The sequence below is a fragment of the Hyaena hyaena genome, unplaced genomic scaffold (genome assembly GCF_003009895.1).
Source record: "Hyaena hyaena isolate Hyena2069 unplaced genomic scaffold, ASM300989v1 scaffold_617, whole genome shotgun sequence".
Lineage (NCBI taxonomy): Eukaryota > Metazoa > Chordata > Mammalia > Carnivora > Hyaenidae > Hyaena > Hyaena hyaena.
The window spans coordinates 1-205,968 of record NW_024081251.1 but is presented as its reverse complement, the minus strand read 5'-3'; the positions used below and the strand labels follow the sequence as shown (position 1 = coordinate 205,968).

General features: G+C 39.1%; 1 protein-coding gene, 1 long non-coding RNA gene and 1 pseudogene across 8 annotated transcripts; 2 read left to right on the top strand and 1 right to left on the bottom strand.

The window, feature by feature from the left end:
- The first annotated feature begins 6,254 nt into the window (after positions 1-6,254).
- QKI (QKI, KH domain containing RNA binding) lies at positions 6,255-161,009 on the top strand. Of its 7 annotated transcripts, none has more exons than XM_039257449.1 (8): positions 6,255-6,415; positions 49,346-49,488; positions 72,208-72,324; positions 121,193-121,336; positions 151,100-151,187; positions 152,537-152,836; positions 155,564-155,638; positions 159,993-161,009. In XM_039257449.1, the coding sequence occupies exons 2-8, from the start codon at positions 49,369-49,371 to the stop codon at positions 160,007-160,009; spliced, it is 861 nt and encodes a 286-aa protein (XP_039113380.1). In that variant the 5' UTR covers positions 6,255-6,415; positions 49,346-49,368; the 3' UTR covers positions 160,010-161,009. The 7 variants fall into 7 exon arrangements, with proteins under 7 accessions (XP_039113380.1, XP_039113376.1, XP_039113375.1 ...); XM_039257444.1 differs by lacking the exon at positions 6,255-6,415 and adding an exon at positions 7,709-8,343; XM_039257442.1 differs by lacking the exon at positions 6,255-6,415 and adding an exon at positions 8,102-8,343 and having other exon boundaries at positions 152,561-152,836.
- LOC120248978 lies at positions 30,375-30,525 on the top strand (annotated as a pseudogene).
- Positions 161,010-194,687: 33,678 nt separating the features above from the next.
- Positions 194,688-202,766, bottom strand: LOC120248972. The gene is made up of 3 exons (XR_005532729.1): positions 202,667-202,766; positions 195,245-195,390; positions 194,688-194,748 (listed from the first exon to the last, which is right to left on the bottom strand). It is a non-coding gene; the product is annotated as an uncharacterized LOC120248972 (long non-coding RNA).
- Positions 202,767-205,968: the final 3,202 nt, after the last annotated feature.

Genomic DNA, 205,968 nt, shown 5'->3' with positions numbered 1-205,968 from the left:
GGGGGGGGGGGGGGAGAGGGGCAGGGTGCCGGGCGCAGGCCCTTCAGCTGGCGAAGGGCTGGGCAGCGTGGCTACAAGAAGTAACTATATCCTGAGTGGTGTGGAAACAGTTCAAAACTTAAAAACTGATGAAGTTTACTGGTATGTACTGGTTGAGTATCAGTGCTGGATTTGCTTTTAATCTTTTATATAAATAAAGGGATTCTGATAAAACTGCATCCCCGTACAAACCCTCTTTTCTATTAAAACAAGTGGTACTGGTCTTCTGACTTATTAAGGATTCAGGGGACTGTGGATGTTCTGGCCCCTGTTGCCGCAAATGGTATGTTTCTTGCGGGGTGAGGCGTATCTCACACCTCAAAAGGCTTTTCAGGAATCATCGAATCACACTGCAAACACTGTGGGCACGGAAACAGACACTGAGGCCCCTCCTTCTCCTTCTGTTTTCCCTGTTGTCACTGAAGACGGACATGGATTTTTCAGACGTTACTATTTACTCAGGTAGTATTCTGGGCTGTGAGCGCAGCTGCTTGCCCTCCCGCCGGCCCAAGTAGTTCTGTTTTCCTTTCTTTTTTCCTTTCATTCATTCAAATAAGTAACTATTGAAAACAGACTACTTATAAAGCATCTGAAGAGCAGAAAGAGGAACCAGCCTGGAATCCACTCTCCAGGAATTGTTACGCGCCCTTGGTGGTAAGTTTCTCCACCCGGAGCTCTGGTTTTGTGGTGCTCTACTTTTTCAGTGGTAATAAGTTAAAAAAAAAAAAAAGAAAAAAAGAAGAGAAAGAAAGACTATTTGGTTTTGATCTTTTGTAAATTAGAAAAATATAAGATTTCCAGTCAAATGTATTACATTCTAAGGAGCCCAATATCCAAAAATATGACTTTTATTTTGATAAGGAGTACAAAAATGACACCTAAAACTTTGGATAGATTTCTTATTGCCATTATATGACCACCCATCTGCGCACAGGGTTCTCCAAGGCACAGAGATTAAATTACAACAAAATCAAGGTTCTGACATGGAAGAGAACATCGTATTCAGAATCACAAAATTTTAGAACTTCAAAGGCTTCCAAGATCACTTAGTTTAAACGTTAGAGAGATGGAATTACTTACTCGGTGTTGCACAGCTCATTAGGATACAACTAATAAGGCCTTTTTTATACCCAGCACAGCAATCTTTTCTCTATAGGACTTCAGTGGTATTTCAATGAGATGGAAGAGCTTAATGTTTGAAAAAAACCCAACATCACTACTGGTTAGAATACTGAGAAGAGAGTCACTCAAAGATGACAGTGTTTTGCCCATTAAAAGACAAAGCTCTTGGGGCACCCACTTTTAACTGACAGAGGGCCAGAAGGGTGCTGGAAACCACTCAGGACTTTGAAGGTTTGGTTTGAATATTGTCCCCAGCATTTGCTGTGTCACCAGAGTCACGTCACCTGGTTAACTCTCTGAGCCTCAGCTTCTTCCCGAATAAAATGGGGGTAATAATTAACTCAGAGCTGCCATGTACTCAATGAGATAGTAACTAAAGTGCCTAACAGTTTATAGGGACTCTATAAAAATCAGACCTCTTTTTGTCTTGCTGGTCCAATAAAAACCCTGTTTAGAAAGCATGAATATACAGAAATTACAGGAAAAATGCAACATGTAGGCTATACGTTAAGTTTTAATAAAGGATAATGGCATTTGATTAAATGTCTGGGACATGAGTAGGCACTTCTCTGGCTCGTAAAATACTGACTCACATTATTTAAAACTAACGCGTAGAGGGGCGGTTGGCTGGCTCAGTTGGGAGAACATGGGACTCTTGACCTTCAGGTCACAAGTTTGAGCCCCATGATGGGGGCGGGGGGAGTTTACTAAAAAAAAAAAAAAAAAAAAAAAAGAAAGAAAAAAGAAAAAGAAAAAATTAAATAAAGGGAGCATTTAAAAAACAAAAACAAAACCAAAAAAATCCTAACGCATAGATTATGAACCAAACAGTATCTGTTTACTGTTAAAAAAATCTCATACAGAAGCATCCTGAATGAACCAGATCTTGAAGGAAAAAAAACAACAAGTCAACAATCCAGGGGAACACTATGGAAATTGTTTCACAGTCATAAACCCATGAATCAGTTTGAAGGTTGATCAAAACAAAATGCATTTTTAATTCACTCTCATAGTCCTGTAATTAACAGATGGTTATCCTTTCAGTTAAAGTTTCTGTTTAAATGTGGAATGAAGATGGGATTACATGGCACGGGCCTGCATCCTGGCTGAGAACTTTTTTCCCTCTAAAGTTTCATTTAGGGTCAAATGAGTAGAAACTCTACACCATCAGTTAACATTTAACCGCTGTGCAGTGGTTTAAGCTGAATGTTAGTATTACATCTGCAGCTATCACATTAGAGGTTTTAAAAGGCAGCACAATTAACAGAACAGCTGTGAGGAGCAATGCCTTTAATTTTACAAATGGTGCACTTGCACTAGGAGATATATGAATATGCCTTCCTGAAAGGAATCCATGTTACTGGTTTATTGATTCATTTCCTTGTTTTAAAAACAATTCCCAAGGCTCTTCTCCCTGAACACTGTAGCTTGACAATTTGAGGCCAACCCAAATCTGCCATCTACTATTCTTTTTGGAAACTCCTACCCTACAGCCTCACACGTTCCAAATTTTCGTCAGTCTCCCCAACCCTCTGATTTGAGATAAAACCCACCACCCAGGACAGTGTAGCTCTGGCTTCCGGTAAGAGCCCATTCCATTCCTATGGCATTTGGTCCTGAACACTTGCTTTTATTAGTAAACTTTTCATAGGTCTGTGATATTACCTCCCAGCTTAGCGTCAGGGTTAATGACAGGTGTTTAAATATAATAGGTACTCCCATCTTTGTTGATTAAGATACTCACACTTATTGGGGTGTCTGGGTGGCTCAGTCGGTTGAGCGTCCCACTCTTGGTTTCTGTTCAGGTAATGGTATCAAGGCTCCTGGGACCTAGCCCTGCATTGGGCTTTGCACCGAGAGCGTGGAGCCTGCTTGAGATCCTCTGTCTCCCTCACTCTCTGCCCGCCCCCCCCATTCATGCACGTGTGTGGGCAGACTCTCTCTCTCTCTCTCTCTCTCGTGCGCGCACTCTATCAGAATAAATAAAAACTTAAAAAAAAATATTCACACTTAAAATGTGTCATTTTCAACCTTTTAAATGGTACCAGATAAGCCATGTCACAATTGAAAAGGATACTAGAGAAATCTACTAGGACAATGAACAAACATAATTAAGACAATAAACAAACGAAAGATTATAGGAAAGCCTCATGTAGGAAACCTTCCCTTGTAGGAAGGTTTAAGGATTAAGATTAAAAAAAATAATAATAAAGCATTTGGGACAAAAGACCATTAAAGACTGGATTCTTAGGTCCTAAAATCATTTTAAGGAACTCCAAGATGATGTAAGAAATAAAAATATTTGGAATACTCAAATTTTCTATTGCAAATGTCAAGAATAGCTATAAGCAAATAGAGCCAATCAAATTTTAGAATACAGAAAATTTATTTCCACTCATGATTCACTACTGATGTTAGATGTGGAAACATTGTAGTGTCAACATAGTAGATGACATAGTTTTCCGCAGTGAAGAAGCTATTACAAAGAAACTCAAGAGGAAGCTCATGCATGTGTAGATGGTATGGTAACTTGTGAATGCTGGGAAGATGGTGTTTTTGTAATAATGTGATTAAAGAGTCTTTCCACGGTAACTTTTAGATTTTTAAGCTTCTTGAAGGCAAATGATGTTTGCCTTCACTTCCTGTATAACACTTGTTATTATGTTAGGTAATTAAAGGGGAAATATAGACGTAAAAGGTCTGAGGCGGGAGCGTGAGGGAGAAAAGGAAGGGGTACAGTGGAGGCCTGGACATAGCTCGCTTGTCTCCGCACACATCACCCTGCACAGACCCAGTTCTGCCTGTGTGGGGCCAACTCCTTACTACTCCTAAGCACGGGCCATCTCTCTCCTCTGAACTGTGGCGACCACACCTACCTAAAATATTTGCTGTCATGATTAAAAGGACAATATACAAGGCGCCTGGGTGGCTCAGTCAGTTGAGTGTGCGACTTCAGCTCAGGTCATGATCTCATGGTTCGTGGGTTCGAGCCCCGCGTCGGGCTCTGTGCTGACTGCTCAGAGCCTGGAGCCTGCTTCCGATTGTGTCTTCCTCTCTCTCTCTGCCCCTTGCCCACTCACACTCTCTGTCTCTCTCCCTGTCTCAAAAATAAATAAACATTAAAAAACATTAAAAAAAATAAAAGGACAACATAGGTAAAGGGTTTACATAGTTTCTGGTGTGTGACAGCTACTTAATACTTTTTTGGATATATATATACATATATATATGTATTTTTTAATGTATTTTTAATGACTGCCTATGTGTCCCGTGTGCTGTTTCAGGTGTTGGGAATTCCATATACGACAAAATAAAGCCCTTGCTCTCATGGTGTTTACAGCGTAGGGGGAGGCGAGAACTAAATTTACCCAAAGCTAGAACGTGTCAGGTAGAAATAAATGCTAGGAGGGGCAGCTGGGTGCCTCAGTTGGCTAAGCATCCAACTTCGGCTCAGGTCATGATCTCATGATTTCTGAGTTCAAGCCCCACGTCGGTCTCTGTGCTGACAGCTCGGAGCCTGGAGCTGCTTCAGATTCTGTCTCCCTCTCTCTCTACCCCATTCCTGCTCACACTCTCTCTCTCTCTCTCTCAAAAATAAACATTAAAAAAAATAGAAATAAATGCTGTGAAAAGAATGAAAAGGCGGGAGGGGGCAAACAGAATACTGTGTGTGTGCGTGTGTGTGTGTACACGTATGTGCTATCCTATGGAGGGTGGTAAGGTAAGCCTTCTCTGATAAGACTTGAGAAAGCTTGGGAGGTGGGGGCTTATTGATATGTAGGAAATGAAAGAGGGGAAACACCAAGTGCCAACTCCTGGAGCAGAAAGCATGCTTGGCTTGTTTAAGAAGTGTAAGGGATTCCAGGGGAAGAACACAGTGTGCTTGGGAAAGAGAAGGCACAAAGCCAGTGAGGCAGCAAGGGCCAGAGCATGTGGGGTCTTGAAGGCCCTGATAAGGTCTTTGGGTCTCTCATCTGAGATGGGAAACATGCAAGAGCTGGAGCAGAGAAGTGATCTATGTAGACTTGAAAAGGCAATATATAGTAGGTAGTATCAAATGCTAAAACCATAGTGGATGAAATAAATGGGAAATGAATACGGATTATTGTTCTTTAACTCCGATCTGCTTCACCTAGATTCCAAGAACCAGGTGAGTCATAGGAGATTGCCATGTCTATCCGTCAAAAATGGTGGAATGGCGTCAGAAGTTTCAACCTAACTTACTGCGTAGGGTCAGTAAAAAGGTAAGGAGCCTGGGCTTTAGGATAAAATACGAATGGAATGGAATCCCAGTTCCAGGGTGAGGTCTTGGAAAAGTTACTCAACCTCCTTCTCCTTGGGTTTCCCTTTACATATAAAGTAGGGATAGTACCTAAACTAGTTTAGTTTAGTACCTAAACTACAAGGTTGCCTTCAAGATTAAATGAGATATACGTGTAAAGCATTTAGCACAGGGCTTGGGAGCTTAATAAGCAAACTGATTAAGAAGGGGGATAAAATCTTTTACACTAGCAAATTAAATGAACAACTTAGTATCTTTTAAAATACCTATCATTTTGCTACATACGGAAAAAGCATACATTAGTTTCTAAAGAGGCAACCGTTTTTGATTAAATTAGTTTCCTGCATTTATAAAATCCATCCTTTAAATGATAATTGAGTAAGTGAATATTTTATGGCTCTATTAACAGCAATGGAAGTTGGAGAATTTGAAATATTCTAGACTTAAACCTTTATAACTTTGTCTGCAGGGCAATTCCATTTCCTCTACCAAAGTAGCTTAATTTTAGAAACAACATTCTTTAAATGAGGACAGAAGCTACTCGCTACTCAAAGAGAATGTGTTTGAAATTCAGCTAGTTTGCATACAAGTCAAACCAAAAGCGTTCTTCGGAATTTGTATGAAGCAAAATTTTGCCACAAAACCCCACCTAAGTTCTTTCCAGTTAAAACAGCAGAAGGGTTCGCAGACTTCAGCCACCTGTCGCTCTCAACACCGTCAGTCTGATGTCAAATTTTGTCTACGCTAATTGAACTCGTCATAATAAGCTCGCAGGAAAACGCAGAAGCGGATTTTCTGAGTGACAACGTTCCACAAACCAAAGAGAACCACGTTGTTGCAGCTGAGAACATTTTTCCCCAAACAGACCTCAAGGCTGGAAATCCCATCATTCTGCATGGAAAACCCTCTCGCCCGCAGGACCCTTATTGTTTACAAGGTGGCAGACACGGTGACATCCCCCTTCCGAACTAGGTGCGTGATCTCTGTTGCAAGCACCGCGGCAGCATGTCGCTCCTGGACGCCGACGCCGCCACGAAGCGCAACGCCGCCCGCGGCGCGCGGCCCGCTCCCCCGAACTGAAGCGGGCCCCGGAGGCACGCAGCCGCACCCAGGCGGACCCCGTCCCCGGAGGCGGCCCCGCCCCTGGGACGGCACCGCGCGGGACCCACCGCTCCCCGGGCTCCTCGCCGCCGCGTGGCTCTCGAGGCCGGGGGAGACCGCGGGGGGCGGGGGGCGTCGCGCGGGGCCACCGGCACAGCGGCAGTGGCCCACCCGGAGTCCGTTCTGCGGGGAAGGACCCGCCTCCGGGGGGGGAGGGGGCCAAGATTCCGCAGCCCCCCGCCCCCACCCAGCAGCCCCCCGGGGTCCGACGGCCCGGACAGCCCTCCCCCTCCCCCCGCGCACCTCCGCCCAGGCGCCGGCCCGCCCCACGCAGGCGCGCGGCAGGCCCGCCCCTCCCCCTCCGCTCGCGGGGCCCCGGCAGGGGCGGAGCGACCCTCGGAAGGGGCGTGGACACCGGACTCGACGCGCGCACGCGCTCTCGGGCCTTATGGCTACGTGTCGGGCCACGTGACGCCCACCCCGAAAGTCCCCCGTGAAGCAACAGGACGTTAAAAAAAATTTTTTTGGGAGGGGAGGGGGAAGAGATGAAAACGGACTGGAGGTGTTTTTTTTTTTTTTTTTTAAACTATAGTAACGGGAGGAGAGAATGGGGCCGTGCGGCGGCGAGCGCAGCAGCCCCGGGCGTCCCGCCGGCGGCCCCGCTCACCCGAACGCCTCAGCCCGACCGCGCCCGCCAGACGGGCCCGGCGCGGCGGCCGAGCGCGCGAAGCGGCGCGGCCCCTGCCCCCGCCCCAGTCGAAAGCACCGCCACCCGGCGCCCCCGCCGCCCTGCCCTCCCCCTCCCTCCGCTCTCCCCCTCTGCCTTGGCGGCGCCCCCCGCCCCGGCGCCCAGGCCGGACTCGCCGGGCGGCACCGCCATCACGCCGCCCGCCCCGCGGGAGGGAGACGGCGCGGCGGCGGCGGCGGCACCCGGGCCGGGGGCTGCGGGGGGCGGCGGCGGGAGGAGGAGCGCGCCGGCCGGGGCCCCGCTAACGGCCGCCCTGCGCGGCCCCGCCCGCCGCCCGCCCCCGGCCCTCCCCGCGCCGCCGCCCCTCCCCCCGCGCCGCCGCCGCCGCCGCCGCTGGCAGCGCCGCCTGAACTGAGGCGAACTCCGCCGCCAAGTGAGTGAGGAGGAGGAGGAGGAGGCGGCGAGGAGGAGGAGGAGGAAGAGGAGGAGCGGAGTCAGAGCACGGCGGCAGCGGCAGAGGCGGCCGCGGCGGGGACCAGCCCAGAGAGAGACCCCGAGCCCGCGGCAGAAGCGGCGGCGGCGGCGGCTGAGCGGGCGCGACCAGCCGAGCGAGCGGCGGCGGCGGCGGCGGCGGCGGCCCGGCTCCTCCTCGTCCGGCGCCGAGCGGCCCGCGCCCGCACTCGGCCCGCGGAGACCCGCCTCCCGCCCGCCGGCGGCCTCGTGAGGGACGCGCCGAGCCGGCGGCCGAGGAGCGGCGGCGGGCCGGGAGCGCGGCGGGCCGCGGGCGGAAAGTGCCTGCGGGGGCGGGGAGAGCGCGGCGAGCGCGCGGTCCGGCCGCCCCGGCGCCCGGCGCGGGAGCGGAGCGGAGCGGGACGCCGAGTCCCGAGCGGCCGGCGGCCGGGGCTCCCCGCCCCTCCCTCCTCTCCGGCGGCGGCGGCGGCGGGCGGAGTGAGCTGCGGAGCCTGGAATATGGTCGGGGAAATGGAAACGAAGGAGAAGCCGAAGCCCACCCCAGATTACCTGATGCAGCTGATGAACGACAAGAAGCTCATGAGCAGCCTGCCCAACTTCTGCGGGATCTTCAACCACCTCGAGCGGCTGCTGGACGAAGGTGAGTCGCGGCGGCGGCCCCTCTTCCCGGGACCCGACGCCCCGCCGGCGCGTGGGGAGGGCGGGAAGGTCGCGGCCGGCGGGGACCGTGCGCCGGGGGCCGGAGAGGCCCGGGCGGGGCGCACGGAGGCGGCGCCGAGGCCGGGCTCGCGGGGCGCGGCGGGCCGGGGCCGGGGCCGCGGGCGCGGGCGGGACCCGCCGGCGGGACCCCACCTTCCCCCCGCCCCCTCCGCAGCCCCCAGCCCCCGCCCCCCGGACCCCGGGGCCGAGACCCCGGGCCTCGCGCCGCCGGCGCCCAAGTTGGTGGCGCCGGGGCAGGGCCGCCGGGCCAGCCCGCTCGTGCCCCCCCCCCCCCGCCCGGCCTCCAGCCGCGCCGGCGAGCAGCGCGACGGCCCCGGGGCTTCGCGGGCCTGCCCGGTGGCGGCCCGGCCTCGCCCGGCCCGCGGGCGCCTGAAGGACGCCGGCCCCGGGGCGCTCCCGGTGGGGGCCCTCCCGGAGCAGGCCGGCGGCCCCCCAGCCGAGGGCTCCGCGGCGCCTTTGCGTTGGTGGAGTTTGGGGCGCTTGCCGACCCTCGAGGGGAGGCGCGCGCGGCCGGATCGAGTCCAGGAATTCCACGCGAGACCCAAAGTCCCGCCGGGGTGGCCGAAGGCGGGGACACGGTGACAGCGGAAAGCACTTTGTGGCCTTTTGTTTGGGGAAGCGAGAAGTGTTCGTGAGTTTAACTTCACTTCGGGCGCGGGGGGGGGGGGGGTGAATCCGAAATAACGCGAGGACGAATCCGCACGGAGTCCCGAGTTGGAGAGAACTTCGGCGGAGAGTCTTTCCCGAGGACGCCGCTGCCTTACTTTGTAGGACAGGAAATCCTGGCGTTGGGAAGGGCGAAAAGAAAAAGAGTGAGAGTTTGGGGGTGGGGGGGCGGGGGGAGAACCGCTCCGTTGGTGGAGACCTGGGGGCCGCGAAGAATGACCGGAAGATTAAATTTTGGTCCCCTCTGGAATCTCTCGCACAAGTTTCTGTTAACAACGCCCCGGACTGTGAAAAATTGTAGCGTCCGTGCATTTCTGGGAACGCCTGGAGAGAGAGGAAAACAGGACCCACGAGAAAGTCCGTTTTGAAAATCTAGTAGCCAGGAGTTGTTGTTTGTTTTTTCCCCTCTCTCTCAGAAGTATCAGTGGAGGACTGTTGAAAGAAAGCTGGAAACTGTGTTTTATAGAACTGAACAATGGATTTGGGATTTTTCGCAAGAATTGTGAGATCTTTGCTATAGAAGGAGGCCAGAGGCACCTGAAGCCTAGAGAGCCGGAGTGTCCGTCAAGAACAAAAGGCCGGAAATGTCTCCGTGATGAAAGATGGTTAGAGGAGGAACCCAGGAGCTCCTGTGGTCCGGAAAGTCCAGAAACAACTTTCAGAGTGCGAACAGTTCGGTGTTGCTGCGTCCTCCGTTTTGCTTCCCTGCGTGAAACGCAGCGGCCGTACCCTTTATCAAGGAAGAGGCTTTTGCCGCCGTCGGAGCCGCAAATCTGTTCATTTCACCTTGCTCCGGGAAAAACCTGAGCTGTCCCTTTAAGGGGTTCTGTTTTTTTCTATTTGTGTTGGCATTTGAAAGATTGTGGAGGCAGAAAACTTTCTGGAATGTCAAGGAAAAAAAAAATTGCTGGAACTCTTAAATTGAGTATTTCCAAATGTGAGCGCTAAGGGGCGCCAGTTATTTTTTTTAAACGAGAACTGTTTGGAGCAAAATGTGTAACGTACTCAATTATCTGATCTAGATTAAATTTGGCTGAAATTTAAATCACAGTCGATCATTTTATGGGTCCTTTGTGGCCACACTTCTTGTATATGTAATACATAATACATTTGCAAACATTGAAAGCACTTCCTTTAAAATTACGGGGACAACTTTGGTCCCATTTCAAAAATAATACGCGGTTTTGCCTTGGTAAGATTAGAGTTTGAGTAGTAATTGCAAAAGTTTCTGTCAAGGTTAGTTTTCTTAAGTGTATTTGTTTCGAAAGAATCCTTCATAGACGTTGAAATGAAAATAGGTCTTCACGATATTTAGGGTTAATTAAAGTTGGCTTTCTTTGAATTGAAACGTTCAGTTCAATCAAATGGCACTAGAGTGTAAGAAAAACTCAGAAATCTTTTCACTTTACATACCTACCATTTAAAGGCAGGTAATTTGGGTTCCTCTGGTTAGTTACGAAAGGTTTTTCTTTGTGTTACAATGTTCGTCTAAAGTCTCTAGATGATAATTTAGACTTCTCTGTTAAAAAGTTTCTAACTCTTGCCTTCAGTAATTTTTACTCTTCCAAATCTAGAATTCCAATTATGTCATCTAGATCTAACAAAGGTTTGTTTGTTCATTTCTCTGTGGTTGGCAAGAGTAACCATTGCATTTTAAGTCTTGGAGACCACTAGCTGAGGATGATAAATTCTAATTTTTTTTTTTTCCCATTTCGTATGGTTTACTCCATCTCTTATCTTGGTCCATCTTGAGTTTTAGTTTTTTCAACTCCCCAGCATAAGGATTGCCTCTGTGTGGTAGCTGGGATGTTTAAAATGGACAGCATAATGACTAGGAAGTTTGATTGTTTTTTTATCAGACCAGTACAAACATGCAGGAAAAGGGGCTATTCCTTAGTGTGGAATAAGCGGCTTCCTGTAATTGTTAGCCTCATTATAAACTTAATTTGACTTGAAAAAAAATACTGGTTTTTGAAATGCATCATGTTTTTTGGGCCAGATGATTGAATTCTGAAAATTTGGCAACTTGCTTTTACCCCATTGTGGTCTGTCATTGTCCAAAACAAATTAATCATGATTTCAGTTTATGGTTAGGAATTACATTTTCCTATTCCATGTGGTTGATGGAAAAACAAATTAGATAAAACTGTAAGTTTCATGTTCGTAATTAAGCAAGATCCTGTATAGTAGATGTATTTTCCGATAATTAGAAATTTCAAATGATTATTTAGGAATTCTATTTCAGAATGTATTTTAAAAGGAGGCTTTAAAAATTTTGCTTGTCAGAGAATTTTTATTTGGCTAGTTACAAATTTGGAATTTATATGTGCTAGATTTTCTTAGTTGATTAAAACTGGAATGCTTTAGATTGAGCATTTTAATTCTATGCCAGGTTAACCTTTACCCTATATTTTGACTCTGGACAATCTTTTTGGGTTTTGGATTTATTTTATGCGGGGTGGGTGTGGGGTGGATTGTCAGGCTTCAAGTATCTTCACATGATTGCTTTCTTGAAGTTGTGAATATGTTCTAGGTTAGACCACTCACTTTAAGGACGTAATTTCACTTGGATGTTTCCAATACTTAACAATCTTTCGTTGAAGATAGAGATGATTGCACATAAAACCGAGGTCTTCAAGTCTTAAACTGCTCTCTTTCTCTCTCGAGAAAAGTTTCCAAACTGAATGAATCCTGCGACCATCCATGGGAAAGAGTAGTTACTACAGCAAATTTTTTTCATTAAAAACAAACAGACAAACTTTCTTTGTCATGAAAATGAGAGTTGGAACAAAGGTGCTTGAATGCACATTATGTTTTTATAAAGTATTGCAGTTTGGAAATAAGGCGACAAATGAGATCAGTTAGATTTAAAAATCCCAGATGGGGAAAAGAGAGAACTAGGGATTTTAAAATCAGATTTTGAGTTTTTATTTTTTAGGCAGAGGGAGGTTGAAGCCTCTGACAGGAAAATTAAAAATGTATGGTATGGGTTATAAGTAAAACTAGCCTAAATCTTTTGTGAATATCTGAAAAATTAGTGTGTGGCTCAGAAGAAGTGAGCAAACATGTAAGGTTACATTCTGCGTTACTCATTTGAAAAACACATTATCATTTTCTTATGTTCTTCTGGGTGGATGATAATAGATTTTCTGACCTCAATTTTCTCTTCCTCTCCCTTAAAAATGTGGGGAAAAACATTTTAAATTAAAACTTGCTTTACTAGTTAACATTTTTCCATGTAATATTTGTCTCCATTTATCATGCATTTAGTATAGAAAGTATCATATCATACCCTCCGTTTTCTTACGCTTCAAAATTGTTTTCCAAGGGAGAAATCTTGCTGTCTACAAAAGCTTTGTTTCAAAAACTGTGGCTGTTTGTTGGTATTGAGAGGACTCTTGCTGTATAAGTTTATTAAAATTTTAGGTGTTTTTTTTTTTTCTTGAGCATTGTTGACAGTCATCAGTATCGGAAACAAACAGATTTTACTTAAGTTGACATAATCTGTTCTTCAGGAACAAAGATTTTGCAGTTGTATACTACTAGCCCTTTGAATTAATGGTGATAAGAAGGAAACTGATACTTAAAATCGGTTGTTCTTTCCATTATTCTCTTTCCCCCTTCCCCAGGAGGTGTCCTCAGCTCTATAAGGTAGTAATGGAAATGATCATTTGTATTGTAGGTCATTTTTTAAACATTCTTTCTCCACTTTGGAAGCTTAACTCCCCTTTAGGCAGAATATGTATTCAAGATGCATGTACATACTATGAGGCAGAAGGTGATTCCTTTTTCTTAACTTTATCCAGTTTACATGTTTTGCCGGAAAAGCTGTACTCCCAAGGATATAATGTAATTGAATTAATAGAAATAGGTTTCTTTGCTAATCACATTTGTTGGTGTGTTTGGTATGAGACCTTTTCTTAAATGGCTTTGAGAATATCAAGTGAAAACAAGTTAATTTTTTTTTAATGGTTTGTACACATTATCTTTCTGTCATTGTCCCCTCACTTGTCACTGTCCTGAAGCTGATTGCAAAGTGCATCAGTTTTCCTAAGGGGAAAAAAAAGGTTTTTGGTTTACTTTTTAAAGGGAAATAGAGTCCTGTGACAAAGGACATAAAATGTAACTCCCCCCCCCACCTGCCTTTACATTATTCACATGCTCTTTTTCTGAAGCCAGTATTTAGATAAGTAAGATTTTATTTTATTTTTTTACTTCTTTTGGCTTTAAGAGAATTATACCAGTGTGATCATAGGGACAACTTTTTATAATCTGACTGGAATATCTTTAATTTCCTTGAGAAATTATTACAGTTTTTACAATTTGTTCGGTTTATGATGGTGCACTTATAAATAAAATTTGGCTTCCTCTGTTGGAGATGGAAAAAATGCTATGCCATTTTTAAGTTTAATTCATTTGGTAACTTGAGTGACAGTCTCCTGAGCAACTTTCTGCTGCTATTGGTGTGTCAACTGTTATGAAGATATCCAAGGATCTATTTTAGGCCAAGGGATCAGAATAGAGCTGGAACCTAGGCCAAGAAGTCATAATTATATTTACCAACTTTTAATTTATTTTTATATTTTCCAATTTTTTATGATTGACAGGACTTCCGTATTTTTTTATTTTTTTATTTTTATTTTTTTACATCAAGATAATGTACTTTTCCCTTCATGGGAACTTTTAGGGGGTACATATACCTCTTTTAAAAGTTGACATTTAGGTTTTGGGGCCCCAAATGGTAGGTTGTTTGATGTCCAAGTAGGATTTTTATAGCTTTTTCTTCATTTAACAGAAAGCAAACATAACATTAAGGTTTTCATAGTGAATGCATTTTGTGTGACTGTGTTATGAAATTTGATTGTAAATATAACCCAGTGTGTGTGAGGTACTACTGTCTATAGAGTTTTTATCAGTCGTAGGTAACATTGTAAGAGTATCTCTGTTTGTCCCTGTCTCTGCTGTTAGAATTGGTTCCCTGAAGGTGCCCCCCCCACCCCCCAGCCTGGCACATGTGCACTATCAGAGGTTCATTTAATTAATAAATAGGTTGACACTGTTTTCCTCTGATTTCTATTTTCTCTAAAGTATGGGATTAAGCAAATTATATAATAATTGGTGATAGTTTTGGGCACTTAGAAAAAAAGGTATTTATATTCTTTTATTTTTTAAATTTTTTATTTTCTTAAATTTATTTTTGAGAGAGAGAGCACGTGTGAGTGTAAGCGGGGGAGGATCAGAGAAAGAGGGAGACACAGAATCGGAAGAGAGGCTCCAGGCTCTGAGCTGTCAGCACAGAGCCTGATGCGGGGCTCGAACCCACGAACCATGAGATCATGACCTGAGCCGAAGTCAGATGCTTAACCGACTGAGCCACTCAGGCGCCCCTTTTAAATGTTTTGTTTTTAGAAGTCTTAAAATATTGTTTGTAATGCCTGTCTTAAACTTTTATCTTAATTTTACTTTGCTGCCATTGGTGTGGATGTGAATTAGAAAGATAAAATTGCTTTACTTGGGCAGTAGTTTTCAGCCAGTCCTCATGCAGAGTATTTTCAGTCCACAAGCAGAGAGAAGTTGTCACTGCTCATCTCAGCTCCTAAAAGTTTTGGCGTTTATGGAATTTTATAGGTAAACTTTTTCCTAGTCACCTATAAAAATCAGCATCCAGCGGATATGTAGGCCTTGTACTCTGTAAAACACAGTGTATGGGAAAGAGTCCAGGTCCCTAGTGCTGCTTTGATGCGTTCATGATAAACAAGGACTATTTGGATGGTTTTAGTTCACAAGAAAGTTGAGTATAAATGTATATGGCAGTTATAGTAGTTTAACACAAATAGCAACTTTTTTTTAAATACAGGTGTTTCTTTTTCTTTTTAAAATTTTTCTTTTTTTGGTTTTATTTTTGAGACAGAGACAGCACAAGTTGGGGATGGGCAGAGCGAGAGGGAGACACAGAATTTGAAGCAGGCTCCAGGCTCCGAGTTGTCAGCACAAAATCCGATGCAGGGCTTGAACCCATGAACTGTGAGATCATGACCTGAGCCGAAGTCAGACGCTTAACCGTCTGAGCCACTCAGGTGCCCCAGAACACAGGTGTTTCTTGAAGCTAATTTGAACTTGCCATTACTAAGAAGACTGATAAATGGAAGTTTTCAGCTAACTGAAACTTAACCCTCTTAAAAGTAGTTTACTTTCCTGCTTTAGCCTGAACAATGTTTTAAAAGTAATTACATGAATTTTTAAGAGAGATCACTTGTAGAAGATAAGTGATTTATCCAGAAATCTTACAGTTAACAAGCAAATGACTTAACGTTTTTGTCATTTCTTTAGTTTCCTGAAGCAGCAACTCTAGTTTGAAATTCCAACAGTCCTGTTAAGTCTAGCAAAATGAAACTTTATGTTCATAATGTTGCTTTTTATATTCTAATCTATAGGTTTTATTAAACTAAATTTTGTGACTAGTGAAATGAATCCATTTACTATAACACCTCTATCCCATTATTAATGATACGGCAGAATATGTCAGTTTGGATGATTTTCAAGGGTACTGAAATCAGAAAAACCTCAAAATGGAGTTAAATCCAGAAACTAGTCTCATGACCATGTTGTATGGTCATGGCGATAAGAAAAGGGCTTGTGTTTGTACACGTGCAGATGTGCATGTGTATAAAGGGAGACTTTCAGCGAATGTGAGAGTGGGTGCTGGGATGATGAAGTTCTAGAACAAGGATGGTTTTTGAATTAAGAAAATAAGTTGCTTGGCCCCAGGATTGAAATGATTATGTATCAAAAGTGGAAAAGGGTCATATTAGTGGTAAACACTTTGCCCTTGGCTTTAGTGCAGGACAAGTCATTGTAAAGATTGGGCACCATCACTTGGCTAGTTGTAAATTATTGGGGAACTTTTAGGTTTTAAGCTGAATTAAGTTCAAAATATATAGAAAACATGAAAAATATAAAATACATTCTTATTATGTTTAAGAGAACTAGGAAAGTGCTGGTAAAAAGCAAACTTTCATGCAGTTTTACTTGAAACCTGTTTTCATTAACTCTTAGTGTCATAATTATGGAGTAACAGGATGGTTTTACAGAGATGGTTTTACAGAGGAGAGGTACATGTGAAAAAAAAAGCAACATATTTCTTGGATGCAGTTTAGTGTAAGGACAGTTAAAATAATATCAGAAGATCATGGAAATCAGTGCTGCAAAGGACCGCCGAGTCCAGGGAAATCTTCATATTGTAGGTGCAGAAACTGAGGTGTAGAGCGGTTGTGATTTGTCCACATCACCAGGCAAGGTAGTGGTGGAGCTGGAGACCCTCAGCTCTACTTTCTGATCTCTTTGGTGAATGTGCCGCTCAGTAGTGGAACTGAAGAAGAAAAACCCAGAAGAGTTCCAGGTGCTCAAACACTGCTGTATTGCCTCAGGTTGTGAACATGAAGAAGAAGTAAATGGGAGTTTTGCTAAATCTGTGATAAGTTGGACTTGAGCAAATAACTGGTCAGTTTCTTGGAGCTAGAATTTTTGTTTTTAATGGTAAATTTTTGTGGTTGTTAAGAGGCTAAAAACGAGAAAGTAAAGGTGTTCAGAGGATTTTATTTAGCTCAGTTACTTTAACTTCTTAGTAACCAAAGGATAGAGCCTTAACTCTTTAATAGGTACAAATCTAGTGTGTACTTAGTATTTTCACTGGTATTATTTTTGTTATTCCTATTATTGCAGTTACTATTTTTTATAACCACTCAAGAAGAAACCTAACATTTCTGACTGCAAGACTTAATGTATTAAGGTTTACTAAGTCAGGAATGTACACTTGGATCACTTAGATTAGCATCCGGTGGTTAATAGCACAGGTGGTCAGCTCTGAATAGGGACTTGTCAGGAGGTGGGTGACACTGCTGAATGGAAATGTGAGCAGTGCTGAGTAGCCCACTGCATTCCATTTGTGGTACCCACATCTGGAGCATCACCTGATGCCTTCGGGTGTACTCTAAAAGAAGTATAAGTCACAATCCCTTCCTTGCTTGCTGTGTTATAGAAATTGGCTCACTCTGAGAGAAATGCTACGTGGCAGGTGAATACATATTTTAAGAAATAAAATTTTAGACCAAGATGTTTCAAATATAAGATGTTTGGAAATTAACTGCACCTAATTGTTATTATTGTTGGATGATGCTCCCCAATTGTTATGACAGGTATGCAAGTGTTGACTGTGTATGGGTGTGTGTGTATACATGTGTACATGTGTGAACCAGCAGAAAGATAAAAATGAATTTGTGTTTCTGGCCATATTCTAATGAGCACATGTTGCAAGTAGTAAGAATTCTCTGGCTAGTAGACCGGAGATATAATCACAAGGTTGCAGCTAACTAGTTTGGTGATCTGGGACAAGGTACTTAACCTCAGAGTCTTTATCTGTAAATGGAATTATTAATTGCCCTACCAACCTCAAATCAAAATTCTCAGAGACTGGAGGGTATTATATGCAAAAGAACTTTTCAGACTGTAAAGTAGCATCATCTAATTTCTGTCAGTATTTTTAGGTTGTTTTTGATAGGATGCAGCATGACAATGAGATAAGCAAGGCAGCTTATAGAGAATGAAAGAAGAAGAAAAAGGTAACTTCTCCATCTGAGTATCAGCTAGTTTTTATGTTCATGAGAATCACTGCTAGTTGAGAAGTCCCTTAGAGCAAAATAACTAATATTTTCTGAGAAGTAGAACCTGACTTGGTATTAATAGGCAGTAGGATTTAATGAGGTGAATTGGGAGGGCGGAGGATGTTCCAGGAGAAGAGGAAGAGCTGTAATGTCAAAACAGTGGTGAGGGGAGATTGAAAGATTTTCAGAAAGTGTGTTTAGACTCCTTTGGAATGGCAAATGCAAGCAAAGGAGTGAGTTAAGAGCAGAGCCAGCAGCCTAGGTTCCGGCTCTATTGTAATGGGCCTTGAATGCCAGGATGAAAAGCATGACTTTTCTTCTGAGTTTTGTAGGGAACCAGTGGAAGACTTGTATTACTTTGGGGTGTCATAATGAACCCTTTGTGGGGAACTAACAAGAGTGTGTAGAATATATGAATTTAAGGAAGTAGAAATTGGATGTATTTTGAAGGGTTAATTAAGATTTATGGTTAGGTAAGTGGGTGTATTTTCTCAAAAAATTTAATAAAAATATACTTGAGCTTTCTATATTTTAGATCTAAACTCTTTAGAGTTTTTTTTTTTAAAGAATGTGTTTTAACTAAAAATCAGTATATATGAAAGTTATTTTTCCCTTGCCCATAAGTTATCACTTTAATCCTGAGGCACTGAGAACGTGTGGGTCTCATTGGTACAGCTGCCAGCCAAAATGTTGGTTACTTAGAATTAGGCCTTATATGTGAATTAAAGAGGACTGAATAAACTCTTTGGTTTAGGGAATCATAGAAATTTTTATTTTATTTTTAAGAGAGAGAGAGTGAGTGCGTCAGTTGGGGAAGAGCAGAGGGAGGGAGAGAGGCGGAGAATCCCAAGTAGGCTCCATGCTCAACCCAGAGCCCGATGAGGGGCTTGATCCCACCACACCGTGAGATCATGACCTGAGCCAAAATCAAGAGTTGAGTCGGACACTTCACTGACTGAGTCACCTAGGAGCCCCAGAAATTCTTGGATTGAGTTGGAGGAAATTTTATCCAAACCTTACTCATCTAATACTGTTAAATCTAGATGTGCTATCAAGTATGAAGATTTTTGGGAACTTGACTATTTTCATCATTCATGTTACTTATTTTTGTTTAATTGTACTTAATGTTGATTATTTTAAACAAATTAGAGATCTCTTGACATGCCATCTCTGTATATTTATCTTTTAAAAACTAGAATTGTTTTGTATAGCAACATCATGTTGAACAAAATGGATCAGTCCTACATTTAATGTGATTACCAGTCCATAGTCAGGTTTCTGTAGTTATGTCCAGAATATTTTTTACCTGGCGGTCTAAACCAGAGTCTGATTCAGGACCCTGCTAGTTGAATCTGGTTGTTATGACTTCATGTCTTATTTAAATTCAGAACCATCTTTATTTTTTTTTTTATAGTTTATTTATTCTTGAGACAGAGTATGAGTGGGGGAGGGACAGAGCAGGAGGGAGACACAGAATCTGAAACAGGCTCCAGGCTCTGAGCTGTCAGCACAGAGCCCAACGTGGGGCTCGAACCCACAAACCGCGAGATCATGACCTGAGCCGAAGTTGGATCCTTAACCCACTGAGCCACCCAGGTGCCCGTTGAACCGTCTTTTTTTGTGTCACTGCAGTGACTTCCTTATCATTGGAATTATTCCTTTATGCCCTCTATATCTAACACTTGGGAGGTTAGGTTTAAAAGATTGAGTAGATTCAAGTATAACATCATAGGTGATGATTAGGTACTTGATTTTGCTCTATGCAGGGGGTACAGTATCTGGGTCCATTATTAGTGAAACTGAAACGAATATCTGGGTTACCATGGTGATAAACCTCCCACTGTAGTTAGGTCAAACTTTCTTTCACCAGAGAACGTATTCCTATTTTGAAAATAGTTCCTAATGAAAAGCCAGAGAGATGCTTATTCTTTCTTACTCATTGGCAGGGTCTGGAAGTAAAGTGTTGGCTTGCTCGCTGCCTCAAATGGTGACTGATGAAAAGATTTTATTTCTAAGTAGTTGCAAAATCTCTACTGCAAAGTTTTTCTCTTTAAGAACTTTTAATAGTAAGGAAGTTATAGTCCAGCAGATGGAGATATTAGTACACAAAAGACAGTGTTTAGTGATTAAAATTTGTTGAGAAATAACTTTTACCAGATTAGGAATTTTTCTTTAAATTCTAAGAGAGGAGTTGCTCAGGAATATGAAAAATAACAACTATGAAATTTACTATTGAGAAATCACATGTAAATCAGTTGTGGTATTTCTTTAAATAAATTTTTTTTTTTTTTTTTAAGAGACCATGTGTTAGTATGTTGTCTAGAAAAGGTGACTGGTTTGGACATTCCATTGAGTATTGCAGTTTCTGCCTTTACATACCTTAGTTGTTTGAAGGGTTTTTTCTTTTAATTTGTTTCAGTGTAGGACTGAGTCAAGTCTGTGGAAAAGTACTTGTATCTTTTCTTCGTGATTCTAAAGTCTTTAACTAGGCTGTTGATTTGTTTACTAATGTAAATCAGAAAAAAAAATCTGTGCCATCGTCTATTATTACATGTTATACGAAAAGAAAGTTCTTTTGGGGATTATGGTTTTATTGTAGTAATAAAAAATTATCAGCAGTAAAAAGATAATCTTATCTCACTTTATTATTGTAGTTTAACAGCATGCCTTGTCAGTTTTCTTAGGTAAATATTATATATTTAAAAAATAGGCCCTCCCATTAAAAAAATATTGCCTGTTTATAGTCCTTCTTAGATATGATTTGCAAGCATCTGTTTTTGTTAATTACACATTTAAATTGTACTTTCCAAGTGGTTATATTGAGCTTTTTTTTACATTGTCAGCTCAGTTGTACTGTACCCTTTGTCCTTACTCACTTGAAATCGCACTCAGCCCCGAGAGAAGTTTCTATGTAGAAGACTAGGGAGGACGGTACTGACTGTGGCACCTCTGTAGAACTGATAATAACTTCCATTTCACCTCCTCCCTCCCCATGTCCTTCCTTTTCTTTTGTTATTCATAAAATGTAGAGAATTGAAGATGCATACATTTTCAGTTCACTTTTGGCAGGTAGTGTGTTTTGTGGTCTCTGAATCCTGGAAAAGGTGGTGGTGAGGGCAGAGAGATGTCAATAGCTTATGGTCTTTGACCCTTCATGCGGAGTATTATTTTTCAGGGAAAGTGTTCACCTATGGCCAATTTTGTGTGTATTTTTTTAAAGTTTGTTTTACCTATTTTGAGAAAGAGAATGCACAGGAAGGGCAGAGAGAGAGAATCCCAACCGGCTCCACACTATCAGCACAGAGCCTAATGTGGGGCCCAAACTTAGAACCTTGACATCATGACCTGGGCCGAAATGAAGAGAATTGGATACTTAACTGACCAAGCCACCCAGGGACCCCTAGCGTGTACATTTTAACTTTAATTTTTTTTTAATGTTTAATTTTGAGAGGGGGAGGAGCAGAGAGAGAGAGACGGAGACACAGAATCGGAAGCAGCTCCAGACTCTGAGCTGTCAGCACAGAGCCCAATGGCAGAGCTCCCAAGCATAAACAGCAAGATCATGACCTGAGCCGAAGTCAGATGCTTTTCCAACTGAGCCATCCAGGCACCCCTAAAAATTGTTTTTTATAGTCACTTGAGAGTATATGAGAAACATAAATTTCTTCATTCAAGAAATTGTACAGTGTGTTGTTAAAGAATTAGACACATTCATTTCATTCTTACCATAAGAAGTATTTATGTCGTGGAAAAGAACTAAAATATATCAATTAGAAAATGAAAATGAGAGCCTAGGTGGCTCTATAGATTGGATCTCAGACTCTTGATTTCCGCTCAGGTCATGATCCCGGGGTCATGGGATTGAGCCCTAAGTCGGGCTCTAAGATATTCTTTCTCTCTTTCTCTCTCTCCCTTCCTTTCCCTCTCTCTCTCTATCCCTCCCTCCCTCCCCACTGCCTCCCTCCCCGACTTGTGCTCTCTTTCTAAAATTAAAAAAATGAAAATGACCCATAATTCAGTGATAATCATACTTAACATTTTGGTGAATTTTCTTTTTGTGTTTTTTCCCTTCTCTATTTATGGATGTAGCAAACTTATGATCCTGTTGTAGTACTCTGTGTGTGTGTGTGTGTGTGTGTGTGTGTGTGTCTGTAAAAATAAGATTACATCAAGAGCATGTTCCCTGCCGTTTTATATATATTTTGGTAATATAACGTTTTTTAACATAGTTCATCTTTCAGAGGCCTGTTATAATTCAGCTGTTCTGTTGAATATGTCATTTTGCTTTCAGTAAGCTTGTGTAATAGTATCAAATGGTTTCAGAGCCTTATTACTCGCTCTTTAAAAAGCCTTAAGTCACTACATATTGTAATGGCCCTGGGAAAAACCAAGCTCTTTTATTTCTGCAAAGTAGTTAATAGGAGATCAACATTTTATTTTTTTATTTAAAAAATTTTTTATTTTAATGTTTATTTTTGAGAAAGAAAGTGTGAATGGGGGAGGGGTAGAGAGAGAGGGAGACACAGAATCCAAAGCAGGCTTTAGGTTCTGAGCTGTCAGCACAGAGTCAGACGTGGGGCTTGAACTCAAGAACTGCCGGAATGTGACTTGAGCTGAAGTCCGTATACTTCACCGAATGAGCCACCCAGATGCCCCAGGAGATCAGCATTTTATACTGCATTCCAGTAGAAAGTGATTACTATTATGTGACATTTAATTTTTGAGTAACATCAGAGTATATTTCACTTATTTTTTAATGAATTGACATTTATTTGAAATTTTTTATTCTATTCACAGATAAATTTGGATGCATATTATATGTAACATATAAGGTATGCAACAGAGCTTCACATTCATTCCTTCCCTTCAAGTTATTTGAATAATAGGGTAGATACTATGAAAAGAAAGTTATATAAGGTAATATAACCAGGATGTTGAAAGACTGGTGTTAAGATCACGTTAGACTGGGGGGGATTATGGAATGTTTCAGGAAAAGAGGTAAAATTTCACCTGGCTTTGGCAGGATAGATCGTATTGAAGTGGAGAAAAGGTAAGGAAGTAGGGTTGTAGACCCAGAGAACACTATCCTTGAATGTGAGGATAGCCCAGGTAGGAATATCCTACCTGGAATATTGAAATATGTGATTCTTCCCTAGAAAGCTTTAAGTGCATGGAAAAAGATTTCATCTTGTTGATAATGGGAGACCCATTTAAGGCTTTTCCTTCCTTTTACATCTTAGTTTTGTTCCCCTTTTATCTGCCTGCATATTTCTGTTTAGTATGGATTAATGTGATAGATTGCTCTACTTACTGCATATTTTTAGATTTTCTGGAGTTACTCCTCATCCCCCACCCCAGTATTTTGCCTCTTAACTAATATTTTAGCTTTATTTTTTTTAACCTGTGCATGCTTAGTTTGGTTTTCTATTTTGTTTTACCAGTAAGTTTGGATATACTTACACCCTCTTTTTATGATGCAGTTTATTTTAGTACTTTTTGTATGTGTCTGTTGGTTGTTTTGGGTTTAGATGCCTGGGGGAAGGAGGTGTATCAGAATTAGTGAGTGCAAGATTTACAGAACTGGTGAGTCTAAACCCTGGGCTATAGACGAGTTGCTAACCTGTCTTGCTCTGTGTGTGTGGCATGGTCTTGGCCGTATGCGTGCCTTTCGTTATCCTCTCTGTTTGCTTCTGCTCTGATGGCTTGAAAGACCTAGCAATCTTAGATTGGAGGCAAGAGATTGAAGATCTGCTAATTGAATTGAGGGAGGCTCTAGGGGAAGTGTTTGCAGAGTATGTTCCCTATAATCCTGTCCTCCTGAGGTAGTGTGAGAATAAAAGTAGTCCTGGAAGTGCTGCATATTCCTTTTGTGAATTCAGCATGTGTTGACATGTTAAATATCCCGGATCTGCAGAAAAGAAAGCTAACTTGTTTTAATTAACTCTTTTTTGAAACTGCCTGGAAAAGGAATGCCTTTTTTCTTTTTTTTCTTGGAACTAGTGGTCTGAGGATACGTTATGGTAAATATTAGAAAGAAGATTATAATGACTTGGTTGCGGATCCTGGGGAGAAGATGGTTTAAATAATAATTGTTTGGAAATTTTAATTAATTTTTGGATGAGAATGCTGGCTCAAGTCAGATGAAAATACTCTTTGAAAAAGGTAAATTTCATTTAGTTTGGGATTATATCACATTCCATCTAAAAGGAAGCAAGAAAAAGTATCCTTTCTGACTTTATATTAAAGTATTGTAATAGGATGTGAGGGCGATCTGGCTGCGACATCTGTCACCCCGTTGATTGCCAGGGTTGATTCGGCTGATCTGGCTGGCTAGGCAGGTGTCCCCTTCCTCCCTCACTGCTCCACGTGCGTCCCTCCCAAAGCTGCGCGCTCGCTCGAAGAGGATGACCTTCCCTGACAGAGGAGGACCGTTGTTAGGTCAAGGGCATAGGAGTAGCTGCGCCCCCTGCTGGAACCTCCAAACGAGCTCTCAGGGTCCATTTGTAGGAGAACGTAGGGGAGTCAAGCTTCCAAGACTCCAGACACATCCACATGAGGCGCTGCGTGTGGCAGTCTGCCTGTAGGGAAAAAATAATAAAATACCGCAACAAATGGCTTCAATAGTGAATTTTATTTAATTCAGAGTATTTGTTAAAAGAATTTAGACTTGATATTTTTAAAAAATAATTTTCTAATTAAAGGAAAATTAACCGAATTCTGACAACATAAACATAAAACTGAAAAATAACTTTAAAATAGATTTGCACAGAGAAATAAGTGTATTCATTTTGAGAGAGACAGAGTGCATGTGTAGCAGGGGAGGGGCAGAGAGAAGTAGAGAGAATCCCAAGCAGGCTCCGTGCTGTGAGCAGGAGCCTGACGCTGGGCTCAGTCTCAGGAACCTCTGAAATCATGACCTGAGCTGAAATCAAGAGTTGGATGCTTAACTGCCTGAGCCACCCAGACGCCCCAGGACTGTTCTATTATATACCTTGTTTAAGTGTAAAAATTTTTGAGTTAAGAACTACTGAATTGTTACATGAAGAGAAATAGTTAAATTTTGAACAGAAAAATATTTATCTTTGTTAATTTTGTGAGCTCTGTAAGTCAGTAACTAGTTGAGTTTTCCCTGTGATTTTAGATTTTAATCCATAAGATATTAGCTCTGTTTTTCTTTGTTACAGCAGTATTGAGTCATATTATAAAATGAAGTTTTGATATTTATAATTTACAGCAGTCTTTATAAAAGGGTATGTGTAAAGGTGGATGGTAGAATAGCATTTCTTCTAGAAGGCCCAACAGATTTTCATTAAAAAAATTTTTTTCCTGTTTGAAGAAAAACCCTATAATTGAGAGATTTAAAGTTGGAATAATTTCAGCGATCACAGTTTGATCTTTTAGTTATATATGTACGTGCAGTTCATTTACAAAGGATATGAAGTTTTACAAGAGTAGAAACTGCTAGTTTCAGGAATGGTGGTTGATTTGGCTTTTTGACAGAAATATGTCGGTAAGTGGTATTATTATCCAGTCAGAGAGTACCTTCGGGCCTGATCCCCTCTATGGACAATTGTCATGACTGATAATTTGTGTATTGTGACTACCTTCTAAAGTAGGTAGTCTTAATTATTTTAAATTTAATTTATTACTTGAAATATCTACCTACGCCATTTTTAACTTTTCATCTAAATAAGAATAAACTTAATGCACGCAAGTGGTATTATCATTAAACTGATATTAAAGACAAAAGGCTCTCAGCTTCAGCATTTTTCAGCAGGCTGAATCTAGGTCTACCTTCAAGTTAGTGAATATTTGCATAAGAACTTCCACTGTCTTTTACACAATATTTTAAAGTCATAAGTTAAAGAAAGCTCTTCATTTCCCCCTGCTTCCTTCTAGATCTAGGTCATTTGCTCTTGAATAATGGGATAAAAGTCTAAGATAAAAGGAAAACAAGAAAGCCTCTTCCTGTTTTCTAAATACTCAGTTCAGTTTCTCTATCATTGCTAGATTTAATATTCAAATGTGTGGTGATGTTCTGAACAGGTGACGTTTATAGGCTAGTGTAGGCTTATCTAAATTTTGAAAGGTGATAAGTTTAGAAGTATCTTTAAAAAACACTTTATGTTATTTCAAGAGTCTTGAATAAAAGAAAATGAAAAGGAGAAGAGAGTAGAGAATAGAGAATAGTAGAATAGAGAATACGGAGTAGATCCCCTAAGAGAATGACAGTAAGTAAGATCTGAGTTGGAAAACCCGAAGTTTGTTTTTAGATTATAGGAAAATGTATTTATTTTACAGGGTGGTAAAGGACATGAGAGTCTTATTTTCACATTTCATTTTTATTCAGGGATTAAAACCTTTGATTTTCTTATGGAAATACGTTAACTGAACATCACAGTACATGCCACATGGTTCTGCAGATGTGTCTTGAGTTGTGCAAATTTGAATATACGAAATTTTTATCAATTTTTGTGGATGTTTAAAGGCAGATGGCTTGGAGCCTTACAAGGGGGAGAGAGTGAAAGCTTTGGAGCAAGTAGTAGTAATTAAGAGGATCCTGAAAGTGAATCTTTGATTTTGTGAATCAAGAGTCTCTTTGTTATTACTGTTATTTATTGAGTAGCAAGTATACACATCCTGATAGTATAAATCAGAAAAATGGTATAAATGTGAGCCAAAAAAGGTATATATCAATTTTTTAGAATGTTTACCTATAAAGAGAATTATTGTTATGTATGTACATATTTATATAAGTATATAGTTGAAGTGAAAGCTTCATTAAATATTTGTATTACCTATGATGTAATCTAGTATTTTCCCATTCTTTTCCATTTAAAAAGTGCTGGTTGTGACTAATACTGTAAAGCTAATGGGTTATGACTTGTGTAGTTTTAGCAAAACTGATGTTGATTCCTGCTGTAATTTAGTTTTCAGCAAACTTTTTTGTTTTTTTAATTTAATCTAGCACTCTGCTGGGTACTGTGGATATGAAATGAACAAGGGATAGTCCAGCCTTAAGGAGCCATGTAATAGTATGGCGAGAGAAATGAAATAAGAAACTGCAGTCCAGTGCTTTAACTGCCGTGGCAGAGGCATGCACAGGTTAGGACAGATAAACATTTCTCCAGGTTCACATATTAAATAACCTAATAATTCATCCAGTGGTAGGCTTCATTTAATGTGACATTCAGTTCTGTTTTTTCCCCTATAACTTCTGAAATTGATACTGTCAAGTTTACTGGAATAAGAGATTTCTGAATTTTTTTGCGTAATGGCCAAGTTTGTAAAAGCAAATGTTAATTTTATAGATAATCTTTTAAAAAACCTAAATTTTACAAATGAGTAATATTATTTTCCTAAATATGTTATAGATTAAATGCCTTTATTTGAGAAACGTTATTTTCTGACTTTTTTTTCCCTTCCAAACTTTATATTGTGACTTATTAAGAAGGTAAGATTAGGTAGAAGTGTAATAGAAGTCTACATATTACGTATTTATATATCTAATAATTATTTTTGACTTGACCGTTGGCTGTTAGCCCAGATAGTGAAAATTAAGCTATAAAACAAACTGGGAACTTAAAAAAAAAAAAAAAAAAAAAAAAAAAGGTGGAGGGGTACCTGGGTGGCCCAATTAAGTGTCTGACCTGACTTTGGGTCAGGTCAGGATCTCATAGCTTGTGAGTTCGAGCCTCACATTGGGCTCTGCCGACCGCTCAGAGCCTGGAGCCTCCTTCTGATTCTGTATCTCTCTCCTCTCTGCCCCTTCTCCATTTGTGCTGTCTCTCCATCTCTCAAAAATAAACAAACATCAAAAAAATTATAAATACGGATAATCATCCAACACGGAAAAATTATTTTGTAATTTTACTGAAATTTTGGAAATATTCCCTATGTTGACTTACCTTGTGGTTAATTCATTCAGGAAAACGCTGAATATAAAAATCAGGAGTTGGGTGCATTTTATCCAAAAAAATATAGAGCAGGGCATTTCCATAGAATGTAGGTTCTGTGACTTACAAAATTGCTGCAGTTTTTCCCCATGAGTGATGCGGGCTGCTACATCAGGTTGAGGAAGCTAATGTCTGAGTGGATGTGGTGGTTGCCTTAGAATGATTTTGCCGTTAGCAGTGAAAAATGTTTTTCTTACAGTTCTTGTGCAGCAGGCCATGGAGTAAAGCACATTTTTATAATAAAGGTGATGAATTTAATCGCAAACTGGCAGCCAAATGGAAATTGCAGACCTTGATACTGGGAGAAAATTGCCTATAAAGCAACTCTTGAGGGAACAGGCTTTAAATTTATCCACCCATTTCGACATTGAGGAGAACATAGGAATCACGGGATATTTTGCTTGGCCTGCTTAGTTCAGATGAATGACACTTGAACGTTCTATTTAAGAGCTGAAGATGGTTGGTGTGAAGTTGCTTATACTTTGTACGTTAAAGCCTTAACCACATACATTTTTATATTTCATTATGTATGTATAATGTTGCTGACTTTTTATATTTAAGCACATGATATGCCTAATGAATTGAAATCCATTTACTACATTTATGGTGATATGCTATGTAATTCATGTTTCTGCCATTTGTATGATAGACTACAGTCTTAAAGGATGTAGAATACTCTGCATTTATAAGTAATATTCAATTCATAGAATGTCATATAAACTATCAATGTTTACTGTTTTATATTGTATTTAAATAGTTTACATTATAAAATTTAGGCATATAATTCCCATAATGGTAGAATTTCTGTTATGGGAAATCTGGGCTTTGTCACTGTTTTTACTCTAGCTGACTGATGCTTGCCATTTCTTAGAATAACCTAACCCTGATTCAGCATCTAGTATTTTGAGCATTTAATTCTGAATCTTCGTATTTGTACCATGTATTCTGAGGTATACTTTCCCCCCATGTACACATATTTATTAACAGGTATCTGTGTCTAAATTCAGAGAATTATATGTGACTGTTGGAAAGTAAGACCTATTAGAAGGTTTGTAAATATTTAAAATGAAAACTGCTAATGTAAAATGTAAAAATATTTCTTTCTATCTCCTGAAACATTTGGGCTCTAAAGGAATTGAGGATTACTTCTAGGAGTTTATTAGATTTTACTTGGATGCATAGGAGATTATTTCTTGTTAAAATAAGTTCCAGTAATTGGTGTCTTTATCATTGAAAGTACTTTTCATTTAAGTTAAGTGCTAGATTGATTGTAATACATCCATATGAGAAGTAAGCCTCCATGTAATGTTGAAGATAAATTACAGTGTTTAGCCATCTCTGAATTTACAAAGTTTAATGTTCATTTATTTTTGAGAGAGACAGAGCGCGCATGCACGTACAAGCTGGAGAGGAACAGAGAGTGGGAGGTAGACACAGAATCCAAAGCAGGCTCCAGGCTCTGAGCTGTCAGCATAGAGCCCAGTGGGGGGATCAAACCCACAAACTACGAGATCATGACCTGAATAAGCTACCGAAGTCAGACACTCAACTGAATAAGCTACCCAGGGGCCCCTGAAATTTATCCAGTTTAAATCAACACCTATTTCCTTATTACTAATACAAATGCTTGGTCATTTGGTTTATTTGGCTTAAGTAAGCTGTGGCAAGTGTAGAATTCAGAGATAGAGCCTAAAGATAAATATTCTTTAGGCCTTTGTGAGAGGAATAAAGTATAATGATTTCAACTGTAATGTTCCTGATCCAGTAAATCAATATGTAGAAACCTATATTTTCAATTTCAGAAAAAAAACACTAAAATTTTGTGCATTTCGACATAAAAGGCAAAAGGCAACATAAAAGGCCTAGAGTAAGCCATACGGAATGCATGTAAATTGTATACAAATGTAAGTGTGTTAATATATTTAATATGTTTTACATAATTAATGTGTTATACCTGATAGCAGTAAATAACATATATATAATTCATACATAACTTTAATGATACAAATATGTGTATATGTGTGTACACTTGTATACATATAGTATTTATTTCATTAAAATTATCGCTTTTCTATAGCAAGATGCCTATACTTAATTCTCTATAAGCTGATACTAAATTCAATTTCCATAGTCACCGGTGGTAGTTTACTTACTTTTGCTCTTCTGTTCCTTTTCTTTTCGTTTTGAGAGAGAAAGAGCACGTGAATGCAAGCCTGGGAGGGAGAGAATCTTAAGCAGGCTCCATGCTCAGCAGCTGCGTGGGGCTTGATCTCATGAGATCATGACCTGAGCTGAAATCAAGAGTCAGCACTTAACTGGCCCCATGAGCCATCCAGGCGCCCCAGTGGTTTACCCTTCAAAAAGGTTTTGTAGTGATCTGTTTAAATTCACATCCAAATCTACTATTGTGATACAAGTACACACAGTGTAGTTAAAGATTGTTTATGCCAGAGTCTAAAACACCTGAAGCATCTAAGATTCTAAGTTCTGAAACAGTTTTAGAGCCATGTATTAGAACAGTCCTATCACTGAAATTAGCTCAAGAAATAGATTGTCAGAGGGGAGTGAAATATGGGGAGTGTTTCAGTAATATGGTTTCACGGTGACAGTATTAAGATGTGATCTTTTCATATTTTATTTTTGATTAGACAAGTATTTTAAAGTATTGTATATCTTCTCGGCCTTTTGGCTAAGATCAAGTGTAAAGTATTAAATTGTAATTATGCAGATATACATTACAAGCCAAAATGTTTCCCCAACTTTCCTTCCCCCAAATTATTTATTTGAGGTTAGAGTAATCTCCAGAAAAGTGATTAAACCCAAGCAAGTCAAATCCTGGAGCAAAGAGCTCTTACCTTTTTTAAAGTGTGTTCTGGGAAAAGTGCTGTAGAGAATATTTGCTCCAAGTATTTAAGAGTCTATTTTTAATAAGCTGAATGTACTGTGGTATTTGTATTGGAGTCCTTTGTAGTTTGTAACGTTTTCTGGATAATATGCTTGAATATTTGACTAGGTGCTTAGTAAAAGTGAGCTGGAAAAATTAAACTGTATCTTTGTTACTTTCTGCTTCCTCTTTGCCACGTAGGATGAATTTACATGTGAGACGTCATTTGCAAACAGTATTTGTTGGCAGGTGCCTTTCTATTTATTTCTCTTTTATGCCTATAGAGTCTAGGAAACCACCAGTCACAGATTTTAGGTAACAGATATTCATCAAATCGGATAATTTTTCCAAACTACCTGTCAAGATAATGGCATTTCCAGAATATATAATTTAACATCACAATTATCAATAACGATATGGACATACTTATGTTTATGTATCAGGCAGTTTTTATAAATATATTCATTGTCTCATTTAATCTTCACAACAGTCCTGTGAACTGGAAATAATTCCATTTTATAGATGAAACAGAGGCAGATAGACATCACTTAGTAGTTTTTTTCAAAGATTGCATTCTCAGCAGTTTGTTTCCCTCGTCACAGGTTTTTTGTTTTTTGTTTTTTTTTTTTTACAATTTTGTAGTCAGCTGTTTGGTAAGTTTTTTAAAAACTAAACTTTTATCTAACTTTGAATTATTATTAGGTTAGTTCTGCACAAAGACCTGGAGAGTCATATTTGTCTGGAATTTTCCTCCTTCATATATGCGTTACACTAAATGATCTGTAGTCTCTGTGACTCCAGCTGTATGGAAGGTGGTCTTCTGTTGGTTTTGTCAGTAGTTTGCTTTGTTTGATGTTGGTATTCTTCAGAGAAACGACTACAGCATATTCAGAATGCAGGAAGTGTATTAAATTTCTTTCAAAGCTTGTTCCATTTAATACATTCTGAAAGTGGGTTCTCTTTGTGTTAAGTCTTGATATTCCGATGTGGCTCTTCCTGCAGGTTACTACTACTGCCCCCAGGCGCCTGTGACTTGACCTGGTTTTGAAAATTTTTATGGCCTTTTCCACTACCTGGCTTTAAAAAAAGGATGCTGGGGAGTTCTGATGTACATCTTATTCTTTTGTTGCCCAAGAAATTCTCCAACTAAAAGATGGTGTATCTGTCTTGCTGTACCTACTATCTTCTAGGAGTGTTTGATTTTAAATCACAATTAGGGAGAAATTAATCTTTAATGAATGCATTTCACTCATTTTCCAGTGTGATGGAGTTTGTGGAGTGTGGTTTGAAATAGGTTGCCTTTAGATTTTGGTTTATATCAGTAATTTTCCACTTGCCCCTCTAAGGAAGGCCTTGGTGAAGACAGAACTTTTATTCTTAGAAATTCTGTTCATTCTGAACTTTCTACTGGGAAAAATTTGTATTGGTTTTAAGAAACAAATCCCTAATTTTAATAGTTACTTGCGTTTCCTTAACCCTTAGCACGGCTACTCTACAACACACAGATCCCCATTGATTTTTGCCTTTGGGAACTTTTTGAGTAAATGAAAAAGTACCATGAATGAGAAAAACCGAACCACTCGCCTGGATTTTTATAGGTGTTACTAAAAATAGCAGCCAAGTACAGAGAAGGGATTAGGAGTCAGAAAACTAAGGTTTGGCAAAAATCCTTGAAGGGGACAGAAGCATGTGTTTGAAGCATTTTTCATGTATCAGATCCATCAAAATAAGTATCTATCATTAGATTGGTAAATATATATCCATGTTTTTTCCACTTTTATTCTTTTTTCATAATATTTAAAGTGAGGGTTTGCATGCCTAGAATCCAGTTTTTCCTAGTATGATCTTTTCTACTGTAGAACCAAGAGAAACCATAGAGCTCCAGCTTACTCCTTAAACATTACTTCATCTAGTGTTCAGGTCCAGGTATTCCTATCCTAGGACACACAGCCTCATGTGTCAGTCACCTCCAGCCCTGTAATCTGTTTACATAGACACGGGTTTTTACTACCAGCATTGTGATGACGGGAACTATGTTGCTTATGAGGGTGACCCTAGCACCAAACACAGTGCCTCATACCATAGAAAAATAGGACATATTCGGTCAGTAATTCACCTTGAGTGCCTCTTATGTGCCCGACACTCTGCAAATGCTATTCCAGTGAAAGACTTTTTTCTGTGAAACTCAGGTGTTTAAGTCTAGCGTTAGTTACCTTAGATGAGAGTAAATGTAGCCATGAAAAAGCTGAGATGGTGTCTTGACTGATGTGCAGCTAGTCCTTGCCAGAGCCTAAATGAGACTGTCCTTCTGGTTTTAATTTGGAGTATACTATTCTTTCCTTCCTTCATTATTGCTGTGTATATCTTTCTACTTCTTTTTCTCTATATCTCCACAATTTCTACATGCTTCTCCTCTTTTTCTGTCCTTTTTCAATGGCTTTTATTATATTCTGTCAATACAATAGAGGTAGTGTGATGTTAGGAGGCCTAAATTTGGATCCTGACTTTTTTACATACAAGTTATGTGATCTTTGGTTAAAGTACTTAATCTCCAAATCTTAGTTTCCTAACTATAAAATGGAGACGAGAGAAGTATGTCTCTGTAAGGAAATTTGTACCCAGACAGAGCACTGACCTCCAAGGCCGACTTTGAGGGGCAACCCATTGCTTAGAAAGAAGTTAGATCTCATTACTCCTAATTCTGTTTAAGAGATGCCACTCCTCACTAATTGTATGCTGCCATTACTACCACCAGTCAGCTCTGTTTCATTCCTGGTAATACCGTGTTGTGGCCTTTAAATCAGCCCTAGGGAAGACGTAGGTAACAAGGCATGTAGAGACAGAGTAACAACTGTGTAATTTGTTTAATTTTTTTTAAGTTTATTTATTTTGAGAGAGAACTAGTGGGGAAGGGACAGAGAGAATGCCAGGCAGGCTCCTCGATGACAGTGCAGCCCCCAGTGCAGGGCTCCATCTTCAGGGCTCTTGACCTGAGCCGAAACCAAGAGTCCGATGCTTAACTGACTGAGCCATCCAGGTGCCCCAAGGAGAATTCATTTTAAACTGTCTTCTGTAGACATGTCTCCTTGTGTGGTGTCTTGAGTGTCTGGTTGGTTTGCTTTCCAGAGAGGCGCGCTCAAAAATGTCTACTCTGGAAGCCCAGGCTCCAACTGGAATTTGAAGTCCTAAGAGCAAGAGCTCTTTTTGAATTGGAACTTCGAATTTCCTGTTTGAAGACTCCATTTTCCCTGAATAATTACTTCTAAAATGTCTGTCTCCTAACGGTATGGACCACTTGACCACTGAATACAACATAATACTTCTAATATTTGTCTGACTTACTTAGATTGTTGTAGAATGGTAGCGAGGAATAAAAATTGAGTAAAAGCCAACATTCTTTTTTTTTTTTTCAATATTTTTATTTATTTCTAGGAGAGAGAGAGAGAGACAGCGTGAGCAGGGGAGGGTCAGAGAGAGGGAGACACAGACTCTGAAATAGGCTCCAGGCTCTGAGCAGGCAGTCAGCACAGAGCCCGACGTGGGGCTCGAACCCACGAACCGCGAGATCATGACCCAAGCGAAAGTCGGACGCTCAACCGACTAAGCCACCCAGGCGCCCCTATATGGAATATGTTGAGGTGCTTCTTTGAGGTCATACCTGGGTGAGGATACCCAGCTATTACTTCTGCTCACTTAGTTTGTGATAGAGCAGGGTCCTTGTCTGGTTTTGCACATGACTATATCCCTTGGGCCTTGGCTAGTGCCTAGCTCATGGTAGGTATACAGTACATGCTTCCTGAATGCATATAGGAACAACCATTATCTGTACCATAGATTATTGAAATAATTAAGAAAAAACTACAATTACACGTTATTCACACCAATCCATTTTATAAGCAGTTTTTACTTTTAGGAAATGAAATGAAAAAGCTTTTATTTTATTATATACTCATAATTTTTACTAAATTAGCTTTGAATAGAGAGTGGATCAAAACTGAGACTGTATGGACACCTGGGTGGCTCAGAAGGTTAAGCGTCCGACTTCATCTCAGGTCATCTCTCTGTTCTTGAGCATGAGCCCTGCCTTAGGCTCTGTGCTGACAGCTCAGAGCTTGGGGCCTGCTTCTGTGGCTCCCTCTCTCTCTGCCCCTCCCCCACTCATGCTCACTCGCTTTTTCTCTCTCAAAAATAAAATAAACACTAAAAAAGACAATTGTGAGATTGTAGATATAGAAGTTATTAAAAAAAAACCTCAAGAGAAATGAATTATTTACAACCCCATTGGTTCAGTCCTGGGAGGGGAAGTCTTTTCCTTATGGATTAGGGTATTTTAAAGCTAAGACCAATCATTTAGATGGTTGTGTATTGTATCTTGTCATTTGATCTAAAACACAGTAGAGAAATTTAACACTGATGATGTAACGAACATATGTTATTACCCAAGTATTTTAGAATCTCATAAATCCTGAATAAATACAGCAAGCCCTTTTGAGAGGACTGTATTTCTGTTACTTTAAAGGGAGGAAGAATAAGTTATGAAGCTAATAACTTACTGATGCTTGAATGAAGTTTCAAGCATATTTTTGTAGCTTTGGATGTTTTTGTACTAAATCAGCCTGCTGAGGTTGTTCAGAAGGTGTTTTTTTCCCCAAGGATCTGTATCTGTATATATAGCAAAAGAGAGAAATCTCTCTCTCCTCCCAAAGTTTACATTCTTAGGTAGGAGACCAGCAATAAGCGATAATACATACATTAGTCAATAATACATTAGGCGATGTGAGTTTAGAGAGTGTATTGACCAGGATAAAGGAGATAGGCGTGTTCGGGATGGATTGGGGCAGATTGTGGTTTTAAGTAGGGAGATCTGGGTGGACCTTATTGAGAAATTGACATTAGAACAGAGATTTGAAGGAGGTAATGAAGTGAGCCATACTGCTCTCTAGGGAATAGCTTTCCTAGAGGAGGGAGGAGTGCTGGCAAAATGTGAGCCAGGACCTGAAGTTCTTGTGTGGCTGTAGCTGTGAATGAGGGATGGGGGTGGTGGGAGCGTGGTAAACTGGTTAGGGGAGTACGAGGTCAGAAGGGTTAGGGGGAGAGTAAAGGGGAACTTCTGTGAGGACGTGGGTTTTTACACTAACTGAAATGGGAAATGATTAGAGTAGTGGTTCTTAAATGTGCTCTGGGCACTCTTTTAGCGAGTTTGTGCGGTCAGAGTATTTTCATGATAATAAGTCATTTGACTTTTTACTCTCATTCTCACTTGAGTTTATAGTGGAGTATTTTAGATGCTGGATGCTGTGTGATACTGCAATAGATTTTTTTTAATTAAAAAATTTTTTTAATGTTTTATTTATTTCTGAGAGAGAGAGAGAAAGACAGCGTGAGCAGGGGAAGGTCAGAGAGAGAGAGAGGGAGACACAGAACCTGAAGACAGGCTCCAGGCTCTGAGCTAGTTGCCAGCACAGAGCCCGACGTGGGGCTTGAACCCACGAACCGTAAGATCATGACCTGAGCCGCAGTCAGATGCTTAACTGACTGAGCCGCCCAGACGCCCCAAGACTGCAATAGATTGAATTCAGAAGAAGATAAGAGAATTCTGTTTTCTCTATTAATAAGGACAATTTAAACGATTTGCAAAAATAGAAAACTACCTCTCACTATTTTGTTGGATAAAATGTGCTTTGTTAAAATATAATGGGGTTTACTATTATTTTAAAGCGAATCACAAGCAATTTAGATACTTTTCAGTTTTGATTTGTGGTATTGGAAGTATTAACAGATGTAACTCACAAACACAAGCTCTTTAGGCTTCTGGCAGTATTTTTTTTTTTTTTAAGAGAGCATGAACTGGGGGTGAGGTGGGGGGAGAGAGGGAGAGAAAGAGAGAAAGAGAATCTTAAGCAGGCTCCAGGCTCAGCATGGAGCCCAAACTCTGTGCTTGATCCCATGATACTGGGGTCATGACCTGAGCCAAAATCAAGTCAGATGCTCAACTTCAACCGACTGAGCCACCCAGGCGCCATCCCTCCTTGTAGTAATTTTTTCAGCATTGAGTCCTGAGACCAAAAACTTTGAGAATTGCATTAGAGACTTTTGAGCAGAGGAGTGACCTGTCACTTGGATAAGTGTTAACAGGATAACTCTAGGAAAATCAAGACTAGGCTGGCAGGAGCAATGGTGGAGACAGGGAGACCAGTTAGGTTATTTCAGTGGTTTAGGTGAGAAATGACTAGCTGAAACTAGAGCAGTAGAGAGTCAGGGGTCATTGGGATTCTGGTTGTATTTTGAAAGGTGAATACGCAGTATTTGCTGGTGGATTAGATATAATGTGTGAGAGAATGGACTTGCCATTTTTGAGGTCAGGAGGAACGAGTTTGGAGGACAGATAGGAGTTTGGCTTTTTAAGTGCGTCATAGTGACATGTTTAGAATACAGTTGGATACAGGCATTTGGAGTTCTGGAATGTCCTTGACCAGGACTTTTGTTATTATTTTGGTGATATTTTTATATGCTAACATTTAGTTTCCATTCTAATAAATTAAACTTTTATGATATTAAAAGAGTGTTTTCTGCATTTTATAAACTCATATTAGAATTGCTTTCTAAGGGGTTCCTGGGTGGCTTAGTTGGTTGAGTGTCTGGCTCAGGTCATGATCTCACAGTTTATGCGTTAGAGCCCCAAGTCAGACTTTGTGCTAACAGTGCTGAGTTTGCTTCGGAACCCTGTCTCCTCTCTCTGCCCCTCCTCCTCTCACACGCAGTCTGTCTCTCTCTCTCTCTCTCTCAAAAAAAAAAAAAAATTGAAGAAAATTGCTTTCTAGGAATATTGTTCCATGAAAGTAGAAAGTATTCTTTAAGAGGCAGTAAAAATGTGGTAAATGTAACCAATAGCATATATAATGTTACTTAGACTTTCTGAATCTAGTTCTTTGTAAAGTAAACCAACTTTGGTTTAATTAAAAGAGGATCATATTCAAAGTGCCATATTAAAGGAATTTTTCAGTGTCAATTATCTTGATACCTGAGAGTACTGTGTATGTTGCTCTTATTATGAAAATAGAAGTTTTCTGTCTTGAAGCTTGCTATAATGGACCTTTAGAGTACTGTATACTGTAGATTGTTTATTATAGCTTTTAAAAAAGTCCATAGTTGTGTTAGTATGAGGGATTTTTCTCTTGTACATGGGTGGCTGTAACACTTGTGAATGTCATTTGATAGTAATTTGCTTTAGTTTTTGGAATTAAGGTGATGTTCAGATACACAGGTGGTGCATGATTACAGTTCTTCTATTCTTCCTCTGTTGAGTTTAGGAGGAATTTGGAATACACCTGAAAAGGATAATGTCAAAGAAATTGTTAACCCAGGGAAAGCAACCTGCCCTCTCCCCTCCTCTCAACATAGACATAATCCTTTCAAAATTTTGGGGAGTTCCGTTTCATTTTCACTTCTTTACCAAATTTCCTTCAAAGCCCTAAGTAATTTGGAGCTTGAGGAGGATAAAATACATAGGGCAGACCCTCTCCTTACTTCCCCCAAATATAAAGGTGTAGAGCCTGGTTATATGAGGATGTGGTGCTTTCAAGCATACCATTTAAAGTAAATCCTGGTGCCCAGTGGTTTAAGACATTTTGAAATGTGAATTTTCTAAGGAGTAGGATTGACTTTGTGGTTCTTGATTGGTTGTTGAGTTTATGCAGCCCTTTCTTTCCTTGGGGTATTGATATAGAGAGGACACAAAATTAGGTTCTCAGAAGAAACTAGAAGGTTCCCAGACTTCTAATTGATAGAACTTCAGAACAGTAGGAAATCATAAATTTCATCTGGTCTAACTTGATTTTACAGAGGAGGAAACTGAGACCCAGACGGTTAAGTTCAAAGCCACACAACTAGATCTTGCAGGGGATCAGAAGTAAAATCTATATTGCCTAAATTCAAGGCCAGTGTTTTTTTTCCTTATTAATTATGGTTGTTAAGAAAGGTTCTATTACTGTAGACTGGGATTGTGGATTATAGTCTTTCTCCTTGCTCTTAAGGCAGGTTAAAAACTACATGTGTTTAGGACACCTGGGTGGCTTAGTCGGTTGAGCGTCCAACTTTCGCTTAGGTCATGATCTTGCGGTTCGTCGGTTCGAGCCCCGCGTCGGGCTCTGTGCTGACTGCCAGCTCAGAGCCTGGAGCCTATTTCAGAGTCTGTGACTCCCTCTCTCTCTGACCCTCCGCTGCTCACACTGTCTCTCTCTCTCTCTCTCTCTCTCTCCTAGAAATAAGTAAAACATTAAAAAAAAAATAAAAACTACATGTGTTTTTTAAGCAGTAGCTGTTAAAGAAAATTTAAAAGATTATTTGAATTAAACAGCTTATTCTTAATGATTTTGAGATCCTCAGTGTTGTTGGTAAGCAGGTATTTTATGTTTTCAAGACTAGATATTTGCATGGCTTTCATTCTTTCCCACAACTGTCCTCCCTCCATGAGAATAAATAGCTGAGGCCAAAGCAGAACCTTTATTTTGCAACAAATTTAGACTTCTAGAAAAAATAAAAATACTCTGTAGTACCGAGGTTAACGTTAACATCATATGACCACAGTACAATTATGGGAACTGGGGAATTAACATGGATACAATATTTTAAGTAATTTGAAGATTTTATTCAAACTTGACCAATTTCCCTATTTACATCCTTTTTTCTGGTACAGGATCAAACCCCAAATCCCATATAGCATTGAGTCATTTGTCCCATTCTTTCATGACACTTAAAAAAATTTTTTTAACGTTTATTTTTGAGTGACAGAGAATGAGCGGGGGAGGGGCAGAGAGAGAGAGGGAGACACAATCTGAAGCAGCTCCAGGCTCTGAGCTGGCTGGCAGCACAGAGCCCGACGTGGGGCTTGAACCCACGAACCAGGAGATGATGTCCTGAGCTGAAGTCAAATGCTTAACCGACTGAGCCACCCAGGTGCCACTCATGACACTTTTCTTTTTTTTTTTTTTTTTGAAGATAACTCGTCAGTTATTTTGTAGAATACTCTTCAGCTTTAGTTTGTCCGATGTTTTCTCATGATTAAATTGAGGTTATGCATATTTGACAAGAAAACAACAGAATTACTGTTTGGCCTTTCTCATACTAAAGGGTCTGTATATCTTACTGGTGATAGTATTTGACCACCTGTTTCTCCACTGCACAGTTTCTTTTTTCCTTTGTAATTAGCAACTGTCTTATGGGGAAACACTGTATAGATACCCTGTTTCTCATGTTACTGTTCACTGATTTTAGCGTCCATTGAGTAGTTCTCGCCTGCAAGAATTATTACTGTGGTGTTTTTTTCTATATAATTTTCTATATCCATCTTTGCTTTGGTATTTATTAAATTGGAATTTGGTAAGGAAGATCTATCACTTTATTTTTTTATTCATTCAATTTTTTATATTATTACAACCTCATAGATTATGATGTTACTATTATTATAAGTAAAATCTTCTAAGGCAAGCATTTATTTTTAAAAAGTTAATATATTTAGATGCTTACACATTTCAAAATCATGACATATAGGAATATATGGTAAAAAAAAAAAAAAAACAAAGCCAAAAAACTTTCTTCCAACCCTGTATGTGGGTACCTGCTTCCCATTGCTATGGGTTTATTTCTGTTCTTCTAGAATACTAAAAAGATTGGGAAAAGTTATTAGTAAACATGGCTAGATCCTCAAGTATTGCTTTTGGACTGGATTCTAATGGCATCTACTGAGTTATTGTTGACTCTTCTTCAGATATCCATTAACTGCTTTTTTCTTAACTGGGTTTCTTAACCTTCCGATTTCAAGTTTGGTACTGTGGGTATTATACAGAGATTATAAGGGTTGGTTTCCACGAGTGTTTTAAAACACTAAATGACCAGAAGGCAACATTTTTCTTAAAAAATACTTGATATAACATATAAAACTAAGCAGGTTTAAAAGTTAACTTCCAAACAAAACCCAATTTAAATGAGAAAAGATGCCTATTCCAGTTAAAATATTGGTTCTTAATAACTTTAAAAAATACTTTCCCTGGTCCATTCTGTTCTTTGGAATGGCCTATTTTGCCTTCTTTGTATGCCAACTCCATCTATTGATTTATTCATTCAGGACTGCCACTTTTCTAGGCACTTAGGCCTGGATTTTGCCCTCTGAGGCTGTGTTCTGTTAGCATAAAAAGAGGAAGGCTGCAAAGATTTGTTTGCACGTGTTGCTAAAACAGTGGATTGGTCTTGTTAGAGCTGCTGGCGGTGAACTAAGAGTTGTTCATTCCATTTTCCTGTTTCCCAATCACTGTTTTCCCAGTGTGTTTTAAGGGCTGCTTATTCCAGAAAGCCCTTTATGAAATTCTTTTTTTTTTTTAATAACGTTTATTTGTTATTGAGAGAGACAGAAAGATCTAGCATGAAGGGGGAGGGGCAGACAGAGAGGGAGACAGAATCTGAAGCAGGCTCTAGGCTCTGAGCTGTCTGTCAGCACAGAGCCTGACGCAGGGCCTGAACTCTCAAACCACAAGATCGTGACCTAAGCCGAAGTCAGATGCTCAACCGACTGAGCAACCCAGGCGCCCCAGGCCCTTTATGAAATTCTAAATGAAAGCTGGTTGGACTAGCTGTGACATTGGACCATTTATTACATTTCTGAGCCTGCCTGCCTGCCTGCCTGCCTTCCTCCCTCCCTCCCTTCCTTCCTTCCTTCTTTCCTTTCTTCCTTCCTTCTGTCCTATTGTATCTACTTCAGAGTCCGGTGAGAATCAGGTAACAATTCATGTTAACTATTTTAGCATGGTAGAAATGCTCATGTTAAAATAATTAGATCTTTGTGGTTTATTTTTATACTTAGGAGTCAGTGACTTAATTTTATTATAATTTTATATAGGGAATCCAATATTATTTGCAACATTTTGACTTAGAGTACTTTCTGATATCCTAATGAGAATATCTTTACAATTTTACAGTAGTAAAAAAAAAAATTCATACAGTAATGTGAAATTAAAGGTAAAAGTTCCTGTAAATCGATCTCCCAGAGATGATTAATAGCTATATCCTTTTTTTTTTACTTCTATGTGTCAAAAAATACACATACTTAATATAAATTAGGTTATATAATGAACCTTTTTCTGTAACCTTTGAAAGAGCTTTTCCAGGGAGTTGCAGCTACTATTAAATGCCTTCCATGATAACAGAACTGCTCCTGAGAGCAATTATGGAACAAGGATGGACATTTTTATTAAGACCTTTGCTGTTTTCATGTTTTTTATTTGAAATTTATCCGCAATTTTATGCAATTGTTAGTTAAGTTGCCAGAGCAGTTTAAAAGAAGGCTATGTGTTTAATTTTGTAGTTTTTCTTTTCTTTTTTTTTTTTTTAAATGTTTGTTTTAGGAAAGATTTGGCAGGTTTGGGAGGGGGCATATGGAGAGAATGGTGAGAGAAAGAATCCAAGCTGACTTCTGCTCAGCCCGCAGAGCCCAACATGGAGGACCTTGAGATCACTACCTGAGTGAAAATCAAGAGTCGCATGCTTAGCTGACTGAGCCACCCACACGCCCCAAGGATTTATTTATTTATTTATTTTGCTTAACAGTTGTGAAGTTCAAAATACAACTTAACTCCCCAAATCAGGTTCCAGGTCCCATTAGAGAATTATTGATAGGTTAAATCAAAATTATATCAGGTTTATTTGGTTATTCAATGAGACAAAACACATTTTACTAAATGTTGCATATCCTCTATTAACCTGCTTTTTTATTTATTTGCTTTCTCTGTACCTTATGGGTGTAGCTTTTTAAAATGAGTACAGTGGAGTTACAGTATTCCCTGGGTTTTACTCTGCTCAAAATATCTGTAAAACTTTCCCTGTATTTAGTAAACCCTGAATTAGAGGTTTCTTTTTACAGAAGAGATCTTTGTTCCCTTTAAGTACATAACAGTCACCACTTTAGGTGGTGGCAGTTGTTTTTTGGTTATAAATAGACTCCTAATATAATTTTAAAATTTAATAAGTTTCATGTAAATAGAGGCTAATAATTTGTTAATTAAGACCTAAAATAATTAAAACCTTCCTTTGCTTTGTACGTTCATGTTAGTGTCCAGCAAGGGAGGCTGCTTTGGTGCCCAGCAGATAGTGAGGAAGTAAAGAGCCCGTTTAAAGTTCAGTTGAAGTGGGGAAAGCTTGTCATTTTAATTTTACTTACAAAATTTTTGCTATGTATGTCAAAGCATATGTTTTTATAAATAACGTGGTTCTTATTTTACTGAATAAATTAATGGAAAATGTTAATTTTAAAAACAAGGCAGTAATGGTCAAATGACACTAACATTTTCATTTCTTTCTATATTTTAGATCCAGTTGTATTACAATGATAATTTTTAAAAAATTTTTTTAAAATTTATTTCTGAGAGAGAGAGAGACAGTGTGAGCACGGAGGGTCAGAGAGAGAAAGGGAGACACAGAATCCGAAGCAGGCTCCAGTCTCTGAGCTGTCAGCACAGAGCCCTATGCGGGGCTCGAACCCACGAACCAGGGGGATCATGACCTGAGCCGAAGTTGGACTCTTAACCGACTGAGCCACCCAGGCACCCCTAGATAATTTTTTTTGATGGATTTTTAATGTAAGGCATGAAGAAAAAGCAGCTAGTTGCCCACATAAAATGTATACATTTAGAACAGTAGCACAGCCAGTTGGACAACTGGAATTAGCTACCACAACACTGGGTATAAGATGTGTTTTGTGTGAAAATGTTTTCAGTGTTTTAAAAAGTTGTCTTTTCATTTGTATTGTTAAAAATCCTGAAAATGATTCTTTCATGTGTTTTTAAGTATTATTTATATATCATTAATAGCTTTTTTGTGTAGTGCTGAACTAGTAAATATTTTTCATATTTCATTTCCTAATTTTCATTTTCTTGGCTTAAATTTGTTGAAAAATATTCTAAACCAGACAGTAAAATAGTGTTATATTCTAGCCTTTATCCAGTCTTTAAACATTGCAGTATTAAATTTATATATAGCCATTATCTATCTGTTTATTTATCTATCTTGGGAAGTAACTACTTAATTTTATATTTTGTATTTCTCAGCCTGTATTTTTCTGTTCTCTTATAGTTCTTCATGTTGTCCTTATTTCTGACTTTTTACTTTTCCACAAAGTGGTTGATCTGTTAGTTAATCCAGTAATTCATATTTTTTAAATAGGTGAAAAATTTTAAGGTGTCAGAGTGGGATGCACATATAGTAATTCACTTTTAATAAAAGAGTAGTGATGAGCTAAAGGCAAAATGAGTTGAGCTTTAAGAAACATAAGAATGGTTTCAAAGCAAAGCGTTTGGTTATGTTAAGTGAATTAGGGACACAGAAAAGGCAGATGATGTAACATTAACAGGTCACATAGAACTAGAAGTGTGCAGTGACTGTTTTCCCTCTGAGTAGCAGAGTTCATTATCTGATTATTCAGGTTTAGTTTGAAACAGGTAAAAGAATCAAGGTAGTTAAAAGCAGTGAAATGTAAGGAAACATTAGTATAACCGACACAAGTTTTCAGACTTAAAGAGAAATAATTTTCAGTATACTGAAATTTGAAAAAATGGCATCACCCAATATCGATTCTAGGAGCCTGAATGCTGGAAGTGTATACTCCCAAAAGCTGAAAGGTATGTATCCTAAATTTGATGACACAACCTGTAGAATCCAAGACAGATCACTTCCCGTTTAAACTAGTGGGTCCAGAAGGGGGTTCGAGTCCTAACATAGCTTGAGATGTCATCAGATAGTTGGTAAGGCATGCCTGTATTTCAGTATGCAAACTACAGAAATGTGTGTCCTGTGTAATTGCAGTTCCTTGGCTCCTTGACTCAGAATAGTCATCCCTAAAGAATGTGAACTGATAGATTAACACTGGGAAGGGAGGTGTCTAGTAGAAAACAACCAGGAAAAACCTTAGGTTATCTATTGGTATTTAAACAAAGTTGTGGAAGATGGAATGGTAGAAGGTTGGCTTATTAGCACCACCAACATTTGAGTCAGGCAATGTGCTCATCAAAGAGCTAAAGGTATCCTTAAACATGCTGTGGAACTGGGAGTGTTTGGGACTGGAAGTAGGCCGCCGGAGTGTGCATTCTCATAGGTTGTCAGGATGAGTGTTGTACAGGATTTTCCATTTTAAAAGGGCATGGACAAATGTGTGTTGAAATGAGTGAGAGGGTACATGCTGTTTTACAACTCAGAAGAGGATACTTAGATATAGAACTGTTCAAGTATTTTTAAGGCCACCATAAGAATGAGGCATTTGATCTATTTTTTTGAGCTTTGGAGTGTGGGCAAGTGAGAGAAATTTTAGGAATGGTTTTGATTCAATAAAATTTGTAAACTAATAACTACAGAGATGTCTAACACAAGTTGTCTTGATATTGCGGGGGGATATTTTGGGGTTATTGTGGTGGGAAATTTTATACTAGGTGATTAAACAAATGACTCTGAACTTTTAGTTCTCTGAACCGTTCTTGTAGGTTGATAGAGGTAATGGAGAGATGAGCTGATATTTGAGCATTATCCTGTAATGTTTGATACAACAGAAGTCTATATAGTTGACCCTTGAACAGTGCAAGGAGTTGGGGCACTGACTCCCCTCATGGAAAATCCATGTATAACTTTTGACTCCCCCAAACCTTAATTACTAATAGTCTGCTGTTGACTGGAAACCTTACTAGTAATATCAACAATTAACGTGTACTCTATGTCATATGTATTATATACTGTATTACAATAAAAGCCAGAGAAAAAATGTCAAAGAAAATCTTATATAAATGTCAGTAAGAAAATCTTTGTTAGAACAAACCATGTTCTTAAAGGGTCAGCTATATAAAACTTATTAATTATGAAGAGTTTCTTTGCTTCATAAATAAACACCTGTAAACCCACCACTTAGGAAGGAACTAAAGCACTGCCCGTACCCATGATGCATTTCTGTAATATTTTGGCCATGATTAGATCAACTTGATAGGAAAACATTAACAAAAATTTCTGGTTACCAGGACTTAGGACTGAAAGCTTTGGAGATAAAACTGTTTAAAACCCGGGGTTACAAGGGAGAAAATAATACCTGGGGTTCTTGCATACTGAGGTTGGAAAACAATGGATTCGGTTGAGTTACTCAGTTATCCACCTCTCATTAGTGAGGTACAGGTACAGAGAGGTTAAGAGATTTGTCTAAAATCACATAAACAGTTACTCTTAGAACTGGAATAAGAACGTTTTTCTTTTTTTAAAAATTTTTTTAATGTTTATTTTTTTAATTTTTGAGAGAGAGACAGAGTGTGAGTAGGGGAGGTGCAGAGAGAGAAGGACACAGAATCTGAAGCAGGCTCCAGGCTCCGAGCTGTCAACACAGAGCCCAACACGGTGCTTAAACCCATAGACTGTGAGGTCATGACCTGAGCCGAAGTCAGATGCTTAAGCAACTGAGCCACCCAGGTGGCTTTTTTTTTTTTTTTTTTTTGAGATTTATTTTTTGAGTAATCTCTACACCCATCATGGGGCTTGAACTTAAAACCCTAAGATCAAGAGTCGCACACTCTGTACTACTAACTGAGCCCCAGAACTTGCTTTGACTTGAGTGTTGTAAGTAACGTGCCAAGAAGTGCTTGTGGTTTCCTGGCTAGAAAGGTGCTGTTGATAGAGGCAGTTAATAAGTACTCAGCTGGTTAGACCCCACAGTGAGTGAGATTGTAAGATGCTTGAGAACTAGGACTTAAGTCATCTTTTCATTCCCATCAGTACAGTGTTACATATAAAATGTGTGTTCTGTTGTTAAATTGAGTATAAGATATCTTAGAGACTTAAAGAAACATGGTAGAAAGACTTTGTATCTTAAGTAGAATTTGTAATTATGTTGGTTGTATCTTTGCTTCACTTTGTGTCATTGGGATACAGAGTTTCTTTCCTCTGGACGTCTTTGTTGACCTTAAAAGCCTGTGGCAGAGTTGATGATCCTGCTTTTGTGTCTCCACCGTCTCTCATCTGTACCTCTTCCTGTTCTTCTTTGGAGTATCTATTTGTTTATATGCCTCCCATAGGAGAGTAACTTCTTGGAAAGCTTGGAACCATGACTTGTTTAACTTTAATGCCTTAGAACCTAGTTCATTCACCCACCCATCTACCAAGACCACTGAGTACTGATTGAGGGCCCTGTTGTCCAGGCACTGTTGACGGAGCTGGGGTGACAGTGGGTAGCAGAGTCTCGTGAAATTTTGAGCTGTTAATCAGAGAATCACACAGATGTTTATAGAAATACAATTTAAATGGTAGATGTGTTTTCTTCTATTTTATCATCTAATTGGATATGTGAAGGTCAGTGATTATCCTATATTTATGTATTTTTTTATTTAGTCATTTTATGTGAATTTTCTTATAATTGATTCTCTTGGTTTATCTAAGTTTGATAAATTTGTTTACCTGGAATTAATGTTGTTTTCATCTTTAGTCTTTTGTATTATTATGGTTATAGATTTTTAAATATTGAACTCTTCTTGCATTTATTGTATAAATTCCACTTCCTTGGTGGATTATTTATTTAATCTGTAGTCTTTATGCTGTCGTTAGGATTTTTATATCAGTGTTATTAATTAACATAACAAGAATTAGGCAGTTTCTGAAGAGGAAATTTAAATGTAACAAATTAATATTGAAAGTGCTTTAATATAGAGACCTGAACTAAAGAATATATGCATACTTTTAATTAAATTTCCCTGATGTCTTTTGGTTAATTACTTGCTGTAATTATGTAAACAGTTGTTTATGTTTAAATTATTATTTAGTGGTTGAAAACATGGAGAATTGCTATCGCATGTGATACAGAATCAATACAAGTTTGATACTGGGCATGTTTAGTAGGAAAGATTTCATTATTAAACCAGAAATATGGAAAAAGAACTTAAAGAATAATGTCTTGCCTTTATAATGTAGTTAAATCCAAGGTGCATTCTTTTGATTTTTAAAAAACTTCATTTGCTGGTCAGAGATGCACATTTGGTAAGCTTTGACAAGCAAATTGTTATTTAAGAGATAAGATGGTTATAAAAATGAATGTTGCCATCATTGAAGCAGAAAATGTATTGTAATACAGTATTTTCACTGATTTAAGACTATATGACTGGATAAGAACACCTTTGATGTGCCTTTTTGCTATGTTGGATTTTATTTAATAAAGAGATAAAAATAACTAGTTAAGAAAATTAAAGTGTGCATTCATATTTCATAGTTCCTTAATCACAGTAGATTAAAATTTCCATGTTTGGAAGGTGTACAAAATACATTATAAAAGTAAAAGCCATTTTAGTTTTAAATTTTAATGGACACAAGCCTTTCCCCCAAGGAGGACACAGTCTGTAGCGTGGAGAGACCGTTACGGAGGCATCCAGCTAATTTAGTAGTAACAACCCTTATTAGACCATATGTGCCGATGGGCAGGGACCTGTCCTCTAACATGTCATCGTGGAAGCTTAATAAAGAATTCTTGAAAGAATTCATTTCTTTGTTCAAGTCTTGATTCATTTAAATAGATTTCTTATGCTTTTTCGTATAAGAAGTATATTTGTATCTGGAAACTTTTTTAAACGGTCATTGACCAGGGCGCCTGGGTGGGTCTGTCGATTAAGTATACGACTCTTGACTTTGTCCCAGGTCATGGTCTCACAGTTTGTGGGTTCAAGGCCTGTGTCGGGCTCTGGGCTGACAGTGCAGAGCCTGCTTGGGATTCTCTCCCTGCTCCTTGCCCACTTGTGCACGTACTTGTTCTTGCTCGCTCATGCTCTCTGTCTCCCAGAAGAAACTTTTTTCAAAAAAAGTCATTGACCCTAGGTATTTCTGCCTTCTTTCTTATATTTCACTCATTAATGCAATGTAGTTTGATCTCTTTTAACCATCTTTTCCTTGAAACTTCTCTGATCACCAGTGGCCTAGTGTTCAAATCCAAGGTACCCTTTTTTGCTCTTCACCTTCCCTGTTTTTTTGGTATTTGACACTGTTGACCACCTTGTCCTTGGTTCTGTTATTCTTCAGCCACGTTGACACCTCTCTTCCCTACTTTTCCTGTTCACCTCCATTTTTTGGTTTGGATCTTTTTTTCTTTACTCCTTAAATGTTGCTTTTCCTGGGATTCAGTCAGTCCATCCATCTCCTTAATATCCTCTCTAAGACATCTCTTCTGTTCCTGTAGCCTTAACTAATATTTGTGTATCAAGCTTAGAATTCTGCTGAACCTAAAATCTGTGTTATCTGTTGGACATCTGTTTATCCAGAGACCTAAATAGCTTAGTTCAGTTTAAATCTCATTCAAACAGGTTAGTTCTGAAGTATAAAAGAGCCTTTGGTATTAGTTTTGTGTGAGAGACATTCTTATTTGACTAAAGTTCTCATTTGGAACGAATGGCCTCATTTAGGTATGGAGAAATTAGGTAAAATAGGTTTATCTCATAGTGGTTAAGAGCTTGGTTGGGCTCTTAAGTTAATTTAAGTAAAATACATTGTTTCATTGATATGAATTTGATTCCTGGTAGAAATTGATTAAGGCTATTGTTCTGTTAAACATAGATTTAATCCAGGGAATGATAGAATAGGTTAACAGTTCTTTACTCTTTAACACGTTATCAGTGAAACCCTCCCCTACCTTCTTTTTATAATTTTTTTTTCCTGGACTAGCAAGAATATTTTTTTGTCTAACACATTTAAAATTTTTACTTTTAACAGAAATTAGCAGAGTACGGAAAGACATGTACAATGACACATTAAATGGCAGTACAGAGAAAAGGAGTGCAGAATTGCCTGACGCTGTGGGACCTATTGTTCAGTTACAAGAGAAACTTTATGTGCCTGTAAAAGAATATCCAGATGTAAGTATATTTTGTTGTTTTATTCAATTTTTTTTTTCTGTTTCACATACTATGGGAAGGGATATATCTGGTGGTAAATACTTACGCATTGTCGCTGCTTTAAAACAAAAAGGCCCTGTGAGGGACTAGAGGTGAGAATAATTTGGCATGGACCATTTAAAAACATTTTTAACATATGTTTTCTTGTAAGTGCTGTTATTGTCACCTTTGAAAATGCACATGGTAAGGACTTGGTTTAGATTTCAAATCAAGGCCAGAAATATGGAAAGAGCTTTGGCCTTAACGTTACAGAGAGCATCAAATACTGTTCTTTCCTTATCTTAAACCTGAGCTCAGAGAAGCCACAGCCTGGGCCATGTCATCCTTTCACTAAAATGAGAGGTTGGTCTGTGACAGCTGAGGTTCCTTTCAGGTCTAAAATTTTTATGATAAGCACTCTTGATAATTTTTTTCTTGTGTTTTGTCTTTTTCATTCTTGTTTCTTACTCAACTCTACTCCATACACCTCTCATTGCAAGTAGCGTCCTTGTCCTGTACCAGTTAATGATATTTAGCTCCATACTCTTTGTGTTTGTTACAGAACCCTACGTCATATGGTTCTTTCTATCTCTCTGACTTCATCTTAAGTGGTTTTTCCTCTTCCTCAATGTACTGTAGCCACGTTGGCTGTTAGAACAAGTCAGGTCTATTCTCAGCCTAAATACCTTTAGGTTAGCTGTCTGCTGATTAAGATTTTAGCTTAAATGTTACTTCAGAAAGGAAACCCCTCACCATTTTATCTAAAAGCAATCTGGTTACTCATTGTTTCACATAAATCTCTTTATTTTTCTGCAGCGGCACTTACAATCTGATATTTTTAAAGTTATTTTTCTGTTTCTCCCCATCAGAACAGTAGGTACTTAAAACAAGAGCCTGTGTTTTTGTTGTTTACCCTGAACTCCCAATATACATAGTATTTGTACAGATTGGCTCCAGTTATTGAATAAAAAACCAATTTGGTGGCATTTTGCAGGTTTCAGAGAGCTATTCTGCAAGAAGGAGTTGGTATTGTAAGGTCAAAATATGTATACTCTAAGACTCATTGATTATATGGCAAATATATTAGTCTAAAGATAGAAAATAAATGTCTTAAGTTGGATTACTGGAAAAAAGCTTTGAAATTTCACAAGTTACATTTCTTTCTTTGTTTCTTTTTTTTTTTTTTTTTATGTTTTATTTATTTTTGAGAGAGAGACCAAGTCGGTGTGAGCCAGGGAGGGACAAAGTGAGGGAAACTGAATGTGAATCAGGCTCCAGGCCCAGAGCTGTCAGCACAGAGTCTTGATGCGGGGCTTGAACTCATAGACTGTGAGATCATGACCTGAGTCAGAGTCGGATGCTTAATCGACTGAGCCACACAGGTGCCCCACAAGTTGCATTTCTAATACAGTTTCTTTAAGGCTAATACATTTACTTTGTTAAGTATTTTTGGTTGCACATATATAGACAATTTTGGATAATGTAGGCAAAGGGTTTGTTGGAAGATAATTCGGTGTATTACAGAGGATTAAAGGAAATAGCTGGAGAACAAAACCTCATGTAACAGAGGGGCCAAGGCAGCTTTGAGAAGCTCGACATTAGGAATTTGAACTTTGTCTTTGAGACCTTTGCTCTTAGCTGAATTTGGCTTCAGTGCTTACCAGACTTTATCTTCAAATTTCACAGGTTCCTAGGAGAGAAAGTGTATTTTGGACTAATCTGCCATGACTGGGGATGGGAGGTTAAATAACATAACCTAGACTTGGTCCGTCTGGTCCCGCCCTTGAGGGCTGGAAGGATTCTTAGAGATGGGAAGTTACGGTTTGGGCAGCGGTTCCAACTCGAGTCTCCAGCTCTTTGGTGTTTCAGTAGCTCATAAAGGATATCAGCCTTCTCATCTCATTGTTTAAACTCTAAAGGATAGAATTTCAACACTAGTCATTAACACAGAATATGTCAGATCATAATACTTTGTTAGCAAATATAACCTTGATATGCCTGGCCCCTATTCTTCTGGGGGGAAAAACCCAAAAACCTGTTTAGGGAAGGGATATTTATATTGCATTTTTAAAGGCATGTTTCATATAATCCTCTAAGTCAGAAGGGATATATTTTATAGTGTGAGTCTGGAGTCATCTTTTCACTCCATTTCTTTCTTCCACCAATTGTGGTTCATTGCCATGGTCAACTCCTGTTGTTGACAGGTGTCTTGCAGCAAAACATTGTTTAGGTCTGTGGATCTCAAAATGTGGTCCCTGGAGTGTAGTACCCCTACCTTATAAACATTCAAGCCTCACTCCAGTTTAGTTGAATCAGAAACTCCAGGGACAGGATGCGGCAATTTGCCTTCCAAGCCTTGTAGAAGATTCTGATGCATGTTAAAGTTTGAGGAGCACTGCTCTTATTTGTTTATCATCAGAATAAGCCACGCTAACAGGTGGCTCTTTTGCCAAGTGTTGTTCCAGGAGGCACATGTTGTGCACTGCACAGTGACCCCGCCCCTGTGGAGCAGACATTGCAGTGGCAGAGACAGACAGCAAAGGAATGTTTACTTTAGGTGCAGGCAGTGCTATGGGAAAAACAAGATGAGCTAAGCATCTAACTGATGACTGTGTACTTATAGTAAAAGTATCTATTCTGAGACAGAGGGAATGCAGAGATGTGAACGAAGTGATGGGGAGGAAGCCATAAAGATTATCTGGGAGAAGAACATTCCAGGGAGAGTGAGGAGCAAGTACAGTGACAGGCATGAGTGTGCCTGGGAAGTATGGTAAGATGGAAGATTAGAGAGTTAGCAGAGGGGCCGTGTCATGTAGGGGCTGTGGGACCCAGTAGGGATTTCAGACCCTTTTCTGACTGATTGAAGTGGGAAGCCAGTCAGATGTTTTGACCCAAGGAGTGCTGTGAACAGTTTGGTTTTAATAGATTCATTCTTGGGGCGCCTGGGTGGCTTAGTCAGTTTAGCATCCGACTTCAGCCCAAGTCATGATCTGCGGTTCGTGGGTTTGAGCCCCACATTGGGCTCTGTGCTGACAGCTCAGAGCCTGGAGCCTGTTTCAGATTCTGTGTCTCCCTCTCTTGCTGCCCTTTACCCGCTCATGCTTTGTCTCTCTCTGCCTCAAAAATAAATAAACTACAAAAAAATTAAAACTTGAACAAGGACTTAGAAATTCTTGGATCCCACATAGATTGTTAACTTAGAGCCGATAGCATTTGCTCATAGATTGTGTATCGAGTGTGAGGGAAAGTCAGGTAGATCTCAAAAGGTTTTGATCAGTTGGAGAAACAGAATCATTAGTTCCTGAGGTGGAAGGACTGAGGCAGGAGCCCGTTGGGGAGGTGGAGATTCAACAGTTCTGTAGAGGTGTTGGGTTTGAAGTTAGACATCCAGAAGTGGACATATCCGAGAGGCAGGTATGTGTATGAGTTGTAGATCACTGTGGACATTCCAGAATTTCTATTTTAACAGTGCTTTTTAAATGAGAAATTTAGTTATAATTCACAAGAGGAGAGAAATGGATATAAAACCATTGTGGTTCTCTAGATAATTTTTTAATACCCTAATTTTAATTTTGTTACACGAATTTAAGTTCTATTTATATAAGATTTCTATTATAAGAATTAATTAAATTTGTTACGAAAATTTAAGAATTTCTTTCTTTGAGGTTATTAATATATACCAAATGAGTAAGAACTGTTTTGTGATCTATATTAGGAACTTTATGCCAGCTTTTGGGAAAAAACAGTATCAAAGTAAAGCAGGGGAATGCGTCAGATTTTAGCAGTATGGGAAAAGATTGATTTCAGAATTATGAGTTCGATATTGGCCACAGTGAAACAAGTAAGTGTTCTTATTCTGGCAGTTTTTCACTTCGTATATCTTAGAGATCATGAATTATGCTTCTGTCCCATCCTTCCCATTTGTGTGGTAGCTTGATTTTGTGAGTGAACTCCTCCTGTTTGACTCACAAATTATTAAAGCTTTGAAGGGGCATGGGACGTAGTAGTCAGAGGATGGACTCAGACCCAGATTGCAGGCTGGTTCTGCTGGCTTTCTTTGTGACTTTGGGCAAGTTACTTGTCATGTACACCTCTATTTTCGCATCTCTAAGGAGATAGTAATTCTCTCACAGGTTTCTGAGGAGTTATAAGTGAGTTAATACATGTAGAACACTTGAAAAGTGCTGTAATGCTGCATAAGCATTACCCAGAATGCAGGATCTGTGAGGGTGCACATTTTGTCTCTGTATTCTCACTGCCTCGGACAGTGTCTGGTAAATGGCAGATGTACCCCAAATATCTGTTGTGCGTGACCATCTGAAAGCTGCACTCTTTCAAATACTATAAGCTTTTCTTTTAAACTTGGCCTTTGCATTTGCTTGCAGCAACTTACTTTATTGAAGTAAGTGTTAATTTGGAGGTATTGTTTTGCACTTGGTTATGTATAGCTCTGAGACTGATAGGAGAAAAAAGTTTTAGATTTAGTGTTTGAGAAATGAAATAGTGTGTTATAATGGTCTTCATAATGTTTTTGAATTAGTGGCTTAATGATGTGGGGAGGGGAAGGTAATACGAGTAGCATTGAAAATGAACTGAAAGTTTGTTCAGAATTGTAATATTTATATTTGTTAACAAAGCAGACTTTTATTGCATCTCTGTTGTGGACCAAGCACATCCTGGAGGTAGGGGTATTAATTCTGTTGAAAAAACTCTTTGACATAGTTGTATAATAGTGCGGTTTTGAGCCAGACAGGCCTCAGTTTTGAATCTTGGCTTTCCTCCCTTACTGGCTGTGTTTGTCAGCAGTTGTCACAATCATGCTCCAAAGTAAGCGACTCTCAGTAAAACTTACTGGCTTAAAATAACAAACATTGGTTTTAGTGCTCTTTAGCCTTTACCATATGGTGGCTGAGATTCTGCTGGCTGGGCTTGGCCCTTCTTGACCTAGGCCAGCCGCAGGTGGGTTCTTGCCTCTGTGTTCTTGCCGGGCTCGGTCCAGAGGGGCAGCCGGCCCTCCCTGCCACAGCCGAGCCACATTGCTTCAGCACGTGTAAGGCCTCTGCTCCCTTCTGCTAACATTCTGGCAGCTCAGTGATGATCAGCTACGGAGGATTTTGCCCTTCTTGGACATTTGACAGTATCTGGAGATGTTTGGGGCTGGCAAAAGCACAACAGGAGAGGGTATTCAGTGGCATCTCCTAGGTAAATGCCAGGAATGTTGCTGAACATTTTACAGTGGGCAGGGCAGCCCCTCCACAGCAAATGATTTTCCTCCCTGAATGTCTTTAGCACTGAGGTTAAGAAACTGCATTATCAAGTCACTCAGTGAGAAGGGGAATGGAATAGATATTTGTTGAAAAATCATCCAGATTATCACATTGGCTTTGAGCACATGTTAAATTTTTAGAATCTGTTTCCTTGTCCATTAAATTATAAGGTCCCCTCCTAAAAGTGTTTGATGGAATAAAGATAACAAATGTATGGCATCTGATCAAGCACTCAGTATGGTTCTTGTGTTTGTGAACATGAAAAAAAAATTCCTATCCTTGAAGGATCCCACAGTCTTGAAGAAAGATAAAATATATTGCATTAAATCATTTAAGACTGTTTAAGTTTATCATACATTCATAAAGTGACAGACATGAAAGAAGATTCAAGTTATACATAGGCCATCAAACTGGTAATTTGGCTGATGAAGTTATTAAAGACTTGTTTGAATCCATGGAGATTTTATGAAGCAGTATGTGAATGAAGTCAACTCTGATGTAAGTAGAAGATGTTCTGTTTGTTGAGTCAGTAATAATTCTGTCATGAAATTTGCCTTGTTATTTAGTTTTTAGTTGTGAGAAATTGTTTTATAGGATCTACCTTGATGGTAGATAATTTCCAAATATTGTCAGGGTCTAGCTCTTAGGGATCATAGTTGTTCTAGTCTACACATGAACAGAGTAGATTGCCAAACTTTGTTTGGGATGTGATAGGAAATTGTAGTGAGATGTTCTCCAGATATTTAATAAGAACATAACTCTGATTTTCTGATGTTTTTAAAATGGGTTTTAGTTTTGAATGTTGATAGCTTTGAAAGGTAGGCCATGGATGTAGGCTATCATGATGACAATCGTCAGAGGTTTGTAAGATGGGTAAATGCATTTTCAAATATTTTTTCCAACAAGGATCCCAGCCTGGCAACTGTAATTAATAATTTAGGTTTATAATTACTCATCACATCCTGTAGGCTCATAATAATAATCTGTGTTAATGGTGGAGCAAGAGTTTTAAGACCCCTTTCAATTCAGTTTTCCTGAGTTCACAGATAAGATTTGGCTAGCCATAACTTCTGATTTAGTATACAGTATAGGGTTATTGGTTTTCTCCCATTTCTCAAGATTGTCTCCTGCATATTGGATGTTGAGCTAGCATTTGTTTGCGATGGGTTATGAGGAGAAGAGGGGGCATGCAGTTTGTTATCTTTTATTAGGACTTTGCTTCTCTGACTATTGTGGCTTCCTTATTGTGTTCAAAGAGTTAATCAAGAGCCTTCATAAAAAACTGCTTTCACCTTTGTTCTTAGAAACAAATGGACATTAAATCAAAATGTAATTGTCTGTAAAGTCTCCTTTTTCAGTACCTTGGTTAAGGCTTAGTTTTTGCCTGGATATGAACTTAATTATGAGTGAAAATATAATACATTGAAAGTAAGATCTGCACATCTCTCTTTGATAGTTTACACATAAAACTATTGAAATAGATAGTTGATTTTTCAGGAAAGTTGGTGCATATTTTTATTGAGTGAAGTGTTTGAGATTATATATAAATCTGTTGGAGATTTTAATTTGGCAGTACCATTTGATGGTACTGAACATATCTTTAAGCTTTAGGTAGAGAAACTGTTATTGTTGACTTCGAACTTTATTTATTTAACTTATTTTGAGAGAGAGAGAGAGAGCACGAACAGGGGAGGGGCAGAAAAAGAGGGAGAGAGAGAATCCCAAGCAGGCTCCATGCTGTCAGCACAGAGCCCGATGCAGGGCTCAAATCCACGAATTGTGAGATCATGATCTGGGCCAAGACCAAGAGTTGGATGCTTAACGGAGTGAGCCACCCAGGTGCCCCATGAACTTTAAACAGATCAATTTAGTGAGGGTTAATTTCATTCTTGACTTTTGTCTTTTTGTTTTTGATTTGGAAGTTTTCCTTTTATTTTACTCTATAACGGCATATTAAGGCCTGCTGTGTATCAGTTATTAATTAGGGTCTTTATACTCTGAGAGACACTAAATTTTTAGTGTTATTCCAAAATGTTAATAAGTTATTCCAAAAAAGACCTCAAGATAGTCTGAAAACAATAACTTTTGTTTAGCTCAGGTTTTCTCAAAATTTAACAATTTTAAAAAGAATAAGCCTTTTCAGAGCCTTAAAATGCTAAGCTTTATTTTGTTAGTGATGTATTTTACTATTTAAAAGGAATTAGTGTTCAAAAGAAAAGATTAGAACATGGAGTTTATTTTTAGGGGAGTAGTCAGTGGAAGCAAATTATTTTCGGCCAAGATACAAAGTTTTCTCTATCATTTATCTCATTCAAAAAGAGTTCATTAGGATCTGATCTGTTAAAATTATTGTTCTAAGAGACTTAGCAGCTGCATACCTAATCACTGATAGCTAACCTCCATATCTCTACTATTGTCCCTGAAATAACCGAAGGAATGTAATACAGAAATTAGAAATCTGATTCTCAGGGCTGTTCCTGTTCCTTAAACATTGAGGTGTTTCTTTTGGAGATTAAAGGAAAATTGAAGATGTTGATCTATTGGCCCATCTTGAGCGCGCGTTGTCTCCTGAAACTGAGTGAAGCAGTCAGTAGCAGAATCTTCCTGAACCTAACCCTCTTCCCTCCAAACGTGGCAAACAAAATGGGCTCTGGGGGTAGATGAATGTTGTACCACTTGAGCTTGACCACCCATCATGGGTGTGATGTAGATGACCTAAATTTATTTTATGAGTGAATGAACTCCTATTTATACTTTCTTTTGGTTTGAATTTGAGCTGAAAATTGTATTTTTTTATGGAACCTGCCTTAACTTTATTCTAGGAACATTGCAATCAGACTTTTTCAACAACTAGCATTGGAACTAAATTCACTTATTTATTTCATTGGGAAAGAATTACATGTCTTAAATTCAGGCCTTTAAAACAGACTGTTTGTAATTAAATTAGGTACTTCCTGAAATCTAGTTCTGACCAACCATAGAGCCCTGTTTTTCCCAAGCTCCAAAACAATATCATCAGTAAGTGGTCTTCCTAGCATGAACTTGGCCATCTCCGTGCTTCATATTGGTGTGATCATTTTTCTTTATTATTGATAAGGAATTGATTGAGCTTTAAAAAATGTTATCTCTGTTGTATTTTTTGGGATTAGAGAACAATGATTGCTTTATTAGTTTCTTGGCTTTTTATTTATGACACTGTATGAAAGCAGAATAAATTTGCAACTTTAACTGATTAAAACAAAGGAGAAACCTAAAATTTGTAAAGTAAATAGAAACATGAAGGCTGAAAAGATTTCAGTGTAAAGCAGTGAAATTTTGGCATCATTCTTTTATTCCAGAAATGTGTGTGGCCAGTGCTTGTATTCCAGATACAAGAACGCGAAAAGATGTAATCCCTGCCCTTACAGTACTGTTAACACAGTAACAGGGGCCTGAACTGAGCCCCTGTTGAAAGGAAGAGTAGGGGACAGATTAATGAAAACTTTCATGATTTCTTAGTCTATTATTTATGGACACTAAGAATGAGAGAGGGCTTTGCTAGTGGTACTGTTTATTTAAAGTAGAGAATACAGAAGAAGATGATTTTATAGCTTAATATTATAGAGGAATCAAGATTAACAGAGGAAAAACATTATATGTTAACAGAAAAAAGTAATTAAAAGCCTCTGTAAACTTCATTGTTCTCAACATTGTAGGAACATTGAACCAGGTTGGAATTAAAGTTATCACAAGTGACTAATAAACTGTGCTAAAAAAAAAAAAAAAAGCAGCTGACTTTAAGAGCGGAACTAGTAATTTTCAAATAGTGTATGAGGTGATAATATTTATGCCGCAAAACTTAAAAAATCAGTGTCAGAGAGCCTTAGATAGTATCCATCATCCATGGTCAGAACTATATATTTAATCTTGTAGACTCATCTTCAGGGTTTGAAGTGACACTTGTAAGCTCAGTTTTGACTCAAATAATCATATTCCTCTTTCTCTCTTTTTTTAAAATTATACATATTTTTCATTGAAATAACATGGGTCAAGTAATAATCACATAAAGATTTTCATTCAGATAAAAGGTTCAGTTAAGGTAAAAAGGATGTATATATGATGATTATTAAAGCTGTAATCCCAATCCGTAAAAGATAGGTGAAGATATTGGAAAGGCAAGGTGTGATTATGTAACATTAGTATAGTGATGGAATGTTTAGGATGTAAGTGGAGAGAAAATGATAAAAACACAATTGGACTCCAAAAGTAAACTTGAATCTGAAGAGAGTTTTTGTAAGCTTCATAACCAAACATTTTGAATGATGAACAGGGATTAGAAAACTAAAAATGAGTTTCTGGTGTGATTAGGGTATATACTTTAAGGTCTTTAGAAGATGGGCATTCTACTAATTGTCAAAATTCTATATTTAATCTAGATGTTATGGGATTAGGACTACTTTTGTTACCTCTCACGAATAAAATCTTGATGATAATGGTAACTGTCTTTCAAAAGCATTTCGAGGATTAAGTGACTTCCTGCATGTAAAGGGCTAAGCGTAGAAACACTCTCACACCAGAACACTCAGAATAAAACCTACCTCCGCGTACATGTTGAGTGGCATAGTCATTGCACTCATGTTAACTTCCATATTGAAATGGAACGTGGAAATAAAATTTGTTTGGTTTCTGTGACATCACTGATTTTGTTATTTGGACTTTATCCTGAAATCTCAGGATTATTTTTCTAGAAGCTAAAGAACAAGTGCTTTGGAAAAACAAACACTACTTAACCAGTTAAAATAAAAATATGAAGGCAATGAAAGCGAACAAGACAGTATTTTTGACAGTGCAAAGTCCAAAGTCTTTTACACAAGGCCCTTTTAAAACTTCCCTAACTACTTTTTTTTTTTTTAAATGACTGAGATTTTGATATGTCCAGGCTATATGGTTTTTTTTTTTTTTAACGTTTTTTAATGTTTTATTTATTTCTAGGAGAGAGAGAGAGAGAGAGAGAGAGACAGCGCGAGCAGGGGAGGGTCAGAGAGAGAGAGGGAGTCACAGACTGAAACAGGCTCCAGGCTCTGAGCTGGCAGTCAGCACAGAGCGCGACGCGGGGCCCGAACCCACGAGATCATGACCTAAGCAAAAGTCGGACGCTTAACCGACTAAGCCACCCAGGCGCCTCCCCCCAACTACTTTTTAAACCTTTATTTTTGCTGTTACCCTTATGTTTAGATGCAGAAATCACTGTTCTATAAAAAATGGCAGGTACTTTTAATTTTTCTTCCCTGTATGCCTTTCTCTTTTTCCTTCCTTCCCACAAAGCACGCCAAATTCTCCTCAACACGTACTGTTGAGCTCACATGTTCTTATGTGGTTTTGTGTTCTGATTCCTAGTGACAATTGTCATCCTCTGCAAAGTAAGGACTTTTATCAGAGCACTGTGCAACCCCCCTCCCCCCCCGCACTTATCACATGGTGCATAGTGTCAGTACAGGTGTCTTGCAGATCATCTCATGAAGTCAGGGATAATACTTGGTCCTTTTTTTTTTTTTTAATCCACAGTGCCTCTTGAAAGTCTACAGCACATATAAACAGGCTAATATTTATTCAGATTGTTGGATAATTCAATTAAAAGTGTTCACAGAAGTCATATAGTGGTTTTTTCATTCTCATGGTAAAAATTACTAAATAAGATATTTGCACCTCAGGAACTCTTAATATAGTTGAGAAATTTCTCATTTTATTTTAATTGGTTAAATAATGGCTTCGGAAGCATTTGTTCTTTAGCTTCTAGAAAAATAATCATCTCTCTTACCTGAGTTTGTTTTGAGTGCCATGAGCTTCTTTACCAATTATATCTTATACTCAAAGGATGATGATTTCGTATGATTTAGGATATACACATTTATATGCCACAGTCAGTTTCATATTTTGGTTATTACTGATTACTCTTCCCACCTTTACACCTGCTGGTGTAAATGACTCCTGCGTTGCCTTATGCCGTCAACAGAAGATGTTTATAAAGGTCGAATATATGAAAGGTTTTATAAAAAAGCTTCCTGTAATAATGATTATGTAGCATAAGGAGACTTAATTACTTATCTAGGATAAATATGAAGGTTAAGACATTTATCTTCAAAAAGCACAAGAGATTTTGATATATTCAGCCTGTTTTTGGTTTTTGATGTGAGTGTGTATATGTTTTACACAGTGCTGTCATTGATTTTAGACGAACTTTTGTTATCTCTGACCAGTACCTTTGGTTTGAATTGATGAATGAATGTAGTTCTGACATGCATGTTGGTTGGTTTTTCATTTGCATTCATGAGTATATGAATATGAAAATTGAAAAGATACGTTGAAACTTCATTTATTCGTAAATGACAAGAGCAACTTCTTTGCTGAATTGGATAATGGGTTTTGAACACTGGAAGAACATTGTGCTGTTCACAGTGAATGACTAGAGACACAGCACACTTTTGATTTAATCTGTATAATTAATATTTTCTCCTTACCTGTGATAAGTCTAGGGCCAATCTGTAGGACAATAAATCAAACAAAATCTCATTCTGTTATTTAAAATAAAACCAGTGGTATTACCAAATAACCATGACTTTTCTTTCATTTTAACACACTTGCATGAGATAGGCTCACTAGTGTTGGCTGCATTAGAGTTGGTACATTTTTTTGTTATTTGCTAAGTGAAAGATTTCAACAAATACACATTTGCATGTGTGTTTTACGCCTACTTTGTCACATAAGAGATATAATGTAAGGTTGCAATGTGTCTAAAATAAAATCACCTTATAAGTACCAGACACAATATTTTAAAACAGATTATCAATCTGTTGTGCCAAAAAAAAAAAAAAAATCTGAAGAAGTGCATGTTCTTTTTTTAAATGGTTTTTACAAAATTTTAAGCAGAAATTACTCTAACAGCTCCTAGAAGTGTTTCACTGAAATGCTTTTGGAAAGCCATGTTTTATTAGTTATCTGTTTTGATAGTGTGTCACAGAAGGTTTTTATCTTTAATTGTAGCTTTCTTAAAAGGTTAATGTAAAGATTTGCCATAATACTTTATTTTGTCATCACAAAAAATCCATCATTTCTATTTAAAATGAAATGAGGAGCAACTAATAGCATTAGACATGATTGTTTGTAACCTCTACTTTAGAAATTAACATGCCATTTAGCAGAAATAGAACTGGTGAGTCACAGAGAAGGTCTGTACTTAAAACGGTGGGGTTAATGAATGTCTTTTTCTTCCCCCTTCTTTCTTTCCCAGTCTTGGCCTTTAAAGTTGCAGTTAACTCAGGCTGTTTGAAATGATTTCCTTTGAATGTGTTGTGACATTGTTTTAATTGAATGAAGCTGCAGAACTAGCATGATAAATCAACACAGAATGAATTTTAATGCAAGGCAAACTATATTAACTTGGAAATTGGTTGCAGTAGACAAAGCAGCTGCTATGATTAATTTTTTTTTATTCTCTACTTACAGCATTTTGAGAAGGATGACCTTGACAGTTTCAATTGTATTAGAATCCCAGTGGTATGCACTTTAACACACTTGAGCTGTTGTTTCTTGAGTCTTGGGCAGTAGAGATTGGATCATTTTTAAGGTTAGGAAGATTTTGTTTTGGAGGTATGTTGGTTTTGACTGGTTTTAAACATTTTTTTTTTACTTAGATGATAATTGTACTGCTTTGTTGTGGTAGAAGTAGGTATAACCTTAACACTATGGTTCAGCCAGAAAAAGTGAAACGAATAGGAGAATAGGATGTGCCGAAAAGGGTCTTGTAAATGTTTGTGTTGTACAAAGTGCATGCCAAGCAGTTTGACAAAGGACACATATCAAAAATAATTACGTATTCCTTATTTGAAGTGCTAAATTATTCCTGTTTACAGTGAGTAATTTTTCTAGATATTCTTTTCCATATGTGTGTCTAGAATATGAGTTGCCTTGGAAAAGGATCTGTGTAGAGCACAACCATTAATGAGGGAGAGAGGAGCTGGTAAGAACAGCTATTTTAAAAAGCACTCAAGGTAACAAATAGAAAGTAACAGCATTTTCACAGATTTCACGAGAGTGGGGAGTTTCTTTTCATCGTCCTCCTCTTCCTTCTTTTTCTTAAACCCTAGTATTTTTTACTCTTAACCACATAGCAGACCTCGAATAAATATTTCATTGAGTTGAACTTGAAAATGAAAGCCTATTTTCTCTTGTACTGAAAATACCCGAACTAAACAAAATGTGAGAGTGTGGGATGTGGAGATTGTCTCTGATCAGGTTGTTTTGAAGGGCTGAGCGGGGGTGGTGAAGTTTTATAGACTGTCACTATGTAAAAAGTTGAGTTAGGAAGTGGCAGATCAGTAGGAAGAATGAACATAGGGCCAGGCCTGTAGATAGACTTTTTGTGGTATGTGTCTTATTTCTCTTCCTCAGACCCCCATACTGCCTGAAATTACGTTAGTTCTAGATCTCTTTAGAATAAAAAGGAACATCTTTAACACTGCCGTAAACTTCTCAGTATGTAAGGGCTAACAGGGTAATTCAGAGCAGCTAGTAAATTTGGAGCTAGTAATTCATAGCATTTCCAGTAAAATAGAAAGAACATAGTACAAAAAAAAATAAACATTTGCTTGAACACATCAGAATCCCAGCGAGATTGAGGACAGATAATTAAGGATATAAGGCTGGCTTTTAGGGACTCCTTTCACTGAGTATGTTTTCAGAGTCTGGAGGAGACACTGAGAGGCTGAACTCTGGGGGACAGAATTTGGAATCTGTAATCTATCTATGTGACTCCTCCATGTCCTCAGTTTTTGCTTGGAGAAGAGATGGGATGCTGATGGGTATGTATTCTAGGAGTAAAAGTGAACCAGAATTTTCTAAGTTCTCACAGACAATGCATGTCAGCATCAAATTGTTTTAAGAAGTGATCTTGGATTTTGCTAGTAACAGCAGGTGATGTATACCCCTTCTGGTAGCCCTTCTGGAAGAAGGTAACACCATTTTAGGCCTTAGGTTATTTCTGTGAGCTGTTTAGTAAGTACAGTGTCTGGCATACACTAGAAGATAACCCAAATTACAAGAAGGTAAGATGGCATTAACAAAAATATGAAGAAAAAAGAAAATGATAAAAACAAATCCACAGGGACTCTAGGTATTAGAATTGTCAAACCTAGACTTTATAAGAGCTATGCTTAGCATGTGGAAGGAGACAGAGGACAAATTAGAGAAAATGGCAGAGAAATGGGAATTTGAAAGAAGAATTAAACTGAAAAAAATAACTGGAATTAAACAGGTTTCCCAGAAGATTAGAAGCATTTGAAGATAGAATTAGTGAATTTGGACGGTAGCTCAGAAGAAAATACTCAGCATGAAGAGGCAGAGAGATAGACAAACAGTGATAAATGAAAGAAAACCAGTGAGAAGGTCTAATGTATATAATTGGGTTTTAGAAGAGAACAGCATAGAAGCAGTGTTTGATAGGAGTGTGGCTTCAAACTTTCAGACCAAAGCAATAAAGTCACAGATATATGAAACTGCACTGTAAAACAAAAACCATTCCTAGGCATGTTGTAGTAAAACTTCAGAAAACTACTGTTGAAGAAATTGTAAAAATAGCAAAAGAGGGAAAATGTTACCTTCAAAGGAGCCACAGTTAAGACTTGTAGCTTGTTTTTCAGAAGTACAACAGCGGAAAACGAGACAAGGAGAGAATCTTTAAGGTGTTGAACGAAAATAACTGCCAAACTAGAATTCTGTAAGATCTGTTCAGATGAGGAAACACTAAGAAACTACATTACCAGAAGATGCTTGCTAAAGGAAATAGTTAAGGATGCTTTTTATATATTTTTTAAATGTTTATTTCTGAGAGAGAAAGAGAGAGACAGTGTGAGCAGGGGAGGGTCAGAGAGACAGGGAGACACAGAATCTGAACAGGCTCCAGGCTCTGAGCTGTCAGCACAGAGCCCGACGCGGGGCTTGAACTCACGAAACATGAGATCATGACATGAGCCGAAGTCAGACGCCCAACCGACTGAACCACCCAGGCGCCCCAGTATACATAAAGTTTGAAAAACAGCTAATGGCATATAAAGTAGATTGGAATAAATGAAGTTACATAGGCCGGGATCCTTGCATCATATAGGAAAGGGGTGAAAGTACAAAGTAACATTAGTGTCTGATAATTCAGTGATGCATGTTTAGGATAAACAAGCATGTAACTCTGAGGCTCATAGAAAGGAAAAACAAAGTGAGAAAATGTGAGTATTTGCATCTGTGTCCCTACCCAGCCCCGGCCCACCCTGTGAAAGAGCTTGTGCACGGAGGGAGCACTTAGTACGATGGTAGGTATAAATCACATACTGTAAATGGGCTAAGTGTTAGTAAAAATCCAAAGATTACAAGATTGGGTGAGGAAACAGACTCATTTAGATATTTTTCATGAAGAAGTCCTGTGTAATATAAGGATAACAAAAGGCTGAAAGTAATCAGATCAAGAAAGATACACTATGAAAAACTAAACAACGAGAAATGTTTACCTCTATGAATATCAGGCTTAATGGCAGACGTTATTACTAGAGATAGAGGGCCACTTTGTAATGACAAAAGGCTATAATAATTTAAAATTTGTATGTCAAAATAACAGCCTCTAAACATACAAAACCAAAATAGACCTACAAGGAGCAATATAGACAAAAAGTTAATCATGGAGGAATGTCTGTTGTTGTTGTTGTTGTTTTTTTAATTGAGCACCCATGGAATATTTAGAAAAATTGACCATATGCTACTCTGAAAAGTCTGAACAAATGATGCAGGACTGATATTCTGTACAGAATGTTTTCTGATTGTCATGTAGAAGTTAGAAATCAGTAACAGATAATTAGGAAATCTCATGTTTGAGATGAGAAAAACATTTAAAAATTCAATAGCTATTAAATTATCTGATCTGAATAATAATGGAAATACTGCATATCAAAACTTTAGGTTGCGGCTAAAGCCAGTTTAGAGGAATACTTGAAAGCTTTGAAAGTATATTTATGTTAGGAACGAAGAAGGTGCAGTAAGCCAAGCATCTATTTTGGAAAGCTGAGAAAACATAGCAGATTAAACTCAAAGGAAGTAGAAGGAAGGAGATAATAAAACTAAGAGTAGAAATCAATTAAATACAAGGAACCACAAAAGGAAGAGAACCATCGTATCAGATGGCTCTTGTGGCATTAAAATAAACCACCCAACAACTTATGTTAAAACACCTGCCATTTATTTGGCTCCTCCTTCTCTTCTGCAGGCTGGACCTTGAGGTTGGGTTCAGCAAAGTAGTTCTGGTCTGCATCTGCAGTCCCCTGCAGGTCAGCTAGGCAGCTCTGCTTCTGCGAGGTGTCTGGCTGTGGGTTGGGAGGGACATTGATGGCGACGGGGTCACTTGTCTTTCATTCTCCTTCTCTGGTAGGTTAGTCTGAGGTGGTTTACATGGGATAAGAGCACCTAAGACGGATGGAGGTTTTTAACATGAATGTCATTCTTTCCACTTTGCTGTATTTATTGGAAAAGCAAGTCACAGTGCTAGCCCAGAGTGGAGGGGTGGGACGAACTATGAGTTTAAACTGCAGATGGCATAGGTATCTTTAGAGTTTAAAGGTTAATTGTGGCCATTCAAAAAATAGATATTTCTTTATGTTTTTTTGGAGAGCACAAATGGGGGAGGGGCAGAGAGAGGAGGACAGAGGATCTGAAGTGGGCTCTGCACCGACAGCCTGTGGTAGGGCTCGAACTCATAAACTGCGAGATCATGACCTGAGCCCAAGTCGGGCACTCAACTGACTGAGCCACCCAGGTGCCCCTGTGACTATTGTTTTTTAAGTCAATCTACCCCAATCAGTGAAAGCAAAAATAAATTGTTTGGAAAGATTGGGAGATTGGTAAAAAGGAAGACATAGATAACCAGTTAGGAATGAAAGGCGAGCAATAGATCCTGTAGGTACTGAGAAGAAAATTGGACAGAAGCTTTACAGTAGTAAATTCGAAAGTTTAAACAACATGGGCATATTTTTAGGTAAATACAAGTTACCAGAATTGACATGAAAATCTGAATGAATTCAATCCATAATTTAAAACCTTGCACAGAGAAAAACCCTAGGCCCAGGTTGTTTCACCGCTGATTTAGTATTTGAGGGGTGAATCGCCTGTCTTCTACAAGCCTACCAGAGAGTAGAAAAAGAGGAAATAGGAATACATCTCAATAATTTCTGAGGCCAGAATAACCTTGATGCCAAAACCCAAGAAGTATATTATGAGAAGGGAATATTAAATACCAATTCCATTTATGAATGTAAATTTTAAAATGTCATCAGAGTACTAGCAGAATGAACCTACCAACTTATGCAAAGGATAATGCATCAGGATCAACTTGAGTTTATTTTAAGCATGTAAGGTCATTTAACATTTGATAATTGATTGTAATCCACTTCACTAACAGAATTGAAGAGAAATATTAGGGTTGTCTCAATGGATGGTAAAGAAATGTGGTAAATTTAAACATCCACTTATGATTAAATAAAAAAAAAAACTTCATGGGGCGCCTGGGTGGCTCATTGGTTTGAACATTTGACTCTTTATTTTGGCTCAGGTTATGATCTCATGGTTTGTGGGATGGAGCCCCACATCGGACTCTGTTTTGAGCATGGAGCTGCTTAAGATTCTCCTTGTCTATCTTTTTTTCTATCCCACTCTCCTCTGTCCCCCTTTCCCCCCTCTTTTCTGTCTTCTCAAAATAAAAAAAAACATTAAAAAAAAAAAACCCAGCAAACTACAGAATAGAGGGAAGTTTTCTTAATCTGGTAAAATATATCTACAAAAAGTCTGCAGATTTCTTCAGACTTTAGGGTGAGCCATTGAAAACTTTAATTTCGAAATCTGGAATAAGAGGATGATTGACTCTTTGACTTTGAACTCAGGTTGTATTGGGCAGTGCCATATGGCTGGAGACGGTATATAGCAGTCATTGTTTGCAAATGATAGGTTTGTTTATCTAAAGAATCCAAAAGTACCTACAGAAAAATTATGAGAATTGATAAAATAAAAAGCTGCTAGATGTAAGATTTAATATAGAAAAATCAATTATGTGTTCACATTGCAAGAAACAAAAATGAAAAAATATATACAGTAGCAAAATTGAACTTCCAAATATCTAGGAATAAGTCTGATAAAAATGAGTAAAGTCACAGTAAAAAAGCCTTAGATTCTTGAGAGAAATTAAAGAAGACTTGACCAAATGAAGAAATTATAACATGCTCATGACTTTGACGTCTTTATTATAATATCTCAAAATTACTGTCTGTATAATTCTAGAAATTGACCAACTGGTTTTAAAATCTGTACGGAAACACAAAGGGCAATAGCTGAGATACTCTTAGGAGCAAAGTGCACTGTACTGCATATTAAGATTTATTATAAAGTTACAATAAATAATACAGTGCATTTTAATACAGTGTGATTGTTTTTTTCTTTTTTGGAAGTAGGCTCCACACCAAGCATGGAGTCCAATGCAGGCCTTGAATTCATAACTCTGAGACCGTAGCTGAGGTCATAACTGGGTCACCTAAGTGCCCCAATATAGTGGATAGTAAAGCAGGGATAAACAATAGATTAATAAAATAGAGAACTCAGAAACAGACCCAAGTATATATAGATTTGTTTATGACAATAATGGTGCTGTAGAGTAATTGGAAAGGATAGTCTTTTCAATACAATGTGGTAGGACAATTGGGTGTCCATGTGAGGGAAAGAGAAGAAGCTGTACCATCACAGACATTAATTCCTGGTACACTGGGGAATAACTGTGAAAGAACAATAAAGCTTCTAAATGTTAATACAGAAGGATATTTTGATGATCTTAGGATGGGGAGAGACCTCACTAACCCTGAAGAGAAGAGTGATCACTTGAGCTACATGAAAATTAATTCAATCCAACTAAATTTAGTTACACAACACCATTAAAGAAAGAGGAGGCAAGCCACAGGATGGGAAAAAGTATTTGCTGTAAATGTAACCACAAAGTAGAAATCAATTCATAAAATGAAAAAACAAAATAGAAAAATAGTCTAGAAACTTCAAGTGCACTTCAAAAAAAGTATAGCTCTGAATGGCCAATAAACATGAAAAAAATGATAAACTTTCTTAGTTATCAGGAGAATGCTAATTCATATACTCAGCAAGTGCACCAGAATGGTTAAAATCACAAACATGGATAATAAGAAGTGCTAGAGAGGAGATGGATCCAAACAGATTCTTATTCCCTTCTTTTGGGAATGTGAATGTGTACAGTCCTTTAAGAAAATGATTTAGGACTGTGTATTAAAGGAGTTCTTTCTGGGTTTTCTTTGCCAACAGTCTTTTCCCTCAAGGAGCGCTCCCTTGTCCTGTTTGTTTATTTGGTGCCATCTCTTTCTTTCATTTTCTGAAGTCTTTTGTGAACCTGCTTTGTCTATTCTTAATTTAAGTATGAAGCGCTGAACATTTGAATTGGGAACTTACATGTTCATGAACTGGGCTCGACTGCAAGCCTCAGTGTGATGTGATCACCTGAAGTGTCAGCCTTCAGGAAGGCAGCCAGGTGCTGTTCTTGGAGACAGGACTCAAGCCTGTTGCCGGCAGGTCAGATCCCTGATCCTGCTTGTTGTTGTTTTGCTCATCATCTCCACCTTCTTGTTGTGGTTTTCTGCAGAACTCATTGAGTGTTGAGTTTCTCTGGAGTTGTGTAAGGCAGATTTGTGATGGATCATTTCCCCTCCTGTGGACATTCTAAGCTGGATATTGGATTGAGGGCCTGAGGTTTCCAAAAGTGAATTTGTAGTGGACTTGGTAGGCTATTAGTTGTCCACTCTGTGCCAGACCTTGTATTGAACCTCTTAGATGTATTGTGTTGCACACACATGTACTGCTCAGTGCAGCTCTGCCAGATAGTGTCCTCTCCATTATATAATTGAGGCTTATTTGATGTGACTTTCAAATTCCTAATTATTATTGAGTATTGTGGCTTGATACCTGTTGGGATCTCTGTGCTTTCAGAGTTTTTAAAACACTTTAGCATAGTATAGTTCTTGAGTTTATTCAAATTGGAGATGCATTGTGAAAATGGAGGACGGCAGGGGTTGATGTTGACGAAACCGGTAGATAAAATACTATATGCCAAGGAACTAGGCAAGGATAAGGGTTTTATTTCAGTATAAAGGCTAATTTCAGAATTGGGGATCTTGTAGAGCTAGATTAAGTGCTTACGGGGTAAATCTGTGAATCTTAACTTGAGGTGGAAAAAGCTGTATCCAAATGCTCTGATGGAAGGGGGCTTTTTCCCAGCTGTCTTTGCTTTGCATTGCATTTCACCTGGAAGATGTGGTGGTGTTGGGGAGCAGCTTCGTGAGGGAATGTGAAAAGCCGTGGGAACACAGTAGATTGAAGAAGTGCCTTCGTTTCTTAAGGCCTTAGAGTAGTGAATGCTACATAATTACTGTTATGTAATGATGTATTAATAGTAGGATCAAATGCAAGAAAAAAATAGGAAGCTGTAAACATAAGAATTGGTACTTATTTGAATCAGTAAATAAAAACCACCGTGGGTTTTTGTGTAATTGAGGATACTCAGTTTTTGTCTTTTGTGCAGTTGACATGTGAATGAGGAAATTTTACTTTCCTGTATTGAGTCCATCTGTGCTTCCCATTGGCTTTTGTACTAGAAGTTTCTTTTTTTTATTTAGTTATTTTTTTTAATGTTTTTATTTATTTCTAGGAGAGAGAGAGAGGGAGACAGCGTGAGCAGAGGAGGGTCAGAGAGAGAGGGAGTCACAGACTCTGAAACAGTCTCCAGGCTCTGAGCTGGCAGTCAGCACAGAGCCCGATGCGGGGCTCGAACCCACGAACCGCGAGATCATGACCTAAGCAAAAGTCGGACACTTAACCGACTAAGCCACCCAGGTGCCCCTGTACTAGAAGTTTCTGTTGATGAATGGCAATTATTTATACAGTTATTTTTATCATTGATTCATTAACGCTCCTTGCAAAACTGCTAGTATAAGTTGAAGTTAGAAATGAAAAAAAAATAAGGTTACAGACATAAAATTGTGGAAACAATATTATGTTCTCAACACTGAAATACTTAGGGGTGCCAGGGTGACTCAGTCAGTTAAGCATCCAACTTCAGTTCAGGTCATGATCTCCCGCCTCGTGGGTTCGAGGCCCTCATCGGGCTCTCTGCTGCCAGCTCAGAGCCTGGAGCCTACTTTGGATTCTGTGTCTCCATCTCTCTCTGCACCATCCCCTCTGGCACTCACGCTCCCTCACACACACACACTCTCTCTCTCTCTCTCTCTCAAAATAAATAAATAAACATTAAAAAAATTAAATTAAAAAAAAAAGACTGAAGTAGTACAGGGTGGAATCCAGATTTGGCTGTCAGTGTTATGGCAGCCAACCCACAACTACAGCTCTCTCTAAATAGTTGCTTTGGAGAAAGTGTTATTTTTCTTGTTAGAAAATGAGACCAGAATGTTTCCCGAGAACCTCTGTAAAAAATGCAGTTACATGTAACATAATGAACAATTCTCTGGATGCTGACATTACAGAACTTTGTAGAAGGCATTGGTATTCTTGGGGTGGCATCTAGGATTTTGTCAAACTTTTTACTATACTGTACTCTGGTTTAGATTACATGTTGATGAACAGTTTGGTATAGCACCTGTTTACATAGATAGTGTTGTTTGTTCCTAATTTGTAACTTATATTAATACATATGAAACCTCCTTGATGAATAATGATCTCTTGTAATTACACCCTTAAACTGTGTCAGAAATTCATAAGTACTCTTAAGGCTTTATTTCATCTTGGTATTGAAAAATATTTAACTTCTGGGGCGCCTGGGTGGCTCAGTCACTTGAGTGTCTGACTTGGGCTCCGGTCATGATCTCATCATGGTTCATGAGTTCGAACCCGCTCAGAGCCTGGAGCCTGCTTCAGATCTTGTTCTCTTTTTCTCTCTGCTCCTTCCCTCCTCACGCTGCCTCTCTCTCTCTCTCTCAAAAATAAGTACACTTAAAACAATTTTTTTTGTTAAATATTTAACTTGACAAAGTAAAAATGTATTTTATTACTTTTTTTAATTTACTTTATTATTTCTGAGAGAGAGAGCACAGGCAAGTGAGTAAGCATGGGAGGGGCAGAGAGAGAGGGAGACACAGAATCTGCGGCAGGCTTCAGGCTCTGAGCTGTCAGCACAGAACCGGACGCGGGGCTCAAACTCATAAACCATGAGATCATGACCTGAGCCGAAGTCGGATGCTTAACCGACTGAGCCACCCAGGCGCCCCAGTAAAAATGTACTTTAAAATAATTTTAAAAGCTATAAATTCAAGCAAGTGAATAATCTATGGTGACTTTTTTTTTTCCCCAGTTTAATTTCGTTGGAAGAATCCTTGGACCTAGAGGACTTACTGCTAAACAGCTTGAAGCAGAAACAGGATGTAAAATAATGGTCCGAGGCAAAGGCTCAATGAGGGATAAAAAGAAGGTAAGTCCATGGGGCAAGTCTTTATGTGAATAGTTTACTTATACTTTGGCATTCTGATAACAAGGTGCCCCGAACTTTTGTGCGTAAAGCACTGAATATCATTTCCTATGTTAAACCTTTGAACTTTTTAAAGGTGTTATCATAATTTTTTCTTGTTGATTATCACGAGTTTTCATTGAGCCGACTAAGGTATCTCTCAGGCCATCGTGTTAACTTACTTTGGTATTTACAGTTGAAAAGCTGCCACATTGGAAATTAGTCACACTGTAATATTGTAGATATAAAGATACATCATTAAACTTAAAAAGAATCTAAAATGCTTCCTTTGATGAGATTTAAATGAACGATGAAGTGATCTTCCAGATTACTGGGAGAGCTATGAAGCAGCAAAAGAAAGCTATAAGTAGCTATATGATACTCATTTTGGTTTTCACTAACACTTTGTGTTGATTTTAGGTTTATTTCACATTTTACGTTAAAGTATATTGTTCCTGTTTTCTGTATTTTTTTCTTCCTTTTCTTTTTCCATTTCTTGTTCTGCTAGTTTTATTAATAACTATGTACTTGAAATACTATTTTTAGGAATGTTTTATTTGCCTAGTTTCCTGTCATCCAGTGAAATTATTAGGCTGAATACTGTTGAATGTTTTAAAAACTGTTTTACTGATTTTTTAAAAAGTAACAGATTAAAAAAAATTCTACATGTAAGTAAAATCACATGGTATTTGTCTTTGACTTATTTCACTTAGCAGATACCCTCTAGGTCTGTTCACCCGTAAAACTGATGTGAGACTGTATGAGAATTATATTCAGTTTAAAAGGAAGAAAATCCTGATTTGATTGCCAAATACTAAATGTACTGTTAATGAGGCTATTATTTTTTAAATATATTGCCCTGAAAGGACGCTCAGGTGATAGGCCTGTGGTTAGGTTACATTGGAGCATGTTGTGCGTTGAACTGCTTTGGAAAGCGTAAGAAACAAACATCAGATTTACAGAATATTCTGATTTCATTCTGATGTGCTTCTTTGCTGACCTACCACCTCATTTCATTTACATTATCCTGTTTGCAGACAAATAACTACTTTGTAGTTAAGAAGTTAGGGGTTGGGGAAGTCCTCAGTAATACCGATTATCTTTAAATCTCATTATATGTAACTGTTCTCAGCAGCTGAGTTTAAAGATATTTTGAGGCAATTATGTGAATTCTTTGTCAGCGTATTTAAATGTTGTATTTAAACTATTTTTCTGTATTGGAATCTTAAAAATATGCTTCAGCATATTTTAGTTAGCTGAGTTGCAGTCTTCTATTGGCCATGAAGTTTGGGTTCCTGTGTTTGCACTTACAGTTAGTTGTATTGGCATTATTAAGCAGTGCTCACTTAAGACCCATGGAACAATAAAATGAAGCCGACAATTGATGGAGGAATAAATCTTTACCAAAAGATTAGTGTATCTATCAGTTAAACAGGTTATTCTGTTAATCAGTGAGAAATGTTTTCCCCTGTCCTCCATCTCCATTAATTCTGGACTAAGGGCCCCCCCCTTCTTCACTTACACGCTCAGAGACGCTAAGGATTCAAGCTAGGAAATTGCGTAATGAGACCTCATGAATTCTATTTTTGATTGAGGTTGAAATTTTAGAACATATTCTGCTATTTTTGCCAGAAGAACAAAATAGTTAAGAGGTTTGAATCTTGGTTCTATCCCTTAGTAGTAGCTTTGTGACCTTGGACAAATTACTTAATCTCCTCATGCTGTGTAAAAATGGGAGTAGTAATAAGGTGATTGTGAGGATTAAAATAGTTTAAAGCACTTAGGACAGTGTTTTGGATCATCATAAATGATCGATTAATGTTAATGATTGTTCTTAATAAATTTTATCTTAACACTGTTACAGTAGTGCCCCTTACTCATAGTGGGTACATCCTAAGACCCCCATTGGATCCCTGAAAATGCAGATTGTACTGAACCCTATATATGCCGTGCCTTTTCCTGTACATACATACTGATGATAAGTTTAATTTACAAATTAGGCACCGAGGGGGCACCTGGGTGGCTTAGTTGGTTAAGCTTCCGACTTTCGCTTAGGTCATGATCTCGCGGTTCGTGGGTTCGAGCCCCGCGTCGGGCTCTGTGCTGACTGCCAGCTCAGAGCCTGGAGCCTGTTTCAGAGTCTGTGACTCCCTCTCTTTCTGACCCTCCTCTGCTCACGCTGTCTCTCTCTCTCTCCTAGAAATAAATAAAAAAAAAATTAAAAAAAAAATTAAAAAAAAAACAAATTAGGCACCGAAAGATATTAACAACAATAACAAATAGAACAGTTATAGCAATATATTATAATAAAAGTCATGTGAATGTGGTCTCTCTATGTGTGTGTGTGTCTCTCTGTCTCTCATAATATACTGTGCTCACCACTGTGCTGGTGTGATATGATAAAATGCCTAAGTGATGAGATGAAGTGAGGTGATGATGTAGAGATTGTGACACTACACTCCTATTGACATTCTGATGATTAGATAGGAGGAGAATCATCTGCTTCCTGACCTAGGTTGACCATCGATAGCTGAAATGGCGGAAAGCAAAGCTGCAGAGAAGCAGAGACGACCATAGTTGCATAGTGCATTTTTAAGCTTAAACTCTTATGTTACATCAAGATGGAAGGAATACTACATTTTTTTTAAGCTTTGGAAATGACGCTACTTCTTTGTAGTTTTGTGACCTTTGAATATCCCATAGTCTCATGGCTTTTCTGATTTTTTTTTTTTTTAACCTCTGATGGTTGGTGCATTCATATTCTGCATTGTTCATGTTCTTAACCACAAGTAGAAGCAGTTTCATATTTTATTTATTTTAAATTGGCTACCAAAAATTTTTTAAAAAGCTTACAGATTATTTTATTATTGTTATCCTTGCATTATTTATAAAGACACCAAAAAGATTTGGCTACGTATATTTTTTTAGTTTTATTAAAATGCTGCAGATGAACATACTTGAGGCATATCAAATTAGTTTAAATCGCTATCATATATTTAATATATTAGTATGTGAAGCGCATGAAGAATTTATGCACTGATTTATAATACCAGGAGTATCTTCTATAATTTTAATGTAAATCTACATATAATTGTTAACCAAATCATTTTGGTTTACACTATAGTTATTGTAGTCAATGAGCTCTTAAAAGTGTTAATAAAAGTAAAGTCAAATGGAAAGTACTGTCATTTATTGCTTGGCTATTGTTTTGAGAAAACTTGACAACCAGGTGGAGACAAAAAGAAGTATTGATGTAATGCTCCTTTGTACTAGGCTGACTGAGGTGTATTTCAGCCGTTTCAAAGGGGGAAAGCCATTTGGTTTTAAGCTTTTCTGTAGAGTTATTAATTTTTATAAAAGTTGAGAAAGCTAGAAAATAAATCTTAATTTACTAGTTGCCTAAAATATGATGGGAATGTTGTTTGCTGATCTGCATCCTTCACTAGACTGGTAAACTCAGTGAAGGCAAAACATGTCTACTTTGTGGAATATTTCCCTGGTGTTTGATGAGCACCTTGGTACAGAGTAGGAGCTAGGAAAAAAAAAAGATCTGAGAAAAGACTGAATGTTTAGGTAATAAATAAAAGGCATAGATGCTCCACCCCCACAACCACGTCTCCATAAAAGAATTTGTAAATAATTAAGAACATTACAAATCCTATGTGCTTTTACTTTTTGGGGCAAAATCAGCAATATCATATCATCTAAACTGCTGATATTAAGCAAGGGAATGAACATGCCACTTTAACTTTTATTTTTCTTGGATTGATGTTATTTCACTTATTAATGGGAATAACAGCATTGAGCTTTGTGTATAAATACCCAGTAGAGCGTGGTCCAGGCTAAGCCTCATGGAACCTAAGAGCAGGAACTGTCGTGAGACTTAATGAGAGACCACGTCCAAAGCTTGAAAAGCTTATGTGTTTCAGCCAGCCTAGGGCAGGACTATGTGTAGCGAGCCAAGTCTACCTCTGGCTCTCATTAAGTGTATGGTGTCAGCAAGTGGAAACCAGTAGTTTTATGGATAGTTCCTTGGATTTATAGAGTGTGTACTTTGTATTAAGCATTATTTATTCTAAGTATTCTATGTGCATTTGTTTTAATTAATCTGAGGTGCTTTTTCCCCCATAGCTTCTACTTGTAAATTTATTATTTTTTTTATCATTTGAATTTTTTTTTTTTACAGTGTTCTGTTAGTTTCTGGCATATAGTATAGTGATTCAGCAATAGTATACATCACCAGGTACTCAACTGCAACAAATGCACTACATAATCCTGATTCCCTGTTTAACCCAGTCAGTCCTCTACACCTTTCCTCTCTGGTAACCATCAGTTTCGTTTTGTTTCTCTTTTCTTTTTTCTTCTCTTCTCTTCTCTTCTCTTCTCTTCTCTTCTCTTCTCTTCTCTTCTCTTCTCTTCTCTTCTCTTCTCTTTTCTTTTCTTTTCTTTTCTTTTCTTTTCTTTTCTTATGTTTACTTATTTTTGAGAGCGACAGAGCACAAGTAGGGGAGAGGCAGAGAAAGATGGAGACACAGAATCTGAAGCAGGCTCCAGGCTCTGAGCTGTCAGCACAGAGCCTGATGCAGGGCTTGAACTCCTGAACTGCGAGATCATGATGTGAGCTGAATTTGGATGCTTAACTGACTGAGCCACCCAGGCGCCCCCAGTTTTCTGTAGTTAAGAGTCAGGTTCTTGGTTTTTCTCTCTCTCTTTTTCTCTTTGTTTTGTTTCTTAAATTCCACATATGAGTGAAATCTTATGTTAATTTTTCTTTCTCTGATTTATTTTGCTTACCATTATTTTCTCTAGCTCCATCCATGTCACTGCAAATGGCAAAATTTCATTATTTTTTATGTCTGAGTGATATTCCATTATGTGTGTGTATAACACGTGTGTGTGTGTGTGTGTGTGTGTGTGTGTGTGTACACACACCATATCTTCATCCATCCATCCATCCATCAGTGGACGCTTGGGCTGGTTCATAATTTGGCTCTTGTAAATAATGTTACTTATAAACACAGGGGTGCATGTATCCTTTTGAAATAGTGTTATTGTATTCTTTGGGTAAATATTCAATAGTGAGATTGCTGGACCATAAGGTAGTTCTACTTTTAACTTTTTGAGGGACCTCCACACTGGCTACACCAGTTTGCATTCCCAACAGCAGTCTAAGATGGTTCCTTTTTGTCCATATCTTTCCCAACACCTCTTGTTTCCTGTGCTGTTGATTCTAACAGGTGTGAGGTGATCGGAGATTTATTATCTCTGTTTTGTAGATGAAGAAATTGAGGCTCAGGGAGGTTGAATAACTGATCAGAGGTCACATGGCAAAAAGTGGCAGTCCAGATTCAACCTACAGCCTGTGTTCTGTTCTGTGGTGTACTACTTCTGGTTAAGAACCATTTCTGAGAGCAATAGCAACTTCAGAAATACTAGAACTCGAATACTGAGTACTTTTAAATGTTGATCGTGAAGTCAGTGTGAATATATTTTGTGAAACTTCTAAAGTTCCCCCCCCCAGAGGTAATATATTTTGAAATTTTGTTTTTAATGTGTCATTCCCCCAATTTTCAGAAACCCTTTAGGAAGGATTTAATCACATTTTCTGATAGAAAACTACAGTTGAGCATATTAGAAGTTTTAGAGAAGTAACTTTTGGAAAAGAAAGTTATTTTTGGTAACTTTCCCATTGATGTAGCAGAGGAGCCATGTGGAGAGCTCTGGGGAAAATGTTCTTACGTCAGAGGGAGCGCTTTTACCTTCAGAAAACAGACGTGGCAGTCTGCTGCTTGCCAGGGTAGCACATGAAAACATTAAGTCATTAAAATAGGAGTGTTTTGTGCATAATTAGATACTTGACATATTATTGTGGAGTGATAGTTATTAAAGTGGTAACCGAAGTTCACCTTCGGGGGTCTTTGTGAGTTGTCATTGTAGGTGACACTCTGGGAATTCGTCTCCTCAACATCCATTGGCTGTTCACTGAGAGCTTCCCTGTCATAAACAGGTGGGACTAGGTAGCCATTCTTGTGTTTCTGCTTCTCGCTCCCACCCTTCAGCCAGAAACAAGTGAGTGCAATGTCTACAGTTGATCAGAGCCAGGTTAGTTAAATATTGGGTCTTCTGGAAATTTCCATTGAGATTTAGTAATTCTAGTTAGATCTCTTTGCTTGAAATGAAGGGATGTGCACTTAAGGGATCAGATGGCCATTCTAGGGCTGCTAATAACTATGGCCAGATGGTGTCAACTGCTTTCACAATCTGTGCAGTGTCTTATTCAGGTCCTGCAATAACCTCAGAAGATAGTTTAACTCTTCTAACAGGATTGGAGGCTTAAAGAGGTGAAGTAGCTTATCCAGTCCCCCATTTCTAGCTGATGACTGCAGTAATTATAAATGCATACCTCCCTGCACATTCACATGGAACTATGTAGATCATTCTCCTCAGAATATAGGTTTTGGATTTAAAATCTGATCAATCTATAGTAAATTTTTAATTTTTTAATTTTGTTTTTAACTTTTGTTTACCAAATGTATTTGGCCATAGTCTTGTTTTTAAGAGATGTTCCTGTAATTGCTTGAGGATATACTGTTTTATTTTATGGAACATGACTTAAGAAATGTTACTGCCATACTATGTGGCTGTGATGGACAGTGACATAACAGTAGGTACAAGCATGGCTCATGACAACCTGTTAATGATCTTGTTGAATACTTGGCTTTCTGAAGACCTTTAGCTTAGGTATAGTTGTTGTTGATTTTAACTTTTCATCATGGCTGCTTTTAAATAATAGTTACCCATTACCCAGTGCTGCCATTGCCCACCTCCTCCCAGTGTGCCCTCGCCCCTCCACGGCCCTTCTTGCCCCTTCTGCAGGCCATGTAATCTGGGGAGCACAGTCCAGATGTCATTTCATCTGTATGTATTTTATTATGTTTTTCTAAAATAACAGGGTTCTTAAATGTTGTGGTGTTTATGCTTTTTTTTTTTTATTGCCAGCAATTTTCTTTATGTTATCATAGTTCCCTTCTTGTGTCATAAATGTGCTTTTAAAAAAGCCTTAGGGTGGAATCCAAGTGAGGGGCGTATACATTGCAATTAATTGATAGATTGCCTAAGCCATTCTGTCCTTTAGCTCCATTTTGCCCTCTTACAGTTTGTCAAGAGACTGAGTTAGTTATCCTAAATAATTCCTATGGATTTTGCTGATTGCATGGTGGTGTTGAACACTGATATCTGTCCTGTATACGTTTTGGTCAGTTGGTAGCAAGAAAGGTTTAATCCAGTTCAGATCCCCTGCTCTCTCTCCCTCATTTCCTTTCTTTTTTTTGAAAGAATATTTCACAAGTAGTGTGGTGATGGTGGGTTTTCTAGGCCCTTTATTTCAGTAGGAGTTACAAAATAGTTGTATCTTGTTTCTTCATTAATATTAGCTAGGTTCACTTTTATAGGAAAGGCCAGATAAATGCTTGTTTATTTACTAGTGTTAAAATAGTTGGTTCCTAGGGGGCGCCTGGGTGGCTCAGTCGGTTGGGCGTTGGACTTCGGCTCGGGTCATGATCTCGCGGTTCGTGGGTTCGAGCTCTGCATCGGGCTCTGTGCTGACAGCACGGGGCCTGGAGCCTGCTTTGGATTCTGTGTCTCCCTCTCTCTCTGACCCTCCCCTGCTCATGCTGTCTCTATCTCTCTCTCAAAAATAAATAAAAATATTTAAAAAAAAAAAAAAAAGTTGGTTCCTAGGAATCCTTTAAAGGTACAGAATGAGGGTTTTTGTTTGTTTGTTTCCTTTTCGAATGTCATTATGAATGCATGCAAGCTGTTTTGATGTGTTTCAGTTCGTTGCAGTTAGTGCTTTTTAATGAGCATGTTGTTTGGTCATTGGGGCCTCCTCGAGTTCACTTCTAAGCCCTTCTGACACTACCCAGGGGTTGGGGCAAGTAACTTTGCTTTCTCGTGTAATATGATAGTCCAGTGTCATCCTGGAAAATTTCTTCCCTGGACTTGGAACCAGCCATTTTTTAAGGAATCCTGATTACTTCTGGTGAAAAATGGTAGGTAGAGACTATATTCTGGACTTCAGTGATACTCATTATTTGTAGGCCTTTTCAGAACAGAGCTAGGAGACACACACGCACGCATGCACATATTCAGGAATATAGATGTATACAAGTTCATTCTCATAAAGAATCAAGGCTATAGTGTTTCACTTAATTCATCCTATGTGTATATTTCCTTTCCCACTGAGAATCCTGGTTCCTGAAGACACAAAATAATGATTCATTTGCTTTATTCTAAAGTATAGGAAAGTCTCAGAATAACAATATAGTCACGACTATCAACAATATGGCCAGTGAAAACAATTTTTCCCCAGGTCATATTTTAGGGTATAATTCATTAGAGATTGAAATTATTGTCACTTAAAAACTATGTTTTCCATTGTATAATAGGTATGTCATTATGGAGATCCACATTTAATCTCTTTTGGACTTGGTTTTCTAGCTTTAATAATTGCATAAGTTAACTTTTCTATTTACTTGTAAAATACATGGTTCCAAAGTCAAATCTACAAGTAGGTAAATTTCAGAGAATTTTAGCTCTTATCCCTGTTGCCTCTATGTATTTCTGCTCTTTGCTGTTCAAGTAAATTTTTTATATTAGTTTTCAGTTTATCTTTAAATTTCTTTTTCCACACGAACAGTTACATAGTATGACAGATGTGTATGCCTATGTGTGTAATTTCTCACTCTCTTCGGAGGTAGTTACATATACTACACTCTAATTCACCTTTTTAAAAAATTTAATAGTTTATTGTTGAGATCACTTAGTGGGAGTATATATAAAGAATCCTTTTAATAACTTTATCATATTCCATTGTGTGGATATACCATAAATTACTCCAGCATTCCCCTATTGATGGACATTTAGGTCGCCTCTAGGCTTTTGCTCTTACACGTAGGGAGAGTGCTGCATTATATACATCTTTCCATGTCCTTGCTAGTTTATCTTCAGGATAGAGTTCTAGAAGTGTAATACGTAATTTTGTTAGTGCTGAATTTCTCTCTCTCTCTCTAGCAGTGGTTCTCTTTTTGCATTCTCATCAACAGTATATGAGGGTACCAGATTCCTAGCAGATTCACCAACAGAATGTAAACTTTTGTATGCAGTAGATTGAACAAAAGAAGCTCTTCTAGGGGTGAACAGAGTGTAAACTTTTGTATGCAGTAGATTGAACAAAAGAAGCTATTCTAGGGGCGCCTGGATGGCTCAGTCGGTTGAGCTTCCTGCTCTTCATCTCAGTTCAGGTCATGATCTCAGGGTTGTGGGGGCAGGCGCCGCGCTAAGTGTGGAGCCTGATTGAGATTCTCTTTCTCTTTCTTCTCTTTCTCTTTCTCTTTCTCTTCCTCTTTCTCTTCGTCCTCTTCCTCTTCTCTTTTTCCTCTTTTTTCTCTTTTCTCTTTCTCTTTTCTCTTTCTCTGTGCCTCTCACGCTCTCTCTCTCTAAAATAAAAAAATAAGCTGTTCCCCCAAGTATGTGTGTGTATAAAAGGTCATTGCTGTTATGAATTTCCCAGTTAGTCATTTCTTTGCAGTATATGTTTTATGTTCCCATCCAACTCATTTATAAATAATTATTAAGCATAGTTGAAATTGTATTACAGGTGTTCAGGTACATTATAATTAATAAACTTGTTTGTGCCTAAGAAATTAATCACTATTTAAAGTGTTTTCAAGAGAAGTGCTGCAATTTTCTGTTAGTTTACATAGCCTTTTTCAGTACGCTTCCTTTTCTGAACCACAGAACACAGAAGTTCTTCAGTTTTACCTAGGAGGAGTTAATTATCTGTAATTTATTGCCTTGGACCAGGCATTACAGACTTGAATCTCTTGTGGAATCCTTAGTTGGGAAAGTCTATTCCCTGAGAGGAATGGGTTTTTCTCTCTACTTTATATCCACCCCTGCCTTACCCGCCCCTTCCCCAGGCCCCCTTCTTATTGGTATCTTTGACTTGATGTATTAGAAAGTAGGAACTTTTACAGATTTTCTCTTAATCTTATAAATCTTATAAATTGCATTCTTATAAAGTTTAATGAATCTGGTTTGAATAATAGTATTTAACTATGAAAACAGATCAGTTGCTTTAGAAGAATGAGTATGAAAATTACAGTATTCTGTAATCTGGTTTAGAAAGAACCTTATTAAAGCTATGAAGTCCAACTACCCTTGTGGTAATTAATTTTGTGATACTTTATTCCTGTGTTGCAAGTGGCTGCTACTCAATTTTTTTATTTTTACTTTTTAGTTTTTATTTATTTATTTTGGGTAAGAGAGAAAGAGAGCACGAATGAGGTGGGGAGTGGGGGCCAGAGAGGGAGAGAGAGTAGAGCGCAGAGCACAGTGTGGGGCTGGACTTGGAAACTATGAGATCATGAGCTGAACCGAAATCAAGAGTTGGACGCTTTAACCTACCGAGCTACCCAGGTGACCTGTTACTCAATTTTTGTTATCTCCTTTCATAGTTAATTTATTACCTTCTCAAGCAGCAGATATTTTTCAGTGCTTATGATTTTTATCCTGAAGGAGCTTTCATCCGTGTGAGACTGATGTATTGACAGTGAATTAATAAACAGTCTGGTAAATGCTCCAGTAGATGTTATACATTGTGCTATGGGAAGTCAAGGGAAGTATGTAATGAGCTCTTTTGTAGGTTGAAGGTTTTAGGAAAAGCTAGAGAGGATTGGACTGTAGAAGAAATTTACAGGGCAGTTGAGAGGAAGGGGATTCTGGACATCGGTAGGATTAGCCTGTGTATGTGGTTGCATTAACACTTGGCCTAACGCAGTGGACGTTAGGAGGAATGGCGGGAGAGGCAGTGTAGATATTCGAGATAAGGCTGAGAGGTGAGGATATAGGGTCTTGAATACTATTTTTTGTTTTAAGTTTTTAAAGCAGCTTATTGACACTCATGTTTTTAAGGTAAGTTATATGTTACTTGTTCTATAAAAGATAACTGGGCAGTAGTACAAGGGATAGTTGGAAGGGGAGAAGAGTCCTAAGGCCAAAAGCAAATGACCAAGTTTGTTAGAAAGTTCTTCCTTGTTGAGATAAAATTGGTGTCTTTGAAATGTAGACCCGCTGATCTTAATTCTACTTTGAATTCAAAACAAATATAATCTCTAAACCTTAGAGCCTTTGCCATTATTAGATAGTAGTACTTAGGTCTTCAAAGTGTCCTTCTCTAGCTATAATCTAATTCCCTAGTACTAACTTTAGTCTTTTTTTTTTTTTTAACGTTATAGTTTTGGCCTTGAATTTAACTTCAACCTCAAAGTGATTGTAGGTTTCTTCTTAAATAGTAAAGAAGGCATGCCTTTCTGGAAGAGTTAAATTACTGTTTTTCAAATAATCTGCCATAAAAGATCATCACAAAAAAATTGAAATCCATTGTAGACCAACCCTTTTGTAAACTGTACTGAAATTGTCAGATAAATAGAATTTGGAAAAGACAAGTTCAGTTCTGTTTAAAACTTTTATATCAGTAGATAAAAATTATCCAGTTGGAATGCTATGAAAGTCTCTAAACACACTTGATCTCTCTACATGCTGGCTGTACATCCTACAGCACCGGGTCAGATACCTAAGCTTGTGACAGGGTCTGCTGCTTTCCCAGAGCCGGAAGCCAGCTCCGTGGCATTTTCTCCCTCCCTACTCAGTTCTTCTCCTCATTCTCTTAGTTTTGCTCTGTGTGTTTTTAAAATAAAATTCATTTCAGAATATAAACTCTGCTTTTCTAATTACATGTTTATTATGGACTCAAGTGGCTTAGAGTTACTTTAAGATAGAAAAGTATAAACTAGTATAAAAAGTATAAACATAAAAAAAGTATAAACATAAAAATTATATGTTTATTTCAGATTGGATAGTATCTCAGGACACTTACAGAATAGAGCCACCGCTTTGCCACATTAATTGCTTGAGACAGATTGGGAGGATTTAAAATTTCTGTTTATTTAATGTACAGTTATTAAAATTGGTGAGACGCTCTTTGAGGAGAAAAAAGATGAATCCAATGAGAATAAACCTTTGTTTTCGTTAGTAAAGTAACACATTATATAACCTGTAAAACTTAAGCTAATTACTCGCCGTAGATCTAATACCAAGATGAGTTAATTGTCCATGTCTAATGAAATGAGATATGAGTTTCAGTGAAAAGGAAGAGTCCATTTTATCACTAGATGCTGTTAATGAGCCTTTTAAAATTAGGTCTTGATTGGATTGCAGTCAATTTAGCTAAGGAATATTTGAGCACCTTGTAGTCAGTGTTGTATATAACAGATTTTCTTTTCAGAGGTCTCTGTCTCTGTTGACAGAATTAGTATTGGAACGTTGCTTCTGTGCATATTTATGCCACATCAGTTGATATTCTTTTTCAGAAATCCTTTAACAAGAAACTTCGATTGGAAAATTTATTCTGTCATATTAACAAAATAATGGGCAGTTTCATAAGCCTGTGGGCCAAACTGATCTGTCCTATTAGTTTTATTTTTCCATTTACTCCAGTTATTAGAGAGAATGATTGAAAAACATTTTATTGTTACTCTTTTGATTTTAAAACATGTTAACTTTTATTTTATGTATAGTTGTTAACTCTTTTGCTTTTTAATAACTACAAGTGTAGTTATTAAAAGTTTTTTAGTCACAAATTGTCATACCAGGACAATATCACAGCCTGTGGGTCCAAAAAATTAAAGCTGTGACTCTCAGGTTATTAAAATAATTTTTTATTTTGTGAATTATTTCTTACTTAGAAGAGGGTAATTAGAAATTATCACAGTTAGACATGTTCTATAAGGTCTGTAAGGTTAGGGGTTTTTTTAGTTTATATTTTTGAGAGAGAATGTGAGCAGGGAAGGGGCAGAGAGAGAGGGAGAGAGAGAATCCCAAGCAAGTTTCTCTCTGTTAGTGTGGAGCCCATTGTGGGGCTCGAACTCACGAACTATAGTATCATGGCCTGAGTCGAATGCATAACCAACTGAGCCACACAGGTGCCCTAAGGCCTATAAGTGTTGTAAGTTTTTGCTGAATTCAAATACCTATTAAGTATTCTACATATAGAAGACTAATCATCTCATGATGAAAATGTTGCTTTAAAAAATCTGATGTGAAGAAAGTTTTGTGTAATTTCATCTTTGTAACTAATAAGATTAATTTCTGACTGATAACTTGTGTTCATTTAAATTATAAAATTATGTGTTTTCTTGTTTTTTTTTATTGATTTTTTTTTAATGTTTATTTTGAGAGAGAGAGAATGAATGAGCAGGGGCGGGGCACTGAGAGAGGGAGACACAATGTGAAGCAGCCTCCAGGCTCTGAGCTGTCAGTACCAAGCCCGATGTGTGGGGTCAGACCCCTGAATGGTGAGATCAGGACCTATATTTTCACTCATATGTGGAACTTCAGAAACCTGATAGAAGACCATGGGGAAGGGAATGGGAAAAAATAGTTTCAAATAAGAGAGGGAGGCAAACCCATAAGAGACTCTTAAATACAGAGAACAAACGGGGGGGTTTGTTGTTGGGCACTTGATGGGAGGAGCACTGGGTGTCGTATGTAAGGGGTGAATCACGGGAATCTACCCCCAAAACCAAGAGCACACAGTATACACTGTAAGTATGCTAACTTGGCAATAAATTATACTAGAAAAATAAATAATGAAAAATAATTAGTTAAAGTATTCATTTAAAATTTTTGGTAAATGGCAATTTGCATGTTTTTATTGACACATTCTTCATTTCCTTTGACCATTTCTCTTTTTCTGTTTTTATTCATTTTTTGGTTTTTAAATAAAAGATGCCTGTTAAAATGTAAACAAAATAGATTTCTGAGCAATGAAAATTTAAAAAATTACAAAATTATAGAATGATAGACAGTTGAGTAATTGGAAGTATCCTTGAACTTAGAGATGTGTAATATGATCAGGCTGTTGCATGAAAGTGTTTTAAGACCTTTAAAATTTAAAAGAGGTCACAACTTTAAAAGAAGTCACAAGAAGTAAAAGCAAAAGTACTTAAGCATATTTATTGCAAAATAAAAATTTTTCCTTAATTATGAAAGCCTTTCATTTTTAGTATAAAAATATTAGACAATTGTGCTTTTAGTCATAATCTTTCCCTTTTGGAGGGAAGTGTTACATTTCTATGTTGATGCATATTTTGAGACCATATGTTTTTGTAAACTGATCTATTTTATTAAGAATATTATATCTGTTCCCATGAAATCTCATGTACATATTAAAAACGAATTGTTTTTACTGTGAAAATGTTGTGAAGAACATCTGCACATAGGATAAATTTATAGAAGTATAATTGGCTGGTTGAAAATGTATTACCAGAATTGCCTTTTACTATTTGAAATTATAAGCAGTCTCAACAGGAAGTGAGAATGTTTGTGTAATATATCTTCTCTAAAATTGGGGGACAAAAATACATGGTCTTAACCTGCAAATTTTTGGTTAGTGAGGTTAAATCTGTTAATATGTATGTTTGCACGTTAATGAACACATTTTTATATTGCCTGTCATTGCTGCTACGCCAAACCACTATTTCATATTGTCTTTTAATTATCATTTTGAAAAAATACATATGTATACATATAGAAAATTTGGAAGAGTGGGGCAGTGAATCCTGTGTACCCTTCCCCTAGATTTGCCAGATTTATTAACATTTTGTACATCTTTGTGCGCTTCTGTATTCTCTTCCTCTGTTTCTATATGTATATATATGTATTCATTTACATACATACACACAGTTAATGCCTATTATTTTCAGATTGTGTATTTGTGAATTCACCCACTTGCTACAATATATTAGTAATTCCCAAATTAATACTTGAGGCATACTCACAATTTTTCGTGGACTTAGAGCCACAGAACCAAATCTGTTAGTCCTCCAGTGCTCTTGGTCTCAGCTGAAGTTGAGGAAAGCAACACTAGTCTTCCGGGTTTAGCTGTAGTGCTTTTCTTAAGTGTTCTTTTCACTGTCTAGTTAGTCCTATGGTTTTTGCATAGTTCCCTTTTGGTGATTTTGATGTTAAAAATGACTCCAAAGCAAATTGCTGTCTGCTTCTAAGCACACTTGGTGTCTGCCTTCCTTCAGGAGTGAGTTACAGTGTTGTTGGCTGTGAGATCAGTATTAATGAATTAACAGTGTATATTTTTAAAAGGTGTCTTGAAATGTAAACATACATAAAACAGGATTACATTTCCATTGACTGAGTAAAGTATTGTGACTAGAGGCTCTCAGTAGCATAGCCCTGTATTTCCCTCAGGAGCAGGGGTTCAGTATTCTCTAATTCAGTGTTCACAGTGACTTTATAGATCATAACTGTCTCAGTCATGAGAATTGACCTTATGTACATGTGTGTGTAAAATAATTACTGCTCTTTCCTTTGCCGAATCAGTTGAGAGTGAAGTTGCAGATGCTCTGATACCTCATCCCTATCTTAGAGTGCAGTTTCTTAGAACAAGAACCCCATTTACATCATTAAGGTCTCTTTCTTCAAATCTAGCAAATTTAATACTGCTTTAATATTATGTTCTTTGATAGACTTTCTAAACTCAGATTTCTCCAATTTTCCATTCATTTAAATTCTTTCTGTCCCAGAAACCAGTTTAGATCACACATGACACTTGTATCTCTGATTTGAAATAGCTGCTCAGCCTTTCATTGTCATTCCTGGTTTGTATTTGTTTCTTTGTTTTCTCATCATTAAATTCAGGTCGTGCATTTTTGGCAGGAATGGTTTTAAAAAGTGATGTGTCATTAGCACATAGCATTAGTTACACAGTGTCAGTTTGCCCCGTGTTTTGATGATATCAACATTGATCATTTGGTTAAAATGATGTCGGTCATAGTTTTTCACTGCAGAGGTACTTCCCTCCCCCCCCATTTAAATTAATAACTAATTTCCGGGGGATACTTTGAAACTTCGTAAATATCTTCTCGTCAACGAGATTTTGCCCAGTAGTCTTAGCATTGGTTAATGACTCTTGCCCACAGTCATTATTAGTATAATACAGTGTGTGCAAAGTTGTGGTTTTTCTAACTCTGTCTTTTGCTTCATATTTAGTAGTAGACATTCAACTGTAATGAAGATTCTCATTTCTGATAGGTTAAGATCTCATTCTCTATTACATGTATACTCCTTTTTTTGGCTTTAGAATTTATTTCTCTCAACTGGAATCTCCCCTGAATTCCACTTTGCTTACTTAACATCTTGACTTCTTTGGTTGAGGTGGGAGTGAGTGGTGAATGGAATGCTGACATATTGCTGGTGGTGAGGTGGTGGTGGTACTGATTGTAAGGCCTCAAAGCACTAAGCAGTTGCTAGATTTAGGTGCTCTATCTATCTTCATTCCATGTGAATTAATCCTTTTAATCCTCAAACAGTCCCTTGAAGTAGCTACTGTTTTTATTCTAATTTTATCCTTGAGGAAACAAGGGTAGAGATGTTAAGAACCTTCTCTTAACCCCAGCTAGTGAATTACTTAGTCAGGATTTGAACCCAGGCTGGTTTGAGTGCATGAGTTTGATTACTACAGTGTACTTTTCCTCAGTAGCCTTCTGATTCCCTTATATCTTCTGTTCCTACCTCTCTGCCTCTAGCAGCTATAGTGAATTTTTAAGATAATCCTACAGTATATGTTCATGTATTTACTTAAGAGTCAGACCTTAACTGTGGCTAACAGGCCCAACGCAGTCTTGTCCAGCTGCCTTCCAGACTTCTCTTCAGTTTGCTGCCTCTGTGACCGAGCGCCTGTCCTTTCATTCTGTGAGCATGCTAATGCTTTCATTGCATTTTCGTTTTGTACACCCTATGTCTGCAGTGCTCTTCCTCCAGCACTCTGTAACCTGATCCCCATTTCATTTCAAATTTCTGTTCAAATTCACTTTTTCTTTGAGACCTTCTATAACCACTCTGCTCAGATAGAGCGACCCTCCACTCTCCTCTTACCCTTTCTCCTCCTATGTTTTTCTTCATATCCATCATCGCTTTTGAGATACTTTATGTGTTTATTATGTCTGTCCTCCTTCTAGAGGGGTGTGTTCTGTGAGAGCAGACTGCTGTCTTACTCACTTTGTTCATCTTCTGTCCTCGGGGTGGAACTTTGAGTGCCCGCCGCATAGTTGGTACTCAGGAAGTGTGTGCTGACCGCCTGTTTGCCTGTAGTGTTCCATAGGAGAAGTTGAGCACCAAACAAGGTCCAAATCTCAGGGTGGCTATGCAGTTTGTCGTCGGCACCAGGACACTGTGGAATTGAAAGGAGATATTATCACTGATTAGACCTAGACAATAAATACAGCCTGCGCCCTCTCAATTAAAAAAATAATTTTTTAATTGAGAGGACACAAGTGAGTAAGGGGCAGAGAGAGAGAAGCGAGGCTCATCCGGGGCTCGTGTTTTTACCCGAAACCGGGCTCAAGCTCACCCAGTGTGGGACTCAGACTCACCAACTGTGAGATCATGACCTGAGCCAAAGTCAGATGCCTTACGACTGAGCCACCCAGGCCTCTAAATTTCATTCTTTTTTTTTGAGACAGAAGTGCAGAGTGAGAGAAAGAATCTGAAGCAGTCTCCAGGCTCTGAGCTGTCAGCACAGAGCCCAATGTGGGGTTCTAACTCCTGAACCTTGAGATCATGACCTGAGCCTAAGTCAAAAGCTTAATCAACTGAGCCACCCAGGCACCCAGTACTCTGATATATTTTTAAAAAGAATTGTCTCAAATTACTTAGAGAATGGGCTGTAAGGGTTGTCAGTGTGTAGGGAGGTGGGTAAGAATTGAAGCAAGGGGATATGTGAGGAAGCTCTTGAAGTTGAGGTGGGAGACAAAGGTGGCATTGAAGAGGGAACTTTCTTCCAAGTTCATTTTAAATCAGCACCATCAGAGCACTTCGGCCTTACCTAATTTTCCCTTGCTCAACTTCCAAAGTACTTGTACTCTAAAGATACAGTGTAATATTTAATTTTACTAATCCTGTTTTCTCACCCAGAGCAGTGATTTATATTTCTGATGTCCTTGGTGAAGTGTGGACATAATTGATGCCCATTAAAAAATTATGTTCTTACTGCAGAATTTTAAACACCACTTTCTTGAATTTTTCAGAGTAAAGCAGCATCAAATAGATAATGCTGAAGAATCACTTGAAAATTTACTTAAATATAAATGATTGACCTATGATTTAGATTATACAAAAGAAGAAAAGAAAAGGAAAGCCAGCAGACACTTTATATGTTAATTCATTAGGACTTGAGGTTAAGAATTAAGTCAAAGTTGAAATTTAAAACCTAAGAGTAACATTGCCAAGATAGAGACATTATAGAAGTACATTTTAAAAGAATGTTGGTGACCATATTAGATTTTCAAGTCACAGCCACAGATATAGTAACACGTTTTGCTCTTCCTGAAGTGCAGGTGTTTTTACCACCCCTCCTCCAGAATATATAGGATTCTTCGCTAACGTCTGCATGCGGCTTAGAATGTAAACCTGTAAAATAAGAGAAAAAGTTTCTGAAATAGTTGGAATGCATATTACTATTACTTGTAATATTTTAGATTTTGTTAATAATAGGTGTCATTTAATGGAAAGTTTTAAGTCGTATATTTTAAAATCTTTATAGCAAATTACTTGACCAGTCTCGAAGTAACCCTAATAGTGTGAATCAGGATGTGTTCTTTTCCATGCCTCCCCACCCAGCACAAGCACATACACACAAACTGGGTTTTGCCAAGAAAGATTTAGTCTAGGATAATGTTTTTAAAATAATAAATAAATAAATAACCCAAGGCATGTAAGACAGAAATGTTTTGGTTTTTTTTTTGTGGTTTTATTATTTTTTTTTTTTTAGACAATAGTTGTTTAATGAGCTGCTTGTATATACAAGAGAAGAGAATGGGCCTGATTGCTCAATCTGATGTTTGAAAAAGTATTTTTCCGGATCTTATACATTTGCATATCTAATTGCCATGTAATCAAAACTAAGTGAACTGTAGCTGCTTGAAACTCTGAAATGAAAAGCAATCATCTGTATGGGGAGGAGGGGGAAGCCCCTTACATGCAAGCTAGCCTGAATATTAGCATTACAGTCTTCTTGTGTTTAATTATAGGTGTCTGACTGAGCAGTAAATGTATGCTTGTGTAATAGAGAAGTGAATGTGACCCTGAAACACCAGCTAGGCTTTTTGGTAACAGAGCATTGGCTTTGAGAGAAGTTAGCGTCCATTGTGTATTTTGGTGATAAGGGATTGTGCCATAATGGCTGTTAATTGCCTGCTTTGTCTGAGATGAAAAGTAGTGCTTCCACATTTTTCTTCCTCCCGGTGGCAGCACTCAATTAAAATGTGTATTAAGCAGCTATAATGCCCTTCTTTATTTTGTTGGGAAGACATGAGGTAAAGAAAAGTAACTTGACTTTTTTCCAGCTGTTTGATAGCAGCTTTGTCTTTGGGTACATTCTTTGAGAATAGAAAATTATTTACCCCAAGATATGCCCTTTATACTTCCATAGACTTTAACATTGTATTTTATATATTTTTTTGCTGCTTCATAAAAGCTTTATTAAAGAGACAGACTATATTCTTTAAAAAAATTCTTTTTTTAATGTTTTTCTCTCTCTCTCTCTCTTTCAAAGATAAACAGAGTGTGAGCAGGGGAAGGGCAGAGAGAGAAGGAGACACAGAATCTGAAACAGGCTCCAGGCCCTGAGCTGTCAGCACAGAGTTTGAGCTCATGAACTGCGAGATCATGACCTGAGCTGAAGTCAGGTGCTCAACCAACTGAACCCCAACACATACAATTTTCTTAATATTCTGAAATGTCATTTGGAAGTTTTGTGGCTACTGGCTGCCAGATAATTTCAGACCACTTAAAAGCTCCTTTTATAGGGGCACCTGGGTGGCTTAGTCGGTTAAGCGTCCGACTTTCGCTTAGGTCATGATCTCACGGTTCGTGGGTTCGGGCCCCACGTCGGGCTCTGCGCTGACTGCCAGCTCGGAGCCTGGAGCCTGTTTCAGTCTGTGACTCCCTCTCTCTCTGACCCTCCCCTGCTCACGCTGTCTCTCTCTCTCTCTCCTAGAAATAAATAAAACATTTAAAAAAAAAAAAAAGCTCCTTTTATATTTTAAGTCATTTGAACTTTATTTTTCAAGCTTCCTTCTTGTCAAATAAGAAAATTACGTGTTAGTGTGGAATTAGTTTACCTTCCTATAGTTTGGATCCTGAATCTGTATAATTTGAATAATTAATAGCCACTAAGGTCTGCTGTAGAGAGATCTCAAGTCATGTATATAAAGGATGTAAAAAGTATATGTACACCCTATATATATGTTGTTGGATGCTCCTCTTCTTGGTGCTGATTCTTTTTTATTTTTATTTATTTTTTAAATGTTTTATTTATTTCTAGGAGAGAGAGAGAGACAGCGTGAGCAGGGGAGGGTCAAAGAGAGAGGGAGTGACAGACTCCGAAACAGGCTCCAGGCTCTGCGCTGGCAGTCAGCACAGAGCCCGATGTGGGGCTCGAACCCACGAACCGCGAGATCATGACCTAAGCGAAAGTCGGACGCTTAACCGACTAAGCCACCCAGGCGCCCTGGTGCTGATTCTTTTAATGTTCGTTTTTCTCAAATGTTTTTCTATAAATAAAAGTATTTATAAATGTACTGTGGTAAATTGGCAATATGCAGGTTTTCCCGTGCCCCGCCCGCTGTCCTGCACTGTCAGCCAATGAATGTTAGCTTGGGGGACACCTGTTTTCTCAGTGAGCTCGATGCAGCACACCGCATGTGTCAGCCACTTGAGTGCGATGCGTTGTGTGTGGCTTACTCTGAATTTTTCGCCATTTGTTTTTTGTCCCTGAAATTGATTCAGATCTACAGTGGCCGATAAAGGATGTGCAAAGTTATGGTTATGGGTAGTCTACTGAATGATAAAATAAAAGATTTAATGAGGATTCTGGGTATTTTCAGGAGTAACAACTAACGGATGCTAAGGGTTAGCAAGAATAAGTATGTGACCTAGGAAAATTGACCAAGGATAGCTAGAAGGAAGAGGATTTGGAAAATCCAGAATTATTAATATTAGTCAAAATGGAAGAGGAAGAAATACATTTTCTGTGTTTTAATTAAAAGCAGTGCATGTACTGTGCTATCATAGCCTGTATAGAATTTAGAGGTCAGAGAAGATTGTGTGTGTATACATGTATATGTATGTGTGAGTATATATTGTGTATGTATATGTGTAATTATATATGTTTATTGTGTGTATATGTATGTGTACATACAACTTTAGCATCTAAACTCCTAAAATTTTGAAGAAAATAATTTTTAGTCATTCCCAACATATTTTATTTGTATTATTACCATTAAGGTGTCAAAGGAGGGTAGAGATTATGGATATATATACAGATTCTTAGATTTTACTTTGGATATACATAGTGGCTTCAATAGGGTTTATTTAACAGAATACTAATCTTTATGAAATTTTGGAGGCAGTTGAGCTTACATATAAATCTAGAGTTGCTTTTTGATTTTAGAAAAATAAGTAATTGAGGGATCAGTTGGTAAAATCTGAGTAATTGAGAGTTGTATGATTAAAAAATATGCCTAAATTTGAAGGCCATCCCCAGCCACAGGAACCCTCACTGTACAAATGAGGAAGAGTGCCCTTTTCAGTCACGTGATTTGTGATCTCTTCAGAGTTTCCAAGTCCCTAGTCTGTGTGTTGGATCCTGTTTGGATATTTTAAAATCCTTTTCTAAGTCTTCAACAATATATTCGGACAAAGTTAGTTGTTTTGTACTCCATCAATCCCATACTAATCTGTATCTCCATTCAGAGTGAGAACTTTTGTCTTAATCATTTCTGCAACACGCACAGTGCTTGCCACATCACAGATACTCAGCAATCCTTAATTAATGTTTCCCTTAGTATCTTGTATTCAGGTTATTAACTGGAACTCATGTGTACTGTTGAATTAATTTTCTATTTTCATACCTAATTTTAGTTCTTTCAACATTGTGTTATAAGATTTATTTTTATTTTTTAATTTTTTATGTTTATTTTAGTTTTGGGGGGGAGAGAGAAAGTGCGTGTGAGCAGGTGAGGTGCAGAGAGAGAGGGAGACACAGAATCTGAAGCGGTCTCCAGGCTCTGAGCTGTCAGCACAGAGCCCAGTGCGGGACTCCAACCCACAGACTGAGATCATGACCTGAGCCGAGTCAGATGCTTAACCAGCTGAGCCACCCAGGTGCCCCTTGTGTTATGAGATTTATATTGTCCAATAGCTGTGTTTGTTAGTGTGTATGTATATTTTCCTCCTGTGAAGCAGAAACACATAGCTGTAAGCAAGGACTAAAGTGGAAAACTCACTCAGTTCTGGGATAATTAAGGCCTAGATGGACAGGAAACTGACCCTAAGCATGAGTAATGGGAACTGGAGCCAATTTCACGGAGCCAAGTACTGGGTTTTGGGGTGGGCTGTGTCACTTGTGGATAGAGGAAATTGCTGTCACTACCCCCTAGGAAATGTTTCTAGGGGTAAGAGGAAAGAGAGAGTACTGTACCTGTAACCCGGGCCAAGCTGCCTGCTGGTTTGAATACTGGATTATGACTGTCCCTCTGGAAGGAAGAGTTTAGAAGTAAGAACTTGAGGCCTTCTGCTTCTAGTAATAAATGAATTCCTGTCAAGATAGATTCATCTGCAAAGAGCAACTCTAAAATATATATATAATACAAGATTATCCTTTGTATTTTATATGGCTACATCAAGGTGCTGGGGAATGAATACAATTAGAATTTAGAGGAGGTAAGCTTATATTTTGCTTGGCTTTTTTTTGTTTCTGTTTTTTTTTTTTTTTAACAGGGTTCAAGCACAGTAGGTGGCACTAATTCTAACCTAGAGGAAATCCTTATTGTTGGGAAAGGGAAATTCAGGAAGGAAAAGAGACAGGAGAAGAAATCCCCAAATTCTTGCTAACCACTGAATCACGCACATGTAGAACAGACATAAAGGATCTCAGATGAAGATCTGAACTGAGACTAGACTCGATACCCAGGAAACAAAGTTTGCAGTTCTGAATAGAATCAAGATAATTGTTTACCAAAGTAAAAATAAATCTTCAAAAGAAAAAATAACCAAAAGCCAGAATCAGCATATAGTTCAAAATTAAAACTTGAAAATTAATCACACTCTACAGTCAACTGATTCCAACCTCCAGATGTTGAAACTAACAAAACATGTATTTTAAAGTAGCTGTTGTAATGATTCTTATAAAGTAAGATAAAATACAAAAAAGAAAATCTTAGAAAAATAGAAACAATGAAAAAGACCAAATGGTATTCCAGAACTGAAAATAGAGTATCTGAAAGAAAACATTTTTGGTTGGGTGGATTTAACTGCTGGAGAAGGAGTATGCAGATTTGTAAATAACAGGGAGAGGAAAAAGTTGAGATAAAGGTAATAACATGTCAGATGCTCTATCTAACATGCGTAATCAGAGTTCTGTAAAGAAGAGCATATAAATGAAATAAAAATAATTGAAATAATGGCAGAGATCTCAAAAATTTGTTGAAAGACATAAATCTATAAATTTAAGATGCTTATCATACAATAATCAGAATGACCACAAAGGAGGCCACACTGTAGCACCTTAGAGCAGAACTGTTGTACGCCTTAAAGCAGCGAGAGAAAAATCACACATTACATACAGAGGAAATATAATACAGTTAATGGCTGACTTAACAGAAAGTAAGGAGGCCAGAAAAGAATAAAGTATCCTTTAAATATTAAAAGTATTGCCAACCCTGAATTCTGTAACCATTGAGAATATCTTCAAACTGAAGATGAAATAGAGTTCTCAAACTTCAAAGAAATAAGAGCACATAGAAAGTTGGCTATTTAAAAATGAATGCCAGTGGTAGTAAATTCCTGGGTAAATAGAAAAGATTTTTTGGGGGGAGGATGGGTCTTTTTCATCTTAGTTTCTTTAGTACATATAGCTATTTAATGAAGAAGAAATAAAATTGTCTTGTGTTTTCAGCTTATGTTGTGTGTGAACATGGACCTATGTGGTGGTTACAAGTTTCTACATACTGTGTGAAATTGTAAAATGTTAGTCATAAGTGGACCTTGAAAAGTGAAAGATTTATGTTGTGTAACCTTCAGAGCAGCCACTGAAAACATAATACCAAGGAGTACAGATAAAAATATACTAAGGAAAACTAAATTGTAAAATATATTGACATAGTGTATTTTTAAAAGTTGGGAAAGGAAGAAGAGGAACAAAAGCACAGGCTACAAATAGAAAGTGAGTAATAGTTGGTAGCTGCAGCAAGCCTCATTTTATCAATAATTGCATTAGTTTGCCAGTGGAAGAAACACCCCTTTGAAAAGGCAGAGGTTACCAAGATGGACTGAAAAAACTAAGGCACACCTCCAGTCTATAAAGCATAAAGCTGTTCTAAACTAGTTTAAGAAAGGCTTTAAATGGAAGTAGGTTGAAAGTAAATAAATAGGTGGGAAAAGAGCATGAAAACCGTAAGCAGAAGGTTGGAATGACTGTATTCATATCAGATAAAAATAGATTTCAAGAGAAGATGATTCCTATCAAGTAAAGGGAATGTTTCATAATGATAAAAAGTCAATTTAGCAAGAAGTCTTAAACGTGATCGTAAATGTTTATTGTTTATTCACTTAATACAGTGTCACTCTACTGTATGAAACAAGAATTAACTAAAGACAGAAATAATGTCACGATCAGATTGAAACTTTAACTCTTTCAGCAGTTGATAGAATGAAACTAAACCTTCTCAAAGACCTAGAAGATCTGAACATTATTATGAGCCACCTTGTCCTTATTGGGGTTTATAAAGCATTACACCTGACAACTGAGTGAACATGGTGTGTTCACCAGAATAAAATGTTTCCTAGGCCACAAAGTGGAAAGATTGAATTAAACAAAGGATGAGTTATGACTAAAATGCATTTCAGGCCAAATATTTGGAAATTGGACAAAACACTTCTGTATAGTCCATTGCTCAAGAGATGTCACAAGAAAAATTCAAAGATATTTTAAACTTTTAACAGTGAAAATAGAACATAAAATTTGTTATGTAAAACCAAAGCAGTGTTTACAGGGAATTTATTTATATAAATGTTAATATTTTTAAAAACGTAAATCAGTTATTTTAATTTTCTTCCTAATAGGGGACATCAGTATGGATCCTACACATATTAAGAGACTTTTAGGGGCACCTGAGTGGCTTAGTCGGTTGGGCGTCCGATTTTCGCTTAGGTCATGATCTCGCGGTTCGTGGGTTCGAGCCCCGCATCGGGCTCTGTGCCGACTGCCAGCTCAGAGCCTGGAGCCTGTTTCAGTCTGTGACTCCCTCTCCCTCTGACCCTCCCCTGCTCACGCTGTCTCTCTCTCTCTCCTAGAAATAAATAAAAAATATTAAAAAAAAAAAAAAAAGATACTTTTAAGGGAATATTCTGAGCAACTAAGAGCCAGTGAATTTGACAACTTAGATGAAAAGTCTTTGTAAAATACATTATTACCAAGAAGTAACAGAAAACTTGAATAGCCTATAATGATTAAAGAAGCTGAATTTGTAATAAAAGCTACCCCACAAAGATGTGAAGCCTGGGTGGCTACACTAATGAATTTTGTCAAACTTTAAGAAAGAATGTGGCGCCTGAGTGTCTGTTAAACGTCTTGACTCTTGGTTTTGATTCAGATCATGACCTCACGGTCAGTGGGATTGAGGCCTGCACCTGGCTCGCACTGGCACTGCTTCTTATTCTCTCTGTCTCTCTCCTTCCATCCCTGTCTTCCTCCCTCTCTCTCTCTCTCAAATCACCTAGAAATTAAAAAGTGTTGGTGGTAAATGAGGTACATTTTAACCTAAGGATCTGGAAAGAACAGTGGAGTATATCAAAACAAAGGAAGAGAAAGTAAAGCAAAGAGCAAAATTTAATAAATAGTGGAGGTGCTGCATGTTGAAGGTTTGCAAAAATAAAAGCTATTTCTTTGAAAATTCACAAAATGAATAAACTCAGATAAAACTGGTGAGGAAAACAGGGAGATAGATAGAACAAAGTTTGATGTCATCAAATGCAGCACTGGTATGTGCCACCATGGAGAGAGAATAAAGCAACCAAATAAATTGACAGAGAGTTTCCTATTCACATAGAATTTGTATTTCTGTAGAGATTTACTTATCCTGTCTTTTTCATTATAGCCTGTCATATACGTTAAAAGACAAATAGAAGTGAAATCAATTTCTAAGAAGTTCCCAGACAGTTCTGTGTCACCTTTTTACTTTGTCATGTTTTCCATGCCATATATAATCTAACCAGGGATGTTGTTGATGTAGCATTTTTTCAAAGGAGTACTTTATATTCCCTAATGTTTTTTCCCTAAGCCATTGCAAGTTTAAGACATATTGTTGTTAAGAAAAGCAAAGAGTCTGAAGCTAACAAGATAAGTTGCTACCACCGTTTTAAGGATGCTGATGGAAGACCTGTGACTTCCTGGATCAGAGATTTGACTGTATTATCAGACAGTCTGCAAAGCAAGAACAGAGAATCCTCATATTTGCACTGATCTCTTGAGCCCCCCGGTTCCCGGTTGACATGTGTATGGTTAGTGGGCTGCATTGCTTAAGAGGAGGAGCCAGGGCCAAGGTTCCAGCACTTGTGAACAAACAAGCAGCAGACGACAGTTTCCTTCCTCGGGGCAGGAAGTCATAAGATGTGGTTTCCTTGACCTGTCGAGGTGCCTGTGTGGCTGACCCAGAAATTACTCCGTTGGAGGAGGTAGAGAAGCCTTGCGTTCTGGCTCAGCTGCGGGAACGCGCAGAGCTGCTCAGGGCTTGCTGCTCTTCCAGCAGTGGCTAGGTGGGGACGGCTGGGGGCTACTGCTGCCTTGCATTTACGCTATTAGTGATACCCTGCAGGTTTCAGAGATGTTACAGCATTTGTAAGGAAATACTTGAGAATAGATGACATACCATAAGTAAATATTAAGAATGGAAATGAAGACCAAATTTCAAAATACTGGAGATTTTTTTTAAATCATGGAGAATGCAATGAACAACTTCAGAGCTAGATTTTTGAAAACTTCTAGAACTTAAGTTCTGTATTTTATAGATACTTCTTTCTGAGTCAATTTCTTTTTTTTTTTTTTTAATATTTTTTGTTTATTTCTAGGAGAGAGAGAGAGAGAGACAGCGTGAGCAGGGGAGTGTGAGAGAGAGAGGGAGATTCAGACTCTGAAATAGGCTCCAGGCTCTGAGCTGGCAGTCAGCACAGAGCCCGACGTGGGGCTCGAACCCACGAACCGCGAGATCATGACCCAAGCGAAAGTCAGATGCTTAACTGACTAAGCCACCCAGGCGCCCCATTTCTGAGTCAGTTTCTATAGTCTATAAATTCTCACAACAAATGCTTTTTTCTTATTAGAGAATAAGACTTTTTGTGTGGAACTGAATTGATTCAGAATTTTTGAGACAGTAAAGCTGACCATTGGGACAATTCTAAAAGGCAAGTGTAAAACAAAATGGAGGGGTGCCTTGTAATTGTTTATTGTTTGTATTACTGAGGGACAATAGCAAGTAGGCCAGTGGAATCAGACTAAGAGCTATTTTTGGTGTGTGTGTGTGTGTGTGTGTGTGTGTGTGTGTGTGTGTAGAGAGAGAGAGAGAGTAGAAGGAAGGGAATGATGCAGAAGAAGGGCAAATGAAATGTGGGAGGCATGACTTCAGCAAATGATGTTAGGATAATTAGATTTGCATATTGCAAAAGTTGTTCCAGATGAATTAAACATCTAAAAGTGAAGAGCAAAACACCTTAATCATTGAAAGAAATTGTAGGAGAATATATTTGTGACTTCAGGGTAAGGAAGGATTACAGACTAGAAAACTCATAAAGGAAGATGGATAGATACAACTACACTGAAAAAAAATAACTTGTTATGTGAAAGGCACTAAGCTGTTTGGAGACAAGCCACACAGAGTGTTTGTATTTAGAATATATAAGGAATTCATTCAAGAACAAAAAGACCACAAATCCAGTAGAAACTAGGCAAAATATGTGAAAAAGGCATCTCCTATAGATAGGAAACCTCAATGAACAATGAATACAGGAAGATGGCTTACTTTTATTACTCAGCAGAAGGTAAATTGTCATGACAGTACCATTTGACATCCATTCAGTTGTCAGAATAAAAATTCTACCTAGGTCTAATAGGTGGAGAAACTGAACTCTCACGCAGGGAAGATGTGTGTGTGTGTGTGTACATATATATATATAAATTGGGACAGCAAACTTGAGCAGTTTGGCAACGTCTGTTAATTGTACGGTTTTGTTTGTTTTTTTATTAAAGATCTTGTCTTTAATAACTGCACTTTCATCAGTTCCTTAAAGAGAGTCCTTTACATATCTGTCTGGAAGATGGGAATGAGGATGTTCACTACAGCATTGTTTATATTAATAAACTATGGGAACAACGTACATAGCCATTAATGGGGAGTTAGAAATTCTGGTCTCTTCATATAATAGAGTATTATGTGTTTATGAAAAGGAATACATTTGATCAGGCACATGTGATTCATCATATACTAGCCATGAAATTGTGATGTTCAGTAAAGGGCCCAGTATTTAATTATTATTCTAGGTACTTTTCTTTTCAGTGTTTAAAAGTATTAGTATGCTCTTTCCACTTGGAACTATTTGAAAAGGTAACCTTACCACATGGTGATAGGGTGATACATCCTTCTGTATGTGAGATGGAATTTCAAGAGATTTTTTTGTGTCTCATTTATTAAACAGGAGGCCCTTTAAATATTGAATACTTAGTGTTTTGGAGGGCATTGATATTTACTGTTTTCTACTTAAAGTACAAAATTAGTCTAGCAATTGTTCTTAAGTGATGAAAGCTTTTCACTTTTGTTCTTAACCTTTCTCAAACTGTTAACCTCATTATGATATAATCTGTTCATTTATATATGGCATTATTTTTGAAGACTGTCCTCTCATGATTGAGTAGTAACTAAGTACAATTGTATTCCTAGGTATTAGGGTAAAAATGAGATTAATATCTTGCTGTGGTTTATTAATATCTTGAGTATAAGCTATTTGTAGGAAGTTAAAAATCTGTACACACAAAACATACACAGTTCACATACATGCATTCTCTTCTTGTTGCTTGTAACTTAATAAAATGAAGGTCTTTTTGGATAAAATGAGGATTTCTAAAAATTCATCTTGAAAATTCTATCTGGTTAAATTTGGGGGTTTATGGCCTTTTCAGTGTGCTTTTAATGCTTTGATGACCTTGCAGGAAGGCTTTATATTTTCTCTGTCTTAAGTACTTTCCATCATATTTATTGAATAAGGATTAATCCAACATGTTTATTAAAGAAGTTAGTTTTTCACCACAAAATGAATTCTTCTTCCTTTCTTGACAGTGTGGATTTGGTGTAGTTCATTTGATGTTATGGAATAGATTTTTAATTTATTTAGCTGAAGAATTCCATGATACATTATGACTGCTGTGAAATAAATAGACCAACGTTGGTTTATTGTATTCATGCCACAATTACGGCTTTAGTGGCTTAATGGGATTCTTCAGTTTTATTTTGTAATTTTAGTTACGGTGAAACTTTGAAGATAAGTGTACAGGTCAGTGTTCTCCCAAAGAAGCATCAGCGGGACAGGGACACACACACACACAACACACACACACACACACACACACGGACTTATGAGGAGTTGTCTGTACACAGTTGTGCTTTCTCCTATTTGTGGCCCTCCAGAGCAGGCAGTCAGAAAGATCCAGAGGGAAGGGAAGCATAAGCTCATTTGGTGTTAGGAGTATTTTAAATTTAGAGAAGACGACCTTACCCTTTTTAAGGGGTTCCAACCGAATCCTAGGTCCATCCAGGATAATCTTCCATTTGAGTAAAGTCTCCTGCTTAGCAGCTTTAATCTTTCCACAGCAGCACCTAGATGAGCGTTTCGTTGACTAGCCGGGTGGGAGTGTATGCACTCTGATGTCACTGCCTCCGTTTTGTCTTCCAGCTCTTGGGAAGGAACATACCTTATTGCTCACCCTGATTGGTAGCTCACACTGGATGGAATTCTGGCACCTGCAGTTCTGCCTGGCTTAGTTGACACACCCAGATAACTAGCTTTTCTCCTTAAATAGTAACTCCCTTATTTTGATTATTGATATTAAAGGATAAGTTTCATTGATGAGCAAGGGATGTAAATTTAGATATTATTAGAAGATATACAGCCATTTCTAGGAGGTTAAGATCAATTCAGGAATCATGTGGTCCATTTTTGGTCTGTATTTAGTTTATATTTAACAGCTGGGTTTACTTGTTTCTGCCAACCCTGTTCTTTATTTTCCTCCCTCTCATCAGTTTTACATGTTTAGCGTACAAAACCTTTTAACATTTTATATGAAGAAAACTGATGGTTCAGAAACTTTTTATGTAAGCAAAATTCCAATTTATTAGAATTCAAGTAATCTAGAGAGAGACCTTATTCTTGTCTTAAATGGAAAAGTAACGGTAGTGGCTGGCTAGGAAAATCTCATTTTCCAGGAAAAAACAGGTCACATCAACTGAAAACTAATTATTTTGTTTCTTGATTCTTTTATTCAGTAGACATTTTTAAAACTTTCCTTTGTGGTAGGCAGTATGCTAAGTTCTGAAAATAAAGTTAAATATGAGATAACAGTGTCTGCCCTTTTTAGGCAAGTTGGACAAGTGTAGGTTTTAACTAGAAGTCGACTTAAGCATGTTAGATAATCCCATGTTTTCCATGAGTTCTTAGTTTTGTTCCAGTAGCAGGTGTAACTGAGGGGGGCACAGAATATGTTTCTCAAAATTACTTTGTACTTTTCTAGGAAGAAGGTCTTTATTTTGGTTATTAACATTAAAGGATATTTTATTGATGAGCAAGGGATATAAAATAAGGGCTCTTAACTACTAAATTAAATTTGTACATGTAGATTAATTATTTGCAGTTTATGGGCTGCAGACATTGAGGGTTAGGGTTCCATTTATTATGTAAGAGTTTCTACTACCTGCTTAAAATCAATTTTTCTTTCAGCATGGAACAATTAGAATAACAATCGTTTTTTTAAAATATTTTTTAATGTTGGTTTTTGAGAGAGACAGAATGTGAGTGGGGGAGGGGCAGAGAATGAGGGAGACACAGAATCTGAAGCAAGGATACACAGAATCTGTCAGCACAGAGCCTGATGCGGGACTTGAATCCATGAACCGTGAGACCGTGACCTGAGCCGAAGTTGGGAGCTTAACCAACTGAGCCAAGCAGGTGCCCCTTGGCTTTCTTTTTATCGTGAGAATCTATTGGTACGTCTTCTCTATAGACAAAATTAGAGAGGCGAACTAGAGTTGGTGTATGGAGTTTATGTTTATTAACATGGTAGTTTCTCTCCCATTTCAGTAAATAAACATCTGAGTGTGAAGAATATTCTAAAAAGTGTTGGGCAGGAATCCTAATCTTAAGTAGGATATTAATCCATGGTAGAAATGGAGAGATGAGATGTATAGATACAAAGGATGGCCTTATAAAAATTTGTCATTAGTTAAAGAGTCAGATGACTGTGGCTGATAAAGAAATTCAGGATGAAAGAGCTTTTGAGACAGCTTGACAAAAATGGGCCTCAGAGATAATTTCAGCTTTCATGTGGACATGGAAAAAGAATAGGTTTGGTGATGATGCTTCCAGTGTGGCATGGTGGAGAGTACATGAGAAGAAGAATCCAATTTGAATTTGTGTTCTGGGTCTTTTATTTACTGGTTAAAGGACTTGGGACAAGTTACTTTCTCTGTCTAAATCTCATCTGTAAAATAAGGTTAATGGTATCTACCATTCAGGATTACTAAATGATTAGTAAGTAGTAAGGATTAGTGTTCATTATATTTTCATATTTTATATATATTTTTATTTAATATTCTATTTATTTTATAATATAGGCAGTTGATCTTTTCGGTGTATGTGGTCATTTTCAAAAACAGTGTTTTCTTCACTTCTAATAATGACTATTAACATTGTTGAAATTGAACATCATTCTCAAAATTAACCACAGTAATTGATGGCAACTTAATTCATAAGTATTACAATGATTTCGTATGATTGTTGTAAAGTTGTTTTATACCTCAGGAAATGTTTCCATTGCGTTCATATTTCAGTCAGATAGAGAATAGCATCAGTTACATTCATTCCCTCCTTAATTAGTTGAGGAAATGGAGCAAGTTATTCTGGAAGAGTGGACTTGGGTGTTCTATCTAAGGAAATCTTCTGGTCTTAGGTGAGATAAGTCTTTAATCACTAGCAGATGTGTGGTGGGCCATTCTTTGGTCACTGAAGATCCATCTCTGGTCACTCGATGCAACATATTTTAAAGCTGTTATCAAGACTTTGAACCAAATAATAATTTTCTGCTTATACAGCTATAGTGATGTCAGTGGATAACAGGAAGAGGATTTTAAGAATTGCACTTATTCCATATCTCTGAAACTTGAGTATGCTTGAAATGATATTTTTTAGTGTTTATTACTTTGAGAGAGAGAGTGTGTGCGAGCAGGGGAAGGGCAGCGAGAGAGAGAGAGAGAGAGAGAGAGAGAGAGAGAGAGAGAGAAATCCAAGCAGGCTCCATGCTATTAGCACAGAGCCTGACACGGAGCTCAATCTCACAGACAGACCGTGAGATCATGACCTGAGCCAAAATCAAGAGCCAGATACTTAACCAACTGAGCCACTCAGGAGTCCCTAAAATGATTTCTAATTAAAAACAAAACAAACAAACAAAAAACCATGGAGTCTCTGGACTTTTGTTTTTTATTCTGATGAGAGATCATGGCTTTCTTTGGTGATATAGTTGAATTCTAAGGGATTTACAGCAGAGCATAAAAATCCAAAAAAGTGTTTAACATTTAACTTGAACTTGAACGTTAATTACTATAACATTGGATAATGTACAAAATCTATAAAAAGCGATAGTTTGTAACAGTGAAAAGTCATGAGTGTAACAGACCGTTTTAGTTAAATAGTTTAGTAAGTTTTAAAAACTGGTTTTAGGGAAACTAAATATGTTGGCTGCATAACTGTAATTCATGAAAGGAGGCACTTACATAGCTGTTTTTACCTATTGAAATGCCTGCAGAATGTGCTAAGGAAGGTAACAGACTATTCCAAAAAATACCCTGTTTTTGCTTGACCTCCATATGTCACATGCAGGTGTTTGAAGGTGCTGTTAGCTGTTGTGTTCATACATGTATTCAGACTGTTGAAACCCATTAATTAAACAATTGATTCATTAATGTTTTATTAATGTTTTCATTGATGTTTTTAGTTTATTCACATCTTTTAATGTACATGTCAATCTTCCTCTGGGTTGGTAGTTTTTCACAGGTACCCACAGGAAATGAAAATAATTCAGTATTTTTAAGAGAAAAGGAAGATTGCATTATATAATATACTGTTCTGAGTTAACTGTATCCCTTTTATGGTTTTTTGCTGATCAAACTATTGTGAAGGGTTATTAGAAAGATATCACTTTTTATAGCTCTATCTCATTAGCCATACTTTAATAAGCTTAGAGGAAAAGTCTTGGATTTTATAGGCTTTGGATGATGGAGGCAGTGTAATAGGAGAAATGTAGACCTAGAAAAAAAACCTGAATTCACCAAATTCTTCAGTGAAGCCAAATTACCTTTGCTTTTTATCCTCCGAGAACTATGGATGCGAAATACTAGCACTTGGGAATTACTAGAAAAAGGAACTCTGCTCGTAATACATTAACTATTTGTTCAACCCAGTATTATGCTTTTGATCACCATCAGACATCATGTCATCCATTAACCAAGAACTAAGAGGTATGCTGTTTGGAGTATTTAAAAATGCAGTTGCTGCTGACCCATTCCTATGATAATCTCTGGGGTGTGTTGCGGATACCTATTTTTTCATTTGAAATCAGAAGAATAATCTTAAAATCCTTAAATATACCAGGTAATCATAAAAGTTACAAATATTTTAGATAGAAGCACAGACTATTAACATAACATTGGTTTGATTTACTTTTATCATTCTAATCTTAAGTCTAAAACTTTCCAAGGTTGAAAGTCACTACAGTGAAAAGAATTAAAATATCCAGGTAATTGGGGTTGGCACCTGTATTTTTTAATTTAGAGGAATCCTAATTGCTGTTTCATTTGATATAATTAATTAATTTTATTTCTTTTACTATGGCTTTGATTTAGGGGCTTTCTTATTGAGGATTTAGGAAATCCTTGATGGTTGGTTATGTTAACACAAAGACAGGAAGTGGAATTAAGGGGAATCCCTGTCAGCTGGAAAGCCATCTTTTAAGGAAAACATAGGAAAGGGGCAGGGATACTAGGAGTTACATAGTATAAAAGTATTAGGTACTATGAGTTTAGTCACTGTAGTAAACATTTACTTTCATTTAATCCTTGTAACCTTCTAACCTTTACAAGTGAGGAAATAAAATTTAAGGAGGAAGTTATTTTATTGTATAGCTTAGATCAGTCAAATCTAGTATGCACATTTATTTATGTATGTATGTATGTTTCTATTTTTAGGTTTTTTTTCTTAGAAGGAAAGTCTTTTTTAAAAAATGTTAGAGCATACTTTGTGATCAGGAGAGGGGCAGAAGGAGAGAGAGAGAGAGAGAGAGGGAATCTTAAGTAGGCTCCATGCTGAGCATGGAGCCCAACATGGGGCTCAAACCCATGACCTTGGGATCATGACCTGAGACACTCAGGCACACCTAATATGCACTTTTGTTTTTAATGTTTCATGTTTATTCATTTTTGAGAAAGGAGGTAAGCAGGGGAGGGCCCGAGAGCGGGGGGACAGAGGATCCAAAGCAGGCTCTGTGCTGACATCAGACAGCCCAACACGGCGCTCGAACCTATGAACCATGAGAACATGACCTGGACTGAAGTCAGATGCCCAATCAACTGAGCCACCCAGGCACCCCCTAATATGCACTTTTATAGCATAATGAATTTTGTTGTTTGTCTCATCTCAGTTACAAGTGTAGTAGTTATTCTATTACTCTTTATTTCATCTGTCTTGCTAGCCTGTGAGCTCCTTTGGGGCTTCGAAGTCCACTTAGGCACCATAAACCTTGTATACTAGGAAAGTGCCTTCTATTTAGTAGAAAAACTCAAATATTAAGTAACTAAATGAACACATCAGAATGAAGTGCTCACAGTTACAGAGATAACTGGAATAATGTACTGAGTTATCAGGAGGCTGGCATTTGAGTCCGTCCTTTCCTTGTGTTATGTACCCTTCCACTTTTTTGAAATAAGTAGTGAGGAGAGACCTTGTTTGTTGCCTTTCTTAGTTGTTTTTATTTGTTCTCTATTGTACAGTGACCAGAGTTGATTTAGGGTTTGGAGCAAACTTAAAACTCCAGTTATCTGCTAGTAAATATGAATATGTGGTAGGTGCTCAGGACCATGGACTGTAAAACAATTATAAATTGTATTCCTTTTTTCCTTACCAAGAATCTTGAAGTTCAGTTATGACAATATAGCTCCGCAGATAGGTATTTCTAAATTAGCAGATATTTGTGGGGTTTTTTTAACGTTGGTTTATTTTTGAGAGAGAGTCATGCGCGTGCATAAGTCGGGGAGGGGCAGGGAGACCAGTCTCTGAGCTGTCAGCATAGAGCCTAATGGGGTCAAATGGTAGGATCCTAATTATATAACATTAGGCTCTGATCCTTGGCAGGCTGTCTGTAGCTGTATGTGGATCCTTCAAGATAATCCTTACTTTCCTGTGATTGTAGTTTATTTATTGACCCATATTTTTACTTTGTATATGTGTTTTCATTTAAATTAAAATTTTTTTCAATGTTTTATTTTTGAGACATAGAAAGAGAGAGCACAAGCAGGGGAGGGGTAGAGACCGAGGAAGACACAGAATCCAAAGCAGGCTCAAGGCTCTGAGCTGTCAGCACAGAGCCCAATGCGGAGCTCAGACCCACGAACGATGAGATCATGACCTGAGTGGAAGTCGGATGCTTCACCGACTGAGCTACTCATATGTCCCTCAATTACATGTGTAGTAATCTAATTTTTTAACCACAGAAGGCAGATAGAATATTCTGTTTTGATATTGCCTGGCAGATATTTTTCTCGATAGATTTTAAATTGAATTTTTTAGATATTATTTTCCCTAATCCACATAGAAGAGTACACATGTAGAATGTACAAGGAAACACCATATGGCTTAGGAGCTTAGTAATCATTTAAGCACTATATTTTATTTACCTGCTCCTTTAAGTTTAAATACAGAAATTTAATACCAGATGTTTTTTAAATACTTTTCAAAATATTTTGCCAGATGTGTTAGGGAAATGATATCTAATATATAAGGACAGTAGTGAGTAAAGTGAATGAATGATGATTTTTTAAAAATCCTAATTTGAGTTTAGTGATGCTTTTTAAAAAAAATTTTTTTTAGTTTATTTTTGAGAGAAAGAGACAGAACATGAGTGGGGGAGGAGCAGAGAGAGAGGGAGACACAGAATCTGAAGCAGGCTCCAGGCTCTGAGCTGCCAGCACAGAGCCCGATGCAGGGCTCGAACTCACAGAATCATGAGATCACGACCTGAGCCGAAAGTCAGTTGCTTAACCAACTGAGCCATCCAGGCACCCCTAGTGATGCTTTTAAAGTAAATTTGTATTGTGTTCATTATAGTAGACTGTATATATGTTGAGAAAGCTGTAGCACGTTTGTATGTGACACATTGTTTCGCTGATGAAATATGCACATATACAAAATGTCAAATATACAAATAATCAGTAAAAACTGATGAAGACATTACAAAAGAAGTACAAGTTCAGAGTAGAACAGAGAAATGTGCAGCTCCTGGTTACATACCAGACTCTTAATGTGGGCATTTTTTAATGTATTTGCGTAATAGAGAAAATGAGAAGGAACCATCTTGCTCTCTAGAAGCTCAATACTCGGTATACTGACGAAGAAGCCTCTCTATAGCACAGTATTAAGTAGTATAGAGCCATGACATTCATCAGAAGCCGGGGGTGGGGGGTGGGGAGTGAATTCTCATAGAGGGGTTTCTGGGAAAATATGGAATAAGTAGTATTTGAACTCATTCTTCAATTTCATTAATTTTTTATAAATTCCTTATAGATTTTTTGGGGGTATATTTTGTTTAGACCTCATAGAATAATCATGTTTGATTCTTCTTTCTGGGAAACTGTAGTTGTTGGTCTTTATGTGCTATTTCTAATTCAAACCCTGTATGGAGGATAATTCAGTGCTTTGATTAGCTGAGCTCTCCTCCAGTCTGCGACCCCAAAGATTACAGATGGATCTTTTTTGAGCTTCTTTCTCATAAAAATCCAATATAAAATAATTCCATGGTTTTACTTAATGTTTAGTATATTTTTCTTGACTAAATTAATTAAAATTTAGGTTATGTTAAGCCGGTACTCTTTATCCCCAAAGTGCTTTCTGATTTTATTTTTTGAAATTATAACGTATAGTCATATCCGTGTATTTGCTGTTGGTCAGTCATCTTTTCTCTTATATCCCTGCTTATGCCATTTCCTGTAGTCCACTATTCCTGTTTGACTGTATATCGCCACCTGTTCAAGCTCTGGTAACATCAGTTACATACGTCTTATGAGATGCTAGGTCCTCTTCTGTGCGCTATACAAACACCACACATTCAATTTTTTTTTAATGCTTGTTTATTTTTGAGAGAGAGAGAGAGAGAGAGAGAGAGAGAGAGAGACAGAACATGAGTGGGAAAGGGAAAGAGAGAAGGAGACACCGAATGTGAAGCAGGCTCCAGGCTCTGAGCTGTTAGCAAGGAGCCTGATGTGGGGCTCGAACCCACGAACAGGTGAGATCATGACCTGAGCTGAAGTCAGAGGCTTAACTGATTGAGCCATCCAGGCGCCCCAAACACCACACATTTAGAGCTCATCATGGTTCTGTGATGGAAGTACTATACTTAACGCCGTTATACAAATGAGGAAGCCATCGTTCAGAATTTTGCCCGAGTACATCTAGTAAGTGTACTATCAGAAATGATTATCAGCAAATGAATTTTCATCATAGTTAACAATCATATTCTAAAACAAAACATTGTTTTATATGTCTGTAGAATTTACTGCCTAAATTAATTCCCTAGGGAAAAAGTAGTTTCCTAACAGTGAACTATATGCTGTCATTCTTACTCCCTCCTTAAAATTATCATCCTTGGACCTGGTAATGATCTGTGCTTGATCTTGTAATGACCTTGTAAGTTACCCCATAGGTGGATTTGTCAGAATGATCATATTGTTTCTTGTTATTGTTTTCAGTGAAACGATTCTCTCTCTTATTTTGGTTTTTAAATATTTAACCTTTCTTAGTAGTATACTTTCTAGTTGTAAAGTCTTTAAGGCAGAGTGTATAATAGGAAATCACTTCAGCTGAGTGACACTGAGTAAGTCAGGGTTCTCTGTCCATTAGTTTAGCTCATTTTTAAATGCAAACAGGTGATTTTAATAATACCTACCTCTAAGGCTTAAAAGGATTGATTAACTTTATAAGATATAAAATGCTTAATACGAGTCCAGAGATGTCTTATTTTTTCACAGTATTAGCTGTGACTTCATTTTTGTATCTCATGCTATGCTCTAGTAAAAACTGAGCAGTTAATGTGGCATTTACTATGATTGCTAGGGAGTGTGATGGTGAGCACAATTCTAAACTTCTTGAGGTTTTTTAGAGATTTGATACATATCAGACTTAGTATGACAGAAGATAAAACAGTAAGGTGGGAACACAGGAAACATCCTGTCTGAGAGGACCTGGGGAAAATTTCATTAAAAGATGAATTTTGAAATTGGGTTTTGGATGATTTGGGAAAGAAAATGAGTAGAAATGTTGTCTTTTTTTTTTTTCCCTTAGTGTGCTGTGAGCAAGTAAATACTCCAGTTTAAATTTATTTTTAATGTGTATTGATTTTTGAGAGAGAGCATGAGTGGGGCAGGGGCAGAGAAAGAGACCCAGAATCCAAAGCAGGCTCCAGACTCCAAGCTGTTCAGCACAGAGTCCAGCGTGGGGCTCGAACCCACAAACTGTGAGATCATGACCTCAGATGAAGTCAGATATTTAACTGATTGAGCTACCCAGGCGCCCCATAAATATTTCAATTCAGTATTTTAAAACATCACATTAGAAAAATTTTTTTAATGTTTATTCGTTTTTTAGAGATAGACCATGAGTAGGGAGGGACAGAGAGAGAGGGAGACCCAGAATCTGAAGCAGGCTCCAGGCTCCGAACTGTCAGCACAGAGCTCATTGTGGGGCTCAAACCCAAGAACCCTGAGATCATGACCTGAGCCAAAGTTGGATGCTTAGCCAACTGAGCCACCCAGGCACCCCTTAAAATATCACATTTTAAAACAAATGACTTTTTCTATACCTTTCATAATCTTTTCCTTTGTGTGCTAGATGGTGAAGAGAATAGGACACAGTATACAAAATTTCACATTTGAATAGCAGAAGGATTCTAATAATGCTGTGAGGAAGTGTTTCATGCTTCCATGGGCGATAAATAACCGCTTTTATATGAGTGATCATTAGCAATGGAAACTCATCCCCAAGTTTCCAAAAGGATTTCCTTTTGGAAGGACAGTTCTTTTTATCTGTTTTCACTTTCTGTTTTTGTTAACGATTAGCTGGCCATTGATCTTCAAATTTGCTGGGAAATGAAATTAAAAATCACTTGATCATTTTTTATTTTTCTGGAAAAGTCTTCACACAGATTTTGCTCAGTCTTTTCAGCCTTAACCATGGCATCATTAAGATCATCCTCATCTTCCCAAATGGTCATGTCCAAAATGATTTCCACAAACTAAAGTAGCTTTAGATCTAGAGAAATGGTACTGAGTTTGGTCATTATTAGAAGTAACTCATATTATTTGGATGTATTTTGGCCCTGACTGGTGATACTTAAGTTTAGCTTTGACATGGCAGTCATTACGCTTAAATTAATGGAATTACTATATAATAATTGGAAGGAGGACAGTCTTTTAGTATTGTTTGTAGGCAGTTGATGTTTCTTGTGAAAGAAAAGTATTGAGAATAGTCCTTTTGTTCTTGGAAAATACTTGACAGTAAACAAAAGTTCTTCAAATTTAATAAATTGTTTCATTGTGCTTAATTTAATAAACAGGTTTCTTTTAATAAGGAATGCCTGCTTCCTTAAGAGCATACTGGAGGAGGTTTCAACAAACGGAATATAAACATGCTCTAATCTTCATATATTAATAGAAAACAATTCGCTTTGAAAATATGATTGTTGGGGCGCCTGGGTGGCTTAGTCGGTTAAGCGTCCGACTTTCGCTTAGGTCATGATCTCGCGGTTCGTGGGTTCGAGCCCCGCGTCGGGCTCTGTGCTGACTTCCAGCTCAGAGCCTGGAGCCTGTTTCAGTCTGTGACTCCCTCTCTCTCTGACCCTCCCCTGCTCGCACTGTCTCTCTCTCTGTCTCTCCTAGAAATAAATAAAACATTAACAAAAAAAAAAATTAAAAAAAAAAATATGATTGTTGCAGTGCTCAAGTTCAAGTTAAAAAATTTTTGAGGAACTTTATAACTAGAGTCAGTGAACAGTTAAATTATGTGAAATCTGCTTTATGTCCAGTCTCTCAATGAACTTTTCTTAAGCCAGTTTTAGATTGTGTGTACAGCTAGAGATGCTTCTATGTCTAAGCTTTATTTGCTTGGCTAAAAATATAAATATCCATAAGTGTATTGAACCTTGGTTTGCTTAAATATGTAACACTTTTGAATTCCTTTGTCAGAAGTTTTGGCATATGAACTTTCACATTAAGAGCACAGTAGGGGGAGAAGTCTTGTGCTCATTTGCATGACTACAAAGGTGTAATTAAAAGAGTTTATCAGCAGGGGTTGAGGCAATCAGTGTGGTCTGATGTTTCATGTTATAGAATTACTTTGTTATGCAGGTAGACACTGTAGTTAGAACATAATTTTAAACTTCCCAGGGCACTGACTCATTAGGTCTTTGGTTTTAACCTAAAACCAGTCAAACGCAAAAGTAGTTCTTAAATTTTGAGAATTTTGGAAACATTTTTATGTCACTGAATATAGGAGCTCCAGAAGTGAAATGGAGGATTATAATTGAAGAGTAAGGGTTAGAACTTGTTTCAGGACAATGATTTGATTAGCCCTAACTTAGTAATTATGTTGGATGTATTTGTTATGCATTAAGACCAAATTTTAGTTTTAAGAATCTCCCCTATGGAAAACTTTAGTAACTGAAGGAATTCTGTGTGTTAAGTGGCCACAGGTTTATCATTTATATATTTGTATTCTTGAAACGTGATAGGCAGTTCTCTGGCCCAGAACAGAAGCCTCTGTGTAGACTGTAAGGGGTCTGTTTCACTGTGCTCCTCTGCCGGTGGTTCATACCGTTCTTTGTGTGACCGATTCAGGGACTCATTTATGGAGAAAGAGCCCTAGACTTGGAATTTGGACATAGGACCAACACCAAAAAAACCAAAAAACACATTTACCAAATAATTTCACTGTGTTTCCTTATCGGGATCCAGAGTCCCTCCTAGCTCTGAATGCTTTGCAAACAAGATAGGCTTAAAATACCGTACAAAAATTTTGAAAGGTGAAAATGGTAATGTAGAAAAAGTTCTCAAGATTCAAGTTCTCAGTGCTCTGTTTCTGGCTTTTTCACTAATTTATGCTGTTTTAGAGCACTTTGCTTAGGGCTCTCACGTCATTGATATTTTATGCTAGGAATTCATGTTGCCAGTGCAGGCTCTAAAAGTCCTTCCACCTGGTGTCACGCTTACTGTCTCAGTGATTTGGGCAAGCCTTCTCTGTTCAACCTCCTTATTAACCTGATAGTAAGAACAATAGTACTGCACTCACAGGGCTCTTGGGAGGGTCGCATTAGGTGGGGTATTTGTATTGCTGAGCATAGTACTTGGCAAGCAGTAAGAGTTTAAATAAAAGCTTAGTTACTATCATATCATCATCACCATCATTTTCATTTCTGAATTTCTTTTTCATCACCTGAGAGACCAAAAGTTATTTTGAAATTTGTTAATTTCTTTATAGTATACTTGTCAAGAATGTAGACCATAGTATTGTTTGTAATTGTATCTACCTACTCTATAATCAGATATGAATAATTATATTATAAAGTGTTGTATATGCTACTAAACTTTAATTTGCTGTATAAATAAAGCCATTCCATTTCTTTGAATGCTCTCTTGTCATTTCAGTCCTCAAGATTCAAGGTCCATGGTTTTGAGCTTTGAACATATGTATACACATAGTAATTATATGTAATTTATCTTTGCTCTTACTTTGCTCTGTTATATTAAAATATAACTTTAGTCTTGCAGTTTTTAAAAAAACAAAAAGCTTTTGACCCTTCTCTGACTGCATTCTTTTGATAACAATGAAACAAGGTAATATGGAGGTGTTAGTTTAAAGGGAAAACACTGTCTTTGGATATGAAAATCAGACCTCATGAGCAGTATTGTGGAAAATCTGGGAAGGTTGACTGGAAGAGAAGAGAACAAGAATAAAAGGATGAAGATGATCAAATATAACTGGGAGCTTAAAAATGTGAGGTCAAAAAGAAGCAGACCCAGAAACCAAGATATATAATCAAGAAAAGCTATATGGAGGCTTGTATGGACAGAAACAAAAATAATGAAAACAGCAAAGCACTGGGGTGGGGGGAGGGGGCTACAGTATATTAATGCATTTTAATGACACTTCTCAATAATAAAAGCTCAGTTATTCAGTTGAATCTAAATATTGATTAAGGGCCAGAAAGATATGTGTAAAGTCAGTTATATACGTATTGTCAAGTATAAAAAAAGAACAATGAGCCGTGGTGGTTCTGGTAATCAACTAGGATAGAACTTTTGAAAGCTAGAATAAGACCATGCACAGGTTAACTCTAAGGTGCTGTAAAGTTATAGGTATTGGAATCCATGTTTGTGAATAGGCCAGAATGAATATAAGCAAGAAATGGTGCCTGAGATTAGTGTGGATTGAATAGCTATATGTACAGGTGGTCCTTGTCCTCAAGTTTTAAAAATCCACACTTACTGAGAAAACTCCTTCAGGATGAGTAATAGCTGAGACATGATTGTAGACAAGTTTTGAGAAGGGAAATCATGAGCGCCAGTCCAGACATGTTGAGTTGAGACTTGACTTGAGAGTGCAGTGACTTCCACATGTCAAGTTGGCAGTTAAGTTTGAAGGCCTAGGAATGAGCAGGGATGACTGCTGGAATGTAAATTTGGGCCTATGTCCATGAAAAAGAAAAAGTATGTTCTTCTCTGTTGCTGAAGATTTGGTGGCACATAATATGAAATCACATTGCTTCAGATAACTATAAATCAGGTGTTATAATAATTAGTAACAATGAGCTATTTTCAAAGTGATACACCATTTTGGATGTACATCCATTTTGCCATCCCTTCTCTATGCTTCATTTCAGCCTTTTATTTGTCCCGAATTATTTATTGAAGTGAGAAACTTAGAGAATAGATTTGTTTTAAAAGTTTATTTATATTGAAAGAGAGATAGACAGATTGATTGATTCCTAAGCAAGCTCCGTGGTGTCAGCATGCAGCCTGATGCAAGACTTGATCTCACCAACTGTGAGATCGTGACCTGAGCTGAGATCAAGAGTCAGATGCTTAACCGACTGAGCTACCCAGGCACCCCAGGAATAGATTCTTAGTATAGGTATTAGGTATAGAATATGTACCCTAATTCTACTGTAGTTTCTTAATTTGTTTTTTTATGACTGAAAAAGAACCTTTATGAATAGGCTTTATTGACTTTCTCGTATAGTATTTGCCAATTCCAGATTGCCTTTATTAGCCATTTCAGAAACAGAAAAGAACATAGAGAGAAATTATATTTGCATCGAATAATTACTAGGCTTAAAACTCATTCCTGAAGGAATTTGCTCTTAACTCTTGCCTGAGTTTACAATGTACTATGATTGGATAAATGTGGCTCTGGGTAGAGTGATCTTAAAACCTTTTTTTTTAAATCAAGTTTGATAATGTTCATAGATTAAAACTATGTAATTCTGTGAAGTCTGAAGTTGAAAACCTGCCCTCCCCCACATCCCACCAAGATTCTTTGATATTTATTCTTCATTGCTACCTTGTGGCTTACCTCGCTGATAGTGGATTTGTTTAGTTTTCATCCCCTTTCTTTCCTTCCATTGTGTGAACTCAGTGGGCCCTTTTCATTTGGAAGCTCTTCAGTTTTATTTTTTTATTTTTTTTAATGTTTTATTTATTTTTGAGAGAGAGAGACAGCATGAGCAGGGGAGGGTCAGAGAGAGGGGGAGACAGAGAATCTGGAGACAGGGTCCAGGCTCTGAGCTAGCTGTCCGCACAGAGCCTGACACGGGGCTCGAACCCACAAACCGTGAGATCATGACCTGAGCCGAAGTCAGACGCTGAACCAACTGAGCCACCCAGGCGGCCCTATTTTATTTTTATTTTAAAAGTATGTATTATGTTGATGATCGTTCTTCCTTCTTCCTTTTTCTTTTTCTTGGTGACATGTCTGACATTTAGTTTCTAGACCTCTTGGACTACTCTTGTAAGGTTTATACTGGTCTTTACCATTTTCCATCTTTGTCTTTGCTGCTGCTTGGTGGGAGAGTTTTTTAGTTTTTATCTTCCAATCTCGGTCAAGTTTTTCATTTTTACTATCATATTTTTAGTTTTCCAAGTTCCATTCTATCTTTTGAATTATTTTAACATATCCTTTACCCATTTCAAGGACACAGTATATTTTCTTAACTCTGCCGAAGTTTGAATTTTTCTGCTCTCAGGTCAGTGGTTGCTTTCTTTTTTTTTTTTTTTTTTTTAAATATTTTTATTTATTTCTAGGAGAGAGAGAGAGACAGCCTGAGCAGGGGAGGGTCAGAGAGAGAGGGAGTCACAGACTCCGAAATAGGCTCCAGGCTCTGAGCTGGCAGTCAGCACAGAGCCCGACGCGGGGCTCGAACCCACGAACCGCGAGATCATGACCTAAGCGAAAGTCGGTCGCCCAACCAACTAAGCCACCCAGGCGCGCCCCTAGTGGTTGCTTTCTTGAGGTTGTTTTCTGTTTGTTGGGCTCTCAGACTCCCAGAGAAGGCTCTTCATTCTCCCTCCCCTGGCGTGGGCTGGACACCTCAGCCTTAAGTGCATAAGTGATCCTCCTAACTGCCCCTCAAAACTCTGCTCTGTCAAGTGGAACATTTCTAGTTTTTTGCTGGGATTTGAGGAGGGCCGCCGATTTGAGGAGGGCCGCCTATTTGAGGAGAGGGGATGTGGCGATTGGGCTGCTCCTTAGTGAGAGTTCTGTCATCTTCCGGTTCTTCGCTCCAGCTTCAGCGCTCCTATTATTGCTGACAGTCCTCAGTTTTTTGTTTGGGGTGGGTGTGGGGGATGGAAAGATCTGCAGCGTAAATTGATTCCTTTTCACCTGGGATTTGCTAAATCCCTGACTGCTTAGCCATATGCTTTGTGGTTTCTAAATTGTTTCCTTTCCCCTTTTCTTCTTCCTTATGAGTTCTATATATTTTAAACTCTACCATATTCTAGAATATTAGGAGGGGGTAAAACTATTTGATTACAGTAATTCCACCACCTTTATCTTTGTCTAGAAGTTTTTGTTCTTTCAAGTGTGTTATTTTTTTTTTCAGGTGTTTTTAAAACTGTAAGCAAAACTTTATTTTGAGGCCTACATTATTACAGTAGATGTAACTTTCTTATATTTTCAGTTTTTAACTAGCACTTAAGTTGTTGAATTAATTGAGTATACATTTACCATGGTGTTTTACACTTCAAAATTTTATTCCTTTGGTGAAGCACAATGTCAAATTATACTTTAACTTTATTCTCTCTTCCTATCTTGCAAATAATATCTCTTCCTTTTCAAATCCTTTGGCTTTTTGTCTTTCCATGTATAAAAGTTTCTGTGGTAAGTCACTTTTACGATTTTAGTTTGTACTTAGGCCTTTCTAAATACTTTTGATTATATATGTTCCTCAGTTATCCTTGTATTAGTATCTGTGTGTATTGGTGTCTTACATATGTGAGCGTGTGCACACACATACACACACACACACACACACTTTTAGTGTCTTGGTCTACAAATTATAACAGTTCTAGGTTGTTGTTGTTTTTCTCTCTCTCTCTCATGGATGTTGTATTTTCCGGCGTCTTTCCCTGCCTTTTAATTTCTGATTAGAGTATGACTTTCACCTTTTTGGGTGGATATTTCCTATCCCTGTAAGTATTCTTGGGCTTTGTTCTGGGACACAGTTAAGTTAGTTGGAAACACTTTTCATCCTTTTGGGTCTTGCTTTTAAGATTTATTTGGGCAGCACAGGGACAGTGACCAGACTAGCTCTGAGTGCTTCTCGCTACTGAGCAAGACCTTCTGTATACTTTACCCAGTGTCTGTGACTCGGGAAGTCTCTCAGTCTGGCTCTTTGAGATCCCACCACTTTTACCTAGAACCCTTTGGGAGACTCAGTGTCCGCCTCCAGTGTTCCCTCGCCAACCCGTGCGTTGACTGGTGTGCAGCCTAGCATGTGAGCGGACCTTACAGGCCTCCAGGCAGGGCTCCTTCCAGGAGGCTTCTCTGTGAACTCCAGCTGTGCTGGTCTCCACGAAATTTTCCCAGAGTCCCCTCAGCCCAGAGAGGCGACCCGCCACCCTTCCCAGGGCTGCTTCCTGGAGAGTACCCGGCCAGAGAGCTGGGGTGATACTGGGGCTTCCTTCATTAATTCGCCATCTCTCAGCCTCCCTGGCTTTAGTGCCAGCAACCTTCACAGGCTTGAGAACTGTCATTTTTGTGTTTTACCTGTTTGGTTGTTTCAGCCAGGAGAGTGAATCTTGTCTGTTATTTTTATCTTGGTAGAAGTACTATTTTATCTCCCTTGTTCGTGTGAACATTGACACACTTTTTTAGGTTCATCCCAAAATGCAAGTAACTTTATTAGGTCTATCTACCAAAAAAAATACTCAGTAGGAGATTACAGATTTTGGTGAAAAAAATATTGTCATCATTTTTCAACATAAAAGTTTAAATTTTTTCTTGCCACAGTGGAGTTATGTGTATGTGCATTTTATGTTCTTTGGCATTCAGAGAACCCTGAGGTTCTGAATTTTTTAATTCCTTGATGCCTTAGTTTCTCATTTTTTCAACGGTGTCTGTCACTAGGCGAAAAGAAATGCTTAAAATAGGTTATTTTTATTAAATAATTACTTCCAAATGACTTAATTAGTATTTACATCAAAACATATTGAAAAAAACTAAATTTCATTCATAAATTTTAATTTTTATTCACATCATTTATTAATGGGAGCCCTAATTTTCTTGGACGCCATTCAGTTTGGCAAACATTAGGATGGATTTTCATACCTATGATATTAACAGCAAGTACAGGCAGAAACATATACTTGACTATTAGAATTTATTTCTGTCCTTACTGGTTAAGGTCCATGTATTTCCCATGACCTTTGCAAACATGTATGCAGAGGGCTTTTGTATTATATTTGTTTTATGAACTTCTGCCATTTTGTTTCCTGTGATTGGAATCTCACAGTTTAGTAAATAGAGACCTTTGAGAGGAAAGTACAACAACAATATGTGTTGTCTGTTGGTTATGCATGGCTCACCGTGCACTGAGCCAGGTACATTTATGTACCATTTTTATATTTATTTTTAAGTCTATATTATTTTTCATGTTTTTTTAAAATTTTGAATTAAAATTATTTATGGAAGTATTATCTCTGAAACTTAGAGCAAGAAGTAATTCTGAAATTATTGTATCTTAGGTGAAGGGCAAATGTGGCCAGTCCTCTCTGCAGCTTCCCTGTGTTTGCAAGCTGGGGTATCCCTCACTAAGTGATTTGAAAACAGTCAAGGAAATGAAGCATTGATGTTTTCTATTAAATTAGTATTTATGGGTTGATATAAATGCTGATAGTTCACTGTTTTTAAAGCAAGGCTAATGGAACTATAGTTAGAACTATTCTTACATGTATTCTTTTTAATGATTATAAGTGAAAATGTTTCCATTTCTCATGCACAATAATGTTTCTTTGCAAAATGCTGTCCTAATCTTGAAGTCTGCCGATGTTATTAAAAGTAGTTGTATAGAAATGGAAAGATCACTGAACTTGAGAACGAAAATGTTGATTCAATTCCTAAATTAGCTTGTTATTAGCTATAGGACCTTGATAACTGACTTAAGTTAACCTTGGTGACCAATTTACTCATAAATAAAATACAGAAGAAATAATATGCTTTCCATGGTTACCTAAGGATGAGTCCATAGTAAGTCCTTAGTACGTAAGAGCACTTGTGTGGGCCATGGCTCTGCCTTGCTCACTGTCGTAGCCTCAGTTTGGCATCTGGTTCCATGCTTAGTACGTGTAGATGCTCAACAAGCACTTGTTGAAATAACTGTCATTTGACCCAGTAGTTTCACACCCAGTCTTTTTTGCAAGGAGAATAATTCAAGAGGTTTATAATGTCGTCATAGCATAATGATGCAAACATTGCTTAAATAATTGGCAGCAGGTTAGTATTATGAAAGATATACTCTCTCTGAAAAGAAAAATTTGTAATAATGTGCTTTGTAAATTTTTTTTAGGAGGAGCAGAATAGAGGCAAGCCTAATTGGGAGCACCTCAATGAAGACTTACATGTCCTGATCACTGTGGAAGATGCTCAAAACAGAGCAGAGATCAAACTGAAGAGAGCCGTGGAGGAAGTGAAGAAATTACTGGTACCTGCAGTAAGTAATAATTTCCAAATCTTACATTTGGGCCCCAACCCCGTTTTCTGTGTAATTATTTTAATGTTTGTGTTAATAAAGAATAAGTTATTTATTTTTCAGAAATTTTATTGAACTTTAAAATGTAAAAAATAATTTATAACTCACTGTGGTATAGTAGGCAAACATAGACATTGCTCAGATCCTTAAGTGGGAAAGCCTATTTATTTGGGGGGAGGGATATGCTGTGACGGGAGCAAACTCCATTAGTTGTGTGCTTTTCAAAGGTATCATTATCTTTGCACCACTCTGTCATCAGGTAAGAAAGTAGGTACATTAACAGTAGGGTGATGAAAGCTTTTTTTTCTTTTTTTGAGGGAGGAGTAGTTTCTCTTTTTAAACAAGTAATGAGTGTACAGAAAAGTCTATACAACTGATATTTATGTTGGAAGACCCATGTTAGCCTATGGGTTCCAAGTACTCTCCTGCCATGTCATTGGCTCCCATAGAAGAGGAATGTTCCAGGGTGAACGTAATATGGTAATATTATCTTTTAGGGATGAAAGAGCTAACCTTTGTTGATAGCCTGGGCACCATTCTGAGCACTTTGCACGCTTCAGCTCATTTCATGTTTTTTCTAAGATACTAAAAACTGTGAAAGTTCATATTTAGATAGGACCCTGAAAGTAATTTTGGAGGGCGGCATCTCCTGCAGAAAAGACCCCATCTGTCCCTCCACAGTCCCGCTCCTTTTTCTCTTTTCCTCATTTTTACACGACCCTTTTAGGAACTTCTCATTTAGAAATGATGATTATACTCACTGCCAGAGTATTATCTTTTTCAATGGAAAATGAAAAAGAAATTGTTGGTTTTCAAAGTCATGTTAAGTATATATTTTTTATGTTGATAAAAAATGACCAAAATGAGACCCCTAGCTTGTTGTGGAAACACCAGGAGCACTCTTCGCATTCTATCAAACAAAGATTTATTGACATTTACATAAATGAGTGTGGAGTCTGTGTCTGTTGCTCTTCATCCCCAAGACGTTCTATAAATAAACTTACAAGCCATAAATAGTTTCCATGTACTTGACAAAATTAACTGCTTGGAAGAAAAGAATTTCACGTGAATTTTACTCAGTAGGTCTTATAAGGGATATAAGCAGATAGGTTAAATATAAGCTAAAATCTGTAGTTGCATACTATTAAACCATATAACCTTCCTCCTTTTCCTTAATGTGCAATTTTGAAAAGTTTCATAAGAAAGTGCTTTTTTCTAAGTATACTTAATTGTTCGTCCCATGAGCAGAAAAAGTTAACATTATTTTTATTGCCATGTATAACTGAAAATATTCAGCTCACAAAATACAAGCAAATAAGCTCACCTAACATTGGAAATAGACCAGTTGTCTGATAATTAAAACTTTTACTGACCTGTACTCATTCTGTAAGCAACTTTAGTTCTCAAATTTTACTAACCTGGGGAGCTCAGTTGGTTAAGCATCTGACTCTTGATTCTGAGTCATGTCATAATCTCAAGGTTCATGAGATAAAGCCCTCCATTAGGCTCTGCAGTGACAGCTTGGAGCCTGCTTGTGATTCTCTCTTTCCCTCTCTCTCTCAAATAAACTCAAAGAAAGAAAGTTACTAACCTGGGAAAAAGCATCATGTTAGAAGCTGTGTTAGTAACTTGCATGTGTCTTTCAGAAAGTTAATAAATTTCTTTGTGTTTGTTTCCTCCTGTACAAAATGAGAATTGGAATAAATGACTTCTAAGGACCATTTTGGTTTTAAAATAGTCTTTAATATTAAAAGGTGTTAGTAGATTAAAAAATGGTAGAAACTTTTTAAAAATTCATACAATTTATATTTATAAAAATCTTAATGTTTATATTAGAGAGACAGACATGAGTGGGGGAGAGGCAGTGAGAGGGGGAGACACAGAATCCAAAGCAGTCCACCTAACAGACTGAGCCACCTAGGCGCCCCTATACCATTTATATTTTAAAAGAAAAGAGCACTTTTGATGATAAGCCTATCTCCTGTGGAAGTACTTTTTAGGGTTGTTATTAATTACTACCTCTGAAGTAATAAAACTTTCTTAGAATTACAAATTTTACAATAAAAATACTTTACAGGTTCTGTAAAGAAATTTAATCTTGTAGTACATTCTTTTCCTCTCCATTTCGTCAGAAATGCTTATTGTGACACGGATGCTATGTCACAGAATTTATTTTCAGTAAACTGAACGTTACCATACATGCCTGGTGATGGTGCTATGATAAGCAAAGGTTTAAACAAAACCTTTTATACAGTCCTGAATTGTCCAGCGATTTGGGTTTTTACTTATATAGCTTATTGGGAGGCAGAATGTAAGGTGTTTGAGAGCTGACGTTTTACTGTCTCCCTTCCTCTCACGCAGTGACTGTGAAATTAGATGATATATGAAGAATGCCTAACGTCACACCTACCACGTAATTGTGCCTTTTAGTTTGTGGCAGCTTTTTAACACTGTCTGAATAATAGTGTTTTGTAATTGTATAGGTTTACGTACTGTTCCTTCCAAGTGCTGATTATGAAAGGAATGTATTAATTCAGGATTGAAGAAAATAAAAGTTCCTTCTCAATTCATTATTCTTTTTAAATAAATTGGCTTGACCCTTATTTAAAAAAAAAAATTTTTTTAATTGTAAGGCTCCATACAGAACCCTTTAGTTTATCATTGCTTAACTGTTTTCAAAACAGTATGTTTGGATTGAAAATGCGGACCCATCTTGTTCTTTTGGAAAGAATTCACATATAAATGAATTGGCTAATTTTGATCTTTTTTTTCCTGTCTACATAAAAGTTATAAAGGGAATGATATGGAGACTAGTAATTATTTTGAAATAAGCTGTTGCAGAAAAGAATTACTGCCCTAACCCCATGGGATTGGACTAAGGGTTTTCCAGATCACTGTATGATCGAGAACACATTTCTTTCAGCATTTACATTTTGTGTAATCTCACATTGCCCTCCAGTGAGCTGCAAGGGGATCTTTTTAATGTATTCTTGTGTGTATGAGAACTTTTTGAAACTTTTCTGTGGTTTTCATGTGTCAAAATGTATCTTGAGAGTGGTGATACTCTTGTTCTATTGACCATTTCAGTCTCCCTGCTGAGTTAACATGTCCGTGAACAGTACATGTTCAGTTGTGCCTTTCCTGTCTCTTCAGTGTTCCGTTCTGGGGTTTGACGTTTCTAACTGTTACCAAGTGTCCATAAAAAAAGCAAATTCAGTTAAGTTTATTTCCCGCATCCCTCGGATGTGCTTGCTTCCTTTGCCTGCATTTTTTGCGTCCTTATTTTGAGCCAGGCTTATCCCCACAGCCAGCGTCCGTACTTGTTGTTTTGGGCCCCACAAGTGCTTCCAGACCTTGCAGTCTGTTTCTTAACCTCTCCTTGCTTAAAAAAGCCTCTTGGTGGTTTCTCTCCATGAGGAGAACACAGAATTTTTTACAGTTGCCTTCATTGCCATGCCTTACTTTTCCAGCTTCATTTTTCACTCTGCGCCAAACCTAAAGTACACACACATTCCACACTAGACCCTCACAGATTGAATCACTGTGTGTTTATTTGATTTCTTGAAACTTTAGTCTTCTCCCTTCCAGGCCTTAGAGTTCATTCAGTAAATGTTCACACATGCACTCACTGTGTCGGCTGTTGAGAGTACAGAGAGAGTAAATAAAGCTGACTGAGTACCTGCCATCTTGAAGCTTACCTTCTGCTTGTGGGGAGGTTACAGCTTGGATTAACTGACCTTAAGCAAAAACAGATAGAAACTATTAGGTAATGCTAAAATGTGAAGAAAAATAATGCAGGGTAAGGAGAACCATGGATTAAGGAAATACTGTTTTATAAGGGATGATAAGAGAATGCCTCTCAGAAGGTGACATTAGGAAAAACCACCTAATGAAGTGTAGAGCAATCATTTGGATATCCAAGGGGTTTCTAAGCAAAGACAAGAGAAAGTGTGATGGTCCAGAGACATTTTTGGGGTCTATCAAAGGGGGTCCAGTTCAGTGAGCAGGAGGGAGAGTGGCAGAAGGTGAAGCCAGTGGGGAAGGGTGAGAAGGCAGCTTACACAGGCCTGTAGGCCATGATAGGGATATTAGATTTTAGTCTAATCTAACAGGAGAAGCTATTGAGGAATTTGAGGAGAGGAATAACATGATTTAATTATACTTTAAAGGATCATTCTGAATAGAAAATAGACAGACTTGGAGGGTGATGGAGAAAGCAGAGATGCAAACGCACAAGTATTTGTAGTCCATGAATGAGCTGAAAGTGACATGGACTAGTGTTGAACGTGCTGAGTAGTAATCGATTATGGATTTGTTTTCAGGGTAAAGCTGTCAGGAATTTTGGTGGATTGGTTGTTGTGTATACGTGAAGGCTTCAAGGTTTTCACACTGATCGGTTGAACTCGTCTCCTGTCTGTACTGTTAGAGGAACAGGTTTCAGGGGCAGGGAAAGAAATTGGGCTTGGAAGTGTAAACGTTGAGAAACTAAATGTTAAATGGGCATTTGTTAATAATAGTAAGGTTAGGTAAGAAGATGGGACTAGAATATGTCAGTTTTGAAGTTGTCATCATATCAAAAGCTTTTAGAGCCAAGAGCTAGAATGGTATCATCTAAGAATTGGATAAAGGTGAAGAAGAATCTGAGGACAGAGCCCTGGGTATGTCACCAAGGAGAGGGGGATCCAGAGGAGACCTGGGAGGGGAGAGGAGAGGAGCCACTGAGGTTGAAGGAAAACCAGGAATGTTGGGGTCGTAGAAGCCAAGTGAGGGAGTTTGTTGCTGAAGATTATTCACTTCAGTAGTGGTCACTGGTGATACAGCCAGTTGATTTGGGGGGAAGGGTGATGAGTTTAAAAGCTTAATTGGCTCTGGTTCAAGAAGGTACTGGACAAGAGGAGGAACTGGAATTTTTTCCCCTAAGATTTTATTATTTAGGTAAATGATCCTTTCAGTACTCTTGGCCTTTTACTTCCTTTATTGATTCATTGTGGGGGATCTTTTTCTCCATTCCTCATCAGCCTCTCCTTTCACGGTGGGTCCTTGGATCTTTTGAGAGCACCTCCCTAAACATACGACAGCGGAATGACCATTCTGCTACCAGCAGTAGACCGTTCCCTACTCTTCATTGAGAAGATGCTGCATAAATGTAGCAAGCAGGATAATTAACTCGTGCGTAGATACTTGTAGGATAAATCTGTTGCAATAGAATTACGAGGTTGAAGGGTATGTGCATTTTAAATTTTAATACTTTGTTTATATTACAGTTTTTAAATTGCCTTCTAGAAAATTGAGACCAATTTATAGTCCTGCCAGTGTCATATGAAAAGGACAGCTTACCAGCACCGTCTCACCCTGGGTATTAACCAAAGTCTTAAATGTTTGCTTTCCTAGTGGTTTAAAAAATAATTATAATAAGCTCTTTAATTCCAAAAATGTGAATAAAATAAATTCTCATGGTTCTTAAACGTATTTGGAGTTAATAGATTTTTATATTAAGGAGCTGCGTGAGATTATAGACCTTTTTGTAACAAAAAACTGTATTTTTACCTCTGTGTTCATATCTTGACCAGGTACATAGTCCCTAGTTTCATATTGTTGCTGTGGGAAATACGATTCTGTTTACATTTTCATTTACAGGATAAATTTTATAGCTAACATGGAATTGTCTGTGTTATTTCAGTATAAATGTTTCATAGTTCACCAAATAGAACAAAGTTAAGTTGATGTTTGGAAGGAAGTAGATGTAGAAAGAGCTGCATGTATAGTCATGGGGGCTTTGCCCATCTTGTTTAATGTTATATAGCAAAAGATCTAGTCTTGGCTTGAGGGACTTGGGTGAGTAGGAGGGAGTGGAGAGCAAAGATTTTTTGCTTTATCTAAAGTTTCATAATTAAACGTAAAAATTTAATTGCATCTGCTATTTTTAAGATTTAATAAATCTGGGTAAAGTTTTGCCCATATACTATACTCCATGTGACTAATTTTTCTAATAATTTTGATGACTTTACTGTGTCCACATCAATTCACGTAACACTGTGCACAACTAAATGTTTAGTAAGTCAGTTCAAACTCTTTAAATTCGGATTGGGTTTCAAAACAGCCTTATAAAGTAGGCTTTTCTCCCCCATTTTTCTAGCAAGCATATGGACATAGAGAAACCTTAGCATTATTAGAGCACTTGGTGATCATATTTTTCAGGAACTAGTTCAGTATTCTTACTTCATTGCAGACGTAAGGGCTTGAGATGATTCACACTTCACTCAGTAGAGCGTGGTGGCATTTTACCTAGAGAACTTGTTTACTTTGGAAATAATACCATTTTATTTTAGACGTTTCTTTGACTTTAATGATCAGTTTATATAAATCTCTTGTTTTACAAATCACAAAACAAATCATGCATAAATAGGAAAGAATAATTTCTCTAGTTATATATAATGTTTTTATCTGATGAATCTAAATCTGTTACCACTAAATATCTACTTAAATATATCCTTCTTATCCTAAGTGCAGTCAGTTTGGTTGTTTGAATCTCACTTTCATAAGCTGAAGCTGTACACATTCTGATTCCCGAGGCCTTCAATATACTACTATAATTACAATGCGATCTTCTGTGAAAATTTAAATTATACTCACTGATAAAAAAGGACTATAGAACAGATATCCTGATTTTGTTAATCTTTGGGGATTTAGGGGCAGAAACCAACTACTGATACAAATCTACCTTCAGAGTATTTGTTGAGAGCATGTATTCCTGCCACTCATTTGAAGTGATTTCTCTCCCCACTGTTAGACTTATTCCATGTAATTAATTCTACCATCAGTTAGGAAGAGCAATTTTAAAAATATATGTAACTCATATTAAAGTCATGATTTGCTCTTTACTTCAAGTAAAATTCAAGCTCTGTATTAGCCTCTGCAAGTAGGGCATCAATTGAGCTCTGTGGTATGAAGCTGTGTGTGGTGAGGAAGTGACTCATAATCGTAAACAGTTAGGTATTTGTGAAAACGTGTAAAGTCAGAAAAGGAAAATGTCAATGAAATCATTTTAAGATTTTGAATAGCTCCGTGTAACTGTAGCATTTTATTTCCACATGTATTTTCTTTTCTTTCCATGTTATTTTCTAAATGGGAAGAAGAATCTTGAAGTACAAGGATGAAAGTTAGAAGGAAATGAGCAAATTAAAAACACTTTTTCTAAAATGATTATGAGGAAATCCTCAAACTGACCAGCAGATTTTTACTAAGTATGTAGGTGGAACATTAAGTAAAGGTTTTCTAGGAAGAAACAGTGCATTGTGACAGGATTTAATATAATAAAAAACACTTTTAAAAAAATTGTTTTTTAATTTATATTTGAGAGTCAGAGAGAGACAGCACGAGCAGGGGAGGGTCAGAGAGAGAGAGAGAGAGATACAAAATCCGAAGACAGGCTCCAGGCTCTGAGCTGTCCGCACAGAGCCCAACGTGGGCTTCAACCCACGAACCCTGAGATCATGACCTGAGCCGAAGTCGGACGCTTAACCGACTGAGCCACTGAGGTGCCCCAAAAAATACTTCTTATTTTGAGTGTACCCTAAAACGAAATCAGTGTTACATGGAATTATTTAGGGATTTGTGATTTCTGGTTTTATATAACTGTTTTGTTGTACAAGTTAATTGAGTAGAACGAACACTAGTTTTCATGATTCATATGGAAATGTAAGGTATGGATTATTTATTAATTTTTGCTCACTAAGACAAGGTATGTTAATCATTTTTGTTTGGTAATAAGTCTTGCAAAGTGGTACCATTGCTTGTTTTTCTAAAAATGTTTATTTCTTTGTTTAAAATTTTGTGATATAATTACTAATTTAATACAGCCCTTAGGATGAATTATTTTGTAGTTAGATAAATGATATTTTAAGTATACTATATAGTTCTTATAAATGTAAATCTTAGCCTTCTAAACATATATGTTCAATTTGTTTACTATAATTAGGAAGCATTCTTCAGGTGACATTTAAATGCTTGTTGTTATACTCATCATAATTCTCACACTCTTTCTGTGATCCCTTCAAAATAAACTGGGCTGTTAAATTTCTTGGCTGAATTTCTTCCTACAGTCTTGGCTTAGAATTTACCTAATATGCTTAAAAGGGTGAAGAATTCCTTTAACTTGGAATAAAATTCTTAATTTTATATATTTTTTTCAAGTCACTTTACATATATATTTGATCCTTAGAGAAAGCTTGTGTATTAAATTTACTCATTTACCAATTCTGTTATCAGAGGTTTTAATTTCCTTTATTCTTGCTACCGGAAATTTGTAATATGTTATAAATTTCCAGTTCATTTTGCCTTTTATAGCATAAACCTGTTTGTAATTAACTTGGTTTTAATATGCTCATGTACATATTAGGACATTTGATCAGTTATTGTCTACTGTTTTAAGGACTCAACCTTTTAGTCTAAGATGGATGAAACCATTGGAAAGCTTTGAGGAGAAAAAGAATGGCATGATCTGATTAATTTTCTTTTAAGGATTACTTGGCCTGCTCTATTTAAAACAGAATAAAGAGTTCAAGAGTGCAAGAAAGGACGTTCTCGTAGGAGCCTCCAGATCATGGCCCATGTGCCAAATCCTTCCTCCTAACTGTGTTTGAATAACCCGTGAGCTAAGAATGGCATTTGCATTTTTTTTTTTTTTTTTAATGGCTGGGGAAAAAAATCAAAAGAAAAATACCTCATGAATTGTGAAAATTGTATGAAATTCAGATTTCATTACCTGTTAAAAAGTTTTATTGAAGCACAGCCATGCTAGTTCTTTAACATATTGTCTCTGGCTGCTTTTGTGCTTCACAAGTGAGCTGAGTAACTGCAACAAAGACCCTGTGCCCAGGAAAGGCATTTTCTGTCTGGCTCATTACAGGAAAAGTGCCAATTGATAGACTGTTGGATTAGTCCACGTGAATGATGATGATGGGTTGGACCAAGATAGCAATAGAAATGAGACATGGTCTGATTCTGAGCATATTTTTTAAGTGAAGTTGGCAAGTTTTGCTAATGGGTTGTCTATGGGATGTTAGAAAGCAAGGAGTCAGACATGACACCAAGGATTTTAGACCGAACAGCTGGAGGGGCGTAATTGCTACTGCCTTGATAAAGAAGACTGTAGTAGGAACAGACTCTGAAGAGATTATCAAGAACTCAGTTTTGGACTTAATAAATGTGAGATATTAGTTGGTTACCTGAGTATAGCTATTCTAGTATTTTTTTCAGAGTAACAAATACTTATTCCAGGGTGACTATGTTTTAGGGCACTGGGGTTCAGAAAATTTTTTAAGGCAAGATCTTTAATATTTAGGGCAGTGACATTTCTCTTAACTGTATCCATGAGACACTTTTTCATTAGTGTTCCAAGTAAAGGAAACCTTTAATATGCTAGTAATTATTATGAATTTAATTGACCATCAATTTTTTTTTTCTGGGAGTACATTCACATCTAATGTTGTAGAGATCTATGTTTAAGAAGTAATATGGCAACTAATGGGTCTGATTTAAATACAGTGGAGCTGTGTCTCAATACTGAAGTCATTTTGAAGAAACGCAGGAAAGAAACCGTTCTTAATGGTTTTTTTTCCATTTCTTATTACACAAAATAAAACACCTTTGTTTTAACTGTACAGTTTGAGTTATGACAAGTGTATACACTACCACAGTCAACATTTTTTTTGTTTCTGTATTTTTCAAGAAATTTTATTGTCCTTGTAGTCTGAGTTAAAGTTTTTGTCACGAAATTGTTCATAATACTCCCTTCTTCTCTTTTTAAAGTGTGTAGGATCAGTGGTAATGTTCTTTCATTCATGATGTTAGCAATTTGGGACTTCTTTCTAATTTTCTTCCATCAGACGGTCTAGCTCTAGAGCTTTAATAATTTTATTTATCTTTTCTAAGGACCAACTTTTGGTTTTATTGGTTTTCTCTATTCTACTTTGTACAGTCTTTTAAAGATAAAATTTTCTCTCTATAATGCTTTAGCTGCTTCCACAAAATAATATTATGTTGTATTTTCATTATCATTCAGTTCAAAATATTTCTTTAATTTCCTTTATAATTTTTAATTTGACCTATGGGTTATTTTCAGATGTTTCCAAATATTTGGGATTTTTCTATTTTTCTCAATGTTACTGATTTCTAGCTTAACTTTTTTTCTTCTAAGAGAATGTATTCTATAAGATTGCAGTCTTTTTGAATCTAATTAGGACTTTTTATAGTCCAGCATATGGTCTATATTGATGAATATCCCGTGTATACTTAAAAACATGTATATTTTGAAGGAGTTGGGTATGTGTTCCGTCAATGTTGTTTAGAGGAAGGTGATTGAAAATGTTTAGATTTTCTCCCATCCTTATCCATTTTTCCCTACTTTTTTGAATTACTGAAAATCTTCATTCATTGTGAAAATATGCACAGTATGTTTCCTTGAAAACAATGAAATAGCAAACTAAATTTGGTATATTTGCACACGTGTGTGTGTATGTATATTTGTATGCACGTGTGTGTATGTGTGTGTGTATATGTGTGTATGTATAACTTACACAACCTATATGAACAGGGTTTGTCATGTTTGAAAGTTTCCACTCTGCGTTTTATATAATGGCAACTTTCCCCTTGCCTTAATTTTGAAGTCTTTTTTTTTTCCCTCCAAAATGTCAGCTATTTCATGTAGCACATTTTCTAGGGAGAGAGCACCAAGCAGTATATAGGGGGCAGTCAGGGTTTTAGGAGATGTTAACTGAGTTTACAAGAAGATGTCACAGTGGCCTGGGTTCTCAGGGAAGAAGACCTCACATAGGTAGGTGAGGCCTGAGCTGGAACTTTGAGACACAGGACTCCCAGAGATAGACTCAGTGTGTTTATATGCCAGCTCAGTAAAAGTGGTGACAAATGCAGGAACATTGCACAAATCATGCATGGTCAGGGACTGTCACTTAAACTTGGACGCTTTATTTTCTTATTCGTAAAATTGGGCTATTCCTGCTTATTTCCCTTAGAAGGACTTTGTAAAGGTAAAAATTATTCTTTTAGTTATATGAAAGTATAAGACATTTGTTCCTCTTTCTTCCTCTTTTTTTTTTTTTATATGTTTTATGGACTGGTTACTGCTACATCATTGGTTGTGTCAGTTGCAAGGTTAAGTTCTGCTCACAAGAGGCACCATACAAAAGAAAGTGATTCAGTTCCCTGCATACAAAATGTACCGTCATTGCTAGTCTGCAGTCTTATTACAGGCTTTGGATTACAGTGGCATAATAAGACTATGAAACTGTCTAGTAATGTTACTAAAATGTGATATCAAGTGTAAAAGTTTGTTTTCTCCCTTTCTCCCTCTCTCACTATAGGAATACATCTGTTATCTTCACTATCAGATACCATCCCTCTTTCAATGAATTCTCATTCCAGTTAGTTGGAAAATAATAAATAATACTATTTCTCTCATCCTTATTAGCTAAGACTTTGTATGGATACATATCTTGTGATGTTTTCTAATCTTCACTGAAGGGGCCTACATAACACTAGAACAGTGGAAGTTGGGGGGGTATTGTGTTGGACTTGATGTTATTATGAAGACTGAGAAAGTAGAGGTGAGGAACATAGTGCCAAATGTCCTTTTCTCACCTGAGTTCTTTGCCCTTTCATTAGGAACAGAAGGAAAGATGTCTGTTGAAGAAGTAAAATACTAAACCGGAAGGCCTGAACTAAATGAGCAGCACTAAAGCGTATTAGAGAAATTAAGTGTTTCCAGGCTGCTGCAGTTTATGCGAGAGAAGGCACCGTTTTTGTTTCGCTTTTTAACTGTGCTGCGGAGAGTCGTGTCTGGTTTTTGTTTTTCTATTTTATGTTTGCTTATAGGTATTTGAGAATTTGAACATTAGTCAATTGTAGAGATATGGCGTATTTACTCTTTTATGAAGGCATTTATACACATAGAGCTCAATTATATTAAACTAAATAATTGATCTAATAGATAATAGAATCTAACAAATTTCCAGATGGGGATTTTGAAATTTAAAGTTGCTTCAGTTATTTCAAGGAATAGTAGGAAATTAAAAAAAAATTATAAAAAGTAATTTTAATATACTTTTTCAAAAAACTACAGATGTTCTCAAAATTTGGGAGAGTGGTAGAAAGAAAAGGATCCATCAGAAAATACAATTTTTTAAAGTTTGCTTTTCATGTTACCCAAAGGTTCTCTACTTTCTAATGCAGTATGCATTTGGCTCATAATTAATTGTGTATTAATTATAACCTGAAAATAAAAGAGTTAAAGAATAAGATGGGAAGAATGGTAATGCCTCTGGAAATGGAGCCTTACCTTGGAGTTAAAGGTTTTTAACTGGATGCTTATGAACTGATAGTACTACATTCAGTTCTTGATCATAGTATCAGTCATTCAAATCTATGGTATTACTATTCTCCTTTTCATCTTATTGGGAAAGAAGGCAAGGTATTAAAAAGATACATTAAAAGACATCTAGCTGTGATGCACTTGCCCCTTGATAGAGCTGTAATACGAGAGAGGATCTCTCTCATGTAAAGAAAGGTGTTGCTACTGTTTTCTGCCATGCACAACCATTTTAATCTGAATAGAAAATCTGTCTAGGGACCCAGAGTACAGTAATTAGCAGTCTCTTCAGAGTGTCAGAGCAGAATTACTATTGTAATGGTTTAGCTGCAGGATAAAAGGATTGAATTTGGGTCTGCTTGTCTGCCAAACTAAAATGAGTTGCCATGGGAATTTTCAAATGTGAGAGGCGTTTACTTAAAGCAATTTGGCAGGTTTGAATAAACTCATAAATTACAGGTTTGAAAGGAGCCAGCCCTTGCTCCCTCTCATATAGGCAGGACTGTATAGAATGGCCGAGAGCTTCTTAAATTCTTAATGAGAATGAGTTGATCCATGCTGTCTTGCAGATGATCCACTTATTAAGACTTGTTTATTCACTAAATAAAGTAGAGTAAGCACATTTAAGGAAAGGTATTTTGTTCCAGATCTCTGGAGGAAAAAGAAAGTGACAACTCTAGACATAAATTTCCCTTCCTGAATTAAATGTGTCTTTAAATAGTGCTCTTAAAATGATGGTTTTGTTTTAATAAACATTGACCTGATATTAACTTTAATTTTTCTCAGTGTATGTAATAAATATCTACCTTTACACTTGTCATATTTGTCTTACAAGGAAGATGAACATTTAGGGGCGCCTGGGTGGCTCAGTCAGTCAAGCGACTGACTTCGGCCCAGGTCAGGATCTCACAGTTCATGGGTTCGAGCCCTGAGTCGGGCTCTGTGCTGACAGCTAACTCAGAGCCTGAAGCCTGTTTCAGATTCTGTATCTCCCTCTCTCTCTGACCCTCCCTTGCTCGCTCGTGCTCTCTCTCTCTCTCAGAAATTTAAAAAAAAAAAAAAAACATTAAAAAACATTGTTTTTTAAAAAGGAAGATGAACATTTAAAGCTTTTTTGGAAAACAAGGTATTCAAATTTAGAAAGGATTATTCAATTTGCATGGAAATACTTTCAGAGATACCTTCAGCTCTCTCCTCTCTCAAAAACTGAGCTTTAGTATAATTACTTTTTAGTGAGAACATGCTCCCTTAAATGCCTAGGTGATGAACATCACTTACATTTGTATAGAGCCTTACTCGTCCTCAAGATGTCAGTAATAATAATAGTTCTTGCACTGGTGGTTTATATCTGGCCTCCATAAAGGAAAGAAGAAAAAAACAGTGAAATTTAAGTATTTAAAATTTTGAGACTAAAGTATTCTAATTCAATAAATCAGGTCTTTGTGGATGTAACATTTTCAAGCCACTTTACTTTCATAAGGAAGGTAAAGATTTGGTGGTTGCTTAGTGGCCTGACAATGTAGATGTGTTTTTTAGAAAAGTTTCACAAGGAGACCAAGGTATGTAGAAGGATTGTTTAGTTCAGATAAGAGTGTATACAGTGTATTTTTAAGTACAATAATAAATGTATTTTTGTGTATATATTAATCTTCATAAAGTATACTTATACATCAAAGTAGTCTGATTAAAATCCTATAGTTCTAAGATTATCATTGAACCTTTATCAATAAATTAATAAATCTTAATCCAGCGGCAGATAAGACTTTCAGAAGTCTCGTTTAAATTTAGACTACCAAGACCATCACAGAAGTCCTTACCAGAGATCTAGAACTGGAATCAAAATGGCCTTTATGCTCTGTGTAAGGTACTGTGATGCAAGTGGGTGTGTGCTGCATTAGGAGACATGGTGAGGGAGGCACTTGCAGAAGTTGAAATGTGTTGGTTAATTGCTTCTTAGAGAGAGGGACACTACTAAATAGAATTTAACTGGATTCTACATCATTGTCTTTTTATACCCCACCCCATATCCTGCATTAGGGCAGCCACAATAACAACTAGAATTTACACAAAGAATCAAAAGCACTCTATCTTTGGATCGTCATTCATACAGACAGGTTAAGAAGGGTGACACGGTGCAGGCTGTAGGACTTCATTCACTGTACCGAATTCTCTTTACTCTCTGTCCGGCCATCGTGTTGTCTGACAGTGGGTCAGCCCTTGTGAAATGAACAGAAGGGCTTTTCCCCAAACTTGGAGCTTTGACGATAGTAGTAAAGTATGTCTTAGGTAGCGTACTTGTGCCCAAGCCGTCACGAACACAGACTGTGCACAAGAGACATCCTCCTTGTCACTACTGTAAGGGTTCATTAAGGAGCCGCTTCTCTAAAACACATAAAATGTGGCTGACAGTTTAGGTAGCCTATAACTCTTAAGACGTTGCAAATATAAAACGAGGGATTCTGGACATAGGATAATAGGGTAGGGTATGTTTATTCCCTGCGAAATATTCTTTTGGTTTATATAAGAAGTCCGTCCATTTTAATCCTGTATTCCATGCACCCCTCAAAGTTTGCATGTTCAACTTATTACGTAACATATTTTACACCTTGCTAGAACCTGTTTATTCCTAACTGTTGTTTCTGTCCTATAAGTAAATATGCTGGTTGGGATAATGCATTTTAGTTTAGTTTTGTTTTTTCTTTATTTCCTTACTAAATGTATGGAATTCTACACAGATACTCAAATTAATTTACTATGTATTAGTTTTTTATTAAGGATGTAAAATATTTAATAGAAAAATAGGTGAGTGATTTCTTGATGTATCTTCTTTAGTTCAATTATTTTCATACATCCCTTTAATTTGTTTGCATGCCCTTCTGATGGTTGGTAAGTAGATCATGTTCTTATATATAGGTGCAGCATTTGTGTTCCATTCACTTTCTGTTAATGCACATGCAACTTGAATTGGCTAAACAGCTAAGAAAATCAAATACCCTTTATTAACGTAGCTTGTATTTTTTAAACCCTAATATTCCTCTTATTTCAAATGTTTGAGTGTTACATATAAGTAAAAATTTGCAGATATTACCATTGTGAGATGAACATTTTATTATTGATATTGTTTAGGGTAAACTGAATTTGGGAGCTTGTCACATACGCTTGATTTTCTTCTGAGTTTTTGACATCTAAATTTTTAAAATTAATTTCAAAAATGACAACAATAACATTTCTCCTTTTTGGGCATTACACTGAAGCCTATATCGCATATCTGTATAAGTGGATAGGGTTTTGAGGGTTTTTTTAATTCCTTAACCTTTAATGCCTTTTTGTGTGTGGGGGGGGGGAATTAATGTTTAATGTGTAAACCAAATATAAAATATAAAGTGAGTTGTTTTTAAAGTTACGCCTTTAAACTGAAATGGCATTAACTTATTTTTGTTAAGCAGCTTTGTAGAATATATCTCGAGCAAGTTAGCAGATTCATGAATTAGTTTACTTTATGATATTTATTTTATGAATTCACTTGTGATGGATGGCAGTATGCTCTGTTTAAACAAGACTTTGATTACTGAATTTAGCATCTGTGGAATTATAATATACTTGTAGAGATTAAAAAACTCATTTAGTGACTGTCAAAAGCAGTTCATTTCACAAACTTCTTTTGAGAGACTGCGATTTACCAGGCTAGAAACAAGACCCGTCCACATGGAGATAGAGATTTGGTTACAGGAAATGAGACTAGGGCAGAGTTAGTGCTTTTCCCTGTTACCGTATTGGTCACTTGATGCTTGCTCCTCAGAAACGTCATGCTGGCGCTGGAGGGAGATCCTTTCCAGAGTGATCTGCTTGCACTCCAGCTGTTCTTTCTGGGCAGTCACCTCAGTCCCCAGGGGCCACTGCTATGGTGATCATTCGTCAGCATGCCTCTCGTTGTTAGCTCAGGTCTTCCCCAGCCACTCGGCACCTTCTTTGGATGATTTATGGGCATCCCAAACAAGATTTCCATTTTGCCCTTCTCATGCAGGAATTCCTCCATTGCTTTCTCTTTGTGGATGACATCGATTGCCTGCGAGTCATACACCCTTAATTCCACCTTCTGTCCCCGCCGCTCTCACTCTGTCCCATCATCCCATTTATCATCAGGCTCTGATTCTGCCTTTTAATAGCACCTGACTCTTCTGTTTTCACTATTGTACTGCGTCAATTGGTTCTCTCAGTTGCAGGCAAAGTTACCTTTTTAATATATATTAAAAGTATCATATTCCCGGTTTCAGATTTTCCGTGACTTTCTGTCTCTACATGGTAAAAATGCAAACCGGTTAGCATGATACCTGTACCCCATATTCACCTGGCACATACCTACCTTTCCAGATTTGTTTTTCGTCATTTCCTCCTTCCCCTTCCCACCGTGTTACAGACCTTGCAGTTCCAGAGCACTCTGTGGTTATTTGTTCAGCAGGAAGAGCTAAGATGGGGAAAGGCTCAGGAGAGGTCACAAGAAAGATTTCTCTTAGTACTCGAGCGCTTTGAACAATTTACAGTTACCAGTGAAAGACCAGCAAATAGGAAATGCATTAAAGAAAAAGTTCCATTTTAGTTGAACACATCACTTTTAACAGGCTGTTTTAAGCATCTGCTTATGGTCACTGAAGAAATACTGGTGTTTTACATATGCTGGGAACCTACTAGTATAGGTTTTTTTTGTTGTTACAAAATTAAAGTATCCAGTTTGTTCTGCAACAAATGATGAAGTATGCTCCTTATACTGTGCAGCAAAACACTGGTTGTAAAAGTCTTTTAATTTATTAAAAAAGTTTTTCATAAGACATTAGAAATTTCACACTCCCAGTAACAAAGTTATTTTTTCCTGTAGGAATTTCAGTAATCAGAGTGTTTAAAAAGCTATATATATCTAATGGCTATAAAACCAAATTGTAACAGGGAAAGATCCAGACAGTTGATTACTCCTAACTCTGGACCCAGAGTCATTGCCTTTCTTTATGCCACCAGCAAATTGTTTCTTTTTTTTTTTTTAATATTTTTATTTATTTCTAGGAGAGAGAGAGCATGAACAGGGGAGGGTCAGAGAGAGAGGGAGACACAGACTGAAATAGGCTCCAGGCTCTGAGCTGGCAGTCAGCAGAGAGCCCAACGCAGGGCTCGAACCCATGAACCGTGAGATCATGACCTAAGCGAAAGTCGGACACCTAACCAACTAAGCCACCCAGGCGCCCCACCAGCAAATTGTTTCTTAAACATTCATAACAAATCTTTAAAGCACCAACCATCCCAGCAAAAAACTGTTTACCTGTGGAATGTCAGTCACGTTTTAAACTAATGGTGGCTAGGCAATACCTTTGTTCTCTAACTTATTGCTTTCTAATTTCATTTCTTATGAAAAGTCATCTGTGAGAAAAATACCAGTGTTTGTGTATTGATAGCAGTGGTAAGAATTGTGTCACCGCTAATCATACAGTCCCAAAGCACTAGAACTTGCTGAAGCAAAGAACTACTTCTATTGGAGTTTAAAAACCAAATAATGAGTCTTAGACTTGATAATGATTATAGTTATAATATCTTTGAGCCATTCAACTTCATCTTCCATAGATGTTCCTAAATTAAACAAATACATTACAGCAGTTTCTAAAGTATACTTCTCTTAACAAACCCCATCGTAGCTACTGATTTCTGTAAATTTAAGTATTTTGAGTATAAAATCTGTCATTGGAATGCAACATATTTACGAGTATACTGATTTTATATATACTAGATATTTTCCATGATGAAAAGAAATAAGTACAAGTAACTTTTTTTTTTTTTTTAATTTATTTCTAGGAGAGAGAGAGAGACAGCGTGAGCAGGGGAGGGTCAGAGAGAGAGGAGTCACAGACTCTGAAACAGGCTCCATGCTCTGAGCTGGCAGTCAGCACAGAGCCCGACGCGGGGCTCGAACCCACAAACTACGAGATCATGACCTAAGCGAAAGTCGGACGCTTAACCGACTAAGCCACCCAGGCGCCCCACAAGTAACTTTTAAAAAGTATATATTGTACATACATATGTATATATACATATGTTATACATACATATATATAAAAGCAGTAAGAAGTACTAAAACTGAGTCAAAATACAAGCAGTATTTGTACTCTGTAATCTTTGTGGTTACTGGACTAGCTTGTCAAATGAGCATCACAAGGCACAGAGAGAGAGAGATCATCACATTTACCGTGCACATAACCTTTTTAGTGCACTAGTATATTCATACAATCTTGGCCAGTAGTCCAGTCCATTTTCATAGAGAAGTAAAAGTGGAGAAATCGCAGCTCTTTCTGGAAAATGCCTGAGAAAAAGCCCAATTTGAGCTTCCATTTAAGGAACTCAGTAGTATTGTTCCCATTTGATTAGCAATTGTTTTGTTGAGGTTCTTCTTCCTTCTTCTTCATCTTGCCATAAAATGAATACACATACCTTTGTGTAACCATGTACATTGCAAAATCCCTTTCAGGATACAATTTAATAGGGTATGCATCTTCTGGAATGAAGTGGGAGTAGGAAAAGTATTTCATAAAAATAGCAAGATAAAAAGTTATAGTTTATCCCATTCATAATAAAATCTAGATGGGAATAATGACAGTGTTTCCCTTGAGGAGTACATTATATGTAAATTTTAAAATACAGCTTTAAAGCAATATGAAGGCACCTGCATTTGGAAAGAAAATACCTAAGTCCACTTGCTTGTGAGTCCAGATCATTTAAACCATTTTCTGCTTTCAGTCTCTGGGTACATCCTACTGAACGGTTACAACCCTGCCCTTCGCAGCTAAACACGGAGTCAGTGTTTTCTCCCCACCGTGGTGTTCTGTCATTGATACCTTTTTCAAAATAGATGGGTTTGGCGTGTATGTACAGAAATCTGTCAAAGTAGGTGGCTCTTTTTTGTGGTGGAACTCTTCAAGGGTCAGAGGGAAATCCTTGGCAGCCTGCATATACCTGTTCCTTCCCATGTTCGTGTTGACATTGTGTGCAGTGTAAACAGGTCACCCAAGCCTTGAGGTCATAGCACATAGCTGTCATCTGTAACTCACAGGAAGTTCCATCTTGGTTTTTAAACTCTGGTTCTTAAAATGCTTTCCAGCATTTACTGTTTTCTCACTTTTCAGTTTTTGTTTCTCTTGATAATTGTATGTGACTTGGTTTATGGGCTAATTGTTATCATACTTAATTGGACATAGTGTGATTTTTAATATTTATGAAACGCCTCAAAATACAGGGTAAACATTGCAGCCACAGAGAACACAGGAATACCCAAAACCCAAATGCATAGTTAGCTGGCTTAAGATTAGTGGTTTTGTTAACTGTTAAAGTTAATAAAGTTGAAAGTTTTTAAGTAGAGGGCTTCTTCTTGCATCTCAAATAATGTATGGTGTACTCCAGCGTAACAGCTGGTTCACTCACAAATTACTCCTGTTGTACAGGGAAAGGTTTCTAAGGATTTAGTTCTGAAATGGACTCCTGTTCCTAATAGTTATCTCCTGTACTTAACTTTGCTGATTTATTGTATGCCTGCATTGAAATGAGGTTTTTAGATTGCTGTATACTTACCCACTTAAGAAATGAGGGAGTATTTGCAATTTATTTCAGAAGGGAAATATTCTTCGTCCCTAATGGAATGTGCTGTTTACATTCCATGTTTTGTTTATTATTATTTTATCCTTCAAGTTTGATTAACCCATACTTGGCTTCCTAGCTATGGGATAGCTAAGCATAAGAAGTATTTGGTTTATTAACATAGTGGCACAAATTCTTATCTTTTGTTAAATTTTACCCTAAAGTGCAGCCAATGTGAGAGATAACACCTGTCTTATATACCTTAGAGAACGGTTAAGAGGGTTAAATAATGTAAGAAAGATTAAAGTCTGTAAAATTTATAAACACAGGGTGCCTGGGTGAGTCATTTGGTTAAGAATCCGACTCTTGATTTCAGCTCAGGTCATGATTTCATGGGTTCATGGATTCTAGCCCTACATCGGGCCCTACATGGACAGTGTGGAGCCTACTTGGGATTCTGTCTCCTTCTCTTTTTGCCCTTCCCCTGCTTGCTCTCTTTTGCTATCTCCAAATAAGTAAATAAACATTTAAAAAATAAAAAATTGTAAACACTTGAAATACAGACTTTTATTTAATCCCCAAAACAGAAAGCCTTTAATTTAAAAAACAAAGTATTTGATTGGAAAAAAAGTTATTTTTTTCCCAGCCTGGGAAAAAATGTTAAGAGTCTTGATCTCAGAACAACAATCATAATGCAAAAACTTAATTCTATTTGTCTTCATTGCGATTGCTGTGCACCATAGAAGTCAAATGCTAGCAGATGACATTTGGAAGAAATTACCTTTTTCCTTCTTTGCTTTATTATCCCTTGGCCTTAATTTGAGGTTCAAAGTTTTAGTCAGCTGTTTACAATAGAGATATGCCTTTAATATCTTACAAAACAACAAAGACAAAAAGTTAAGGTGGGAAGCAACCAAAGTTACTGGCGTCAGGCATCACCAAGATGACTACAACCAGAAATCGGCTGAGTAGAAGTAAAACCAGCAGTGTCATGACCTCACATTGCTCTGAGGACCAGGTAGCTTTCTACCTGCTCTTGACTTTGAGGTTATTACACTGTACTTGCTGTCTCAGAAGTCTCATAAATTTCTCCTAGCGCAAATACGTTTTCTCTACAGAATCCCTGTAGTAGGTTGACATTATACGGTAGCATTACCTGGAAGTCTGTCAAGACCGTTTGGGGTGGATTTACAGTTTTATCACAGATACTTATGGGCGAGCTTAGTTCTCAGTTAACCCGCTAAAATTGTATGTAACATTTTGCGTGTGTACTCCTGCATGCTTCTAGACAGGATTGTTGTTACCACATCCTTAAAGTGGTTCATAATCCCTTCCCCGAAGTTTTTATTTGGGCTTCCACTACACCCGGTATAAACTTCTGTCATGGTATCTATTACACTTTACTGAACTTGCTTTAGTTTTTTGTCTCTATCCAAACTAGACTATAAATCTTAAATGCAAGGACTGCATTTAATTCTTTATATCCCTAGACAAGTGATTGGCCTTTGGTATGTAATTGATATTTCAAAAAAAAAAATTAATTCCTTTTCCTTCCTGTAGACTCATGGCTCAGTCCAAGTATATGTGAGTTTAATATGTTACTATTTTCAGAGTTTGTCATCAGGCATTGGTTATGACTTTCTGCAAGGGTCTACTCACCCCCCTGCCACCACTACCACTACATGTGTACTTCTCAAACTTTTACCTACTTTTCCCCTAAGCCTCCCACAACTAATAGATTTTTAGATCATCATTTTCAGGTACCTCCTCTTTGCCTTCCTCTGTAGAATCAGGTTCTCCTAAGCTCACAGTTTGTATTTATATGTCCATCTTTTCATTGCTCCAGCCACATTGTCTGATAACTTCCACCTGTGTATTTCAGAGGTCTTCTTCTTTTTTTTTTCTATAAAATAATTAAACGGCTTCACTAATACTAGTGCATACCCTGAGTTGTGGATCCTAGAAATCTTTCAAAAGTTTGTCCTTCCTGTTAAGCTTACTATAAAGAATAAAATGTGTCATACTGTGCTTCACATAGGAAGAAAAAATGCTTATTATGAGATGGGATTTTTTTTTTCTGAGCTTGTTACTACGTTTGATCTGTTTATACATACCTTGTAGTAAAAAAAAAAATCTTAGAGTTACAAATAGATACATTTGTTGGTTTTATATAGTTTAATACAGTTTATACAGCCGTGTGTGTGTGTGTGTGTGTGTGTGTGTGTGTGTGTGTGTGTGTGAATGTTTCAAGCTTTTCTGTTCAAATAAAGTGCCTCGTGCTTTCTCTTATATTATCTTGCTTCATCTGTGGAAAGCGTCTGCTGCCAAACCAGGTATTATGAGTAAGTGGAAGTATGTTGCATAGTTGAATGGCAAATAGAAAAAGATACACCAAGATTTTTCTTCCCTTACTGTTTCTCTGACATTTTGACCCACAAATTTTTCAGTGAAGCGGTAAGGTCCTCTTTGTGTATCCTTTGAGCTGAGGGCTTACTCAGTGAAAGATAATCAGGCTGTCTCGCCTAGGTCAAGCAGTGATGCAAATTTGTCTTTGCCTTTCCACTTAAGCATGGAGTTCTGCTACATCTTTTCGGTATTGGGTTTCTGACGGTTCTGGGATCTCTCCCATGCTCTTCAGTTTGTGAACACTGTTCTTTTTGTGTTGGGCGTAGCACCGTACCTACATCACAGTAGGTGCCCCTTAGCCATCTGTTAACTAAATATTGAAGACTGGGAAAAGAATGGAAGGTGGCATCGAGGAACCTTTTAATCTGAAGAAGCAGTAGATCATCATGGAGTCCACATAAGTTTTGATACAAAGTGAGGCTGTTGCCCAAAGGAGAAGAATCCAGTGTGGCCACAAATGCCAGTCTGGGAAACTCTGATCAGGAAAACAAAAGGCACACCAGGGTCTTTAGTGGAGAGAATTACTAAAGTAATTGGTTAGACAGGTGTTGAAATTTGAAAAAGGAGCAGAGTGTAATGCAGATTTAGAAACTGCAGGAAGCTCTTACCCCAGGGCTGGGAGAGAGGAGAGAGAGATTGGTACTCTTGTTCGATCTTAGGCACCTTGAGAGGGTTCCTGCAGAGGTGGGGCCTCTCAGCTGATTAGTGGAACCGTGGTAGCGTAGTAGTGCAGAGGAGTAGAGTAGTAGTCACTGGTTGCCTGATGCTGTGTTCCTCATGGGTGAGACACAGGAAAGCTGGCTCTAGAAGGCTGGGAAGTGAGAAGGGGCATCCCTTCTCCCCTCCGCTAGCTCCTCAGTCTTGTTTTAAGTCCTCCACGTGTGTCTCAGTTGTGAGGAACTAACAGACCAGCTGGCCAAGAAGAAATGGTACTAGACAGAGTCCTAGACCCAGCATTGACAACATAGAAAAGGTCCATTTGGAACTTAGTAATTGCTACATCATCTTGGAAAAAAATATTCTGAAGTAGTGCGGGAGGTAAATTTTTCTACTAGTTTTATAGGATAAGTTGACGTAAGTAGAACCCAGATCCATATTCAGCTATCTACCTGACGTCTCCATTTGCCTGTTTAAATAGCCAAGGTATTGGCATTTTCGTACTTAATATTTCCATGCAGAACTCTTGATTCCATTTCCCTCAGCCTTTATCTTCTCATTAAATGGAACCACCATCTACTTGATTGCTTACTCCAAAAGCCTAAATGGTAGTCTTTAATGTCTCCTATCCCTCATTTCTTACATCCAACCAGCCATCAAGTCCTTTCAGGTTCTTTTTCCATCTGTTACTGCTTCCAGCCCAGCCCAGTGCATCTTGCATCACGGGGACTCTGCAGTGAAGCTCAGGACTGGTCTCTCATCGTCCTCAAGCCCCCACCAGTCCATTCACAAAATAACAGAATGTGCCTTTAAAGATAGATCCTGTTCTGTCACCCTCCTGGGTGAAATCCTCGATTTATATTTAAGTCAATTATGTTCTTTGTCAAACTTTTCTTTAGCTGCCAGAGCAGATAACAAGTGATGATTGGTGTTAAAATTATTTATAAACTTGGGTCACTCTTTGTTTTTTCTTTTCTCTACTAATTTCTTATTCAGCCCTTGTTCTCCAAGTAAAGTAAGTAGTTAGGTACTTTTTCTTTTTTTATGTTTGGAAAACCTTTTCTACTCATTATTGCAAATTTATAGAAATTTTTTTTTAATATCAATGAACCGGCTCACCATTGCAAGTCATTGGGGTCTAGGAGAAGCCTGGCTTATTGGTTACTGGCTAACTTATGGATACCAGTCACATGAGAAATTTCCTAGAAAACAACATGAAAAAATAGAAAAGATGAGATAGTACATGGCTTTCTATATAGGATTAAGTCTCCCAAAAGGAACAACATAGATTTGGGGAAATGATACCATTATATGTGGGTCTGGTTCAAAAAGAATATAATCTGGAGAGGCCAGTGATCTGGGCTGTCAAAAGAGACATGCGTAGGATGCTTGTAGACAGGATTTTGTGTAGCTTGGAGGCAGAAAAGCTCGGTGGGTTTCTAGGGGACACTGGGTAGATGATTTTGACTAATGAGAAATATTTGCAAACAGGGCTGCCAAGTAGAAGTTGTTTAGTGGCTTGATTGCCAAGTGGGAGAGTTTGGGCTTTTCTTATAGGCAAGTTATAGTACTAGTCACATTTTTAATGATTTGGAAATATTCATATATTTCAGTTCTCTGTTGTGATTAAATTATATTGTGGAGTTTTTTTATTGTGTATCTTATCAATTTAAGGATGCGAAATAAACATGATTCCCTTACTTTCTCACGTGAGGTCTTTGAGAATTCAAAAGATGATTCCACTTAATGGCACTATGTAAAGGAGAGGTTATGATAAGGACTTTAGGTCAGGTACCCTGGGCTGGAAGGCAGATTTGCAGTGTGACCATAAGTTACCTCGGATCAGCTACCTAACCAGTCTGAGCCTCAGGGGTAATACAGTACCAGCGCCACAGATGTGAATGAAGTGTAACTGTTTAGATGGTGAAAGCCTAATATGTAGTTTTAATAAGGTAGAGTAATGTAGAAATCATTCAACTTTAAAATACTAAAGCCTGTTCACTCTCCTCCTAGTATTAACCATGACCTAATTCTGTCCCTTTAACATAACTATAAATTGCTAAAATATATGTATAAATAATATATATTTATATAGATCCATAATTGTAAACCCCAGAAAGTTCAGAAAAGTATGTTTATAATCTGTCCTAATCCGGGGCACCTGGGTGGCTCAGTCGGTTAAGCGCCTGACTTCGGCTCAGGTCATGATCTCGCAGTTTGTGAGTTCGAGGCCCGCAACGGGCTCTGTGCTGACAGCTCAGAGTCTGGAGCCTGCTTCTGATTCTGTGTCTCCCTCTCTCTCTGTCCCTCCCCTGCTCATGCGCTGTCTCTCTCTCAAAAATAAATAAATATTTTTTTTAAAAAAATCTGTCTTAATCCTACTTAGTATATTGTTAAGTCAGTTACACATTGGATTGTTGGAGTACCCTCCAGACCTGTTGAGGGTGTTATGTAATCTCGTGTATATTGTCTTTGTACCAACCTGAAAATTTCTCAAAACATTTATGATGCCACAGACTTTAGATATGGGGCAGTAGAAACATAGATAAGTTAGCAAATGGTTGTTATAATTTTAAATTCTTATTTCAAAGATATGTTCATAATGTTTCAATTACTTTTACACGTTTTTCATACAAAATATGAGAGAAATACCCATTTATCCTGTGACCTTCCACCCTTAGATATGTATTCAAGAAATGGGGGTGGAGTAGGGGAGGACTCTATTCACAAAATTACCTTGTATGAGAATTTTCATAGTGGGCTTTTTCACAATATCCCAAAATGTTCATTGTCCCAGTGTCCATTGCAGAGGAGTGGATAAGCAAATGAAACCCTACCCAGCTGTCAAAACAGGTGAACTTCTAATACACACAACAGTGGAGGCGTTTTATAAATATGCTGAGGGAGAGAAGCTAGACACACAAAGTGTGTCTGATTCCATTGTGTGAAATTCTAGGGTAGGCACAACTAAACTGGTAATAAAAATCAGATCGGTGGTTTCAGGAGGGACCTTGAGTGAGAAAAGAGGCACAAGGGAACTTGTGAGTAGGTAGAAATGTTCTGTGTCTTGATGTACATTTCTCAACACTGATTGAATTTTGCACTTAAGATCTTAAGATTTCACTGCATATAAGTTATACCTTGAATTTTATTTTAAAAAAAAATGTTAATGTTTTATTTATTTCTGAGAGACAGAGACAGCGTGAGCAGGGGAGGGGCAGAGAGAGAGGGAGATACAGAATCCGAAGCAGCTACATGTTCTGAGCTGTCAGTGCAGAGCCCGACGCGGGGCTCGAACCCATGAGCTTTGAGATCATGACCTGAGCCAAAGTCAGATGCCCAACTGACTGAGCCTCCCAGGCGCCCCATATACCTTGAATTTTAAAACACAGAGCAAATACTTGAGAAGTTAAAAAGTTCAAGATGGACCACTTGGATTCAGCCTTATAAAATACTCTTTCATGACTTAGGTTTGGATAAGGACAGACGCTTTTTTTTACAGAAGGAAAGTTAGAGTTCCATCTGTGTACAAGCGTTTATCCCTGAGCCGGCTCCTACAAAATGCCCGTTGAAATGTCTAGAGTTAAGATGTATGATTTCAGGATGCCGTATGTGATCAGCTTTTATCTTTGAGAGAAGAGGAAAAGTCCCATAAACTCCTGGCATGAAGCATGGCTGGTAGAAGCTCTAGAGCAGGGCCTCTGGACTAGAGAAAAAGACAAGTGAAATTACCTGTGAAACCAGCACATTTTCTTATCTGAACTTAATTTGAAAGAGAGATGGCATACACCTTCCACAGCATTCAGTTTCCTTGGACCCAAAGGTTGAAATAACACTTCTTTGTGAGAGTAATTCTGTAATGAACTCTGCAAACTCTTGAGACACAGCATTGTGCTCTGAGTACAGAATCGGGGGGGGTGGGGGGTCGGTGACGTGGGGACAGGAGATGAAGACAGCAGAGCGAAGCTCATGCTGGAGCGAGACCACCAGGTTCAAGTTGTAGCTTTGCCCGCTAAGCTCTGTGCTTGTTAGGTGTTCGCATTCTTGCCATAATGTGGTGCGATCCAGCGTGTGCCCTGTGATCTAGCTTGTAAGTCTCCGCGGCCCCCAGCAGTGTCACTTTGGCACACCCAGTGCTGCTGCCTACTGACAGCTATGCCACTCTGGTTTTTATTCTCTTGCGGGGGGGCGGGGGGAGTCTGCCAGTGACGCTGCATCTGGTTTTTAGCAGCCTGCACCCTGCAAAAAGCACATACCTGCGTGCACCAACCATGCTGTGCACATGTGTATTTCTTCCATCACCTTTCTCGTTGGCTTTCTTCTCTGTTTGACACTGCATCACCAGCTAATGTGTGCTTCTGTCGCTTTCCAAAGGAGCATTACAGTGAAAACATGTGCTTGAGCACCTCTTCTCCATACAGAGCTCTCTGTATGAGGCGTTAGATCACATCACTTCTTCTGTCTGTATTTCTTCTCTTACTTGCTGACGTTTTCAAACACGTACCATTTTTCTCACTGTCAGAAGTCACTGTCGAAAGTACACCTGTTGCTTTTTCTTTTAATGTAGAGTATAATTTATATACTTCTGGTATTCTATTATTATATATAGATTTAAATTTGAAATGACTTGGTGAGTTTTAACTTTTTAATATAACTAGTTTTCAGGGAACAAGCTTAAGGAGTTTGGATTAGATGATGGATTTTTAATTTGTCCCTTTCTTTGATGGTGATGACTTATTTTTATCATTAATAAGTAATTGCTGTGACTTTTAAGAAATCCTATTACTTCACTTTTTTTCTCATTCATCTTTGTACAAGTTCATAGGGATCAAGGAATAGTAATTCCACAAGCATTCCAGACTATCTTCTCTGTTGCTCCTGCAAGGTAGGGCTTTGGAAAGTTGGCGGTGACACATTAAACTTTGTCTTCGTGATGTTTTCACTCATCTTTTTCTTTAAGTCTTTGTGGTTTATTAAAAGCCAATTTTGTGGTTCTGTTTACTATAGATTATAATATCCCCTTTGCTGCCATAGTGCCAAGGACAGAGTTTTGTGTGTCCTTGATGGTTGCAGTAGAAAAGGAGAGAGAAGCTTGTCTTCTGGCCTTCCTCCTGTCCTGAACCAAGTCAGAAAAAAGTGTCATTGGGTTACTTTCTTTTTAAATGTTAAATTCTGAGGATTAGATGATGCATAAAATATGTGAGTGGCACATAGTTCCATTTCTACCTTCATCTGCTTTCTAATACTGTAGCTAATGTCTATCATAGAGGATTTAGATATTGAAGATTTGGAAATAAAGATTTTTCTTACCAATTATCTAGAAATGTATGTCCTAGCAAAAATAACTTACAGGATAAGGCTGAGTGGGAATATGAATATAGGCAATGATAAGTAAGAAATAGACTCTGTTTTCAAGGAGCTTGCTTTGGTAGTGGTGATGTACATGAAACTATAAATCAAGGTAGAAACTATATAATCTAAGGATGGCCCTTTGAGAAGGTAGCATTTAGGTTGAAGTTTGCAGAGATTAGGTAGGATTTCGAGAGAGGGAGGACAGACTCCGCAGAAGAACATTCAAGATGGAGACAATAGGAATGTGCACAGAGACGCATAACAGGGAGCAATTTGCTTTGATTTATAGCATAAGATATATGTAAAAAATAGTAGAAGATTAATTGCTTTAACTTGAGAAGATAATTTGGGCCCAAATCATAGATAAGCTTTAAATGGTTTGTATTTTTAGATAGTAAGAAACTATAAAAGGGTTTTAAGACATGAAAATGTTAAGGAACATTAAGTAGAAAAGTTGTTTTTGTGCAGTGAATCTAACCGTTGTATAGATTGTCTGAACAACAGATTCTCTTAATATGGTAGCAGTTTTGGTGATAAAACAGCGATGACTAGAACAAGGGTGACAACATAAATGGAAAGGGAGGGGCAGATCCAGGGTGAGTGGGACGGCCAAGCACTTTGGTGATCAGAGACGACCCTGGTTTGTGTCTGTCACCATGGCATAGTGATTAAATGCTTCTACTTTCAAATGTCTCATGACTTGGACAGTGCGTCATATGGTGGCCCTAAACATCGATGTACTTCGGTACGATACTGTGTGCTAATTGAGGGGAGAGAGGGATGTTGTTGGCATAAGACAGAAGAATATATATTCAGTTTTCAGAAATTCTTGTGATTATGATTTTATTAAATTTTCCTTTTTGGAAAGATTAAACAAAATTCTCTTACATGAATACCACAATCAAATGTTACAGGTTTAAAACCCCAACTAGGGGCGGGGTTTTTTTCCTTTTTAATGAGCACATCGGAGTTTTTTCATCTTCTACAAAATGATAGATGCTAAAGAGAATATACTATATTTCATCTTAATTTACATTTTTATTTCATTTAAAAGCAAAGCTTTGTCAGAAACTTTTAATAAAATCAGTGTAGTTTAGTAAGACATTTCCAAATAGAAATGCAGCTAGTGGCGGTTGAGAGTATCCTGTGTATCAGTGTATCAGCACCTTTTGGCTCCCTGGTCTTTTTGTTTTCTTTTCCCAATTGAAACTGGTGGCTCTAGTCACCTACTCCCCTTTTTAAGGCTTGGGAGCAGCTACGGCTGTGCTGTACATGGACTGTGTGAAGTTCTTAGCGCCCTGTGTTTCCATGTGCAGGCAGAGGGAGAGGACAGCCTGAAGAAGATGCAGCTGATGGAGCTTGCAATTCTGAACGGCACCTACAGAGACGCCAACATCAAATCACGTAAGAAAGAGACTGAGGCCCAGGCTCAGCCGCCCGCCTCCACTGTGTTGTCTGCAGACCTTTCTCTCTCAGCAGCGCCCCCCGGGACAGTTCCGCACAGTGAAGAGTCGAAACACTTGTCCCCTGATACGGGGCTCACAGTCCCATTTTTACTGCTTTCATGAATTGAGGACATCCTCTTTTAAACTTATGCCAGCATGTCTAAGTTCCAGGTTTATACATTTTGTATTGTTCTGAGGAAATTTCAACTTCTAAATTTAAGAGTTTTAGGAAATTTCCTATGCTGTGAACTACAGATTTCAGGCCTCTAGCTTATTTTATTACATTTGTGCAAAAGACACAAAATTTTCAAAACTTTGTTTTGAAAAAGCTATTTTGGAATGTATCTGAAAGCAATGACCCTTCTGTCGAATTCTGTCCTTTACCTTGCTTGCTTATTCCTCCAGTATTTTTATTTTTCTCTGTTGATTTCATATGTGAGTTCACAGAGCACAGTAGGTGATAGTATTTTTATTCCCATTTTTCCTTGTGATATATTTGTGCATGCTTTCATAAACTTGAAGAGGATTGCTTTTTCTCATATTGAGGCGATCTAAACTTTACACGTCTTTTATGTGAACATAATCTCCTATTTAAATGAGTGGCTTTTTTTTTTTTTTTTTTTGTAGACTTTCAAAGTCCTAACCAACTTTCCAAAATATAAGCAACTTAATGGGTTCAGAAGCGGTTGCTTTACAAGTGATTGGCTTTAGTTTATTCATGAGAATGAATATATCCTTAATAGTGTATATTTAGGAATGGGGCATTCTGAGTGGTTTTTTTCTATGAAGAAGTTAAATTCATACAGATGCAGGAAGTTTATATGGAAGTCGTAGATTGTTGACTAGTTTAGTACAATAAAAATCTTTTTTTTTTTTTAAATTCAAATCTTAAGCTACTCTTTAGAAATATACCAGAACTGTATTTCTGTGGACTCCCAATTCCAAAATATTTTTTAACATCTTTTAATGCAAGTGTTTCCGTGTGCTTCTGCATGTACCTCTAGTCCCATGAGACCTTAAAACCGTAGATATATATCAAATACATGAACTAAATATAACTTATTTTAATAGTCTCGTTCTTTTTGTTGTTTGTAGTGGCTTGTTATTTTTTGCACATTTATTCTTAATCACACTGGGAACGGGGAAGCTGTTTGCATTTGATCGGTGTGTGACCAGCGCATGTACTAATGATTTCCTTTTATTTTTCTTCTTTCCTGCTTTTCCTTTCTTTTTCCTACTTCCCTCTCATTTCCCATATTTTATACTGCTGTCTCTGTACTTCCTCCTACATTTCTTTGCTTACTGTAGCAGCCCTTGCCTTTTCTCTTGCAGCGACAGCCCAGGCTGCTCCGAGGATTATCACTGGGCCTGCGCCGGTTCTCCCACCAGCTGCCCTGCGTACTCCTACGCCAGCTGGCCCTACCATAATGCCTTTGATCAGACAAATACAGACCGCTGTCATGCCAAACGGAACTCCTCACCCGACTGCTGCAATAGTCCCTCCGGGGCCCGAGGCTGGCTTAATCTACACGCCCTACGAGTACCCCTACACGTTGGCGCCAGCTACATCAATCCTTGAGTATCCTATTGAACCTAGTGGTGTATTAGGTAAGTTGCCCTCCCTGTGCGGTTAGCAGTATTTTTCTTCGTAACATTTGTGCCTCAGACGTTGAAGTGATTGTATCGTTTTAGCGAGGCAAGACAAGGTGCCATTAGGAAGACCGAAGCCTGAATTTTGTTTTGTTTCGGCCTCTCTTAATGGGCCCCTTTAAAATAACTGCACCTTAAATTTGCTCAGATTCTCCTTGGTAACTCAAATCCACATTAAACAGAAAATACTTTCCACAATCGATGTCCCTGAGGTCATTCTGTGGTTGGCCCATCCCCTCCGTTGGCTCCGCTGCCCGCAGTGAGAGTCCTTCCATCTCAGAGATTTATTTAATTGTCAGCTAAGTTTTAAAATTCTGTGTGAAAGTATTTTGAGGTCTTTTTAAAACTGCTATTGTCTGTGTGTTTTCTAATATTTGTGATCACTTAAAATATGAAAAGGCCCAGGTCAGTTTGTTGGATTCCTCAGTTTTTCTCTTGTGTTGAACTTATAGTTAATCTTAAACCTAAGAGAAACTTTCTATAGTACAGTATGGAATGGATAGGCAAATACCAGGTCACTGTTCTAGAATCCTGTTTGAGGCAGAAGTAAAGATCATACTATGAACGCTTGGTTTTACATGAACAAAAAGTGGTGTGCTTGAAAAAGACATTACTGATGCCTTTTTTTTATAGAGTGGATTGAAATGCCAGTCATGCCTGATATTTCAGCCCATTGACTTGCTGGATGACGGACTAGAATACAGCAGCTGTTAGAACACGACCAGTCAGTGTGGGACAAACTCTTTCCGTGCTGCCCCTTTGTTTTACCAGACAGAATTTGAATACTTTTTTCCCCCTTGAATTGTATATGACCTTGGTGCTGCATGCATGCTGTCGACTCTTAGGACTTTGATCTTTACGGTTGTTGTTTTTTTTTCCAGCATTAATAATGATTTACAAAAATTTGAAAGTCTTTCATGAACCCGGACACTAAGATTTAAACTTGAAAACTCATTGTTCAATGAAAGAAAGCCACATGCCCTGTATGTTATCTGTGTGTGTGCATGCACTCAGGTGCCTTCTGTTTCATGAGCAGATCCATTTGATTGTACGTGGTTTCCGTTGCTCTCTAAACCGTTGTGTGGAGCACCATAGGTCAGAGTTCTGCTATAGAGCTGTTTAAAAGAGGCTTGTTTTCTGTTACACCTTTCTCGAAGCGTTTTTACAATAACATGTAACCTGTAACCTGTTTACGTTTTCCTTCCTGTTAACGCTCTGTCCCGCGGCCCCACGCCTGCTGCTTCCCCAGGGCTCCTCTCTGCTGCACGCACAGCGTCTGCTCGAGGAGTTAGTTGCTTCCTGCAGGGCTGGCACTCCGAGCCACCAGCTGCTGGCCAGCACTCTCAGTGCGGGGTGTTGCTGCTGTTGCCTCGTGGAGTGGTACTCTTATGAGACCCGTTTCTCTAAAATGGAAAAGGGCTGATGGACCAGCTCACTGCTTAGAAACAGCACGAGGCACTGCAGTTCCTCATTATAAAGTGATGTGGGTTTTGTTGTGTTGGGAACTTTTTATTTATAATACTTAATTATTAGACTGACAAAATTAAAAAGCAAAACATACAGATACCTAATTGGCATTCACAAAGTGAATAATAATGAGTACTAAATGACCAAAATCCATTCTGAGTCTTCCTTCTCGCTTTGCCAGCTAAGCAGTAAAACATGGAATTGACCACATGGAGAACCGAGAAAATTATTTCAAGTTGCTATAAGTTATAATAAATTTGCACACAGATAACATGCATGATAATATATCAAGTTTCACATCCTATTATTTTAAAATAAGCAGTGCCCTTCGAAACAGATGCAGACATGTGTGTTGGTGGTAGTGAGGAGATTGGTATTAGCATCAGATCTTCATTGATGACTAATTTTTAATTCCCTTCCTTTTATCTTTAGGTATGGCTTTCCCAACGAAAGGCTAAGAATTCAAGAACGGTCTTAACTGAACCCTCATCAGATCTGAATTTAACAAATGCTTAGTCTCAGCAGCCTCCAGGGGGGTGGGGGGAGCTTAGCCTAGCAGTCAGTGACTTACTTGCACTTTTTGCACACTGATAGAAAGTAAAAGTATGTTATTAATTTGGTTTAGTCTGTATCTTACCACATAACGGTGATTTATAAAGGAGTGTATAGTAGTTTTCTGACTGCTAAGTGTACTATACTGTTTGCTTTACTAATCACCTAATTCATTGCAGTTCATACTTATTGACTCAAAGTTTAAAACCACAATCTGTAGGCTGTAAGAATTGCTTTTAAACCTTTTTAAGTGATAAACTCTGGAAGTGGTCTTAAGGTTAGCAAATAATTGTCAGTATTAAACATGGCATTATTTAAGTGGTCCTGCTGCAAGAAAGGCACTTCAGTGAATATGTGACTAGTAAAGCTGAAATCTGTTTGCATCTCATAGAGTTCATGAAATGCTGTACCTTGGGATTGTGAATGAATGCATAAAATAGGTTAAGGCCAAGATGTTTGAAATGAATGCAATATTAATAGACGCATATATACGCAACATATTATGGTTAATTTTAAAACTACTGTGCCTTAACATGTTTCTTAAAATGAAACTTTTGTAGTAAATGAACCTTTGAAATCCATTTTGATAAACCTGCTGTTAATGTTTGTTTTCTTTTCCCTTGTGAATGTTTTCTAACTTTGTCTTGGTAATTGCAATTTAACTAGGTGCGGTGGCTACTAAAGTTCGAAGGCACGATATGCGAGTCCATCCTTACCAAAGGATTGTGACCGCAGACCGAGGTTAGTTTAGTTCTGCAGTTCTTGTTTATAAGAAATGCGTTGGGTGTCCGTGAAATTTGCAACACCACACCTGATGGAAAAACATAACTGCTTACCTGCACACCACGTCTTTTCTTCTTCTGAATTAATTTGTCATAGTTGACAGATTGAAGGGTTGGGATTCTTTTCTTTCCTTTTCTTTCCTCTTCTTTTCTTCCTCTCTCCCCTCCCCTCCCCTCCCCTCCTCTCTCTCTTTGCTTCTCCTTTCCCCTCCTCTCCTCTCCTTTCCTTCCTTTCCCTTCCTTTTTTTTCTGTGCTCCCTTCATATTTTAACTTATTAAATCCTATATTAGTATGTACTGTGATTTATTCCTACTAAAACATGAATTGGTCCATTTGGGGAGATATTAAATTTTGACATTGCCTTAATTATTCTTCAGTAATAACTTTTGCTAAAATATACCTTGTGATTGTTGTGAAATTTTGGGTTGGTTTTGCAAAATGAACTGAGCGGATGGTGCTTTAATGAGAGAAGTAAAGGAATATATGCCTCCTGTGTCCTTGTGGAGAAAACTGAAGATTTAGTTTCCATTTTCCTTTTTAATAAGATACTTGAGCCATTGTGTAAACATGAGGATGTGCGTGTCAAGCACTTAGCTGACATCAACAAAGTAAGGACTGTGAAGATAACTTTGATACAGTTGGGTTTTTTTTTTTAATGAAAGAGAAAATCAGTTCCCTTTTATTCTTACATTCTCTTGCCAAAATGGATCCTTTGATTTTTGTCATTTGCTGCTAAAATATATTATCTGAAGGTAAACTATCTCTTGAAGTTCTGTGGAGACACGAATCCAGCTTTGAATATCTTTTTTGACTAACCTGTGACTGGAAAATAAGTCTTCATTTTTCTCCTTTTCAACACTTGCAATTTGTGTCCTATATATGCCCTTGGACCCTTTTATAAATTATTTATGTTTATTGAGGAGTGTTATTTTCGGTTTATTGACATTGAATTGTTTTCTTAGTTTGTCATCACAAGGTAAGAATCTGAAGCAAGGTAGAAAAAGATTTTTTACAAGCTTCTATGGCACATTTCTTACTAATTAATTTGATTGAAGTTGCTGATACTAGTGGGAAAAGTGATGGATTTACACTCCTGTCCTACATCTTCTATGAATTATGAACAACCTACCTGCTTCACATGGTTCTCTCGAATACTGATGATAAATATTGGACACAACTGCCGTCCATGTCAGAATAAAATACTTTCCAAAGGCATTGATGATATTTATTTAGCATCATACATAATTAAAAGAGCCTTGAAGACTTCTAACTTATATATACGTTACTTGTGATTATTCAGTGAACAAAATACATAGGCCCCAAACTGCAAGCCCAGTGACGACCCGGGACGGTCGCACCAGGCAGGTGGGGCCCCGCCCCACTGGGTGCGCCACCTTCTCGAGGAATAAGCCTCCTCGTGGAGGGGGACAGCTCTTTTAAAAGTCACTTTCGATTTAAAGAAAGCCAATAATTCTGTGAGTAATGTGAAGCTTTTTTCACATCATTAATGTCTGAAATCATTTGAAAGAGCATTTTAAAGTGGTTTCTCTTCTCTTAACCTTTCCCTGGCTGCCCCTTTTAGGAGATTTCTTATCATTTTGTTTTAACACTATAATTATTGGCGACTCAATGCTCCAGTGCCTTGAGATAGTTGAAAATATCAGGAAGATTTTATAGTCTTTGGAAATGACGTCACATTCCATGCATGGCTCTTTCGTAGTTATATGTGTTTTGATTAGTCTTATCACTTTTATTGAAAATGCAATGTCAGCAAACCGAAAAGCTACCTTTTTTTTTTTTCCTTTAAATAACAGAACACTTGTATACTGCTGTTACTATCACTGTATGCACTCATTGGGTCTAAGGGAGATGTCTGAAGTCCTTCATTTAAATTATTTTATGATACTACTGTTTTCTCTATTTTTGAGGTTTTTTTTTTATTTTTTGAAGGGAAGATTAATATAAACATCCACTTTTAATGCAAGGAAACTCAGCCCTTGGACGTATAACCATGTAATTTTACTTATGCGTTTAGAGTACTGCATGGTTGACAAATACCTAGTTCTTTACTAAAAATAAACCCACTTTGACACATATTTCAAAACTGAATTTGAAGCCTGTAAAAGACCAACTGACTTGTTAGTTGTCACAAACCGTAAGTGGTTTTGCACGGCTGACACACCGTGTACTGTGGGAAGGCCAGGACTCGGCAGAGGACGTGTTCTAGCTGGTCTGGTGATATGGAAGCGGTAGCGCTCTGTCTCTTCCACACACAAAACACAGAATCCGAGTTTTTCTGAGTAATGATTTTATAAAAACCATTCACATAATTTGTATAAGAAACTTAATACACTTTTAATCAAAATCTTAAGTAATATCAAAAATGCTTTAAGATTCTGGATTTGGGGAGTGACGATGAAGTGGTATGACTACATCTTATTAAATATTTATTTTCTTCTTTAATTTTGGAATAGCAATTTTTATTTTAAATAAAATTCCACTTATTTTTAAGAAATTCAGGGAAGATTTGGTCACATTGAAGATACAGTATTTTTGTAGTATTTATAAACTATCCTAAATGATAGACTCTAGAAAGCATTTTTGTTATGTGAAAGTAAACCAGTCCATCATATAGATCATTTAAAACGACTCTGTGAACATTATACGTACTGGGTCTTGATTTATGAAGTGGCACGGAATCTACCTTTGCACTGAATAGTTTTTCATTCACATCTCCTCTGCCTTAGTCACAATGGCAACAGTACAGAAAAGTCTGTCAAACCTCAGAATATAGTAGAAATAATTAAGCTGTTGAATGAGTCTTAAAAATCATACTACTGTTAAGTGGACCAAGTTTGGTGAAGCAGAACGTGACAGAGGTTGCTTATGAGGAAGGAACAACTCGGGCACTGGGCACGATAACTTTCCACTTGAGAACTACTTTGTGTTTTACTGTAATTTTTTTTAATTTTTTTTGTTCTGTTTGTTATTTTGCAAAAGAAAATAGTATTTACAGGTGGCTTCTTTTAAAATATAAAATATAAAGCAGGAATGTATATGAAATGTCAGATTTTATTGTATTTGCAGAGTATTAGCTTTGAAATTGAATAAAGAAAGCTGTTTGTAGTTTTAAAATGCCTTATTGGTATCAATTAGAAATTCCTTCTATTTTTTGATGTACTTAGAGCTTTTTGAGTATAGAATTTTAAATGGCAGGATTTTACAGTGTTTACATGCCAGTGCATTTTATAAGTGTTCTATATGTGTAAAATAGTATTTTCAACTGGAAAGTGCTGGCCAGCGTGAAAGGCCTGGCTGTTTTCTGGTTCCCATGATGTTGCCTCCACTGCTAGACGACAGTTTAGTATTGCTTTGTATCATAAGGCCAAGAAGTTCCATGTTGTTTGTAAATAGAATAATTGAAAAAGCAATAAACATTTATTGAACAAAAGAAACCTTGTTTGGCCCAGAGTTTATGTTGAACCAAATTGTTCAGAGAAATTTAAATTTCTTTAGATTCATTTCTGTTAATCATCAGTTATTAATAATCACATCCATCATTAATAGTTGCTTTAATGCTTGCATCTGAGAGAATACTAATGCTTAATAGCAGTCAGACACTGATAACTCACTGACTGTTTCAGAATCCTGTTTATCAAACCTATTCATTGTTGTTCTCCAGTTTCCTCCATTGACTGCTACTAACTATTAGTTGTTAGTTGTATTTTATTTCTATTTTTTCTCGTTAACCAATTTTTGTTTTTGTTTTTGTTTTTTTTTTTGTGGGAGTGGGCTCTCCTTCATTTGTTCAAATCATGATATGAAACTGTCATGATTTTTTATTGTATTCTGTAGATGGTGTCAATCAGTTTGTCAGAATTAAACATGCTTTTTTTTATTAGTTGTGATTAGTTTTTCATGTTGTCATTAAGCCGTCACTAGCTGAAACTAATCTCTTCTCTATCTTTTCTTTTCTTTTTTTTTTTTTTTTTTTTTTTTTTTTTTTTTTTTTTTTTTTTTTTTTTTTTTTTTTTTTTTGTTTTTACCCACCCAGCTGCTACCGGCAACTGTCGTCCTCCATTCTGACCTCTGACCCACACACCCAATGATGACCTGACCATGCCTGCCTGCTGATCAGTTAACTGGTAATCGCCTTTGCTTGCCTGTCGTCAGTGCAGCGAGCTGAGGCACTTGNACTAGCTGAAACTAATCTCTTCTCTATCTTTTCTTTTTTTTTTTTTTTTTTTTTTTTTTTTTTTTTTTTTTTTTTTTTTTTTTTTTTTTGTTTTGTTTTTTGTTTCTAACCACCCAGCCGCCACCGGCAACTAACCTATGACCTTCTGACCTCTGAACTCTTCACCCAATGATGACCTGACCATGCCTGCCTGCTGATCAGTTAACTGGTAATCGCCTTTGCTTGCCTGTCGTCAGTGCAGCGAGCTGAGGCACTTGTCCGTTCGTCTTACCATCTAACCAAACAAAAGACAAAGAAATTGTTATCCTCCGACTCAGCTTTTGGTTTTCCTTTCTGTTTGGGTGAAAGTGGTTCTAGAACCTGCACTGAATAGTAGTAAAGCAATAAGGCCCAATTCATCCCACAGCACTGATCATCTTCTCACGTCCTACCCTAAGCGAACGGTAAGAAGGCCTCACTTCAGAAGGGGAGACAGATGGCCCTTAACTACTCAGTGACAGAGGCAGTTACTGTGAGAGACTTGTAGGAACCTTCTTCTCATAGCGAGTCACAGCTCTCTGAATGTACTGTGTGATGATGCATCATGCATGAACCTTTGGTCAGGGACGTCATTGGTGAAGTGACTTCAAAAGTATTCAAAATTTGATACGCTGTTTAGTCACTACAGTGCCCTCACAGGGCAGAAGTTGCAGCCTTTTTTATATTGCCTGCCAAAATTGGAAGCGGTAGAAGCGTACCGTGAGGGAGCAGCCTCGCGGGGCATTGTGAGAAGTGATGCAAAGAACAAAACTGCAACACTATTTTTAAAAAGATAAATACCTGAGTTAAAATGACTGAACCTTTATTTTACAACCTCCTTTAAAAACTATACGAGAACAAGGTACATGCATTATGTGTCACATTACTGGGCAAACTGTTCAAATATTTTTTTTAAACCTCCCTGTATAGAAAAAAAAATCATTAAGGATGTAAAAGCCATGCTTGCCTATTTGCTGTATACATGTAATGAAATTGTAGATAAAGTGTAGTGCATTGAAACAAATGAACAAAAAGTAGATACTTTTACTATACAAGGGTGCTGGTGCAGAAAAAAAATATATATATTTTTGGAAATGTAGCATTTTATACTTTCAAGTGTTATAAAAAAAAAAAAAGAAAAAGAACAAAGAAACCCTTTATTTCATTAAATGATTTTTTCTGGTGGTTGTCAAGAAACAAAAGACCAAAAGAGCCTTTTTGTCTTTCTTTTTTATTTTTTAAGTATTGGAATAAGTCTAAAGAAAAGAAAGTGCCTTATTTTCCTTCATGGTCATTTAGTCAAGTGTCTTGTAAGATCAGCTCCTCCCTCAGAATACAAGTTAATGCATGTTACCCAGTCGCCCGCCCAGTATGTGAAAGAAGATTTGAGGGGAGACCAATGAGTTGATGGTTTGAATTCTATGATTTTTTGCCACGTACCTTGATACAAATTTGCCAAATCTGATACTGTGAACAATTTGATACCTTTTCTAATGCCTAACAAGTAAGTTTTAAAACCTCATTCTTTTAAAATCATTATTGAGCGCTCTCGGTTGTTGTGATATTTACTGTGAGCCCAACGGGTTTTAAGATAAAAATTATGTGTGATCTGAACATCCACTTGCAGACAGAATTAGAACTTCTTTTATTCAGAGAAGGAGGGGTGTACTGAATTTTTTCTTGCTAAATTGGAGAGGATCATATTCTTAGCAAACTTTCTCACAAAAATGAATCTTTGTGATTCTCATCCTGGATAACAGTATTTTTTAATGGCCCGAATTTAATCCGACTTCTTTCTGCCGTCCCAGGTGACGTGGGCAGTCCATTTCCTTGGGGGTTTAGTGACCCAACCGGTCCCCACCCCCAATACACACACACACACACACCTCTTTGTTTTAAAACCTCGAAGAAAAGGCAAAAAACTGGCATCACTCTGCAGAAAAATGCTCAACTACATGTGAGTTTAAGCTTCCAGTTTTCTCTTGAAATTCAGTTGTGTAGTTGAAGCGATTTGTGCGCAGAGCCCTACTACGTCCAGACACTTACGTAACTCATCCTTAACTGCTCAGTACCAGATGTGGCAGATTTCAAGTGGCAGTGGGTCCCCAGCTCATCAGCTCCTTCCCTCTCACACACCTTCACAGCGTCACAGGCAAAGGTCAGCAGGAAGCTCAGTAAGCACCTTCGTGGTGACCTCCTCCAGCATCTTGTCTCACTCAGAGCCCGTTTTCAGTTTATTTACTATGCAATAGACATTCATGGTTTTGTATTCAGCTAGCGTTGGTTTAATGTGCCACTGCTCTTTGTCTTTCTGTTACACATACAGTCATTTTGATTTCTTACAATATATGCTGTGCCATTTTGATTTTTATTTTGTTTGGTTGGTTGAATAAATTTGCGACACTCAAAACACTTGAGGTGACAGTAGTTTAAAAACAATACCAGTATTTGATCCAGTTTCATCTCAGCTATGTTATACCTGGACATTTTAGATGTTTATCAAAGGTCTTTTATGGGGAAGAAAGTAAATGTATGAAATAAATGTGTGACATTTATAAGTAATGTTGGCTCTGAACAAACTTTTGAAAACTTAGTTGATAAAATTTTGGATCAACTGAAAAAAAAGCATGACTTTTGAAATCTCTGAATGCCTTGGTTCTCAGTATTATCATTCTTTATTGAATTTATTTCTTATTAAAATATGTAGTTTTTAAGACTTCTTTTCTGACAGTATTATGTAATTTTTTTAGCGTGGGTAGATGGGAGTGTCGCTTGTATGTTACCGTACAGCCGACATGTATTTTCGTCAGTTCTTTATTATCTTAGTAGTTTCATGCTGTGTATGTATCATAACCAACCTATTGCCTATGAGAAACATGTAAGATAATGTATTTACAGCCATTGTTACAAGTTTATAATGTATTTTTCTATCTTGTTTTATATGTATGTTATATAACATTCAAAAAGAATTTTTTTCTTGATTGAGAAAAGGATACAAAATGCAGAATCCACAATTTTGATAACTGAAAATTGCCACTTGTTTTGCAGTACTTTATTATATTGGGTGTCTTGTCTTTCTTGGGCTTTTAGTTAGTAATGAATGAATACGTTAGACACTTTTGGGTTTTAGTTGGGATTTTACATAGCTTGCATTTTAATTCTTTGGTTCTTTGCTGTTTCTATTAACCCATAGCATTATTTTAATAAATGTTATAATACCAACCTACTAACTCTGGACTATGTCTGTTTATTAACCTTTACGTGTTTAATAATTAAAATAAACAAATAAAGACAAAAGAATGTAAAGTCTTGAGTTACTGGACTAACCCTGAAGAACGTGACCACAGATAACCTAGCGTGACTTGTTTCTGTGTTGTCTGTCAGCTGACAGTTACGCACACTACTGTTAAAATGGCTTCGGCGGTTACCCTGGCCTTTTACCGCGGCGGGGGGGGGGGGGGGGGGGGGGGGGGGGGGGGGGCTGCCGGTAGAGATGGGAACAAAGCATCGGTTTGAGGTGTCCTTCTAGTAACTTGCCTTTCAGCCTCTTGCGTTACTAATTCCACACGTTCTTACTTTTCCTTCTCCAAAATAATCCCTGTCTGCTCACAGCATACAGAGTAAAGAGGTTCATTGTGATGACATACCCCGAAAAACCAGTTTGATTCTTTGTTGAACCATTTCTTTTCATTTCTATAAATAGGTAATTTTTCTTTTTTCTTTTTTTTTCTGCACATTATAAAGCAAAGAATCTGATGAGGTATTGCCTCTCTTCACATTTGTGTCTTAATTGGATGTTTTTCTTTTAGAGAGTGTTGAACTGTGTTAGCCACTGTTCCCATTGGGGCAGAGACGGGGGCCCAACCAGGTAAAGCCAAAGGTAGGGGAGCTCTGTTCCTCAGGGCAGTTTCAAGTGAGCCATTTGTACTGACCACACTCCCCGCCTCCCTCCTCCCATAACCCGTGGTGAGAGAGGAGACTGAACCGTTGAGTTTTCCTCACGTGTCTGCTCTCTCTCACCCTCTTCCAGAGTACCCCATTCATACAAGAAGTTTAGGGAGAATGACGTTGGCATTTGAGAGGTGAAAGATCATTTCTTGCATGCAAGTCCATTTAAGATTAAGTATCTTCATGCTCTTTCTTGGCTGCAACTTTGGTCAATTGACCTCCGCTTACAAATTCTGCAGTTTTAACTCTTGAGGTACGTTTTTATTTCACAGATACTGGTTATTTCCTCTTCTGTGAAACCATTCTCCTGGATAATAAATTCTCAGGATGCATTTTTATGTTTGTAAATAATGGCTTATTTTTGTAAATTACGTCTTATTTATTTTAAAGTTCTAAAACTTGAGGCTGAAATGAGTTACATGTTACAAAAGACAACTATACCAATACACTATTAACCAATCAGACTGTCAAAACTATTGCCATATTTATATATTCCCAGAGTATATATACATACATAAATTACGTAGACTAGTCAACAAGCTGATTTAATCATTGTAGAGATAGTCCTTTGGGTCAAACAAACATAGCTGTTTCTCTGATTTGGGGGAGGGAGGTTCTGTATTATTGTTAGGTAGACAGAGCTTTAATAGGCTGCCATCTGAACAAGTTCTCCATGCCATACAGTTCACACGTTATTTTGTAAAAATGTGAAGATGTCGAGCTGCTAATCTAGAAGTTCTCATGGCACCGTGTCATTTGAATGGGTGAATTTCTATGCAACTCACTACACATTGTCTGAAGCCTGTGAATGCAGTCTCATCTCATTTTCAGTTAATGGTACTTCATGTATAAGTATGTCGTATTGTCACCTTTTACATTGGAAAAGTTGTAAAAGACTGTTCTTAAAAGGTGAAAAATCCCGTTTTTATACAAGCTGCAACAGCATTAAAAATGAAACTACCAAATTCTTGGAACGCTAAAATGCTAGAGTCATTTATACTATCATTTGACAAAACAATGGAAAGTTAAGCTTTCAGTTGAGTTGGCACAATTAACGCACTTGGTAGTGAAGCATGTTTTTCTTAGGCAAAATGTCAGGAAGAACATAGCTCGGAAGGAGATACACACCCTCGAGCACTAGCTGTACTGCTCAACCAGTAGAGCCCACCCAGAGGAGCCCTTGAACCACGCTGTCCACAGGCAAGATGTATTTATATGCAAAATAGGTAGTTAAGGGTTTCTAAACATAGATACATAGATAGATACCTACGAATGCTCTATTTTCTGGTGCACCAAAAGCACACAGTAGGTCTAAATGAAACTGCTCATAACCAAATCAAGTGGTTTGTTTTTTTTTTAATGTTTTATTTATTTCTGAGAGAGAGAGAGAGACAGCGTGAGCAGGGGAGGGTCAGAGAGAGAGGGAGACAGAATCCGAGGCAGGCTCCAGGCTCTGAGCTGTCAGCACAGAGCCCTACGGGAGGCCCAAACTCACAAACTAGGATCATAACCCGAGCCGAAGTCGGACGCCCAACCGACTGAGTCACCCACGCACCCCGTCAAGAGTCTTCTTTCCCAGTGAAGTCTAACACGTGTGTATCACATATGACAGTTCAGGGTTTCTCCAGTCTTTTGGGTTTTGTCTGCTTGTTTGGGATAAAATGCCTGTCTTTATTCTTTGGTAAGAACTAGCTATTACAGTATTTGTAGCAAGTGATTTTAAGTAGAATGAAATGTATTGCTAAAGTATGATCTTTTATTTAATAGCAAAAACTACTCAAAACTTTTTCGACTCACAGACTTTCTAAGTTTCTTAGGTACTACCTAAGGTCGTTTTGTTAACATTGTCACAAATGCCTAAATACCTTTAAAACAAATTGTTTCATTTTATAGGCAGATACTTTTAGAAATAGTCATATGATACACACGTGATTTTGTCTGTGGTCTCTTTCATAAAAAATTTAATTTGAAATGCCTTTATTATAAAGAGACTTAAAATTATATGCATACCTGGTACTCAATGCTGAATCAAACTGGTTCACCTAAACATAGCACTCTCCTTTCTGTGTGTCTGCTGCACTAATTGCCAGGGGCGGGAGAGAAGGAAGAATTAGTTTCTGGTAGAGGTGGGTGGGAGGTGCAGCAGATAGCAACACAACACTGATTTCACATTGCTTATGATTTTGCTGGCCCTTGGCAAAAGACATCACCTTGTGTGAAGAGCTCAGCTCCCAGGGTAAAAGAAAACAACCGAACTTACATATATTTTTAAAATGCTATTGTTGAGAGGTTTTGATTACCAAATGCATCGTTTGTGGTTTCTACTGTAGCGGTGTGTATAAGACATTTAGAATTTTACTTGTGGACATTGTATATAGCGAGACGAGTTTGACTAGGCCTCCGAGATCACATGTGAATGGGGAACCACGTTATGACTGTACATGAAGTGCAATAAACCGACTGGAAAAGGCGCATGTGCTTGGTCCTGTCATAGCGCCCGCAGCTGAAGACGCTGCTTCCGCGCCCTCCAACACAAACAGCCCACAAAGATGCACACTTTCATTCTTAATTGTTGTTGCTTTCACCACTATTAAAAAAAAAAAAAATCGGACACGGAGTTCTGCCGCTTATCTGGTGACCATCTTTGCCTTGATTTCAGTGAGTAAGAAAAGGGAAATCAATGAACAGACACAGCTTCCTCCGTTGGGAGTGCGTCCGGAATAGCTCTCTTTTCTAAACTGAGAAGCGTGGGCACAGTATGTAGTTCGTACACGTGCAGAGTAACGGAATGCTGACCAAATCTTGGTCTTGTCAGCTGCATGGAAAGTACTAGTGTCATCAATTTCTTAAACAGCGCACAGTTGGTTTAAAAAAAAAAAGATGGTTTCCAATAGTTGGAAGCCTTTACGATTTGAACCTGATGCCCTGCAGTTTCCCAGGTCTTAATTATCCAAAAGATCTCCAGATTTCTTTCCCTCCTTTCTGATCGCTAGATCCTTATGCTTTTTCGGCAGGATTTTCCTCCCCACGTAGGAAAGTAGGCGTCCGAGCCAGCGCCCGCGGACGGCGTCGGACACGGCCTGTGCGGTGTCGCTGCTGCTGTTTGAATTGCCTCCCAGCATTTAAAGCCTAAAGATTGGATTTTTCAGGAAGATCCCCCCTTGACAAGATCCGCACTTCAAAAAGCAAAATCTCTAGAATGCTGAAGGCTGCATTCTCTCATGGTAGCCATCCAGCCGAAGCTGAGTAATTTTGTTCCTCCCTTTAAGCCAAGCAGACCCCAGTTAGTAGCACCTAACTGTGGGTTGCCTAGATCCTGGCTCGCTTTAATTGTTTCCCTCAACTCTCTGGTCCCCGTAAGTATCTGCCTGCCTCTCGATCCAGAGCACTAACTCTGACTTCAAGCATCAAACTAGCTTCTTAAAAGGTGTCATTTGTAAAGCAGGTTTTAATGTTTTTCTTCCTGGAGAAGCCAGATGAGGAGGTTTCTGAATGAAGAAGACATTGTTAGTCTATCATAATTCATACATGTTCTATTAATATTAGGGAAGGAATTTCTATTAAGTGAGTGAAGGGAGTAGAAGACATTTGGCCTCCCTTCCTAATAGTAACTGTGTTCTTGTTAGAAGGCAGTTGAACTAATGGAGCATTTCACAATTGTGTTAAAAAACATTCCACGTCTAAAAGAAAATATTAGTGCTAGTTTGATCACATTTTCCCAGAAAGTGTATGTTAAAATTCAATTATTCCAGTTAAATGCTATTTTGTGAAGTATACAGAATACACACCATCATAAAAATGCTTCTTTGTCTACATGTGCTCTGCAGCAGTTTCAAAGAGCATCTTAAAATTAGGATGAAAAGTAACTATTGTGTTTTCTTAAGGTATGCTCCTGTTATGATATTACTCCTACTCTGGTCACTAAACTGGATATTAAGGGAAGTTATGAGAAAGCGCGGTTAAGACCAAAATACTAAAAGAAGAAGATGTTTGCAGATGTGACCACAAGTATTTTCTTGCTCAACTATTGGAGTTGATACCAAAAATGTCATGATCACTCATTTACTTAGAACTTCTTTCAAGATTGGGAATGAATAAAATGACATGGCTATGCTTGAAACCTGGATTTTGAAAGCTGGTCTTAGCACATTATTTTACATTTTTGTCTATAATATAACATGCATAGTGCAAGTGGGAAGTTGCCTTGCATACATCCTAATTAGATGGTTTATACGAATGAATGATGCTTTTGCCCATTGTTTTCTCAGTGAGGTGAAAAGGCATTCAAAAATTGTTTAGAGCTTAAACTTAAGCGTTCTATTTTTTTTATCTTTTAATGTTTTATTTATTTCTGAGAGAGAGACAGACAGCTTGAGCAGGGGAGGGTCAGAGAGTGAGGGAGACCCAGAATCCAAAGCAGGCTCCAGGCTCTGAGCTGTCAGCACAGAGCCCGATGTGGGACTTGAACAAACAGCTCCCCCCCCCTCCCCCGGACGGTTTGAGCATAGTTTAGGGGGCTGTTTAGCAGCGAAGTTGGTGTTTAAGTGAAAGGAACGTTTGGTATCGCATCTGGAAGTCATCTGTCATCACTGAATTGTCAGTGCTGGTTCCTTTCTTTTTTTTTTTTTTAAGTTTATTTTTGAGAGAGAGGGGAGAAATAGCGAGTCCACGCAGGTTCCGCACCATCAGCATGGGGGCGGGGGGGGGGGAGCCCATAAACTGTGAGATCACTACCTGAGCCACCCAGGTGCCCCCATCAGTGCCAGGTCTAAAACAAATTCAATCCCTCCAATTACTCTTGGAGCTTATAATAAAGGCATGGGGACACAGAAAAGAAAAAATGTGGTCTAAGTTTCTCTTCGCTGTATTCCAAAGGGCATCGCCTTTTTGCTGAATTCTCTAGGAGCATTTGACAAGAAACCATCACTGACTGATGTGGACTCCACCAATTACCTGTATGCCCTTAAGCTAATAAACACCAAAAAGTCCTTGTATATATCTTGACCCCTTCAAAGAGGTGTTCACCCAAATGTTTCCAATGCTTGTTGGCATGGAGCCTGCGAAGGACTCCCCATCTCCATCCTCGACTCCATTCTAGAGCCGAGGCAAAGCAGCGCTGTTGAATCACGCAGCATAGATCGTTATCGGAATTACAACTGGTGCAAGGGAATCTCCAGGTGGCGTAGCTGGCTCTAATTTCTGGAATGCACGTGTACTATCTGTACCTATAGAACTGCGTATCCGAGCACATACGCGATGAACGCCAGCAGGAGTGCGTGTCATGAAGGGCACTTCTGGGAAGCTTCCCTTGCCTCTGCATCCCCTAACTTCAAAGAGAGTATACATTCAGGACCAAATTGAGCAGAGCTAATACAGGAAGAAAAAAAAAAGTAAATTTAAATAATTTACAAACTTGAAAAGGTTGGTTACCACGCCCACTTCGGTTTAAGTATTGTTTCCTTCGTTGACCTAGGAGACGCAAAGGCGGTGGAAGTAACTCGGCCGTGGGGTCGGGCTCTCTGAGAGTTGGGTGATGGTGTCCAGCGACCCCTCTCAGCAGGTGGGGAGGAATGCCTTCGGCTTCATGCCCAGTAGGCTCTGGCCTCTCCTTTTCAGTCTAAATTACCACCTATTTTCCTTACGAAAGTTTCTTGTAAAATTGTGGTAAGGAAATTAAGACAAATGCCCGGGGAAAGTCGCTGGGCTGCATATCAGCAAAGTTTACTGTAGAACCAAATCATATACCTATGGCTTTAAAACTCAAATATTAGATCAGAGACACTAGGGGGGACCCCTCGGGAATCCTGTCTGTCCTGCACTCTTGTGGCTCATGTTGAGGAATATTAGCTCTGCAGCCAACGTTTTGAGGGCTTGACTGGATGGGACACACGGTGTTAATCAGGTGCTATAATCAGTACAGGAGTCAATAAAATGAGTGACATAAAATTCACAAAAATAACCTTTTCTCTGTATATCGAAATGCATGAGAGCCAAACTTGTGCATATATTATGTGATCCAAAGACGGCAAAACCGTAGAATAAAAGATTAATGCTTCAGAGTCAGCAACCAGGAGGAACCTACGAACACTGACCCTCCATGTCAGTAAATGCCCCCCGGGTGACGAGTTGGGGACATTTAGCTGTGGTTATTCTTGTCACTGGTAAGTCTCAAATACGTGGTCTGGGTAGACAGCAGAATCGGAAATTTTAATCGTAGGAAATTTTAATCGAAGACCTTTTCCTGCACAAGGGATTTTAGAGTCTTTTTGAAATAAAATGTATAATGTTTTACTGCCTCGCTTAAGTTATGTTCTTTAAACAAACCAGCTCTCAGAAATATAAAGGCAAAATATCTGCGAGAGGCCACAAATTAAAAACCATGGAGTTAAGTGTGTAATGTGCATTAATTTTTAAATTTATGTTTTAGGGCAGTGTAAGCTTGCTTTCCACACTTGCACTGTGGGCTTATGCCACCGAAAGCATCCAAGTGTCTGAAATCTTGGTGTAACAACCAGAAACACAGCCTGCTCCTTAGGACTTTATGTGCTCTGTCAAAAAGGAATGCAAAAACCGTGCCTGGGGTGCCTGGGTGGCTTAGTCGGTTAAGCGTCCGACTTTCGCTTAGGTCATGATCTCGCGGTTCGTGGGTTCGAGCCCCGCGTCGGGCTCTGCGCTGACTGCCAGCTCAGAGCCTGGAGCCTGTTTCAGTCTGTGACTCCCTCTCTCTCTGACCCTCCCCTGCTCACGCCGTCTCGCTCTCTCTCCTAGAAATAAACAAAACATTTAAAAACAAAAACAAAACCGTGCCTGCATTATCCAAGTAAAGATTTCAGTTCCACATGTCCATTATAACATAGCAAGTTAACTTTCAGTGTGTGTGTCTACAGAGACAAATTGATATTTTTAACTGCGGCTGCTTGATCGTAGCTATTTTTCTGTGCTTTCTTCCATCATAGGAAATGTACAAACAAATAGCTCTACTTTTTTTAATACGCTGGTGATTCTGGCAACGTAGTTTTGTTTTGTTTTTAATACCTTAAATTTATTTTATTTTATTTTTTAATGTTTTTTTTTTTTATTTATTTCTGAGAGAGAGAGAGAGACAGCGTAAGCAGGGGAGGGTCAGAGAGAGACGGAGACACAGAATCTGAAGCAGGCTCCAGGCTCTGAGCTGTCAGCACAGAGCCCGACACAGGGCTCAAACCCACAAACCATGAGATCATGACCTGAGCCAGTCAGACGTTCAAATGACTGAGCCACCCAGGCGCCCCAATACACTTAAACTTTTAGAGCAGTTTTAGGTTCACAGGAAAACTGAGCCGATAGCCTAACAATCCCCCATACAGTCCTGTCCGCACACGTGCACAAGCTTCTCTCACTGTCTGCATCTTGCACCAGTAACCCTGCGTGGACCCGACATAACCTCCCAAAGTCCGTAGTTTATGGTTTACCCCTGCTGCTGTATATTTTATGGGTTTGGACAAATGTATAATGACGTGCTTATGTCATTATGGTAGCGCACAGAGTACTTTCGTCGCCCTGATGTCCTCTGTGCACCCCTTTTCCCCCCGTCCCCCATCTCTAGCACCCACCGATCTGGTTCCTTGTCCCTATAGTTTTGTCTTTTCCAGAATGTCTTCTAGTTAAGACCATACACTGTCCAGCCTTCTCAGACTGGCTTCTTTCACGTAGTAACAGGAATTTAAGTTTCCTCCAAGTCTTTTCATGGTTTGATGGCTCATCTCTGTTTAGCGCCAAATGATACTCCATGGTCTGCGCGTAACCACAGCTGTTTCATTGCTCTGCTGAAGGACCTCTTAGTTGCGTTCATGGTTTGGCAATCATGACTAAAGCTGCTATCAACATCTGTGTGCAGGTTTTTGTGTGGATGTAAGTTTCACTTCCTTTGGGTAAATACTGAAGAGCACAGTTGCTGAGTCCTATGGTAAGAGTATGTCTAGTTTGGTAGGAAATTGCCAAATTGTCTTCTAAAGAAGCTATGCCATTTTGCATTCAGAATTTAATAGAAGGGCGGTGATGACTAAGGAGGTAGCTAAAAATATATGTATAGGAATTTCAAGAGTGAGCCATCAGTCGTGTTGTGTCATCAGACAAATCCAATCTGGGACTCATGCTGCTGATTTCTTAAAATCCCAAATATGAGAGAATGAAGAGCTCTCAAAATTCCCGAGCTATTTTATCCACACAAGAAATGCTTAGTGCTGGGGTGATTGTGCTGAATACCACGCCCAGCTTCTGTTAAACAAGAATGAAGATGTAGGACTTTCTTCAAACAGCTCAGAGTCGAGGACTGGGGAAGACAAAGAAACATAAAATAAAAATAGTCAGTTAATTATCCAGCCTGTGGAGCAACAACCTCCTAAGCTCCAGTTCTATGCAGGACGTCTAGTAAATTTAGGATTCTCTCTTGTGAAGAAGGAGCTAAGGGTCTACCCAGGGTAACGACGGCTGTAGTTTAGTAGAAAGTTTTGCTTCGGGTTGTAGCCATAATTGAAGTCACCCCATTTTGTACAAACCTATATCGTTGAACTACTTCCCCACAAACAGACCTTTACAAAGTGACTCCATTTGGGTTTTTCAGCGATAGGGGAAGGAAGCCACTTGCTCTCAGCCACCTTTGACTCCTATGGAGAAAGGTGTTTCTCAGGCCAAGCATGGCAGCTCAGGTCCTGACTTTCCACATCCTAGGGGCCTTAGGTGTCTCCTTTGGACCCAAAGCCAAGCCCTCAGGTGACATAGCTCTACCAGGGTAGGATGCTTATGGCCCGAGTACTCATCCCACTAGCAATCTCTGAACTCTTTCTTACTCCCCTGGGACACAACTTAATGGTAACATTGAAATGAAAGAGGCTTTCATGGTCCTTGTCTGAGAAGAGTTTTATCTAAAACTGGCACCCTTGCATTTAATCTTAGTATTTATACGCATTTAGAGTAAGATTATTCTTTCTTAAGATTGTTAGTCCTTTTGTTAGCTCTGTTCTTCGAATTTTTTAAATGTTTATTTTTGAGAGAGAGAGAGAGAGAGAATGGGGGAGGGGCAGAGAAAGAGGGAGACACAGAATCCGAAGCAGGCTCCAGGCTCTGAGCTGTCAACACAGATCCCGACGCGGGGCTCAAACATGAACCGTGAGATCATCAGCCCAAGTTGGACGCCCAACTGACTGAGCTCCATTAGAGTGGCCTTAAAAAGAGAGGCAGTCTCACGTCTCTGCATTTAATTGTGATTGGAACCTAAGTGCTCAATAAATGTTTGCCGAGTCCCATGATATGTCTCCTTTCCAAAGCTGTCCCTTGAGAATTGTAAACTCAGGCGATAGACTTAGGCCTTAGAATTGACATGGACGCCAGTTGACTGGCTTGAAAGTACTCTCAAGGCATCAAGCCAGGGAGGAGGAGGTGGTTGGCGAACAGTGTGTACAACACCCTGTTGTGATGATGGGGACAGCCGCGCTGGCCTTGCCCTTCCGTCAGAAAAACTTAGACTGCACGCCACACTCAAAACTACCTTGCTATATGCTCACATAGTAAGTTATTGCAGAAAAGACAGGATACAGAGAGCAGATTATCCACGTTTTTGGACCTGGGAGATCCCAAGCACCTCTCTGCCAGCATCATACATAACATGATGTAGAACAAAAGGAATTGACCCAAGCCCCTTGGGAGCAGGAATGAGTTTGGTGACAATACAAACTAGCACACACCAGACTACAGATGAGGAAACTCACACCCAGGAAGAGACACCCAGAAGTGATATTCCTAAGTTCCTCTATGTGGGTGATGGAACAGCGGGTGGAATCTTTTGCTGCATGGAACTTCTGGAACATTCTGACAGACGTGAGACCTTCTGAGCAGAGCAGCCCAGATTTAAGGGCACAGTCTCCTCACGGCACTCCGGCTTTATTAACATGAACATGACCCCCCACATACCGGTCTCGTTTTTTTATTACTTCCGGCGGCATTTGCTAAAAACAAAACTGGAAACCAAAAGAGGCACGTTCTCGAAAAATGTGTTTTGTGGAATTCCACTGTGATAGAAAACATGCTATCTAACCTCTGAAGAGTCCCAGGGAGGCAGGTACATAGGAAATTCAAGCAGTTGGTTCTTTTCTTACCCAGATGTGGTTGGTGCCTAACAGGTGCTTGATGAATCCTATCCGAATGGACAGCTTTGCCAATCAGAACTTCCAACCCTTCGTGCTCAGAATTACTGCGACGGCCTCGTATGCATTTTCCTGCTGCTTGCTTGTCCCAGACTCCGCCCATCTTTACATCCCTGGCTCATCCACAGCTGACAAAATTCCCTCCCTTGTCTCGTGGCCTATCATCGAGGACACATGCATTTCCCCGCCGCCCCAGCAGCACGGGATTAGGGGGAGGGGCGCCTGCGAGGCTCTTTCACCGCATTTAACATTCCGTAGACTGTGACAGTTCATCTCTAAGACAGGCATCCACACCGATACTTTCATCAAAGAGCTGTCAGGTACTTGGGCCCGGGCACTCACAAAGCTCTTGCATCTAGTGTTTGGGTTTCTCCAAACACTGTAGTTGACCATTGAAACAGAGCTGAAATATGTACTATTAAAACACTACATCACATCTAAATTGGGCCCTAGGCTACGTGTTCTTCTCTCTTGAACCTAAAAACCATTTATGGACATAATTACGAGGGGGTGCGAAGACCTCACTCTCTAAAACAAAACCTTAAAGATCACGTACTGCTAATATTGGAAACAATGCACAGAATATAAAGTAAATATAGAGTAAAAACACTCCACTACTTACGGGGCCTGATCATTTTTTGCCTCTAAACGTGAGTATCTGGGCTTCCAAAGTGAGCTCTGTGATCGTCTTAACAACAAAAAACGGTTGGCCCTGACTTCGTTTTCATTGATAAAACCTTGGAAACCATAGACTCCATTTAGGACTCACGGATTTTGAAAGGATCCGATTTTAACCACGTTTTGGTAACGGAGGGCTGGGCGGTATAGACACGTGCAGCAGTCAGCCCACAGCGCCTGGTGAGGAGCGGCCGGCGGCAGGACGTACTGCCGGGGGACGCACCCAGGAAGTGTCGGGTCCCAGGAAGCTAGGGTCTCCAGGAAAGCCTGTTGTTATGCTTTCCTTTGAGAGCTCTGTGACCCAACTTGTAAGCCTTGCTGTTTCTCCATAGTGTGTTTGCTTTTCCCCTCTGTTCCAGGAAGGGGAGGGGTCCTGGCCCCTGGGTCCTTCAGCTGAGCTCCCATCACAGGATGGGACTGTGCTTTCTGGTAATCTGGGCGTTTTTTTGTTAATATTAGCCGTACGGTGACACTTCCCCCCCCCCCCACACACACACACTTTTAAAGAATGAGGAGGCATTTGTTGCCCTCGTAAGTATTGTCGTGGAAGAAGTTTAAGTTATATAAGAATGTGCCGCCGGGGGCCAGCACCGTGCGCCACAGATCTGCCCCGAGGGCCCTGGGCACTGGCCTTGGCAAACACTGCCTTGAAGACCTGAGGTGCTCCCCAGAGGTCTCCCCACTTTTGCGCAAAGACAGTCACGAGGGGAGGGCAGCGTGGCCTTATCACGCACCTTCAACCGCAGCCTCGGAAGGGAAAGCAGCAGTTTCCTTCTATGGCCAGTGGCAGCCCAGTCGAATAGATTGAGCTCATAGTTACTACCAAAAAAAAAAAAAAAAAAGGTAATTATTTTGGAAGGGGTTGGAAAATACTACTAGTCAATCACTCCAAATCTTCCATCTATAAGGTGTTCCATAAATCTTTATGTATTTATCAGCATGGTTTATGGCTCCTCACTACCTCCAGTGAGTTGAACATGTTATTTAAAGCTCAGATCTCACAGAGTGCCGGGGTGGGAGGCTCAGTCTGTTAAGCATCCAACCCTTGATTTTGGCTCAGGTCATAATCTCATGGTTCATGAGTTCGAGTCCTGAGTCGGGCTCTCTGCTGATTGTTTGGATCCTGCTTGGGAGTCTCTGTCTCCCTCTCTCTCTGCCCCCTCCCTGTTCCTTCTCTCTCTCTCAAAATGAATAAACAAACAAACAAACAAAAACCCCTCAAATCTCAGATTTCTCATGTATAAAAATGGGGAAGCAGTGTGGGACATAGGAAGAAGGAAGTGAGCCGGTGACTGCAAGCCTCTCAGCGCCCTGCCTGAAACGGGCGTGTGTTCCTGAGCATTTGCCATTATTACATCTTCTATTGTTCCTGGTGCCGCGTTGAACACCTGTATTTAGACTGGAGAAACTGGGAGAAGCTTCCCTACCTCGTAGTCCTGAAAGAACGTAACGTGCCTTCCAAAGACCAGCGTGTCCTTACGTGGCCGCTCACGCACTCTGGTGTTAAGCAAGACGTTTTACAAACTGCCTGCATGATTCAAATAACTTGTGCGTTTCACAACGAAGCCGAAGTTTTCAACCCAAATCCAGCTAAACTCCTGTCACGATCGTAATGGGCATGCACGGTGCGGATGGCCTCGGAAGGCACTAGCACTAAATGATATTTAAGCCTTGTCTATCTACCCGTGAAATTCTACTCTATTAAACATCAGATTACGTGAAATAAACACGTCAGAGGGAAACAATACCTCCACGTGTCCCCAACGATTGGATCAGGGTATTTACCACTCCCAGGCGATGTTGCTCTTATTCCACGACTATTCAGAAGAGGCCCACGCGTGGGAAGGGTTTGGTGCCAGCCTCGTGTGACAGCGCCCCGCTGCGGCTGGGAGCCCCTCACAGCACTGCTGTCTACGCCCTCTGTGCTCCGCGCACCCCTGTCTAGGTGCCAGGGGCGCAGCCTCCAGGGGCCAGGTGTCCTCATGGCCTCTTCACCGACTGGAAAACTTGCTGGCAGTTTATTCTTATAAAGGCTAATGTTGGAGAGATGCAAGTAAAACACCAACAAGCAGATGAAGATGAAGGAGGCTTTCCTGATCCTTCCGTCGCCCGTGTTCCTGCGAACGAAAACCCCACTGCGTCCCCCAAACCACATGCAAGGCTTTCTCAGGAAATGCCTGGCCCTGTTCTCACGGTCCAGAGTCAGAGGAAAGGCGAGAAACCCGTGGGGCCTCTGGGCAACTGCCCTTTGTCATGGACGGGAGTCCCCTCCGCACATGCCTCCGCCTCCGGGGCAGGCTTTGTCCTCACCTGCTACTGTCTTGCAAGTTCTGCCCAGCAGGTTGGGCCGGGGCCGGGCGGCGTGCGCACTGTGGAAGCCAGTCTTTGAAAGCACCGCGGACTTGGTTCCGAGCGGCGATCAGACACACGGCGTTAGGGCATCACTGAAAGTCTCCACCTCTCGTGTCGCCTGTGCGAACACAGGTTTATTTTGCAAGGAGCCCAACCCCTCTGGAACATAGAATAGAAAATCTAATAGAAACAGTAACCTCGCCTGGAATGCTCTACAGATCTGCTCTTAAAGAACTCAGAGAGGGAAAGTCTGAGTGAGGGGGAACAGGAGACAAGAACCGAGACTGGCCCGGTGGTCAGAGGAGACGTGGTAAACAGACCAATCCAACCATGCTCTGGTTTGCGCAGCTGGCGAGAAATGGAAGGGAGGGAGGGAGGGAAGGAGGTACAATTGCTGGTGCCAGTGTTTTGTTTTGTTTCATTTTTTACTTATATCTCTTGTGTTCTTGGGTTTTATATATCATACTTCCAGAGTTAAGCACACGCTAGAAATACTGCTTCTTCTTTGAGTAGATCTGAATGCTTGTTAGAAAGCAAGGGCCTTGGAGCCCCTGGGCAGCTCCGTCGGTTATGGTCAGGTCATGATCTCACAGTTTGTGAGTTTGAGCCCCACGTCGGGCTCCGTGCTGACAGCCTGGAGCCTGCTTTGGATTCTGTGTCTCCGTCTCTCTCTGTCCCTCTTCCACTTGTGCTCTCTCTCTCTCTCTGTGTCAAAAACAAACAATAAGCATTAAAAAAAAAAAAAAGCAAGAGCCTTGTAATAGGTCTTCTAGAAACTTCCTGGTGCCAGACTGCAAAAGAAAGTCAGGATGAGAGCTCCGTTGTGGTGCAGAGGGGATGGGTTTGTATGAACACAAGACTAGGGTAGGAATGATTCCTGTGATTGAATCTCTGAGGTTGGAAACCTGTGTTTTAAACAGAGGTGTGAAAGTGGTGCTCGAGGTCGACAGACCGACTCGGTGAAATTGAGTTGGGAATAAAGCTGAGAAAAATGTAGACAATCAGCCACGTACTCATGCTGGGAATACTCTTCCTGGGGGAATCTCTGTTGCACGACGTGTGAATTTAACAGGACCTCTGAGTTACATGGTGGCTCCCTCCACTTGGTCATGTGAGAGACCTTGGGGACAGGAATGGACAGAGTGCGGTGGGCATGGATCTGAAGTGGAAAAACAGAACACTGTTCACCATCACGTGGTGTTTCCCTGAAGGCTCTTTCTATTTGAAGTTCTTGCCCACTGTTGAGAATCAGATGCAATGTATTTCCCCCCACCCCCAGGGTAGCTGTACCCTCAAAGGGACAAAAAAGGATGCTTGAGTCACATCAGACCCAACATGGAAACCATTTTCTTCCCACTCCGATGTTTCTACCTCACCAGCCAATACTAGTTCCCACGAACCTACGTGTCAGCCCCGACTCCTTTCTCCCAGTCCAGCGTCCAACCTGCTGACTCTCCTCCTCTGTCCCCTTCCTGTGCCCCCCACACCTGCCCCGTTGATGCCATGTCACACGGGGACACTCCAGCAGCTCCCTCCGGACAACACCTCTGTATCTGTCTATCAATCTCCAGTGAACCCTCCATGCGGCTCAGAAGCCCTTTCGGATTCATGAACACTCAAGCCTGGGCTTTCCCACTCCCTTCCCTCATTTCCTTTCGGAGTCTGGAGCCTAGAAAGATCGTATTTTTGGTTTGTCTTCCCTTTTGCACGCCTCTAACGTGCCAGTGACGCCTCAGTGCCGTGGACAAACTGTAGTGACTACAGTTGTCTTATGCTCAAAGCAGCGATTCTTCCAGATACGCCTTGAGATAGTTACCTCTGTCACGCAAAGTTCACATCCCTTCAGCAGCAGCTGTGATGCCCCTGAATACCCCTCTGTGTCCCCCTCTCTACTCCAGTCTCTCCAGGGTCCGGAATCCAGCACCCTTATCCCCAAACACCACCTCTGTGACACATTCTTCTCCGAACCACTTCAGCATGCCTGCCTCCCTCAGCAGCACCAAACACATCAGTGAGACGAACTATACCGAACGGCCCAGACATGCGTTCTTGGGCGGCTTCGAGCCAACCCCTTCGAGCTCTACATGAGAATCCTGGCAAGGCTCTAACGTCCTACATGCTGACCTCCCCGCCACCATCTCTCTCCCCCCCACCCCCCCGCTCTGCCCCACACTCTCAACTCTAATCCAACTTGAACGACTGCTAGCCAGATATGCTCTCTCACCTGCAAGTTTTAAGCTTACTCTGTGCTGTTTCCTCGGAACACCCACTATGGCTTCCTACTCTTGTTGGCTGATGAGACCTTGTTTTTCGACACTTAGAAAGTCTTGCTTGAACTGCCAAGTGGGTTTGCCACCCCTTCCATGTATCTCGTGGCTCCCCCAAAGCTCCCTGGGAGTGTTTGCAGCACCTTTCGTGCTGCTGTATCCGTCTCCGTGCCCCCTCCCTGTCACGTCGGGGTGTCCTCAGGATGGGAACCACGTGTTATTCCTCTGTCATCTCAGCACCGGGAATAGGTTCTAATGCTTAAAAGAGAATTAATAAATAATTGTCCTGAACTGAGTGACAGATTTTTGTTTCTGGCAATGTGGCAGGATGGGTGGTAAGACACATTTTTCCAATGAAAACAGCAAAATAAGTTGTATAAAATATATTGTCAAAATATTTTAAGTGAACAAAACAGCAAGTGATAAAGAATCCTCTAGCCCAAATTTAGGCAGTAGTGTGAATCTAGCAAAGTAACTGAAGTTTTTTTTTAAAAAAATACTTTTATTTTTATTTTTTTATTTTTGAGAGAGAGAGACAGAGTATGAGCAAGGGAGGGGCAGAGATTGAGGGAGACACAGAATTCGAAGCAGGTTCCAGGCTCTTAGTTGACAGCACAGAGCCTGAGACGGGGCTCGAACCCACGAACCAGAGATCATGACCTGAGCTGGAGTCACACGCTCAACCCACTGAGCCACCCAGGCGCCCCTCAGAATAACTGGAGTTTTAACACTGGCTCTTGCTAAAGGGTTATTTGCTAAGCCATGGGGCCAAAACCTCAAATGTATCCCTTTATGAGGCACAGGGAACAGGACTCAAGTCCAAGGTGGAGACTTCCACAGGGAACCTTCGCCCTATAGAACTGGACTCTTCAGTACAAGGGTAGGTTGGAAAGGACTCGCCCACACAACACAGAAAGACCACAAGGAGGAGTGCCATGTGCAGCCTTGAGTCCCACTGGCAGAGAAAGAAAAAACAAGCTGACCCCGAGAAGCTTAACCACAAGCTGCCTTCACACCAATTTGTTGCCTTGATTCAAACCTCCTTGATGGATTAAAAAATTATCCCAGGCCAAATATTTAGTTTCAAGAAGCGCCTTACTAGCACCTCCATGAAACAAACCCAAATCCATCCTCTCAGGGTAAATCTGCCTTCAGCTCAAGCCTCAGACTTGCCGCGAACACAATTCTAAGAAAATCAAATGCATAAACAAATAAGGAAATAAAACAGCACGAGTGCAAACACAATTGGTATGTGGATGTAAATGTAGACAGAGGTACAGCAAAAATCGTCACGGAGACTTCAGATGCACGATGTACCAGACACAGACCGTAAAATCTCTATGTTTAATACATTTAAGGAAATAAAAAGGAAGCTTGAAAATGCATGTGGAGAACATGAAACTATAAGAAATGACCAAGCACATATAATAAGAGACAAATAAAATGTCTATTAGTGAAAATATATAATAATTGTAAGTAAAATCTTGACGCATAGATTTGACAACAGATTGGATACAGCTAAAGAGAGAATTAAGAAAGTGTTCACATGTAGCACAGAGAGACAGTGTGAATGAGACACTGAAAAATATGATGGTCGAGTGACATCTATTATAGTTAGGGTTCCAGAAGGAAAGACAGGCATCATTAGGCAAAGCCTATGAGTGAATAGACAATTGAGGAATGAAAAACACCACATCATAAATTCAAGATCAATGAATAAAAAGAAATCCACATCTGGACGAACAAAGTGTCGTATTCAGTCAATGAAGATCTATTTCAAGAATAAGTGTGAAATAGAATTTCAGATGAACCAAAGAGAGGAGAGTTTGCTAGAAGACACATACTCGAGGGAATTTTAAAGTATGTATTTCAGGCAGAAGAAAAGTGACCCTTAATGCAATAACCATACTGCAAATAGAAGTAAAGATCATGAGTAAATATGTCAATCTATATAGACCTTGATCACATAAACTAATATTTTCAGGTTTACCAAGAGCAAGATCAAATTAAATGCCCATCAGTACTATTCACATGAGAAAGTGGTGAATGGAGTTAAAATATTGAACCATTCAGATTAGGCTGGGTTCTCCCAAGGACCAAGAAGCCTAAAATAAGAATCCTAAAATGTCAGTGACAGAACACAATGAATCATGAACACTCAAGGACCCAGGGCAATGAAGTTTCTATCCTGACACTTCTTTCCATTCAAATTCATAAGGCAGAGGGAAGGGAATAAGGGAATTATTCACTGGTTGTTAAACACATAAGGCCTCCTTCATCTCGTGTTGGCCAAAGCAAGACACAGGGCCACATCTATGTTCGTGGCATGGAGTGGGGAAGGCCATCTAAATAATAGGAAGAGTTCTGATGGTTTGTGAGCAGCTTCAACAACAAAGTCTTGTGTCTGTGGGGAACAGGGGAACAGCATCTCTTCAGTGAAGTTTGTGTTTGTTTCTGCAAAGGTGATGGACCATAAAATAATCAGTCCAAATAAGACCAAAAAAAAAAAAAAAAGGATAAGAAAAGTCAAGAGGGATAAAAAGCACAAAATAAAGTAGTAGGTATAAATGTAAGCTTATTGGTTATAACAAATGTAAATGAACTAAACACTCCTGTTAGTACACAAAAGATTATTATATCAGAGTTTAAAAAAATCTAGCTGTGTGTTGTTTAAAATACAGAAGACAAAGAGGTTGAAAGTTAGAAGGTGGGAAAAAACATACCAGCAAACTTGTAAGCAAAAGAAAGCAGGTGTTTCTATATTAATATCAGAGCAAATAGACTTAGGACAATAAGATGTATTAGAGATAATGATAAAGGTTTAATTTATCAATAATTAATAATTTGAAATTTTGAGGCACCTAAAATAAAAAATTATCAGGTTTATAAGGAGAATTAAGCCAAGCCACATTTAGATGGAGAGATCTTACTGTGGTTTTCTCATTAACCAATAAAACAAGGATACAGAAAAGAGAGTAAAGATACAGAAAAAAGGTAGAATATTTGAACAATATGATTTAAAATATTGACCCGGTGCATCTACTTAGAACACTGTCCAACAACCTTTGAATACTAATTATCAACTATTTACTGTGTCAAAGCAAGTCTTCAAAAGGATGGAAATGTCTGTGCGCTCTTTCCACAGTACAATTAAGCTAGAAGTCAATAATGAAAATATAACCAGAAATCTCCTGTGTGTTTGGAAATGAACAAGCACGCAACCAAGGCCGTGTGGTCAAATAAGGAATAATGATGAAAATCAGAATAATAATAAAATGAGAATAATGAAAATTTGGAACTGAACGACAATGGAAGTGCTGTGCATCACAATGTGTATGATACGACTAAGGCACAGAATGGAGAGAAACTTCCAGCCTTGGATGTTCATGCTACAAAACAAGAAAGGCCAAATAATGGACTCTGGTTCTGTGGGAGTGAGGAGGCAGCCATGTCTTCATTCTCCTCCTCCTAAAACTATGCAGAGCAACAAGGAAAATGTTTGAAAACACGCCCAGTGTATGCTTTCCAATAAAACTGTAAGAGTAATCTGCAAATTCCAAAACATCAGTAAGTTTTGGGGAAAAGACACTTGAAATCAGTGTAATCAATCCAAGTAGCCACTATGGTGTGACAAGAAAGTAGTGGGTATTTATTCCCAGGAGGTCAGTGGAAACAACCCAGATATTCATCCCGGGTGTAAGGGGATTGGACCCGGATGGAGATTCTGTGAGCAGGGCTGAGAATGAACAGGGCAGGACGTGAGTAGCAGGGAGATGGAGAACAAACATCCCCAGAGTAAAGAAATGGCTTGTCATTCCAGCAGCGGATGAAGTAGCACCTTAGGCGGGAAGCCAAGGGAAGCAGAGTGTTAGTTGAACTGAGTACCAAGTACTCAGTACTAAGTACAAGTACTAAGAGCTTGTCCAGTAAAATCCAACTCACACAAATGTGAATTATGAAAATAAAACATCTGCGCCTATAGAAAGATACTCTAAGAAAAAATAGAAAATTAAATCTTCTTAGCCGAAGGAAAAAAGTCAACAACCAAAAGGGTAAAGAATTCACAAAGCAAAGGGGACTTGACTTGCAATATTTCAAAATAAACCTTAACAGAAAAATAACCCTATTAAGCAACTGAAACTTTGAAAGGACCTTATAAAAAGTAATTTTTATTTTTATTTATCTTTATTTTTTAAAGGAAAACTTGTGACAATTTATTTTTTTTTAATTTTTTAACGTTTTTAGTTTTTGAGAGAGAGAGGAGAGACAAACAGCGTGAGCAGAGGGAGAGGGAGACACAGAATCTGAAGCAAGCTCCAGGCTCTGAGCTGTCAGCACAGAGCCCGATGTGGGGCTCAAACCCATGAACTGTGAGATCATGACCTAAGCTGTAGTCAGATGCTTAACTGGCTGAGCCACCCAGGCTCCCAAAAGTAATTTTTAAAAATTCAGAGATAACAAAGTCAAGGAAATTTTTGAGAAAAATGCAACATCATTTCACATGGCAAAGACACAAGGGAGAATAGATATCATGGAAATAAGGATAAAAGACAGCGCTTATAGAAATGAGAAAGGAAAATGGGGGGAAATATGTTAATGGAATTCGGTAACAATGATAGACTAAGCGCTATCAAAAGAGGTCCAACATTTGTATAACTGATACGTCCCATGTAATGAAACAACAAAAGAGAACAGATCTGTAAAAAACTGTGATTCCAGAAAATTTCCCTAAATTTGTTTAAATTGGGTAAAATGACCCCAATGTTTCTATGGAAGAGATAAATGCCTGAGAGTATTCAAGAGAAAGAAGAACAGTGAGGGAGGACTTGACCTTCCAGCCAGCTGAATTAGGAAGCCTGGGTGTTCGTGTCCCTTGGAAGCTGCTATGTATCCGTGGAAGGGATGGCATGTCCAGAAACGGGATCTCAAACCTGTGAGGATTTAATATATGACAAAGTAGCATTTCAATTCATTTAATATACAGTGTTCTTGCACTGCCAGCCTCTAATTGTAAGAAAATAAAAATAAATAGAACATACAAGATTTTTCTCTTGCATCATAGAAAACAAATTTGGGTAAATTAAATGTTAAATCTAAAACAAAAATTAAAAAGAACAATAAAACCCTTTAAAAAAATAAATGACTATATTCACAATCCAAGGGTGAGACAGTCTTATCTGGCAACTTGAAAAAATAAAATAATAGGTAGACTCAAGTGAATATATAGAAATTAGAAAGTTTTGTATGAAACTAAAAAGAAAAATAAGAACCCTAAATAATGAACAAAAACATAGGCACTGTTGCGAAGGTTTAACCTCTATAATGCAGAGAGTCCTTTTTTTTTTAAGTTATTTATTTATTTATTTACTTATTTAGAGCATGTGTGAACAGGGGAGGGGAAGAGAATGGGAGAGACAGAATCCCAAGCAAGCTCCGCGTCGTCAGCGCGGAGCCCGATGTGGGGCTCAAACCCACAAACCATGAAATCATGACCTGAGCTGAAACCAAAAGTCAGACGCTCAACTGACTGAGCCACCCAGGGGCCCCCTATAATGATTTCTTACTCAGGAAGGGTGCAAATAACCCAATAAAAAATGGGCAAGAGATTTAGAGATGCAGTTCATATAGAAGCAAATCCAAAGGAAAATAAATAGTATGAAAACCCGATCAAATGCAAAATAAAGTCTGAATGAGGGACTGCCCAGTGCCAAGGCAGTTCTCAGTTATCAGACAGTTGGCCATAAAACAGAAACAAACAAAACAACAACAACAAAACAGAAAAAAACAAAAAAGAAAACAACTCCCCTCCCCCCTCCCTCCAAACTGCTGATGTTGCTGGTATGCAGTAAGGATAGGGCCACGTTTGTGCATTGCTGGTGGAATGTAAAAATTCACAAACGTTTTGGAAAACAAACTGGCAATATTTGTTAAAATGAAAATACCTAAGCCCTTTAATTCAGCGATTCTACTCATGAGAATCCATCCCACTGAAACAAAGGCATTGGTTTGTGGGAATTCTTGAATGAGGATATTTATCCTAGTGCCTAGTGGCAAAACCAAATGAAGACCTCGAGTCAGATAATTGATTGGGTAATTATAGTACAATCACTAGGAATATTACTCAGTTGCCAAAGAAGAAGCCGTTAGAATTATAACAGGGACTTTGGAAGGACTTCTTACAAGGCATTGCTGAGTGTCAAAAGCAAGATTCAGAAGACTCACCATCATCCGACCACCGTTTGATAAATAATGACCAAATCCTTCACCATCTATGTACATGTATGTCCATGTCATAAGTATGTGAGAACATGGTTACATGAGCACTGAGAAAAATGTTTAGAAATTGATAATAAGTTGTTGACATCGTGTGGGGATGCCACTGTAGACACTTCTTCCTGGTCCCCAGAACCCAGCTCGCTACATTGATTTCACTGCCATCTACAAGCACGCATTGGGCCCATGCACATATCCTAGATTTTTGTGCACTCCACTTCCAGTGCCAATCTCTGTATTAGGTAAGGTAACATAGCAGCTATAAAAAAAAAAAAAAAAGAGAGAGAGAGAGAGAGAGAGAGACCAAGAAATCTAATGGTTCACATCAGGTAGGAGTTAACTTCCTGTTGACAGAACTGTCAGAGGCAAGCAAGGTTGACGAATGGCTCTCCTTCAAGTGGTAATTTGGGGAAATAGGTCACCAGAGAGATGGCAGCTTGTTATGCTATGACATACGCTATGCAAAACATTTGATGAAACTACCCATGCGGCAACTTCGAAGGCAGACCACAGGCCCATCTAGCCTGTAGCTCTGGGAAGAGCAGCTGGCATCTAAGTGTGTGTTGCATCTCTTTTTGGCAAGGGATTAAAAAAAACAAAAGCTGAACTCAGGAAAGAATGAACTGGCTTGCAAGGCAAGGTGGAGGGGAACAGAGGGGGGTCTAGAGGTTTGGGGTCAGGTCTCATGGAAAGCCCATGGCTTCTATGCCCCAAACAGCAGGAGTAAGACTGCTGGTCCTCATTGACCAGAACCTTTCTCAATGGCTTCCCCCCTCGGGGGAAAATAAAAGAGGAATCTACTTCTATAGAAAAGTTTATTACAGAGATAGAAGGCTGGTGCCTTTCCACCAAAGCCTGTTATTTTAGACAACATCAAGTCACCCATCATTAAGGCGAGAGAAGGACAGTGTTGGGCAAAGAAGGGAAGAAGAAAGAATTGCAGCAGGCTGAAGAACTACATCTAGGAAAAAATGTTCAGTGTACATATTAGCATGAGGAAGAGGCTAAATGTGAACAGAGCAGAGACTTACTAATGTTCTGAGACACTTACATTGCCAAGGGGTAGCTCACACCGGCCCAAGATGAGCTGGGCATGAGGGCACCCATTTGGACCCAAGCTCCCGACAGACTGGGCGCACCCCACCCGCACTGGCTTCAAGTCTCAGTATCCAACGCAGGAGATGGTTTGCGAACTTGTATTTTTATGTGTTTTACTTTCATGGAGTCCTTTCTTAACAACCTCGCTTCATTTCTGGAAGTCTACAGAAAAGTGATCTTCGTTTGTTTCAATGATGTGTGATACGTATTAGGTGGAAAAAGACATTGTTATTAGGGTTGAATTCTTTGAGGAGCCGGGCTCCTTCGAGAGAATGGTGGGCTTGTTCCAAGAAGTAAAATGAGAGCTTGATATACCTCCTAATGAGGGAGGTCCTCATGGAAGTGGATGGGGTACTTGGTGCACTCAATGGCATTTCATGATGGCGTGATAAATGGCACCATCTATTTATACCATGGTTTTCATACCCACAATTGGAGTTTTGTGTGTGGACGTGTGTCCACACCTGATGGCCAGGTTTCAAGTTTAACTTATCCTTGCAGAGAACAGGGTATATCACAGTCAGCCCATAAAGGGCACAGCCTTGCTATCCTTGTGAGGAAAGCAGAAAATCTGACGTGGGGGTGAGAGAGAGTCTGTTTTGATTAGAGTAGCTAATTAAATAAGGAGAAAACTTTGACATTCATCACCTACGGGTGTTCAGACATATTCAAGACAGAAATTAGGTGAAACGCCGTGACTGGGAAATTTCAACTTCAGTAGCAGTTGTGAGATTTGATTGATCTACTTTACCTCTGTTTACCTTTCTAGCATAGGTTTTATTTAAACTTTATAAAATATAGTGCATTATTTTGTTAGGGCAGAGTGAGCAGAGTAAGACAGCGTCCAATACCCACCTGGCACTTGGTGTTTGGAGGACCGACCTTAGGTACAGCTGAGCAGCATCTCAAACCCACTCCCCAAATCTCGGATTCTGCCTCGGATTCTGTGTTAACAATTTAGAAACCTCCTGTAAACATGTGGACTCTTAGCTAACAGTGGGCCCTGGCCTTCCATTTCAGTATGGGCTTGAAGCTGATTTTTCCCCCATCAAAACAAGTAATCTATAATTATTTATTTAAAAACATTTTTAAGGTTTATTTTTTGAGAAGGACAGAATGCAAGTGGGGGGGAGGGGCAGAGAGAGAGAGGAGATGCAGAATCTGAAGCAGGCTCCACGCTCTGAGCTGTCAGCACAGAGCCCGATGCAGGGCTTGAACCCACAGACTGTGAGGTCATGACCTGAGCTGAAATTAGACACTCAACCGACTGAACCACTTAAGCGCCCCTGTAATTATTTATCTAAATTGTCCATTCTAGTTCAGACTTTCCTTTGAGCCATAACCCAGTTGAAATAAACACACTCCCCAAATTTCACATGCTATACGAATAATTTGAATGATTCCTGTTCATGTCTCTTCTCTAGAAAATTCTTGTTCAGAAAAGCAACTGAAAGTGCTAAGACTTCTTTCAAATATTAATTGGTACAGATGCTGAAGAATGGAATTTCTTATCTAGTTATTCTGCTGGGTATGCAACTGCCTGCCTTGGGGGTCCTGGCCAATGAAACTAATAAGAAAAAGTACATTGGGAGGAAGAAGTACGTAAAGGAGAGCCGCCACCCACTTGAAAAACCTCCAGTGAATGAGATCAACTGTTTTACTTATTTTTTTAAGGTTTATTTATTTTTAAAGGAGAGAGACAGAATGTGAGTGGGGGAGGGGCAGAGACAAGGAGACACAGAATTGAAACAGGCTCCTGGCTCTGAGCTGTCAACACAAAGCCCGATGCGGGACTCAAACCCATGAACAGTGAGATCAGGACCTGAGCTCAAGTCGGACGCATAACTGACTGAGCCCCCCAGGAGTCGCCTATGGGCACCTTTGCAGAGAGACATCATTCTGTCTACTAAGGGGGGTAAGAGAGGAAGGAACAGGAGAGCAAACCCCGAGAACCCAAAGATCTCAAGCATTGGTGCAGTATGCAAAATTATATGTGTGCGCATGTAAGCAAGTTTGCTGGCTCAAAGCTGGCACTTGAAATAAAATAATAGAGGGGACAGTGCAGCTGGGAAAGGACAAGTAAGAAGTAGAGACAGTTAATTTCAAGAAACAATTGAAGCTTGTATATCCATTCATGCCTCTGGGCAGGCAAAGGTTTTCATCCAAAATCATTTCCAAATTTGATTTTATTTCTCATAGTCTGAGTTTCATTTCCCTTTTTGGGAACAGAAAAGCAAGAGAGGGCATGGATGAAGATTTTCATTGTTAAAATGTTCCCAAGGTGTTACCTTTCTAGAACAGAAGCCCTCTGCTCTCCCTTCATTCTAAAATAAAAATCCTTTTATCCCCCTGAACTGATGTTCATTGAGTAGTATATCCATCTGACAGCCAAGCTGGGCTTCGTATAGTGCTTGCCCACTGATAGGTGCTGGAAAGAGCCTTAAGAATGCCAGATATTTTTTAAAGATGGTATTCAGAAAAAAGTAACACTTAAAATAAAATTCTTAGAGAGAGAATGCCTTGGAGAGAAATGAGGTGAAATTAGACATAATACCTATTTTTATCCCCTTGAAATGCAAATTTTCTGGAACCAAGAGCGAGATTAGTGTATGAGCCCTTTTTTAAAAAAATTTAATTCCAAAAAGACTTTGAGGAGTAACTGTTTTCTTTCCTTCCTTTTATTTTTCTCTCACATTTGAAACTGAACATATTTTCATGAAAGCCACCAATGAATCAATTCTAGTTGACAGTATCACAGGACAAGGATGTGTGTATGATTGCAAGAGACACCTCCCCACGGAATCCTGATGCGACTTCAGATGCTTCCACATGGTGCTCCATTCCAACACTAGACACTCCAGGTGCAAATTTATCTGCCATCCTGACTTGGAGGGTTGGTTTCAACAGGATGGGGATCCACATAACCCAAAGGAAGGAAACAGGGGACGGCAGTAGTTGGAGAAATTGGGGCAAGAAGGTAAGGAATGGTATGAAGCAGGAGAAATGGACGAATGGATCACAGAGTTAGATTTACATGTGGGCTGTGGTCGTAAGCACAGAGATACGTGGGTTTGTGGATGTCACAAGGTTGAAGGTTCTCAATGAAATTCTGGTGTGAAGTTGCTTCTGTGTTTGTGGAGGTCAAGTCTTCAGGCACTGGGGAGAGGTCTACTTTTAGTCCTTGTTTTCAGATTTTATTAAGGGCCCTAAACAGATTCCTGGTGTGTGTGTGTGTGTGTGTGTGTGTGTGTGTGTGTGTGTGTGTTGTAACTGTCCACTCCTGGTGGCTACAGAAGAGGTGCTAAGCACTTATTATCCTGGTGAAATTGACAGCAGCCTTCATTTTTCTCAAGCTCCTCTTGGTCTAATTCAGGCAACTTGATGGATTCAGTAAGACTTACAGTAGGTATTCCTGAGATACACATGGGGAGCCTGTGGCCACACACAATACACTAATGCACAGCACTATGGGCGACGTGTGTCATTGGAGAAGGACTTTAGAGATCGTGTCCAGTCCAAGCTCTCCTTCTGTATAGAAATGTACAATGTTGGGCACATTAATGCAACACACACTCGTTTTGTTATTAAGCTCGTGTGTGATATGGAATGGATTTCTTCACCAATCAATACATTTTTCAGCCTGAGTTATAAGTCAAATTTTTTTATGTTCATGGAAATCTGTCTCTCCAGATCTTCTTCGTGTTGGCCCTGGACCTGCTCTTTGGAGATATATCCACTAAATCTCTCTGTATTCTGGTAAGCACTTCAAAGGGCTACACGTTCCCAGGTAGTTGGGCCATTTTTCTTTTTACATGGCAAACGCCATTGCAATCCTATCTTTCATTGACACAAACATTTCCAAATTTCAGGCGGTAATGGTTTAATTCCAAGCAGCCCTTGGTACAAGCATGTCATAGCACAACACCATCACAAAAATAACCGCTTGGATGATAGGACAAGGTTTTTGACTACTGTGTTTTCCCATTGTTGGAAAATAAGAAATGGCAAAGGGAGAGATAAAAATCAAAGAATGTTGTTAAGAATAAAAATTTGCCAGCTGCCGAAAGATGTCAGTGAAATTACCAACATAGCGATGTGTGAATCAAGGGTTACCAGAGAGAGGAAGCAATACATTGAGAATGAGAACAAATGTGTGCATTATGGAAAACAGACTATTTAATAATAACTTTATTCCACACTTCACTTAATACTGACACGTAATAGCATATATAATGTATATTTATACATTTCTTGTTTGCTCTTATGTTTCTGATAAAGGTCACACAGCCCACAAAATTAACTCAAAATGGATTCAAGATTTAAATGTAAGATCTGAAACCACCAAACTCCTAGAAGAAAACATAGGGGAAAGGCTCTCTGTCATGGGTCTCAGCAGTGATTTTTGGGGATCTGACACCAGAGCATACGCAATAAAAGCAAAAATAAACAGATGGGACTATATCATATAATAATAATAATAATAATAATAAGGCATATTATTAAAATCTTCTGCACAATGAAGGAAACCATCGACAAAATGAAAAGGTAGTCTACTGAAGGGGAGAAAATATTTTCAAATCATACATCTCAAATCACATATCCCCAAATTTATAAGGAACTCCTGCAATCCCATAGCAAAACCCCTAGATAATCCAACTAACAAATGGGGCAGAGGACCTGAATAGACACCTTTCCAAAGAAGACATACAGGTGGCCAACAGGTATATGAAAAGGTGCTCAACATCATTAATAAGTAGGGAAATGCAAATCAGAGCCACAATGAGCTATCCCCTCCCCCCCCCCCCATTAGAATTGCTATCACCAAAAAGACGAGATGTCAAGCACTGGTGGCTTTGTGGAGAAACAGGAGCCCTTGTGCATGGTTGGTGGGAATGCGAACTCGTGCAGCCGCTGTGGAAAACAGTGTGGAGGGTCCTCAAGAGGTTAAAACTAACACTACCATAGTCTATCTGAAGAGAATAAAATCATTATCAGCACACCGCGCCCCCGCCCGCCCCCCGCCATGTTCAGTGCACCATTATTCACAATAGCCAAGGCATGGAAACAACCCAAGTGTCCCTTGACAAATGAATGGGCAAAGAAGATATACTGTATAATATATATATATATATATATATATATATATATATATTATTCAGCCACGAGAAAGAAGGAGATCTTACCATTTGTGACAACATGGATGGATCCTGGGGGTGTTATGCTAAGTGAAATAAGTCAGAGGAAGACAAATACTGTATGCTCTCACTCATGGGTAGAATGTTAAATAAATAAACCCAAATCACAGAGAGTAGATTGGTGGTTGCTGGAGTAGGCTGGGGTGGGGTGTGATGGGGGAAATGGACTCAGATGGTTAAAGGACACACACTTCTGGTTATAAGAGGAATGAGTTCTGGGGATCTGTGTGTGCAGGATGGTGGCTATAGTTAACAGTACTGTACTGTGTACTGGAAAGATGCCAAGAGAGTAGATCTTAAAACTTGTCACGACCCACACAAACAGGTAACGGTGTGAGGTGACGGACCTGTTTAATTCACCTTATTGTGGTAATCATTTTGCAATACTTATGTATATCAATTGGTCACATTGTTCTTCTTAAACTTACACAATGTTATATGTGACTTGTATCTGGATAAGCTGGGAGAAAAAAAGAGAAGATCATATGAACATTAGCAATGCAGCTAACAGTGCTGAACCTGAACTTGGAAGTTCAGATTCACTTTCAAGTACTCTTAATTAGACTCATTGAAATGAGGACAAAGGCTATGAAAGAAAGTTAGCATCGCTCTATTTTAAAAACTAGTGAATTATAAAAGTAGGAAGAATAATAAAGGTTAGCAATTTTATGAAGCACAACATATGCATCCTTTTTATTGTTATTCCAAGGGTGGCAATTAACTAAATTCAGACCTTGTAGGCGGGGCTTTCACCTGGTTTGGAACATACACCATTTCTCACACCTAAATTGGGAAATTGTCATGTTGAAGTTAAATTAAAAGGATTTGGTACATTGAGGAGGAAGGCTTTCATCACCAAAGAGCAAAATAAGAATTTCACTTTTTGATAAAAGTATTTTATAAATTATCCATTGCACCCATTTAGAGACACGTACAAAGCAATTACTAGAAATGGGTGTCCTGGGGTTATTTTCAAACTTTGCACCTGTCACACGCTGAGTCGTGCGGATGCTCTCCCGCTGTTCCCATTGCGGAGGTGGGGTTCAACGGGACTTCTCTCTGCCTTCGAGAAACTCAAAGGATGGGAGGGGAGAATCGTCATACAAGGCGGTGAGGGCAACGGGAGAGGTATGTCCAGTGTGAGATGGGACCAAGGAAGGGCACAGGAAGTGGAGAGGCCTGGGGGGGACAGGGAGGCTCCTGAACTGTTGTTGCTATTGCTACTTTGCTAACTTTTAGTTTTTCTAATGACAAGTCAACAAAACCACTGTCTAGTATCACCACCAGTTGGGGCAAGTGGAGGGGGAGGAGGAGATTGAGGCTTTATGTGGAATACGGAAGCTGCAATTGTATGAAAATCCCCACATAGGAGCGTCCACGCCCAGACTCCTGGAACCCGGTCCAATAAAGCTGTGTTGGATCTAAGGACTGGTGCATCTTGTCTGCGGTCTTCCCCATTGACCAGAGCAGCTCCCCTGGCGGTGGTTCTTCCCGGGCCTGCTCAGGTCTTCTCTGCAAGAGAAGTCTCTCTTGCAGGTCCCTCCACTGTGACACATCTGGGTCTGTATCTCCTCACTCATACATTCTTTCTTTCTGCTTTTTTATAATTATTATTTATTTTTGATAGTGAGAGAGGCAGAGCACAAGCAAGGGAGGGGCAGAGAGAGAGAGAGGGAGACACAGAATCTGAAGCAGGCTCCAGGCTCTGAGCTGTCAGCACAGAGCCCAATGCAAAGCTTGAACTCATGGACCGCGAGATCATGACCTTAGCCAATGTCGGTCACTTAACTGATGGAGCCACTCAGACGCCCCTCTTTTTTTTTTTTTTTTTTTTTTTGAAAGAGAGAGAGAGTGCAAGAGGGGAAAGAGCAGAGAGAGAGAGAATCCCAAGCAGGCTCCACACCCAGTGCAGAGCCTGATGCGGGGCTCAATCCCAAGACCCTGGGATCATGACCTGAGCCACAAGCAAGTGTCAGACGCTCAACCGACTGAGCCACCCAGGTGCTCCTTCACTCACATATTCTTGTCGAATATATGAGATGAAGTATGAATTCACCCTTGATTCAGTCATGAGAGGTTGGAGGAGTGGGCTCATCTAGTACAAAGCCTAGCAGTCCATTTAGGAGGGATTACCACCATGGCCAGGGCCGCATAGGTATAGCTGGGGAAGTGTGACTGGTCAAAGGCAACACAGAAGATCTAAACCCTCAGTTATTGTTCCTCAAACCTACGGTGCCCCAAATGTTTATATTCCCTCTCCCGGAAGGGTCCTCTCCAACACTGAAATAGAGATCCTTTGAGGCCGTCTTCTGTGAGCAAATTAGCAACATAATTTCAGAGCCTGACTCTCCTGTGCTAATCAGGGATGCTACTGCCCACCTGTCTGTTGTTGGTGCCTAAGGACTTGGCCATGCCACAGGAACGCTGGCTTCCAGGTGGATGGCAGCCAGGAACTGTCTGATGTCTACTCGAGAGGGTTTCCTCCGGATGTTACTCCCCCTGCTCAGACTCTTTCCTTGAAAAGTAGAGACCAATAAATCCAACACTTACACATTTCCCTCAGTAAGTTACTATTATCTATCCATGAGCCTTTTAAAAATATGGCTTGCTCAAGAAGGCATTAGAGCTAAATTATCATTTATGTTTGTCACAGGGGTTGCAAATGTGTAATGAGATTCCAGAGTTAATGTTTTGTACAAAGCACTTAGGAGAGCCAGGATGAAATTGGCTCAGAATTCTGATGCGGTGCTTTAATTAAAGATAGTTTCTAATCAAGGGTGGGGCAAAGGCGGGTTAGGAAATGTTAGTTTATTGTCCAATCTACTGGTGGGGTGAGGGTCAGGCAGCCTGTGTGGAGTTCATCCTGGCAAGAGAGAGAGCAGAGATTCGCACATAAGATGTAGGAGGGAGGGTGCCTGGGTAGCTCAGTAGGTAAGTGTCCCACTCTTGGATTCGGTGCAGGTCATGACCACACAGTTCATGGGATCGAGCCCTGCATCCAGCTCCACACTGACAACACAGAGTCTGCTTGGGATTCTCTCTCCCTCTCTCTCTGTCCCTTCCCCTCCCCTGCTCATGCTCTCTCTCCCAAAACAAATAAATAAAATAAACTTTTTTAAAAAAAGGACATAGGAGGGAGACGTTCATGCCCGAAGGTACTGCTGACACCAGTGACCCCAGACATGTGGTTGTGCGTTGCTGTGGGGTCAAGGCTCAACCCCAAGTTCCAGAAAATGCGAGCTGATCAGCACTGGACAGCAACCCCAGGTTCATCCCCCATCCAGGCCAGAACAGAGGCTCTGGGGGCACCTCTGCATCTGCAAAAGGTCAGTTGGGCAGTCCCCCCTTCTGAATATTACCTTGTCCAAAATGGAAGGAGCCAGAACAAGAGCAAAGCATTCCCAGTCATTGTTCTCTTCATCCCCTTGGCTTGTGCATCCTTCGGGGCCCTGTAGATCCTTTCTCTTGGAAAGTCGTCTTATGGTATAGACGTTCTTGACAGAGACTAGCATAGAAAATAATACCAAGATGCAAGAGACCTCTAGGAGTCTGATGGACTGGCCATGATTTGGGGCTTTTGATAAGTAAGAACCATTTATTCGCTCATATCATGCTGATTTTTTCCTATTTCATTTCAGTTAGTCATACAGAGAACAGAAAGTCTCTGCATTCTCATCGTATTTATTAACCGCTCCCAATTCATGAAAGTGAGGGGTCCCCTCTGTCAGCAGGAGAAGGTTTCGGAGGTACTGGGATTGCCCCTTCACTCATTGCCATTAGTCTTCCCTCCTGTCCTAGAGTCTGTGGGCATCAGACTCTAACTGGTTGTGAAACAATGACGTCTTAGATGTGGTTGCTCCAGAGCTGCATGTGAACAGTCAAGGTCTCCCATCCATGCTCGGAGGCAGTGTGGTGAGTGAGGCAGGGAAGGTGGTCGGGACTTGGGACGTGTCTCTACCCTGGTTTCTTCTGCATGCTCCTTACCTCTAACAGTCCCTGTCTGCACTCTTACTAACATGAGCTATTCCCATACAGAAGCTAGAAGGATCTTAAAAAAAAAAAAAGGGTGGGGGAGGGGGGCGCCTGGGTGGCTCAGTCAGTTAAGCGTCTGACTTCGGCTCAGGTCACGATCTCACGGTTCATGGGTTCAAGCCCTGCGTTGGGCTCTGTGCTTAGAGCTCAGAGCCTGGAGCCTGTCTTCGGATTCTGTGTCTCCCTCTCTCTCTGACCCTCCCATGCTCACGCTATCTCACTTTCTCTTAGAAATGAGTAAAACATTTAAAAAATTAAAAAAAAAAAAGATCAAGTGGATCTCTTACTTTCAACCCACTACTGGCTTCTCATAACACCTGGAATAATAAGGATGAGGGTCCTCCCTGCCCACCTGGGACCCTATCTGTATGCACCTGGAACCCCAATTGGAGCCCCACATGGACACCCCCTGAGTCTCCACCTGGACTCACCTGGACTCACCTGGGACCACTCTCCCACTTGCTCACTGGGCTCTACACCCCGTAGGTATCACTGTAACCTCATGGTGTCATGCTGACTCCCACTTGGGGACTTTTGGCACCAAGGGCCTTGGCCTTGAGCTTTCTCCCAGCACTCTGGTGACTCCTACCTTTCTGTTTAAGTCTCAGATCCACTGTCTCCTTCCTAGTGTCTAAAGTAGTTTTTACAGGAAACCTGGCCTCATTATTCATCTGTCAGGGCACTAGCGTCTAGTTGAAATGATCTCATTCCTCATTTTCAAGTTCATTGCCTGCTTCCTCTAGAATATCAGCATCATGAGAGCAGGGACCTTGCTTGGTCACGTCACTGTGCCCTCAGATCGAAGAACTATGGTGGACGTGATGGGTTCACCATGCCCTCCATGGAAGGCTGGGCGGGGGCAAAGGGCAGCTCCATTATTGTGGACATTAGTTCTCTAACGTGTAAAAGGCGATGGACCCCTCCCTGCTCACCTCAGTCGGCTGGAACACATGCACATGGGAAAGAGGAAAGCCTTTGTCACCTCAGGAGATCACCGTTCGATGCCTCCTGAGTGATTTATCCCTAGTCATTTGCCACTCTCCGAAGACGTCCGCTCATTGCTGATGCTGGAACAGTAGGCCCATGGGCAGACAGGTGGGACCTGCAGTAAATCTACTTAAATCTCAGACACCCATGAACCTCAGCACACAGGCCTCGCTGTCACTTTGTGGATCGTGGGCCAAGCCCAGCACCAGACACGCTGATCGCTCATTCCCTGTTCCAGTGGGAGCCAAGAACATGGTTTCTCACTTTGTTCACAGTGGACTGGCCGGCTGCCACTCTGCCCTTGCAGGGACTTGGTATGGGGACAGGTGACCTGGGCCCCCGGCACTCCCTGCAGCATTTATTTAAAGCAATATCATTAGCAGGGATTTCGTGTTAGTGTTTGAGGAGTGACTACCTCCCACCTCCAAAAAGGGTTGATGCAAAATTACAGTGTCTGGGCAGGAGGCAGAGAATTGATATCTGTGCACAAGCTCTCATTTCATTAATGCTGTGGCCATGAAGCCAAATGAAAGCTTATGAAGTTAATTGAGAAAAACACTGAGAAGCAGGCACCTTATCTTAAGGTCAGAGTGACTCGTGGGTCTTGTGGGAATCACTAATACCTATATTTGATGAAAGTGATTTATGGGGATTCCTTTGAATATTTAAAAATATAAATTAAAGTTCTATATAGCCTGTAGCATTGCTCTGGAACTGCCTGAAGACAAAGTATATCCTGATACATTTTAAAAATCTTCTTTTAAAATTTTGTATAACACAGAATGCAAAATCTCAGTTTATTATTTTTAATGCTTATTTTTGAGAGAGAGACAGAACGTGAGCAGGGGAGGAGCAGAGAGACAAGGGGACACAGAATCCAAAGCAGGTTCCAAGCTCTGAGCTCTCAGCACAGAGCCTGATGTGGGGCTCGAACTCACAAGCCGTGAGATCATGACCTGAGCTGGAGTTGGTCACTTAACCAACTGAGCCACCCAGGCACCCCATTAATTAGGTTTTTTTTCCCTTACATCCAGGTCTCAGCACTCTTGATTTGTGGGAAAATAGGCTCTACTTACATAAATGGGTTAGAAAAAAGCTTAGGGAGGAAAGCTGCCAATAGAGGGTGAAAATGCCCAATGTTAGCCAGGGGGATATTGTAATGGGATCATGAGTAACTTGTTATATCACTTGCAGGAAAGTGCTTTCCATCTGACACTAATATACTACTGTGCTTAGATCACAAACTCCACGCGTTCCCCAGACCCTTTGCCTCTTGCACACACAAGTTAATGATTGCTGTCTGATTGTTTTCTCCACACTCATATGCGTAAGATCTTGTTTTCTTCACGTTTGCCATGTGGGTAATATCTTGTGAGCTTAATTAATACAGAGACAAAACCCCTGCTCGGGGCTCTTGTCTTCTCCCAGACATTAGCCTCTCTCATATTCAATTCTTCGTCCACTCTCTTGCTGTACAAGAGAGAACTCCAGACTCATAGTCTGTGACCCTTTTTACATTATAATGATTTTACTATTGATTTATAGTAATTAACATCAGTGCAGGCAAAATTCTCTGTGTGTGACTTGAATCTGATGATAAGAATGCAGTTGAAGTGGGGCGCCTGGGTGGCTTAGTCAGTTAAGCGTCCGACTTCCGCTTAGGTCATGATCTCGTGGTTCGTGGGTTTGAGCCCCGCGTCGGGCTCTGTGCTGACTGCCAGCTCAGAGCCTGGAGCCTGTTTCAGTCTGTGACTCCCTCTCTCTCTGACCCTCCCCTGCTCACGCTGTCTCTCTCTCTCTCTCTCCTAGAAATAAATAAAACATTAAAAAATTTTAAAAAAAAAAGAAAAGAATGCAGTTGAAGTAAAAAAACTAATCCATTCTCTTCTCTCCCCTCTCCTCTCCCCAGTGCAGGGAAGGCAATTGTTAGTGGGTGACTGCATCGAAGCAGAAATCCTGGATGGGTCACATTGGATAAGGCCCTGTTTCCGTCCCTCATATCCACCCCATTTCCAATCCGTGAACAGCTCACTTTTGTGGCTCCTAAAATTCTCTTGTTCTAGGACACATTGCTGTGCAGTAATGTTTGTCTTTCACCAAAATGCAAATTCTCCTGGTTTGTTGTGTGTGTGTGTTTGTTTATTTGTTTGTTAGTTTTTATCTTTATGACTCATGATATCCTTCATGCAGCTCTCAATTTTCCTGTGAGCAGAGCTTGGAAGTGGAGGCAGGAAGAGGTTGAGATTGGGGTGCCATGGAGAGGAGAGACTAGGCCACGCCTGGTGCCACGGACCATCTGCAGGGCTGTCCACAGCCATACACCTCTGACCCCCTTCACGTATATCTGTGTGCACGTCCAGGCTCTGAAAGCTCCGCTTTGAAGTGCCTCTCATAGGATAACATCTCTTTGCAGCTGTATCTTATATTTTAATGGGTTGATTTACATCACCATGTCATTTTGTCTCATTTGTATTGTTTTAATATAAAAAGGCAAATGATTTTTCCATTTCCATGCATGATAGTCACTGAGATTATTTAGCTGCAGAAGTTAATAACAGTCTGTCATCCAGAAAACTAGTTTGCGTTTCATTTGGGGGAGAGATTTCAATAATTAAATATAATCAATAGCGGAATTTTCATTCTCGCAAATATCTGAGTCTCAGAAAGATGCTGTCGATTTGCACTTAGTGCCCATGCTATTTATTCCATTAACAGCTCTTATTTTAACAAGCTTAATCATCTTTATAGGTTTCTCTGATTCCATCTCCTCTCCCTCTTTTATTGCTTTGCTCATAGAAATGCTTCCGTGATTTAGTTAATGTGAGGTAGGAGAGATACATATTTTTCTTACTTGATATTAACATTAGGTAAGCCTGTCTGGTGACCTCTTCATCATTTGTACACTGTGTGGGCTATACTTATTTTTTTTTAAAGCACATTTGATTGACGGAAAAGGGGTAAATTTCATGGTCTTAATTTCTGGACCAAAGGAATCGTGTTTAGCTTGTACCTAGCTAGGCACTCACTTCCTTCTCTTCCTTTGCTTCCCTGATGAAGGAGGAAGGGAAGAGTGTTGGCGAGGAAGGTGGCAGCAAACTTGTTGGGGCAGAATCAGGCCTGCAGTGTGGCCCTGTACAAACGGCTCCAGGGCTGTCCTGCTCGTGTTCATAGATAGGAATCCTGCATACGCTCCACGGGACTCTATGCACACGAATGCGCCATCTACTTCCAAGCTCCACCGGCTCCCCAGGGACAATGCCTTTCTTCCCTCAAGGGGTGGGTGCCCTTAACGTTACAGGAGTTAGATGTGGGAGAATAGGAGCAAGGGCCCCAGGGTGACCGATTGCCCAGGACACGTGATTGTGTGCCTCCCCAATGCAGAAAAAGACAGGGTCCCCCTCTTCTCTCTCAAGGCCTGTTGGAAGGGATATATTTACAAGGTGAGGCTGGAGGCCAGGTGCAGTGCACTAATGGCTGCTGGTAGAACTCGGTGGCCAGTTGGGAGGGCGGACCATTCATCTCCACAAGGCTCGTATGAGGATCGTGTCATGAAATGTTCCACAGCCCCATGAGCAGTGGTGACCTCTGTGTCCTTCGGAAGCAGCCATCCAGGTGTTGAATTTCTGGGGCCAAGGATGATGAAGGTGGCATCTGGGACTCTGCCTGCAAACCCAGCCTTTCTGGAACTGATCTGCACTGGAGGCAGTCACAGGGAGAGAATGCAGCTGGGTGTGAACCTTTGTAAATTCAGGAAAACCTTGGTTTGCGAGCATAATTCATTCCAGAAACACGTTTGTCATCTAAAACACTCATCTATCAAAGCGAATTTCAAGAACCATTGGGTCAGTTGTGATCATGTGACATTTGGTGGCATGTACAACTCATATTGCAAGACATTGTTTATCAAGTTAAAAGTTTTAGAAATGTTTGCTCGTCTTGCAGAACACTCGCAAAGCAAGTTACTCGCAATCCAAGGTTTTACTGTAGTTTCTTATGATTTCTACTTATAGCCAAAGCAAAAATACTTTTGCTTATAGCCTCTGACCTCAGGCTTGCAAGTTGCAGATACATTTAATGGCTGAAATTTACTGAGATTAAATTCATTTCTAGGAAGCATGTATAGTCCTTACCTCTCACGTCCACATCTCCAGCGTTCTGCAAAGAGCCTGCAGCACAGATGCAGATGGATCACAGGTGCAGCGGATCACAGGTGCAGGCAGACTGCAGGTGTAGGCAGACCTCAGGTGTGGGTAGATGGCAGGTAAAGGAAGACCACAGGTGCAGGCCGACTCTCGTTGGAGCCCAGTAGCTCTCACCCCTGCCTTACAAGGCACTCCCCTGGGGGAAGGCAGACAAGCAGGGCGATGGCTTTTCTTGGTGCATGTATTTTGTTTTGAAAATTTTTAATGAACAGAACATCATGCAACAATGAAAATACAGAAACAAGCCTCTCTGCAAAGCTTGCTGGTGCCGCTGGCTTGCTCTGCCGAAGTGTTGGTGATTCCAGGACCCAGTCCAGGCAGCACGTGCCCGTGAGCTTTACTAAGCCCAGTGCTCTCCATCTGCCTGCCGCCTCCAGGGAGCCTCCAGGGAGGCGCGGGGCTGGAGGTGACCGGAGGGCCAGAGGAAGAGGCACTTGCACAGAGATTAAGAAGAAGAAAACAAAATGAAGGCAGTTTCTCTTTAGTTTACAGATTAGTGGGGTGGAGGGCAGGGTCACCTCACCCGGGCGCGCGCCCAGGACACCTGCTATCTGTGGCTGCCTGCATCGGAGCCTGGGGACGGTGTCCTGCGCATGAGGCCTGTCACTGGGGAGTAGCAGAAACAAGGATTGCATCGTTTGTCCATAAAATCTTCTGCCCAAGGTGGGGGTGGAGGGAGAGCAGGAGAAACGGAGCAACTACACACGGATTCACATGAATTAATGGAAAATGTCCCTTTGTCCTCACTTGGGAAAAAAGGTGTCTGCCTTGGAATGAGGTTCATTTTAGCTCTGAAGGTGGGGGGTGACCATACTTCACTGCTCTCCAGACGCAAATCCGTCCGGCTTGTGCATGTGTAAGCTGCTCCTCCCCAAACCCACTAGGGAGACGGTTCAGCATGGGGGGGGGAGGGCTGGGTGGCTCAGTCCGTTAAGCTGGGGCTCCTGGTTGCACTGACGTCATGATCTCCTGGTGTGTGAGTTCGGGTCTGGGCAGGGATCTGCGCTGACAGCACAGAGCCTGCTTGGGATTTTTCTCTCCCTCTTACTCTGCCTCTCTCTCTCTCTCTCTCAAAATAAATAAACATTAAAAACAAACGAACAAACAAACAGAAAAATGTAAGCAGGCTCCAGGCTTTCTGCTTTGCCCTCTCCAGACTCTGTTGCTGCTGTGTGAGAACAATAATCATGATAATGATAATAAATACGGTAATATTTGGTAATAAACATAACAAGCGCCATCCCGACAGAGGAAGTATTTCTCCCCCAGACAGCGAGCTGCATGCTTACATGTGTCAAGCACAGAGCATCACCCACATCTGTGCCAGACTTTGGCCGCAGGGGAGTCCCCTGCAGGCACGTGAGATGGAGTGCGCCCCTCCCCCACTTGGATTCCCTGGGCCAGCAGGTCGGAGTGTGGCCCCAGGACCTGTGTCTGTGCCCCGCCCCAGGTCAGGCTGATGTGGTTGCCTCACGATGACTTTTCGAGAACCACTGGTCTCCGTGAGCTCACTGAATCTGAGCAAGCTCTTCGGCCACAGCCCCCCACACCCCACCTCACCTTAGCCAGAGTGCAGGTGTAGACGGTCTGACTAGTGTTCCAGCTCACGCCCAGCACCACTGTGGGCGGCATCACACAGGCAGCACCACTGGCCGGCCCACATGGCAGGCACCAGGGTATCACCTTAGAGCCTCAAACATGTCCAGGGTGGTGGCGGGGGGGGGCGGGGGTGGTGGCGGGAGGCTGGGGAAAGCCAGCCATTGACCTTGGCCTTTGCAAATGGCCTGGGTGTTTCCCACCCTCATCCCTCTCTCCTTATGCAGAGCACAATAGGACCTGAGACAGAATAATGGACTTGCCGCTCCTGTTTATGACCTAGTAACAAACCTGGGTGCTTCGGACAGGGTCTCAGTGGTACTGCCTCTGTTTGAGCACTGGGGCTTGGAGGGGGATCCCCTCTGCTGAAAGACAAGAAGGGCACCCGATTTTATCTCTACTCTGTTTTTTTGGTTCCCTAAAAGCAAATGTCTTCCTCCCTACCCTCACACAATGCAATTTTTAAAAATGTTTATTTATTGATTTTTGAGAGAGACGGTGGGGAGGGGCAGAGAGAGAAGGAGAGAGAGAGAATCCCAAGCAGACTCTGCGTTGTCAGCACAGAGCCTGGTGCAGGGCTTGAACTCATGACCCGTGAGGCCATGACCTAAGCAGAAACCAGGAGTCGGAGGCTTAACCGACTGAGCCCCTCAGGGGCCCCTCACACAAAGCAAGTTTTAAAGGCACAACAGTTAACCATCGCTAATTTAGATTTTCTTTTTCACATATATGGCTTCGATTCTGTGTCACATTTTAACTTGAACAATCTTGAATCTTAACATCAGCCCTCAAACACCTGGAAGAGCACTCAAACTTTAAAAGCTAATAAACTGGGAAACTGGGTGGGTCAGTTGGTTAAGCATCTGACTTGGGCTCAGGTCATGATCTCACGGTTCCTGGGTTTGAGCCCCGTATTGCGCTCTGTGCTGACAGCTCAGAGCCTGGAGCCTGCTTCGGATTCTGTGTCCCCCTCTCTGCACCCCTCCCCTCCTCCTCTCGCATTCTGGCTCTCTCTCTTTCTGTTTCAAAAATAAACATTAAAAAAAAAAAAGAAGCCAGTAAACTGAATGGACTCCTTATCACTTGAATCCACAAGAGCTTGCCAGAACCCAAGCCTATTCCTCATCAATTATAAATCTCTACTGGGTGTTTACCAAGGTCTCTTGTTTATCATGAAACATTTATTTCTAGGCTCTGAATCTAGTTTTCAGGCAGATGACAATCTCTCCTGTTTCTTTGAGGGAAAACAACTGAAATAACCCAGGTGTCAGAGCTCAGATTTTCTACGTGGCTCACCTAGGATGCAAAGGCATTCTTTTGGCTGGGGCAACTTTTCTGATCTGCAAGAGGCATCAAGAGGAATTTGTTAGGGGCACCTGGGTTGCTCAGTCGGTTAAGTGTCCAACTTTGGCTCAGGTCATGTTCCCACTGTTTGTGGGTTTGAGGCCTGCATTGGGCTCCATGCTGACAGCTCAGAGCCTGGAGCCTGCTTCAGATTCTGTGTTCCCCTCTCTCGCTGTCCCTCCCCCACTCAAGCTCTCTCTCTCTCAAAAATAAACATTAAAAAAAAAAGAATTTGTTAGTTGTAGCCGTAATAAAGAGGCGTAAGAAGGCTTCCCTAAGTCAGCTGCTCCCAGCAGCCCCCCTTTATCCCACGCGCTCACGGTGGTGGCCCAGGCCTGCGGCGGAAGGGCAGTGGTCCCTGGGGTCTCACTCTTCTTCTGGGGCATGAGCAGAGCACAAGAGGTTAGCCACACAGACAACACACGGAAGACCTGTGCTTGTGTCGGGCCTCCCGAAGCCATAGGCAAAGCCCGTCCCATGGCCGCGTGTCCCCAGAGGGCCAGGGCACCGCTCCCTCCCACAGTGGGAGGTGAAGGGGGCAGGAGGCTCACAGAACGATGACCCACACCATCGAACTTTCTGCGTCTTGTCGTTCCATTAAAACCACAATCAATCAGTTCAATGAGAGCTAAATTGAACTGGTCATTGTGTATAGTTTCAACGTTCTTACTAGTTGTTTTCTTACTGAAAAAATGTAGGTCTAGGTTGATTATGTAGCCAAATGTTGGCAATTTCAATATACTTCCATAATTTAATATATTTCCATTAGATTCAGTTAGTAGTTAGCAAATTCACTGAAGGGACAGCCGTGTCTGTTCTTCTATTTTAGTTTACTGTGCTTAGGAGACAGGTTTGGGCTACAGGATTCCAAAGTTGAGAACTGTTTCTGGCAAAAATCGCTATGATATAATTTAGAAAAACAATCATACTACCCGTTTGAAAGGAGCTAGAAGACTCCATTTGTGTTGAACTATTTTTTATTATTAAAATTTTTTAATGTTTTATTCTTGAGAGAGAGACAGACAGACAGACAGACAGAACATGAGAGGAGGAGGGTCAGAGAGAGAGGGAAACACAGAATCTGAAGCAGGCTCCAGGCTCGGAGCTGTCAGCACAGAGCCCGATGCACAGCTTCAACCTACAAACTGCAAGATCATGACCTGAGCCAAAGTCGGACACTCAACTGACTGAGCTGCTCAGGCACCTGAACTAATTTTTAAAGAATCTTTAGCTACTTTTAGGGCCTGGACTCAGCTTGTGGTCAGGTGGGTTGACATAAGCCACTATTTTCCTTGGTCCCAGGTGTGGGGCATTAAGCAAGGGCCGTGGAGGGGACTGTCTCTGACTGCTTAGCTCAGCTTCTGCTCCTTCAACTTGGTGACGCTGACTCCAGACACCAGGGGACAAGTGTGTAGAGTATCTTCTGGATCTAGGGTGGCTCTGAGAAGTCTGGACCTCTCCCATGTGGTGTCTTCCCCAAGACTCACTGGACGATGGCTCTTCACTTTCTTTCGGGGCCATGGGCTCCTTTGCGAGTCTGATGGAAGGTGTGGCTTTCCTCTCCAGGAAAATACATGTATGCAAACATACCAACGTTTTAACAGTTAACATCTTTACTATTCCTTTGAAATACAACTCTCAAATCCCATATTCTGTTATAGAATTTTAGATCCAAATTGATGTAAACACTGAGATTTTTAAAATACATATAATTTTATTATTTTTTTATTATGTACTTTATTTTTATTTCAAAAGTGTATATATCCAGGAATATGTCATTGTTTTTTGTGGTTGATAATTTTATTTTATTTTTTTTATTTTTTTTATTTATTTTTTTTTTACAAATAGTTTATTGTCAAATTAGTTTCTACATAACACTCAGTGCTCATCCCCAAAGTGCCCTCCTCCATGCCCATCCCCCC

Excerpts from the sequence above, each read along its gene's own strand:
- QKI (XM_039257444.1), top strand. The coding sequence starts at position 8,202 with ATGGTCGGGGAAATGGAAACGAAGGAGAAGCCGAAGCCCACCCCAGAT. Across the intron at positions 49,489-72,207 it reads CTGTAAAAGAATATCCAGAT|TTTAATTTCGTTGGAAGAAT; the intron begins GTAAGTATATTT and ends TTTTTTCCCCAG. Across the intron at positions 72,325-121,192 it reads CAATGAGGGATAAAAAGAAG|GAGGAGCAGAATAGAGGCAA; the intron begins GTAAGTCCATGG and ends AATTTTTTTTAG.